The sequence below is a fragment of the Anabrus simplex genome, chromosome X (assembly GCF_040414725.1).
Source record: "Anabrus simplex isolate iqAnaSimp1 chromosome X, ASM4041472v1, whole genome shotgun sequence".
NCBI classification, from domain to species: domain Eukaryota; kingdom Metazoa; phylum Arthropoda; class Insecta; order Orthoptera; family Tettigoniidae; genus Anabrus; species Anabrus simplex.
Genome location: NC_090279.1, coordinates 185,786,434 through 186,074,791, shown reverse-complemented (window position 1 = coordinate 186,074,791; position 288,358 = coordinate 185,786,434). Strand labels below are relative to the sequence as shown.

The window sequence follows — 288,358 nt, the reverse complement described above, 5'->3', positions numbered from 1 at the left end:
GGCCCAAATGTAAAAAAAAAAAATGGGGAGGGGAGACTCAAATCTGACAAAGACTTGTATCAAAGAACTGAAGGAGTGGTTGAACTGATGAGAAAGAGAAAGTTACAGTTCTATGGACATCAACAGACTGACGAAAAGAAGAGAATCTTTCAATTCTTCAGGAAGAAGAAGACAAAGCTGAAATGGTTTCGATAAGTGAGGTTGGACTAGACGAATATGCTCCGGAATTCAATTTAGACACCTCGTCAAAAGGTTCCGTGGTCAGTGAGGAAAGGGGCTCCTATACGGAAGAGCAGTAGAAGGAAGTTTGAGAAAGGATGAAAAGATACTGGCAGCGAGTGAATGCAGAGAAGGCTAACAATAGTGCGAATACTGTCGAACGTGGTTCATAGTCGGTCGAACCGGAAATTTCATAATAATAATAATAATAATAATAATAATAATAATAATAATAATAATAATAATAATAATAATAATAATGTTATGTCTCCCTAACTACTTTTACGGTTTTCAGAGACGCCGAGGGGCCGGAATTTTGTCCCGCAGGAGTTCTTTGACGTGCCAATAAATCTACCGACACGAGGCTGACGTATTTGAGCACTTGACGGATTGAGCCAGCATCGAATCTGTCAAGTCAGAAGGCCAGCGCCTCTACCGTCCGAACTAGTCAGCCCGGCTCTTTCAAAAGATATCAGTTCAAAATCCGTGAATGATCATGATTTTTTTCTTTTACAATTTAGACGACGTTAACCGAAAATATTAAAAATGTTGTAAAGAAAGAAAACACTATAATTTGGAAATAGTATAAGTGGTGATTTAAAATCGATCGAACGAGTTGGCCGTGCAGTAGGGGCGCGCAGCTATGAGCTTGCATTCGGGAGATAGTGGGTTCGAACCCCACTGTCGACAACCCTGAAGATCGTTTTCAGTGATTTCCCATTTTCACACCAGGCAAATGCTCAGGGTTTACATTAATTAAGACCACGGTTACTTCGTCGAAGTGGTTTTCCGTTGTTTTCCCACTTGTTCTCCAGGCAAATGCCGGGATGGTTCCTAACTTAAGGCCACGCTTCCTTCCCTCTTCCTTGCCTATCCATTCCAATCTTCTCATCCCCCCACAAGGCCCTTGTTCAGCATAGCAGGTAAGGCCGCCTGGGCGAGGTATTGGTCATCCTGCCCTTTTGTATTCCTGACCAAATATCTCATGCTCCAGGACACTGCCCTTGAGGTGGTAGAGGTGGGATCCCTCGCCGAGTTCGAGGGCAAAACCAACCCTGGACGGTAAACTGACTCAGAAATAATAATAATAATAATAATAATAATAATAATAATAATAATAATAATAACATTCGCTTCTCTGGTGCAGTGTTTAGCGTGATCAGCTGCCACCCCCGGAGGCCCGCGTTCGATTCGCAGCTCTGCTGCAAAATTTGAAAAGTGGTAGGAGGGCTGGAACAGGGTCCACTCTGCCTCGGGAGGTTAACTAAGTAGAGAGGGGTTCGAGTCCCTTCTTAGCCATCCTCGAAATGGTTTTCCGTGGTTTCCCACTCCTCCAGGAAAATGCCGGGATGGTACCTAACTTAAGGCCACGGCCGCTTCCGTCCCACATCCCTGTCTATCCCTTCCCATATTTCCATCCTCCCACAAGGCCCCTGTTCAGCGTAGCAGGTGAGGCTGCCTGGGCGAAGTACTGGTCCTCCTTCCCAGTTGTATCCCCTACCCAAAGTCTCACGCTTCAGGACACTGCCCTTGAAGCAGTAGAGGGGGGTCCCTCGCTGAGTCCGAGGGGAAAAACCAACCCTGGAGGGTAAACGGATTAAGAAATAATAATAATAATAATAATAATAATAATAATAATAATAATAATAATAATAATAATAATAATAATGTGTTAACTCCGGCGTATTCCGAGTCGATGTCCTATAGCCGACCTGCGCGTCTGCCAGGTGAAGATGAAGACAGCACATACACCGAGCCCCCGAGCCAGAGGAATTAACCAATGAAAGTTAAAATCCCCCAACCCGGCCTGGAATCGAACCCGGAGCCACTTTGACCAAAGGCCAGCACGCTTGTCATTTAGCCATGGATCTGGACGAACAAAACATAATAGGGGTCATAAACAATGTGATAGAAAGAAGGACAGTGCACTTCAGCACGTAGAGTCTCTATCTATGCCAATGAGATAAAGAGTAATATCAACAAAGCAGACCGTGTTTGCTTGTGGCCATAGGTCATCGCAGTAATCGTGTGTTTGTTCTCCTCTGCAATGGAAACAACGGCAGGCAAAGAAAAAACACCCGACATCACGTCAAGAAGAGACAATACAGATGGGAAATCAGATGCGTCAGAGATGATAACGTTTCTCTGATGACTCTCTTAATACAAATGGGCTCAACAGCGAACTAACTTGAATGCGCCTGTAGTTTGATCGAAGCTATTGTTGTGCTCAAGCCTTAATGCCCGGTTTCTTCAATTCTGTGTTAAATTTTACTTAACAAATGTTAACTAACAATTATTATTAATAATTTAACACTTCGGTTAAAAGTCCCTTATTTCACGAACATATTTACAACATTATTTTACGAAACAAATGTTAAAGACAAATGAACATGTTTGCATGATATTTCTGAAGGCGTCTGATGCTGGGCGTCTTTTGTTTCTATACATAAAGTACTCAGAGTGGGGTATACTGGAACTACATTTTGTCACGCTTGGTTGAGGTTTGTAAACTTGAATAGTAAGAGGCAACAAACTATGCAATTAATGCGAGGCAAACATTATTATAGACTTAATTTAAAAGTATACGAGACTGCTTGAAAAATAAAAGAAAGAATGCTTATACCACAATATTCAATATGATGTATATTTATATGAGTGCATTCTAAGGATCCTACATCGCTAGGAAAATGTGATAAATGATATAAGTCTTGAATGATTTTCGAGCATTCTTTAACTGGGGCAAAAATTGTGTGCGTTGCCAATGCTGCAATGGCAGCAGAAACACTTTGCACAATTGTATACACAGTCGCCAACAATTACGTGAAAATGTCTTCTAGTACCTTGTTCATTATGGCTTTGGAAATTCGAAATATTGGTGGAAAACTTTCTCATGGCAACTCAAAATGGGTCGTCCTTTGCCTTCTCCAGTTATAGATGTTGAGAGGCTTAACACAGGGCTGGTGCCATGCTAATTGAACGCAAGTCTAACGATCTGTTAGCGTTAACCCAGAGATTTGCTGATGATATTGTAATTTAATCTGAGACTGCAGAAAATCTGGAGAAACTGCTGAATAGTACGGACAGAGTCTTGGGGAAGGAGTACAAGATGAAAATAAATAAGTCCAAAACAAAAGTAATGGAGTGCAGTCGAACGAAGTCAGGTGATGCAGGAAATATTAGATTAGGAAGTGAAGTCGGAAGTTGATGAATACTGTTACTAAGGTAGTATAATAACTAACGATGGCAGAAGTACGGAGGACATAAAATACAGAGTAGCACAAGCAAAAGAAGGCCTTTCTTAAGAAAAATTTTTTCTCACTTCGAACACTGATGTAGGAATTGTTTGCCCGTTGATGGTGATGATGATGATGATGATGATGATGATGATGATGATGATGATGATGATGATGCTTGTTTTTTAAGGGGCCTAACATCGAAGGTCATCGGCCCAATGTAGGAATTAGAAAGATGTTTTTGAAGACTTTCGTCTGGAGCGTGGCATCGTATGGAAATGAAACATGGACGATAAACTGGCTCAGAAAGAAAGAGAATAGAAGCTTCTTGAAATGTGGTGTTTCAGAGGAATGCTGAAGGTGAGATGGATATATCGAATCACGAATGAAGAGATACTGAATTGAATTCGTGAAAGGAGTTCGACTTGGCTAAATTTGATGAGAAGAAGAGATAGAATAATAGGACACATCTTAAGACACACAGGACTTGTACAATCAGTTTTTGAGGGAAGTGTAGGAGGTAAGAACGGTAGGGGCAGACTAAGGTACGAATATGGCAAGCAGATTCGAGCAGACGTAGGCTGCAGCAGTTACGTAGAAATTAAAAGGTTAGCACAAGATAGGATGGCATGGAGAGCTGCATCAAACCAGTCTATGGACTGATGGCACAAACAACAACAAAAGTGTTAACAATGAACATTCGTGAAGAAACTAATATCAAATGTACAATTTAAGAAATAACAAAGTATCTTTCCTCAACAAGTCAGATGATAAGGGAAATAAATCACTACACTGAAACAAGTTATAAGAACCAAGGCGGCCAACACCAGACTCATGGAGTCCCCAACTTTACTATCTACACTACTGTATTTTAAAAAAATAGAATTTTTTACGGATTGGCCCGAAATCTTCTGAACCGATTGAGCTGATATTCGGTAAGGATATAACTTGAAATCCCGAGAAAGGCAAGGGGTACGTTTGATTTTGATATATTTCAGCGTTTCGAACTAGTGGAGGATTTTACAGAAGTATGTCCCAAATTTGTGCAATTTTTCCCGTACAGCAACTAAAGTATAGAAAAATGAAGTGCACCATGCAGCCTTGAAATTAAATTTTGTACATTTATTTGTCCAGCACAAATCTCACATAGAGTAATCGGGATTTGAACCACGGAGGCTTCTGGTACCGTTTGTTGTCGGCACATTTTTGCGACCCCCCCCCCCTACCTCTAATTCCCTATCGCGGCTACTGAATATTAATCTCTAGTGATGTAGCCATACGCTCAAATTCATTTTTTTTTTAATACAGTAGTGTAGATAGTAAAGTTTTCCCCGTCATCTTTCATTCCAGCAACACTCTCCACTATCATTTCATTTCATTTTATCTGTTAGTCATTAATTATTGCTCCAGAGGAGTGCGACAGGCTTCGGCAGCCGGCACAATTCCCATCCTCGCCGCAAGATGGGGGCCTCGTTCATTCCACTCCTGGTCCGGTCACTGACTGGAAAACATGTTGTAGGTTTTCAACAAACAGTACCCGGGTTTGTGCGATATAGCGGGCGGGCGGGGGAGGTGGGTTTGTATACATCAAAACCGGAAAAAAATCTACAAAATGGTGTTTGATGCGCTCTGAGCGTATTTCGACAGAGAGCTAAAGGTTGACATTTTGCCAACTTAAGTGCAGTAATAATAGCTTTATGATTCAACACTATACAATAAAACTTTCACCAAAGGAACAATATTGCGCATGTATTACAATTAAATAGAAGTACGGTGTGATTATACACATTCAGATTTGACTGCACACTAAGAAACTAGCAGGCACTAGAGAGAGAGTGCAGGACTGACGAATGCGCGCGGCAAGCGAGTGAATCATAGCTCAGTGTTCATGACCTTGGCAAATATATATATACCCTGCTACTCTTCGGTGGTGGTGGTGGTGGTGGTGATTATATGCAACCATCCTCTATATGTAAAACCTAACCCTCTGGTTATGTTTTACATATAGAGGATGACTAATCAGAGAGAAAAATGGAGGGGATCCGACACTTCGAAAAATTGAAGGTATCGGCCAAAAAAAGACAAAAGCCACGAAGGGCGTGAAAATGAAAGACTCCCTAGGCCTCGAGTACTCTAATACCGTCGGGTTCGTAAAAGAACAAGAGTTGACCAAGGGAGGAGGGATAGGATAGAAACAGGGCCTCTCAGGGTCCATGCGCCTGGTGCATGCACTGTGCACAGTGCAAAAGACGACTTCGCTTGGTTGACCAGAGTGCAGACCCACACTCCTCGATTTGTAGCAATAGCGCTGTCTCTCTATTTCTCCACGCCTGTCTCGCTCGCTCCGCCTATCTCCGTCTTCCTCACCTGCTCCGTAGCGCCCCACATCCGAGCCGAGTTGAGTCGACCTTAGCCGAGTAGCCCAGAGACGAAGCGTTGGTCCGAGCCGAGCGGGCCCGATGCACTGTGCACAGGAACTCTGCGCCGCTGTTTGCACGCGTGAGATTTTGTGCGTTTGAGAGGCCCTGGGATAGATAAAACTGGGACAAGTAAAGTGGAAGCAATGCCAGGACTCAGCTGAGGGCCCCGTAGGGCGCCAACCCACGCTCCCAAGTTAAGATCCTCTGGAGCCCATTTCAGTCGCCTCTTAGGACAGGCAGGCGATACAGTGGGTGTTATTCTACCGCCCCCACCCACAGGGGGATGCTACTCTTCCTCACAGGACATGTAGTCTCCACTATTTGCTGTGGCGCTATACAAATCGGTTAGCCGCGACGAACGACATTTCCGCTAATAATTTTGTTAATAATTCAAGAAAATAAAGGAAATAATTACCTGATAAGACGACAGGGCTTGGACAAATTGCTTTTGTTTAAATAATTCCTAGTTTCAGCCGGGTAAAATGGAATAATAATGTAAAAAAATGTGATGGTTTTTCCCCCAATCCCACAATTTTCCCCAATCGCCGCTTCCATTAATGTTTACAATTATTTCAAATTGCAAAGTAATAGGCTTATCCCGGCCACGAATGTAGTCTATTTATCCCTCCGTCATAACCAGGAACTCTGTTGGATCGCCAGGAAAAGCTCTCAGAGGACATTCTTGAACTACATGTTGAACAGCCTGACCTGTTTTCTTCAGCGCCATAGTTACAACTTGGGGAAGTTACTGTTTGTTCTTCCACTTGAGCAGGATATCGGCACACCTGCCAGTGTTAGTTCTTATTCTGTTAAGAACCGACTAAACAGATCTTGCGTGGCAATTCAAAGCCAGGTGGCTTGGTCGAAATGCACGGCATCTAAAGTTGTTGCGTCGTAGCATTCATCTGCCATGTGTGTCTCCAGCAACACGTGTCCCCCACGGGTGGTGCTAAACGAGCAACAAAACACTGGCAACCAGACAATCCTCAAGTTTTCTTTGCATATATCACATCACGCATTTTCTTCGTAAGTAACGGTTTTCGAGAAAATTAAGCTTTGTTGTCTTCTGGCTGTGGTCGTCATTTCGCGCGAAGCTCGCTCTTCATCTGTTTATCCGCATTTAGGGCAGTCGCCCTGGTGGCAGATTCCCTATCTGTTGTTTCCCTAGCCTCTTATTAAATTATTGCAAAGAATCTGGAAATTTATTGAACATCTCCCTTGGTAAGTTATTCCAATCTCTAACTCCTGTTCCTGTAAATGAATATTTGTCCCAATTTGTCCTCTTGACTTCCAACATGTTCATACTAGATGATGTACCCGTGCTTCGCTACGGAATTCTACACTGTATACAGAATTCAAAGTTAGGTAGTGTACACGTTGTGAGTAAGATCGTATTGAATTGCATATCTCTTTACCTTACCCCAGAAACGCGACAAGGAAGTCACCAAACGCCTTTTCTCATGTGAAGACTTGGTGAGGGAATTTTCATTGTAATGGTAGGCTATGGTAGGCCCTCTAGCCTATCATTAGTCACAATCCACCTGCCTTTTTACATCCTCAGAAAGACTACCTTAGTGGTTTTCCCAACTAAAATCAACATAGGTCATTACAATGACGTCAGCAGGAATGTCGCGATTAAAAGCAATGCTATCATATGAAATACTCCATCACATGAAAAACCACACACTTTCTCACTTTTAACGAACTGTCCAAAGTTCCAGAGCTGGAATGACCAGGCCGCAGACAGCCGTGAATACTCTTCTGCCATTATTCCGTTTAGTGTGCTCCAATCAGCGCCTCAGAGTAGGGGTCGAATAGCTGGAATACTATGATGAACCAGTGTGTTACGTACAAGCAGTATCAGAAAATGTATTAACCAGAGGAATGGCTCGCTAAAGAAAGTTTTCTAACTCCCAGCTATTTCCCGCCAATATCAGGCAGGCTGTTATAGTCTGAAATACCACTCTTATCATAATTCGTACGGTAAAACTGAATAAAACACAAATGATCGGAAATTGTATTCCCTGTAACTTTCGTTACGTAGTACTTTTCGATAGGACCAATAACATAGGTATTTAAAAATTAACTTGTAGGCGCCATTCCCTAAAACGACAATTTTATCCAGGGCGAATAACAGTATTTACAGCCTAGACTGTAGTTTCTTATTCCCCAACTGTACATGCTGATTTTCATTAAATTTTATTTACCCATTTTCTCGTGGCTCGGCGTTGACAGGGACTTAGCAACAAAAATACAAATGCATGAATATCTCCGTTGTCACAGCCGGTACAGTACAAATGTATGAGACATAAATGATCGGTAATTTAATTCTATATATAACATCAGTCATGTAGTATTTTTTTATTTCTTTACGTCCCACTAACTACTCTTTTACGGTTTTCCAGACGCCGAGGTGCCGGAATTTAGTCCCGCAGGAGTTCGTTTACGTGCCAGTAAATCTACCGACACGAGGCTGACGTATTTGAGCACCTTCAAATACCACCGGACTGAGCCAGGATCGAACCTGCCAAGTTGGAGTCAGAAGGCCAGCGCCTCAACCGTCTGAGCCACTCAGCCCGGCCATGTAGTGTTTATAGATAGGGCCACTAAATAACAAAATATTGGAGAATTAAATTTTAGGCCTTCCCCTAAACTACCATTTCACCCAACGTGAATACAATTGTTTATAGCCTAGATTGTAATGGGTCATCATTCCTCTACTTTACATACCGATTTTCATGAAATTCTCTCAGCCGTTTTCTTGTGATGCGCGTATAAGACAGACATAAATTACGGAAAATTAAAAAGTGCACTTCCTTGTTAGTGTGGACACGCCCGATACAGAAATACCATTCTTTTTCAATTCTGAACACTGTACAGACAAAACTCTTATTTTATATATTCATATTGTGATCTTTCCTACTTTTAAAGACCCCACTCAAACTTATTCGTCTACTGATGTCATTCCACGCCATCTCGCTACTAGCAGCTCAGAACATACCACTTAGTCGAGCAGCTCGTCTCCTTTCTCCCAAGGCTTCCCAGCCCAAAATTTGCAACATTTTTGTAACGCTACTCTTTTGTCGGAAATTACCCAGAAAAAATCGAGCTACTTTTCTTTGGATTTTTACCAGTTCTCGAATCAAGTAAGACTGCTGAGGGTCCCATACACTGGAACCATACTCTAGTTGGGGTCCTACCAGAGACGTATATGCCCTCTCCTTTACATCCTTACTGAAAAAAATATGAAAATCCACAGCCTGTTTCCAGTCATTCGGACGGGTCAGGAATGGAATGAATGAAGCCCCATCTAGCGGCGAGGATAGGAATTGTGCCGGCTGCCGAAGCCTGTCGCACTTCTCTGGGGCAATGATTAATGAATGACAGTTGAAATGAAATGATATTGGAGAATGAAGGATGGTAGGGAACATCGGAGTACCCGGAGAGAAACCTGTCCCGCCTCCGCTTTGTCCAGCACAAATCTCACGTGGAGTGACCGGGATTTGAACTACGGAACCCAGCTGTGAGAGGCCAGCACGCTGCCGCCTGAGCCACGGAGGCTCCTTTACATTCTTACTACAACACCTAAATACCCTCATAACCATGTGCAGAGATCTGTGTCCTTTATTTACAACCCCAATGAAGATATTTCCTTATATTAACACCTAGGTACTTACAATGATCCCCAAAAGTAACTTCCACTCCATCAACGCAATAATTACACTGACTGACAGAGCAATTGCAACACCAAGAAGGAGTGGTCAGAACTTTATGCCAATTGCAGGGTAGACTGACGTCACTGAGGTATGCTCATGATGTGAAATGCGCCGCTGGGCTGCGCACGTAGCGAACGATAAATGGGACACGGCGTTGGCGAATGGCCCACTTCGTACCGTGATTTCTCAGCCGACAGTCATTGTAGAACGTGTTGTCGTGTGCCACAGGACACGTGTATAGCTAAGAATGCCAGGCCGCCGTCAACGGAGGCATTTCCAGCAGACAGACGACTTTACGAGGGGTATGGTGATCGGGCTGAGAAGGGCAGGTTGGTAGCTTCGTCAAATCGCAGCCGATACCCATAGGGATGTGTCCACGGTGCAGCGCCTGTGGCGAAGATGGATGGCGCAGGGACATGTGGCACGTGCGAGGGGTCCAGGCGCAGCCCGAGTGACGTCAGCACGCGAGGATCGGCGCATCCGCCGCCAAGCGGTGGCAGCCCCGCACGCCACGTCAACCGCCATTCTTCAGCATGTGCAAGACACCCTGGCTGTTCCAATATCGACCAGAACAATTTCCCGTCGATTGGTTGAAGGAGGCCTGCACTCCCGGCGTCCGCTCAGAAGACTACCATTGACTCCACAGCATAGACGTGCACGCCTGGCATGGTGCCTGGCTAGAGCGACTTAGATGAGGGAATGGCGGAACGTCGTGTTCTCCGATGAGTCGCGCTTCTGTTCTGTCAGTGATAGTCACCGCAGACGAGTGTGGCGTCGGCGTGGAGAAAGGTCAAATCCGGCAGTAACTGTGGAGCGCCCTACCGCTAGACAACGCGGCATCATGGTTTGGGGCGCTATTGCGTATGATTCCACGTCACCTCTAGTGCGTATTCAAGGCACGTTAAATGCCCACCGCTGCGTGCAGCATGTGCTGCGGCCGGTGGCACTCCCGTACCTTCAGGGGCTGCCCAATGCTCTGTTTCAGCAGGATAATGCCCGCCCACACACTGCTCGCATCTCCCAACAGGCTCTACGAGGTGTACAGATGCTTCCGTGGCCAGTGTACTCTCCGGATCTCTCACCAATCGAACACGTGTGGGATCTCATTGGACGCCGTTTGCAAACTCTGCCCCAGCCTCGTACGGACGACCAACTGTGGCAAATGGTTGACAGAGAATGGAGAACCATCCCTCAGGACACCATCCGCACTCTTATTGACTCTGTACCTCGACGTGTTTCTGCGTGCATCGCCGCTCGCGGTGGTCCTACATCCTACTGAGTCGATGCCGTGCGCATTGTGTAACCTGCATATCGGTTTGAAATAAACATCAATTATTCGTCCGTGCCGTCTCTGTTTTTTCCCCAACTTTCATCCCTTTCGAACCACTCCTTCTTGGTGTTGCATTTGCTCTGTCAGTCAGTGTAAATCTGAGAGTACTTTTCCTATTTGTGAAACTCACAACCTGACTTTTAACCCCGTTTATAATCATACCATTACTTACTGTCCATCTCACATTATCGAGGTCATTTTGCAGTTGCTCACAATCTTGTAACTTGTTTATTATTCTATACAGAATAACATCATCCGCAAAAAGCTTTACCTCTGATTCCACTTCTTTACACATATCATTGATATATATATATATAAGAAAACATAAAGGTCCAATAATACTGCCTTGAGGAATTCCCATGTTCATTATTACAAGGTCAGATAAACCTTCACCTACTCTAATTCTCTGAGATCTATTTTCTAGAGATATAGCAACCCATTCAGTCACTCTTTTGTCTAGTCCAATTGCACTTATTTTTGCAAGAAGTCTCCCATGATCCACCCTATCAAATGCTTTAGACAGGTCAATCGCGATATAGTCCATTTGACCTCCTGAATTCTGGATATCTGCTATATCTTGCTGGAATCCTACAAGTTGAGCTTCAGTGGAATAACCTTTCCTAAACATAAACTGCCTTCTATTGAAGCAGTTATTAATTTCGCAAACGTGTCTAATACCTAGGTATAATCAGAAAGAATGCTTTCCCAAAGCTTACATGCAATTCATGTCAAACTGACTGACCTGTAATTTTCAGCTTTAGCGCACCATTCACCGTTTGGGTTCTACAGTTGGTTGCACTGTTGAGAATGCAAAGCATTCTTACCCGTATTATTTTGAGAACTGCTGTAGAGATTTGTAAATAGACAGCAATTAGTGTGACCACATACGGTTGAATCAGGGGCGTATACTGAGGGCTACCAATGCTATCGGCGAAGCCCAAACCTCAAGTGAGAATGATGGAAGTCTAAAGCACATTATAATGTACGCATCTGACACATTGTTCCATTTACAATACTTAAAAGCAATGAGAAAAACACGTCGCACATATTTCTGAGAGCTAAGCATTGGAGACACATCACAGCCCAGGCTCTCGTCCCTCTACCCCCGACCCACTTCACGCGGCGTGCTGACGTATGTCCCATAGGTGTTGGGACAGGGGTGATAGCTGTGCTAGATTTCGTTCCGCCAGATCGCCACTGCCAACTATCAACCGTGCGTTTCTCATCGTATATACTTCCTCACCTCCATATGTCTGGCGTAATTATATAGAAAACAGAGTGCTGGTACTGTATTTCACTCCCGATTACTTCTACATCCTTGTAGGAAGACACTGCAGGGCTCCTGTTATAGGAGTAATATAGTTTGCTTTTTATAGGTAGATTTGCTAAAATGAAATGCATTCTTTCAGGTTTAGTGTTCCCTTTTGTTGGTTAGAATCGAACCCGTGATCATGGGTCGGACACCACCACTGATCTCCCGAGGAAGCTAATTAACCAGTGAACGATGGGTACGACCGCTGTAAAATTAAACATGTTTATTTCATAATAAGAATAAGAATAGTGCTTGACATATGTATAGTCTTGGTGGTGTCCTAATGAGCATAAAATGAATGGCGAAGACATCATAAACACCCAGTCCCCAAGCCAGGGGAATTTATAGTGTGAGGGGGTTGATTATGAAAACTGAACTGGGGCCATCGGACCAAAGGCAAGCATTCTGTCCATTTAGCCACAAAACCGGACTTTAATTGACTAAACCTTAGACTTCCATCTCCACTGATCAGGTGTTGAGTATTGACAGTAGCAGTGGCCAGGGCAGTAGCTCGTGAAGCTGCCTTCACAACACAACAGGCTTCTGTGTTGGCTATTGGCTGCAGCTCAAAATGCTGAAGGCTTCACGTTCACTAAACCAACTATCAAAAAGGGGGTAACCTAAGTCTAGTGGTAGCTCGCGTCTTGATCCCAGCATACGCCACTGGGTTGAATATAATTGTGTGTGTGCGTGGATTTATTGGATCATTCTGAAATAAATTAGACTAATAAAGCATGGTATTGTAAAAGAACTAAGAAATTTAAATATCTAGGGGAATGGCCACTACAGCACAGTGGTAAAGCCAGAGGATCTCTATGCTTCAGAGAGCCTGACAATGAATGAAAATCTTAAGGAAAATTTTGGGACCACAGAAAAATGCTGATGGGGAGTGGAGGAATGCAAAAATGTATGATCTCTACAAATACACCGAAAAAATCACTGTCACCATGCGAAAGCGAAGGTTAAAATTCTACGGAAGTAATGGATGAGAAACGGTAAGATATTCAAGCACATTACTGGACTGAAAGCTTCAAAGTGGGTCGAAGAGGTAAAAAGAGATGCAACAGAAGGTGAACTTAGAATGGACATGATTCACAACAGAAAATAATTTAGAAGCCGAGTGGACAGCATCAAAACATTCCAAGAGAAGCCACCAAAATGTAGACCCAAATTGGTCATATCTGAGAAAGAAAGGAAGATTAGAAGTGAAAGGATGAAGAGAATTTGAGGAGGAGGAGGAGGAGGAGGAGGAGAAGAAGAAGAAGAAGAAGAAGAAGAAGATAAAGCCTTAGGGTCAATGTGGTCCATAGGCGGCCAAATTTGGAAACAAGAAGAAGAAAACAGACGGTGGTTTATTCGAAACAATGGTTATGTATTCGATGCGACGGTCGTATATATTGCTTACAAATTAAGTAAATTAAATAAATTAAATGGCGTATGGCTTTTAGTGCCGGGAGTGTCCGAGGACAAGTTCGGCTCGCCAGATGCAGGTATTTTGATTTGACTCCCACAGGCGACCTGCACGTCGTCATGAGGGTGAAATGATGATGAAGACGACACATACACCCAGTCGCCGTGCCAGCGAAATTCCCGACCCTGCCGGGAACCGAACCCGGGACTCCTGTGACCAAAGGCCAGCACGCTAACCATTTAGCCATAGAGCCGGACATTGCTTACAAGACTCGCACATACTTCCTTGCTCATAAATCCGAATAAATAACGGGTACGTTAGCTAAAATCAAACCTCATGGCACATTAGCCTCGAAAGGCATTGGCCTACCAAGCGACCGCTGCTCAGACCGAAGACCTACAGATTACGAGGTGTAGTGTGGTCAGCACGACGAATCCTCTCGGCCGTTATTCTTGGTTTTCTAGATCGCGGCCGCTATCTCACCGTCAGATAACTCCTCAATTGTTACCACGCAGGCAGAGTGGACTTCGAACCAGTCTTCAGATCCAGGTAAACAAGAAATCCCTGGCCTGGCCGAGAATCGAACCCGGGGCCTCCGAGTAAGAGGTAGGCAAGCTACCCCTACACCGCGGGGTCGGCTAGTGCAATATATAGCCTAAATATAATTTTGTCTGTGTACTTCAGATTGCGACCTCCTTTGATTAGGTCGAAAATGGGTTCAGTTCAATTTCTGACGGTCTGCAGAAGCTCCTATAGCCTGGATACCCCTTTTGATTGGACATTGCCCAGTTTAATTCACTATACTTTTCTTTCTCAATCCGTTCACCCTCCAGGGTTGGTTTTCCCCTCCGACTCAGCGAGAGATCTCATTCCTACCGCCTTAAAGGTAGAGCCCCCTGGAGCGTGATAATTTGGGTCGGGGGGAGAAAACCAGTACTCCGCCCAGACGGCGAACAGGGGCCTTGTGGAGAGATGGGAAGACTGGAAGAATAGGCAAGAAACAGCAAGGAAACGGCCGTGGCCTTAAGTTAGGTACCATGCGCCATTTGCCTGGAAGAGAAGTGGTAAACCACAGAAAGAAAGGAAGAAAGTAAACGTGTCAAATCATACAGTTTATTATACTGTATTTATCCGCTTCTGTGGTGTAGTGGTTAGTGTGATTAGCTGCCACAGTATAGTTCCATTAAAAAAAAAAAAGAACAACAAAGTACCACTATCTCAGAAGTTATTGGAAAAAGTACTGTAAGTTCGATTATGAGCCCCCTGTTAAAATTATTCTTTCTTTCTTTCTTTCTTTCTTTCTTTCTTTCTTTCTCAGTCCGTTTACCGTCCAGTGTTGGCTTTTCCGTCGGACTCGGCGAGTGATCCCACCTCTACCGCCTCAAGGGCAGTGTCCTGGAGCGTGAGACTTTGGGTCGGGAGAAAGAACTGGAGAGGAGGACCAGTACCCCGCCCAGGCGGTCTCACCTGCTATGCTGAACAGAGGCCTTGTAGGGGATGGGAAGATTGGAAGGGATAGACAAGAAGGAGGGAAGGAAGCGGCCGTGGTCTTAAGTTAGGTACCATCCTGGCATTTACCTGGAAGAGATGTGGGAAACCACGGACAACCCGTTCAAAGATGGCTGTGGAGGGAATCGAAACACCCCGTCACCCTACTCAGTTGACCTCCCGAGGCTGAGTGGACCCCGTTTCAGCCCTTATGCCACTTTTCAAATTTCGTGACAGAGTCGGGAATAAAACACGGGCCTCCGGGGGTGGCAGTTAACCACTACACCACAGAGGCGGACTGGTACAATTACTAAGAGTGAAAACAGAATGTGAATATATTTAATCGTTCACGAGGTGAGGTGGAAAACTTAGCTTAATAACCCTGTATAAAGACAATAGTTCTTCCACTTCCTTTGGGGAAAGGGGCCATCTGGCCTCTTCCGAACTTACATCAGAGCGTGTACCATGGAAATTTGATCGAAACAACAAAACCGGTACTGAAGTAGGTACGGATTACACCTGGCAACCTCGCCAATACTTCTAAAAGGTTGAAGACCTCTTCATTATACAATCTAAACTGCGCACATGCGACATCACCTTCATTCACATCAGCTGTCTTTACTTCGAGGATTATTACGTAATGTTATTTTTTTCGGTTACCAAACTTCGAGTCGTCTCCAACCAATCAGAAAGTCTATCACGGATGGCCTACATTTGACAAGGATAAGAATCGTTTCGCGTCTCGTGTAAACTCCCACAGACGGCCTTGACTTATGGGAGACACGTGGAGTTACGGAGGGCCATGCTGTCAATGCACTTCATGAAGAAGAAAGCAGACACTTAACTATTACAAGGTTTGAATCGCAAAAGAGGACTGGACGAAGCTAACCTTGTTAGCCAGCCACGCATTTCCCTGCCCAGCCATTAGCACATGCAGGAAGGAAGGACACTGCGGAAGAGGCAGAACTTACAAAAAACTAAAGAGGAAACCGCCACATCTGGCTCTTGCAATACATATTCATACGTTGTTTGGTTCACCAGTTCGTAGACTGGTTTAATGCAGCTCTCCATGCCACCCTTTCCTGTACTAGCCTTTTCATTTCTACGCAACTACAGCATCCTAAGTCTGCCCTAATCTGTTTGCCATGTTTTGTTTTTTTTTTTTTTTTTTTGCTAGGGGCTTTACGTCGCACCGACACAGATAGGTCTTATGGCGACGATGGGATAGGAAAGGCCTAGGAGTTGGAAGGAAGCGGCCGTGGCCTTAAGTAAGGTACAGCCCCAGCATTTGCCTGGTGTGAAAATGGGAAACCACGGAAAACCATCTTCAGGGCTGCCGATAGTGGGATTCGAACCTACTATCTCCCGGATGCAAGCTCACAGCCGCGCGCCTCTACGCGCACGGCCAACTCGCCCGGTGTTTGCCATGTTCAAGCATTGGTCTACCTCTAACGTTCTTACAACTATACTTACCTCAAAAATACAACTGAACAAGTCCTGGGTGTCTTAAGATGTGTCTTATCATTCTATATCTTTTTCTGACCAAATTTAGCCAAACCGTTCTCATTTCGCCAATTCGATTTAGTATCTCTTCGTTCGTGATTCTATCTATCTATCTATCTATCTATCTATCTCACCTTCAGCATTTTTTTATTGTAACATCCCATTTCAAAAACTTCCATTCTCTTTCTTTTAAAGTTAGTCGTTGCGCATATTTCGCTTCCATACAATGCCACGCTCCAGACGAAAGTCTTCAAAAGCATCTTTCTATGAAAATTCACAGCCTGTTTCCAGTCACATCGAGTGAGGTCAGGAATGGAATGAAGGAAGCCCCCAAATCTAGCGGCGAGGATAGGAAATTGTGCCGGGTGCCGAAGCCTGTCGCACTCCTCTGGGGCAATGATTAATGACTGACAGATGAAATGAAATGATATTGGGATAAATATATATATAGTGGCTTTAATCCAGTTCATTTATTTCTTTATGTTAATAATAATAATTTATGTATGTCCCACTTACAAGGGAACCCTTTCGCCGGGCTGAATGGCTCAGGCGGTTGAGGCGCTGGCCTTATGACCCCAACTTGGCAGGTTCGATCCTGGCTCCGATGGTGGTGTTTGAAGGTGCTCAAATACGTTATCCTCGTGTCGGTAGATTTACTGGCACTTAAAAGAACTCCTGCGGGACTAAATTGTGGCACCTCGGCGTCTCCGAAAACCGTAAAAGTAGTTAGTGGGACGTAAAAACAATAACATTATTATTATTATTATTATTATTATTATTATTATTATCATTATTATTATTATTATTATTGGAACCCTTTCATCTGTACTGTAAGTCTCTGATCTGACTGAGATGTGGTTCCCAATAGTAGTCTATATTTAGCATCTGTTTTGTGGAGTAAAAGTTTGCTCATTTGAGTACGGCATCGACAGGGGAGAGAGGCGGGAAACCGGGCAGCAGGTATAGACCTCGTGCGCATGGATGTTGCTGCGCTCTGGCGGCAAGTTGCTCGAATAGTTCATGTGACTTGCTCTCGTCAGTGAAGTGAAGCAACGCGATTATCAGCCTGCGTTTGTTGAGATACGAAATCAAATTCGAGACGGAAGAAAGTCCTACAAAGAGTAGAACAAATTGGTCTGTGGTTGGATGTAACTATTCCTATACAAATTGTCCTCCTGGAACGAAATTCTTCGTATTCCCAAACAATAAGCACACATTTGTACCTAACTCTTTTAGACAAAATTGTTCGTCTCGTAGGTGTCTTAGTGAACTTCAGTCCTCCGATCAATAAAACAGACGACTAGTATATTTTAGGTAAAGGCCTAAACTTAAACATGATTATATAATTATTGAATTGCACATGATTACATCGATTTAGTTCACTATTTTTAATTTATTTTTTTACTTCTATCTCAAGTAGAAATTATAGCATGTTTGAAATGTCTGAATAGTGGTAAAATCTATGCTTGACTATGGTAACAATGTAACACTATGCATAACGCTTGACAATTAGTGGAAGGTAATGTTCGAAATAAAACCTCCGTGCCGTGAGAATAATATTTGAAAGGAATTCTTCTTTTCTGGAGACACCCACTTTCACACTTTTCTTTGGAGAATTTACAAAAAGTCACGGGAGTTGTGGTTCAAAATATACAATGATGCCTGTACCTGGGTGTAATATACGTGAGTTTCCTTAACTTGATATCGCCATCAATGTCAATATACAAATTTGGAACATTACACATGTTCTCATCAATCACGGGCTTTTCCCAACACGAGTAAGGGAACTTAATCTCCAAAAGAGAGGATCAGTCCTGACCTAACACTATCCCATCCAGGCTACTAGGGTTGCTCTTCGTTTATTTAACAAACCCAGCTGTGACACGCAAAATTGGGACGATAAACAGAACTCCTGAAGTGCCTTCAGCTCATTATCTCTGCCATATCTCACTGCAGGACTGTTTATGTCCTTAGAAAGAAGCTGAGTTGGCAGTTTATTAAAATCTCCACTCTGCAGTGTCATGTTCTTGTGAACACTCTGGCTGGCAGATATGTGTAATTGTCTTTGATCGAACCACGCAGAGCCCTAGTCGCAATCGCAATAGCATACGTCTACGATTTTGTAACTTTTACGTTGTCATAATAAAAATTCAGGATGTCACTTTGCAACGTGCACTCATAAGAATTGTTTGGCACTATTGATATCTTACCACTTGACAAGTAATTTATTCCATAGCATCTAAACAGTTTATTAACGTTCTGAAGGTCTAATTGCTGTAGACACTGAAGTAAAAGTCTTGTTTCGCTCTGTTCTACAGCCATCATCCACGGTAGCTTCAACAGTCGAATTGGAGATAATTAAGGATTCACCTTCACACTCGGCCTTCAAAATTCTTGCAAAAGCAGTCTATAAATTTAATTTTATCATATAGTTCAGTTTTGCTGAATGTTTCAAATCCCTCACTTTCCAGTACGCTACAAACTAGCCGCTTACTTAATCTGTCCTTGAACATTTCTCCTAAATGTTCACCTTTAGAATATTCTGCGGCAACATTTTTCGGTTTTTCCCATTGTTGCATAAAGGAAATCTTCGAAGAATCTTTCTGTATTAATATAAATGCAAAGCGCAGCAAAATGCTTACAGCATTTGGGAAGGCTTGCTTTGCATTCACACTCGGCTGGCTGAATATTCCTGTTGCAATCGATCTGTTAAATGTTAAAACAAGACTAGCATTAATTAATGAAAAAATAATTTACAACGGCAATGGACACGGAAAAATGTACTGTATATTAAAGTTATGTTTGAAATTAATAGTCTGTATATACATATGACTTATGGTGCAAAAAGAAAGGTAACTATTACTGTAAGTTTAACTGCATAAGGCGTTTGATTAATGCTCGTTTCCCTCAAACAGAAGCTGGATATTTCTTCTCCCAATCGTTCTTTCACCTGGAATATGTGATTACTGAAATATGACTTATCCCAACGAATATTCTGAAAGTCCACACAAATCTCTATGGACGACGACAGTTCAGCTTTAAATGGCTTCCTTCACTGTCACACTTGATTCTCCCGCACAAGCCACTACACACAGTCGTCACATGAATGTTCTGAGCGAGTTGCCGCTAGGAGCGCCAGCAGGTAAAATTTCGCCATTCGCACGAGGTCTCCTCTCCGTGTAAGGACGTACCCTAAGGGTGCAACCTTACCCTTTCTCCCCTGTAATATTAAGATATTGATTTATGGTTACTTTTCTTGCTGTTGGGTCTTTTTCAGTGTCAGTAACCATACAGTTTAGGGACCCTACTTGCCGATACGACGTCTTACATTTACCGTTAATCTGGCACGTTGGCAACGTTCAATCACTGCTCTAGCGTGAAGTGCGTGTTGCCACCGCATCGCCGTTGAAGTCACTAGTGATACATTTGCGAGAATATTTAAAGCATATTTTCTTTTTCTGTGGGATTGTAAATCTATTTGGCTAATACCAGGTAAGTAGGATTGTGGCATGTTCGGATAATGCATTTAATAACATAGTTTGTGTGAAATGATGAAAGTGCTCAAATACGTCAGTCTCATGTCTAGATCTACCGGTACATGAAATAACTCTTGCGGGACGAAATTTTGGCAGTAGAACTTATAACATTATTATTTTCAAATCCGCAGTGAACTTGAAAGCTGACCTAAATTCCGTTCACGGAGCTTGGCACATTAGTATTCCTATATGTTTCCTGATAAGCTTGAAGATATAACCAGCCTGCAGGCTGAAAATATGCCCAATAATCTCTCTCCTTACTGGTTACCGGTATTGAAGAGAGAAGGAAATATTCGCGCAAAAGAAAGGGAAGTCATTGGATGTCTGGAACTTTCGAAAATCACACTGCAAAGACTTATTAAATAAATTGCATCGTTTAACACGCCCCTCTTTTCAAGAATATGGTTATAGCACGCCTACTGTATATCAAAATAAAGACATATAATTTAAGTGAGAAAGTGTGTTTATTTCCTTAATTCCTCATTGAGGAGATATTCATAATTATCTTGATTTATTTCATCTTATCTTTTATCATTTACTAGGGTAGGGAAACATTCATTATCGGTGTTTACATTGAGGTTAGTTTGTTATGGTTATGTCTGATGATTTTAATATGTAACCAGGCAGGTTGGCAGCAGTGATCAGCCATTACAAAAAAGAGAAAAGACGAGCATCGGGCGGCGATATTTACTTTCTGGGGTATTTCCTTACGTGGCAATTACTATAGAGGCGGCGCGGCCGGCCAGTGCAACTGCTCCCTCTCACTCTGTCTCTCTCGCACACACGTTCCTTTCTCTAGCCTCTGCAATAGTGCAGCCCTCGATGCAATATTGTGCAGGCGCTACTAAATACTGTACATCCATCTTCATTACTATGTGCTATGAATGGTAAGTTATTACATACATGTTACTGTATATATACAACGTATATGTGAACAATTTCGTACCGTAGCTCTTCTGTTTATTAGTGCTTTAATGTTGAAAAACTGTCTTAGCAAACAAAATAGGGGTCCCCATACTATGAAAAACGTAAAATTAAGCAATTTCTTCAATTGCACCGGAAGTTGAAAGGCTAAGGGCACGGAAAGGTTTAAAATTGTGAGTCTTAGCTCCATAAACCTAAAAAAAAAAAAAGCGTAAAATCTCTTGTTTCTTTACTAGTTTTCTTTTTGATTCAAATCATATCGAAATTAACTCTTTACATAATTCTTTCTGTAATGTGTTCATGGTTCAATATCCTAAGATATTTTTTATTTTATTTTTTCAAAAATGTCCACACCGAATGTAGTTATACGAGCTTAAATGAAACTCTGCATTGACCCACATTAGCGCTCGCAGTGGTAGAAAACGGCAAACTGCTAATCTAATCGACTGGATAACGATAATTAAGAAAAAGATTGTAATTTTTAGAAATAAGTACAGAATATATTCTCATAATTTATTATATTTTATTTACCTGACATTCGTAGCTCATATCCCTAGGATGAAATCGAGTTGCTTGCCTGAAGGACTAGAATTGTGACTTAACTATGAAAACAAAACACCAAGCAAATTGGCCGCGCGGTTAGTGTTGCATTCGGGAGATGGTGGGTTCGAATTCCATCGTCCATAACCCTAAGATTGTTTTCCGTGGTTTCCCATTTTCACACCAGGCACATTCTGGGGCTGTCCCTTAATTAAGGCCACGACCGCTTCCTTCCCACTCCTATCCCTTTCCTATCCCAACGTCGCCGTAAAACCTCCGCGTGTCAGTGCGATGTAAAGCAAATATTTTAAAAAAACAGAACTTAAAGAAGATCATGGAAGATTACTGAAGAACATGAGGACTATTGGACTAGACAAAGGAGTGACTGAATGGGTGGCTAAATTTCTCTAAAATAAACCTCAGAGAATTAGAATAGGTCAAGTGTTATCTGAGCCTGTAATGATTAAGAGGGGGAAAGGGGGGCGGGGGAGTCCGCAAGGCAGTGTTGTTGGACATCTGTGTTTTCTTATACAGTCAGAACAAAAGTATTTGGACACTTAAGCATTTTCGATGTAAAATGTATATTTCCACTCCTATGGGCAGGAAGTGAAATTTGGCATGTAAGGTGTATTAGCAGTGAGCTTACTTCCGAAAAGAAGCGGGATTTCCTTACCAGTTCCTGTTATGTCTCTTATGGTGCGTCCACACTTGTATCAGATCAGCGTATCTGTATCAAGGATTGATAATACATAGGATATCCTATTCTAAAAGTGGGTGGACAAAATAATGTGTTTGTAGGACGGCGCGAATCACAGCGCACCTCATCCCTCCTGCGGTCATAGCAGGCACCTGCTGTCCGTAGTCGTGAATTTTGATACTAAATGTTGAGACATAAGCGGCACATCGCTTTCCGTCCAATGTTTAAACATATGAAACGCCTAAAGTACGCGTCTGATTTGCAAAATACAGTAAGTACATCACTGAGTTTGTCGCTCGATTCTTAGTAGTTCTATCGGCTGAAATTAGTATAGTCCCATCAAAAAAAACGTTGCTATCGGTACTTCGGTAATTAGGTATGTGATGGAGAAGAACTGGACAGTGTTTTATGAGCCACTTAATACAATTAAATAATTCTAAAACAGAATGTCTATATTTTTAACGGATGAGAAAATGTTTGAGGTCGACAACTTAGCTGTATAACCTTGTATATACAACCTGGGACAATAAAGTTCGGTGAATAGTCCTGTACTATCAACATAGATGAACAATGCACGATAGTGATCTTACTGTTCTTCGAAACAGTCCGCTCCCATAACTATGCACTTCTGAGATCGGCGATACATGAAGGCTTCCTTTGGGATGGTTTTCAAAAGCCTCGCCACGTTTCGTTGGATGTCGGAAATATCGTCAAATCTCTTTCCTTTCAAAGCGAGTTTGAAGCGTGACTTTTCGGCTCTGACCTTTTTCCGACGAGGGGATCCTGGAGGACGCCATTCCATGCTTTGCCGTTTCGTTTTAGGATCGTATCTGAGACCCCAGGTTTCATCCTCAGTGACAATACAGTTCAAGAAATTTGGTGTCGCATCCGCCGTTTCGACAAAATCCTGCGAAGCCTCTAAACGTGCCTGCTTCTGATCGTCAGTCAAGTGATGTGGCACAAGACGAAAACACGTTTTCCTCTTCCCTAACTTCTGGGTTAACGATTTGTCGCACGGATTCACGGTTAATCTGCAGTTCATCCGCTATCATGCGCACAGTTAATCGCCGATCGTTCGTGATTGATGTCCTCGCCTTCTCAATGTTTTCGGTCGCCGGTCTTCCGCTACGGGGGTTGTCAGAAACACTTTCCCGGCCTCCTCGAAAACGGCCGAACCAATCGTACACACACTTGAAGGACATAAACACGTACCAGCATCACATGCGTTTCTTTCGGTGTCTTGCCAAGCTTAAAACAAAACTGTACATTGATCTTTTAGTCGTCCATGTTCCTGTTTGCAGGTCAGAACCAATGCACTAAACACGCACTGCGTCAAACAGGTCTTACACGGCACACACACGAAGCTCAACTGAACAACGTTAGGAGCAGGTGGTCAAAACCTGCTGCTACGCAGGTGCAGCGTTGTATGTCACCAGTGTTGCCGGATCGACCGTTCTGACTTCATTCACCGGACTTTATTGTCACAGGTTGTAAATGATATGAGTAAGGAACCGGAATCAGAGATATGGCTTTTTGCGTATGATGTTCTACTGTATAGAGTAATAAATAAGTTACAGGATTGTGAGCGACTGCAAACAAATCTCGACAAAGTAGCAACATGAACAGCAAGAAATGGTATGATACTAAACGGGGTGAAAAGTCAGGTTGAAAGTTTCACAAAGAGGAAAAATCCTCTCAATTGTAATCACTGTGTTGATGGGGTGATAGTACTTAACGGGGAACACTGAAAGTACCTATGTTTTAATATAAGGGAAGATCTTCATTGGGGTATTCACGTACTTGGGATTGTAAATAAGGGTTACAGATCTCTTCATATGGTTATTAAGATATTTAGGGGTTTTAATAAGGATGTAAAAGAGAGGGCGTATAAGTCATTGGTAAGACCACAATTAGAGTATGGTTCTAGTGTATGGAACCCTCACAGGGGCATCTCGTTTTAAGTATCACACGAGCACATGAAAACCCTGATATTCCCCCCCAAAATTGCAATTTACACGATATTCTATGACGAGAGCAAGCTTTTCTTTGTACGTTCAGTTTGCGTTTCCATTTGAAACACGCGCCTCACTAGCTGATCACAACCCCGTTGTGAACTATAATCTTGGGCGTATTGCATAGCTAGAGCTTGGAGGGGCAATGCTCTGGGTATGGCGAATATGAGCACAATTCCTGTGCGATCACGGTCCGCTGACCCGCTTCAAATGCTTTCTCCTAAAGTTTTTTCTCAAATCCCAGCCCCAAGAGCTCTCAACTTGGGAGCATGGAGCTGTTAGCTGAGTCCTGGCATTGCTTCCACTTACTTATGCCAGCCTTCTAACTTTCACCTATCCTATCCGACCTGCCTTGGTCAAGTATTAGGTTTCCGAGGTCTAGGGAGTCTTTGGAGGGGCTGCCTGGCCGAGGCGGTAAAGGCGTGCTCGTTTCGCCCGGAAGGACATGGGTTCGAATCCCCGTCAGGAAGTCGTAAAATTTAAGAAACGAAATTTCCACTTCCGGAGGTGCCCTGAGGTTCACTCAGCGTACATCAAAAATGGTTACCAGGTTAATTCCTGCGGGCAAAGACGGCCGGGCGTAGAGCTAACCACTCTACCACATCAAGTGCCGAGGTTACGGATAGTAGAAGCCTTTACCTTCCACCCCTCCAAGGGCATTCATGGCCTGTACGGAGATGACTTTGCTTTGCTAGGGAGTCTTTCGTCTTCACGCCTTCGTGGCCCTTGTCTTTCTTTGATCGATGTCTTCATTTTTCGAAGTGTCGGATCCGTTCCATTTTTCCCCTTCTGATTAGTGTTATACAGAGGATGGTTACCAAGTCGCACTTCCTCTTTAAACAATAATCACCGCCACTACGTCCGCCTTGTTGGCTGAACGGTCAGCGTACTGGCCTTCGGTTCAGAGGGTCCCGGGTTCGATTCCCGGCCGGGTCAAGGATTTTAACCTTAATTGGTTAAGTCCAATGGCACGGGGGCTGAGTGTATATGTTGTCTTCATCATCATTTCATCCTCATACCGACGCGCAGGTCGCCTACGGGAGTCAAATAGAAAAACCTGCACCTGGCGAGCCGAACCCGTCCTGGGATATCCCGGCACTAAAAGCCATACGGCATTTCGTTTTTACCACCACTACATCTCATGGAGTGACCGGCATTTGAACCACAGAAGCCAGCGATGAGAGGCCGGGGCACTGCCGCCTGAGCCACGGAGGCTCTTTATCAAGGGAGATGTTTGATACATTTCCAACTTCTCTGAAATAATTTAAGAACAGACTAGGAAAGAAACAGTTAGGGAATTGTTATTGGCTGATTGATTATACGACAGCCTCGTGTCGGTATATTTACTGGCACGTAAAAGAACTCCTGTGGGACTAAATTCCGGCACCTCGGCGTCTCCGAAAACCGTAAAAGTAGTTAGTAGGTCGTAAAACGAATAACATTATTATGATTGCTTGATGAACTACCAGTTCTCCCCTAACATGTCCACACCGATTATTTTTCTTTCTCGAGAGTTTGGGTCATAGTGGATCAAACTGCAAGAGTGTGAGTACAGTAACGTTAAGTCTAGTAAGTCTCACTGCAGCTGTAATATGTTGACTGCTCACGAAGGAGGGAAGAGATAGTCTGTTTTTTTTCTTTTTCTTTTCTTCTTCTGTGCTGCGACATACAAGCATCCGTGGCATGAGTAAGAATTTAATGCTTATCACACAATGACAGGGGTGTCCGGGACTGTACAGATAAAATCTGAACTAGAAATAGTGGGAGGAATGTGAAGATGTACGTATAACAAGCATATATAGTTAGAAAGATAATAATAAAACATGTGAAGTAGCTTTGAACTTAGTGAATATTTCGTAAAAATGCCACATCTTAATTTAATGGACGATCGAGTCAACAGCAAAGAGACAAAAATTGTGTCAAATTTCCATTTGCGAAGATCACATGATCATAAATAGCCTGCTGTATGTTTTATATGTGTCTCAGTCATGGCTATCCATCAACGGTTGCTAGGTAACAACATGTTGTATCGCTAATTTCAGTTTGACTGGGCAAGTTGGCCGTGCGGTTAGGGACGCACGGCTATAGGCTTGCATCTGGGAGATAGTGGGTTCAAACCCCACTGACGGCAGCCCTGATTATAGTTTTCCGTGGTTTCCCATTTTCACACCAGGCAAATGTTGGGGCTGTACCTTAATTAAGGCTGCGGTCGCTTCCTTCCCATTCCTAGGCCTATCCAATCCCGTCGTCGCCAAAAGACCTGTCTGTGTCGGTGTGACGTAAAACAAATAGAAAAAAAATAGAGAAAGCCCTCGATAAACTAAACTGGAAACAACTCTTTAAGAACATGAAGTAAAATTCTTATGAGGTTCTCAAAACAGAAAGCGCAAGTAGCCGAAGAAAGAAATATCACGGCAGAAATGTGTGTTAATCCGGGAAATAGTGGGTTCGAACCCCACTGTCGGTAGCCCTGAAGATGGTTTTCCGTGGTTTCCCATTTTAACACCAGGAAAATGCTGGGGGCTGTACCTTAATTACGGCCACGGTCGCTTCCTTCCCACCCCTAGGCCTTTCCTATCCTATCGTCGCCATAAGACTTATCTGTGTCGATGCGACGTAAAGCCAGTTGTAAAACAAAAGTGCGTTAAATCTGTAAAGAGAAAGCTAGATGATAATGTGGCTTTGGTGTCTGTGGAGTGTGATAGAATACAGCGAACGACTGTAGAGTAATAAGACCCCAACAACGGAGTGTGGGGAAATTCCGTCTGTTCTGGTATTGAACTTGAATGTGAATGTTTCTGAAGCTAAAAAATTGTAGCAGACTAAACTTAATTTTCCGCGTTGTGTAAAGGAAATTGTACTTAAGCTAATATTCAACTTTACGGAAAGGAGGAAAGACCATCAGAAGTACAAGACCTTCCATTCAAGCGATCCAGGAAATTGGCCAGAAGTTATAGACAAAAATGTTAGAATAAAGTTCGTTAAGGAAGGCCTTCAGAAGAATAGTCTACCTCATTTACAAGAACCAGAGAGCACTGATAGGCAAACAAAGAGTGGAAGTTAAAAATGGAAAGGGCGTAAGACGGAAAGTCGTAAAGGTCCAAATCGGCAAATTTTGACATTTTCAATGTTTTACATTATTTTTAATAACGTGTGATCATTCAGTTTAATGTGGCATTTGTTTCATTAAAATATTCGAATATTTACTATTTTAAATAATTTCTTTAATACATGGGTGCACTTCCATTTCAAGACACGTTTTGTGCAATGCAACAGTGATTTACACATATCTCAGGGACTATTCACTCTAGAAGGCTGCGCTTTGGCGTGTTTTGAAGAGAAATATTTTATTAGTTGGTCACCCTGCTTGAGCTGCAATCGCAAGATGCAGTGTTGTTTTGAGGGAGGAATTTAAAGCTTCTATTCTGCAGTAGGTGAGCATTACCGAAACTTTTAATTTAAATGCAATTTACTCTAAATAACTTTTTTCCGAAACAAATGTTCCTTTTTCTCAGAAACTACCGGGTGCATTTCCATGAAATGTTTACCAAATGCTTGTGATACTGTTGTGGTATTATGGATCTACTTTGGTGGACATTTCTTGAATAGTTTGTCTTTTATAATAAAATATCTCCAGAAAAAAATTAAAATTGGGTAATATTATTTTCCGTAGCACATATTTTAAAACTATTGTAGATCAGTGTATGCAAAGGACATGAGTTGACATCATATTAAAAAAAAATCATCTTTCTACATTCAATGGCTACCGAGAAAAAGGTTCAGTTATTCAGCTATTTTAACATTGACGAGATACAGCATTACGACTCCTCTTAACATATACAGAAGAAGCCATAAAGGAATTTTTTAGCTACCAACAATCACGGCCTCCATGTTAATGGCAAACTGTAGAGTACCATACAATTTGCAGATGATAGAGCACTGATATGGAAAAGGCAGTAAATAACATGAACGAACTGCTATAAGAGAGGTGCAGCATGAGAATAAACAAAAAAGGAGACCCAAGATAATTATATATACAAGGGATAATTTACAAAATGCCAATGTGCTGATGGATGGAGAAAAATTAGATCAAGTAAAGGAATTCACGTCCCGGCCCGCGGTGTAGGGGGCAACGCGTCCGCCTTTCACCCGGCGGCCCCGGGTTCGATTCCCGGCTGGGTCAGGGTTTTTTAATTATAAATGATTAATATCCCTGGTCTGGAAACTGGGTGTTCTTTTCCTCCGTTCCTTTCCTCACAATCAACACTCTACACTTCCTCCATTCCAATTACACGCAGGTTCATATCACATGGTGCAAGTAGAGGTAAAAGATCTCTATAGGTCGACGCCCCCAACAAATAGCATTAAAAAAAAAGGAATTTAAATATCTAGGAAGTCTAACATCTGATGAAATGTCGTATGGCTTTTAGTGCCGGGATATCCCAGGACGGGTTCGGCTCGCCAGGTGCAGGTCTTTCTATTTGACACCCGTAGGCGACCTGCGCGTCGTGATGATGAAATAATGATGATGAAGACAACACATACACCCAGCCCCCGTGCCATTGGAATTAACCAATTAAGGTTAAAATCCCCGACCCCGCCGGGAATCGAACCCGGAACCCTGTGACCAAAGGCCAGTACGCTGACCGTTCAGCCAACGATTCGGACTAACATCTGATGGAAAATGTAAACACCCAGATTCCACAGGCGAAGGGAGCTTTCTCAAGAAAGAAGTATCTATTAACATCTAAGACTATTGGCATGGAAATAAGAAAACACTTGAGGAAAAGTTTTGTATGGACTGTTGTAAGCGATGGGTCAGAAACATGCAACCTGCGAAAAGCGGAAGTGCAGAATCTCAAGGCCTTTGAGATGTGGTACTGGCGTCGACTGATAGTCACAAAACGGAACGTTCTCAAAAGAGCAAATGAGACTCGTACCTTGGTTGAAACCTTGAACAAAATAGCTTCGTTTGCCACTTGCTTCGTCATTATGACTTGTGTACCACCCTGTTTGAAGGAAAAATTGGAGGGAAGATCTAGAGTACAATTTATAGACAACGTCAAAGGCAAGCAACTGTTGGCCAAAGAACGGAAATGCTTGGATTACATGAATGTTACCCACAAATTTTAGGTTTGAGGAGGAGAAAAAAGAAGAAGAAGACCCTACAGATATGTGTTAAGAACGTGATATTTCCAACAGTCAAAGAAACCAGACGTTGTTTTAGTGTATATCAATGCTTTCACTGGCGCCCAAATTATGAAAAGGTAAAGCCTAATTGGCTTATACAGAATGTATCCGTGATGAAGTTATAAACATTCAGAGATGATGGAGGACGGCAAATGGATCCATTTGATATAAGGAATCATATTCCGGAAACGATCGAATCAAACATTAAGCAAAAAATTCTACTCATTTAAGTCCGTTCACCTGCACGAGTTTCACAAGCTGTTCCATTTACAACAAATGTTCGAAATGGCGTCCCCCTGCGTCAATGCAGGCGTGGCATCGTCGCACAAAGTTCTGTCGTACCCCGGTGTTGTCGCAGGCAGCGAGAATTCTTGCCGAGAGATCCTCTTCAGTCTCGACAGGTGTCTCATACACAGCCCATGTCGTTGGCTTCCGGCACGTTAAAGAACTACTGCGGAACGAAATAACTTTCACTCGAACGTTTGCGGACTTACGCTTCCTTATCTCAAATTGATCAATTTGCCGTTCTCCGTCATCCCTGAAAGTTTGTAAAATATTCACGGATACACCCTGTATACTTAGAAAGGAAAAGATGTAGTTTTCGAAACTATTTTAATGGTGGGAAATTATGTAATAATCTGAACATCCAAAATATGCCCCAAAATTTCTTCAATCGACCCTGGTGGCATTAGAATTGTCAACTGACCGGCATTTTACCTACCCGCAGGGCCGGAAATATTACTGCTAGAGGCGGCAAACTATCGATAGTAATCGCCATCGATGTTTTCCGATATTATGAGTTCTACTATCGATAGTAATCGATGTTTTTCAAAAAGTGGTACGAATCATATCATTATGCCCGAGAATATAACATTTATTGAACACAATCCACAAAAAAAAAATCAGTAGAAAGCACAACTATTTCATGTTATGTCATCATCATCATCATCATCATCATCATCTGTTTACCCTCCAGGTTCGGTTTTTCCCTCGGACTTAGCGAGGGACCCCAACTCTAGCGCCGCAAGGGCAGTGTCCTGGAGCTTCAGACTCTTGGTCGGGGGATACAACTGGGGAGTATGACCAGTACCTCGCCCAGGCGGCCTCACCTGCTATGCTGAACAGGGGCCTTGTGGAGGGATGGGAAGATTGGAAGGGATAGGCAAGGAAGAGGGAAGGAAGCGGCCGTGGCCTTAAGTTAGGTACTGTTGTATGTCCGGCGCTCCCTTTCTCGCTCCGTCAGCCAGCTGCACGCGCGCCTGTGTATCATTCTGCTAGCTTCGACGCGCAGCCCTCAGTGCGCGTGCCTGACCATCGAGTGTACTATAAATAGGAGCTCCCTGTCTGCTCACTTGCCCACTCGCCCCGGTGTCCAGCTCCAGAATACACCCTACGTCGAGCACGGAGGCTACTCCTCTTGAAAATGTGCTTCGACCAGGTGGACTGAATTTCTGGCAGTACGAGGTTTCACCTCTGGTCACCGCTCCCTTACCTGTTTCCGCTGCCTATGTTCCGTAATTCTTTTACAAGCCATTTTCATTCCCTAATTTATGCAAGCTCCCTTAGTTTCGCTAGGTGGAATTTCTTCAATCAATTGAACTTGCTTTTTAGGAATTCAGGCACTTCAACAAACAAGGACTCTCAAAGACATTTATGTTCGTGTGCCAGATAGTTTTCGACTATCAACGTGTCAATTCACAAAGACTATCTTTTCAAGATAGAAGTGTATATAAAGACTGTAAACCTGTACATATTGTATAAAGACAGACTTTTCTCAAGATTCAATATTCCCTTTTGCTTCAAAATAAATTTCAGTTATTTGTGTAAATATCATAAAGTGAAGCAATAAAAGTTGTGTTTTGTAAACTTCAACCTTGGTTACAACACAACTCTATGGCGACGAGGTAAAAACGCAACAACCTATACTTCTTCGACCCCAGTTGCCAACTCTATAGCAACGAGGTAAACACGACACTACAATTCAACAGGCCCAGTTGTCAACTCTACGGCGACGTGCTAAACAACAACGACACTCCAACCAGTTCTGACACACAGCTTACCTTACTCTTTCTTGCACGCATCTCGCAATGGCTACTGCGGAACAACTCGCTACGATCTTCCAAGCCTTACAGCAGCAACAACAACAGTTTATGCAACAACAACAGGCCGCATTACTTCAGGCTCTTCAAGCTATTTCTGTCTCTACACAGCCATCAGCTATTCCTCCGTTCTCTGCTTTTGATCCGGCTAAGGAAGAATGGTCAGTTTATTTAGCCCGTTTACAACAGCATTTCATCTGCCATTCTGTCACAGATGATCAACGCCGCCGTGCACTATTTCTTAGTTCGGTTGGCAATGCTACGTGTGAATTACTACGTAAATTAAGTCCGGAAGAACACTTATCTGAGGTACCCTTCACGCAGCTCTTGGCCCGTCTCACGGAACACTATGCCAAAGCTCCTCACATAGTGGCTGCTCGCTATAAATTTTTTCAGTGCAGAAAGCAACCCCATCAGACACATACTGAATGGATAACTGAATTGCGTGGTCTAGCTAAACCCTGCCAGTTCATCTGCTCCAAGGACGGTTGTGGTTCATCCTACACTGATTCTCTTATTCGGGACATGATAATTTTACATACTCCTGAAGACAAAATACGTTTTGACGCTGTCAAGCAGAGTAATCCTTCTTTAGAAGACGTCCAGCGTATTGCTACGGTTTATGAGCTTACTACCAAGACTGCCGCAGCCATAGCTTCTCCACACGAAGTTGCACAAGTCTCGCCTCAGGCCCGCAAGTCCTCTGCTACAGTGAACCGTACGGATAAGGCGCTCTCCACCAAGCATTCTCGCCAGGTTCCCTCTCGTAATGCTACACGGAAGCCCAATTCTAAAAGCACCTCGAAACTCCTGCCTTCCTGCCGAGGTTGTTTCAAGCATCATGAACGTCGTGACTGTCGTTTTTTCAAAGCTACTTGTGAAAGATGTAATAAACTTGGACACATTCAGACTGTCTGTCAAAGTTCGCTCCGCCCTGCTAAGACTACTGCAGCACGCCGGAAGCATATACAGCCCCGCCAAGACATGGAAGTTGATCAGATCAATCTTATTCTTCCCACAAAGGATTCTCACAAAATCATCATTCCTCTCTCATTCTCTGATCGATCTGTCGATTTTCAATTAGACACTGGATCACCTGTCTCTATTATTAACCTGACTACCTACCACGACTTAGGTTCACCTTCATGCTCACCAGCTGACATCCAGCTCGTGACATTTAACAAGAAGAAAATTGACATCAAAGGTCAAATCAGGCTTCAGGCTAGTTATAAAGGAATTCAGAAGGCCATTCCTCTTCTCGTAGTTAACAACTACACTGCATCAAACATTATGGGCATGGATCTATTTAACTTATTTGGTTTCCAGATACATGACAACATTAACGTCGTCTCTACATTGCATCCTACTTCTCACGTTACCGCTCTCCTAGCGCAGTTTCCTGAAGTCTTCGACTCTCAGCTCGGAACAGCCAAAGACTATACAGCTCACATACAGCTGAAATCCGGAGCTAAGCCTCGCTTCCTCAAGGCACGTCCAGTACCACTAGCACTTCAAGACCAGGTCACGAAAGAATTAGAAAGATGGATACAAACTGGAATTGTTGTACCAGTTACTTCTAGTCAATGGGCTACTCCACTCGTGGTAATCAAGAAACCTGATGGTAATATTCGACTTTGTGGCGATTTTCGATCTACAGTCAACGCACAACTCGACACAGATATCTTTCCTATTCCACGTCCAGAAGACTTATTCCGTCGTCTCTCTGGTGGACAATTCTTCTCTCGAGTTGATCTTAAAGAAGCATATCTCCAGCTACTTTTAGACGAAGAATCTAAGAAATTTCTCACACTCAACACTCCTCTCGGACTGCTCCAGCTCCAGCGGCTCCCATTCGGTGTTTCATCCTCAGCGGCTATTTTTCAGCGCTATTTGGCTCAACTCACCGCCTCCATTCCCGGTTGTGCTAACTACCTGGATGATATTATTGTTACTGGAAAAGATCATCAGGAACATCTAACCAATCTCCGCCTTCTTCTCCAGAAATTGAAAGACAATGGCTTACGAGCGAATCTCGCTAACTGTACCTTCTTTCAGCCTCAAGTTCACTACCTAGGACATATACTTGATAAGAATGGAATTCGTCCTAGTACACAGAATGTCTCAGCGATAGTAAACATGCCAGCACCTCAGAACCTCAAGCAGCTTCAGTCCTTCATAGGCAAAGCGAACTATTATAATAAGTTCATTCCACGCTTCGCTACAGTGGCAGCTCCATTAAACGCTCTACGTAAAAAAGGTGTTAAGTTTCAGTGGACTCCGCAATGCCAACAGGCATGGAAAACAATCAACAACGCCTTAATTCAAGCTATACAACTCACTCATTTTCAGCCCGACAAGATCATCACGCTAGCTACTGACGCTTCAGACTACGGTGTCGGTGCCGTTCTCTCCCAGAAGGATCGTCATGGACAAGAACGCCCCATCGCCTTCGCTTCGAAAACACTTAATGACCATCAACGTCGATACTCACAGATAGAGAAAGAAGCTTTAGCCATCATCTTTGGTATTCGCCGTTTCAATGAATATCTCTATGGCAACCATTTCCTGATCATTACCGATCATAAGCCTCTCGTACACTTATTCCATCCTGGTAATAAGATCCCAGAGAATTCCCTCAGAAAGCTTCAAAGATGGTCCATGTTCCTTTCTGATTATTCCTATCAGATTGTATATCGAGCCACATCCCAGCATTGTAATGCTGATGCCCTCTCCCGCTTACCCGTTGGTCCTGATACTGCCTTCGATTCTCAAGAAGCTGAATGTCTTCAGTTGGACATAGAACTTGAAGATACTGTATCCAGTTTTCCTATTGATGCTACCTGCATAGCTAAAGCTACGGATAAGGACAGTACACTTGCTACTGTACGTACTTACATCCGCAACGGTTGGCCTCTTCAGAGCACACTTCCTGCCCCCCTGGCACCTTATCATCGTATGCAGCATCGTCTCACGACTCGTGCCGGAGTTATATTACTAGAAGCAGGCACCATCTTCCGAGTAGTTATCCCACTTAGCCTCCAGAAACAAGTTCTCGAATTATTACACCAAAGCCATTGGGGTATCTCCAGAACAAAGCAACTCGCCCGTCAACACTGCTACTGGCCCGGTATTGATGCCGCCATTGAAAAGCTAATACATCATTGTGAGCAATGTCAAACGAATCAGAACGCCCCGTCTTCTGATCTTGCTTCATGGCCTCCTGCTACTACTCCATGGGAACGAGTTCACATCGATTTCGCAGGTCCTTTCCTTAATTCCATGTGGTTAATAGTCATCGATTCACTGTCAAACTTTCCATATGTCGTGGATATGCATTCGACTACTACAACCGAAGCTACCATTCGTGCTCTCCAGAAAATCTTTACTACAGAAGGTTTACCGCAAGTACTCATTTCGGACAACGGACCTCAATTTACAGCTACTGCTTTTCAGAACTTTTGTACACATAATGGCATTCGTCATATCCTAGCACCACCTTTTCACCCTCAATCTAATGGTGAAGCTGAACGCTTCGTACAAACATTTAAAAGAAGTATGAAGAAAGCTGTCTCTTCAGGCTTAACTAAAGACCAAGCCTTGCTCCAACTCTTAAACAACTACAGAACTCTACCCGGCGCTGATAATATCACTCCTGCACAGAAGCTCCATGGACGACCTCACAGAACTTTACTTTCTCTGTTACAGCCTCTTCCGGCCCAGCATAAGACATCACCAACGAAGTTCTCCCTCAACGACAAGGTCTACACCAGGACATTCAAATCCAACCCACTATGGATACCTGGAGTCATCTGCAGATCTTTGGGTCATCGTCTATACGAGATACAGACTACGGAGAAACGTATCTGCCGCCATCAAGATCAGATACGTCTGCGCTACCGCCCCTGTCCTGCTATTGATGATATTGCTAAACCTGATAAATCTATTGCTGAACGAGCTTTAGATCATTTAATAACAATGGGTTCCTTTCAGGACGAGACAGCGCCACTCCGCCCAGTTCCCGCTCCGGACAATACAACAGAGAAATCAGCAGCTCCGCCCCAGCATCGCAGTCGCCGCCAGCGCCGCCGCCGTTTCACGCCGTACCGGCGTATTTAGGAGGGGAGGGTGTTGTATGTCCGGCGCTCCCTTTCTCGCTCCGTCAGCCAGCTGCACGCGCGCCTGTGTATCATTCTGCTAGCTTCGACGCGCAGGCCTCAGTGCGCGTGCCTGACCATCGAGTGTACTATAAATAGGAGCTCCCTGTCTGCTCACTTGCCCACTCGCCCCGGTGTCCAGCTCCAGAATACACCCTACGTCGAGCACGGAGGCTACTCCTCTTGAAAATGTGCTTCGACCAGGTGGACTGAATTTCTGGCAGTACGAGGTTTCACCTCTGGTCACCGCTCCCTTACCTGTTTCCGCTGCCTATGTTCCGTAATTCTTTTACAAGCCATTTTCATTCCCTAATTTATGCAAGCTCCCTTAGTTTCGCTAGGTGGAATTTCTTCAATCAATTGAACTTGCTTTTTAGGAATTCAGGCACTTCAACAAACAAGGACTCTCAAAGACATTTATGTTCGTGTGCCAGATAGTTTTCGACTATCAACGTGTCAATTCACAAAGACTATCTTTTCAAGATAGAAGTGTATATAAAGACTGTAAACCTGTACATATTGTATAAAGACAGACTTTTCTCAAGATTCAATATTCCCTTTTGCTTCAAAATAAATTTCAGTTATTTGTGTAAATATCATAAAGTGAAGCAATAAAAGTTGTGTTTTGTAAACTTCAACCTTGGTTACAACAGGTACCATCCCGGCATTCGCGTGGAGGAGAAGTGGGAAACCACGGAAAACCACTTCCAGGATGGCTGAGGTGGGAATCGAACCCACCTCTACTCAGTTGACCTCCCGAGGCTGAGTGGACCCCGTTCCAGCCCTCGTACCACTTTTCAAATTTCGTGGCAGAGCCGGGAATCGAACCCGGGCCTCCGGGGGTGGCAGCTAATCACGCTAACCACTACACCACAGACGCGGACTTCATGTTATGTAATTTCTTAAATTCAAATCGGAATCAGTCATAAATCTCTTCAGTGGCACGTCCGAGATATTCTCGTTCAGCTGCAGTGTTCATTTTGCAATCGCCCGACATTTTCTCGGGTATTGTAGTATCTTTGGAAAAATGTTTTACAGCATTTTCAACAGATGGCAGGAGAGTTTTCAGGTGCTTTCATGAAGTCTTTGACCTAAAATGTGCCTTACCTTCTCTCGCCTACATACAGTCTCTGACAACATGCAGATCTCATTGTTTGTCCCGTATTGGCATCAACTCAACTAAGGTTAGGTTGAATGGAGAATCCCACCTTCCAAAATGCTAAATAGTCTTTCTGCCGGCACTGAAGTCGCAAGTAAGCAGAGATACTTAAATGCACACCTTTGAATTGGAACACGCTCCTTAGTCCTCACCAGTTAACTGCAAAATAGCTGTACCTTTTCTGTTAGCGCGAAATATAAGACAATGAGGCAAAAAAACTATCGTTGACTATCGATAATAGGCAACTGACTATCGATGTATGACTATAGTGGTCGCTATCGATAGTTTTCCGCCTCTAATTACTACTATTCTGATTAAGGCCGGTGGGAGGCACCGACTTCTGACTATCCAAACATCAGGAACATTGTTAGCCTTGACACACTGAATCTTTACCCACGACCTTCCTGAACAGCTTCCAGCCAAGGGAAATTTACTGCTACAACGAAAACTTGTTTTTGCAAAGACAAACTACAGGCAATTTTAGACTTCAAACTGGCGGAGACACCAAGTAAATATATCTACTACATAGACATGATACAAGCTTTTGAGCTTTTGGCGTGTCAAAGTCTTCCTCACGAAGAGTCAAGATTTTCTTCTGAAGACGCCAGAGCAAGTTCTCTGCGAAACGCAGATAGGCTATATAGATAGATAATGCCTTTATTGGTGGCGAAGTTAGGGCTCAAGGTCCTCTCTTACACTTAACCACAAAAAGCAATAACAATAATACTAACATAATCCTTAATGTTAAAATACACAAAGTAAAGTACACATACATGACGTAACTACAGTAATCCATTCATTAATCTAGTTCGTTCCTTCATTCTCTCAACAATTACCCAGCAAGTCAGAGGGATCTTCTCAGCAAATGCTCTCGCCAAGCCACTTTAAACTTGCGATGAGAGGGATAGTCTCTAACGTTCGCAGGTAGCAAATTTCATGACCTGGACACAGAGATTATGAAGGACCGGTTGTAAACAGCAGTGCGGTTTATAGGTATGGAAAGAGAGGAGCCCCACGAACCTACTATGCTGGCATAGAAGGGGGAGAGGTGATACTCCCACGTGGCGCGTCCAGGTGGCGGATAGGGGGGTCCTAACCGGCTTGCCCGAGGACTTGGGGGAAATAAAATACCTCTCGCGGACCAAACACACAACTCCCTGTGGGTGGAGGACGCAGACGAAGAATACATCCACGGTATCCCCTGCTTGTCGTAAGAGGCGACTAAAAGGGGCGACCAAGGGATTGTATTAGAACCATGAAACTACTTGTGATTAGTACCACCACGCGGGGAACACCATGGGTCGCTTTTACTTGCGCTTAGTACCACTATGTTAGATACCAAATAGGTTTGTGATTAGTAGCAAAAGAGTACATTGCCGGCTTGTACAGTACCTCCCACTATATGAGGAACACCACGGGATAGCGCGAGTCCCTGTGGTTAGTACACTTTTTATAAAACACCATAGGTTTGCGTTGCCTGTAAATAGCGCCGCAATGTGCGAAACACCATAGGTCTGTATTACATGTGCGAATTTCATTACCTGTGAGTAGCACCATACTGTGTGGAATACCTCGAGCCTACGCTACTTTTGATTACTACCGCACCACGACAAATACCATGGTTCTACTTTCCTAGCGATAAGTACCATTATGAGGGGCCGATGGCTTGGATTTTGGACCCCTTTCGACTACAAGCCTCATCGATTCAGTATTGTGCTATAAAAGCAGTCCCTTCGTCAGTAATACTACTGTTTTACGTCAGTTTCTGTGAGGTATTGCGGGTCAGATCCACAGATTGTTTTAAATACATATCCATCCATTCATTCTTCATCCTCACGTTTTGAATTCCAGTCAGTGGAGGATTTTGGACTTTTAATTTGTAATTACATTTCGTCTCATTTCGTACCATTAGGGGCCGATGACCTAGATGATAGGGCCATTTAAACACCAAGCATAATCATCATCATCAAGAGAGGAGCCAGATGTCGTATTGTGGTCATGATAGGATGTAAGGTAAGAACAATGTGAAGAAAGTTGGGAGTATTAGTGGAAAGTATTTTGTGCAGGAATTATAACATGTGAAGTTCACGGTGCTAGTGCATTCGAAGCCACGACAGCTTCTTATAATGAGGTGATACATGATCACCATAAAGAGTTTCACCTTGTTTTCTTTACATGGCAAAAGCCCAAAAGCGTCTATTATGTCTACAATTCCGGGCAGTGAAAGCATCAATCTAAAGTATCTACTACGTGTTTCAGGAAAATACGCTTGTAAGTGATGAAAATTGAGTCAAATATTTCCAAGAAAAAATGTGCATCAACCAGCTCACCTCAAGTAAAATAAACTGTTCAGCAGGATTATTGAACATGTTTTATTTATGGACCGACGAACGAAATCGCTTCAGTGTGTCCATAGTCAAAGTAGACATAAATGTAGTTTGAGTTACGTAACTATCAGCTTGCATTTGGGAGATAATGGGTTCGACCCCCACTGTCGGCAACTCTGAACATGGTTTCCCGTCGGTTTTCATTTTCACACCAGGGAAACGATGGGCCAGAACCTTAATTAAGGTCGGTGTCGATTCCCTGATTCCTTCCCACTCCTACCCCCTGTGGGCGGAGGCGGTAGAATAACACCCACGGTATCCCCTGCCTGTCGTAAGAGGCGACTAAAAGGGCCCCAGGTGTTCTCAACTTGGGAGGGTGGGTTGGCGACCATGGAACCCTTAGCTGAGTCCTGGTATTACTTCCACTTACTTTTGCAAGGCTCTTCACTTTCATCTATCCTATCCGACCTCCCTTGGTGGACTCTTGTTCTTTTCGGACCCCGACGGTATTAGAGCACTCGAGTCCTAGGGAGGCTCTCATTTTCACGCCTTTCATAGACCTTGTCTTCCTTTGGCCGATACCGTCATTTTTCGAAGTGTCGGATCCCTTCCATTTTTTCTCTGTTATTAGTGTTATATAGAGGATGGTTGGCTAGTTGTACTTCCTCTTAAAACATAATAACCACCACTATACCACTACCTTCCCCCTCCTGTCCCGTCGTCGCCGTAAGACCTGTCCGTCTCGGTGCGGCGTTACGTAAATTGTTTTAAAAGTTGTTTATTTACTATTTTCTTAAATAATTCAAAAGAATTTGGAAATTTATCGAACATCTCCTTTGGTAAATTATTCTAATCCCTAGCTCCTCTTCCTATAGACGAATATTTGTTCCAATTTGTCCTCTTGAATTCAAACTCTATTTTCATATTGAGATATTTAAAAACACAACTCAACCTCACTGGTCTACAAATGTCATTCCACACCATCTCTCCACTCACTGCTCGAAACGTACCGTTTCATCCAGCAGCTCGTCTTCTTATTACTCTCAACTCTTTCCAGTCGAAAGTTCGCAAAACGCTATTCTTTTGTCGTAAATCACCCGGGACAAAGCGTTCTGCTTTTCGTTATTTTTTTTTTGTGTGGTTTTTTTCTTTCAGTTCTCGAATCAAGTGTTCCCGGTGAGGGTCCCCTACACTGGAACCATACTCGAAATGGGGTCTTAGCAGAGACTTAACATGTTCCCTGCCTATAGAAACGGCTGAGACGACTCAAACGATACTTCACACGATATGCTACCGGATTTTTAATAATAATGTTAATGGTAATGAAATGGCGTATGGCTTTTATTGCCGGGAGTGTTCGAGGACATGTTCGGCTCGCCAGATGCAAGTCTTTCGATTTGACTCCCTTAGGCGACCTCGCGTCATAATGAGGATGAAATGCTGATGAAGACGACACATACACCTAGCCCCCGTACCAGAGAAATTAACCAATGATGGTTAAAATTCCCGACCCTGCCGGGAATCGAATCCGGGACCCCTGTGACCAAAGACCAGCATTCTAACCATTTAGTCATGGAGCCGGACAAGTTAATGGTTTTTAACGATCCACTAACTACTTTTACGGTTTACGGAAACGCCGAGGTCTCGGAATTTTGTCCGTTGGGTGTTCTTTTAAGTGTCGGTATATGTACCGACACGGGGCTGACGTATTCGAGAACCTTCAAATACGACCGGACTGAGCCAGGATCGAACCTGCCAAGTTGGGGTCAGAAGGCCAGCGCCGTAACCGTTTGAGCCACTCAGCCTGGCTTATGCAAATCTCGTACATTTCGTATGGAAAATCATGGACCCACTTTATGTTATGAAATTTTAACATATTTTATTATTGTTTTCTTAATCCATTTACCCTGCACGGTTGGTTTTCCCCACAGAATCAGTGGGAGATCTCATTCTATCACCTCAGGGGCAGTGTTATGGAGCGTGAGAATCTGGGTCGGGGATACAACTGGGATGGAGGACCAGTACCTCACCCAGACAGCCTCACCTGCTGTGCTAACAGGGGGTCTTGTGGGGGATGGGAAGACGGGAAGGGATAGACAAGGAAGAGGAAGGAAACAGCAGTGGCCGTAAGTTAGGTACCATCCTGGCATTTTCCTGGAAGAGAAGTGGGAAAGCACGGAAAACCACTTCGAGGATGGCTGAGGTGGGAATCGAACCCCCTCTCTACTCAGTTGATCTCCCGGGGCTGAATGGACCCCGTTTTAGTCCTCCTACCAGTTTTCAAATTCCGTGGCAGAGCCGGGATTCGAGCTCGGGCCTCCGGGGGGTAGCAGTTAATCACACTAACCACTACACCACAGAGGCAAGCTAATTTAAATAATTTTATACGAAAATACGGCATTGTGAATTAGATTCACAGATTATTTTAAATTGATAATAATTCTTCATCATCATTAGTTGGTGTGCAAATTTTAAATTTGAATTATTATTTCGTTTCGTCTCGTACCCATGGGCCGATTACCTAGATGTCAGACTCCTTTAAACATCATGCATCATCATCATCATCATTAACAACATCATCATTTAGAACATTATAGCCCAAAATACTTGGAAAAATGCGAATTATAATTCCTCTCAGAAGGAAGAAAAGAAACACTAATCAGCAGAGAAAAATCCGTCCGGCCCCATGGCTAAATGGTTAGAATGTTGGACTTCGGTCCAAGAGGTTCCGCGTTCGATTCTCAGCCGAGTCGTGGATTTTAACGTTAAACGGTTAATTCGTGTAATGTGTAGGTACTCAAAACAATCTAATAAATGGAAAGTTTATTTCAAGAAAAAAAAAATACAATATGCTTTACGTCGCACCGGCACAGATAGATCTTATGGAACAGGAAAGGGCAAGGAGTGAGAAGAAGTCGACCCTGTTGAGGGCTGCAGAGTATGAGGTGTCGTGTGGTCAGCACGAATCCTCTCGGCCGTTATTCTTCGCTTTCTAGACCGGGGCCGCTATCTCACCGTCAGCTAGTTCCTCAAATGTAATCACGTAAGCTGAGTGGACCTCGAACCAGCCCTCAGATCCAGGTAAAAATCCTTGACCTGGCCGGGAATCGAATTCGGGCCTCCAGGTAAGAGGCAGGCACGCTACCCCTACAGCACGGGGCCGGCATTTCCTTCCACCACCTCAACTACTTCATCATCATTAATCTTCATTAGCTACTCAACTGAGGCTGGCGGCAAGAAGGGCATCCCGCGGCAAAAAACGTCCCATATAATTTAATCACTGAGCAAGAGGCGAAGCAGTTTGGATCACGCAGCTATCAGCTTGCATCTGGAAGATAGAGGTTTCCCATTTTCACACCAGGCAATTGCTGGGGATGTACCTTACTTAAGACCGACTCGGGGATTTTAACCTTCATTCGCTAATTCCAATGGCTCGGAGGCTGGGTGTTTGTGCTGTTCTCAACATCTCTGCAACTCATACACCACACATAACACTATCCTCCACCACAATAACACGCAGTTACCTCCACATGGCAGATGCCGCCCACCCTCATCGGAGGGTCTGTCTTACCCGGGTAGAAATAGCCACACGAAATCATTATTACCTTTAATTAAGGCCACGGGTGGTTCCTTCCCATTTCTAGCCCATCGTCGCCATAAAACCTATCTGTGTCGGTGCGACGTAAAGCAAATAATAATAATAATAATAATAATAATAATAATAATAATAATAATAATAATAATAATCAGTAGCGTAGCCAGGATCGCTCGATGTAGGGGTGTTGGTGTGTGGTGCGCGCATGCAAGATTTGTCATTATAAGGACATTTACAAGTTAATTATGTTGATATTCAGATTGCAGTGGCGGTACATAACAAAATCTTATATTAAAATTCAGAACAAGAACAATACGACCAAGGTCAACAAGTGTACAGCGAATGATATGTTTAATTTACAATTTAAAAATCCAACTTTTGAGGCTTCTTAAGAACAGATTCAATACATCTGTTGGTTCTACAATTATGTTTGAATATGTATTTAGTTTATTGTTTATTTTCAGTTCCTGTTTATTCTCTTTTTGTAAAATTTTCATGGGGAGATCCTAACCCCAATACCCCGCCCCCTTGGCTATGCCCCTGATAATAAATGGTTTCCCATTTTTGTTTACACGTTGCTTTACGTCGCACCGACACAGACAAGTCTTATGGCGACGATGGGACATGAAAGAGCTAGGAGTGGGAAGGAAGCAGCCGTGGCCTTAACTAAGGTACGCTCCAGCACTTGCCTGGTGTGAAAATGAGAAACCACGGTAAATCATCTTCAGGGCTGCTCATTTTTACTTCCAGGCATTTGTCGGGGCAATTTCTATTCATAGGCCACAACCAATTTCTTCCACAATTTCATTCGCCATAATTCATTTCATCTTCATTATCTGAACTGAGGTTGGCAGCGGGAAGAGCATCCCGCCGTAAAAACATCCCGTATAATGTAATCTCTCCTCATCCGCGAGCCCGTACTGGTTCAAACAGGGACAGCTGTCCCTAACTTTGCCACGATGAATAAATTATAATCTATGTTAGGATAAATGCTTGAAATATTCTATACAGGCAGCAAACTTTACTCTTTTCCATTTTTAAAAAATCTGCTCAACCAAGGCAACTACAAAAAGAAAACAGAGAGACATGTTTGTTTACAAACTTACTTTCAAAGTGCCACTGTCCTTTTGAAGTCCAGGCAGTATTCCAGTCGCCGCTGAAGATACAAAACTCCTTTCGAGTGCACCTACAGATGCTCTAATACTCATACGGAGTAGAGAGGCCATGTTCTCCACTTATGTAACAAGTCACTACACTCCGCACTGAATCCACAGTCAGGTCTTTGCTCTGGAAGAACGCTTACCGGTTTAAGCGCCGTCCTTCGTCAACTTCTTGGCCTACTGGGCGAGAGTGGTGGGGGCCAGAAAATCTCTTGCGCATGCGCCCAGCGAAGGGTTGTCTCTCCCAACTGGTCCTCAACAAAGGGAGAAAGGAAGGGCAGAATCAGGGGTGACCATTCTGGCTCCTCTATAGCAACGTCAATTAAAGCTACTTCCTATTGCGCAGTCGAAATCCAACACTTCCTCAACGTCCGGCCCTCATATTCACTGATAATAACTAATTTCTTTATCACTCACTCAACATTGATCTGCAGTTAGGGCTTTCGCTCTCCCTATCAGCCAGTGGCGTACACAGAAGTGGCGTTTGGGGGGATAAATTCCCCTCCCCTTTTTGTGTGTGTGGGGGATAACTTTTTAGTATACTTTAGTGGTATGTTTTGTATGAACCATATGGTAACATCATGTTGGTGAATTACTTTGAAGGATTTTACAAAATATTGTGCGGACACAATTTTCATCGTAATGCCAATGTTTATGTAATTATCAAATGTACTCTTGGAGTGGATAAATTAAAGCCAGGCTTTTTATCATGATTACATTTCAAATAATCATTATCTTGCAACACAGCTCAGTCAGCAGTATGTAACGATTGTTGGTTACAAGGATAACGTCCAGATAGGGGATGTGAGTAACACTAAAGAAGTATTAAAATTTACCTATGATAACAATGACATTTACAGTAATATACAAAAGATGAAAACTAGAAAAGAAGCTGGAATTGGTAAGATTTCTGGGGATATACTAAAGACAATGGGTTGGGATATAGTACCATATCTGAAATATTTATTTGATTATTGTTTGGTTGAAGGAGCTATACCAAATGAATGGAGAGTTGCTATAGTAGCCTTTGTGTATAAAAGAAAGGGTGATAGACATAAAGCTGAAAATTACAGGCCAGTCAGTTTGACATGCATTGTATGTAAGCTTTGGGAAAGCATTCTTTCTGATTATATTAGACATGTTTGCGAAATTAATAACTGGTCTGACAGAAGGCAGTTTGGGTTCAGGAAAGGTTATTCGACTGAAGTTCAGCTTGTAGGATTTCAGCAAGATATAGCAGATATCCTGGATTCAGGAGGCCAAATGGACTGTATTGCGATTGACCTATCTAAGGCATTTGATAGGGTAGATCATGGAAGACTACTCGCAAAAATGAGTGCAATTGGACTAGAAAAAAGAGTGACTGAAAACAGAAAACAGAACTCAGAGAATTAGAGTAGGCGAAGCTTTATCTGACTCTGTAATAATTAAGAGGGGAATTCCTCAAGGCAGTATTATTGGACCTTTATGTTTTCTTATATATATCAACGATATGTGTAAAGAAGTGGAATCAGGGATAAGGCTGTTTGCAGATGATGTTATTCTGTACAGAGTAATAAATAAGTTACAAGACTGTGAGCGGCTGCAGGGTGACCTCGATAGTGTTGTGAGATGGACGGTGGACAATGGTATGATGATAAACGGGGTTAAAAGTCAGGATGTGAGTTTCACAAATAGGAAAAGTTCTCTCAGTTTTAATTACTGCGTTGATGGGGGTGAAAGTTCCTTTTTGGGATCATTGTAAGTACCTAGGTGTTAGTGTAAGGAAAGATCTTCATTGGGGTAATCACATAAATATGATTGTTAATAAAGGGTACAGATCTCTGCACATGGTTATGAGGGTATTTAGGGGTTGTAGTAAGGATGTAAAGGAGAGGGCATACAAGTCTCTGGTAAGACCCCAACTAGAGTATGGTTCCAGTGTATGGGACCCTCACCAGGATTACTTGATTCTTCATTTAACGTACCTAGTTAGGATGGTATTATTCGTATTCTGATGATATACAAGCGATTATGGGAGGTTAGGTTATTCAGCCAGAAGCTAAGTTGAAAATGAAACTACATTATAACACAGCTAAATTAATATCATACAATTAAAGGTACCGTATATCAGAACTTTCGCTTGCGATTTGATAAATCAATTTTTAGAAGAAATAAGAAATCATCGAATTCCGCGCTACGAACCTGCGTGCTCTAATTGCGTCATTGCGCATCTGCGAACCGAAACGTTAACGAAAACACGAAATGTTAATGAAAAGTTTCATTCACAAAAGTTAAAAGAAATTGTGTTTACCAACATGATCGAGAAGTTAATGAACACGCTATTCTGTCTATTAACAAAGTTAACGAAAACATCTTGGTGTGGACGCACTCAAACGGTTTCAGTACTCCATGTATTGTTGGGAAAATATGAATGTTGCAAAATGTTAAATGCAGAAATGAAGTTCATTGGTTCAGGATGATTGCTTTTAGAAGAAAACTTATATACAGGGTGGGCCATTTTAATCTATCGGAGCAAATATCTCGAAAAGTACACATCGGATCAAAAAAATGGGTAATAAAAGTTGTTTGTTCCAATGATACCAAACTCCACCCCGTACCCATGCCCCCTGGGGGTGGGGGAGGCGGGAGATGGAAATATAAATAGGAACCCCCATTTTTATTGCAGATTTGGATTCCCCAGAAAAATTTCTCCAATTTGACCTATGATTAAAGTAATTTTGGATGGTTATGTCCCATGATTTCAATATGTAACTGGTCAAGTTCGCAGCAGTGATGAACCATGATCTTCAGCCTAAGGCACTGACGAGTGCAGACGTATTGAGCGAAGGGTCCCTGGAGTGGGAAAGGGGAGTGTAGATGCTGAGTGCAGGAAGGTAGTGAGGAGTTTACAGACAATGATTGGTGTGAGCAATACAGGGTGATCATAGGAGGATGGCAGGGAAGAAAGAAGAAGTGAAGACAAGAGGGTGTAAAATAGAAATGGAAACGAAAGGAGAATTAATGCTATCAGCGGCGGTGATTATGATAATGCTATGGATTGGGGGGGGGGGGGGAGTAGAGCGTTCGGTGATACTCTAGACACTGGATTCAAATAACAAGTAACAAATTCGAAAATTAGAGTTTTTCCAAAATACATCCTTCATAGCCTACAGCAAAATCACGTCATATTTGAAGATATAAGTTGAGAAATCTGATCTGTGTAAGTACAAAGGGATTTTGCCTGGAAACGCATCAAATGACAATGAGAAATATTTTTACAATCTTCTTTACGGCGACGATGGGATAGGAGTGGGAAGGAAGCGGCCGTGGTTTTAATTAAAGTACAGCCCCAGCATTTTCCTGGTGTGAAAATGGGAAACGACGGAAAACCATCTTCAGGGTTACCAACAGTGGGGTTCGAACTCACTATCTCCAAGATGCAAGCTCACAGCTGCGAGCCCCTAACTCGCCCAATCAATGAATTATAAACACTCGGTTTAGGCCATAAACGTGCCAACGTCGCCTTTTCCCCTGTGTTTAGGGGCAGTAGAATAACACCCACGGTATCCCCTGCCTGTCGTAAGGGACGACTAAAAGGGGCTCTTAACTTTGTAGCATGGGTTGGCGACCAAGGACCCTTGGCTGAGCCGTGGCATTGTTTCCACTTACTTGTGCCAGGCTTCTCTCTTTTATTTATCCTACCCGACCTCTCTTGGCCAATTCTTGTTCTTTTCAGACCCCGACGGTGTTAGGTAGGGAGGGTTAGGGCGTCTTTTTATTTTCACGTCCTTCATGGCCCTTGTCTTTCTTTGGACGATGCCTTCATTTTTCGTAGTGTCGGCCCCTTCCAAGTCTTCCCTCTGATTAGTGTTAATAGAGGATGATTGCCAGTTATACTTCTTAAAACAATAATCATCACCACTCAACGTTGCCGGCCTACCGACTATGAATTTAGGCTTGTGTTACTTAGTCCATATCAACGCCGAGCATTGATAACATGGAAATATTGTTTAATTGTATTAGTTGGCAATGTTTTGTCATGATTGTCTTATATGTAAATCCTTGTGGTCATTCGCCCGTATTGACAGTGAAAAATGAGAAGATGATTATAAAAATGAGCAAACAATTGTAAAGGAACGATCACTTGAAGAATGTACACTGACTTAGCAAATGTCATGGGATAGTCACCTAATAGCGTGTGGGGCCTCCTCTGGCCCTGCAAACTGCAGTGAGACGCCGTGAAAGTGAGTCGACAAGTCCCTGGTAGTCCTCTGGACGCAGCTGACACCAAATCGTTTGCAGAGCGGCCGCCAATGCTGGTCGGTTCGTGGGTGCAGGATCCATGGCACGGAGCCTGCGTTCCAGGACATCCCAGATATGCTCGATAGGGTTCATATCGGGGCTCCTGGGTGGCCATGGCAGTCGTTGGACCTCCGCTGCATGTTCCTGGAACCATTCCCGGGCAACGTGGGAGCGATGTGGCGGCGCGTTATCATCTTGAAACACCGCAGAACCGTCTGGGCGCTGGAAGGCCAAAAATGGGTGGAGATGGTCTCCGAGCAGCTCAACATACCGCGAACCATTCAAAGTCTCTTCCAGAACAACTAGGGAGGCCATTCCATACCAGGAAAATGCACGCCAGACCATAACAGAGACACCAGCGCCCTGGATCACACCTTCGAGGCAGACGGGATCCATCGCTTCATGTGGTCCGCGCCACACACGGTGCCTTCCATCGGCATGGTGCAGTTGAAATCGTGATTCGTCCGACCATATCACGTTACGCCATTGTCCCAGTGTCCATCCCTGGTGACTGGCGACAAATGCGCGTCGTTGGGTTAACAGTGCCATCCGTGTGCGGCGCCGGCTCCCATACCCCATAGAACTCATGTTCCTACGGATTGTCCACTGGGAGACGTGTCTAGCACGGCCTGTGTTGAAATGAGCCGTGATTTGTTGCACGGTTGCCCGTCTGTCACTATTGACAATCCGTCTCAGATGTCGCCGGTCATGGTCATCGAGGGTGGCTGGTTGTGGACGGTGACACCCGCATTCAACCATTCACGATACACCCTGGACACGGTTGATCGTGTGAAGTCGAATTCCCGCACTATTTCCGAAATCGCACTTCCCATCCGTCGGTCACCGACCACCATACCCCGTTTGAACGGTGTCAGCTCACGACGACGTTCCATGTTACACCTGTCACATGCACAGCCACTGCTCACAAGGTCTCCTATACAACTGCCGCTGGCACAGGGGGCGTGTGGTGCGCAGACAACACACCTGCGCATCAGTGCTCAGCTATCCCATGACATTTGCTCAGTCAGTGTATTTCTTTTTCAAATTTGTTTTACGTCACACCGACACAGATAGGTCTTACGACAACGATGGGATAGGAGAGGGCCAGGAGCGGGAAGGAAGCGGCCGTGGCCTTAATTAAGGTATAGCCCCAGCATTTGCCTGGTGTGAAAATGTAAAACCATCTTCAGGGATGCCGGCAGTGGGGCTCGAACCCACTATCTCCCGGATGCAAGCTCACAGCAGCGCGCCCCTAACCGCACGGTCAGCTCGCCCAGTCTATTGGTACGTAACACACTGATTCATCATAGTATTTCAGCTATTCGATCTTTACTCTGAGGCGCTGATTGCAATGGGCAGTGTGTAAACTTACGGAATATGACAGAGGAATGTTCACAGCTGTCTGCGTCCTGCTAATTCCGTAGTCACGTCATCTAGTATTATAACATTCCTATTACTTCAATCTATTTGACTATTAACATATTTATTATTTTACTGTAAGAACAACAGCCTGTTACAGGTGTCTCTCTCATTGATCTTGCTGGCTTGGCATCACTGTAACCTGGGTACATAGCGAAAGTGTCTTTTCCACCCCCTTTCAGACAGGTTATTGCCCTGACCCCACACTCGACCTGCCCCTTGTCCGGTGATGTACTGTGAACTGCAGCACAGCCAGGTGTACACAGTCATATAAGGAATGCTTTGCGGGTGTAGGACTTCATAGGAGTTACACAGTGTCACCTTCAGCGCTAAATGAAGCAACGATTGTACTCACGGACGAGACAAAACTTAAGTGTTTAAACAGGAAGAGAGCATATACAGTGGGTAAAGTATTCATACGTGTATGGATTCAAACGGTACACAAACGGGAATTACCCATTGCAACAAATTTTAAGGTCACAACATCTTTTTTTCGAAAGTGTAGGCGTTCTTTATGTATTTCTACCTCCTGAATTCGAAAATGATACTGAGGCATTGTATCACCCACAGTTTTTGCACAAATCGCGTACATTTGTAATTAATGGTAATGCACTTTAACGATATTATAATAATATTCTGATTGATATTTTGAGCTTCACATGGTGATTTAGTGTTTATTATAATATACAATATAATATGCCAAAACAGTGGCCCCGAAGGTTAGAATTGGTTCCAGAGGACACAAATATCAAGTGTGACCATCTAGTGGAAAGAGACACCTCTGCACCTCAAACTGGACATAATGAAGCCGTTTGTCAAAGTATTTCCTAGATGTGGCAACTGTTTCAAATATCCAACAAGTTCCCCAGCCTGTCAGATGCTAAGTTGAAGGAGGGCGTAATGCTAGATGAAGATTTCCTTCATTCAGTGAATGCCGTGGAGCGACAAGCCTAGACTGCCTTTAAGTGTGTGGTTCAAAACTTCCTGGTAAACTATCGTAGCCCAGAGTATGTCGACGTAGTGGAGAATATGCTGACGAAATTGAAAATGCTGGGATGCTCAATGAGTTAGAAGTTACACTTTTTACATTCTCACAATCAATCAATCAATCAATCAATCAATCAATCAATCAATCAATCAATCAATCAATCAATCAATCAATCAATCAATCAATCAATCAATCAATCAATCAATCAATCAATCAATCAATCAATCAATCAATCCTGATCTGCATTTAGGGCAGTCGCCCAGGTGGCAGATTCCCTATCTGTTATTTTCCTAGCCTTTTCCTAAATGATTTCAAAGAAATTGGAAATTTATTGAACATCTCCCTTGGTAAGTTATTCCAATCCCTAACTCCCCTTCCTATAAGTGAATATTTGCCCCAGTTTGTCCTCTTAAATTCCAACTTTATCTTCATATTGTGATCTTTCCTACTTTTATAAACGCCATTCAAACTTATTCGTCTACTAATGGCATTCCACGCCATCTCTCCGCTGACAGCTCGGAACATACCACTTAGTCGATCAGCTCGTCTCCTTTATCTCAGTTCTTTCCAACCCAAACATTGCAACATTTTTATAACGCTTCTCTTTTGTCGGAAATCACCCAGAACAAATCGAGCTGCTTTTCTTTGGAATTTTTTCCAGTTCTTGAATCAGGTAATCCTGGTGAGGGTCCCATACACTGGAACCATACTCTAGTTGGGGTCTTACCAGAGACATATATGCACTCTCCTTTACATCCTTACTACAACCCCTAAACACCCTCATAACCATGTGCAGAGATCTGTACCCTTTATTTACAATCCCATTTATGTGAATACTCCAATGAAGATCTTTCCTTATATTAACACCTAGATACTTACAATGATCCCCAAAAGGAACTTTCACCCCATCAACACAGTAATTAAAACTGAGAGGACTTTTCCTATTTGTGAAACTTACAACCTGACTTTTAACCCCGTTTATCAACACCTTGACTTTTTTCCTCCAAACCTGGGTGTTGTAAGTGAGAAACAAGGTGAAAGGTTCCATCAGGATATAAGGGACATGGAACGACGATACCGGAGAACTTGGGATGTTCGGATGATGGGCGACTGTTGGATGCTTCACCGTGAGCACACGGAAATGCCAATGACAATTAAGAAAGCACGGAGTGAATTACGTTAGTGCATATTTTCTACCGCATTCTCCATCCAGCTCCATGGCTAAATGGTTAGCGTGCTGGCCTTTGGTCACAGGGGTTCCGGATTCGATTCCCAGCAGGGTCGGGAATTTTAACCATCATTGGTTAATTTCCCTAGCACGGAGGCTGGGTGTATGTGTTGTCTTCATCATCATTTCATCCTAATCACGACGCGCAGGTCGTCTACGAGAGTCAAATCAAAAGACCTGCACCCGGCGAGCCGAACCCGTCCTGGGATTTCCCGGCACTAAAAGCCATACGCCATTTTATTACCACATTCTCTGTATGCATCTGTTCAATGTGTGCATATTTAAATATGTTGTCGATTTAAACTTGTATTCTAGCTCAGCATGATTCGTGTGCCATATGCACTGACTGAGCAAATGTCATGGGATAGCGGAGCACTGATGCGCAGGTGTGTTGTCTGCGCACCACACGCCGCCCCCTGTGCCAGCGGCAGTTGTATAGGAGACCTTGTGAGCAGTGGCTGTGCATGTGACAGGTGTAACATGGAACGTCGTCGTGAGCTGACACCGTTTGAACGGGGTATGGTGGTCGGTGCCCGACGGATGGGAAGTGCGATTTCGGAAGTGGTGCGGGAATTCGGTTTCACGCGATCAACAGTGTCCAGGGTGTATCGTGAATGGTGAATGCGGGTGTCGCCGTCCACAACAGACGAACGACCGACCATCCAGCCACCCTCGATGTCCGTGACCAGCGACATCTGAGACGGATTGTCAATAGTGACAGACGGGCAACCGTGCGACAAATCACGACTCAATTCAACACAGGCCGTACTAGACACGTCTCCCAGTGGACAATCCGTAGGAACATGGGTTCTATGGGGTATGGGACCCGGCGCCGCACACGGGTGCCACTGTTAACCCAACGTTATCGGGCGCAACGACGCGCATTTGTCGCCAGTCACCAGGGATGGACACTGGAACAATGGCGTAACGTGATATGTTCGGACGAATCACGATTTCAACTGCACCATGCCGATGGGAGGCACCGTGTATGGCGCAGACCACATGAAGCGATTGATCCCGCCTGCTTCTAAGGTGTGGTCCAGGGCGCTGGTGTCTCTGTTATGGTCTGGGGTGCATTTTCCTGGTATGGAATGGGCCCCCTAGTTGTTCTGGAAGAGACTTTGAATGGTACGCGGTATGTTGAGCTGTTCGGAGACCATCTCCACCCATTTTTGGCCTTCCAGCGCCCAGACGGTTCTGCGGTGTTTCAAGATGATAACGCGCCGCCAAATCGCTCCCACGTCGCCCGGGAATGGTTCCAGGAACATGCAACGGGGGTCCAACGACTGCCATGGCCACCCAGGAGCTCCGATATGAACACTATCGAGCATATCTCCGTGCCATTGATCCTGCACCCACAAACAGACCAGAATTGGCGGTCGCTCTGCAAACGATTTCGTGTCAGCTGCGTCCAGAAGTCTATCAGGGACTTGTCGACTCACTTCCACGGCGTCTCACTGCAGTTCGCAGGGCCAGAGGAGGCTCTACACGCTATTAGCTGACTATCCCATGACATTTGCTGAGACAGACTACTTCAGTATATGATATGATTAGCAAAGTATACGTTTTGTGCCAAAACTGTGGGTGATACGATCTTTTCAGTGACATTTTCGAATTCAAAAGTGAGAAATACATGATATAGGCTACACCTACTTTTTTGAAAAATGTTTTTTCAATGTTGCACTGTGTTATCGGTAAGCAGGTGCACTACTGTTTGGCATAACTAATTTTGACGTACAGTGGATGTACGCACTATATTCCCTGGTTTATAACAAAGTATTGTTTAACGGCACACGAAACAAGTTTTCATACAATTAGATCGTAGCCATGTATGGTACGAAAACGTCGCCGACTGACGACTGAAATAAAATCATTAATCGTGTATCTAGCATAACAGTGAGTATTAGTGCCTGCAGCTACGGGTGTACAGGAATGGGACGTCAATCGTGTGAGTAGAAGACAGTTGTGAAATAAAATAATTGTTTCCTTATGGAAAGGATAAGGAACTTAGTTACCGAAACATTGCTAAAAATGCTGAACCTCTCGCATGGTACTGTCCAGTACGTTGTGAACAAATACAAACGAACAAGTTCTACGGCGAATGTGCGAAAGACTGGACATCCTGCAGCTCTAACGGACCGAGAGTTGCGATGTGTGGTACAAGAAGCGTGCAAGAACTCAGGTGTGAATGCTTGCTGAAGACATCACAACAGTAACAGGCAAGGAAGTAACACCTCAGACCATAAGGAATGGCATTCACGAAGCTGGCTTGAAAGGAAGAGCGGCAAGAAAAGACCCATTCATTAACAAGTGCAATAGGGTGAAAAGACTGAATTTTGCTCACACATATCTCAACAAACCCATATAATACTGCAAGGAGCTTGTATTCCAAGTTCAATTCTTTTGGATCTAATGGGCGAAGGTATGTGTGGTACAAACCAAATCAAGAATTTGACCCTAAGAACACCGTACTGTTGCATCTTCAACTAAAAGGGTGTGGGATACGAAGCTTACTTATTTTAACAATATAAAACTGCATGAAAATGAAAATTTGAAAATTATTATTCATTAAATAAAATACTCCATCATCGGACCTTGTACTATCTGCGTACTTTTTAGCGATATATTTACACCCTAGTGCTGAATCGGTCGACTTCGGTTATCTTCGAGATTCGTATTGGCAACCTTTGAAACACAAACTAAGAATCGCTTATCATCGCTGTGCGACATCTGGCGTACACTTTAAGTACTCGTACTGTTGTTGTTTACACAGCAAAGCCAAAATATAGAATTCATGCTAGGAACACGTTTCGCATCGGGAAATGTTATATAGTATTATATATTGTGTGTGTGACACAGTTGTTGGCGCAAGATAATAAAGGTTTAGAAAATTCATATCGATCGATCATATTCTCGATTCAATTCAGATTTCATTTTCATTCAGTTGGCAGCACCAGGCAGCACTATCGAATATCTCTAGGGTGTTGGGTAATAAGCTTACTTTTGACAACATATGGGTTCTGGGATAAGGAGATTGTCGTTTTGTTTCCCCATTAAATTTGAGGTTATCTAATTCTACCATTGAAATAAAACGATAAATTAATTTGATAGAACAAAATATATTCTTAAATTGTACAGATAAAATGATGAGAATATAAAAGTATGACATAACAACTGAAAGAAACTAGGCATTAATTTGAATTCTTCTTGACCGGTCATTTAAAAATTATACAAAAAATTTATCCCACTTGACTGTACCTTCAACGCTTTGAGTGTAATTACGACGTATTCCTTTGAGTTGCTGTTTGCTGTAGGTGTATCAAGCCTAATTTGGTGATGTATCCTTTTTGTTTCACTGACGACTAAGTATCAATGTGACTGCTGCTTCTCCATCCAGATGACTGACTACTATTATCTCAGTACAACACTCCTTGGCAAGTGTCTCCATCCATATGACTTCATAGCAAGTCTCTCCGTCCATATGACTGACCGACCAACTGTGGCCTCACTCTCCCAATGACTCCAACTAACTGACCGACTGAGGCCTCTCCATCCATTTGACTGTTCACTGTTCACCATCCATTTGACTGACGCTATAAGATGCTGGTCCTAGTATTTATACCCTTTAGTTGACACACCTACGCAATCTCCAGAAATAAGTATAATGCTACTCCCGCCCGGCTCCAAATGTTACATTCAAGGGTGAAATTGCCTGGGGCACTCTAGGTTTCTCCAAAAAATGAGCTCACCGCTAAATGCACACAAAGACAGAGCGATGACTCGGCAGTTACGCTAGCAGTATTTCACAATGTTGTAATGTCACAAGTTATTACACACAATAGAACCGCCTCTGTTATCATACAGCAACTCTCACTGTACATGTCTTGAATGTTAATTTACACACACACACACACATATATACGTAACAATTTAACTACAATCACGCAAGCGATAATCATTGCAGAACTGAATTGAATAATGATAATAATTACAATAATAATAATTGTACCGGTTGGTACACCTATACGCCGCACATTTGAATTTTCCGCCTTAAAGTACTCCTCTACAGCTGAAACTCTGAACTTTAAAACTGAATTAATTCAACCGTTTATCTGAAGATGTCACTGTGTTAATTTCGAATTGTTTTTGTTTACTAATTATCAAGAAGTGTGGACATTCTCTCACAGATGTCTCTACCAAAAACTATGATCATGCACCCTGGTGCGAAGTGATGGAACTTTTATTGAATATATTTTATACTCATAAGTTTTCCTATAACCAAATTTCGTTCTTTCATTTGTAGGTTGGCAATATAAATCTTTCTTTCCGCCAGTTTTGAACTTAGCCAATCCCGAATTTCTTTAATTAATTTTGGACTAATCGTGGTCTTCTTCCTCCATTTTTGATCTGTAACTTTTAGACGACCAATAAACGTCTGTGGCTGTGTTTTAATTATTCATGAAAGGTCTCGAATCTTCCACGAGGGTATAAAAACTGCTGATTTTCCGGGCTCTCCGCCACTTCAACAACATCTAGCTTAGTGTATGGAAGTATAGCAGGGGGCGGGTAGCGCCTCTTCCTTTGGGCCGCAGCTCTTCAACAAGGTAATGGCCGTTTAACATCTTTCTTTTTCCTTGCTAGCTCAGCAGTTTAACCCACGGGGCAGGTCTGAAACTTTTAATATGTAACCTATAACTTAAAACATGTAAATCTTTTTCCATCTTTGTAAGACTTCATATATCTTTAAATGTAAATCGGGGATAGAGAGTGCTTTACCCTCTCGAGCTCCCCTTCATTTCTGAATTGAGGTGACTATGTTTTCGTAACTTATTTTCTACCTTTCTCTAATGTGTTAAAATTTTTCTTATACGAGTCACCTCTATAGTATGAGAATAGCCCCTGTGTATCGGCTTAGCGCCACTTAGGTTTTAACAAGCTTTCATGTAGGAGTGCAAGTACTCGCCTCCATTCAGCTTGGTATTTTGGGCCATTAACTTAACCCGTTTAGTTTTCCTTCCTGCGAAGGCCCAGTAGATTGGGTACGAGATACCCCTGTTCCACTATAAGTTGTGCCTTGATGGCAGTTAAGTGTAATAGTCTGTTATTGCCTTTAATAGGATTGGACGATTGAGAGCGGGTCAGCTCTTTTTGGTATTTTGAAAGGTGCCTCTAGGAGGCTTGACATTACGAGGTGGGAGCAAGTGCTCCATGTAATTAGGGGTTTTCTGCCCTTTGGTAATTTGTGGTTGTGAGCCGAGAGCTCAAGGATTGTCAAATTGGGGCTCGAAGCCCAGGATTTGTAACGACACCTTAACTTGTGTTTTCGTTTGTAACATTATTATTGTACGTGAATATTAATTGTTATTTCACTTAGTGAAAAATAAATCTTGTTATCTGTTGAAAATATAACCTTTATTTAAATTTTAAATTCATCTTTCGGATCTGTAGTTAGACCCATTCCAGCCCGCACCTTATTTCACATCTGCTGATCCACCAAAACTCGGTAACAACAACAACAACAACAACACTAATAATAATAATAATAATAATAATAATAATAATAATAATAATAATAATAATAATAATAATTGTACCGGGCGGTACACCTCCACGCCGCTAATTCAAACTCTGCGCCAGTTGAAACTCCCCTACTGGAGGAAGTCTGAACTTTATCTAAGGTGTTAATTTTCAAGTTCCTCAGAATGTCACTACTTGGAAATTTTGGAGTTTCTGAACTGGGTCGTTTTCGATGTATTTTTGTTTTACCTGTAGTAAGAAGTGTGAACTTTCTCTTCTAGAGGACACTACTGAAGAACTACAATGGTGCACCCTAGTGCGAAGTGAAAGAACTGTTTTTTTGGAGAAATTTTTATTTCAAAAGTTTGTTCCTTGTTAAATTTCTTTCTGTTATTGTTTAAGTTGGCTGTATAACCCTTTCTTTCCCCTGGTTTTGAATTTAGCCAATCCCGAATTTCTTTAATTAATTTCTGACCAATCAGGTGTATCTTCTCCAACTTGAATATCTTGCTTAACCCTAGCCAATAAAGTTTTTGTGGGCGGGTGTTCTCATTCCTGAAACGCCTCGAACTTTCCACGAGAGTATATAAACTGCTGATTTTTGGGTCTCTGCGCCACTTCTGTACCAGCTTTCAAGGTGTAAAGTACGTAGCAGGGGGCGGAAAGCGCCTCTTTCTTCGGGCAGCAGTTCAACAACAAGGTAATGGCCGTTTAATAACTTCTTTTCTTGCTAGCTCAGCAGTTTAACTCTCGGGGCGGGTCCGAAGCGTTTCCACCATGTAACTTTCCCTAAAATGTAAAGACTCTTAGCATCTATTCTCTTTTAAAGCTACATATTGGGATAGAGAGTGCTTAACCCTCTCGAGCTCCCACTCATATTGTTTTGAGGTGAACTTATTTTTCACAACCGATTCTTCCTTGACGTAATGTAAATTGTTTCTTTCTAAAGTCACCTCTTTAGTATGGGATTAGCCCTTGCATTAGCGGCCTAGAGCCAGATTAGGTTTTAAACAAAATGTATTAGGAGTGCAGATCGCCTCCTCTCAAATTGGTACCTTTTCTCACTTAATAGGCCTCAGTAGGTTGGGTATTTTACCCCTGTGTTTATGTCCTTAGAGGACAACTTGAAGGTGGAGTTTGGTGTGGCCTTTGATAGGTTTAAAGTTTGAGAGCGAGTGGCTCTTTCTTGAAAATTGAGTGTTGTATGCCTCGAGGAGGCTTTTCTGTGTAATTTGGAGCAAGTGCTCCTGGGCATGAATGGAGTTTTCTGCCCCTCTGTTAAAACTTATTTTGGAGTAAAGTTGGGCTAATTGCCCAAGAATTGTGAGTTCGGGGCTCGAAGCCCAAATCCGGTAAATACTGTAATTGTACTTTTGTTGCCTTGCTACTCTGTACCTGCCATGCTTGTTATTTCCTGATTTTGAAAAGAAAATATAACCTTGTTAAATTTTAAATTAATTTTAATTTCGTAGCCTGAGAACTGTTCACCCCCGCACCTTCTTTCACCTCTGCTGTTCCACAGATACCTCGGAACAATAATAATAATAAAATACAGATATCACCTTGTAACGAGATCTGAACCGTTACAGTACCAACTGTCGAGCATGGCAGAGCTCATGCGATGGTTTGGGGATGCATGAGCTACGCTAGGGTGGGAGAACTGGTTGTTGTTGTGGGTAATATGATTGCCACAGCGCATGTGAACATTTTCCGTGATAATTTGCTGGCCAGTATAGCGAAATTAAATCCCGATGACTCGCTTGTTTTTTCAATAAGACATAGTTGACATATAAGGATGACTCTAGCGACCAGTTTTAGTTTCCAGGACAAAGTGTAATTATACTTCCAAATGTCATGACAGCATTGGGGATTTATTTTTTGCTATTTGCTTTACGTCGCACCGACACAGATATGTCTTACGGCGACGATGGGATAGGAAGCGGCCTAGGAAATGGAAGGAAGCGGCCGTGGCCTTAATTAAGGTACAGGCCCGGCATTTGCCTGGTGTGAAAATGGGAAACCACGGAAAACCATCTTCAGGGCTGCCGACAGTGGGGCTCGAACCCACTACTCCCGATTACTGGATACTGGCCGCACTTAAGCGATTGCAGCTATCGAGCTCGGTGCATTGGGGATTAATAGGAGTTTTATGAACAGACATTTTTCAATTGAAACTACTGCAGGCTTGTCAACAAACTTCAGTGGTATAAGAACGACTAAATTCTCTTGCCATTATTTCTACCCAATATGACATTTTGAAAAAAATATCGAAATAGCCTACTCTCAATTATTTCATTGCAAGAAAGAATAAGGAAAGAAAATGTTTAAAGTGATGTTTGTTTAATACCGCCTCTGTGGTGTAGTGGTTAGTGTGATTAGCTGCCACCCCCTAAGATCCAGGTTCGATTGCCGGCTCTGCCACGAAATTTGAAAAATGGTACGGAGGTCAATTGAGAAGGGGGGGGGAGAGTTCGATTCCCACCTAAGCCATCGTCGAAGTGGTTTTCCGTGGTATCCCGCATCTTCTCCAGGCAAATGCCGGGGTGGTACCTAACTTAAGGCCACGGCCGCTTCCTTCCCTCTTCCTTGTCTATCCCTTCCACTCTTCCCATACCCCCCCCCCACAAGGCCTTTGTTCAGCATAGCAGGTGAGGCAGCCTGGTCGAGGTACTGGTCCTCCTTCCCAGGTGTATCCCCTACCAAATGTCTCACGCTCCAGGACACTGCCCTTTAGGTAGTAGAGGTGGGATCCCTCGCTGAGTCCGAAGGAAAAACCAACCCTGGAGGGTAAACGGATTAAGAAAGAAAGAAAGAATTTTGTTTATATTTAACATATTCTTTTCTGTTTTCTAGTGCTGTATATTATTGCTTAAGTGGTGGTGCTGACTATTGTTTCAAGAGGAACTACAACTAGGCAACCATTCATTATATTCTTCTTCATGTGCCATGTCCTCTCAGAACGTTGGCGATCAGTAGCATGATCTGTTGTTTGTTCATAGCTGTTCTGAACAGAGTAAGCTCTGTCACCCCAAACCACTGGCTCAAGTTGCCGAGCCATGATGTCTTACTTCTCCCCGAACCACGTTTTCCACTATATTGCTTAAAACCATATTAATATTATTTAATGTTTTCCTCTGAAGTAACTGGAATTTTAATACAAACTTAATGATTTGATAATGCTTGCCTTTGCCAGTTGTTTTATTAAATTTTTGCTGTGAAATTGAATACTTTTTAGGCAGTAGCGGCGAGTAAGGGGCGGGGGGGGGGGGAAGGCGAGGGGGAGGGGCAATGCCCCCCTCCACTTTGTAGAGAAAATATTACATTTTTATTCCATTTTTTTAGCTGGCTGAAAGACGGATTTATAGGAATCACTAAAGAAGCAATTTGTACAATCGTTGTTGTCTTATCAGCTCATTCTTTCCTTTATTTTCTTTAATTAATAAAAAAATTAGCGATAATACGCACAAAATGTCGTTCGTCGCATCTAACCGATTTGTATAGCGCCACAGCAAATAGTGAAGACGCTGCATGTGCTGTGAGGAAGGGTGGCAGGGGTATGTGTTTTTGCCAAGGTAATGCAGTCTCTTTAGTGTCTGTTAGTTTTTAATGTGTAGTCAAATACTAAATGATGTTTAATTGTATAATCTCGTCACAGTTCTATTTAATTATAATACAGATGTAATATTTTTCCTTTGGTGATTCCTTTGAATCAAAGTTAGAAAAAACTATTATTACCGCAGTTAACTTGGTGAGCTGTCAACCCAATGTTAGCAGGTTTCCCGAAATTTCAGGAGATCTCCAGATTTTTTTTGCAACACACCAGAAAACCCGAATAAAAGCAAAATCTCCCGAAATTTCTTCTAATTCAAATTTAAGGAAAATTAATGATAATAACTAATGGTAGTCTATAAAATATATTTGTGCCGAATAACTCTTTCCTCGTCTCACTGCGTGATGTTTTATCGATAACATCACTCGTTAGGTACTTCCCTGCATTCATTTTAGGCTCGAATTACGTAATCACTCCCCTCTTATTAAACTCAAAACTGACGCTTGACTGCGTCATTCGACCCGCATATAGAATACACAATCTGCATCCTGTTACAACCTCAAAATTGGCAGACAATTTCTACGCCTGTGAGCTCGCATCCAGGAGATAGCGGCTCGAACCCCACTGTCGGCAGCCTGAACATGGTTTTCCGTGGTTTCCCATTTCCACACCAGGCAAATGCTGGGGCTGTACCTTAATTAAGGCCACGGCCGCTTCCTTCCCATTCCTAGGCCTTTTCTGTCCCATCGTCGCCATAAGACTTATCTGTGTCGGTTCGACGTAAAGCAAATAGCAACAAAAAATAATTGCTTCTCTGTATGGCTCAATAGCTCCCACACTAGTCGGGTTGATGTCCAATTGCACTACACAATGAGAATTATATCTGGCACATGGCGCTCCACTTCTATTCAATTGTTACTATTACTGAGCAACATTCAGCCTCCTCACACTGGACGGCAAAGAGCCCTTATTAGACTGTGGACTAGTATGGTGAAGAACACTTACTTCAGGGTACAGATGAACAATACCGTAAAGAGACTGAAATCGCGCAAAACTGCCTGGAATAACACAAAGGAATTATTAGTCAATTCACTTTTTAAACCTGATGAAACATGAATGGCCTCAACCACACCTTCACGGTATTGTCAACATCAGGGATCCAACTACAACGTTGCCTGGGTTCAACCTTCCTCGCTCCACCTGGACCACACTTTTAAAAACAGGAGTCGGAGGAAGTGCTTCTACTCTGCATCAGTGGGGCTGGAAAGACACTCCAGCTTGTGACTGTGGTGCTGAAGAGCAAAGCATCGTGCACATTCTGAAGGACCGCCCTCTGCGAGCTATTGCTGGGTACAACGAGAAGATACACCGTGTGACCCCTGATGCACTCTTTTTTTTTTTTTTTTTGTTGGAAGAGCTGGACATCTGTTTGTAAGACTGAAAGCCCTCCACAGTAACCTCTTTGTTTATATGTATATATTAAGGTGTACATAGAGTCGATCAGAGCCTCCGTGGCTTAGGCGGCAGCGCGCCTGCCTCTCACCGCTGGGGTCCGTGGTTCAAATTCCGGTCACTCCACGTGAGATTTGTGCTTGACAAAGCGGAGGCGGGAAAGGTTTTTCTCCGGGTATTCCGGTTTTCCCTGTCATATTTAATTCTGGCAACACTCTCCAAAATCATTTCATTTCATCTATCATTCATTAATCATTGCTGCAGAGGAGTGCGCCAGGCTTCGGCAGCCGGCACAATTCCTTTCCTCGCCGCTAGATGGGGCTTCATTCATTTCATTCCTGACCCGGTCGAATGACTGGAAACAGGCTGTGGATTTTCATTTTCATAGAGTCGATTGTATATCTATTATTTTGTGTGTGTCAATAACATGTACAAAAAGACGATTTACAACTGTAGCATCGTACGCTAAATAATAGCGTAATAATGATTCAAAAATTGTATTCCACCAACTTATGACAAATACAGTCCTGTATCAATCACCACTGACTTGCATTTAGGGCAGATGGTCGGTGATTGCAGAGTAGGCTTCTGCCTACACGTGGCCACGGCTCTACATCTCTGCACTCGGGAGACGGAGAGGGGTAGGTCCCCACTGTCGGCTGTCTGAAAATGGTTTTCTATTCTCCTGCACTAACGTGAATGCAGGGACAGTTCCTAATATAGACCACGACCGACAATCTCCTCACTTTCCCCGAGCGTCTCTTTCGCTGTAACAAATCTCCTGGCCCGAGAGACGGCGTCACTGTCTAAGAGGCCAGCCTCTCCCTTAAGGGGAGGAATGAACACAATTTTGAGTAGTAGTAGTATAGTTGGACCCACGAGAGTTGGAGTCTGACATTTGAGCGGCGAGAACAGTAACTACGAATTATGCTGCGTTGTCAGAGTTACCTCCATCTGCGGCATATTATCACCCTTTCATACAGGCTGAATATCAGTGGCGCTTCGTGACATTTTACTCTGGCAGGCTGGGGCTAAAAGTCAGGTTGTGAGTTTTACAAATAGGAAAAGTCCTCTCAGTTTTAATTACTGCGTTGATGGGGTGAAAGTTCCTTTTGGGGATCATTGTAAGTATCTAGGTGTTAATATAAGGAAAGATCTTCACTGGGGTAATCACATAAATGGGATTGTAAATAAAGGGTACCGATCTCTGCACATGGTTATGAGGGTGTTTAGGGGTTGTAGTAAGGATGTAAAGGAGAGTGCATATAAGTCTCTGGTAAGACCCCAACTAGAGTATGGTTCCAGTGTATGGGACCCTCACCAGGATTACCTGATTCAAGAACTGGAAAAAATCCAAAGAAAAGCAGCTCGATTTGTTCTGGGTGATTTCCGACAAAAGAGTAGCGTTACAAAAATGTTGCAATGTTTGGGTTGGGAAGAATTGAGAGAAAGAAGAAGAGCTGCTCGACTAAGTGGTATGTTCCGAGCTGTCAGCGGAGAGATGGCGTGGAATGACATTAGTAGACGAATAAGTTTGAATGGCGTCTATAAAAGTAGGAAAGATCACAATATGAAGATAAAGTTGGAATTCAAGAGGACAAACTGGGGCAAATATTCATTTATAGGAAGAGGAGTTAGGGATTGGAATAACTTACCAAGGGAGATGTTCAATAAATTTCCAATTTCTTTGAAATCATTTCGAAAAAGGCTAGGAAAGCAACAGATAGGGAATCTGCCACCTGGGCGACTGCCCTAAATGCAGATCAGTATTGACTGATTGATAGCTTAAAAAAAAAACTGTGCCGCCATCTCTTCCCTCCCCCCAATCGATCGAGTTTTCACTGACCAGCATCACGATACTTTTATAATAATAATAATAATAATAATAATAATAATAATAATAATAATAATAATAATAATAATAATAATAATAATAATAACAATAATAATCCCATGACACTGGCTGAATAGAAATCTGCTTGCACTACAACTTTAATTAATTCATGGCATTTATGCACACGCATTAATAAGCTAACAGCTAATGGAATCCCGACTACTATGGTACTGCACTGTTTCACTGATCACGATCAAAGTGATAGTAACAACATTCATGAAAGCAAAGAAACAGTGCACTCCTGAATTTCTCTCTCCTTGCTCGAATTTCGAAGTATGACAATGTATTTAACAATTTGACCACCCTACAAATAGCACCGTCATGTTATGGTTGCATTTTGAATCTTTAATGTAGCTTTTTTTATAGAACTGAATTGTTTAAATAGTCAATATAATGGAATTCATTATTTTGTAAAATGTTTGGGAATTAATCTCTAACATCAATTAATATAAGACGTTGGGGAAAAAGCCTAGGCACATTGTAAAGTGGTTGGCGATGTTGTTGAGGGCTCCGCCGTTAAGCGCTTACACCCGCCTGCACTCTCCCTTTCCCTGACAAGCCCATAGTGTCCTTCCGCTCTCCTCCCGCACTCCGCATACTTACCAAGTCTAGGGACCTACTGAGGGCTCTCCTGCCAGAGCCCGACCGCCTCAAGACTAAAGAGAAAGCTTGCTGGATAGCAACCACGGTTTGAAAGCCTTTGCTATTTCCGAGAAAATATAAAAGCGAAATGTTTACAGCCTAAATAATAAAGATAATATTGTACTGTATAACCGAATATTGCACCATTTAAGTTCGACTTCGCTACATTTGTCCGTCTCTTTGTGTAATCAATTACCGAACAGAGTGAAATGGTTTTTAAAAGGTGGCGGGCGGTGCCCAAAAGCCCTTCATGCATGAACCGCCACTGCTGCATATTTAATCAAATATGCAGGCCTAATGCAATTCAATAAACTTTGACCCGTTCCTAAGCTCGTGCTAATAATTCCAGCATTTAAGACAGAACACGTCATTACCGATAAATATGAGATGTCATAATCACTAAACTGACAATAACCTCAACAAATGCACATGTTAAATTGAGAATTAAACTGTACAACTAGCCACTGATTAAGTTACAAAAAAATAAACTAACAACGAAAATTATATTCAGGAAACAAACACTTAAATAATTACATAAACCAGCAACAACTAACACAGCTAACGCAGTACCACTCCGAATATAAAATATCATAACAGCGATTGAGACACGCTCAAAACTCCTTGGCAGAAGGAGTGTCGTCAGCACATTCTCTTTCCACGCTCTTTTTTCGGCTGGGTGGCCGTTCTCATCACTAACTCAGCCGGCCCAATCAACAATAAACAGGCAGACGCCTAGTTGGCTGTCGCCTCCCCTGCATCACTATGTACGTTATCCTTGTCAAGGGCGTGGACGTCACCTACTCGGATTCCTTCATTTTCCAAGAACTTGATATTGGTGCCTTCTCAATACGTGACGTCGTTCGCCTTCAAGACCGCTCTTCAGGTCAGCCTTCTCCGGATATCCTGGTCTTCTACAAGAACTGGCGTGAAGCACTGGACCGGACGAACAACGGCGCCTACATCAATGGTCGTCGACATAAAGTGGGATATCCTCCAGACGAAATAATGGCAAACTATCGCACTCTCCCTGAACCACTCAAACCAATTCCCACCCTTCCTTCTCAAGAACCTACGCAGTCCTCCTCACTCTCCGTTTCATTTAAGTCTACCCCCACGACCACCACCCCGCCTACCATCACTACTCCTACTATTACTACCACTACAACTACTGTTACAACCTGCTCTACATCCGTCTCCCCTCCCGGAACTACTACCATTGTTCTCTCTACCACTAGTCACCCGTCTCCTATTATGTCTACTACTACCACCACCTCCCCTCCTATCTCCCTACCTAATCATCCTTTGCCCCATACCAGTTTTCTTGATACTTCGGTTCTTGCTTCACCAGGCCAGACTGCTGCTTCTCCCGCTCGCCAAGTCTCCCACTCACAGTTGTGTAATTCGTGGCCTGGACCCTACCATCTCTGACCAGGTTATCTTGCAAGAACTGCGTCTGGCCGGCGTCTTCATTCACCGGGCGTTCCGGATCTACAATGAAGATGGCCCGACCTATATGGTCCGCCTTCAACTCACCTCAGCCGCTGAAGTGGACCGTCTCGTCAACGATGGAGTTCTCTTCCGCAGGCGGACATATCGTGGGGAACGTTCTCGTCCCGTCCCCCGTCCTATCCTCCCACCCCCAACTGATCCTTTTCCTCGACAGTCCTCGACCCCCCCCTCTCACCCCTCCTTCGCTAGCAGTTAATTCCTTTCCCTCACAACCAACCACCATCCTTCCGCCTCTTCAGATGTTAGACCTTCTTCGTCTCTATGCAACTTCCCTCACCAATATGACCACTACCCTCTATTACCTTCTCTTACAGCATTACCCTAATCCGTACCCCCCTCTCTTCCTCCAACCCGCCACTTTACCGTCTCCATTCATGTAATTTATTACATTGTTCATGCACTTGTAGTCACTCTCTGTATTCACTGTTCTCATTTGCGCGCCCGAGATACGTTGTAATATAAATAAAATTTTCCTCCCGTCTCCCCTGGTGTTCGCTGGGGTCCTGCCCGGGTGGAGTGCGTTGCGGGTCGCCCCTGGGCCCCGGCTTGTTGTCACGGTGTCCCCGAGCCTCTTCAATTACAATTTTCTTTTCCGGTATGTACGACACATACAGCTATAATCTAATTTTCTCAATTTTTCCTTTCCACTTGGCCTAAGAGCTACTAGTTTAGCTGTGGCCCGCCCACCTCAATTGCAGGTGGGAATGAAATAACTTTTTGATGATGCGATTGAGAGCAAGCCAACTCACCTGGCGATAGCTTCCTTACATATGACATCTCTGTTATCGTTGCCATAGTTACCGACGATTTTCAACTGGAATTTTGTCGCACAAAATTTCTTTTATGTGTCAGTAATCTAAATCTACACACAAGAGCCTGATGTATTTTAGCATCTTCAAACACTGGGCCAATTTTGGTTCAGAAAGCCAGCACTCTATCGCCTGAACCACTCGATCTGGCGACGCGTGTGAACAAAGCGCGCCCCGATCACTGAGCACAACAATACAAGAACATTTTACGTAGCGGATTGGACGATAGGAGAAAGTACGCATGGCCTCCCTAACCTCTTGCTAGCTGGCGAAACGTATCGCTATATAGACTTGGAATTTAATTTCACATCTTAATAATTCCTCAAATCCCGTCACAAGCATATAATATACCCTAGCCCACGTTAGTAGCAATTTTCGGTGAAAGAATCGCACTCGTAACTGGATTTGTTTTATAAGGTTGATGGGGAGTCGAGAGGTTACTCTTGAAATTCCTCTACGGAGCTTCGCGGATTGGAATAAATTTATTTTTTCAATGCTGTTACTCAATAAATTACCACGATTCTATTTATAACACTCCTTTATTTAACAAGTATGTCAGCAACTACAGACGTATTGAACTTACTAATAATTAAAAATTGTCTGTCGGAATGATTGGATGCCAATTGGCTGAATCTCTCCACTTTTCCGACGTGCATGTTCGGTTTCTATGCTTGCAAATAGACCTGTATATACCTCTTATCATAGTTGATGGTGGTGGCACCAGGGTAGCAACGAGTTGCAAGGTCATAATTCGGTCTTCGAGGGATCCTTGTCATCTGTTTCTCGTATCCTAGAGTGGGTGGAGGTAGGTAAAGCATGTCTTTGGTTGATGGTCTTTTACTATTATTTTGTTAACAATCATGCGGTTGCAGGAATTTGGACAGGTGCTCGTATTCTTTAGGCACAGTTTATAAAATTAACAAACGCTCTGAAATAAAATTCTTTCGATAATGTTAGGCCATACCAAAGCCAATATGAATATCAAATGTTTTACGTAACTATAAATGCCCAATATTTACGGGTAACAATAAGCGACGAGGAATTTCGGTATGGAGATTGTCGAGACCATTACACATTGATAGATAACATTTTTGTTTGTTTGTAACATGAAATTTCAACTTCCGTGGATCAGATCTTTACTTATCACGGTTTTATGAGATGAAGTAGTTATTAATTATGCGTCAGAATTTTATTATTTTTGGACAAATGGTTGAGTTTTCTTTCTAACTGTGCTTCATGCGTTAACTTGATGAAGTGGAATATAGGTTAAGTCTGATTCACTGAGGGAGTAAGAAAGCATGTCTTACCCGTACAGCCAATGAAGGTCATTGGAGAAGTGAAAGGTAAAGGTTTCCACTATCTATAACCTTGCTTCCAAGTTGGATAGAGTGGTAGGCACTTCATTTAGTCAGATGATGTGATAACTTACTGTATATTGTTTATGTGGAAAAAGAGAATCAAGTGTTTGTTATGGAGAGCACTAAAATCTTTTTTAAAAAAAGCTAAGATGCATTTTGCCAAAAATATAAATTTTCTACACTTGCTCTACTAGGCTTACTTTAAAAAAAACATCTTAATGCTGTCCATGACAAACATATGATTTTGTTTTCCCACATAAACAATATGTTAATCATAACTTCAGTAGTTTCTCTTTTCTGGGGTAGGCCTACAATAAATACCATCCTCTTTCCCCCCCATCCCCTTTTCCATAGATTATCAGTAAATAAAACTGTAAATTACATGTTGCAATGAATGTGGTGATATGGGAGATAAAGCTGCCAAATGTGAATTCATTTTAAAAATTAATGTTTTTGGTTGGAATAGGGTGTACCATTTTTACACTCATTGGCAATTCGGTGATTGAGCTCAGTTGTGCTGTCTTCAGTAGGTGAATGTGTAAGTTCAAAAGTGTGATAGGTCATATGGGTTGTTTTAATAGTGGAAGAGAGCAAAAATGTGGTCTTGAAACTGAGAAAGGGATTTCTGCTAGAAAACTTGCCAACATTTTTAAATGTGCCAGGACACAAGTGAATAAACCTACAGACAGCCATTGTGTCACATTTTTTTATGAATAGTACTGCAGTGTCGGTTGAAGGAATTTTGGGGCCCCCATTTGCTTACCTGAGGTCAATCTAACCAAACCTATTTACAGTACTGGATGTGCAGATTATATAAGTACATAAGCCAATTAGGCTTTACCTCTTCATAATTTGGACTCTGTGAAAGCAGTGGTATACGCTAAATCAACGTCCAGTTTCTTTGTAGGATATCAGTAGGGTCTTCTTTAACTAACTTTATTCTAAAATATTTGTCTATAACTTCTCGCCAATTTTCTGGATTGCTTGAATCAAACGTCTTGTACTTCTGATGGTCTCTCTTCCTATCCTTGGGGTTAAAAATGGCAAAAAAAATACACTACGTACTCCAAGCTTTGTAACATAAGGAAGTAGAAATTATACAAATCTTACGTTGAATTCCTTTCAGGGGAGAGATGTGTTCATTGCGATGTCCAGAAACCCACCAGCCCGCCCCCAGACTACATTTACTTTCATAACCTAATAAAGAGCAGCACACGGCATTCTCCATTGTGAAATGTGGTGGTGATTACTGTTTTAAAAAGAAGTACAACTAGGCAACCATCCTCTATATAACACTAATCAGAGGGATAAAATGGAAGGGATATGACATTTCAAAAAATGACGGCATTGGCCAAAGTTAGACGAGGGCCACGAAGGGCATGAAAATGAAAGACTCCATAGGTCTCAAATACTCGAATACCATCTGGGTCGAAAGAACAAGATTTGACCAAGGGAGGTCAGATAGGATAGATGAAAGTGAGGAGCCTGGCACGGGTAAGTGGAAGCACTGTCAGGACTCGGCTAAGGGCCCTGTGGTCTTCAACCCATGCTCCAAAGTTAAGAGGCCTTGGGGCCCCTTTCAGTCACCTCTTATGACAGGTCCTCCGGTAGGGGGGGGGGCAGTAGAATAACACTCATGGTATTATTCCCTGCCTGTCTTAAGAGGCATCTAACAGGGGCCCTAAGGGCTTTCAACTTGGAAGCGTGGGCTGGCGACTACAGGGCCCGTAAGCGAGTCCTGGACATTACCTCCACTTGCTTGTGCCAGGCTCCTCACTTTCATCTATGCTATCCGACCTCCCTTGGCGAACACTTATTCTTTTCTGACCCCGACGGTAAATGTTTGCAAATCCTAGGAGTCTTTCATTTTCACACCCTTCGTGGCCCTTGTCTTTCTTTGACTGATACCTTCATTTTTTGAAGTGTTGGATTACAGGCAGGGGGTACAATGGGTGTTATTCTACCGCACCCAACCACAGGGGGACATAGCTAAATTAGCTTCTACAGGGTGATTAATTTGAAAGTGCAGAGTGGAGTGCCGAGGATTAGGCGCGCTGGGAAGCGGAGACAGCGAGCGCAGTGCCTGCCATAACAAGCAGGCTTAGTCGGCTTAGAGAAGCGGCATGATTACGCCTATAGAAACTAAACGAAACTGAACTCATAGGCTACATAGATGCTCTGGACAAATAAGTAAATGAATGAACAAATAAATAAATCAACTAGGAAATTAAACTGAACTCGCCAGTGATAAATCAATATATAAACAAATCAACTAGGAAATTAAACTGAACTCACCAGTATTTACAGATGATGCTGAAAGTGATCTCCTTCAGCTGCAATGCAAGCTTCACATCTTGTAATGAGATTTCGAAACACACTTTGTAGTTCATGGACACCGATAGAACGCACAGTGGTTCTAATTTCAGTTTTTAATTCTTCTGCAGTTCGGGGATTATTCCTGTAAACTTTTCCTTTAAGTTTTTCCCATAGATAAAAATGACATGTGCTTAAATCAGGTGAACGAGGGGGCCATAAGCCTTTACTGATGATCTGATCATCATCAAACATTTCCCGTAACCGTCGCATAGAGCTACGCGCCGTATGGGCCGTTGCACTATCCTGCTGGAATTAGCCGTACCTTTTCTCTTCTTCAGTCAGTTCAGCAAAAAATGGTTCCAGAATGTTGTGAATATAACGGTCAGAAGTAATCGTGTTCTGAAAAAATATCGGACCGATAATTCGTCGGGCACTGATAGCACACCACACACCCACCTTCACATCGTACAAAGGTCTCGGCTGTAAAATGTGCGGGTTGTCTGTATCTCCGATTCTATTGTTCTGTGAATTGACATATCCACTCAAATGAAACTAGGCTTCGTCGCTTTTGAAAAGAAAGTTCGGATCCACAATACCGTCGTGGACACTATTTATTAGCCAATTGCAAAATCGTATTCTTGCATTGAAATCTGTAGGCAGTGTGTTATGGACTGAATGAGTCCGATAAGATCGTAAACGTAACAATTTTGTTGCATTACGTGCTGAAGAAGGTGAAATACCACTTTCCTGAGCTACTCTCCGAAGTGACTTATGTGGACTGACCTGGAGTCTTGCCTGTATATCTTCTAACCTCTCCCGTGTGAGAGCTATTCTCCTTCGCTTATTTTTCTTATTGCTTATGGAACCAGTACTATGCCACTTGTAAACGAGCTGATGCACGTAATGTTTTGATGGTACTGTCGCACCGGGAAATTGTCTACGGAATTTTTGAAGGCACCTTTTAACTGGTTTCTTCTTCTTGTGCAAATAACACTCGACCAAAAATATTCTTTGCTCTATAGTGTATTTAACCATCGTGATAATAACCTCGCAACACATCTTAAGAGCCCAATATTTTCTAACTAACTGAGGGACAGAGTGCTAAACAGATGCGCTCTGCAGTGAACACTTCTTATCTCGCCGTGCTGACAGAAACCATATGTCGCTCGCTCGGGACTTCCCACAGCATGCGAGAAGAAGTCTGAACACTTAAATTATTCTCCCTGTAGCATTGCTATTGGCTAATGTAAAATGGGATGTGACGTCAGTCCCAACAATGATAAGAATTAGATTCGGGGCCACACTCCCTTTGAGAGTCTTTTTTCTTACGGCTATGGGGCACACTGTCTGCACCGGAAGAAAAATAATTGTAATTCATCTTTTCACCACTAGCCCAGATAGAATTACTGCTTATCTTTGTTCCTAACTAGACAAATTGGCAGCCCTGTGCACCACCCGACCACGTCCTCCATTAGAAGTAAACAGATGACAGTCATTCCACGTGTAGATGTTAGCAATACAAGTGGCGACCCGGGGCACTAATTTTGGGGCAATATAAAAATTAGCTGAAGTATCATTTTCATTACACAGCACTGAAGAAGAAGTTCAGTTTACTACTTTTTTAGTTTCAGAAACATTCATGTTCATTACCGGTAAATGGTTTACCACAATAACTTGTGTTGAATTTCCTGCACTACCTTGCAACTGTTCATTCTTCTTATTTCAAATGATGTATGTTGTATGTATGTTGGGTATTCAGCCTGAAGGCTGGTTTGATCCTCCACACCTCCGCCAACAGCTGTCATAAATAGCCTAGGCATCATTGAAGAGGCGCACTAGGGAAATGAGTGATGCAGTTTCCCATTGCTTTCCTCACTGAGCCAGAAGTTGCTGTTACATATCAGTCTGCCCAAGCGCATTGAAATGCATGCAACAACCGACCCTATGAGCGATATTTTCACACCATTTGTAACAGGGACTGGCTGCATAAAGAATGGTATTGCTAGCATCGCTCATACCTCGGTCATGTTCATATTGTCAAAGCCAAGGAATGGACTGAGACAGATCAATGAAATGAAAATCCACAGCCTGTTTCCAGTCATTGGACCGGGTCAGGAATGGAATGAGTGAAACCCCATTCTAGCGGCGAAGATGGGAATTGTGCCGGCTGCCGAAGCCTGTCGCACTCCTCTGGGGCAATGATTAACCACTCAAGCTGGTTCGACACGTACGTGTATGGACCTAAAAAACATAAACCAGGAGCGGTTAGACGTATACCTGTACGGACTAGGCTAGCGATGTTTTAGATGTATATCTGCGTGCCATCTGTTGGTTGTCAATGTGAACTTTTTGCACAGCACGCAGCACAGGGTATCATTCTATCCAGGGGAGTATCTTCTACCGAAATGCAGCATTGTGTTGGCATAAAAAGTATTTATTTTATCAACGTCGATCATTGTAAACAACATAGTGGTGGCCTCGCATGGTCTGTATTTATGTAATGCTGCTCTCGAATGCATATTTGGTAAAAGTAGCGATAAGAATAATCTGAGTGATAATGAATATGTTAGTGGTGGTGATTATGTACGGCAGGAAATTACGTGTGATGTAGGCCTACATAATGATAGCAATATAAGTGAATGCTCACCCGAGTGATCGTGGGCACTTGATGATTCAAATTTTATTCCAACAAAAAAGTAATCAGACATTTTATTACTTTGCATGCCACCTTTTTGTATGTAGATACTACATCTGCATGATATGAACTGCGTGGACACTTATTTTGAACAAAATCAGAAGTCGCTTAGAAGTTATAGCAATGTTTGGGACAGCATATCAATGAAAGTAAACAAATTTATTCTAGCCCATACCAGAAGATATAGTGCACTGTAAACACATCATCTCTCCAGCAAAGGCATATTTCAGACTAGCTGATGTACCCGTTCTTCGCTACGGGATACTCAGAAAGACTGACTTAGTGGTTTTCCTAACCGAAGTCAACATAAATCATTACAAAAAAAACGTCAGTAGGATTGTAGCGATTAAAAGCAATGTTATCACATGAAATACTAGTTCAAATAAAAAACTGCACATTTTCTCACTTTTAACGAACAGTACTGTGGTGCCGATCAACAGTCCAAAGTTTCAGATCTGGAATGACCAGGCCGCAGACAGCCATGAACACTTCTCTGCCATTATTCCGAAAAGTATGCACACTGCCTCAGAGTAGGGATTGAATAGCTCAAATGCTATGATGAACCAGTGTGTTACGTACCAGTAGTATTGGAAAATTTATGAAACAGAGGAATGACATGCTAAAGAAGAAAGTTACCTATCTCCCCAGCTACTTCCCACCAATATTTAGGCAGACTGTTACACTCGTGCGCCTGGGTGAGTTGGCCGTGTGGTTAGGGGTGAGCAACTGTGAGCTTGCATCCGGAAGATAGTGGATTCGAACCCCACTGTCGGCAGCTCTGAAGATGTTATCCCATGGATTCCCATTTTCACACCACGCAAGTGCTGGGGCTGTACCTTAATTGAGGCCAAGGCCGCTTCCTTCCCACTCATAGCCCCTTCCTATCCCATCGTCGCCATATGACCTAACTGTGTCGGTGCGACGTAAGGCAAATTAAAAAAAAAGACTTGGTACGCAGTGGTAATCCTATCTATCATAGGTGAGTGATAACAGAAGACAAAGCATATCACAACAAACAAAGGTCAAATGTTATTGTTGATCAATTTTATGAGCTTTCTATATTGTCGGCCTTCACATTTAGTTTTCTTTCGGCTTTGTAATATTAGGGCGTCTTATAAAATTATTTATAGAGTAGACTGTAGTTCCATATTCTACGACTTTACACACCGATTTTCATTAAATCCTGAATATGTTAGTGGTGGTAAGGACTTGGTAATAAAAATCCAAATTCATGAATATCTCTGATCATAGCCGGTATGGTAACAATGTATAAGACATAAATGATCGGAAATATAATACTACATAACTAACATAACTTTAGTTATGCAGTATTTATCGATACGATCACTAATAACATAATTATTTGGGAATTATATTTTAGGCCTACCCCTAAACTACCATTTCCTTTAACGTGAATAAAATTGTTTATGGCCTAGATTATAGCAACTTATTCCCCGACTTTGCATACCGATTTTCATTAAGATAGGACCATTAATAACAAATATTTGAGAATTAAATTTAGACCTTCCCCTAAACTACCATTTGACTCAACGCGAGTAAAATTATTTATCATGTGGGTTATAGCGACTTATTCCCCGACTTTGTATACCGATTTTCATTAAGATATGACCACTAATAACATAAATATTTGAAAATTAAATAGTAGGCCTTCCCCTAAACTACCATTTCAATCAGCGTGAATAAAATTATGTATGTCCTAGATTATAGCGACTTATTACCCGACTTTGTATACAGATTTTCATCAAATTCTATTCAGCCGTTTTCTCATGATGCATGGACAGACAGACAGACAGAAATTACAGAAAAGCAAAAAGTGCATTTCCTTGTTACTCTGGGCACGACTGATACAGGAATACCATCCTTTGTAAATTCTGAGCAATGTACAGACAAAACTCTTATTTTATATATATATAGATGATAACAGACGGATTTTCATTACACTCCGTTGTTGGGGTCTTATTACTCTACACTTGTTTGCTATATTCCCTGTACTTGTATCTCATTGTTCATCCACAGGCACCACAGCCCCATTATCACCTAGTGTTCTCTTTACAAATTGAACACACCTTTCTGCCATGATGTTTCTTTCTTAGGCTCCTTCTTACGCTTTCTCTTTTGAGAACCTGATAAGTATTTTCTATCCATTTTATGTTGTGTTATGATGAACCACGGGGCAAAGCATGGTCTTCCCCGACTAACACACAATCAACAAACGTACTAACCAGACTGGAATAGAACTACATGGGCTGGAAATTTGTGATCGATAGATAAGGACAATTGAACAAGAATTGTAGTGGTGTGTGACTGTGACTTTGTTTCAAGAGTTTAGTGATAGAAAAACATTGATAATAAAACTGGAAGATTAAGGGATTTTATAGGAATACAGTTTCAGCAGGAAATTCAACCTGTGTTTTACTAATAACACATTTACAGGAGGTGGATGATGGGGACCCTAAAGCTCGAGGCCCCCTACAGCTGGCCCTTGAACTGGCCCTGCAGTACAGTGAGAATACAGTCTTGCATCTGAATAAACTTTCAGAATCTTTTGAAATGTGTGCCACTAGAAAGGGATGTGTAAATACTACAAAAACTACACTGAAATATATTATTGTAAATCAAGTGAACAAAAAAAAAGAAAAAGTGTCATGCTATGGTACATATACTACTGTCTATATAAAGTACATGGTACTGTACTGTCTATTATTGATCAATGATGATGTGAAGTGCCGCATCATTTTGTTAGTCTTAGGAGACATGGCTGTCTTGTATAGCTACTGAGAATCCAAACGAATGGCTGGGGCTCCCATCTGTTCGATACCTTTTAAAAAAGGGGAAAAAAGATACCCTCCTACTCATATGTGTCTGTGGAGTTATGAACAAAATGGCATTTGCTGACAGGTGTATTGTGTGTGACAGCAGATGCCTATAAAGCTGAAAGGCAAGATATAGGCTATAAGACTCGCATCAGACCTGCCCTTAATTATGGCTTTGAATGTTGGGCAAGGCAGGAAAAGCATGATCAGGAAAGGCACATCATGGGAGTTGTGGATGCTGCGATGGTCAGCAGGTGTCACTCTGACCGATTGCGCAGTGAGGACGTGCAAGGATCATTCAATCCTGCCGCTATCAGTAAGAAACTGGAGGAGTGGAATTTGTGCTGGTGTGGGCACGTACAATGTTGAGGTAAAAGATCATCCTGTATAGAGAGCTCTTGCTATCGAGGAACCAAGGACTGGACAAGGATGTCCTAGAGCAATGTGGTGGCGAGCAGCTGAAAGGCTTTGAAGAGAAACTGAATGTTACTTTTAACATACTGTAGGTCCTGCTATAGCTAATCATGAAATGGCCAGCTCCATGGCTAAATGGTTAGCATGCTGGCCGTTGGTCACAGGGGTCCCGGGTTTGATTCCCGGCAGGGTCGAGAATTTTAACCATCATTCGTTAATTTCCCTGGTACGGGGGCTGGGTGTAAGTGTATTCTTCATCATCATTTCATCCTCATCACGACGCGCAGGTTGCCTACTGGCGTCAAATCAAAAGATCCGCATCTGGCGAGCCGAACTTGTCCTCGGACACTCCCGGCACTAAAAGCCATACGCCACTTCATTTCATTTCATCGTGTAATGAAATAGACCTCTTCCCCAATTAAAAAATGTTGTAACCTTAAGTTAATAGCCACTTATGGGCCAGTTTTTATTTTAAGATTTCACTGTATATGAAATACCACTCACCCACTCAACATGATATCTCAGAAACCACCAAACTGATAGAAGTGAAATTTGGCATTGAGTTTCCTCACTAAGTGAGTTGACCATGCGTTTAGGATTGCATAGTTATGAGTTTGCATTTGGGAGATGGTGAGTTTGAATCCCACTGCCGGCAGCCCTGAAGACGATTTTCCGTGGTTTCCCATTTTCACATCAGGCAAGTGCTGGGGCTGTACCTTAATTAAGTCCATGGCCACTTGTTCCTAACCCATACTCATCGTTGACTGTAATGTTCCATTTTACCTACTGCACAACACTCATACAACACAACTGTTTTATTACAACTTCACCTCTCAAAAATGTTAAGTTGCATAAATGAAGACCACACCATGGACCGTTCTACTACACAAGAAGTAAACAATACACCTGACTCTCCTCGAACAACTGACATGAGTGGTACTCACACATTTGGGATAGTCAAGGTTTAAACGCACATGCTATGCGTGAGTCACCACATCAGTGACATTTCTCATTGAATGTGTGGTTAGGGGTATACTCAACTCTCGATTTACCGTAATCGGATCAACCGCGTTGCGTCTTAACCGCGATATCAGAAACACTAACAGTGCACGAGTGTTAGGAGTTACAGTAATACAAAATTATAAAGGGTCAGGATAATATTGTTGAGTCGTTAATAGAGTAGAAAACCGTGACTGATTATTTTTAGAAACATTAAACTTAGGTAGTCTGAATATTTTTCTTTGTTTTATGAGTTTCAAAGAAAAGTGCTGTTTATTTTTTCCATTTATTAATTGATAATAGGATAATAAAACAACTATTTAATTACTTTTGGAAAAGTAAAACAAAAAATAATTGGTTTAAAGAAGTTCAGAATGATTTAGAAAAGCTGAATATTACAATGAAGCAAATTGAAAATTGAGAAGAAAAAAGGATTCTCAAGAACAAACAAATAAGATTGTCATTAAAAACTGTACAACAAACAATATGTCATATCTGATGAAGAAAGGGCAGCCAGGTCAGCCAGAATGAAGAGGTTTTGGGAAAGGAAGAAGATGATGCAAGCTAAATCTTCAGTTAATTCTTTGTTAACGTAAATGTATTTGGGTTTGATTTAAGTGCTCCAATGTGGGCGTAAACTATGTAAATAAATAAATAAATTGTGCTAAGTGCTACTTTTACTGCAACGGATTGGGTAAGTTAATAAAAAACAATACAGTTGTATCATTTATTATCATTTTAACTGTACTCTCAGTATGCCTGTTCTATTTTTAACCTTTTGCGGGTTAACTGCAAGTTTACTTATCCGGGAAGCCTTAACCATACATTATCCCGGTTAATTGAGTGTTGAGTGTATTAGGTGATTGTCTTATTGGGCCGTACGTTTTACCAAACTGCGGCATCATTTTCCAGGATTGCCTGCTTCTGGGTACAAGGACGACACCTTGAACACTTCCTTTAACTACGATTAAGTACAATATACAGTCATTGTAACATGTAACTGTAACATACTTAGTAAAACTGTTTTCTAGTTCATTAAAAACTACTGCACTCCTACCAAAGAATTTAATAACTTTTCTTAAAGTTGTATTGGTACCATGTCCTAACTAGGATGATGTTTACACACAATCAAGTCAGTGGTGGGTGGTAACAACAGATTCTAACAGCTGTTTTGATTTACACTCTTAATTATGATACACTGTGTATGTCTTTGCCTGGCTGAGTGGCTCATATGGTTAAGGCGCTGGTTTTCTCAGCCCAAGCTAACATGTTCAATTCTGGCTCTGTCCGGGGTTATTTGAAGTAGCTTGAATACGTTAGTTCTGTGTCGGTAGATTTACTGGCATGTGAAAAGAACTCCTGCAGGACAAAATTTTGGCACCTCAGCATCCCAGAAAACTTTAAAAGTACTTAGTGGGGGTTAAAACCAGTAACAGGTATTTTTATTAAATACTTCTTTGAGCTGGGGGTCATCCAAACATTTTTGTAATGAAATAGTGTCTTCTTCTTATTCTTCTTCTTAATCGGTATACCCTCCAGAGTTGGTTTTTCCCTCAGACTCAGCGAGGGATCCCACCTCTACCGCCTCAAGGGCAGTGTCCTGGAGCGTAGGACATTGAGTTGGAAGATACAACTGAGGAGAATGACCAGTTCCTTGCCCAGGCGGCCTCACCTGCTATGCCGAACAGGGCCCTTGTGGGGGGATGGGAAGATTTATAGACAAGGAAGAGGGAAGAAAGCAGCCATGTCCTTAAGTTAGGTACCATCTCAGCATTTGCCTGGAGGAAAAGTGGGAAACCAGAGAAAACCACTTCCAGGATGGCTGAGGTGGGAATCGAAACCCCCTCTACTCAGTATACCTCCTGAGGCTGAGTGGTCCGTGTTCCAGCCCTCGTCCCACTTTTTGAATTTTACGGCAGAGCCGGGAAAAAAACCCGGGCCTTCAGGGGTGGCAGCTAATCACACTACAGAGGTGGACACGTAATAGTGTCACGTAAAAAAATATATGATGGAGGCATTACCTAGCAGCCGTGGAGGATGGTGGTCATCTGACATAACCAACTATTGATGGTTGGCCATGACTTGAGAAACAAGTAAGATAATTTGACACCATTCATTGTAAGAGTCTCCGTGGCTCAGGCGGCAGCACGCTGGCTGCTTACCTCTGGGTTCTGTGCTTCAGATCCCGGTCACTCCATGTGAGATTTGTGCTGGACAAAGCAGAGGTGCGACAGGTTTTTCTCCGGGTACTCCGGTTTTCCCTGTCATATTTCATTCCAGCAACACTCTCAAATGTAATTTCATTTCATCAGTCATTCATTAATCATTGCCCCAGAGGAGAGTGACATTCATTGTAAACACATGAACATTGACATTGACATGGCAGAGCTTGCATTGTCATGCAAATAGTCAACTTGACTGTTTGAGAATCTATGAAATACGAGGGGTGTTTTTTAATCAAGGGCCATTTTGTTGTAGACACTAGTAGTTCGGGCGTGCACATGTATCATTTGCCAACATGCCTCGGGAACAATGGTTCTCAATTGCAGCTCTGTTGCTAACCTGTATGGTTCTGTCCTGTGCTTGCTCAAATGTTCAAGATCATCAACTCACCCACCCCGTGCAAGGTTCGGTCAGTGATATGGTTGTTGTGCGCAAGGACAGATTTGCAAAGTGTATGGTGCTAATGATATGAGTGAAGGGAAAGTGTGTAAGTGGGTACCCGTGACTACGTCCATGATGAGGCCCGCTCCGGATGCCTATATCTGATCACATACGATTTGGTGGCTTCAGTTGAAACGAAGATCGTGAGGACAGGTTCTTCACAAGAACACCTCTCTCAAATGCCTTTCCTGACATGTCTAGGTCACTGCTTTACAAAATTGTTTCTGAAAACCTAAACTCTGCTCCCGGTGGGTACCTAAACTCCTAACGGAGGATCAAAAAACAAAAATTTGAGCATTCAATGACGTTTTTAACTCGTTATGCTGAAGAAGGTGACAATATGTTGAGTCAGATCGTAACGGGAGACGAAACATGGGTTTCGCATATCACGCCCGAATAGAAACAACAGAGCATGGAATGGAGAGACACACATTCGCCTGTGAAGGCGAAGGCCAAACAGACTCTGTCCCAGCGCAAGATCAACTCTTGGTTATCGGAGCAGGCAGCAAGTTTCTATGAAGAGGGTATTCAAAACTTAGTTGTAAGGTATGATAAGTGTTAAAACAAACTTGGTGGCTATGTTGAAAAATACATACACATAGTATGTAGACAACTGTCTTTCGTTGTGTAGTCATTTTCAAATGGCCCTTACTTAAAAAACATGCCTCGTAATAATTCTTGCCTTTTTGATTGCTGTTGTCACCTCAGTCCTTGGCTTAGTAACATACCTTAACCTAGAAGCAGTACTGATCCTTTTGAGAGACTTTTGTTCAGCTTTCTGTTTTGCACATTTTTAGTTCCTAAAACAGTTTGGAAGAATCTACTGTTGAGCATATTCCCGATAAGGTTTACTGGTAATATAATGTAAAACAGGAACTAAAAGGTTTCCACCTGTTCAATTCTTATTTATTGTAACCTTATATATTTATTGTATCCATATATTTGAAACTAGTTTCGGTCTTGCCAGAGACCATCATCCACGAACCTGCTACGCAGGCATAGCAGGGGGAGAGGTGATACTCCCACATGGCGCGTCCCAGGTGGCGGATAGGGGGGTCCTAACCGGCTTGCCGGCGGACTTGAGGGAAATAAAATACCTCTCGCGGACCAAACACACTACCCCCTGCGGGTGGGGGACGCACATATAGAATACACCCGCGGTATCCCCTGCCTGTCGTAAGAGGTGACTAAAAGGGGCGACCAAGGGCTGACTGAATTAGAACCATGAAACTAATTTTGAATCGTACCATCACACGGGGAACACCATAGGTTGCCTGTACTTGCGAGTAGTACAACTAAATTCGGTACGAAATAGGTTTGTGATTAGTAGCAGTAAAAGCCTGGCCTGGTGGAATCCAGTACCCGTGCGTCGTACCCATGTGTGCAACACCGCGGGTCTGGGCGTAGCCTGTGAGTGGTACCACTATATGAGCAGCACCGTGGGTCTGCGTTGCCTGTGATTAGTACCCACTATGTGAGGAACACCACGAGAATACCGGCGCCCGTGTTTAGTATACCTAGGTGGGGAAACTTCTCGGTTTGCGTTGACTCTGAGTTGGGCCATTGTGTGAGACACACCATAGGTCTGCGTTACTTGTACGTATTGCAATACTTGTGAGTAGTACCATCTTTTGTGGAACACCATGAGTCTTCGCTACTTCTGATTAATACCCCAACATGACACATACCATGGTTCTATTTTACTCGTGACATGTACCATTCTGTGGGGCCTTAGACGTGGATTTTGCACCCCCTTTAGACACCAAGCATCATTGTGCTTTATAAGTGGTTCCTTGGTCGGTAATAATGTTATTTTTGATCTGTATTGAGTCCGATCCACTGGTTTTTGTTTGTTTGTTTTGTGTTTTGTTGAGTTCCTGTCCATCCATTCATTCTTCATGCCATATTTTATTTTTATTTTGGTCAGTGGATGCCTTTGCAATTTTTGTTCTTTCATTTCATACCATTAGGGGCCGATGACCTTTGATGTTAGGCCCCTTAAAACAACAAGCATCATCATCGAGACCATCATCAGTCAGAATCATAAAGTTAAGGCAAGACATGAATTATAATACCATAGAACCCCGTTTATCCAAAATAAAGGGGGCGGAGCCATTTCGGTTGACGCATTTTTCGGATGACACATGGTAAATATTTTTGGAAATTAAATGTCGAAATAAAATTGTATAAACTCTGTTAAGCAAAGGTGCATACTGTATATGAACATTAAAATGTTTACATAATGTCACTCATTGTCTAAAATCAGAGATTTTCTTCTGAATTATCTTGGCACAGCATTGTCGTACAGCTATGTTGCGCCACTGTTTAATCAACAGTACATCAGCTGGTATAGATTCATTGCTTTGTTCAACAGAGCGCAAAGCAATCTGAAATAGTAAAACAGTTTATTTTGTTACTACTGAACTGAATACCGTATACAGTAATTTTATTACAGTACTGTAATTAAAGCATGTGGTATTGTATTTTAATAAAAATTTGAAATCTATCTTACCACCTATGCATTAAATCCATCTGCTGTAACTGGATTCCCAGAACTGCTATTGTCAAAATAGGGTTTGCCTAGTAGCTCCCGGCACTTATAGCAGGAGAATTACTAATATTGACGGCTAAAAAAGGGGGTAAAACAAAATATTAAAATAAAATTTTGTCAGAGCATTTCGGTTAAGCAGGGTTCTACTGCAGATAAAATTTATGAAATAAGAGTGTGTTGTTGACATTCGCTGCAAGACAAGTAATGAGTTGAATGATAAAACACTCATTACAATTACACTTGTTCTAGTATAAGTTCTAAACATTTTCTTCCAATTTGAAGAATGCACCTCTCAAAAGACCAGGTCAAACACTTAAAATATTAGCACTTGAAGAATTTTCCTGAATTCAGTTCAGCTGAGAATAATGTTCATAGGAAAGCTATTGTATCCACAAAGATGCACACACGAAATGCTGTCAGTTGTATACCCTAATTTATTTACAACTTATATATACATATACATCAATAAACTACCATTTCGAACACTTGACTAGTTCGCTCTCAAACAAAACATTGTTACGAAGACTGCAAGCATCAGAGATGAAATTTCTTAGATCCACCATCCAGAAGACCAAGATGGATAAGTTAAGAAATGAGGAGGTGAGGGGAAAAAAGCCAGAATAAAGACATCCCTATTAGACTGAATCGGCACATCCAGACTACGGTGTGATGATGATGGAGCCTACAAGAACAGCCAGAATAAGTTTGAAAAGACAGGTGGAGGGGAAAAGACCTGCAGGAAGACCTAAAACCCAATGGATGGACATGATCAAGGTTGATCTAGTTACCAGAGGATGGACAGTGGATGATGTTCTCCATGACAAGTTGTATATGGACAGGAAGAAGTGGAAGAGGCTCATTAACAGTACCCGAGAAAGTGGAACTGTACAATGATGATGATGATGATGATGATGATGATATACAGGTAATAATAAATTATATACTATTAATGACATGTTGTTACATTAAATAAACTCATATTAATATACACACAGCAGATGTTTCATGACATAATCTCACAAATAATACAATCATGATTTATACAAAATAAAGTCTGGACATAACTACATAAATAATAATAATAATAATAATAATAATAATAATAATAATAATAATAATAATAATAATAATAATAATAATTGATATTTCCATTATTTACCCATAGTTAGAGAATTGTTTCTAAGTTATACTAGTCCATTACACTTACTGAAAATTTATTGTATTTTCATGAATTTACATGTTCTAAGTACCTTATGTTGAAGTTTCTACCTGCTTTTTTTAGATTGCAGTGAATAAGTATTGAATAGATGAAAATCTTTCAGCTCTGGTTTTGCACTGTATTCTCTGCAATATGGAATACTATGAAATTTATCACCTATGATTAAGGTTAACTGTTGTTTTACTAGGTATCACGTAAAGTAGTTCATACAGTATCCCTTCTCTCAACATATGCAGTAGTCAGATCTGGAAGACAGCAGAAGTTTTCATCTGTAGTTGGAAACCTGATTCGATGTATGTTCTGACTGCTAGGATGGAATTTGTAGCTTATAGAAAAGGAGGTAGACTACACTTGCAAAGGACAAGTGCTGACACCGAGGAGCCATTTTTAAGTACCTGGGTGTCATCACACAAGTAACTGAATCAGCCTTTACAATTCATATACGAGGAAAATTAGCTGCTATAGAAAGTATTAGCGACATCAGACGCATGTTGAGAATGTCGGTAACCATGGCATTGAAATTATTTGAGGTGAAAGTGGTACCCGTTCTCACTTATGGACTAGAATTAATATGGGAACACCTGTCGAAAAAGCAATTATAGGAGGTTGGAAGTCTAAAAGCGAGATATCTGACATAGGTTCAAGGGCTTTCAAAATATACTTGGAAAATATCAGTTGAAATAAAAATTCGGACCCTAATCACAACAAACTATGACTTTTTGCTGATTGTTTCGATGGTTCCTAAAATATTGTGACGTGTGAGTGAGTGAGTGAGTAATGTTTTGTATACAACCTATGTCTGGAAAGTTTTGAGACTGAGACTATAATTGTAATGAGAATTAATATTAACTAGTTCCTTTGTCGGTTGGTAAATGCCAGCCCATCCCCATGGTATAGGGATAACATGCCTACCTCTTACCCAGAGGCCCCAGGTTTGATTCCCAGCCAGGTAAGGGATTTTTACCTGGATCTGAGGGCTGGTTCAAGGTCCACCCAGTCTGTGATATTATAACTGAGGAACTATTTGATGGGGAGATGGCAGCCCCAGTCTATAAAGCCAAGAATAATGACCTAGGGGATTCGTCGTGCTGACCACGTAACACCTCGTAATCTGTAGGCCTTCGGGCTGAGTAGTGGTCACTTGGTAGGCCATCGGGGCTGTTAAGCGATGGGGTTTGGTTTGGTTTCTTGGTTGGGGGTGATTCAGTGCAATTCAACCCCTTTGTGTGTGGAACGCATACGAATATGCCCATGGTATCCTCTGTTGTCGTGAGAGGTGACTAAAAGTGTCAACCAAGGGATGGTGGAATTAGAACCATGAGACTACTTGTGATTATTACCATTATGTTAGGATCACCATGGGTCAACTTTAATTATAATTAGTGCCAATATTTGAGGAATAGTGAGCCTCCATGGCTCAGACGGCAGCGCGTCGGCCTCTCACCGCTGGATACTGTGGTTCAAATCCCGGTCACTCCATGTGAGATTTGTGCTGGACAAAGCAGAGGCGGGACAGGTTTTTCTCCGGGTACTCCAGTTTTCCCTGTCATCTTTCATTCCAGCAACACTCTCCATTCTCATTTCATAGCATCTATCACTCATTAATATAAATCACTTTGGGAGTGGCGACCCCATCGTAATAACAGCCTATATCTGATTCATTCATTACATCCCTGACCTGGTGAAAGACTGGAAAATAGGTTGTAGGTTTTCATTTTCATTTGAGGAATACCTTGTGTCTGTGATTAGGATCATTGTGGGTGGATCACTGCTGGTTTACAGTACCCGTGATTAGTACCACCATATGCAGAACACGCTGGGTTTATGTTGCCTGTGGTTAATACCACTATGTGAGAAACACCACAGGTCTGGGTGTTGCCAGTGATTAGTTCAATTATATGAGCGACACCATGGGTCTAAGTTGCCTCTGATTAGTACCACTATGGAAGGAATACCATGGGTCTACATTACCTGTGATTAATACCACCATGCAAGGAACTCTGAGTCTACGTTATCTGTGATTAGTACTAGTATAGGAGGAACATTATGTTTCTGCTTTACCAGTGATTAGTGCTATTATGAGGGGCCAGTGCCCTGGAATTTGGACCCCTTTGGACAACAAGCATCTCTCAGAAAATACAGCATTGTGAATTAAATCCACTGATTGTTTTGGATTCATTGTCATCTTTTCATCATCATTCCTTTTAGATTCTAGTCGGTGAATACATTTTGAAGTTTTAATTATCATTTTATTTCGTTACACCTCATACCATTAGGGACCGATGACCTAGCTGTTAGGCCCCTTTAAACAATAATAATAATAAAGATCATCATCATCAGCGCAATTCTGCCAAGTAGCAGGACTACTCGTAGTAACCCTGGTGTCTGCACTGTGGTAGTATTGTTGTCTGGATGGTGATGAAAGCACGGATGTGAAAAATCAAGCAATGACATGCAAATTTTAGGATGTTAAGTTAGGGCAACCCTCTCCAAGAACAGTAATCTAGAAATAGAATTTCATGTACACACACACATTATATAATAATAATAATAATAATAATAATAATAATAATAATAATAATAATAATAATAATAATAATAATAATAATGTCTATTCCTTTATAGTTTTTGAACAAATTCGAATTGTCAGCATGTTTTCAACCAGTGTAGGTGAATATCATGAGGAAATATAACATTTATGAATAATGTAATCAATATCTCTATTTTTATTCTTTGTACTCTTGAAACATAAAAGATCGTAAATTATACGAGCGTTGATTCAGAAGTCACGGCAATGATTTGTGTCACTGGGAAAAGCTTCAACATAGGAAATGTATTAAGTACACTTGAACCTCTGGTAAGGCACATACATACATGTGTACATCATTATAGACCGTTATGCCTCTCAGCATTCAGTCTGCAAGCCTCTGTCATTTTACTAAATTTTGCCACAATTCTCTGTTTACAACTACTGCTGTGGCCTCATTTTGTTATATACCTCTTATCTTTAAATCATTAGAAACTGAGTCCAACCATCGTTGTCTTGGTCTCCCTCTACTTCTCTTACCCTCGATAAGAGTCCATTTGGAGCTTGCATCCGGGAGATAGAGGGTTCGAATCCCACTGTCGGCATCCCTAAAGATGGTTTTCCGTGGTTTCCCATTTTCACACCAGGCAAGTGCTGGGGCTGTACCTTAATTAAGGCCACGGCTGCTTCCTTCCCATTCCTAGGCCTTTCCCATCCCATTGTTGCCGTAAGACCTGTCTGTGTCGGTGTGACGTAAAGCAAAATAGCAAAAAAAAAAAAAAAAAAAAAAGAGTCCATTATTCTCCTAGGTAACCTATCCTCCTCCATTCGTCTCACATGACCCCGCCACCAAAGGCAGTTTATGCATACAGCTTCATCCATCAAATTTATTCCTAACTTAGCTTCATTTTGAGTACCCTCCTGCCATTGTTCTCACCTGTTTGTACCAGCAATCATTGTCACTTCTTTCATATCTGTTACTTCTAATTTATGAATAAAATATCCTGAGTTCACCCAGTTTTCACTCCCGTAAAGCAAAGTTGGTCTGAAAACAGATCGATGTAAAGATAGTTTAGTCTGGGAGTTGACTTCCTTCCTAAAGAATACTGTTGATCGCAACTGTGAGCTTACTGCATTAGCTTTACTGCACCTTGATTCAATCTCACTTACTATACTACCATCCTGCAAGAACACACATTTTAAGTACTTGAAATTATTTACCTGTTCCAGCTTTGTATCACCAATCTGACATTCAGTTCACTGGGATTTCGTACCTACTGACATCAGCTTAGTCTTCAAAAGGCTAATTTTCATACCATACTCATTGCACCTATTTTCAAGTTCCAAGATATTAGACTGCAGGCTTTGGGCACAATCTGCCATTAAGACCAAGTCATCAGCATAGGCCAAATAGCTTACTGCATTTTCACATGACTGAATCCCTCTCTGTCACTTTTTATCTTTCAGCACCTGATCCATGTAAACTACGAACAACAAAGGTGAAAGATTACAGCCTTTTCTAACCCCAGTAAGTACCCTGAATCAAAAACTCATTCTACCGTCAATTCTCACTGCAGCCCAATTGTCAACATAAATGCCTTTGATTGATTTTAATAATCTACCTTTAATTCCATAGTCCCCCAGGATAGTGAACATCTTTTCCCTCGATACCCTGTCGTATGCTTTCTCTAGATCTACAAAACATAAACATAACTGTCTATTCCTCTCATAGCATTTTTCAGTTAACTGGCGCATGCTGAATATCTGATCCTGACAGCCCCTCTGTGGTCTGAAACCACACTGGTTTTCATCCAACTTCCTCTCAACCACTGATCGCAACTTCCCTTCCAAGATGGCAGTGAATATTTTACCTGGTATACTCATTAATGAGATACCTCAATAGTTATTGCAATCCTTCCTGTTCTCTTACTTATAGATAGGTGCAAATACTGCTTTTGTACAATCTGAAGGTACCTTACCAACACTCCATGCTAATCATATTATTCTGTGGAGCAATTTTCCTGCCTTTTCACTATACTTCACCATTTCAGGTCTAAATTCATCTATTCCTGCTGCTTTATGGCAGTGGAGTTAGTAATTTCACCAACATAATTTTCCTTCTCCCCATGAGCTTGGTTATTCATGCCAGCACCAGGAAGAATTTCCTTTTATGTTGAGAAGATTTTCAAAATATTCCTTCCATCTGTCCAGTGATTCTCTGGGATGTATTAATGCGTTCACCTGAATTACCCAAAACACTGTTTATTTCCTATTTGTGTCCCTTCCTAAGATTCTTTATTACTGTCCGGAAAGGTTTCCCTACTGCTTGATCTAGTCTTTCCCACAACTTCTTTTTGGATTCAACAACTATTTGTTTCGCTCTGTTTCTTTCACATACGTCTTCATCAGCCCTTGTTTGGAGCCATTCTAATAAGCCTTCTTTTTACATTTACAAGCTGCTCTCACTTCATCATTCCACCAAGATGTTCGCTTTTTCCCATCTTTACTCGCAGTTTTCCTAGACATTCCCTTGCTGTTTCTACTACAGGATCCCTGTATACCACCCATTCTCTTCTTATATCCTGAACCTACTTACTGTCCACTGTTTGTAACTTCTCATCATCATATCCATGTTCTTCTGTCTAATTTTCTTTTCCTGGAGATTGTCTACCCTTATCCGTTTGCAGACAGATGTCACTTGCTCTATCCAAGGCCTAGAGATACTTAATTCGCTACAGATCAGATAGTGGTCTCTATCATCGAAAAATCCCCCAAAACAGTGCACATTCCTAACAGATTTCCTGAATTCAGAGTCGGTTAAGATATAGTCTATTATGGATCTGCTACCTCTACTCTCTCATGTGTAGCAGTGAATAGTGTTATGCTTGAAGAATGTATTCACAACTGCTAATCCCATACTAGAACAGAAATCCAGCAAGTGTTTCCCATTCTTATTGGCTTCCATATCTATCCCACATTTGCCTATCACCCTTTTGTATCCTTCAATTCTACTTCCAACTCTCGCATTGAAATTGCCCATTAGCGCAATCGTATCCTTGCTGTCGACCCTGACTATGATGTCACTCAGTGCTTCATGAAACCTGTCAACTTCATCCTCATCTGCACCCTCACAACAGTGAGTACCCTGAGACAGTTCTCGTCTTAATTCCTCCAACTGCCAAATCTATCCATATCATTAGCTCATTTATGTGCCTAGCTGAAACTATGTTGCATGCAATAGTATTCCTGATGAACAGCCCTACCCTACACTCTACCCTTCTCTTTTTAACACTCGTTAGGTGTTTATAATCTCCTATCTCTTCCTCGTTATCTCCCCTTACCCAATATCACTTACTCCTGGCACATCCAGATGCATCCTCTTTGCTGATTCAGCCAGTTCTACTTTCTTTCTTGCATAAGCCTTCCTAATATTGATAGCTTCCCATTGAATTCCATTTAGTTCGCCAAGTTGTTTCCAAGGACTACCGTGACTGTCAAATGGGAGTGGGACTCGGTTACTGCCATAGGTCCGAGGCTTGCGTAAAATGGTAAGGTTTAATTCTCACACAACCTGTATGCAGTCATTTGTACTTTCTGTACAAGGTGTTTAATATCCTTCAGAGTAATCTCCTAAGTTGTCTCTGGTTTGTTTCCTTTGATGAGGAATATGGAAAATATCTGCTGCACACGATTGGTCAGTGTGCCCTACCTCATGTTGAATTACTCGATGTTGTTTGTTGGCAAAGTGTCTCCCTCTTGGTGGCTACTTCTATTTGGGAATAAGTTTGAAGTGACACAGACTGCGATGTATGAATGCTCCTCAACTATGATTATTTCTATTATGCAGAGCTGCCATAAGACAACTGACATAGGGAGCATGGTCATGGCCAGAATGATGCACTCATACCCCATCTGTCTGCAATATTATAAAGTTCAGATTACGTACTTTTAATATGTTTGGCATTGACACATTTTCAGGAATTATAAAAGTCATTACCATGGCTTCTGAATTAACCCTTGTATTTTGCACAATTTTTGTTTTTTGCAGTTAAAATTGTCAGAGATATCACATTTCCGGATTTGGTTCCCTTAATATTGCTACTTCACTGTATACTAATAAAATAATATATCATCCAGTTGACAAGCCAGCTGTCCTTGGTACCAAGTTATGAGAAATTCTGTTGATCCATTTTCCTCTGATGTCACAACAAGCAAGCAAACAGGCAGACAGACAGACAGACAGAAATTGAACTGAATGTACACGTACTTTCGACTTGTGTATACCTAATATATATATATATATATATATATCTATCTATAAAGGCCAAATATCACTCAGTGACCATAAAATCTCAAGACCCAACAGACCTAGAAAGCTGAAATTAGGAGTATAGTTTCATCTTTTGCCCTAGAGATGCACTAAGAAAGGATTTTTCAAAATTCAACTTCTGCCATAGATTTAGGCTATTTGCCACAATAATGTAGGCTAATATAGGCAAAATTAGAATTTATTGTAAAAGAATGCCTTTGCTGGCAGGACCTAGTGTTTACAGTACACTATGTCTTCTGGTATAGGCTAGAGCAATTTTGTTACTTTCATTGACCTGTCTCAGTCTTATCCTTGGCTTTGAGAATATGAAAGTGATTGAGGTATGAGTGATGCTAGTAAGGCCATTCCTTATGCAGCCAGTCCCTGCTATGTGAAAATGTTGCTCATAGGGTTGATTGATGCATGCATTTCTGTGGGCTTGGCAGACTGATATGTAATAGCAACTTCTGGCTCAGTGAGGAAAGCAACGTGAAACTACCTCACTCCTCATTTCCCTAGTACGCCTCTTCAGTGATGCCTAGGCAATCTATGACAGCTGTTGAGGATCCAACCAGCCTTAGAGCTGATGACTGAACATACACACATTGTAAAAGAATGAGACAAAGCTCATATTAAGTCGTACAACATGAGGAACCAATCTCGGTTAGTTCCTCTGGGACACCCAAAACCACGTTTTAAGGCACTGAAACCAACAGTTTTTGAGATATTGGCACTGCCACTGTCTTCGTGATTTATAGGCCATACTGTAACAAGCGCAGGGAAGCAATCAGCTGATCATTAGGGTGAAAGTTTAAACACGTTAGTTAGTTGTGTTACCTGTGCATTCTTTGCTGTTTTAATGAAAGTTTTAATGTTGGTCGCATGCTTACTCAGATATAAATGAGACTGAGTTGTCATCGACTGCATTTTTCACTGAAAACGTAGTGTGAGCGTGTATTCATGTGAGGCTATAGGTTAAGAAGGTCGCTCTGCAGGGCTTTAATTTTGTAGTTTATTTGTGTAATTTTATATCCATAGGGTAAAATTAATTTAGTTAGTGCATTCAGTATTTTATTATCAATCACGATGTGTATATAATTCAATTAAGGTTATCAGTGAGAGAAATCACCATGCCTAATAGTTGCTGTGTGCCTGGCTGCAGAGCCAATTATAAACAAGGAGTGTACACTCCAGTATTTGTGTTTCCTTCTGATGAAGAAAGAGTTAGGGTATGGAAGAAGGCTATTCCTAGCTAGTATTTAATATTTAATCACCACACAGTTGTGTGTTATCAACCACTTTCCTGAAGACCAAATCCTGAGGAAAATATAAGAGTGTCTCATGTAGATGGTGAGTTAAAATTTCTTAATAGGGTCTATGTCATAAACATGGGTAACATGTGGTATATTTTTGTGTAACAAAATTTACACCTTATTTGAATTTGGTTTACTTAAAAATTCAAGTCCAATTTATGCATTTTAGAAATGTATTGTGAAATAAGACTGCTGAGGTTTTTCCTATCAAACTTCATATCATAGGCAATGGTACAGAGTTATTCCATGTAAATTGAATATAAAAATTATTGTATAGGCGTATTTGCTGTTTAAAAATCTACATTTTTTAACAATAACTTAATGTCATGACAGTGGCAGTACATGGAGGATAGCTTACGCGGAATCTCTGTTGTAGGTACTGAATAGGTGGGTGGTATAAAAATAATATTCATTTCTAGTATATTGTATTGGTACTATAATTGGTTGCATGTTTTCTATCAGTGTGTATGATGTGAATGTTTCATTTGACTAGAAAATGGATAGAAATCACAAGAATATGTCTCAAAAGTATTAGTCTATACTCACGGAAATGAACGGATATACATGAGAAATACAGTGTTGCGGGAATGATATGCATTGTATGTCAGAATAACAAATATTTATGAATAGTTTTTGGTTTTATAAGGCGTTAACAGTTTCTTAAGTAATTTAAAAGAGTGTGTTATTCAATTAGAGCGGATGAACATTGCCTTCAGGTCCCACCCAAAGCATGACGTCATCAGAGCTACAGTATGGCCTGTACATCACAAAGGCAGTGGCACTGCATTAGGACCAACCCGTTTTGAGATATTGGAACCACACTGCCACTGCTCTAGGTCAAAATTTTGGAGAGCAGATGACAACAGACTCACGAATGAGGTGATTGGAAGTATTACAGCTTCTTTTTGGCCAGATTGTGTAAGACATGCAGAAAGTTTGTAGGAAGAAGATATTATTGTATGAGAGAAGTCTATGGTGCTCACTGTTAGTTGTCTCATTTACAGCAATATAATCACAGATGCTTCTGCGTTCTATAGATAGCTTTATACTGATAATTGAATGAGCTTTTATTCGCCATATACATAATCTTTTCTTTTTTATCCATCTTAATATGTTCCACATTATCAGGCTCATTTAGGCTGCACTGCTATTTTTTTACAATTTGCTTTATGTCATACGAACAGATAGGTCTCATGGTGACAATAGGATAGTAAAGTGCTACGAAGTGGGAATTAAGCGACTGTGGCCTTAATTAAGGTACAGACCCAGCCTTTGCCTGGTGTGAAAATGGGAAACCACAGAAAACCTTCTTAAGGGCTGCCGACAGTCAGGTTCGAACTCACTATCTTCTAAATGCAAGCTGATAACTATGTGGCCCGAATTGCTCAGCCACAATGCTGTAGTTGTTCTACCAGGCTTTCCTAGAGCTCTTGTATACTTAATTCCTGTTTCTCATAGCTATTCTATTTTCCTTTTCTTTCCCATAAGAGGATTCGTTAGACATTGGCGGTGTAATGGTACCTTACCATGTTATACCCATGAAGGGAGACAGGACCTGTTTTTTCGACTCTGTGTCTTACTTGCTGGTTGAGTTGGCTCAAGGAAGGAGGTATTCTTGCGCCTAAGAACGACACTGCTGCAAATATCAGTGATTCCCTATTGGACAAACTTCCTACTAAGATGGTGAGATGTAAGTCTGTGGACTCCATGGTAGAGATAGAAGATGTGGTGCAGTACTCTGTGGACTTTCTCCTACACTTTAAATCCACCAGGTTTTCCACCTCACGATCTGAGTCTGAAAGTTGGAACACTTATAATGCTGTTGCTGCTGAATCTGATGTATCTTAAGCTTTGTAATGGCACTAGGCTGCAAGTGAAGTCTACATGGTACTGTGATACAAGGCAGTCATCTTCACGGGATGTAGTACAGGGGAAACTGTTTTCTTACGCCGCATTACTTTGGTTCCCTCAGATTACCACTTCCTATTCAAATGCTGCAATTTTCTGTTACAGTATGCTTCACAGTGACAATAAACAAAGCTCAGGGACAGTCTTTAAAAGTTGCTGGTGTGTATTGAAGGAATAATTGTCTTTCCCATGGCCAGTTATTTGTAGGCTGTTCATGTGTAAGCTTTCCTGTCAGCCTTGTGATGTGGAGCCACAGGGGCGAACAATAAATGTAGTTAACAAGGAGTTTTATAAAGCAACCTGACTTCATCAGCAGCAGCAAGAACCTTCGACAATATAATTTGAATGGCAGTAGAATTAAGCTGACTGTCATTAGAATGAGAACTCTCCAAGTCAAGTGTGACTGGCAGTAGGTAAGGTGGCCTGCGATTATAATGAAAACTCTCCAACTCAAATATGATTGGAAATCAGAAGGTGGACCCTGCCTTTGTGATGAATACTTCACAAATCAATTGTGACTGGCAATAGACAAGATGACCTGCCATTATAATGAGAACTCATCAACTCCATTGCAACATAAACAATGACTTTGGACAACACTTTGAATGGCAGGCAAGGGAGTCTGCCTTATAATGACAACTGCACAATTTAATTTGACTGGCTGTAGGCAAGGGTTGCTGCCATTATAATGAGAACTTCCAAGGTTGAGTGTGACTGGGAGTAGGAGAGGGGCCTGTCATTAAAACAGAAACACCCCAACTTGATTGTGGCTGGCAATAGGCAAGGGGGCCTATAATTATAATGAAAACTCCCTCACTCATTTGTGACTAGCAGTAGAAAATGGGGAGCCTGTTGTTATAATGAAAACTCCCAAACTCAAAAGTGATTGGAAATAGAAAAGGGGACATGTCCTTGTAATGAAAACCCTAAAAATTGATTGTGATTGGCCTATAGCGTAAAACAAAAGCTAAAGGTTTCCACCTATTCAACACTGTTTGTTGTAACCCTAAAAAGTTACATATGTTTGTTGAAAATAGTTGTGGTCTTACCAGAGACCATCATCAGTCAAAATCAAGAAGAAATGACAAGACATGAATAAAAAGAAATAAACAAGTGATATATGCAGCAATCATGAAATTCAAGACAAGTAAAGATTGGGAAACACTAATCACAATCACATGTCCTGTGCAAGCTTTCAGCTTTCCACCCATTAGAAGACTGCACCTCATAGAAAACCAGGTAAAATTCTAAAATATCAGCACTTGAGGAATCTTCTAGAACTCAGCTCAGCTGAAACAAGTATGAACAGAATGCACAGGACATGTGATTGTGATGAGTGTTTTAAAATCTTTACTTGTCAAGAAATTCATGCTTGCTTCATATATATATATATATATATATATATATTTATTTGTATTTCGTTTTATTCATGTCTTGCCTTTACTTTGATTTTGGCTGATGATGGTCTCTGGTAAGACTGAAACTAGTTTAAACAAATATTTCTAACTGTTTTAAGGTTACAACAAACGGTATTGAATAGATGGAAACCTTTAGCTTTTGTTTTACACTATATTGCTCTTCAATATGGATTAATATGATATTTATTACCTATGTGATTGGCCTGCTCTTGTATTGAAAACTTGCCAACTTCATTGTGATTGCAACAACCAGCTTGGACAACATAATTTGAACGGCAGTAGGCAAGAGAGTCTGCCTTTAAATTGACAACTACACTATTTATTTGTGACTGGCTGTTGGTAAGGGACCCTGCCATTATTGAGGACTCCCCAACTTGACTGTGTAGGAAATGTGGGGCTGTCATTATAACAAACTCCCAAACTCAATTGAGAATAGAAGTGGGAAAGGGGCTTTTGTAATGAAAACTGAAATTCTGTATACATTGTAGAATTGCGTAGCAAAGCACGGGTACATAAGCTAGAGCAAGATAACAAATGAGGGGAAATATTTGAAGTGTACACACAAGATTGTAATTATAGCACTTAGATTATAATGAATCAATAATGATACCATTAGAAAATTCATATATTTTCTTCTTTCCTTTCCAGTGTTGGGCAAAATTTAAAAATATCCAGAGCTGTAGAAATTCATATCGACAGAGACAAAGCATTCCACAAACTTCTTTCTATGATATAAGTCTTAAGAACGGCAGGTCATCTGGTGAACTTGAAGATCTCTACATATAGAATTTTCTTGAAACTTTTCCAGTGTGCAGGAAGAACCTTCAAAGGCAAGACTGTAAGAGAGCATGCTGAAGTACATGGTAGGAAGAAATATTATCTCCTCTGCAGTTCTGAAACTAATTTATGCATTTTGATCTTGGTGGAGGAAAAATAATTTCTAACATACAGGTGGGGTGAGGTATTGGTCCATCCATCTGCTGTGTTAAAACACTCTGTAAATGTTCATGTTTACATCGTTCACAAATTCTGATCTTGAAGCTGATTCTGGTGCTTCTCATGATGACGAAGAAGGTAGATCTCCAAAGGAATCTAATAAGAAAATTAAGAAGTCACGTAAGGAGCGGAAGTCTCATGAGTGCAGCTCGTGTGAGAAAACTTTTACGACACGAGCAACTTTAATTCGGCATCTCTTAACACACACGGGTGACAAGCCTCACATATGCTTGCTATGCGGCAAATCATTTGGAGATAAGTCCACATTAAACAATCATAAGTTGACACACTCCGGTTATAAGCCACATTCATGTACATCATGTGGAAGAGAATTCGGTCAGCAGTCCACGTTGAACAATCATATGCTTACACATACAGGGCATAGACCTCATGCCTGCAGTCTTTGTGGTAGGGCATTTACTCAACAGTCGACACTGAGCAAGCACATGCTGACGCACTCAGAGTTAAAGCCTCACTGTTGTACTGAATGTGGGAAAAGATTCACGCAACAGTCCACATTAAATAATCATATGTTAACCCATTCCGGGATTAAGCCGCATTGCTGTGTTTTCTGTGGTAGAGGTTTTACGCAGCGTTCCACACTTGATAAGCACATTTTAACACATACAGGCCAGAAACCTCATTCTTGTCCTATATGTTGTAAAGCTTTCACTCAAAGGTCTAATCTCAATAAGCATCTAAATATCCATAAAAGGAACAGTGTGGAGTCTCCATCAAAACTAAGAGGATCAAACAAAATGAATTGTATGGACGCTTCACAGTCGCTTTGTGAATCGGACAAAGAATTGGTGGAGATTTCACCAGCACTTAGTGTATTGGAGAAGGGGGAATGTGAGATTTCATCAATGCTCAGTGAGTCAATTGAAGGCGATTGTGTTGAGACTGCTGCAACCTTTCCAGGATCAGTCAAAGATGAAACCCCTCAGACTCTTAGTGGATCAAGCAGACCATCTGGAGAACCAGAAGATCTCAGCAATATTAAGTAAGAAATGTCTGTGTATAGATATATCCTCTTATGGACTTATTTGTGGCAGTGATGAGTTGCTTCTTTATAATCTTTAAAAAATGAGAGGTACTGGAGATACATACCCATGTATATGTTGACCTGAATAGAAGAATTTCAGTGAATGTTGGAAGGAGATGCTCAGAAGAGACTATAACTGCTTCCTGGAAGACTAAAGTGAAAGGCCTGCTTAAATATATCCAAACTTGAAAAATAACTCTTTTAGGGGTTTAACAGCATATCAGTTAGGTTTGTATCTTTGAAGTATGTACCACTCTCCTCTCTTAATAGAATACTCCCAACACAGTTTTCACTTAGGGAGGCAGTTTGGGAGATCTTGTGTAGTTCCATCATCAGTTTCAGTTTGGAAGAAAGAAATTATTTGACCCTTGGTTAGGATTCTTTGTGCACAAATATTGAAGTCAAAAGCGACCATCAGGAACATTTTCTAATTTGATGCAAGACCTACCACATCTTCTTCACAGTCTCGTGAATATTTTACCTCACCACTGTGAATCTCTGTAAACATATTCCTCCATGTAAGGCAGAAGCAAATGTTGATTTGCTGCTCATGTTGTAATTGCAACACATTGTCTACATACTTGCAAATTAACAGCTGCTCAGGGAGAATGATGTGGTACAGAAATGTACAGTAAATGGCTAGTTACTTAAGAATGATAAAAGTTCCCAGAATTTGCTGAGTTTTTTCATTTGGAGAGTATCAAGTAATTTGTATGGTTTGGTTATTCTTTGAACAGGCCTTTTATATTATTCATACTAACATAATATTTATCAATCCTGGTTTAGATTATGAGGAATATCCTTGAGGAAAAAAGAAAATTATGTTCCTATAATGTTTTTGTGATTTAATTTTAGTAGGAAACACTGTATTGTCAAATACTGAGAACAAAGTATTATGTAGAATTTTGAGAGCTGCGCTTAAAGAAGGAAGGTGCTGAGATCTAGATGGCACTGCATGTTTTCTGGATGCAGCTGTAAGAAAGGTTATGTTCTGCTTAGTTTTTGAGGGTTGGGCTATTAGAATTGTTACGAAGCATGTTTCTAAAGTAAGTACCGTTTTGATATAGAAAATGTAATGTACATTTTTAGACAATTATTTCTTTACATGTAAGCCCGTACCTTAGACTACTTGTCAACATAAGTATCAAGCATATTAAGGCACATGTCATATTGTGAAGCGAGCTTCTGAATTCCATCCTCATAGAAATTTGCCGCCTTATGTGCCAGCCACTGCACCACAGTCATTTGTAGGTTGTCACCATCGTCATGGTGTTGACTTCCTAAAAGTGGTAGTCACTAGACACAACTATACGGAGGATGACCAAATTGTCCCCCGACCAAATGAAGCAATGAGGTCTTGGGTTTGATTAGCCATATATGGTCGCACATTGTTATGAAGCTTTTTTTGCTAGTTGCTTTACGTCGCATCAACACAGACAGGTCTTTACATTAAGGAGTGAGCGTAGGTCTTATGGCAACGATGGGACAGGAAAGGGCTAGGAGTGGGAAGGAAGCAGCTGTGGCCTTAATTAAGGTACAGCCCCAGCTTTTGGCTGGTGTGAAAATGGGAAACCATGGAAAATCATCTTCAGGGCTGCGGACAGTGGGGTTCAAACCCACTACCTCCCAAATACTGGATACTGACCGCACTTAAGCGACTGCAGCTATCGAGCTCCGTTTGTTATGAAGCAAAAGCAAAAGAATCCCCCTTGTGGGCATTACAAGCAGTTTGTTTTTGATTGTATGTGCACAACTTGTGATAATCTAAGCGTCCTGACAAAATTTCATAAAGAGCACTCCTTGAAATTTCAGGTAACTTGATGAAATCGTAAAGCATCTGTTTTCTTGAACCTTTCTATCAACTTTTTGCATCAAGTCTTCAGTACTGAGAGCTGGTTGCCCACTATGCTTCTTGTCGTGAACGTTAATACGGCCTTCTTTAAATGCTCTAACCCAATTTCTTACCATTCATTTACTCATAGTGTGTTCTCCATCCACTTCGCTGATCTGCCAATGAATGTCAACAGTTTTCATGCCTTTTCCATTAAAAAAATCGAATCAGCGTGTACTTCACTCTCATTGGGACCGTTAATTGAGAGAGGCATTTTCAAATGCACAAACGTAAATATGGGGGAATGCTTCTGTAACGACATTTGCGGCTAGTCTACAGGTGTACTTATTGAGCGTGCATGCTCTGAATGATGATCAAAGCGCTGCAGCGACCATATCTTAAAATAGTACTTACGTAAAAACATGCTTTGTAACTTCAACCTGTTAGACAAGTGATGCATGTTTATTATACTGACCAGTTTTATTTATTTACAAGGAAATTGTAGTCATTGTGTACAGTTTTGGAAGTTCTTTCTTGGAGGTTCTCATACAGATAAGGGAGAGTTGCTGAGTTTGAGAATCTTAATGAAATACACTGCATAGAATAACGATGGAGCCAAAGCAACATGTGCAAAATATTACATTCTACTACCAACCGTAGCCCTCAAAGAAGGGGGAACATGTAGGGAGAGTGTACCTACAAATTGCTTGGCTCATGGCAAAGCCTCTTTCTAGGAATGCTGTTAAGCTTTGATAGTCACTGTGTTGACCTGGTTGTTCATTTCCACTGTGATAGTATCATCTCCAATATGTTGGTACAAAAGGGTATAAAACTTCCATACAATTTGCCTCTCAATGTGTTTAAAGATAAAAATTTCATTGTTCCGTATTGAAAGTATTAACGTTAAAATTCAATAATTGAAAAAGAGGTTCAACCTATTCAATACATAAGAGAAAGAAATGTGTGTAAAAACTGACCCATTTGACCGTTCTCCACTGTTCATAAACATCGTGCGACTTTACCTATAATTGCGTGTGCCGTACTACCATTTATGATATTACGTACTGTTTTCTTTTAAGTGACTCACAGTTTCTACCCCCATCATCATTTTATATTTCATCTTATACCGATCCAGAGTTCACTTAATCTTTTTCTTTTTCATATGCATTGTTTTTCATGTTTTTTATGTTTTGAACGGCTGACGATGACCTGGACTAGGGTCGAAACCGGTCCCATTTCTAATTACTATTAAATAAGAATATAATCACTACATTTCTTTCTCTTTTGTATTGAATAGGTTGAACCTCTTTTTCAATTATTCAATTTTAACGCTCTCAATGTATGTCGCAGTCATTTTGTCCTCTTGTATTCTGATGTCGGTAGTTTTACTGCAGAATGTGGATTACATTGTAATTTCTATTTCAACTTATGAAGATCGAATACAGTACAGAGTGGAAGACACAGAACAGATGAAAGAGAAATAAGAAACTACGAACTCTCAAGAGAAATCCTTCTTTAAAAACTTGTCAGTTAACGAACGTCTGTAATACACACACATTGACACAATAATAAAACAAATGCTTGTCAATATTCCTCTCGAGGTGACGTGCAATCTTTGTTCACATTAATGCCCCCTGTGGGTAGGGGACACAGATGAAGAATACACCCATGGTATCCCTTAAGGGGTCACCAAGTGATGATCGAATGAAAACCATGAGACTACTTGTAATTAGTACCACCACGCGGGAACACCATGGGTCACTTTTACTTGTGCGTAGTACCACTAGTTTATGTACAAAATAGGTTTGCGATTAGTAGCAACAGAGTGCGCTGTCGGCTTTTACAGTACCTGTGGTTAGTACTACTATATGAGCGACATCATGGTTCTGGCTTGCCTGTGATTAGTACCCACTATATGAGGAACACCACGGGATACTACGAGCCCTGTGGTTAGTACACTTATGTGATGAACACCATAGGTTTGCTTTGCCTGTAAATGGTGGCACAATGTGCGAAATACCATAGGTCTGTGTTACATGTGCGAATTGCATTACCTGTGAGTAGTACCATAATGTGTGGAATACCGCGTGTCTGCACTGCTTTTGATTAGTACAAATACCATGGTTCTACTTTCTTAGCGATAAGTATCATTATGAGGGGCCGATGACATGGATTTTGGACCCCTTTAGACTACAAGGATCATCGATTCAGTATTGTGCTATAGAAGCAGTCCCTTGGTCAGTAATACTATTGTTTTACATCAGTTTCTGTGAATGTGAGGCAATGCGGGTCAGATCCATTGATTGTTTTGAATTCATAACCATCCCATTCATTCTTCGTCCTCACGTTTTGAATTCTGGTCAGTGGAGGATTTTGGACTTTTAATTTGTCATTACATTTCGTACCATTAGGGGCCGCTGACCTAGATGTGAGGCCCCTTTAAATAACAAGCATCATCAGCAAACATCTGTTCACATTAACACAGACTTGTGTAGAGCGTTCCGTGTTCCAGGCAGCAGCGTGCAACAATAGTTGATACAGTGAGTGGGGGTGATGGTGATTATGTTAAGAGGAATACAACTAGGCAACCAACCTCTATTAACAATAATCAGAGAAAAAATATTGAAGGGGTCCAACACTGCGAAAAATGATGGTATCGGCCCAAGAAAGATGGGCCACAAAGGCCGTGAAAATGAAAGATACCATGGGCCTTGAATGCTCTAATACCATTGGGGTTTGGAAAGAAGATTTGACCAAGGGAAGATGAATAGCAGAGATGGGAGCAAGGATCCTGGCAGAAGTATCCCAGGAATTAGTCTGCCAACCCACGCTCCCAAGTTAAGAGCCTCTGGGGCCCCTTTTAGTCACCTCTTATGACAGCAAGGGACACCATGAATGTATTCTACTGACCCCACCAACATGGGAATCGATATAGTGACTATTAAAGATTAACAGGACAAATACTAGAGCATTCCTAGAGGTTGACTGCCATGTATTGCACAATTTGTAGATGTGCACTCTGCAGAGGTTTAGCCCCTTGTCAAGGGCTATGGGCAGTTGCAGAATGTAATATTTTGATTATGTTCCTTGGGAACCACCACCATTCTGTGTCTGGGTTTTGTCAAGATTCTCATCGACAGCTTGAAATATTTTATGTTGGGAGATCTAGTATAATTATGAATAGCTTGAGTTTGTTTAGTGGATATTGGAGCAGATTTGTGTTATCGATTATTATTTGCTAAAGACTGTATTTACAGCCCATACTGTCAATGGGTCTAAGTTAATTTACTGAAATTACTTCTTTTTTTTAGGGTTACACTACAATGAGCAAAGTGGTATTTCATTGTTGTCCTATGTGTGTAAATACTGCCTTTTGTAATCAGTGTAGCAATTGTTATATTTAAACACCCCATTTTCAAGAAACTGTTTTTAAGGCAATATTTTTCAGTATTTTTAACACAATGGTATTTTGATTTAATGCTATGTAAAACAAAAATCATTCTAAATTCTTAAGCATTTTAAAAATTTGCACCAATAAATTGATTTAAATTTATATATATATTCTTCTTACGTTGATAGTTATGAATGATGTTTATCATATTATAAGAGTTCTTACTGTAAAGATTAAAGTGTTTGTTGTTACCTGAAACAATTCTATTAACTACTATTTTTTCTCTTTATTATGATACAGTAATTCCAAGATCACAGAAATAGAACTGTGAAATGATGTAGTCTTCAATTCCATCTTTGTTGGCCTCTGAGGATAAGTTTTTATATAAGTTACTTTAAACTATCATTTCTCTTAACAACAGCTTATCCCAGAAAGTAACCATGCTTTAATTTCATTGATTGCAAATGTTTAAAACATTCAAGCTCTTTAGGCTTTTTCGATCATGAAATTAACAGTGTTTTTCCCCGTTGTGGCAGCGGGCTCATCAGTTGAATTGCTACACCTTTCCAAGACGCTGGCAGCTAATGCGCCGTTGTGACACCACTGCAAGCCTTGTCAATGCTGGCAATATTTGACAGCGTTTTGCTTTAAAATCGAGGAAAGGCAAGGAGCAGTTGTGTTTCTTGGACTAGCAGTGGGATACTTAAGATGAAGAGAAACTCGAAATAAAGCATAATTTATGCGGGGGAATCGATTAATATAAATGTTTGTAATATATATTTATTGCCATAACATCTTTTGCAGATGTTATATAATTTTATATTGCATTTACTCGCATAAAAATGATAGCAGCGCAACATATATTAATATCTTATCACCAGAAAACATACTGTATTAGGAATTTCATAACAATAATATGCAAAGATCATAAATCAAACATTGTTGATAGTGTTTATTGTAAGTTACTGTATGGTAATAAACATAAAAGCTGTCCAGTTCCTTAAGATATTTCTCTTGCAATCTTTGCACACTGCTGTTTTCTTCATTTTATTGTGGTACTCTGCCAAGCCCACTAAATAGGAACAGGGATGTGCCTCGTACTTAGCATTTAATACACACACAACATCCCTTGTTCTTTAAGACAAAGCCAGTTTTGTTATTTTAATTTCCAGTTGCCAGCGTGCACCATTAATACTGAAATTCCATTGGTCAATTCTGTTAAAGACTTGGCAATTCACTTTCAAGACTTTTGAAGACTTTTCAAGTATTGAAAGCAGTTTAACAAGTAAACTTGTGAAGTTCTGAAAATTCTTGTGAAGGTTGAAATTTGACAAAAATTTGATGGTGTACAATGGACTTAGGCATTGTTCAATAGCAATATAGGGAGTGGTGCCAGTGGCAAAAATAATTGCCAGGATAGTCCACCAAGAGATGGCAGCAGTGCATGATTTGGTTTGTAGTAACAGCTCAGAATCTGCTCTGTCTGAAACATGCATTCGTTAAGTAGAAGAAAATATTGAAGCAACAGTTATGTCTAATGTTTATGTCAATATAAATGCAATGTGGCATGATTCAGTTCTTATGCAGGGAATGCTGTTGTGAAGTGTGCTTGTTTCAATGGTAATACACGTTAAAATGGTACATGCAGCTCACCTCTATTGGGGGTGTGCCTGGAAAGAGCTGCACTACCTTGGATGAGGAAACAAGTTTATTACATTACTCCAATTTATTTCAAGATGTCCCAATAAATGCACTCACACATATATACACACACAATTCTAATTAACCATGAATGGCCACACTCACTAATTGCTATCTATTTATAAGTTTCTCTATCTTCCGTATGGTACAGTAGGTGATCCAGCCCGTTCCTATACCTGTGGACGCTTAATCCTTACTTTCATTTCCCCAAGTCCAGTCACCGTATACAGCAGCTATGTGTAGACTGCTGGATCTGAATACAGCGCTACAGGCCAATTGACTCTCGATGACTGGTAGTTGGTTCGACTCCAGAGATAGTCCAGTAATTGACACAGCCACAGGCAGGGAACAACCAAACAGCTCAACAGCATTCAACAGCAGGACGATACTCACAACAACCAAACATTAACATAGGTCCATTTACCTTCACACTCGCGATAGCAGCTTTCCTCGCTAACTCATGCCGAGCCTCAGCCCACAGAAATACGCGAATACACAGTACAGTCCTCCATTCTGTCGTCTCCAGCCCATCCACTCACTGGTCTCTCTGACATCACAACACCAGCTAGCTTGCAGGGGCCTTGTATTTATACCTCAATGTTGGGCCACTAGAACATTCAGGGTTTGGCTGTAGATGGAACTTTCCTGTAGTATCTTCCAGAAATCACATGGAGAAACTAGATGAAGGGTACAATAGAGGAAGGGCCGTGACATGTCCTTGGGCGGGCTGCGAGGTTCCCCGAACTGGTCTAGTCATCCCCTTTAAGGTAATACCGAAGGGGCTGCGACAAGGCTGACGGTCGCTTGAGCACGTAACAGTATATTTGTTCCGTTGGAAATGGCTCTGAATAGAGAGGTTTCACTGCGAATCAAGTTGTTCATGATCTTGTGAAACCATCAACCTGTGTCCCTCATTGTGGAGGATATAGAGAAGTTTGCTCAGTGTTGCCACTCTGGGCTATCCTTTCAGTTATTTGCGGCATTGCTACCTCTAATCACAAAGTTTACACAAGGAGTAATTTTAATACCACCTATTCAATACAATTTATTCCACTATTGTGTGGTCAAATACACATAGAAATACCAGAATTTTAAAGGTGCATGTTTCGCCCACTATTCATTGGACATCATCAGCCTCGTTCAATCTTAAAACACACACTGGTCTGAGGAATCTTAACAATTTACATAAAACGTATTGATGAACACTTACAGGTGTTGATAGTTGGTTGCATATTGATTATAGCACAAAAAAAATATTGAATAAAATAGATAGATACTAAAATCACATTGAAAGATTAAAACGTTCATCTAAAAGTAATTGTGTCACATTGTATTTTAAAAATAACCCATGTCTGACACTGAAATGGATCTTTTTGGGGAACAGATGATCAAAACCAAGGCTTCACAAGATAAGAATAATACATTTCAAAGATACAGTATGTGAAGAAGTTGAAGTCTAATATTTGAAATTAGAATGAAAATACGTAGTCGAATTGGAGGTGGTATAGACATCTAGGAATATTGGATAAAAATCGTATGTCGAGGAGCGCTAAAAAACATTGAAGAATTTGTTGAAAACGCTGCTAAAATTATCCAAATAAAAGAGGGTAGGTCAAATGACAATTTCGTATAACCGGAAAATGCCTCATGTAGACGTGGATGTTCGTAGTAAACAATGTTGTCATTCTGGAATGAAACAGAAAGCGAACTTGACGGCGGGTAATTAGGTCGAGAGTATATCACTGAAAACTATTTGTTGAATAAGGGGTACTTACTCATTCTCAAGATGTAACGTATGTCCTAATGTATCTGGAGCCTTAGTCTGTTTGAAGTTCCTACTTCTAGTGTTGTATCGATATGGTAGAGGTGCTGGGGAATGCTGAGGGGAAGAACGGGTAGGCAGAACTTCACGTGCAGTTGTCAGTATAGGAGGGGCGTTATTTGGAAGAACAAGTGTGGGTCGGTATTTAGCGAAATAGAGGGAGGTTTTAATTCTAATGATTTAAATATCTGAGGGACTTTACTATGGTTTCGATTGACCGTATTTAATAACTTAGGCGTTAACATATGTAGCGGACTTCTGACTTCCATGTCATGATTAAGATTACGATCTTTATTATATGTCCTGTCCAAGTATCTATTATTGTCGTAATTAATCTTATTATGATTTAAAAATATGTTCTGAGTTGTGTTAATCCTTCGAAAGGCTATGTTCATATTATATTTACTGAAAGTATTCACAATTTGGTGGACTACTGGGCTACTATATGTGAAAGTGATGAGAATAATGGTTTGTAATTGCTACCTCTGTCTATCTTCCAATCGAACAACTTTTATGGAAGTTTTTTCACTTAATCTTGCAGCTGAAAATATATTTGAGATGGAAGAAAATATTGATAAACTTATTTTGCAAAATTAGGTGTTCATAAATTGAGAGGAAAAGCATACTCCAGTAAACTAAAAAATCCTTTGAACAGTAATTTACGTTTATTAAAAGTGGAACACACCTATTTTCCTTGCTGAATTATAAACTAGATGCAAAATGATGGATAATAAAATTTGTTTCAGGTTTCAAACCAAATGCTTCTAGAGATATTACCATTATAAGTATCTGTAGACTGTATCAGTGGCTTGACACACATGAACATACGACCTGATGCCAAGTAGAGTCACCAAAGAAATTGAAGCAGCTTTGTATCATTAGTTCAGTAGCAGTGAGAAAACATTACATTTTTATTCTATTTTAGCTGGCTGAAATTAGGAATTATTAAAAAAGGAAGCAATTTTCACAAGCCCTGTTGTCTTATCAGCTAATTCTTTCCTTTATTTTCTTTAATAACAAAATTATTGGAAATTCTAAATTCCCATGGAGGGAATTAGATATTTTTCCACCAATAGAGCATATAAAAAATCAGATTTAAAAATTAGATGTATGGTTTTTCAGGCGTTTGCTCTATTAACCAGCATTTCATCTTAGGTCTGACACTAGACTTCTATTTTAATTGTAAAACATATGTAATATTGTTCCTTTGGTGAAAATTGTATTGTACAGTATTGAATCAAAATCTCCAAAAGCTATTATTACCACACTTAAGTTGTTAGACAGTCAACCTTTACCTCTCTGTTGAAATTCGCTCAGATAGCATAAAAAACTTAACACTTTGTAGCTTTTTTCCATTTTCAATGTATATACACCTCCTACTTCCCCCGGGTACTTTTTGTTGTCTGTACATTTTTGCCTCCCCCTCCCCCCACTTCTAACTGCCAATCACCGCTACTGCATTAGTTGAAAATAATTTACATAGTAGAGCTATTTTTTATGTAATTAATTGTAAATTCAATGCCTTACCATGTGGAGCACTTAAGTGCTAGAAAAAGAAAGTATGTTATCAAACATTGTATAGAAGGTACTGTACAGTAAATTGATTGGACATTATTTTTGTGTTCATAACAAAATAAAAATCTTATTGTGATGTTCATTCATTAACTAATTCAACCTTCAAGGATTGTAGCATTAGCCCAAAAATTAATGATTTTATGTATTCTTTTCCAAAAGAAAAAAACTGGTATCCACGAACCTACTATGCTGGCGTAGCAGGGGGAGAGGTGATACTCCCACGTGGCGCGTCCCAGGTGGCGGATAGTGGGGTCCTAACCGGCTTGCCGGAGGACTTGAGGGAAATAAAATACCTCTCGCGGACCAAACACACACCCCCTGTGGGTGGGGGAGGCAGACGAATACATCCATGGTATCCCCTGCCTGTCGTGAGAGGCGACTAAAAGGGGTGACCAAGAGATGATTGGATTAGAACCATGAAACTACTTGTGATTAGTACCACCATGGGTCGTTATTACTTGTGCGTAGTACCACTATGTTAGGTACCAAATAGGTTTGTGATTAGTAGCAATCAGGAGCACCGTGCGGTCAGGCTTTTACGGTACCTGTGATTAGTAGCACTATATGAGCGACACCAGGGTTCTGGCTTTCCTATGATTAGTACCCACTATATAAGGAACACCACGGGATAGTCCGAGTCCCTGTGGTTAGTACACGTATGTGATGAAAACCATAGGTTTGCGTTGCCTGTAAATGGCGCTGCTATGTGTGAAACACCATAGGTCTGTATTACCTGTGCGAATTTCATTACCTGTGAGTAGTACCATAATGTGTGGAATACCGCGAATCTACGATACTGTTGATTAGTACCGCACCATGTCAAATACCATGGTTCTACTTTCCAAGTGATAGGTACCATTATGAGAGTGCGATGACCTGTATTTTGGACCCTTTTAGCTTGCAAGCATCATCGATTTAGTATTGAGCTATAGAAGCAGCCCTTTGGTCAGTATTACTATTGTTTTCTGTCAGTTTCTGAGACTGAGGCATTGTGGGTCGTCTCCACTGATTGTTTTAACTTCATATCCATCCGTTCATTTTTCGTCCTCACGTTTTTAATTCTGGTCAGTGGAGGATTTTGTATTTTTATTTTGTCATTGCATTTCGTACCATCAGGGGCCGATGACCTCGATGTTAGACCCCTTAAAACAAGCATCATTATCATCAAAACTGGAATCTCAGGGAATCATCTAAGATTTTGTTCAAAATGACCATCATTTATGTCTGTGTACTTATGGGGAGATGTTGAACAAGAGTGTGTTGCACAGATCATAGCACTTTTTTCACATATTGTCACCCACCCAGAAACACACTGTTATGTATCTTCTATAGTTGTTGGAGCTTTCTTATGCACCCTGTCTTTGAGAGATCTCCAGAGAAAGGAGTCTGATTGTGTTAAGTTATGGAAATGAACTGGTCACGTCACACACCCATGCACCCTATATACTGATTTGAAAATTAGTCACATGTGGAAGTAGGTATTGCAACCAGTCAGTTTGACATGCATTGCATGTAAGCTTTGGGAAAGCATTCTTTCTGATTATATTAGGCATATTTGCAAAATGAATAACTGGTTCAATAGAAGGCAGTTCGGGTTTAGGAAATGTTTTTCCACTGAAGCTCAACTTGTAAGGTTCCAGCAAGGTATAGCAGATATCTTGGATTCAGGAGGACAAATGGACTGTATCTTGATTGACCGGTCTAAGGCATTTGATAGGGTAGATCATGGGAGACTACTGGAAAAAATGAGTGCAATTGGACTGGACAAAAGAGTGAGAGAATGGGTGGCTATATTTCTAAAAAATATAACTCAGAGAATTAGAGTAGACGAAGCTTTATTTGACCCTGTAATGATTAAGAAGGGAATTTCTCAAAGCAGTGTTACTGGACCTTAATGTTTTCTTATATACACTGACTGACATAAGTGTTCACATAGCACTGGAGTCATTTGACACATGTACATATTGGCAATAGTGATTGCTTTTTTAAATAGATGTTTAATAGAAATATATTATAACTGTATATATAGTTACAGAATAAAAACTTAAAAGAACTGATTTGCTAAAAAAATAGAAGATAGGTAGTCTTCTAGTCTCTTTATGGATGGACATAAATGTTCCCACAACAACTTAACTACACGTTTGTCACCATTTGGGTATGGTTTAGTAACGTGTGTGCATTCCCTTGTTGCGAATAACACTTCTTAATCTGTTGGGCATTGAAGCTACTAATTTTCTTGTGATTTCTTCACCAGCAGTATTCCATTCATTCTTGTAGAAGCAATTTTTTCAGCTGGTTTTTGCTTGGATATGTGGTGTTTTCCTGCTCGTCATTAGAGTTCATCCCATAGATGTTCAGTGGTATTAAGGTCGGGGGACTGGGGAGGGGTATTCAGGGTATAAGGTGTATTATAAACAATTCACTGATGAACATAAGCAGTATGCTCTGGGTTTTTGTCCTGCTGAAAGTAGTAACAGCCTGCAGACCCAGTTTTTGGGCACTATGTCGTAAATTGTTTTTCAAAATATCCAAATAAGCATACTGGTCCATTGTTCCATCTATAAATACTAGGTCTCCAACACCTGAAGCCACCGTGCACCCCCACAGCATGACCTCCACTACCGTGTTGAACTGTAGCTTGTAGATTGGCTGTTGCAAACTCTGTATTCATTTTCCTCCAAACATACATTCTTCCATCATTGCAAAAAATATTAAATTTGCTTTCATCTGAAAAAAATAAGTTTTTCCAAAAGTCGTAATCTTTCATTATGTACCCTTGAGCAAATGCCAACTTCTTCTTTTCGTTTACTGGGCTGATAAATGGCTTCTTCCTGGTACTTCAGGCATGATATCCGGCTGTAAGAAGAGTTCTATGAGTGGTCTTAGGACGTACCTATTTACCATGGTACTCCTGAAGTTCTGATCAATTTCGGAGTCTTTTGTACTGTCCTGATCATCATCATCTTTCAGCCTGAGCTTATGGGGACGTCCACTTCTCTCTTTATTTATCACTGTTTTTGTAGTTTTTTACTTCTTAATGATACTGCACATTGAATATCTGGTGTGTTTAATGATTTGTACAATTTTGATGTATGATTTGTGTTCTTCATGAAGAGTTACTATTATTTTTCTTTCTACAATTGTAGTTTCGTTCCTAATTTTCCCCACGCCGCCGTAATTCACCAGTATCCACTTCTAACGTAAACAAGGCTCGTAACTGTATTCACTCCTCAATGTTCAAGTCAGAACTGATGCATAGTACTCTGATTTGTTGATAGCTTCATAGGTGTGTGTAGACTTCTGTCGAGGCATACCACCATTGTCCGTCCTTATTTTCCTCATCATTTCTTTTATGATCAGGATTTTACTGTATGTATTTTAGCGATGTATGTATAATGTATCGTTTCAATTCATGATGGAGCATACAACGTACGCAGTTTGCTACCGTGCCTATTTTATATTGACTAATGGGTCAATGGCCCTCTGTGTGAATGCCTATATCCATCTGTGTATATAAATGATATGAGTAAAGAAGTGGGATCAGAGATAGGGCTTTCTGCAGATGATGTTATTCTATATAGAGTAATGAATAAGTTGCAAGATTGTGAGCAGGCAATGGTATGGTGATAAACAGGGTTAAAAGTCAGGCTGCAAGTTTCACGAATAGGAAAATCCGAAAGTTCCATGTTGAGGATAATTATAAGTACTTAGGTGTTAATACACACGGAAAGATCTTCATTGAGATAATCACATAAATGGTATTGTAAATAAAGGGTACAGATATTTGCACATGGTTATGAGTGTATTTAGGGGATATAGTAAGGATGTAAAGGAGAGGGCATATAAGTCTCTGGTAAGACCCCAACTAGAGTATGGTTCCAGTGTATGGGACCCTCACCAGGATTACTTGATTCAAGAACTGGAAAAAATCCAAAGAAAAGCAGGTTGATTTTTTCTGGGTGATTTCTGACAAAAGAGTAGTGTTAAAAAAATTTGCAAAAGTTTGGGCTGGGAAAACTTTGTAGAAAGGAGATGAGTTACTCGATTAAGTGGTATGTAATACCAATATAGTTGGTCCGTTATTGGATATTATAAATTTTCCAATCAGTTGGTAAATAGCACACCCACCAAGACGCATGGCTAGTGCATACCGCAGAGGCCACTGCGTAGGCTATTTGGAGCCACCGGCAGAGCCAGTGCACTATGAGACTTTGTCCCATTTATCAAAAATTGATTCTTCCCTGGCCATCAGATGATATAGATGTTGATTCCCATAGGGAACCTGAAATATTTGTCCTGAATGAGTAAATTTATAATACCAATATAGTTAGTCTGCTATTGGACATTATAATTTTTCCAGCTAACTCATTCCTGGTTGCCAGTGTTTCGCCTCAGTGTGCTAAATCGGGCTCATCAGTTGGTAAATAGCACACCCACCAAGATGCGTCCATTGCGTAGGCTACTTGGAGCCACCGGCAGTGCCAATGCACTATGAGAGACTTTGTCCCATGTTCAAAAGTTGATGCCTGCCTTGCCATCAGATGATATAGATGTTGATTCCCATAGGGCCAGGCAGGCATCAATTTTTTTAAAATGGGATAAAATCTCCCATAGTGCATTGGCACTGCCGGTGGCTCAAGTAGCCTATGCAGTGGCCTCTGCGGTATGCACTAGCTATGCGTCTTGGAGGGTGTGCTATTTAACAACTGATGAGCCCGATTTAGCACACAGGGGCGAAACGCTGGCAACCAGGAATGAGTTAGCTGGAAAATTTATAATGTCTAATAACGGACCAACTATATTGGTATTATAAATTTACTCATTCAGGACAAATATTTGAGGCTTGCTATGGGAATCAACATCTATATCATAAGTGGTATAGTCCGAGCTGTTAGTGGAGATGGCGTGGAATGACATTAGTAGACAAATAATTTTGAGTGGTAACTTTAAAAGTAAGAAAGACCGCAATATGAGGATAAAGTTAGAATAAAGAGGACAAATTGGGGCAAATATTCGTTTATAGAAAGGGGAGTTAGGTATTTGAATAACTTAGAGAGATGTTCAATAAATTTCTGATTTCTTTACAATCATTTGAGAAAATGCTAGGAAAACAACAGATAAGGAATCTGCCACCTGGGAAACTGCCCTAAATTCAGATCAGTAGTGGATGAGTGAGGAGGACTATTTGCATTACATATGTAAACATTATGATGAAACCATGCCAAGAGATGAATTTCTGTTCACATTTCAGATTGTATCTCTTTTGCCTATGTTAATAACACAATGTTTTGATGCAAAATTTGTAAAAGTAGGTGCACAATAGTTAGATCCACATTAAAAATACTAAGTAGAATGGGTCATCACCCTTTATAAAACTGCTTGTTACCCTTCTTTTGGTTTGCATCTAATGCAGAATTAAATATGAAATTCTAAATCACTGGAAAGTTCAGATTTGCACCACTGACTGATGTATGGTCAATATGTTCAACTATCCTTCATGATTTGTACACTCATAAATTTCTCCAAGCTCGCTCTGTGGATCAGTGGTAGGGTGTTACATTGTAAATCCCAAGGTTGTGGGTTTTATCCACTAGGTAGTCATATTTGTGAAGGGTGGAGAAAAGTCAGATTGGCCCTCCACGTTATACAATGACTATATGTTAAGACAGCTAGTGATTTGTTTGGTGTCTACCCAGCAAAATTAGTAAACACTCTGCGATAGCATACTCGATACAGTTCCATTTCCTATGCCATCTGGAATAAAAAATGGAACAGGGCTGTGTCATGGTCACAGTCTTAAATACCTCTTGTAGGTGTTGTACAAATAATTTACCTAATCTATAACTGTTAGCTTCTTCAGTCTGTCAAATTATTTTTGAATAAATAAAATTTAGAAAATACACTTGAAGTTGCTCATAATCAAAGACTTTACTGTATACTGCAAGTTTACAAGACATTCTGCCATTAATACCTTGTCATCAGCATCACCAACTTGCATAGTATTTTCCTGCTTAAATCTGTCATATACTTGTCATTTTATATCTTTCACTACATCTAATCCTGTTAATTCCTTAAACCAAGCACTCATCTTATCATCAACTCTTGCTGTAGCCCCACTCTACTATCGTTTCCTCAATTTTCAGGATCGTGATGTCCAAGGAGTCTGTTGGTCAGTTGTCTCCATCTGTTGCAGTACTCGGTCAAAAAATTCTGAACCAAAGATGTTCAACCCAGCTGATGAAAATGAAATGGCATACGGCTTTTAGTGCCGGGAGTGTCAGAGGACATGCTTGGCTCGCCAGATGCAGGTCTTTTGATTTGACGCTGATAGGTGGATGAAATGATGATGAAGACAACACATACACCCGGTCCCCATGCCAGCAAAATTAACCAATGATGGTTAAAATTTCCGACCTTGCCGGGAATCGAACCTGGGACCCCTGTGAGCAAAGGCCAGCACGCTAACCATTTAGCCATGGAGCCGGAAAACCCAGCTGATAATGTTTGACCACGGAGTGTGAACTTGTCCACGATCTATCTTGTCGGAAACTAGTGATGGGATAATCAAATACAACATAATCGCTTGATTATTTCATTTTACTCAATTATTTTTTGATTATTCATTCAAATGAATGAGGCAATCGAATAGTGAATACTTTTCCATCCGATTTTTTAAATTATTCATTCGAACGAATGAGCCAATCGAATAGTGAATATTTTTCCCATTTGATCATTTTTTGAATATCCATGTGAAACTCCATTCGAATAAATGAGGCAGTCAAATAGTGAATATTTTTCCATTCAATTATTTTTGTATTATTTTTTGATTATCCATCCAAAACTCCATTCGAATGAATGAGGCAATCGAATAGTGAATTTTTCCATTCAATTAGTTTTTTGATTATTCATTTGGAACTACATTCGAATGAATGAAGCAATGCTTTCAAAATAATCAAATGAAAAGTGATGTTATTAAGACAGTCAATTCACTCATTTAGTTTCAACATTTTGGGATACGTTTGAAAAAAGGCATATTTCTATTTTTCATAAGAGTTCATCTATTCGCTTATTTCAGTGATCGTCCATCCGGCACGCTTAAATCGAGAAACTGATTCATGACGCATCCAAATATTCTACACGATACAACTGAATGATATTTGAAACTCATTTGATTATTTAAATAATCGGATAGAGGTTATTCGATTATTAAAAGTATTTGATTATCCCATCACTACCGGGAACATCTCAAAAAATGATCATTTTTTCGATATTGTCATTCCCATGTCACATAGTGTGTGCAGAGAATTGTAAAACTATTTATTTAAATATTATAATCTGATTCTGGGCTTGAGCTGGTTTATAATGGAATCATTGGGTAAAATGCTGTCTAAGGTATGCATAACATTCTTCGTCAGCATCACATTTCAAAAGAATCGATTTTCTTCAGGTCTGTAGTGTGAAGACATTAAGACATGACAGATTGACTATTATTTTAAAATATGCATAATTGTCAAATATTATTGCATATATTTTAAGCATTTTTATTCATGCAATGCTTCTCTTCCTCCTTGTAGCCATGGCTTTGTACACAGCATTGGCGGAAGTAAATCTCCCCCGTTTTCACTTTCTTCAAAGTCACCACCCGCTATGAGGACAAGAGCTTCATCCTCCGCATGCTGTTTCTCATCGTTAAGAAATACGGTACCACAATGTATCGAAGCTATCTACAGAAGCACTAATATGTTGGCAGTGAACAGCACTTATGCAGCAAACAACAAGTACAAAATCACTTGAACACTCGCCTTCTGATAGCCCGTGGCGTCTGGTGATTGTTGGTAACTACAGACTGACAAAACAACTGTTAGAGAAGTCCACCAGCTACCCAGCACAGCTCTCTCACAAATGCAGAGTGAAAAGGTTAAAAGCCCCAACAAATGGAGATCGATCTTTGACCCTAAGCAGCACGCCCGGGTTTCATCTTCCGCGGAGTCTATGGGTCCCACTAAACAGAGTGCGCACCAGGCATGGAAGAAGCAGCTCTGTGATGCATTCTTCGGGCCTGCAACCCTCTCCAAGCTGACTGTGGTGAAGAATTCCAAACAATGCGACACCACATCACCTTCAGATGCCCATACAGAGCCTTCCACGGAACTATCGATGACCTCCTGAGAGCTTCAACAATAGCTATTCAATGGCTGCAACAACTCGACATCCAAGTTTAGTTTTCATTTATGTATTTACTTATATTTTACATTGTTTTTGTATTTTTGTACTTTTTCTGTATTGTACATATCTCTCTGATTTTACTTTATGTTTCACCCTTTTTTATATTTATTCTATTTTGTAAATTATTTGTTGCTTTCACATGTTACTCAATTTGTGCGCAGCTTAACTTGTACCATAAGCTTAAAAAAAAAAAAAAAAAAAAAAAAAATCCATTTCCACACTAAACCTTGTAATCACCTCCTGTAACTGTGTAGGGGAATGAATTTTCCCATTGCAAATTAAAATTTTTATGCAAGGAAGGAGATCTCTTTGACTCATATGATCTGGCTAAGAGGCAGCCATTATTAAGACAGTGTCAACCACCACTCAATGTCATCTTACAACTGGCATGGTGAGAGCACTAACCTCTGGGCTCTGGATTCTCGCATAACAGCGAAAGCCATCGGCAGCAGTTTTCAACAATGCTGACCTAAAACACCTTAATGGCTTGCTTTTCGTCAACTATAAAATGATGGTATAAAATAATATATATGGTGGAGCCCTGTCGATCCAAACCCAAAAATTTATGAAAGGAAAATTATCAAATAAATTTTAGAATAAAGTGGCCTTATATTACACATTAGAACATCAAATTTATTGTAAAAGTAATATGTAATTACAGTACAGACCAGCAGATTTAACACTCAATAAATTTAACAGTGAAAACAATACAGTATCTTACATTACTCATTATTACAAAAAAGCTCAGCCACTTTCTGCTGACACAACAATGATATCTTGAGAATGATGCAATACTCCATCGTCGCTTCATAAATACTATGTGCACCACTGTAGCGGTGGGGTGTTGCTCTACGTATTGCAGGAATGTCTCCAATGTTTTTGCTGCATCTGAATGACTAATTCCGGATAATGGAACTGCATCTGCTTCATCTTAGTTAATATATATCGATTATAAATTAATCCAAATAATTGCCAATCCAAACAGATGTTGGTTATGCTTTATAAAAATAATTCATGAAATTTCACACAAAAACTTTGTCTATGTCAAAAGGCACTTCTATTCCTGATGCTATGATTCTTGCAATTTCCAGTTTAACTTTCATCCATTTAGCTCGAGCTAGGTCCTTTTGAGCTTTAGCGATACTGGCTAAGCTCGTTCTAATTCCTCTGAGGGTTTTGTTAAGTTCCTTAAATGTCTGCTGTGATTCAGCCTGGCTTTCTTTAAAGGCTTCAACGATATTCATAATATAAAGGTCAGGCTCATTCCTGGAAGAAAAAGAATTAATATTTACTGATTTGACATGATAAATAAACAAACAAATAAATATACATCTTCTTTATAGATTGTTCAGACTGGAAGAAGTCTCCATGAGTTAACTGTCCCATAATCTTATATTTGCAACTAGCTCCACGGCCTCATTTTGTTCCCTATCTCTTATCAAACTTTCAAACCTTGGTCTCCTTCTCTTACACTCCTTGGCCGAGTCCAGTATTCTTCTTGGTAATCTATTCTCCTCCATGACCCTAGCATCAATGCCAGCCAGTTATGTGAACAACTTCACACATCAACTTTATTCCGAACTTAGCCTTTGTCTGCTCATTCAAGTACGTTCCTGGCATTGTTCCCATGTGTTTGTACCAGAAATCATTGACACCTTCATATCTGTTACTGCTAATTTATGGATTCAATATCTTGAGCCCACTTAGCTTTCACTCCCATGCAGCAAAGTTGGTCTGAAAACAAACCACTGTAAAACAGTTTCATATGAGAGCTCACTTCCTTCAAGCTATCTTTACATCTGTCTGTTTTCTGACCAATTTTGCTCTTTGTTCATGATAAATGCCATCCAACAATCACAGGCTGTTATAAAGGGGAGTGGGGCAGAACAATTAAAATGAGGAAAGGAATGTCTAAACCACAATTTTCCTCCAGCTCAAACTGATTCAAGTAACATATCATTTTAGACTGCACAAACATCACCTGCAATGCTTCAAAAGGAACCTCCATGATGTCAAAATCAGAGTTGTTCCGAAACTCGAATTTTTCAGGAGTTTTAGGGGTCATAAAGCATCACAATCCTTTAAAATTTCTTTCAGATAGTGTTTAATGTCACATTAACTCATAGAAGCTTTTTGCACTGATGGGAAAGAGCTAGGATTGGGAAGTTAAAGGCTGTGGCCTTAATTAAGCTACAATCCCAGCATTTAACTGGTGTGAACATGAGAAACCACAGAAATCCATTTTCACCCTAGCTACTGACGGTGGAATTCAAACCCATCAACTCCTGAATGCAAGTTCACAGCTATGCCACCTTCACCACATGGCTAATTCGCTCGGTGATCTTTCGAAAGCTGAAGACAATACTTCATTCTTACCATTGTTTGAAATTAAAAAAGAGAACTGCTGTATGGGATGGGTCAATCATTCATTTGTTTGTGGTACTGGTATAACACTGTTGTTGACAGAATGGAACACATGGACAGAGAAAACAGACAGGCATTTTATATACAATACTTCCTTTACTCTTTATCATTGAGGACGTCCCTCTGATGTGCAACCAGTTCACTTTGACGAGGCTATATTAGATGTGTTTGAACAAAATACTTTGACTAGTCCGGTCATGCAGGCAGTGGGCTCAGCATCTTTACAGGAGACTGTTCCTACTCACATGATGTCCAGGCTATCATGCATTCAATTTCTTAGATCAACAACGTTGAGAAACGAGCATATTCCAGGTAAGAAGTATCAATACAAAACAGTGAGAACACACTCTTTGAATCGTATCTTAAGTTATTTTAATACACATGCCTCTAAATGAATGCCAAATGTTTGCCCCATTTTACAGACCAAAGTAAATGAAAAAGAATGTCCCAGTGATGTGCATCCTATTCACTTTGATGAGGCTGTGCACCATACAATTGAGCAAAATACTTAGACTAGGAACGAGTCATTGAGAAAGAACTCTCCTACTCCCAAATGCTAGGTCACAGCTATGTGATCCTAACCGCATGGCCAACTCGCTCAGTAACATATTGTAATGGTTATAGTGTCCGTCATGCCAACTGGCTATGGGCAAGCTCGTCACCGTATCAGCCCCGCCCCCCTTATGCTCGACCGCGCCAATTACGAGCAACACGTAAGTGCTGGGCCGGCCCTTCTCTCTTCTGTCCGTGGTCGCGCCGCATGGGAAGACGGAAATTACTTGACTATTAATCTGGAGTCTTCGATCGTGCGAGGTTCCTGGATTCATCTAGCATCCGGACTGTTCTAGAAGGCCTGGCACACGTATATAAGAGCAGTTACTTGCCTGCAGTGAGTGAATGAGTGAGTGAGAGCGAGATTGAGTTCGCTGGTAGCCTGGGCTGGGGATGTTAGCCTGATGGAATATATGCCTGTTGGAGCCCAGGACTCATTCCTGTTTTCCTGATGTTGTGTGTGTGAGTCCCTTGGGGCCGGCTGCTGGAGAAGAACCATGGGTGTTCTGGAGCAGCGCGAAGGGAGCACTGGGTGAAGACGTGTGCAGACTGCGAACGGAGTGCGACGGATTGAGTGAACAGCGGATACTATCCCGACCTAAGAGATTGACGTGTAGGCTGTGGACCGTGACAGCACTAACGAGTATGACTGAGTGGTTAAGAGAGTGTAGTGTAAATAATCGATGAATCTGTGTGTGTGTCATTGTAGATGGAACACGAGAAACTAAAAGAGAGAGCGCGAACCGTGTACTTGTGTAAGTTGTAAGCTCGGCTATCGTGTGTGTAAATCTGTAATTGTAGTGCTTAGTTAATAAATCTTAGAAATAGGTCGCTGTACTCATTTATTTACTTATTTACCCTGCCAACACGCTACAACATCTATAGATTCAATTGTTACTGAGAAAAGTGTGCCTCCGAGGAATGTATGCAATACCATGTGCTCATTCTTTTTTTGTTTTGAGCAACTATACAATGCTCCATGTGGAGGGGGATGTGCAGATCCCAGGAAAAGGGACGCAGAACCGTGAAACTTTATTTAACTCATTCCTTCAGATACTTGACATTTTTTGGAACATTTCCAGAACATCTCACATACAACATGTTTGACCAGAGCCATTCCTGTCCTCATGCAATTTTTGCCCAGTACCACAGGAGATGTGCATGACGATGTTGTGACAGAAAAGGAAACCAGACCAAAGATACACGACTTCATAGTCTTGCTGCAAGTATGCACACCCCTGATGCCACATTCATTCGCATCTCTACTACAGATTCATTAGAGTCTGCCACTGATGCCTCAACGATACACCGACATTACATGCAGTATTATGCGTCTGTTTCAAGTCTGTGTGTGCCTGTTCAACTGACTACCATTCATAACATTTCCACACTATGGATGCAGCATGACCAACGTGTGCCACAATCCGCCGATATGTCCACCCCGCCACGTGATGTCCTATCCAAACAGCTATAATTCCACAACAGCAGCATGTAACTGTCCTCAAAGGATGGCTATAGCTTGATGCCTACATACATAAAAATCATTCAACGTTGCAGCACACCATACTGTCTGGTGCACGGCTGGCATGTCCTTAAAACGTTCATCAGTTTAACTACAATCTTTCAGCATGCAATCATTGTACCCACTTTGAATTGGACATGGCTCTTTAGTGTGTTACAATTATTTTTCCCAGTAGTGGGCAAATAACATTTTTGAAACTTACATTCTTTCACATAGCAGTGTTACCTCATCCATCCATTTTGAAGCTCAGTGTTCTGCATTTCCTCTTGACTGCTCTGTACAGAATATGAAGACATAGCTGGTGATTCCGATGGAGGTGGTGAAGGTGACGGTTCTGACAAACTCACAATAGGTATATGTACCATCTCTTTGTTCTCATCAGCTCCGTCCTAAAAAAATTCCAAGCCCATTTTCACAATTTTGACAGGAAGATAATATAATTAAACCCAACTTAAAAATGAACAATTCATGATTAAAATAATAATAATAATGTAATAATATGCGTCGCTTTAACTAGTCGGGCAAACATTGTGCCAATCACTATTTAGGGTGTTGCAATTTTATTTTTTTCCCCCCTCACTACTATACAAGTAACATTCCAACGAGGGTTAGTGGCATCTACCCTGAACAGGAAAATGAATGTTAGTGTGGTGGAAAATACAGTTAAGTGTGATGTTAAGTTGTGGGAACACTGGGAACTGTTGTCATTCATGGTTGAATATAATTATGTGTGCACTAATTCGGTCATCCTAGATTAAATTACACCGATAAAAACAGACAGCATTTGATTAGTAGCAAATATACATGAAAAGGCTCAGACAGAGTTGGAGATCATCAAGGAAAGGTCTAAACATCATGTCAGATAATTTTAAAGAGCCAAGGAGGATAATGATCCTGATTATGGAGCTGGAATGTTCAAAGTCAGTAAAGTACCACGTCTTACCTTTTAACATCAATTATGTCAAAACTTTTTTTTTAATAGGTAAACTTTTCGGAAACTATCCAACATACAAGTATCGCATTTTCACTGATTATTTGGTCACAAAAAATAAATAGTATGATATTTATTCAGCGTCCCATGTCCAACAGGAATATGTTCAGTGTTTTATATGCCAAAAGATGAAATATTTTCAAAAACCTTTGAAAAATGTATAAAAATTACCTTTCAACAAAACCCCTGTCAAGCAGATTACATTTTTTGTAATTCATTTTTGTGATTTTAATATTATTGTTAATAAACACAGACTCTCCGAAAATATTAGTCAAGCATACATAAGCCATTCATACCTAATTTCATCAGAACAGATTGTAGATATCCATTTATTCTGGAAGAAATAAATACTCATCTCCCGTTTTTGTGCAAAAGTGGCATAAGGCAGACCACACAGTAGTTTTGACTACATCACAAAACACTATACTTATTTTACATCCGCAAAATTTGGTTGTAATTCACTTTCTTGCCTACTTCATAATCACTAATACCACGTATAATTACTGAAATGGAAAAATTCATTAATAGATATGCACAGTACAGTACAAGTGTTGAAAATGGGAAACAAACTGAAACTTTATTTATGTTGTAAACTAGAATTATTTGCAGTCCTTGATCTTTATTTGTGACCTCATACCATTCAATGCTTTCCTCATCACTATTATTGACTTCCTGTCATATTCTGATGATTAATCCCACCCATAATACCTTGGTACTCATCATATGAATCTGTCCTGTCATGTTGTACTCACACTCGCTTCCATCAGTTTCACCTTTTCACCCATTACTGCTCATTTTTGAGTATTCATCAACATGGACTCTATTTCAGACAAGTTTTGAATTCTTTTTCAGAATATAATGTCTACAATAGCTAAAACACAAACACTTGCAATGTCGACAAACTTCTCAAAAGAACATCACTATGGAAATCGTGCTTAGGAGCTAAACCTTTCTTGTTTTTCATTTCAAATCCATGTTAAGCCTAACTAAGGGCTGTGTGTATTCGCTCCCGACATATTTCGGTTAATATTACAAACATAATCTGAAACATGCGATCAGAAAAACGTGTAATTTAAAAATACGGATAAAGACGTCTTTTGCTCTCGCAGGAGCAGACGAGTTCTGGAGAAACATGTGTAACACTTGGCTAAGACTAAAACCGATTTTAAAAATGTCACGAAGCACAAAAGAAAGCAATGAACACGTGTATAAAAATTCATTCATATAATAGGATGTGAAGCTTCTGAGGAAAGTATACCTCAAATTTGGTAATTTAACATTGTTGGTATAGGGGCAACATTCTTCTCTTAACTCTTTACTGTCCCAATCAGCCAAGTGTTTTATGTACCTAACCCGATAATTATCCAGAGAATGTGAAAATTTTGACTTTGCCCCCTCTACTTCCATTCCTCCACTCAAATTCTTATAATTTATTTTACAATCAATCTCTTGCACTCTCTTGGTGGTCTTTTAATTTGCTCGCATTCTTCTCAACAGAACATTTGTGGATATATTTTGCAAGCACTTTTATGTCTCCGGATGGAGTATAGAAGAGTTGACATTTATGAAGGTTCACAAGACGGTTACATGATACAATCATCGAGGAATGAAGAGCAGCCATTACCGAGACAGAGTATCAAGGAATAAAGAGTATATACAAAGAATCAAGGTCAAAAATGATGTCACAACTGAAATCACTGACATATCGGACAGAGGTGCCAACGTAGCATTAGTTGATTCATAACTCAACAGAAGTACATTTACGCATAGATAATCATATAATATTTACACTAACCATATCATTGCCGTACGTGTTCCAGAATGTTGTGGAAAGCTGCAGCATTCATGCAGTACGTGTCACACCACATGAACACATCTATGTGCTTCACTAACAGGGAACTCCACATGACAGTGCTCTGCGACCAATACCGTTACAAAGCATTCGTACACTCGCCAGTGTGGTTCCACAAAACTCCGAGAGTGATTCACCATCATAATTTATGATACCAGTAGGGGTTCTCTAACATTTCTCCATTTTGTCTCAATTGTGTTTGTGTGCACAACGAGTTGTTCCCTCCGTGAGATGTTCTTCATTCAGTTTGTGGACGTGTTCACTCTTTCTTGGTGTCCAAATACTCCAATGAATGATTAACTTTTAAGTGGAGAAATCCCTCGTCCTGGAGGCAGCTGTAGGCCTTCCAACAGTCGGAGATTATTGTAGTCCCGGGCAAAACGTACTCTTTAATAATGGCCAGTAACGTAGCACCGTTCTGAGATTCAACAGGTACAACAAAGAATTTCATGTTGTTCTCACATTCAACCCCACCAAAAACCCACTAACCTTCCACATAATGGCCGCGGTTATGTTTTCACTTCCCAAACTTTGCCTTGCCTATTTCGACTACTACACACTCTTCCAGGTTGTGTAGAATTGCGAATAGCCCAATCGTCACAAACTTCCCGACAGTATGAGGACCTAATACCAATATAAATGGTCCGTTATTGGACATTATAAATTTTCCAGCTAACTCATTCTTGGTTGCCAGCGTTTCGCCCTCGTGTGCTAGGGTGGGCTCATCAGTTGGTACCTAGCACACCTACCAATACGCTGGCTAGTGCATAGTGGACATGTCCAATAACGGACCATTTATATTGGTATTATAAATTTACTCATTCAGGACAAATATTTCAGATTCCCTATGGGAATCAATATGTATGTCATCTGATGGCCAAGCAGGCATCAATTTTTGATAATGAGACAAATTCTCTTAGTGCATTGGCACTGCCGGTGGCTCCAGTTAGCCTACGCAGTGGCCTCCACGGTATGCACTAGCCAGCGTATTGGTAGGTGTGCTAGGTACCAACTGATGAGCCCACCCTAGCACACGAGGGCGAAACGCTGGCAACCAAGAATGAGTTAGCTGGAAAATTTATAATGTCCAATAACGGACCATTTATATTGGTATTATAAATTTACTCATTCAGGACAAATATTTCAGATTCCCTATGGGAATCAATATGTATGTCATCAGTATGAGGACCTATCGCACATTGTTTCTGAACTCGCTTTCATCTCACATTCAATTAGTGGATAGTGGGGCCCGTTTCTCAGTAGCCAGTATGCAACAAAGGATATTTCTTTGCACGGAGGAAGGTGTACCTCTAGAAAGGTATCGGTACCAGTCTTTGCCGACTGTTTAAACCTGGATGTGTGTTTTTCACATGAGAAGAGATACCTGCTTCCAGATACTTTTAATTCTCGATCCCTATCATGGACTCCACAGAGAATAACTTTCTTTATGATGCCATTACTTACTAAAAAAATCTGTGAATTTTACTTAGTCAGTACACAAGGTTATGATGTCGCAAATAGAACATTCACAACCAGCACACGCCATAACACTTGTAAAGTGGCGGTTTTCTTACTTTTACAAAACTTTGAAAATAGTGGTTCCCTTACTTTTAGCGAATATAGCAGCCCTGTACTTGCAGACGATGCGAGCTCTATCGCAGACAATACGAAGCTTGGCCAGCAAATAGGAACACAGCACAAACATAAGTCGGACATTAGGAAAACCGCACATGGTCGCATTCGGCTGGGTAAAGCTTCCGTACCCAGTGTACAAAAGTGAGGTTAGACATCCAACATGGCGCGGCTCGGGCTACGTCACGTAACACTCAGCAGGCTTGCCAACTTATGCATTCTTAGTAACAAGACCATTGGACTGGATTGGTTAGACCATTGGCCTGGGAGCGTAAGACCCCAGGTTAGAAGCCACGGAGCGGCCTTTAGGCCTGTAGTATCCCGTGTGACACCTCCATTGGTCTGGATAGGTTAGGGTAGGCTAAGTGTCAAAACCATTGGTCTGGATATGTTAGACAAAAATTACAAGAAGTGACAGCAGCACATTCTATGCAAGACAGTGTTCAACACTTGAATTAATCAACAATGACTTAACGTGGAGGATACACCATGCTTGCTGCGAGAAGAAATTCGTGGAGTCGTTCTCCGCGAGGGAAGGAGTATTTGTACAGATGTTCGGAAAAGCAGCCAAGGAAATGCTCCTTTTTCTGTTCAGATACAGGTAGGGATTCCCTACCTCTCAATAGTGTTTGTGTGCATGACGAGTTCTTCCCCCGCGAGACATTCTTCAGTCAATGCGTGGACGTGTTCGCTCTTCTTGGTGTCCACATATTCCACTGAATGGTTAAATTTCAAGTGGAGAAATCCCTTGTCCTGGAGGCAGTTGTTGGTCCTCCAGCAGTCGGAGATTATAGTTGTTCTGGGCAAAATGTAGTCTTTATGTCGAGTAGCATAGCACAGTTCCGAGATTTCACAGGCACAACAAAGAATTTCTTATTGTTTTCGTGTTTAACCTCACCGAAAACCCACTGACCTTCCACAAGACGTCTGCGGTATTTGTGTGTGCTCCAGTTAGTTTGTCATCGAACTTTCATATCCATGTTTCTTCATAGTGCTGTCAGATTTCCAGCAGTCTGTGATGATAGTAGTCCCGGGCTTTATCCACTGTTTTATTGTGGATATGAGGGATTGGGCAGTTCTATCTTCGATGGTGGTGAAGAAACACTTGCCTGAACCCCTCTCTATTCCTCCGAAAACCCACTGGTCTTCCACGAAGTGCCCCCTATAATATTTCCTTCGGCCGAATTTCCTTCCATCAACCTCGAAAATTGTATTTGGGCCGCCGATTGATTCCGAGGTCGTTTCGATGTAGTTAATCAGTACTTCTCGGTAGAAATTCGTCCAGTCCGTGATGGTGGTTTTCGAGCAGCCGTATTCACGGATTATGTAGGCGGAGTGGGTATTATGGGCCATTTCATATGTCAGCTGTATGATTTCCGGTATTGTAAGGTTGCTTTTTGAAAATCAAGAGTTGTGACGTATAGTCTTTGTGGTTTTGCGTCTCTATTTCCTTGGTCCTTTATTACAGGTCCATCGCTCGCTGCGAGAAGAAATTTAGTGGATTCGTTCTCCGCGAGGGAAAGAGTATTTGAACAGATGTTCGGATAAGTAGCCACAGAAATGCTCCTTTTTCTGTGCAGAAACAGGTAGGGATGCCCTAATGTTTCTCCACTTCCTCTCAACAGTGTTTGTGTACAAGAGTTCTTGCCCCGCGAGACGTTCTTCATTCAATGCGTGGACATGTTCGCTCTTCTCGGTGTCCACATATTCCACTGAATGGTTAACCTTCAAGTGGAGAAATCCCTCGTCCTAGAGGCAGTTGTAGGCCTTCCAACAGTCGGAGATTATAGTAGTCCTGGGCAAAATGTAGTTTTTAATTATGGCGAGTAGCGTAGCACTATCCTGAGATCCCACAGGCACAACGAAGAATTTCTTATTGTTTTCACGTTCAACTCCACCGAAAACCCAATGACCTTCCACACGGCGGCCGTGGTTATACTTTCTTTTGCTAAACTTGGCCTCATCCATCTCGACAACTACACCTACCCCTCCAAGTCGTGTAGAATGTCGAATGGCCAAATCTTTACACACTTCCCAACCATACGAGGACCAATGGGACACTGTTTCTGAACTCACTTTGAGCTCGGACTCAATTAATGGGTAGTGGGGCCTACTTCCCAGTAGCCAGTAAGCTACAAAGGATATAACTTTCTCCGGAGAAAGGTGTGCCTCAAAAAAGGTGCCCGTCTTCGCCGACTGTTTGAACCTACATGTGCGTTTCTCACACGAGAAAAAAAAACCGGCTTCCCAATACTTTCACTTCTCGATGCTTACCACAGATTCCACAGAGAATAGCTCTGTTTATTATGTCGTGACTTACTATAAAATCTGTGAAATTCACTTCGTCAAAACACAAGGTTATGATGTCGCGGATAGAACACACATCCAGCACATGCCATAACACTTGTAAAGTGGCCGTTTTCTTATCTTTAGCGAGTGGCGGTTTTCTTATTTTTATCGAACTGTGAAATTGGCAGTGAACTTTGAAATTTGTGGTTCTCTTACTTTTAACAAATATGGCAGCCCTGTACTTGCACACGATGCGAGCTCTGCTAACATTAGGAAGCTTGTCTGGTGAATAGGAACAAATAGCGAACACTGGCCGGCCAACAGGAACACAGCACATGGTCACAATCAGCTGATTTACACAGCCTGTGTTTTAATTCTTCTACATATGTAAGAATGCTTTTTTGGGCCGGATGGTGGGTTTCTGGCAAGCATAAAGGAAGGATCTCTCCTTTCTGCTACTTCAGGTATCGTTGCACATAATTTTTATATGACTTTTATCATCGCTAATTCTGCACACCGGGTACGGAAGCGGCACTTTCGGCTGATTTACAGTCTCGATTTTAATTCTTCTATATATGTAAGAATACTTCTGGGGGCGGGATGATGGGTTTCTGGCAAGCATCAAGGAAGGGTCTCTCCTTTCTACTACTTAAGGTATCGTTGCATGTCATTTTTACATGATTTTTATCATCCCCAAGTCTGCCCACCGGGTACGGAAGTGGTGGTGGGACCAAATATACAACGCCATCGCATACACAACAAAATTTACACTTTATAAAACAACAAACAGCGGCTGGTTGTAGCTCTAGGCCTATATCCATTATGTTCCCATTCAATGAATTTTTACTGGCAAAACCATCATAATCCTCACATACACACTCATTCAAACCCCTCATACTCGTTTCACGAGAACATGGCGTTTGTTTTGAAGCACTACAACCAAAACTGTATACACTTAGAGAACATAACCTATGGCGATTATCATCGCCATTCGTATTTTTTACTATAGCCTATGTGCACTAGTTTCCAAATTGCTTACACTATCCACAGTATTTACAGATATAATCTTCTTCTTTCTCCCAGGACCTCCTTTTCGCTTTAAAAATATTCTTCTCGAACGAGGCATTATAAACTTGCGTTTCAATCTGAACCAACGAGTAAAAATGGCGGGAAAACAAATGAAAAGTGCAATGCACATGCAGAGCTACAACATCCTTGTATAAAATTCCCAGCAAGTATCATTGAACTGTAATAGGCAAGATCAAACCAAATCAAAATCTCTTTATTTGCAAATGAGGTGTCTACCTCGGTGGCAAATGTTACACTAAAATACATTATTGTCAAGCACTAAATATTAAATTAACATGAGAAGACAATTTTCCTATAATACAATATTATACAATTTACGCTAACAACTTTTTCTATTAAACACACAGCTCATCCTTAATAAATTTATATTGTTTACAAAATTCTACTTATAATATCTCCTCTACTACTTACACCAAATAATGTATTTCATATTACATGGTGAACAATAACATTTCAATATGTGTATAGTGCCATAAGCTAATGATGTAATAATAAATGTGACTACTCCAAAAATGCAGAGGATCAAGAATGTATTATCAAATACAATAGAGACAATACGCGACACTCAGCAAGATATCGAGGGACAGGGACAGCTATTAGATCTCTCTCTAGCGGATGGACCTGAGAACTACTGATTCTGTCATAAGAGCACGTGTATTTGTGTGTGAAGTTTTTGTTGTTATTTATGCGTTTTCAGTGAGTTGACATAATTAAATAGTAGCGCGTGTCATTCCTTCATATCTCCTCTCAACATGAGGGGAAAGGTATGTGCTGTGTTTGGCTGCAGTTACTATGAAGTAGAGAAGAATGCGCGGTCTTTTTTCCGTTTACCTGGTGACAAGAAAATGTAAGTAATATTGTATTTGCATATATATTCTTCCAGTGACAAAGATATTTTTATAGTACTTCAAAATCTTCTGACCTGCTCGATCCATATTTTAACTGGCTTAAAATATAATACGCACATCTTATTGTATAGTGCAGCAGTTAACCTTCAATACCGATGTGTTGTTGTAGGTGTGATCTGTGGGTTTTGAAATGTCATAGAAGTGATTTGGATAAGGTGTACAAGAAAGAAGGGACGCTACGCTTATATAAGAATTAAGAGGAAAATTGTCCTGCTTTTAAATGTGAATTCATTGCATCATGTTTGTAACGAATGTGCCGATAATTTTATTGGCAAGTGTCTTAATGTGGTGATAAAATGTTTTTTAAATGAAAAAAGACTAATCTAACCGCAAAAGTTCAGGCACGAATGCTAAAGCAAAAAAAAAAAAAAAAAAAGCATAAATGAAAGATCAAGCCATTTCACAACAGTCCATTTCACATCTTGTTTATATGTCTAATTTCAGTCCTTAAATAATAACCTTTTAAATAATTCTTCATTCATTTATCCAGAATTGCTTTAGCAACTTCGAAGTTGATATCTCTTTCTTTCTAGACGTAATTTATTTATCCATTTTCGTATATGCATTTCCATTGATATTTGAATTTAGCGTGACTTTTCAGGTCAAGTCACTAGGAGCGCCACCATTGAATTGTCTCTCATTTTAACAAGGTTAAATCCGCAAGTGTCGCGTATTGTCTCTACTGTATTTGGTATTATCCCACTACAAATCGATGGCCAAAAATAAAAGGGATAGCCAGGGGCGTATTCTCCTTGAATGCAAGGCATTCATTGCATGCATTATGATAACACAAAGAACTGTCTGATGTACGATTTTAGGTTGTTTCAAGTCAAATATTAACGATTTCATCTCTCAGAAGTTCAAAAGGTCCGCGCAACTGTACTGGTTCCGTTGCTTGACTACGTGTGGTGCTGGTGTAGTCTCGCCGTCTACTCCACTCTAGGAAGAAGGAGACAGCGAATGGAGGAGTTAATGTAAGGCATTGGGGAAAAAAAAAAAAAAACCTGTTTTCCAGTCACTGACCGGGTCAGGGATGTAATGAATGAATCATATATAGGCTATTATTACGATGGGGTCGCCACTCCCAAAGTGATATATTAATGAATGATAGATGCTACGAAATGAGAATGGAGAGTGTAGCTGGAATGAAAGATGACAGGGAAAACCGGAGTACCCGGAGAAAAACCTGTCCTGCCTCCGCTTTGTCCAGCACAAATCTCACCTGGAATGACCGGGATTTGAACCACGGTATCCAGCGGTGAGAGGCCGACGCACTGCCGTCTGAGCCACGGAGGCTCTGATATAAGGCATTCAATCTTAAAATTGCATTCGGTGGCAGACGTAGTTCTGAAACCCTCCGAACGATGTCGCTGCAATTGAAACTTGGTCAGAATTTGTCGCCCCATACCCGTGCTACCATCTGTTAGCAACTTGGAGAAATTCGGCATCTTTACAGGGAACGGGACCCACAGATTACCCCCCAGCGAGAACCCAACATGACGAAACTGACCAAGGCCACAGGGGGTGACTTACCTCCAGTGCTTGAGTTGTGGCTAACTAGTGAGTTAATGTGGTATTAACGATGGATGAGTCTAAAACGGATATAATTGTAAAGCCGGGAGACCTCTACCTTCCCTCGTAAATTTCTTCTTCTTCTCCTTCTTAATCTGCTTACCCTCCAGGGTTGCCTTTTCCCTCGGACTCAGCGAGGGATCCTTCCGCTACCGCCTCAACGGCAGTGTACTGGAGCTTCAGACTCTGGGTCGGGGGATACAACCGGGGAGGATGACCAGTACCTCGCCCAGGCTGCCTCACCTGCTATACTGAACAGGGGCCTTGCGGGGGATGGGAAGATTGGAAGGGATAGACAAGGAAGAGGGAAGGAAGCGGCCATGGCCTGAAGTTAGGTACCATCCCGGCATTTGCCTGGAAGAGAAGTGGGAAACCACGGAAAAGCACTTCGAGGCTGGCCACCTCTACTCAGTTGACCTCCCGAGGGTGAGTGGACCCCGTTCCAGCCCTCGTACCACTTTTCAAATTTCGTGGCAGAGCCGGGAATCGAACCCGGGCCTCCGGGGGTGGCAGCTAATCACACTAACCACTACACCACAGAGGTGGACCCTTGTAAATTTAAAAACAGAAAACAAGAATTCTGTACGCATGTTCAATCCAGAAACTTACAGTAAAACTGTTTGGCTCGAGTTCACCTACATGTAATTAGGGTGAGTAGAATTGAAATTTACTTAATACATTGTGTTAACTGCATGGTTACTAGTTGCATGCCTCAGTGGAGATTCCAGGATACGCCACTGAGGGATACAATTAAAATCCATAATTTCTTAGGAGAAGAATTTAAAGATTTTATATGGCAGTGTACAGGATTGCCTCTCAAAATACACTTGCTACACATTTTTTATGAAAATTGGTGTGTATATAGATTTTATATCATATACCGTGTTATAATTTGGGAAAGAGTTACAACTCAAAATGACCTTTTCAAATTAAGCAAAGCGATTATTGTCAGAACAATGAAAACAATTAGAAGTGTTAGGTGTGTTTCCTGACATGAATATATTAAGATTTTATGTTGTAACATTTTCGGAGTTGTAGAGTTCGAAATAAACTATACGTTGATGTTAAAATATGAAAAATACATTTTTATTTTTGTTAATTGTAACACTTTCGTTCTTACTCATCTAAATGTTATCCCCAATGAACATTGTAATCTCAGTTGTAACTTTACCCATACATAAATTATAAAAATGTACTCACTGTTGGTTAACACTTGCGTCCTGAATTGAATAATCAAGCATATAACCAGTTTCCAACGGCATTATAAAATATTAACGTAATATTGCAGTCTTGTTGTGTCAGAATTAATTTCTTTTACAATGGTCTTTACCTCGCGCAGACACAGACAGGTCTTATGTCGATGATGGGATAGGAGAGGACTAGGAGTTTGAAGGAAGGGACCGTGGCCTTAATAAAGGTACAGCTGGTGTAGAAATGGGAAACCACGGAAAACCATCTTCAGGGGTGCCGACAGTGGGGTTCGAACCAACTCTCTCCCAAATACATGCTTACAGCTGCGCGCCCCTAACCAAATGGCCAGCTCGCACAGTCAGAAAGAATTTAATAACCCTTCTGCATTTACCCCTTTTCCCACAGTCTGGTGGGTACACAAGTGGAAACTGTGTTACATGTGTGGATATGGCATTGTTTTACGGTTGGATGCCCTTCCTGACACCAATCCTATGTGGTGCGATATATTCACTATTGTGTGTTTCCGTGATGGTTGGTAGTATGGTGTGTTTTATGTATATTATTATTATTATTATTATTATTATTATTATTATTATTATTATTATTATACTGATACAGCCAACTATAGGCTATGGCTACACCAGTTGCCTGCCATTTCTTCCACTCCGTTGGGAACTTTTGGTACCCAATTATCAGTAAAAACTCCTTTCAATTGTTTGACTAAATTTTTGCCTGTATGCTTAAGCAATTCTGCCGTAATAGTCTTTCCCATGAGTATTCTTGTTTTATAACACCCTTGATTTCTTACATAATATACAACCCTACTCACAAAAGCAAAATAAAAAGTTACTTGAAAAAGTCAATGTAATGGTTGGGTCTGTCTTGACACTACCAGTTACTCATGATTTGGCTCAAAGGCAGACATTCTATGTCTTAAATTTCACTGTGCTATTGTGGTTATTGTTAACCGTTTTACTCGATCATAGTGATTCCAAAATCTATGTAGCTTTCATGGTATTTCAGTGTTCACCCCAGAAATTGTCATTAGCCGGGTGGCAGGAATGAGTAACCGGGCGGGGAATTGTGCGTAAAAAATAAATACGATAAAATTCAGTGGCGGCTCGTGGATATCAGCAGTGGGGGGCGCGCGCCTTAGTTTCATAATTCCATAATATATCTCAAGTTCTTCAAACCATGTTATCAAGATACACACTTCGAACACTATATGGTGCAATGCATATGCAATTATTTTGATTATTATTATTATTATTATTATTATTATTATTATTATTATTATTATTATTATTATTATTATTATTATTATTATTATTATTATTCTTGTCCATGATCGAATTATGTTTACGAATAGTTTCACTGTAGTGATCACTCAAACAAGACAAGACATTGACTTTACCAAGCATTTCAGAGTCCATGGTACAATTGATATTATCCCTGTGGTGATCCATTTATTCTCCTTTCCTAGAACGGGAGAATAGCAGGCAAGGAATGGAGAAAAGGTTTGTGAGATATCACTTCCACATATCCGCGCGTTCTTGTTATATATGTCAGGAGAATTAATTTGTCTTTGAAAAGCCCTATTTTCATTTTCCTTGGTCTCCGGTTTTTTCAACGAGAAGTCTGGTGTCAGCCTACCACACTCCTTTAGTTCAACTTTCTTTTCGATAGAAAGAGAAGAAAACGTTAGTTCTTTAATATGTTCGACGGTAATCATACTATACGAAGTGCAAACATAATACTACGCCTACATATAAATTACAACCTTTCCCCTAATTTCACCTCGTCACAGTTACCTCACGAGATCATTCATCAACACACAGCTAAACATCGCGCTCTCCAGTGAGTAACTTTAGTCTAGCGCCTGACACTCAGGAGCCGTCATCGGTTACATTCGGTGTCACTCGGCTCGTAGTGCCGAACGCATCGTGTCGTCACAAGTCCAGCGCACATTTCATTCTTTGAGAATCTTTGACTGAAATAATTTAGCTAGTGTATTATTTAATTCTATCGTGTCGTCACAAGTAATTAATTAAGATAGTGTATTAAATTTAATTCTAAAATAGTGATGAGTAACTTCGTGTGTTTAGTATGTTCTACCGGTACATCCTATAATTATACACGAGTCTTTATTTTCTTGTAGTGTATGCATTCCCGAAACATGCCATCTTCTTCTAAAGAATAAATTTTCAACTGCAAAGAAGACTATTCGCCACTAAAAAAAGGGGATTATCAAAGAACAGCCTTATCCTTGTAAAGACCTACTGTAGACAAGCAAGAAATAATCTGTGCAAATTTATTACTCCGCTAAACTACATACCACAGCCACGTATAAATATATGTAGTTGTATCTTCCCTCAGTTTGTTCCACAATGATAATATGTTTCTCATATTTCAATTAATATAAATTAAAATTTCTTTCTTATTTTTATTAGTTAATATTTTGAGTGTGAACAATAAGTTATTTACAGAATCTGTGCAAAATATATCAAGTGATATTAGGAACTAAGCTGTCCGACTCGTTGGCTGAATGGTCAGCGTACTGGCCTTCGGTTCAGAGGGTCCCGGGTTCGTTTCCCGGCCGGATCGGGGATTTTAATCGCTTCCGATTAATTCTTCTGGCTCGGGGACTGGGTGTTTGTGTCCGTCCCAACACTCTCCTCTTCATATTCAGACAACATACCACACTACCAACCACCCCATCGTTGTACAATGCCTGGATGAAAGTAATGCTTCCTCCCAAGTTTCGACTTTTCTGTTTCTGGCATGTTGACTGCGCGTGGAGAAAAAACTTGGTGAAATTAAAGGAAGGGAAAAATAGGCTGAAACTTACAAGATATTAAGGGCATCCGGCCGTAAAACAGGGCCAAATCCATACATACATACATACATATATATATGTGTGACGTAGTTCGCACCCGCGACCTCACAGATGTGGGAAAAGCGGTAGGAAAACAAGAAGGTGGTGGTGATTATTGTTTTAAGAGGAAGTACAACTAGGCAACCATCCTCTATATAACACTAATCAGAGGGAAAAATAGAAGGGATCCGACACTTCGAAAAATGAAGATATCGGTCAAAGAAAGACAAGGGCCACGAAGGGCGTGAAAATGAAAGACTCCCTAGCCCTCGCAAACCTAATAGCGTCGGGTGGTGGTGATTATTATTAGGTGGTGGTGGTGATTATTGTTTTAAGTGGAAGTACAACTGGGCAACCATCCTCCATATAACACTAATCAGAGGGAAAAATGGAAGAGATCCGACACTTCGAAAAATGAAGATATCGGCCAAAGTAAGACAAGGGCCACGAAGGGCATGAAAATGAAAAACTCCCTAGCCCTCGCAAACCTAATAGCGTCGGGGTCGAAAAAGAACAAGAGTTGACCAAGGGAGGTCGGATAGGATTGATGAAAGTGAGGAGCCTGGCACAAGTAAGTGGAAGCAATGCCAGGACTCAGCTGAGGACCCCGTGGTCGCCAACCCACGCTCCAAAGTTCAGAGCCCCTGAGGCCCCTTTAAGTCGCCTCGTACGACAGGCAGGGGATACCGTGGGTGTTATTCTACTGCCCCCACCCACAGGGGGGAAAACAAGAAGAAGATTACGAACTAAACTATAAGTGCTGAAACTGTGGTAAAGTTCGTTCGACAGGAACAATAAAATGAGTTTCAACAATCCTATTCGCGGCGCTTTTGGAGAAGTAGAACGAATTTGGTAAGTCTACTTTTATGATAAATAATTTTCCAGTTTAAATAAATGGCCAGTCCATATACAGTTGTAAGAAAGTGACGTCTCATCCTAGCAAAGACAAGTTCAAATGAAATAAATGATGTTTTATCAGCTCGCTTTCCTTACAATATTATATGGGCCTCCATCATAACGATATGATGAATATTTGTAACTAGGTATGCCTTTCATAATAATATTAGCCACTTATTTTCTGTTAGAAATAGCACGTTGCATTAGAACCGGTTATAAAATGGTCACGCTATAGCATTGTGAGCGTCCAATTATATCACTGAGCCTGCAATTCCGTTCACAATACACTCAACTCGAGGAAAGCGTTAATCCTTAGTTTTGAAACACTCAAACAGAGGGAGGATGTGGCTAAATATCGGGCCACGACGATCATGCACGAACTTAGCCGATGCTGGCTCCTGATTGTCAGGCGCTAGAACAAAGTCCAGTGAGTATGGCCCACATGAGTCAAGTACGAGGAGACAGTAGTTACAGTCGTTACTCGTTTCGTTAGTTAATAATCTAAAAATTACAAGACTAATTTAAATAAATACCGGCACATTTAACTCAGGTAAGTGCCTCAGTAAAATAGTTCCTAGTTTTAGGAGAGAAATGGCACAAACTGACCCCTGTTAAATAGAAATCAAATCAGGAATGTTTCGGGTAGGTTGGCTAAAACGATAGGCCGCGGCAGAAACGCGCCGGAATCTCCGCTAGAACAGCACATCTCTACTGTGTCTCTGATTGGCTCCCTCAAGGCCAGTCGAGCGAGACTCGGAGTATTTGGTCCGCTATGTGAGAGCGCCCTCCTGCGCAGGACCAGCAGCGCATCGGGCCGCAGTACAGTACAACTCGCGCCCTTAATAATAATGGTAAAATATTTCCCTTGTTAACATTTAAGATTAAAATTCCCTAATTTAACGGAACCCCGTGGGGGGCGCGCGCCTTAGCGCCTCCCAAACGAGCCGCCACTGATAATATTTCAACTTATTCCCCTCAGGCCATTAACAATAATATTAGACAGGTAAACATTAAGGATCCATTCACAATGCGCCGACGTAAACTTAACTGCGAGTCCGTAAAATTAAGGGATTGCAAACTCCAAGCTCTTGCGGTTAATTTTACGTTAACTTTAAGAACCAGCCAATCAGAGCAGAGGTAAACACTGTGTGTTGTGCACGATATAATGACTTCTTTCGACGAAACACTTGTAATTCTCTTTCAAAATAATCTTTGTGTATAGGCTATGTATGATAGAAGGAAAAAGAATTACAAATACGCTGTACCGAAAAATAATTGGTGGAAATTAATATCCTGTAGTAATGAAATCTGATAATAAATGGCGGGAGACAAGCTCTCAGCGCTGGCAAACGGACGAGAGGGAATCCCTGTCATAAATAAAACAGTGTCCCTGTATATTTCTTAACATTATGACGGACTACTATTTTACGAAAACGATATCATCCAAAGATCCAAACATCTCATCGGGGTGTGGTAGATAGGGTCACAGATGTCGGTAAACGAGACCTTACATTTCTTGTTATTACAAAAGGGGAAGCAAATCGTAAGAAAGGCAAACAGTTCAGGTTTCATCCGCATGTCCAAAATGAACTGATGAGGGTCATTTCTTACAGTAGATTACCGAAATCGCCCTGAGATAACCTTTGGTTCAAGGGATGAACCCATTTTTTGCACCGTTGTTTACATCGCCTTTTTCAGGTACCGTAGGCCTACACAGCTCCCAGGAGCAAAGCAATAGATGTTTGAAGTAATATGAATTCCGCTACCACGTTGTTTGATTCCATCGAAGTATTGAAATATAAAACTGCGAGATAGCCCAAAACCTGACTTCCGTACTAAATAATATGGCAGTGTTTTGATTGGCTGCTGTGTACTCTTTACGTTAATGTTATGTTCCTCCATTGTGAATACCACAAATTTTACGTTAATTTTACGGTTACGTTACGTCGTTAAGTTTACGGTTACGTTTGCATTGTGAATGGGGCCTAACTGCAAAATTAAACTATTTTAGTGTTATCGTGAAGAAGACGTAGGCCTACAGTAACGGAGTAGTTTGAACTTCTAGTTTTCTACTACTCGTTCATAATCACTCGGCTGCTGTGGAGAGCGAAACGGGTTTGTTACGTCCCGCGGAATCGAGTGCTCGCATGCGTTTCTACGCTAATCCAGACACCGCTCGCGCATGACACTACGTGATAAGCTGAACTCCGATGTAACTGGCGCAATTATGCTGGCACTAATGAAGATTTTTCATTTAAATAAAGTTTTACAGTGTTTGCATTTTAATTTGGATTACATAATGACTGAAATATGTGCAGCCTCGGTAGCTCAGGCGGCAGCACGCCATCCTCTCACCACTGGGTTCCGTAGTTCAAATTCCGGTCACTCCATGTGAGATTTGTGCTGGACAAAGCGGAGGCGGAGTAGGTTTTTCTCCGGGTGCTCCGGTTTTCCCTGTCATCTTGAATTCCAGCAACACGCTCCACTATCATTTCATCTGTCAGTCATTAATCATTGCAACGAAGGAGTGCGACAAGCTTCAGCAACCGGCACAAATCCTATCATTACAAGTGATAAACATCATTCTTGATCCATATTGATGACATTTGATTGAAATAATAACAATAAGTTTATTTCAAGGTTAAACCCATGGCTGATGATGCCTGTATGTAAGGCGAAACATGTACCATTTTAATTAACATATCAATGTAATTTAACAAAGACAAGATTTATTGTATTGATTAGGTGGTCAAATTAATAAATTAACTTATTGTTATTTATTGTTATTATTTCAAACAAATCCTATCCTCGCCGCAAGACTGGGCTTCATTCATTCCATCCCTGACCTGGTCACTGACTGGAAAACAGGTTGTAGGTTTTCAATGACCGAAATATATATTAATTTTACGTAAACCGAGCGAGTTAAGAGCATGCAGCTGTGAGCTTGCATTCCAGAAATAGTGGGTTCGAACCCCACTGTCAGCAGCATTGAAGATGGTTTCCGTGGTAGCCCATTTTCACACAAGGTAAATGCTGGGGCTGTATCTTAATTAAGGCCAGGGCCACTTTCTTCCCACTCCTAGCACTTTCCTATCCCATCGTCGCCGAAAGACCTGTGTCGGTGCGACTTAAAGCAACTTGAAATATTATGTAACTAGCAGATATCTAGGTTATGTTAGCCGGACGGTCAGTGAAAAATGCTGGGCGGTGCGCCGATTAGAAAGGTCTTAGGGAGAACACTGTATTTACAAACTTGTATATTTTTCTCCACTGCATATTGAAGTTGTAATCTCTTCACTATTTTGTCCCTTTAGTGAACCTGACTTTAAACATTAATCCATGTTTATATTACCGGTACCCTGAAAAATCACACAAACACTTAAAAGACTCAAGAATTTACCTGCAGTACAGGACAAATACGGTAACTTAATGCAGTTATAACATCCCAAAATATTTTATTTCATTGCTGAAAGAGAAACTGGGGCTTTAGAGCACTAGAGTTCACACCTGGTTCAGCATGAGAAAAACTGCTTTAAAATGTTGAGGAACAGAGAATATTGCAAGTTATAAACTTCCAAGAGACACTTCTTACATAAGCTTAAGCAGAGAAAATGTTAAATCAACGAGCTAGCTCGTTGTGTTAAATCAGCATTCTTCACAGACCTGTTTTGTCATTCCCAGGTCCACAGACCAGAGGTTGGGAATTGTTGCCATATAGCCTTCCTGCAGTTAGCGTGCTGTACCAGGCGTATGCATAAGTTTCTGCCGGATTTTGTGGTAAAGAAAACACACAATTTTCAAGGGAAATTCATGTTTTGTTTATTCAAAATATTGGCCATCTGCTTCTACACACTTTGCACATCTTTCAGGTAGGTTATGAATACCAGAAGCCAGAAGCCCGAAAAACTGCTTGTCTGCGCGGCAAACTATTCGTCGAGCCGTTTTCCAACTTCCTCGAAATTGCTGCAGTGCTGCTCTGTGACCGCATGCCCCATTGATGCGAAAAGGTGATAGATGGGGCCAGATCAGGGGAGTACAGCGGGTGCGGAAGTGTGCCCCATCCAAGGTGTCTTTCACTGGTTTTGCTGTATGAGATGGCGCGTTGTCGTGTAACAAAATCACTTGGCCATGTCTTCTGGCCCACTTTGGTCGTCTTTTGTTCAATGCGTGATTTAAATTATTTGTTGGCAGTAGCGTTGAGTTTGATTTGGGTCTTCAGCCAGTTATGCCTGCAATTGATCGTCTTCATTCTTTTGTGGTCTACCAGAGTCCACTGTCTTTCACATTGAAATCACCACATTTAAATTGTCAAAACCATGTCTCACATGTTCTAATCAATGGAGTGTGTTCACTACATGTTTCTACCAGCAGAAAAAAAAAAGACTTTCCAGCGTCTCTTTTGATTAAATAAAAGCAATGCATGCTACAAATGTTCTTTTCCAAGCACAAATATGGGCATGATCACTGAACAATACAACACATACGCTAGTGTTTGGCGGACTCAACTTATGCCTGTTGGTAGGTTAATATCAGATGAACAAACTGACGTTTGTGTCAAATTCATATGCCGCGTATTGTTCTTACTGAAACCAGAAAATACGAATGCATATACCTGGTAAATTGTACCTTTTCATTTTTTTAATTTTATAAAATTGGAACAGATAGATTCCAGGTGATTCATATGAAATACCAATGTTACTGAAGTTTGGGATTAGGGAATTAAGAGTAGATTAGTACCAGCAAAGACATACATTTCAACAATCAGATTGCTGCAGGAACTAGAAATTAACACGAGCAGCACCGAATTAATTAATGTTGATACAGCTGAGAAATTAGCCAGCACAGACATCTTCAAAGAATTGAAGAACATCTCAGAAATTGTACACATTGGTTCAGTCATTTCCAGTTCAAGGTAGCTGTACTCAGATTAAGAGAACAGCTATAGCCAAAAAAGTAATGACAAGTTTGTCCCATTTATGGAAAGATTGCTCTATCTCGATACCACTGACAATGAGAGTAGTACACAGTCTGGTATTTTCAGTTTACCTCTATGGGGCCGAGACTCGATTCCGCGGGACGTAACAAACCTGTTTGGCTCTCCACAGCAACCGAGTGATTATGAAATTTAAAGTATTTTAGTGTTACTCCAATAATTTTATATTTAATTTCAGTATTTCACTCTATGTATATACATAATCTTATAAGCCATCTTTAACTAGTCAAATGTGGACATCTATTATAACGCAAAAGCACATTTTAAATAACTTTCATTATATTTTAAGGAGTAATGCAAGTTTAAATATAAACAGGATCTTGATTATATTTTCATGATTTTGAGGTAGAAACATGGCTGATGATGCCCATAATATAAGGGCGAATATGCCCCATTTATGAAATTAACAATAATGTAAAAAAGAAAATATATTGTATTGAAAAGGTGGAAATTTTAAAAATTAGATTTTAATATTATATTGAAATTCAGTACAGACCAAAAAATGAGATTCATAACTTGCAAAAGGAATAGTGTTATAAAAATGTTGAAATCTTTGGACTGGGAAGACTTGAGAGTAAGGAGATGAGACGCTCGACTATGTGGTATGTTTAAATTATAACGGTTGGGGAGATAGACCAAATCAATACAGCCTTTCAAACACTCGTGCTGACCAATTACTGTATATTTATTAAATATATAACCAACGATTATAATTTAAATTTTGGATTCAATATGGAACAAGGATGAAGTTTTTAACTTTTAATATATGGTATGTTTTGAGCTGTCAGTGAAGAAATGGTGTGGAATGACATTAGTAGACGAATAAGTTTGAATGGAGCTTTTAAATGTAGGAAAGATTATAATATGAAGATAAAGTGGAAGTCAAGAGGACAAATTAGGGCAAATATTCATTTATAGGATGAGGAGTTAGGGATTGGAATACATTATCAAGGGAAATATTCGATAAATTCCCAAGTTCCTTGAAAACGTTCTCGAAAAATGAAAGTAAACAACTGATAGAGAATCTGCCACCTAGGCGATAGCCATAAATGAAGATTATAGACGATGGTGACGATGGCTATCATTATGTCTGTATCTGATGTATACAGTCCCTTAAAGTGAGCTTTGATCGTTGGGGATTTTTGCGAATAAATTAAGTAAAAAATAATAATTGGAATGCAAATTTTATCCTTATTGATGAAAGTTCTTTTAAGTGGGCCTAATTTCGACGTGTAACAGTTGTTTCGACGAGTGACGGGATTGGTCCTGCCGGAAACATTTGCGAAGTTCCGTGTCAGTAGGCCACATTTATTATTCAACTAGCTGATATACCCGTGCTTCGCTATGGAATTCTACATTGTATACAGAATTTTACGTAGATTAGTTGCATTAAATTGCATAGCTCTTAACATTATCCTCGAAAGGCGACGGGGAAGTCACCAAACGTTTTTTCTCATATGAAGACTGGGTTAGGGAATTTTCATTGTAATAGTAGGTCTTCTTGCCTACCATCAGTCACAATCAGGTTGGGGAGTTTCCATTATAATGGCAGACACTCGCTTTCCACCTGCCTTTTTACATCCTCAGAAAGACTGTCTTAGTAGTTTTCCCAACCGAAATGAGCATAGGTTATTAGAATGACGTCAGGAGGAATGGCGCGATTAAAAGCAATGCTTTCATATGAAATACTCGATCAAATGAAAAAAAAAAACACACACACACATTTTCTCACTTTTAACGAACAGTACTACGCTGCCGATCTAACAGCCCAAAGTTTCAGAGCTGGAATGACCAAGCTGCAGACAGCCGTGATCCGTGAACACTCTTCACCTTTTATCGGCGGAGGGGGGAGGGGGGGTCGAATATTGGAGAGTCCCAGAGCAAAAACTATGCCCTTTTACTAATATGTTTCCTAGGAGTGCCCGATGAGTCGCAAAACCTCAATTCACTACACCGGCGGCGGAAAAAACTATCTGACTTGGAGGAAGAATTTTCTTCCAAACCCGAGGAGAAACCCCTTTTCACTGCTGATTTGGAATAAAATGAATATAGAATTTAATAAAAGTGAAGAGGAAGAAGCTTTTCTTAAGAAACGTCTCTTTTCAGGAATGAATTTTGAGTTATTTATGAAATGTGGTGCAATAATTTGGAACAGGCCTAAATTGTAATTCTAGAACAGGTCATACTACTACTACTACTACTACTACTACTACTACTACTACTAAATGAGCCTCTGCCTTAAGTGTGTCCACTGCTCATTCAAAACAGCGCGTCAGAGTAGGGATCGAATTGCTGGAATGCTATGATGAACCAGGGTGTTGCGTACAAGCAGTATCAGGAAATGTATGAACCAGAGGAATGGCATGCTAAGGAAGAAAGTTTTCTAACTCCCCAGCTATTTCCCGCCAATATTCAGTCAGGCTGTTATACTCGGTACGCAGCAGGAATCCCATCTTTCGGAGTTGAGTGACAACATAAGAGACAAAGAACATCACAACAATCAATGGTCAATGTAATGTTATTGTTGACCAATGTTACGCGCTTTCGATGTTGTAGCCCTTCACATTTAGTTTTCTTCCGATTCTGAAATACCATTCTTATCATAGGTACGGTAAAACTGAATAAAACATAAATGATCGGAAATTGTGTTCTCCATAACCTTTTTTTATGTACCGTAGTACTTTTCGATAGGACCAATAACATAGGTACGGTACCGGTATGTTGAGTTTGTAACATATTTGAAATTAAATGTAATATGATGGGGTTGGCAGTAGAGAGAGATGTCTGGGTTAGAGAGTGTGTGTGGGTGTTGAAAAAAAAATGTGAATGGCTGACATAGAGAAGTGCTTGTTTTTTCTTCTGAATAAAAAGTAAAATATATGACTTCGGCGGGGTGTTTTCTGATTTTTAATTGGTGAACCTAACATTTATTGGCGACCGTGACAGGACATCATTAATAAAGGAAGACCCCCGTGAAAATAAAAAAGATGGAAAACCTCACGAAAGCAAGGACCGTAAAGCGGCGGTTATTTACACGAGTATACAACGAGGTTATGTCGTCGTTACAAGACGGTGAACCAGACACAGAAGAAATTCAGGTACAACTAGAAATCCTTCAAGAAAGGTATGATACTATCGCTAATTTAGATGGATTGGTATTTCAACAGATGATAGATGATAATTGTGAGGTTGATCAAATAGCAGATGAGGAAGAATCAGCTGATGAATATAGACGTAAATTCTTGAGTTGTAGGGCTAAAGCAACAAGATTTTTGAATACCACTGTGCCGGCTTCCTCTACCCAAAGTGTAGTAAATGAAAATATAGCTGAAAGAAAGAAATACAGACTTCCAAAAATAGAATTGAAGAAGTTTTCTGGGGAAATAATTGACTGGTTATATTTTTGGAGTCAGTTCCGTAAAATACACGAAGATGAGGACATGGGGGAGGAAGATAAATTCCAGTATCTCATTCAAGCTATGATAGAAGGTTCTAGAGCGTACGAGTTAGTCACAAGTTTCCCTCCGACTGCCGACAATTATCATAAAGCGATAGACAGTCTTCAAGCTCGATTTGGTAGGGAGGACTTACAGGTAGAAGTTTACGTTCGTGAACTACTGAAGCTAGTTTTAACCAATGCAGTAAATTCTACAGAAAAACCAACACTTAGTAGCTTATATGATAAATTAGAATCACATCTCAGGTCTCTGGAAAGTTTAGGAGTTACTACAGAAAAGTGTACTGCAATGCTATACCCCTTAATTGAATCATCCTTGCCAGAAGACTTACTAAGGGCCTGGCAAAGGAATACTTCTTTCAGATGTGATTCTGTCTCCAAAGATCGTTTGAAACAGCTCATGGCTTTTCTCCAAAGTGAAGTTGTTAGTGAGGAAAGAATTTCATTAGCAATGAAAGGGTTCAACATTAATACATCCCAAGGGCTCAAGATTAAGGGAGGCAAAAAACCAAGGGAAGCTGCTGAACCAAATATCCCCACTGCTTCTGCCTTGTTATCTACTGATATTTCTAAAAGACAGGAGTGTGTATTTTGTCTTAAACTTCATTCAAGTTCAGAATGCATTAAAGCTCAACAAATGACTGTGGAGGAAAGAAGGAAAATCTTGAGTAACAAGCACTGTTGTTTTAATTGTTTAAAGAGAGGTCATCAAAGTAAAGCTTGTAAATCCATTATTAGATGTATTGTTTGTGGTGGGAAGCATGTGGTACTAATGTGTTATAAACTTGGTAACAAAGACAAAGAAAGTGTTTCAAAAAATAATTTTGAGGGAGAAAGAAAGTCGATTAGTGAGGATGCCACTCATGTAGATAAGTCTATGGCTAACGTCTCTTGTTCTCCTGAGGTATATTTACAAACTCTGGCGGTTGTTGTTATGGGTAAGAGTAAACAAAAAACAGTGCGAGCGATCATTGATACCGGGTCTACTAAATCTTACATTGTGCGTGGCTTAGCTGAACAAATGGGGTACCAGTCAGTCGGAAAGGAAACTCTAATACACTCTTTGTTTGGGGGAGTACGTTCCCAAGAGGTAAAGCATGATTGTTACAACATAAGTTTAAGAAGATTAGAGGGAAACTATTCCAAGGAACTGCAAGTTTTGAGCCAAGAAATAATTTGTGAAGATGTTCCATATGTTAGAAATGGTGCTTGGAGTAATGAGATAAAGGATCTGAAGATTTGTTTAACAGACGTACAAGACCGAGGACCCATACAGATTCTACTGGGGGCAGATGTCGCAGGTGAATTGCTTACTGGAAAGACACATCAACTAAAGTGTGGTCTAGTTCTAGTAGAGACTGTTCTAGGGTGGACACTAATGGGAAAAATTATAAGTAATAAACCTAGAAGGGATGCAGCGTCACTGTTGGTGACATCATTGTTTTCAAAACAAACAAAAATTTGTGATCTCTGGGACTTAGAAATTCTTGGAATTACTGATCCTGCAGAAAAGGAATCTACCGTCGAGAAGAATGAACGAGTTAGGAAGAATTTCCTTGAGACTGTGAGGCTGAATGAAGACAACAGATATGAAGTGTGTCTACCTTGGAGCGAGCAACATCCACCTCTTCCGGACAATAGCGAAATAGCTCAGCGCAGATTGGAGACAGTCACAATGAAACTACAAACTGAGCAACATTATGGAGGATACGATGGTGTCTTACGAGATTGGATGGGGCAAGGAATTATTGCAATGGTATCCGAAGAAGAGCTGGCGAATGGCGGACACTATTTACCACATCGACCTGTCTTGAAAGAGAACAGCACCACCAAGATAAGACCTGTATTTGACGCCTCTGCGAAACAGAGGAACGCTCCTTCTCTAAATGATTGTATTGAAAAAGGACCTAACCTTATAGAGTTGATTCCTAGTTCATTACTGAAGTTCAGAGAAAATGATATTGGAGTCATCGCAGACATAGAAAAGGCATTTCTCCAAATAAGCGTCCATCCTAGAGACCGTGACTTTCTAAGATTTTTTTGGTGGGATAAGGAAAGTACAGAAAAGATGAAAGTGTTTCGTCATAATAGAGTTGTTTTCGGTCTTGCATGTTCTCCTTTCTTGCTGTCGGCAACAATAGAATTCCATTTGAACAAGATGAAGAGAGAAGCAGTTGATAACAATCCCTACTTGGTTCCGACAATAGAAAGACTGAAAGAATGTTTCTACGTAGATAATTGTACTACAAGTGTTAACAATGAAACTGAGCTCAATTCATTCATGAAAGAGGCAAAAATAATTATGGAGAAGGCATCTTTCAACCTGCGAGGGTGGGAGTATTCTCACGACAAAACAACTGAAAACCTATCACAAGTGTTGGGACTCGTTTGGAATAAAGAAAACGATACTATGGAGTTGAATCTGGCACATGTCATTGATATCATACCTGATGTAATAACAAAGAGGACAATACTAAGAGCTGCTCATAGATTATTTGATCCTATTGGTTTTTCATGTCCTGTATCTCTCTGCCCTAAATTAATTCTGCAGGAACTTTGGGCTTCTGAGCTGGACTGGGACACTGAGGTAAATGAATCGACAAAGAAAAGGTTTCTGAAATGGTTGGCAGAACTACCTCTCCTGGCTGAGATTAAGATTCACAGATGTCTGATTGGAAGGCTGCAATCGGTTGAAGATATCTCTATACATATATTCTGCGATGCTAGTCAAACCGCATATGCAGCAGTTATATTCTTGCGAGTACAGAGGATTGATAACGTGGATCTACGGCTTGTACAAGCAAAGGCACGAGTGGCACCCAAGAAGAAGATCATCATACCACGTCTGGAATTATTAGCAGCTACCATAGGTGTTAGACTTGCCACATCAGTGTTACCATCATTAAGGTCAAAGGAAATTATTGTTCATTATTGGAGTGACTCATCGACAGTGTTATCCTGGATAAAATTAGACGAACCTTGGGGAACATTCGTATGGAATAGAGTTCAAGAAATCCGAAGATTATCCAGAACTGAACAGTGGCGACATGTTCCTGGAACCATGAATCCAGCTGACCTGGCATCAAGAGGATGTGATCCAAAGCATTTACTGGAACAGAGATGGTGGGAGGGTCCGAAATGGCTGAAACAATCCCCTACTCAATGGCCCTGCTCCGAAGTTACAAGAAACGATGAAGAAGTGTTCGAAGAAAAAAGAAGAAAAGTCAACACTATGACCGCAATAGAAAATAAGTCAAATACGCAAGAGTGGCACCTCGACTATTTCTCGAGTTTTCGGAAAACAGTTCGCATGATGGGGTGGATCTTGAGATTTCTGCACAATTGTCGACAACAAAAATTAACTAGGATATACGCAGAACTATCAGTTGAGGAGACGACCAGAGCGGAGAAAATTGTGATGAAGTTCATACAAAAGGAGTGTTTTGTAGATGTAAAGGACGAGAGATTTAGCACACTCTGTGTTTTCACTGATGACGAGGGAGTGATGAGACTGAAAACAAAGATAATAGCACGTCGGGATGATTACGCTTTCCGCTGTCCTATTATCCTTCCTGCAAAACATGCTTTAGTTCGTGCTCTCATTAGGGAAAAACACAAAGAGTTATGTCATGCTGGTACACAGATTCTGCTCAGCGGGCTCCGACAGAAATACTGGATCCTCGGTGGAAGAAGAACTGTGAAGAGTGCAATTGCATCATGTGTTGTCTGCCGAAGATATCATGGAAAACATCTTGAAGCGGAACAGGCTCATCTACCCGTTGACAGAGTGAGAGAGGCTTCGGTTTTTGAGATATCAGGGGTAGACTTTGCAGGACCTTTGATTTTGAGAGGAGGAGAGAAAGCCTGGGTCTGTTTGTTCACGTGTGCTGTTTTTCGTGCGGTCCATCTGGAGCTTGTGACATCTTTGGCTACCTCAACATTCCTAGAAGCCTTTCGACGCTTTGTATCCAGACGTGGAAGGCCAGCGATAGTCTACAGTGATAATGGGACGAATTTTCATGGCGTCTGTAATGCCTTGGAGACGATTCAGTGGGATAAAATTATTGAATATAGTTCTACAAATGAAATTGAATGGAAATTTAATCCTCCCGCTGCACCATGGTGGGGAGGTTGGTGGGAGAGATTGATTGGTGTTCTCAAACAAATGCTCAGGAAAGTTCTGGGAAATTCGTGCTTGTCGTACCAAGAAATGATGACAGTCTTGTGTGACATCGAAGCTGTGATGAATTCTCGGCCGCTTACCTACCTGTCCAATGATGGAAGTGACCTGATGGCAATAACCCCTGCAATGTTTCTGCAAGAGGTCAAGGAGGTTGGAATGCCCGATATCGACATGATAGAAAATGTAAGATTCGACAAAAGATACAGATATAGACAGAAAATAAAAGAAACTTTAAGGTTGAGGTTTAGGAATGAGTATCTTGGACAACTAATTCAGAAGAACCACCATACAAAAAGTCAGTACAAACACTTCGTGGATGAAGTAGTACTAGTAGACAATGACAACCCCAAGAGACTGAATTGGCCGTTGGCAAGAGTGATGGAAGTTATCCCTGGCAAAGGTGGTGTTGTGAGACTTGTTCGTCTGAAGACTGAAAGAGGGGTACTCGTGAGACCGGTGCAGAAGGTATACCCACTCGAAGTGACATCTGCAGAAGACCATGTCTTCAGACAATTTAAGCTGTGTGAAAAGAAAGAAAGTGACCGAAGGACAATTAAATCATCGACCGATAGCTCCAAACTGAAAACTAGTAGTGGGAGACTGGTGATTAAACCCAAAAGATTTGAGGATTGAGTGATATTTTTTCACAAGTGTTCATTTATTCTATGTGATATTTATCTCAAGTGTTTTTATTTATTTTGAGTTCCAAAAGAGACAAGAAAAGGGGAGAGGTGATCTTGCTGTTTTGTATTGTGTATAGTAAATTCAGTTTTGTATTGTTATGTGGATAAATGATGTGTTGAGTTGTTCCCACAACTCAAGGTGGGAGGATGTTGAGTTTGTAACATATTTGAAATTAAATGTAATATGATGGGGTTGGCAGTAGAGAGAGATGTCTGGGTTAGAGAGTGTGTGTGGGTGTTGAAAAAAAAAATGTGAATGGCTGACATAGAGAAGTGCTTGTTTTTTCTTCTGAATAAAAAGTAAAATATATGACTTCGGCGGGGTGTTTTCTGATTTTTAATTGGTGAACCTAACACGGTATTTAAAAATTAAACTTTAGGTGGCTTCCCCAAAACTACAATTTTATCCAGGATGAATAAAATTGTTTATAGCTTAGACTGTACCCATAGTTTCTTATTCCCCAAATATACATACTGATTTTCATTAAATTATATTACCAGTAACCCTTTTCTCGTGGCTCGGCATTGATATGGACTTAGCAACAAAAACACAAATTCATGAATATCTGTGTTATCATAGCCGGTACGGTAAAAATGTATAAAACATAAATATTCGGAAATTTAATTCTATATAACTTTAGTTGTGTAGTATTTATCGATACCACCACTAATAATATAAACATTCGAGAATTACATTTCAGGCCTTCCCCTAGACTACTATTTCACTCAGCGTGAATAAAATGATTTATAGCCTGGGTTGTAGTGGTTCATCCCCCGACTTAACTTACCGATTTTCATTAAATTTTCTTCAGCGTTTTCTCGTGATGCGTGTACATACATACATACATACGGTACATACATACATACATACATACATATAGACAGACAGACAGAAATTACGGAAAAGTAAAAAGGGCATTTCCTTGTTACTGTGGACATGACCTATACAGAAATAACATTTTTTTTCAAATTCTGAGCAATGTACAGACAAAACTCTTATTTTATATGTCGAAAGTGTCTTATTGACCACTGACTGCCACTGAAAACTACTGTAAAGAGAGTGGAACATATTTTCCGTACTCATGTTCTTGTATAAGTTACACCTTTCAAGAAGGTGGTGTCCCAAATAAATATGACCTATAAACTTTTCTATGATTGTTAAATTAGATCACTTCCGTATAAAAAAATTGTACACAATACACTTGCGGAATTTATGACGGAAATTATTCATTGCAGAGCTCATATGATTCTCTTTGAGCCGGATCATTCGCTTCGTTCGAGGCAGTCGAGTCGTTTACGACCTTATATCCATTACAATATACTATTATGTCTGAAGTGTGTAGTGTTGAATTATCAGCGTACTGTGACTACAAGGTACTGTTACTTTCATGGATTAATTATGATTTTTTTCATAAAAATACATTTTCGTTACAACTCTAAACACGTGGGCACGTTGGAGTATGATCGTTGCTATTCGTAATTCAGTAATGTACTTAAGTTTTGTTATACATGTTATTTCCACCTGAATTTGCTTAGCAGAGATATCCTTAACTCATGACTACATGGTCTTCCAATAATGATTCCTGGTATATTCGCGACGCGGACTGAACAGGAACGCAATTTACAATATGCACGATTCATTAATAAATGGCAATTATTGCAGATATCAAAATATTAGATTTAACGCAGTCACGTTTACAGTTCTCAGGATGACAGTCTGCTGAAGAGCAGAAAAGTTAGATTATGACTAAATAATTGAGGAATGGAAGGAAAATATTTGGAACTTAGGTTTGCTTTCGAACTGAGAGGTTTGCAAAATACGATTGTATTTTTTTCTCTCTCGAGATATCAAAGGCTGCTAATCTCTGTTTGAGTCTTTACCGGGTGGCGCAGATTGGTTGCGCAGGATATACGTTAGTTTTTATTATTATTAGAAAAGTGCACGAATGTGCATTACAACGAATATTGACCGTTTTAGTCTTTGCTATAATCACATAGAGATTTGTCGTTGTTTTTACATCTTGTGATGTGATATATGTCACAGAACTGGTCACACAACGAGCACTCACATTTTTCATTTAGGTCGTGATAAGACATATTTTTACATATTTTATGGTGGTACCCATGCACTGCTACTTTTATTATCTCATGTCTTAGCTTCTGGTTGGCGTTCGTCCATTTTCGATCCAACATGGCATCTGTGCTGTAGAACTCTAGCGGAATTTCTTCTCTCTTCTTCCACCTCTCCGGTATGTGTGCTTCTACATTCTCAAGGTACGTAGAATACAAGGTAGGGATCACGAGAGAGGTGCGCAGTAGCAAAGCAGAGCTGTGACGTCACGCAGGACCCTCGCGTTGAATCTGCTCTGAATGAGCTAGAGGTAGTTCGGATAAGAATCGCTGTGCACGCAGAAGCTAGGTGCTAATAATACACGATAGTAACATATCTGTGGTGTATAAGAAACCGTGTGTGTTTATTTTATGTGATAAAACGTAAAAAGCAGTAATAGCGTACACTTTTCAGGATTTTTTTGTCATGCCATTGCAGGCTGCACAAATCATAGCAGGCACACGAAGGAACGAAACATACACTTTCAGGCATTCCCTAAAGCCACTGACCTAAATAAATGGTGACAGAAGTAATCAAGACGTTATCGAAAGCTATCTTTCTCATCTTCGAGCGTTCGGATGACCATCCTCTTCCGACAGCTGTGACGCGAAAGGTGAGATCATTGCTTCTTAGTCTCAATGCTTCCGAGGTGATAAGAAATTTCATCTGTTCTCCTGAAGATTATGAAACATTACGCCCAAATATGTTACATGCTACTGATGAACTTTATCAAAACTTGGATATTGTGTGCCAGTCTAAGGCCAGCGTTGAGCCCGCAACATCCTATTCTTTACCGGAGGATGAGCAAGGGTACGTTAAAGCCCTTGAAGAGCTAGTAAAACAGCTCGAGGACAGTCGCGAAACCAAGGATCGTGATGAGCTGCTTGAGAACTTCACTGGCTATATTGTAGCGTTTAGGGTAAAGAAGAAGAACCTCGATATAGAAAGCAATTATGGAGAGAAAACCGGTCAAACGACAAGGGGTGGAAATTAGATTTCAAAAAGAGTTCCATTTTTTTTTGCAAGTTGCTTTACGCTGCACCGACACAGGTCTTATGGCGACGATGGGACAGGAAAGGGCTAGGAGTGGGAAGGAAGCGCCCGTGGCCTTAATTAAGGTACAGCCCCAGCATTTGCTTGGTGTGAAAATGGGAAACCACGGAAAACCATCTTCAGGGCTGCCGACAGTGGGGTTCGAATCCACTATCTCCCGAATACTGGATACTGGCCGCACATAAATGACTGCAGCTATCGAGCTCGGTAGTTCCAATTTTACCACGGGAAAGAAATGAAAGAGGATTCTAACATCATCCCAAACCTTACGGATATCCTGAAGAAGAAATTCCCCGAAATTTATGAGGTTGCAAGTTGCTTCGTGAGAAGCCGTTCTTTTTTTCGAATGGACGCTTTAAACAAAAGTATTCAAGAGACTGGGTTTCAGTTAATACAATACTGATAAAGAAAGAAGAAAAGCAAAGAAATTCCACTGATGCTAGGGATAAGTTTGATATTCCTTTTTTTAAATATCAACATTATACTTTTTGTATAACATACCTGTTATTTTTTTATGAATGGCAGTTTATTATGTTGTATACGAAACTAGTGCTAAGAATGTTAATATACAGGCTCATTAATTTATATGGCCTATCTAATGTTAATGGGAAATTTGTCAGTTCCTGGCACTTGGAGGAGAACATTTACTGTACTGTTTGTTTTGTGGACAGTTTCTTAACATTTGCTGTTTGTGTTGTTGACAGTGTAAGCAGTTTCCCAATATTGCTTGTAACAAGGGACATATTTCTTGCAGTCACCAAGCTTTAATGTCGGAGTCTGTAACAAATAGAGCCCCTTGTTATTGTTATCATAGGTGTTGAGAACATGAACATATGGAATGGTCATTCCACTGCGATCACAGTTTTAGCACTGTTTAAACCTTTTATACAGATCGAAATACTTCAGAAACACTGCTGGATTCACACTGTATTTGATTTCCTATTATTACTCTACTGTAATAGTGAAGTGGAATGCCTTTTGTGAGGTGATGTTAAAATATGAATGAAGTTTTCTTATCTCTAACTTGTGGCTAAAACAGAATAGCTTACAGCTGTGTATTAGCCTACCTCATACAGAAGACAAGGCGCTGAGGGTTCACGTTGACGTCACCGACGGCCAAGTGTGGTGGGGAGACCTGCGCGTGATCCCTACCTCTTACTCTAACTACCTTGCTACATTCTTTGTGGATGGCATTGGTAGTTTTATCCTCAGTTCTTCAATAAGGAAGGGTTCCTGTGCTAGTTCGTATGTTAGGCGGGAACGCGTGTATTTTGAGATGCCCATTATGGTCTTTAGGAATTTTGCTGTAACTCCTTCTATGGTGGCCAGGTCTTTATTAGTCTTTCCCATATCAAGTAGATGTTAGTTTCCCCTCGTCCTGCTCATGAGGAGCACCGTAACTGTGTAGCATACAACTGCCCGTGTATCTTATTTTGTTGTTTATCGCTGCCTGTCTTATAAAGAAAGGATTTCCTCGTAATATCTATATGTAATTTATTTCCGTATATTGTTATTGGTTTATATTGTGGCCTACTGTATTTTGCGTAGTGTGTGTGTGTCTCATAGCTCGTTTCTGTGAGATCTATGTTAAGTTGCTGTGTTTCGTGCAGTGAGGTGCACTTGTTTTCTTTTCGTTAGTTGCGTGATCAGTGTAATAGTAGCTGGAGTGAAATTTCTGTGTTCATAGTATCAATGTAGTGTATATATTTGCGTGTGAAATGTCTGTGTATTCACAGTATCATTGCAGTGTATATATTTGTATGTGAAATTTCTGTGTGTTGATAGTACCATTGTAGTATATATATTTGCGTGTCATTTTGCAAAATTTTCAGTGTGAATAAAATTTCTGGGGCGATGACCTGCGATGTTAGGCCCCTTAAAACAAGAAGCATCATCATCATCAATAAAATTTCTTAAATGTGTTAGGCTATAGCAGATGATAGCTGTTCGGAATAACTGACAACAATGCCTGGATGTGCAGTAACTGGCTGTCTGTCATACAGCAGAAAGACGAAAGGAACAGATATCGTGTATCATTCATTTCCTAAAGCTTCAGACCTGCAAAAAGTTTGGATACAAAAATGTAAAAGGAAAGATGTCTTCAATGTAGCTACTTCTACCGTGTGCTCACGGCATTTTACTGAAGCCAGTTATGTTCGCGATTTAAGAGCAGAATTACTGCATTTACCTCCCAGGAAGATCTTGAAAAATGATGCAGTACCTACAGAGAACCTTCCCGGTAGCATTTACAGTAGTAGCCCGGTAAGTGCACAATTATTCGTAAGAAATTTATCAGTTCCACAGTCTTCTGAGCAAAAAATGGAGAACAGATCGAAGAGGCAGTTAGCCAGAGAAACTAAGAAGAGAGCTATAGAGACTCTTCAGAATGTATCTCAGAAGAAAAGAAAAATCAATCAGTCTTTGGCTACTGAAGATATTACCTCAGAGGAAAAAGAGTTCCTTTTAAAGAAAGTGAAGGCACTGGAAGAGCAAAATAGGAAATTAGTTCTCATGTGCACTAAATTACAAATAAAAAATAAATACCTGAATGAAGAACTGAAGAAAGCAAAACAAGAGCTAAGAGAAAAGTCATATTAAAAAGATAGGAAGGTGGAGAGTGAAATTAGTCGCGTTTTGGGCAAACTGCTTTACAGGACTCGGATTAAAATTGTATTGAATGATAAGATGCAGGCCAAGTGGGCCAGAGAAGACATATGCAAGGCAGTAGCATTGCGTGCTGTTTCTCGCAAATGTTACATTTATTTACATAATAAAGGACTCCCTTTGCTCGGGATATCTACTCTAAAAAGATGGGTAAATCGCTCATTCCACTGTCGAAAAGGAATGATCAACGACGTATTCCTACTAATGAAAGCTCAAGCAGAAAGACTTCCTACTTTGGAGCGCGTGTGTGTGATCTGCTTTGATGAAATGAACGTCGACAATAGAGTTTGCTACGACGAAGAAGATGGCATTGTTGGTCCATACAGCAATGTACAGGTAGTAATGGCTTGTGGACTGCTTTCTGCATGGAAACAACCCATATTGTTTGAGTATGACCTGCAAATTACTGCAGATTTGCTTCACAATGTTGTATGCTCCGTAGAAGTTGCAGGGTATAGTGTTGTTGCTATGGTGTCCGACCTAGGACCTAAAAATTGAGGTTTGTGGAAAGAACTGAATGTTACTCATACTAACACATGTTTTCTGAATCCCCCGAAGTCCACAGAAGGGTCTTTGCTGATGTTTCACACCTGTACAAGCTAATGAGAAATCATTTCATAGATGATGGGCTGACTCTTACAGTAAACATCCTTGTTACAAAGCAAATCATTGAAAAGTTGGTCATGTTAGACCACGGTGAGATGAAGATCTGTCCGAAATTCTCGTTGCAACACATAATGTAAAAGGAAGGGAGCGCCAGTGAGTGTACTTCGGCATCCAGCTTTTTTCTAATCATACGGCGCAAGCTATTCTCTTCCTTATGCCTGGCGAGGAACATATTGCTTCTAAATGACTCATTTGATATCCTCAGTGCAGGAACACCTAATGATAAGAAAAAGCTCGTAAGCGGGTACGGTAATGATCATCAGGTCCAAGAAGGAATTCTAAGGCAGCTGTACACATACTGTGAATGGATGAGAGTTGGTAAATCGAGTCAATTGCTCCCATTTCAGAAAGGTTTTGTGACGACCATCTGTTCATTATTTGGCCTTTTTAGTGATCTCCAATATCTCAACATAAAGTGACTGTTCGATTAAACCAAGACTGTCTGGAAAAATTATTTTCTCAGATAAGAGGACTCGGACATTTCTATGAACATCCGCTACCAACCGAGGTGAAATTTAGATTGAGATTGTTACTTCTGGACGCGAACTCAGAAAATGTTCCATTATCCAATAAAGCTGTGGTGATTTCAGAAAATGATAATGTGATACCGACGTCTAAACTTGTGGATATGCTACCGGATATATCTGAAGCATTATGCATGATTGAGGGTGAGACAGAAATTTGGGACATTGCGACAGAAAACTGTGCCTTTAATGATTCATCGCAATCCACAACGACCCCTGATTGTACAGCAGAGGGATTTCGGTACCTCGTCGACTACATCGTCTACCGTGGAAGAAATTATGACAGGTCAATGGGAAATTCCACTAGGGAAATCCTTTCCATTTCTTCTGCTACAGCCCCTCTGGGATGGATAGAAGTGTTATCTCGGAGAGGTCTACTCGTTCCATCGGAAGAATGGCTAAACCAAATAAAGGAATTTGAGTTAATTTTCACGGACCCTCACGGACGTGCTGAACTGTCACGCATACCTAATATTATACGCAAAGTGTGTCAAATAATCAGCAGTAAATTCCCCACTGTACCACTAGAGAACGAGAATATTTATACACATACAACAAATTAACATTCGGGCAAGGACTGAAAAATTCATTGCAGCTCATCGGCAAAAGGCACGACAGTGGATTTCATCTCCAAAAGCAACCACTTCATATCATCTGATCTGACAGGTAGGACTGGGTTCTGATTAAGTGTTTTTCCTGTTCTTTCTTATTCTTTAATTTTAAAAAGTGTCCGACTCGTTGGCTGAATGGTCAGCGTACTGGCCTTCGGTACAGATGGTCCCGGGTTCGATTCCCGGCTGGGCCGGGGATTTTAACCTTCATTGGTTAATTCCAATGGCCCAGGGGCTGGGTGTTTGTGCTGTCCCCAACATTCCTGCAACTCATACACCACACATAACACTATCCTCCACCACAATAACACGCAGTTACCTACACATGGCAGATGCCGCCCACCCTCGTCGGAGGGTCTGCCCTACAAGGGTTGCACTCGGCTAGAAATAGCCACACAAAATTATTATTATTTTAAAAATTGGGAATATCTATCCAGGGTTTCGAATATGAACTTACTTCTGCTGCTGTTAAAATATGTTTTAAGCTTTAATCTCAAAACCTGTGGAAGTGAGTCAGTATATCGTATGTTAACATACGGTAGTTCCATTATGGAAGTTCTGCTGTCAACATTTAATATTGCAAATATTTCATATCTCCAAATATTTATGTTTACAGATTTGAGAGTGTGTAATCTTCCTCAAACTAAATAGAGGAACTTGGAAATGTTAATAAATTTCAAGCATTGGACAGTGTGCCGTCATGTTACATTTACGTCTTATTCGTAATAGAAATAATGAAAACTTACTATGTTGTACTCTCTTTCAATCTTATAACAGCAGTAATCTTTATGTCTGGTCTGCAGTTAGTTCTGAGAAACTGTAATGTTTGCTGGTATTATGGTATTCCTACTGATTTGCGCGCTCTGGGCTCGGCTGCTTTGCTCCTACTGTGACGTCATTTTGTTAACCAATAGCAGCTCGTCTCGTGTTGGGCCCAACCTTTAGTAATGCTAAAGAACCTTGGAGTCTTCGGAAGTATTACTTTAACGTTTCCCTTACTACTTCTACGGTTTTCGGAGATCCATCAAAAGTACCACCGTACGTTACATAAATTAGCCCATTAATGCCTGAAATTTATATATTTTTTGAGATTTACTTATTTATTGTGTTTTGCCACATATTTGAGACCAAAATAAACTAATAAAACACGTTTCAGAATTTTGGGGCCGTTAGGTCATAAAATATTTGATGTTGCCATATGGTAACGCTAAGCGTTTGCACTACCTATTTTTTAACAATGAGTTTTGAAAGTCGAATTTAGGTTGCAAAGTGTTTGATATTGTACGAAAGCAAAAAAAAAAAAAAAGTTGAAATATCTTAGTAGTATCTATTGTAGGAATATGGAATATAAGTTTTTATTCACATCACAGAAAAAAATAAAATTATTGTACAAAGGAGAAAATATTTGTTTGCGGTACAGAGACACAATGTACAGTTCATTGCCTGTCAAAACAAAACACTCATTGGAATAATAGAATAAAATCAAAATAAGAAAACGAAGAATAACTTCAGGTGCAGTTACATACCATAGAGTAACTACGGTAGTCAATTTTTCAGAGGCAGATAAAAGCCCACCTTCAATATCTGCGTGTTAGTCACGGAGATAGAGAATGACAGTCTTTCACTGTCTTCACATCATCCTGTGTGTCCCAATAAGAAGTGAAGTTTAAGGAAGCTGAGATTGTTATCCGTGGAATACTGTGTAGGAGGGATACTGACTGGAGGGTGATTAGGTATGTGGGGAAACTGGGAGTGAAATTTCTAGATCCTAATGGGTGGGTAGGAGATAGGGGTCTGCGCTCAGATGGCCTTCACTTAAACCGCAGTGGCCTAGGGAGCGGTGATAAGGGAACAGGGAACTGGAAATCAAGTAGGGATGACATAAAAATGTTAGTGTTGAACTGTAGAAGTAATGTAAAGAAAGGAATAGAATTGAGTAATTTAATAGATATATATATATATATTTACCAGGTATTGTAATAGGAGTTGAATCATGGCTGAGAAATGATATAATGGATGCAAAAAATTTCTCACGGAATTGGAGTGTGTATCATAGAGATAGGATAGGAATGGTGGGAAAGGGGATATTCATTCTGGTGAAAGAAGAATTTGTAAGCTACGAAAAAGTTAAGGATGACAAACATGAAATTCTAGGTGTAAGGCTCATTTCTAAAGATAATAGGCAACTTGATGTCTTTGGAGTGTACAGACCGGGAAAGAGTAGCACTGATACGGATTCAGAATTATTTGATAAGATAATCAGCTATGCGGGAAACGACATGTAAAGGAATGTGATTGTAGTGGGAGATCTGAATTTACCAGTTGTCAATTGGGAAGGAAATGGGAATGACAGGAAGCTTGACCAACAAATGGCAAATAAGTTAATATGGGAAGCACAGCTGATTCAGAAAGTGATGGAGCCAACTAGAGGGAAAAATATCCAGGATATGGTGCTGGTAAAACCAGACGAGCTCTATAGAGAAACCAAAGTAATAGATGGTATTAGTGATCGTGAAGCTGTTTTTGTCATAGTTCAAAATAAATGTGATAGAAAGGAAAGTCTTAAAAGTAGGACTATTAGGCAGTACCATATGACTTATAAAGCAGGCATGAGGCAGTTTAAAAGTAATAACTATAATCAGTGGAAAACGGTACATAAAAATGTAAACAGGCTCTGGGATGGGTTAAAGCAATTGTTGAGGAATGTGAAATCAGGTTTGTACCTTTAAAGGTGGTAAGGAATGGTAAAGACCCATCTTATTATAATAGAAATAAAGCGGCTAAGAAGGAGGTGCAGATTGGAAGGAAATCGAGTTAGAAGTGGCTGTGGAAGTAAGATTGAAGGAACTTGCTAGGAAATTGAATCTAGCAAAGAAGGCAGCTAAGGATAACATGATGGCAAGCATAATTGGCAGTCATACAAATTTTAGTGAAAAATGGAAGTGTATATACAAGTATTTTAAGGCATAAACAGGTTCCAAGAATGACATTCCAGGAATAATTAATGAACAAGGGGAGTGTGTAGTGAGGATTTTTTTTTGCTTTACGTCGCACCGACACAGATAGGTCTTATGGTGACGATGGGACAGGGAGGGCCGAGGAATGGGAAGGAAGCGGCCGTGTCCTTAATTAAGGTATAGCCCTAGCATTTGCCTGGTGTGAAAATGGGAAACCACGGAAAACCATCTTCAGGGCTGCCGACAGTTGGATTCGAACCCACTATCTCCTGGATGCGAGCTCATAGCTGCGCGCCCCTAACCGTACGGCCAACTCGCCCGGTATGTGAGGATCTTGAAAACGCAGAAGTATTCAGTCAGCAGTATGTAAAGATTGTTGGCTACATGGATAATGTCCAGATAGAGGAGGAGACTAATGCTAAAGAAGTATTAAAATTTGCATATGATAACAATGACATTTACAATAAAATACAAAAGTTGAAAACTAGAAAAGCAGCTGGAATTGATAAGATTTCAGGGGATATACTAAAGACAATGTGATGGGATATAGTACCATATCTGAAGTACTTATTTGATTATTGTTTGGTTGAAGGAGCTATACCAAATGAATGGAGAGTTGCTACAGTAGCCCCTGTGTATAAAGGAAAGGTTGATTGACATAAAGCTGAAAATTACAGTCCAGTAAGTTTGACATGCATTGCATGTAATCTTTGGCAATGCATTCTTTCTGATTATATTAGACATGTTTGCAAAATTAATAACTGGTTCGATAGAAGGCAGTTCGGTTTTAGGAAAGCTTATTCCTCTGAAGCTCACCTTGTGGGATTCCTCAAATCAAATCAAATCAAATCAAATCAAAATCTCTTTATTTGCAAATGAGGTGTCTACCTCGGTGGCAAATGGTACACTAAAATACATTATTGTCAAGCACTAAATATTAAATTAACAAGAGAAGAAAATTTTTCCTATAATACAATATTATACAATTTACGCTAACAATGTTTTCTATTAAACACACAGCTCATCCTTAATAAATTTATATTGTTTACAAAATTCTACTTATAATATCTCCTGTACTACTTACAAATATAATCAACTGATATACAGTATGTGGAATTACTTCGAATGATACTATACAACTGGTATAACATTAATATTTACATTGCATTTATTTATTTACTTTTTTTTTTTTTTACCCGTTCTGGATCCTAAGTAGTATAACGACCTGCTGCGTCTTAACCAGAGCCCCTTTTGCCACCACTTTTCAGAGTTCCTGAAGGGCCTTCACAGCTACCGTAGCGGTCCCAGGGCCCTCGAAGTCCCCACTGTACTTCACCCCTACAGGCAGTCCCCTACTTTGGCTGTCCAAACTCCTTAGACCAGGGGATGGAATTAATTTATTCACACACATTTTTTTATTTACAATAACCTGCACCGGTCGAATGCCCTCTAACACTTCATTTATTTTCTCTGTTGCTGTTTATTCTCTTCTTGAATATCTGTACAGATTTTGGAAAAGGATCAAACACTACCCCTGGTAAACTGTTCCACTCCTTCACACCCTTCCCAATGAATGAAAATTTACCCCAATCGCTTCTGCTAAAATTCCTTCTAATTTTATATTTGTGGTCAGTCCTGCCGATATAATTATTTTCCAACTGAAGCCTCTCACGGATATCTCCCCATGCTTCTTCTCCTGTATAGGCTCTATATAATCCTGTAAGTCTAGTTTTCTCCCTTCTCTTACTTAAAGTTTCCCACCCAAGTTCCTTTAACATTTCTGATACACTACTCTTTCTCCTGAAATCCCCTGTTACAAATCTTGCTGCTTTCCTCTGCACACTATCTATTTCTTTTATTAGGTATTCTTGGTGAGGATCCCAAACACTGTTTGCATATTCCAATAATGGACGAACCATACTCAAGTAACTTTTTTCTTTTAATTCTTTGTTGCATCCTTTAAGTAGCCTCATTATGACATGTAATGATCTGTATGCTTTCCCAACAATGTCATCAATATGACCCTTCCAGTGCAAATTACTTTCAAATCTCACACCTAAGTATTTGCACTTGCCATCTTTTGGGATAACTACCTCATCCAAAGTATATTCAAATTCAGTTTTAAAGCTCCTGTTTGTAAAAGTTGTAACAGTTGATTTGCCTCCATTAACCTTCATATTATTTTCTTCAACCCATTGTTGGATACTATCAAGGTCCCTTTGTAATTCTGAACAATCCTCAATGTTGTTTATTTCTCTATAAACAATTATGTCATCTGCATACAATCTTATTTTTGATGTTATATTGTTCCCTAAATCATTTGCGTATATTAAGAAAAGTAACGGACCGATTATACTACCCTGTGCAATTCCCTTCCAAACTTTCTCTTCCTGAGATACATTATTTCCTACTTTGACTTTCTGAACCCTTGAATTTAGAAATGCTTTTATCCAACGTGTAACCCTTACGTCCAATCCTATTCCCTCCAATTTCTTTAATAATATTCCATGTTCCACTCTATCAAACGCTTTGGAAAGATCTATGGCTATGCAATCTAACTGACCTCCTGAATCCAACTGATCTGCTATGTCCTGCTGAAATCCTACGAGTTGTGCCTCACAAGAATATTTCTTTCTAAATCCATACTGGCTCCTCATGAACCAATTTTTATCATCACATATCCCTCTGATGTACTTTGATATTAAACTCTCCAGAATTTTACAAACTATACTGGTCAGGCTGATTGGTCTGTAGTTCTCTGGTTTCCTTTTATCACCCTTTCCTTTATAAATTGGTATTATTATAGATTCCTTCCATTCCTTTGGTATTACACTATTATTTATGACATAGTCAAAGAGAAATTTTAAATAAGGCACTATGTACCACCCCATTGTCTTTAATACCTCCCCAGTAATTTGATCACTTCCTGCTGCTTTTCCTTGCTGAAGCAGTTGGATTTCTCTGAAAATATCTTCGTTTGTGAATGAGAAGCTTCTTGTTTCCCTCTGTCTCTCTCCCTCTCTATCTTCTGTTTCGGTTTCCAACTCTTGACAATCATCTACTGAATCTCTAAATTCCCTACTAAATAGGTTTGCTTTCTCAGTATCTGTTAAATAGTGTTCACCCCCTTCTCCCACCATTGTAGGAATTTGGATTCCTTTTCCTTTTTGATTCCTGATATATGAATACAGCTTTTTCCATTTCCCTTTGTGGTCATTACCCTCTTGAAGTATGCCATTCATATAATTCTCTTTTGCTTCCTTTTTCACTCTATTCAGTTCCCTCATTAGCTGTTTTCTAGTTTCTCTACTCTCCCTACCCTCTTTGATTTTCCTGTTTACTATTCTACATTTTCTTTTTAATTTTCTTATTTCCCTTGTATAATAAACAGGGTCTGAGGTCATTTTACCCTTCTTAACAGGTACAAATCTCTTCTCTCCTTCCCAAATAATTCCTTTAAATTTAGCCCAAAGTGTATCCACGTTACTTCCTTCACTTATCCAACAACTGAATTGTAATTTAAGGTAAGTCCCAAATTTATCAACTTTAGTTTTTCTGTACAATTTCTTGTCTTGTGTAGCCCTCTTATTAAGCCTTTTTGGTACGAGTCCTACATCCATTATTACAGCCTTATGGTCTCCTATTCCTTCAATTACCTCAGTTTTATCAACAATTTCCCATGGTTTAACCAAGAATACATCTAGTAAGTTATTGAGACGAGTCGGTTCTTGTACTACTTGTGTAAATCCTCCCTCCCAAATTAACTTATTTGCCAGTTTCTGTTCATGGGCTTCACTTGCAGCTCCTTTCCATTCAACTTCAGGCAAATTTAGATCTCCCCCAATTATTACCATATCATTATTATTGTTTTTACAAGTATAATCTATTATTTTTTCAAAGATTTCCATGTCTCTTTCCTCTCTTCCAGGCCTGTATGTTCCTATAATTCCCACCTCCTTCATATTATCACAAACTAATTTTATCCCTAATATTTCATCCCTTTCATCGGTAAACCATTCATGTGAACAGTAAGTTTCCTTCACCAGAATAAACACCCCCCCTCCCTTTTTATCTCCTCGGTCTCTACGATAGACTGTGTACCCTTCTGGAAATACTTCTCTATTACCCACCCCTTCTTTCAACCACGATTCCACTCCTATCACCACATCAGTCTCATAAGATTCCATCAATGTACCGAATTTTAATTGTTTATTTACTACACTTTGACAGTTTACCAAGAGCAATCTCAGACCCCCTTCCTCCCTAAAACTTGACTGTTGCAATTGGGTAACTTGAAATTCCTTACTATCCTGAGTTTCTTTTTCTAGCTGACGGAGCCAGCTTGAAGTACAGCTGGCTCTTTCTACTAGTTTTCCTGGTCAGTATTATAACTCAAGGGAGTTGCCTGTTTTACAGTACATATCTTAAGATTAATAAAATCTAGAACAATATTTGCTATCTTCCGTTTACCTGAATTGTTTAGATGGAGGCCATGTTTTGTATAACAGTATCTCTCAAAACTGCTGCATTCAATAACCTGAGTATTCCGAAAATGTTTACAAATTTTAACAATATCTGTATTGACCTTGTCCACTTCAATGTTCACACACGAGTCTCTACTCAAATCATGCCTGTGGGGCACGTTCACTACAAAAACGTTAGTGTGGGTCAGCTTCCCTAGTGTATGTTTAAGTTGTGATCTTACATTCCTGGCGTCGTCGCGAGCTACGTCGTTTGTCCCACCGATGATAAGCACTGCATCGCCGCTCCCGAAGTTACTAGTTGCTGCTTCTACGTTTTCCACAACACTGCTGATAGAAGCTCCTGGATATATTTCTCCGGTTGCTGCTATATTCTCGTCGTTAATCAATCCCGCAATTCCCCTTCCTTGGCTATCACCAAACACAGCTACCTTCGCTGATTTAGGCCTAACTGGGTCTTGAATCTGAATTCTAGGCCTAAATTTTAAACTCGGCACGGCAACGGATCGCGATGATTTGGTTTCACGCGCGCGATCACTTTCTTCCAGGATTAAATTATTTAGGGCAGAAAACCTATTTCTAATGTTTATTTCCGGAAATTCAGTTGTAGATTTCTTCTTAGCCGGCCATCCACGAACTACTTGACACCACGTGCTCGAGTTTGTTACTTGTACCGGTATATCACTCGAAGAATGGTCAGTCCCAAATTCTAGCGATCGCAGTCTTTCTTTTAATTCTTGATTTTCAACTTTAAGAGTCTCATTGTCCTTTTTTAGAATGTTTATAATTTCTAATGCACTTTTATATTCCTCATCGACTGTTTTCGGTGCTTCGTCAACGCCGTCCCCAACAACAACATTCCGAACACACTGCTCACAAATCCAGTCAACATTTTCATTAGTTTTTACGTCTCTAGGGCAATTTCCGCACTTATAATGCCACCATCGATCACATGAATCACACAACATTCCATTTTTCACTAATTTTCGACATTTTCCGCACTTTTCGTCACATTTTACGGTTAATTTACTCGGAGAATAAAACACTACGTCGTCATTACCGGGCGCAAGATATAGCAGATATCTTGGATTCAGGAGGTCAAATGGACTGTATCGTGATTGACCTATCTAAAGCATTTGATAGGGTGGATCATGGGAGACTACTGGCAAAAATGAGTACAATTGGACTACACAAAAGAGTGACTGAATGGGTTGCTATATTTCTAGAAAATAGAACTTGGTGAATTAGAGTAGGCGAAGCTTTATCCAACCTTGTGATAATTAAGAGGGAAATTCCTCAAGGCAGTATTATTGGACCCTTATGTTTTCTTTTTTTTTTTTGCAAGTTGCTTTACGTCGCACCGACACAGATAGGTCTTGTGGCGACGATGGGACAGGAAAAGGCTAGGAGTAGGAAGGAAGCGGCCGTGGCCTTAATTAAGGTACAGCCCCAGCATTTGCCTGGTGTGAAAATGGGAAACCACGGAAAACCATCTTCAGGGCTGCCGACAGTGGGGTTCGAACCTACTATCTCCCGAATACTGGATACTGGCCGCTATGTTTTCTTATATATATAAATGATATGAGTAAAGATTTGGAATCAGTGGTAAGGCTTTTTTCGGATGATGTTATTCTGTATAGAGTAATAAATGTTACAAGATTGTGAGCATCTGCAACGTGACCTCGATAATTTACTGAGATGTTCAGCAGGCAGTGGTATGTTGATAAACGGGGATTAAAAGTTAGGTTGTGAGTTTCACAAATAGGAAAAGTCCTCTCAGTTTCATTTACTGCATTGATGGGATGAAAGTTCCTTTTGGGGACCATTGTAAGAATCTAGGTGTTAATATAAGGAAAGATCTTCATTGGGGTAATCACATAAATGGGATTGTAAATAAAGGGTACAGATCTCTTCACATTGTTATGTGGGTGTTTAGGGGTTGTAGTAAGGATTAAAGGAGAGGGCATATATGTCTCTGGTAAGAACCCAATAACACTTTCGGTGGATATTGAAAACACACATTTTGTATTTACGTACATTTTAATACGGACCTAACATGAGAGTTATAACGTGTAAGTGGTATGTTCCGAGCTGTCAGTGAAGTGATGGCGTGGAATGACATTAGTAGACAAATAAGTTTGAGTGGCGTCTTTAAAAGTAGGAAAGATTACAATGTTCTCATGCCCGTTTATGCCGCAACTAACTACATCAGAAACACAAGACACCCTCAGGGGTGATAAGTAAGGGATTGACATGTTCCCAAAAAATGGTGTGGATCAAGGGAAATGGACAGATATCGGCAAATAATGAACCATCAAATACATATCAATGGTAGATGATTTATTACAAAATTTTTGTCATCCTGAGAACTATGATTATGTAATATTGATCACAAATTTTCAATTTTACTCTCAATCTTGATGTACATCCAAAAATAAAACAAATGGGATGGTACATGTTAATAAATTCCTACTAATTCTGACAGAATTTTACATTGAATCATCGCTTTCGAATTTATTGAATGTTAATTTTTATTTGTTAAGAGAGTAATGGTCGTATGCATTCAAATCATGCCAGAAAATCTGGAACAAGATTTTAAATGTTAAGTTACATGACTGGTCAAAATATGAAAATACAAAAATAGTAATTTTAAGTTTCACTTAATTTTGCTTGATTAAATATCCCTCCCATTTAACTCGACATTTTAGTTATTATCTGTTCAGCGTAACCTCAGAATACACTCGTTTTTACGAGACAAAAGTAAGAAAGTAAAAAATTAAGATTAAATCATTAACCATGTATAATGACCTTAACACAACGCCAAAACTTAGGACAACAATGGTGACACTCATCAATAAATTACAGTAAAATAAAAATCACTCAACCTGTTGAAATAATAAAAAGAAATGCACGTAATAAATCTCCCGTTACCATCATCTACCAAGGAAAGAAATGCAACCAACTATGACTAGAAATACTATTTTGCAAATATTACAAGACGTCTCCACACGTTTTCATCCATTTTAATGGAGATGAAATACTCCCATAAATGATGGCGTGAAATAGCAGTAATCAATCCGATGGAAATAGTCTGGGTGATGGTGACTGACAATGCCTGCATCGAACGCAAGTCGTTACGAAAATCTATCGAATATTGAGGAATTGTGTAGTATCATACAGCTACGATTTAATATCATTGTGATGACGCTCATCCAGTATGACAAGAGGCTCTAATAATGTCATACGCTCAATTTTATTTTATAAGAAGACATGTGGTTTACCTCGTGGTTCGATAATACTTTGTGAAGACGCTACCGTCTATGGTTCTCTCACAGAAAACAACTACATGCAGATATCTGAAATGACGATAAATTATCTCTAAATATTCATTCATCATTACATACAACATAGCGGAAAATAGACTACATGTGCTTATGATCATTATGATGTGAAGATTTGTCCCCAAATAGCACATAAAATTATCCTAATCCAATACAACATCTCTCCACATGGCATAATATGAGAGGAAAAATATCAATATAATTCGCAACATCCGCCCAAAATATAACGGATAAAATTACATAAATGACTCGAACCACACATGAATGCAATAATCAAACAATGCCCTCTCATAAAATTATGAAATCAGATTCAGAAGGAATCTATCCTTATTGCTAGCGCAGCATTCGTACATCAGATGAGCTTACTCCCTTACGAAAATGTAGCAAACACTTTTGGGAAAAATATGGGAGAAATAAACTCCAAAGGATAAAAATATTACATGTGCACATTCCTCAATATCATAATAATTGAATGGAAAAAGTAATATTCACTAAAGGTTAGCCAATTGCTAATATTTAAACCAGATACCCATCCGATGACATGACTTACTCAAACCCGCACAGTCGATGATCTTGACATTCAGTCATCACGCACATTAAAAATCGTATAATTAAAAAAACACAGACTTAACGTCGTATAATGCAAGAAAATGACATGGTAAATTTGCTAAAAATCTACTCAAACGACTATTCAACCAATAATCCCTTCAAGAAGCAAGTTAACTACTTATAACAGCTACATAGAACAGATAATACCCAGTATGAATGAATTGTCAACTTAACTTGGATGTCTTGATGACCCTGGTTTCCTTCTAGGCTGGATTCATGGCATTAGGACGCTGTGTCGGCATCGGTTCTCCCTCTTAGTGCTGCATGATGAGATGGGTGATGTCTTCAGGGCAAATAAATATCCTAATGCTTTTCTTCATTGCCTCGTCCGCTTACGAACTGGTACTTCTTGATGTTCAACTGAAACTTAAATGAAAATATTAGTATTGAATCTCACCTCGTGGCTTTACAATTGACACGTAATGATACGTACTTTCTTCATGAACACTATTGACATCTGCTATGAATCTAGATGGTCTGTTAAACGATCGAGAAATGAGACTGTTCCCCTCGTGGTGGTGAGCAACAGCTGTCCAGGTCTACAAGACCTCCTCTCTGCGTACTGAATCTAACAGCAAGTGAGCACATGAAATGACATGTAGTGAGTGAGAGAGTCCTTTCCTGTGTACACCACATATATTCTGAGCTCGGACATCCAGCGTACCTCGTGGTTCGATTGACATCCTAAATTCTTCAATGTTGTAAATAACATGTCCCATGGTTCCTTATTAATTAATTAGTAAATTCCGTAATTAATTTTATTTCATAATATTATTATTTATATCTTCCTACCCAAAATATGTTATCAAATCTTTTATACATACTCGTTGGAGAATGTTTGTTAAGACGCCGAATCTGAAATTTTGAGATTACAGGAATTTTCAAATGTATTCTCATGGATGGAGAGTCCAGCAGTATTAATAAATTTATCCGTCTCTTTTTGCGGTGATAACGTTGGTCTTCACCCCTCAACAGGTTATATAAAAGAAAAAAGAAAGTTACCTCTTTGATTTCGCCAGCGAACACTCGGTGTGGAACACGTGGTGTACAGTCTCGTCACATAAAATTCACTACCAATTACAATAGACCTAAAATGTCACAATATGAAGATGAAGTTGGAATTCAAGAGGACAAATTGGTGCAAATATTCATTTATAGGAAGGGGAGTTAGGGATTGGAATTACTTACTAAGGGAGATGATCAATAAATTTCCAATTTCTTTGAAGTCATTTAAGAAAAGACTAGGAAAACAACAGATAGGGAATCTGCCGCCTGGGCGACTGCCCTAATTGCAGATCAGTAGTGATTGATTGATTGATTGATTGATTGATTGATTGAAAAATGCTTGGAGGGCAAATGATTGTATCCAGAAATGAAAAGTATGACGGTAAAGCAAAGAATTTCATCAAAAGTTATTTTTGGGTCTGTACAATTTAAAAACACTGCATACTTTTTAGTCTCCCAAACTAAATGTTTGATCAGTTGGTTATCTGCAAACAATTCAAAAATATCAACAATAGTCATGGATTTTCACTTGCTATAACTAGGCTCCGGAATTGTCAACAGTCGCCCAATATTAAAACTAGCCCTTTTGGTCTATCTTGTTTTGTAATTTGATTTATTATTTTCTCTATCAGTTATGCGCTCTTTCGCAGCATCGGGTATTGAAACAGATCTTGCATTAGTAGACGGTAAAGGCACTTCGTCCTCTGGTAACACACCTTCACCATCGTAACTAATCTCGATTCTTTAATTGTTTACAAGCTTCATTTCAGCACTGACACGTAACTGTCAAGAGCTGAGATTATCAATAAGTCCACCATCATCTTCATCACTAGGAGCCCTCATCTGTAAGTATACTTACATGGGCGGTTCTACAAAAATATCACCATCAAGATCTTCAGTCAGTAGCATATTCATTGCTTCTAAAAGATAAAATCCCTTCCTGCAATGAAGATGTATGAGTTAGTATAAAGTATCATGATCTTACAGCTGCAGCAATTTTACTAAGTATAAATGCCTAGCGTTGCCATTTGATTCAACGAGGACTACTATGGCATTGTGCGTCGGTACTATTTCAAATGCGTACAACATATTTAAGTGTGCACAGCACTACTGTAAACATAATCGAATGAAACAGCTTCACTTATAGATTTTATATCCTTCCTACATGAAGCCGGCAGCCATTTCGCAGGAATCTTAAAATAACCAACAGCCCACCACTCCTTGTGTCACAACAATAGTTTTTAAAATTAAATAAATGTGATTACTCAATTCTATAAACTCTTCTCTAACTGTCGGATAACATTACAATCTTCCAGATTATTTCTTGTTGTCAACAGTATTAAAAGAAAAAGGTGCAAATATCGTTGCCATATGGCAACACACGGCGCTAATGGGTTAAATGCCTGAAAATGCGACATATTGAACGAGACTAAGGGTGATGTAGGGGTACTTCAAAAATAGAATTCCAGCGTATTAGGTCGTGTCGAGGGGGTAAAACTTTACTAACGGGGGTGCAAGAGAGAGTTTAGTAATTCAACATGGCACGGCTTTCACAATGTGCTACAGAAGGCTGCCAACTAAGGTGCAACTAGTGACAAGATCACTGGTCTGGTTTGATTAGATTATTGGCTAGTGATGGGACCATTGGTATAGGTAGGTTAGACCATTGGTCTTGGGTCAAGCAAAGCGACCCACATATTTCTAGTACTATGGGTGTGCGGCGTGGTGGCCGGGTGAGCGCTTAGGTGGGGAGAGAGGAGCATCTGGCAGTAAACTATTATTCAATAATTAAAACACTGATCTGCTTATTTTCAGTATAGGGGGCGTGGGGGGCGCAAATGCAGAGGATAATGTTTTTATGGCTTCATTGTCAGCATCATCACCAACATTTGTCAGTATTATCACCACTACCGGTACTACACTTGCTTGACCCACTGTCATCACTCCCTTCATTGTCGACTAGATTCATTACAAAGTTATCAATTGCATCTTCCATCATGCCATCTTTTTCCCAATTATTGTATTCTGTTTGCTGCATTTCACAACAGAAAGTAGCCTGGTGGGCTTTTGTAATGGTTGCTATTCTTTCATGTACTAATGTTTGCAGTAGTGTTAGGGACATATCGCCTGTAGTATTGTGTGACCTTGCATAATCTTTTACTTTATGCCAAGCAAGTCCAATTGGATTCAAGTTGCACATGTAGGGTGGTAATCTCACGACAATGCGTCTGTGATTGGCAAATAGGTTATCGATGTAATATTTCTTTTATTTAGGTCAAATTTCTTCAGTGAGAGTTAAGTGAATGTGTTTTCCCATATTTTTTTCCATGTTGTCATAGTAGGACATGCCATATCTAGTCATGGGGTACGTGAACGAATCGTATCCATGAAATTTCATTATAACTTTTGTCCCAAATGGAAGATGACAATAGCTTTTACTCAAATAAAGTGTAAAATCTGTGGTAAATTAATAAATAATATTATATATTTTACTTGTAGGGAATAATATGGATACATACTTTACTACCTTACAACTACTTTTCTGCTATGTTTCAGTGCTTCCGTATGTGTTTTATTTGTGTAACGCTTCAGTGTGTGATGTCTTTGCTTGTTTCCTTCATGTTGCTCATTCGTTGTCACTTCATGATAGTGCTGCAAAGGAAAAATGAAATATGGCATCATTTCCTGAATTGTATCGCAATATGCAGGAATTATTAGGCTATAGAAAGCTATGGCCTATGTACATCAAAAGAATTCTGTGGACTAGCGAACTTAAATATACAGATATATTACCGATGTCAATGGTTGTTTTTTGGGGGGGGGCGGGAATGGTTGTCCTATGGACTCTTCCATTGAATTTTTGAAAGGTTGTAGATGAAAGTCTAACATGTTAACTCAAAAAATATTTAGGAAACTTCATGGGAATCTGGAAGTGGTTGGAGAAATATGTGTAAGAAGAAAGGATGGATATTTTGAAGAAACAAACATATTACGACATATCATTAGGGCGAGTTGTGAACTTGTGCCCTAAGTCATTCATTAAGTTATTTGTTTATTGGTCCAGGGATCATGCTATTTTCCTTTCAACAAAAAAGTAATATATTTATTGGTCCAGAAATTGTGCTATTTTTCTTTCAACAAAGAAAGTGATATATTTATTGGTCCAGGGATTGTGCTATTTTTCTTTCAACAAAAATCATTTTTGTGGTACCTACTTATGATATTTCTGTGTAATCTGCAGCACCAAGTTATTGAATGCTTCCTTAGTTGATTTTCTGTACACGTCAAGTTAAATGAACTGCTCAGTATGCTCCAGGATCAGTTTGGAGTTCATTTCTCCCATGCTTCTGGCATACCGTTTCAGCCGTGCCCAGTAGCCTTCTACATGGTTGGTTCAGGCACCCCAGTGATTGGATCAATTACATTTTTGCTATGATTAACAGTTTTATGTACGAATGGTGAACCCTCCCCTAAAGTAGATAATATGGCATAACCCTGCCAGCAGTCAGTCCATAGTTCCATTCCAGTTAGAAGGTAGAACATGTTCTAAAATAATGCCAGTTAATGTTTTTGATTTTTTTATCAGCCTTTTACTTATAGTTATGAATTTCATTGGGTTCCGTACTGAAGTGGGATTACAGTAAATAAAGCCACATAAATAATCATTACCCTCCCCCTTTTTTTAGTGTCATAAAGGCCGAAAATCCATTTTTGTTTAACTATTCTTCCAACATTATGTTTCCTTTTGGTAATCACACTTTTGTCCAACTGAACAGCAGTGCCTACACCACCAAACTGAAATTTGTCTTTATCATTTATCAATGGCCACAAACAAATGTTGCAGAAATATCTGTATTGCTGCATCCAGAATGCTTGGTCATATTCATAATATTGGCAGTCGCAAACATGCAAGATTTAGAGGCCCTGCACTTTTTGCACCTGGAACTGTAGCTTAACACTTCACTCTCTTTCTTTACCAATGTGCAGTTGCCTCTACAGTTTCTGCTGACACATCTGCCTTCCTTTGGCAGTAGCCTTAGTTCTTGTAGCTTCCTTAAAACATGATCATTTGCCTCGTTCAAGAACGTAATAACATCCTCAATATTACTGACCTCCATTTTCCTGTTTGAACTGCCCACACTAGTCATATGGACAAAGATAATGTGAATTTACAGACATAGTACTCCCTTTCGTCGGTGCTAGTCCTGGACTTCAAGAAAGAAACAAAAGACAGCACAAGCAAGCGGAATGAAACGTAAGGGAGTCCTGTCTACAGCCCATAAGTATGTATATATATTTGTCTAGTAATGACTGTATTTATTAATTTACCGCAGATGTAATTATTATCTTCCATTTGGCACAAAAATTGCAATGAAATTTCGTGGATGTGATTCGTTCACATAACCCTTGTCATGTAGTTTAACCTCTCACTCTTTAGGGATCTCTTTTTAGGTGGTTTGTCAACTTGTCTCCCATGGTAGGGGCAGTGTCCATTACGATGATGCAAGGCTTGTCCATTTTTGCAAAGCTGGGAGTTATGCTCTCATTGATCCACTTTTCAGAATTTTCCAAATTCATCTGGCCATGATAGTGACTGGAAGCATTACTCACTTTGTAAACCAGCTCGCAGCCTTCTATAAAACTGGGCAAACCTCCAATATGTGCAGTTATAAATCTGTTGGAAACGGTTATATTTGTTACACCCCCACAACATCAGTATGTTGCCACCATTTCCTAAAGATCAGATTTGCTTCTGCCCAGCTTTCATCTGGTTACAATATTAGCATACCTTCCTGTCTGAATTTTTTGGTTTTCTGTACAGAGAAAGGAAATAAAAACTTCGTAACACATCAAGCAAATGCCGGGGCTGTACCTTAATTAAGGCCACGGCCACTTCCTTCCAACTCCTAGCCCTTTAATGCCCCATCATCGTCATAAGACATATCTGTGTCGGTGCAACGTAAAGCAAAAAAAAAAAAAAAAAAAAAACTTTGTATACCGATCAACAATAAGTTACTTTAAGATGTATTAAAGTGTGGTAATAATCAGATATTGTGCCCACTATGGCAAACTAGCGAAAGTGACGAACTAGGGAATCTGCAGTGTTGTATTTTTGGTCTAGATTTTATTATTTATATAATGTCTAATGTTTGACAAAGTCTCACATCTGCAGCTCATTCTGTATGGCTAACAATTTGCAGAATCATTAGTTTGCTTGAGGGGGGACGATTTCAAAGTGAGTGCTCGGTTGGAAATGGAAAGAAATACCAAAACTTTATTTTGTTCAACCTGTGTTGAAATTTTAATTGGATACAATAAAAATTTCTGCTCCACATAATTAAACACAGAATAAAATTAGCTAAATTTTGATGTAGCTTGTTTCCATGTGGGACAAAGGATAAACGTTTTATTAACATATTAAGTTGTGTCTATACTTTTTTCTACGGTGGTAGGCCTTCCTTAAGATGTTTTCTTCGAGATGTGCTATACAGAGGGTAAAAGTAAATGACAACAGTGTAACTGCAAATTTTTTATTTCCAAATTTACATAATCCTTCATTTCAGTTTTTGTTCGGTTTTAGCCATAAGAATAGATAGTAGTACATCCATACTTTTCTAGAAAAATAAATACCAGTAGAGTTGTGTTACCAGACATAATTTTGCAAGTGCTAAGGATTAAGTTTATTTTGTCCATTAATTGTGAAGTTTTAGCCTTTTCAATTACTTTTTTTGAGAAAGAAGTGTCATTGCTTGTTACAGCATATGAGTAGTGGAAAAGTTAAGAGATTGATATTGATAAATTTAATAACAAAATTTTCCCTATTATTCAACAGTTACTTACAGCACAGGCTTCTTGAGCAAGTGTTAAAAGAATCTTTTCATCGTTTGGGTCTGGGTTAGTGCATTCAAAAGTACATAATTGGGTAGGCACAGACAAAGCCTTGAAGCTTGCGTATTGAATAGTGATGTGAAAATGTAAACACTCAACAGAAAATAAAATCATCATCATTTCCCCTTATCCAGCTCATGCCAGGTCGGGGTATTATGGAACTTCTTCATCTTCTTCTTTCCTTCCACCATTCCTCTTCCACGATCTTGTTCCAGTCTAATTTTGTCTTCTTCTGCCACTCTTCACAGATTCAATCCGCCTTGTTCTAGGTCTTCCTGTTGCTCTCTTGCCCTCGCACTTTGCCTCCAGCATCTGTCTTGGAATTCTGTTCTCCTCTATCCTCCTTACATGACCAAACCACCTTAGTTTATTCTTTTCTACTCTCTCATTTAGCTTTCCTATCCCAACTTCATTCCTAATGTCTTCATTTCTCACTCTTTCTCGTTCCTATCATACTTCTTAGGAATTTCATCTCACTGGCTTGAATTCTACTCTCTTGTCTGCTAGTCAAAGTCCAAGTCTCAGCTGCATAAGTCAGTATGGGTTCATAGTACATTTTGTACTTTATCTCTTTACTTTTCCTTGGTACTTCTTTGCTCCAAACAGGTGTTCTTACACTTGGTAGAATGCATTAACTTGCTGTACCCTCCTGTTAATCTCCATGTCCACCCTAGCATTTTGCATTAATTCATTTCCTAGGTATTTAAAGCTGTCCACAATTTCTAAACTCTGACTTCCAATTTTTGCAGTGCCCTTTCCTTGCCTTTCTCCTCTTGACATCATCATAGTCTTGCTTTTCTCTGTACTGATTTTCATGCCATACTTCTCAATTTTTTCATTCAGTACATCTAGTTGTTGTTACACTTCTTTGCTGTTCTTTCCCCAGATCACATCATCATCTGCAAATAGCAGTATTTTAATCTCTTTATCTCCATAGGCTTCCTTTGTTTCCTTTACAATTTTGTGACAGCACACTCCCCTGTTTTAGTCCAGCCTTATTCCTAAACCATTCTGTCTTTCCAAGAGGGTCAGTACTCTGCTAACACAGTCGTTGTACATTGCTTGCACCATTTCTAACATTTCTGTTCCGAGTCTCTTTTTAACCATGGTTTCCCAAACCTTCTCTCTGTTAACATGCCTAGGTACATATAGTTATTTAATCTTTTGATGTTTAATTTTTTTTTTTGCTAGGGGCTTTACGTCGCGCCGACACAGATAGGTCTTATGGCGACGATGGGATAGGAATGGCCTAGGAGTTGGAAGGAAGCGGCCATGGCCTTAATTAAGGTACAGCCCCAGCATTTGCCTGGTGTGAAAATGGAAAACCACGGAAAACCATTTTCAGGACTGCCGATAGTGGGATTCGAACCTACTATCTCCCGGATGCAAGCTCACAGCCGCGCGCCTCTACGCGCACGGCCAACTCGCACGGTGATGTTTAAATTAATCCTTAGAACTTTTTGAACTCTATCTAAAGGTTATTTTTAAAATTGTGTAATAGTCACTAATTATTAAGGAATTATTAGCATTGTATTAATGAAGCAAGAATTTTGTATAAAATCAGTGTATTGGTGACTGGAGTTATCAAAATATAATATAATCATTAATTGGGCATTTCATTTCTCAGTAAAACTTAATTTTGAGCAAGAGTATAAATTATTTACGTCTCTGTGAGCTGAGATATGGTTAATAAGAAGCCACAGCTGGTTTAAATTAATTACAACTAAGAATTTGAAATTGAACTTGGTTTAAACAAAGAAACAAAAGGTTTAAACAAAAAATTGCTTAAAATACACAACATTCTTGCTTGCTTTCTTTCAGTCCTCAAGTCCTCAAGTCGTCATTCGTATCCATAAGTTGCTTCTTATTCTGGCCCATTAGATGGATAGTATGGATGCAATTCCCAGCGTCAAAGAGGAACCAAAATGGCTTCAGGAACCTGAGGAGACCCTATGGTTTGTAAGTTTAAAAAAATTAGTAAACCTTCAGTTTATTCCATACCATTTTTTGTTGTGATTAAGATGGAACCTATGTTTTTCATGCATAAAAATATTGATGTGGGATTGACGATGAGAGAGCTATTTGAAGATGGCAGTTTGTGAAGATGCAGAGATAATCTGTAACCCTTTGTGTTTTCATGTTTGTAATGCTTACTCTTGGCACACTGATCTGCCATTATTTTTGGCCTGTAATGTATTCCTTTTCATGTTCCTACCTCTCTGTATAAGACTCGATTTGACACTTGGTTGTACCTTTTCACTAAATTATATTATTCCGTTGGGGTCCTTTCTTCCCTTTTGTATTTGTCCTTTGGTCCTAATCTTTTACCACCTGTATTTGTCTTTATTTTATGTTTCTTCCCTTTTCCTGTATTTATCTGGCTTTCTTCTTATCCTACACTTCCCTCATAGAGAAGGACGATCTGTCGAGATGGCCTCTCAGTGAGTGTAGATGCCTGTTTTCGTGAAGCTGGGAAGCAGAAATGAATTTTTCAGTTGCTGAGAAGAGAGGTTGTAGAACAAGTGTGATTTGATAAGGAGAAAGCCTCATGTATTTGAACATGTGGATTATGTCCTTTAATGTTTTCATGTTCCTCCTTGTCTCCTCTTCTATTACTCCTTCTTTCCTCTCTTACCTGCCATTATTTTCATCCTGCTATGATGTGTTCTTTTTAGTGTTTGACTTGATTTGATACTTGGTTGGTCCTGTCCAATACTTATAAAATGTTCAAAATTATTTACATTTTATAAAACTGGTCGCTGATTATGAATGGATGATATTATGAACAAGCTATTGTACATAAAAAAAGTGTGTGAAAAATTAATTCGATCCCCTGGTCCATAGAGTTTGGACAGCCAAAGTAGGGGACTGCCTGTAGGGGTAAAGTACATTGGGGACTTCGAGGGCCCTGGGACCATTACGGTAGCTGTGAAGGCCCTTCAGGAACTCTGAAAAGTGGTGGCAAAAGGGGCTCTGGTTAAGACGCAGCAGGTCGTTATGCTACTTAGGTTCCAAAATGGTAAAAAAAAAAAGTAAATAAATGCAATGTAATTTTTAATGTTATACCAGTTGCATAGTATTATTTGAAGTAATTCCACATACTGTATATGAGTTGAGTATGTTTGTAAGTATAGGAGATATTATAAGTAGAATTTTGTAAACAATATAAATTTATTAAGGATGATCTGTTTGTTTAATATAAAAAATTGTTAGCGTAAATTGTATATTATTGTATTCTAGAAACATTTTCTTCTTCTCTTGTTAATTTAAAATTTAGTGCTTGACAATAATGTATTTTAGTGTACCATTTGCCACCGAGGTAGACACCTCATTTGCAAATAAAGAGATTTTGATTTGATTTGAAGTACAGGAACCATATGAATGTTAAAATTGTGTTTTCAACACCGTAATAACTATAGGAATGACCAAGGGAGTTGACCATGCAGTTGGAGACGCGCAGCTATGAGCTTTCGTTTGGAAGATAGTGAGTTCGAACTCCACTGTTGGCAGCCCTGAAGATGGTTTTCTGTGGTTTTCCATTTTCACACCAGGCTGTATCTTAATTAAGGCCATGGCTGCTCCCTACCTACTCCTAGTCCTTTCCTCTCCTATTATCACCATAAGACCAATCTTGTCTCAATGCGACATACAGCCAATTGTAAAAAAGTAAAAAAAAATGTCGGTTACCTACTTTTATTTTAAGGTAGGTTTTTGAGACCAGTTCTGTCGGAAATTTTTCAGAGTACCAAAAATGTGCTTCTGGAGAGAACAGGTACACTATTTGGAATGACCAGAATGCTTGAAAATGGTAAGTGAAAAAAGTTTAACCCCTCAACTGGGTACTAAATTCTCCAAATGTGTAATCTGTCCTCCCGGTCTAGAAAGCCAAGAATAACGGCCGAGAGGATTCGTCGTCCTGACCACATGACACCTCGTAATCTGCAGGCCTTTGGGCTGAGCAGCGATCGCTTGGTAGGCCAAGGCCCTTCAAGGGCTGTAGTGCAATGTGGGGAGGGAATCTGTCCTGGGTACCTTTTTTCTCTTTTTGTGACATTTAAAATATTTCCTGCTTAAATGTGTACACAATTAGTTTTATGTAATACGATAGTGATTATTATACTTCAATAATGGGGTACCAGCATTATTTATGGTGTATACATTATTATGTTTCTAGATGATTACACGTGTTGTAGATTGTAGTGTCTGTGTGTGATAATGGCCGAAACAAGGTCATCTACGAACGAGCTGAAGAATTTTCGACACTATGTGCATCACTAAAATTTTTATTTATCTTATTTACTACTGTAAAAGCAAATCTTGGTCTTGGGGCACCATTTGCAATGAACTACGATGCCAGTGTAATGGGTCCATTATAGGATATTACAAATTTTCAGGCTAATTCATTCCTGTTGCCAGAATTTTGCCCCATTGTATTGGTATAATAAATTTACTTAATCAGGACAAATAATTCAGGTTCCCTAAGGGAATCTATATCCATATCATATGAACTACGATGACTGTAACATTTTGAACATCGTTCTTGTCATTTGGTTCATCTGGAGCCACTTCGCTTTCACTTTCAGAATCTATCCACTAATCACCAACCGATAAAGAAAATACCTCATCACCCTCCGCTTCTAGAACTTTAAAAATACCCGCACAATCAAGCTGATCTGCTTTACATTTAGAAGCCATGCTTGTTGACATAAATGGCTGTGTGGGAGCATTGCACAAGGTGCCAAAACAGATTTATAGCTGTAAGAACTATACAAAACAATACACAGCATGATGATATGGAAAACATATCAACTAATATGGTACACTCCATGGTGACATCATATGCTGTCCCCACCAAGAGAAGTATGTGAAAAAGTTAATGAATGATATATGCCATCATGTGATATAGATGTTGATTCCCATAGGGAACCTGAAATATTTGTCCCGAATGAGTAAATTTACAATACCAATATAGTTGGTCCTCTATTAGACATTATAAACTTTCCAACTAACTCATTCCTGGTTGCCAGTATTTCGCCGCAGTGTGCTAAGTTGCACTAGCCATGCGTCTTGGTAGGTGTGCTATTTACCAACTGATGAGCTCAACTTAGCACACTGGGGCAAAATGCTGGCAACCAGGAATGAGTTAGCTGGAAAATTTATAATGTCCCATAACGGACCAACTATATTGGTATATGCCATCATAAATACAAAGTATGTTACAAGTATTATTTTTTTAATATCATTTATTTTTAGTTTCAATATAATCTATAACGGTTAGGTTCTTTAGTCTGTCAAAAGTAATTTATGATTAAATAAAATTTAGAAAATACCTGAAATATAAACAATTTAATAAAAATAAAATTTTCAATTTTAATTATTTTCTTTTTTTTAGGTATAATCTGTTGTTAAGAGAAGTAGAGGACAAAGATGATGATGGTTAGATTAAGTTTCTAACCATTTAAAGATAAGAGGCATAGAATTAAACGAGGCCACAGAACTAGTCGCATATATTGAATAGGTGGATATTAAGAAAATAACACTTGTAACATACTTTGTATTTACGTACATTTCAATACGGACCTAACATGAGAATTATAACGTGTAATACGCCATCATGCCGGGCTGAATGGCTCAGATGGTTGATGTGCTGGCCTTCTGACCCCAACTTGGCAGGTTTGATCCTGGCTCAGTCCAGTGGTATTTGAAGGAGCTCAGATACGTCTGCCTCGCGTCGGTAGATTTACTGGCACGTATAAAAACTCCTGCTAGACAAAATTCCGGCACCTCGGTATCTCCAAAAACTGTAAAAGAGTAGTTTGTGGGACATAAAGCAAATAACATTATTATTGACATGCCATCATACCCAGCATAGAAGCCCCGCATGAAAATGTCTAAAGGTTTCATACCCGTTTAAGTGTTTAACTTGAACAGTCCTTAAATGAAGCCCTACTGAAGTTAGCCATTGTATATATTTAAATCAGGCTTTGTGTGTCACTTATTGTAAAGTGGATCTGTTGCCTGTGAAGGTGATCAATAATTCTTTTTAGGATACATTGCTGAAATCTGACACGGGTGATGTACAAGATGTAAAGATCAAAGAAGAAATTACAGTCATGACACTTCCAAAAATTGAAGATGACTCTTCAGTGGAGGAAGAACCAAAAATTGAAGGAGGTGCAGCAACGGAGAAAGAAATCAATGAGGTAAGTTTTGAATACATTTATTTTATTTTTAATCTTTGGAACAGTTTAACCCATTGTGACACACTGAATGTAATCTGTAACCAAGGCATGTGCAGGTTATTCCAAATCCAATTTTAATTAAGAAATTACTTACACATATTCAGAGTTTGAATAAAAGTTAAGCAACACTCACTGTCCTCATTCATTGCAGGAGATGTGAGAAAACTCATTGCCTTGTGTACACTTGGGCATAGCAAAAGCATCCTGGTACTTCAGGGCACTGGTACTGTTAAAGGTACTGAACCTCCCACATAATAATTAAGAAAGTTTCACCCCTTGGATTAATGCTTGACTGATGTAATCAGAGTGGTGAAGTGTAAGAGGCTCATTTCAATTTTTCAAAGGAACACGTCGCCTCATATGTGCACCATCAAAAGCTAATACTATCACAGAAGTTTGTTATAGTGGAAGTCATTTATTTTTTTAGTTTCAACATAATCTATAGTGGTTAGGTTCTTCAGCCTGTCAAAAGTAATTTATGATTAAATAAAATTTAGAAAATACCTGAAATATAAGCAATTTAATCAAAATAAAATTTTCAATTTTAATTAATTTTTTCTTTTTTAGTTATAATCTGTTGTTAAGAGAAGTAGAGGGAGACAAAGATGATGATGATGCTTAGATTAAGTTTCTAACGATTTAAAGATAAGAGGCATAGAATTAAACGAGGCCACAGAACTAGTCACAAATACAGGACTGTGGCGGTTAGTAAATTCACAGAGGCTTGCAGACTGAATGCTGAAAGGAATAACTGTCTATAATGAAGGTGTATATATGTGTGTGTATTGTTAAGTCTTTTCTGCAGATATTTTCTGTATTCGGGAGATAGTAGGTTCGAACCCCACTGTCGGCAGCCCTGAAAATGGTTTTCTGTGGTTTCCCATTTTCACACCAGGCAAATGCTGGGGCTGTACCTTAATTAAGGCCACAGCCGCCTTCCCACTCCTAGCCCTTTCCTGTCCCATCGGCGCAATAAGACCTATCTGTGTCGGTGCGACGTAAAGCAAGTAGCAAAAAAATAATAATATTTTCTAGATTCTCTTCTATTTTATTTAGAAGCCAGTCACACTTCGCTGTGCTCATCCATTGCAGGAGATGTGAGAGAACTATTCCCACAATCATCATCATCACCATCATCATCATCATCACCATCATCATCATCATCATCAAGATTCCACTCCAGTTTCCGTGGTGTGGTTTACGAGCGCTATCCATTTTAGTCTATTCATGTACCACTGCTCTTTCAAGACTTCATCCCAGTTGATTCCTTTGGATGGGATATCTTCATTCACTTGGTCCAGCCATCTCTTCCTAGGTCTGCAAACAGGTCTCATTCCAGTAATCTCAGTATGCAACCATTGTTTTGCAATTCTTCTTTCTGTCATACATTTGACGTGACGAAAACATCACAAACTTGCCCTAGTTAAGATCTTCCCCCCACGGCACTTAACGCCTTTGAAAGGACCTTGGCCTGCCCAGTGACTGCTGCTCAGCCCGAAGGCCTGCAGATTACGAGGGGTCATTTGGTCAGCATGACACATCCTCTCGGCCGTTATTCTGGGCTTTCGAGACTGGGGCCGCCATCTCACCATCAGATAGTTCCTCAATTCTAATCACTTAGGCTGAGTGGACCTCAAACCAGCCCTCAGGTCGAGAGAAAAATCCCTTACCTGGCCAGGAATCGAACCCATGGCCTCCGGGTGAGAGGCAGGCACGCTACCTCTACACCACGGGGCCAGCTTAAGGTATCCTTCAGGGACTGATTTATTCCAGCTTGTTCTCTAATCTTCTCATTTCTTACTTTGTCTTTCCTAGTCTTTGGAAGCATGCTTCTCGGAAACTTCATTCCTGAAGCCTGAAGTCTTCTGTCATCTCTTTTGATAGTTGTGCATGTTTCCAACCCATAAGTCAATTTAGGGACAAAGTGTGTTCGAAACAGAGTTTGTTTTAATCTTAGTGGCACTTGTTTATTTCAGAGCAGATATTGAATTTCCTGATAGAATGGACTGGATTTCTGAATACGATTATTTAATTCAAGCTGTATTCTGTTGTCATTTGATATTATGCATCCAAGGTATCTGATACTGTTTTACTGTTTCCTTCCAGCTTTATATTCCCACAATATGAAGCTTTTATAGGATTGGCATAAATTTCTTGAAAAAATGTGCAACACACACCATTGAAAAATTATGTTTGCTGTCCCGCACACCATACGAAACGTTGTTGGTATTGTTTCAGATAACCCTTATATAGAAAGATAGGAATACACAATAGGATAAACACACTTACACATCAGTGTGGGAAAAGAGAGCAACAGAAATAGGACTCGAAGGCAAATATGAAAACACAAAAGAACACCGACAACCTTTGCATCTTCATACACAGCCTCCTTCAAATACATCTACTCTCTCTTCTGATTTCTCCACAGTTCTTCAACATCCATTTCATCTTGATTTCTTTCTGCTTCCCAGCTTCATCAGTGGAACGATCACGAACCTTCATTTAGAGTCTTGATAGGCAGTATCAATCTTCATGCGGGAAATGTAGAATAAGAAGGAAATCAAATGAACACAGGAAAATGGAAGAGACAGAAGAATATAAGATGAAAACAGGTGGTTAAACTATAGGAACTCTAACATCAAAAGGATCCCAACATATCAATAAAAGTAGTGGAAAAGCACAAACAGGTGATAAAGTCCACAATATATAGTATAACCCCGATTTTGTGTGACCTAGATTTAACGTAAACCCGCATTTGACGGGAGAAATATCCAGTCCTGTAAATTATTCCATAAAAGCAACGCAATTTTATATTTGGTTTAACGTAACTCACAATATGGCAAAACCCGCATTTAGCGTTAAGGAAATGTTAAAATTCTCAAATATTTATTTCTATTCGTTTTGGTTATGATACAACAAGACCGAGCTCGATAGCTGCAGTCGCTTAAGTGCGGCCAGTATCCAGTATTCGGGAGATAGTAGGTTCGAATCCCACTGTCGGCAGCCCTGAAAATGGTTTTCCGTGGTTTCCCATTTTCACACCAGGCAAATGCTGGGGCTGCAACTTAATTAACGCCACAGCCGCTTCCTTCCCACTCCTAGCCCTTTCCTGTCCCATCGTCGCCGTAAGACCTATCTGTGTCGGTGCGACGTAAAACAACTAGCAAAAAAAAAAAAAAAAAAAAAGATGCAACAAGAACCTATGAAAAAGACGTCATAAGCTTGCTAAGGCGTATTCAAGGCAGAAGAGAAATTTAGAGTGTGGGCACTTACGGGTAAAGTGGGATATCGAACTTAGATGCACATCCGACCGTGGCCGCTGTAGCGGAAGAGTACTCCCGTTTTAATGACAGTGTTCTTATAACCTTCGAAAATTCCTATATCAGTCTGTGTAATATCCTTTGCTTATGGTGAGAACCCTTTTACCGATTCATTCTTTATTACGGGCAAATTTGAGTGTGTTAGTTTTTATCCGTTATCAATATTCATACACACTAGCCACATAGAGTATATGACTACCCCAGCGTTCATATTGAATGCGATCGATCATCTTATGTATCGATTCCTCACTATGCGCGAGCGAGTCGATCTTGAGCGAGCCTGATGATGTCTCCTAACATCTCCAACTCGTGTAAACAAATATCATATATTTTCACAAAAAGTGCAATGCTAGCAGTTGTTAACTTCTTAGAAATAACGGCTGAATAAATGATTGCTTAATTTTAATGTTATGTAATGAAATAATATAAGAATGTGATTCTTTTCCTTCTCAAGATACAGCGGTGTGAATAACTAATTTCAGAGGTTAGGTTATTACTTTCACGTCTTGTTAAATTTGTGAAAGGCTGTTCCCATGTAAATTTATAGTAAAAAATGTTATTATTCTACAGGGAGCTTGAAATACATGCGCGGTAAACCTAGGGTATGTGACGCCGTTTAAAGTAAGAAAATTACAAATGTTTGCCACAAGCCTCTGGAGTGATGCTATTACAGTTTTTAAAAATGAAACTGAATATGCATGTTCAGACCATTGGAATTAGAAAATACATGCTAATGAGTAAGACACTCCTCGGAAAACATCCGCAAAAATGTTTAAACAAACCGATTGCTGTTTCATACCGATTTTAATTTGTTTTTGTGCGAATTTGATATCTTTCACGACTTTTGTGGAAAATCATGTATAACGTTATAAGAACAACCTTAAACTGATGCAGGTTTGCATTCACCAACAAAAATCTGTCAAAATAAATCGCAAACTTTAACCACACTACAGTGTGTAGTGTAGATATCTCCTTGTTTTATTGTTGTCACTGTGTAAATAATGTATGACAGTACCATTTATGTTAATACAGCAAAGATCTCTGGAAAAGGTGTGCTTTCTACTATCCCAATTTAAGGTTAAAAAATCAGATCCTGTAAAAAATGTTAGATAGGGGTTCTACTGTAGTAAGACAGGAACTTGAATAGGAACATCTGGTATGATAAACACAATGGTAGGTCAGCAGGTATTAAGACTAGTTTTAGATTGTCAAAATGTAATATGTATTCATCTTTCATTGTAGGATGTGAAAGAAGAACTGCCCAGTAAAAATGAGGACATCATGGAATCGGTTGCAGGAGAGTAAGTTACCGTATTTTGTTATCATAGTATTATGTTCATTATTCTGAGTAGAAATATCAGAGTAAAATCTTTTGGTCATTTTTGAAGGCTGGGCAATTCATGGGTTGGTATATTTTCTGCTTCCGAGCATTATCCTTTTGAAATGGATTCTGCTGTTCGGATCAACGAATAATTCTTTGCTCAATTGATCACCTCAATTGCTCACTTTCATATTTCTTTTTATGACGTCCACCCACCGTTGTTTGAGTTGCCTGCATCGTCATTGTCTTTGACCATCAACCTGCAAGTGATATGTAGTGCTTATAATACTGTACAGTGCTGCTACCAGCAAAGATGACATTCACAAATAGTCCTTTGATTTGGAGCTAACCCATCTGTCACCTGATGGTGTTATTAATAAATTCTCATCTGGACTTCAAAATCTGTGTCAGTCGCCTTGGTCTGAGTATTTTTGAGGTTTTTCAGACAGTTTTTTTCTTCTGCAACTGTTACACACTGCTCATAAAAGAAATTTGGTCACATCCTTAGATGTTGTAAACTACATTGTTTGAATGAATACTGGGATGGAGATTGGACTATTACAATAATGTGTCCTGTTTGCATGACAGAGGGCTCCACTGTCTGGATGTTTGGGAGGTATCAGTATTGGTTGAAAGATACAAAAGCCTCAGTTCAAAGTGTATGCAAAGATAGGTCTGTGTGGAGTATAGTATTTACATGCCATGGATGAACGTGTGGGACTGAGATAAGCAACATTAGATAAAGTTATCATTAAATGCAGCAACTCATGCACATGTACTGCTTCAAGACGGCTACTGGCAGAGGTACATTGCAGGAATGCTAGAGGCTACTGAGAATGTAATTTGGTATCTTTGGGAACTTTTCCAGGAGACTGGAAGTTTTACAAAGTGCCCTGGTGCGGGTCGCCAAAGGAAATCAACCCCAGAGAAGGATCGTTTCATGTATCTACAAGCTCTCTGAAACCGCCAAGTTACAGCACGAGCACTAAGGGTGGACCTACAGGATTTTGGAGTACGAGTTATTGACCATACAGCCTGAAACACTGAGCGAAGCCAGTTTAGATGCCAAGGATCCACTTGGGTACATTCACTGAACAGACGGCGTCATGACAGGGGACTGTAGTTTGCAAAGAGATCTGCACTGGCAGCTGAGACAATGGCATCCCGTGCTGTACTGGGATGAATTACATTTTGTATTATATCATTTGGATGGTGGTTTGAGAGTCTGGAAGGTGTAGGGAGTGATTTCACCAGTCAGCAGTACAGTCTAACGTTACCTATAGAGGTGGATCTGTTATGGTATGGGCAGGCGTAAGTCTTGACAAAAACCGATCTGATCATTTATAATGAATCCTTTACTGCTCGATGGTACATCAAGATCTTAGTGCCACATGATCCCTCACAGGTCAGCTTAGGGAAATTGCAGTATTCATGCATGACTCTTTTCACCCAGAGAATGTAGTAGATGTAAACAATACCATGTGACTTTGACTGCCTCGCACTTTACAATATACAATATATACAATTTTTTTTGGTAATAAGCTTTTTGTGAAAATTTGCAGTATAAAATATTGAATGTCAAAGTATTTTATTGATTGAAAAAAATATTGTTTTAAGCGTCCATTACATGCTTGTGAAAATCCCCTATTTATATGCTAGATGTAGAGCCAATAGGTCATGCACACGAGAGCACAAACTTGTTGATTCATTTTGCTGCAGTGGCTATGCACAGTGGTTCTAGCTGATGTAAAACTTCTGAAAAGTGGAGAGAAGTATGATTGTTCTCCCTAGAACCTTCTTAATGGGCGGACCACCCTGCAGTTTTTACAGACCCGCTCGGCTAACATAGCCTAGATATGCGCTAGTTCCATAATATTAATAAATATTTGAGTCGTTGGGTGTTCCAAATTTAAATTTTGTACTGTAAAACTGTTTATTTAAATGACAAATCTTCAATATTGTCAGAATAGTTGCATTAATTACATCGGAGTTTAAATATTCAACTTGACTACCACATGGTGTTGTGCGCGAGCGGTGCCTGGATTATCATGCAATAGCATGTGATTCCGCATGACGTCACAAACCCTGATGGCACTCCACAGCAACGAAATGGTAAGTCCCCATGTTAGATGATTATGAGCGAACAGTAGAACAAGTTCAAAATACTCTGTTATGTCTTGTTTGTGATAACACTATAATAGTCCAGTTTTGCAGTTAATATTTACCTGTCTGATATTATTAATACCCTGAGGGGAATAAATTGAAATTTTATCGTATCCATTTTTTACACCATATTTTCCGCCAAGCTACTCATTCCTGACGTCCGGCTGACGAAAATTTATTGGGAGAACAGTGATTATGTTGTCTTAAATGTATTAAAATATGTTTATGGAAATGTATCCTGATCGAATAATTGGCGATATTGCAAAATTAATATCATAATAGTTCACAGTTTGTTGCAAGTGCGTGAAAAGAAGTATCCACAAGTAGTTGCGTTAACCACCCCAGATAAAAGGAGACAATGTGTGAGAAGTATTTTGGACATAGACTGTGACAAATTTGCTGTTAATATAGGAGAGAGTTTTAGTAATGTGGGAATGAATCTTCCAATCTACAGGGAACTGAACCTCTGGCAAGTTTGGAAATTTGGACTAATGCTATGTCTGTCACATAGGTACGTCTACGTGTCAATTTTCATGGCAAAAAAACTATAAAGCCATGATAATTTATTTTTGTTATTTCAAATATGTTCATGCAAAGCGGTTATCTGTGCAAATTTTCATTGATATTCATATTTACATAAAGAGTCTGGGGTGAGACATTTGGAACTTGCAGAGTTGTATTGAATGTTTTTTTAATGCCTATTTTACTCTTTTGTTGGGAGGAGAATAGAGCACAAGATGCAAACATCATTTGGAGATTGCTGCAAGAGCACTACATGCAACAAATGGTGTGGTTGGCCAGAAGTCCTGATTTGAATCCAATCGAATACATCTGGCACCAAATAGAGCAATGTATTTGAGGAAGAAATCTACCATCCCAAATACTACAAGCCCTTAGAGATGACCTGTTGGAAGAGTGGGGATGTCTGTCTAAAGTGAAGATGTGGTGCCCTGTCCAGAAGCATGAGAAGGCATTGGAAGGCTGTTATCCGTGCTAGGAGTTATTAAGATGTTATTAAGACGTTATTAAGACTCTTAGTTACCACCTAACAATTTTGTGTATTACCATGGACCACTTTGTATATTGCACGTGCGTTGAGTATCCAAAGAACGCTTTTCATTTCAATTCTGTATTGTTGCAAAGAGGTTTACCAGGAGAGTTGGCTGTGCATTTGGGGCCGCGCAGCTGTGAGCTTGCATCCGAGAGCTAGTACGTTCGAATCCCACTGTCGGCAGTCCTGAAGATGGTTTTCCATGGTTTCCCATTTTCACACCAGGCAAATGCTGGGGCTGTACCTTAATTAAGGCCACGGACGCTTCCCACTCCTAGCCCTTTCCTATCCCATCTTTGCCATAAGACTTACCTGTGTCAGTGCGATGTAAAGCAACTAGCAAGGAGGTTTGTTGCCATTGCGTGACTTTTCATTCAAATATGTACTTTTTAACATAGAGGTTTGAGCTTATAAAAAAGTGACAAATTAATTTTTTGATCCTAGTAGTTATGTGCGAGTTTGTTTTCCATAAGATTGACTTTCTGCATTAATTTGTTATATAAATTTAAACCACTACTCCCAATTCATTCAAACAGAAGGCGCTACCCATGAGTGGTATCCATATTTTTGTAGCAGACACAAACAGAAAAATGCAGGTTAAATGCGGCAGAACAAAATATTTTGTATAAAAAAAACTGAATAAGTAGGCTAGAGCAAACTGCATTTTCTACCAAAGTCCCAGTCTCAAGGCTGTGACAATATGGATGCTGCTGCAGTATTGGTGGCACATAACATTCAGTCAGCAGTTTTTTTGGAATCCCCATTAAAAAACTCATTTGTGTCTGTTTTACCTCAAGGACAGAGAATTCAGAACAAAAACTATTACATTTATTGAAGGTGAGAAGTTTTGAAATTAATCAGCATCAATTTTTAACTATAAAATTAGTTGATTGCAAACAAAACACTTTTAATTGTCAATTCTATCGTATGAATTATATTTGTATTTAATTTAAATACATGTTTACTGAGATCGATAGCTGCAGTCGCTTAAGTGCAGCCAGTATCCAGTATTCGGGAGATAGTAGGTTCGAACCCCACTGTCGGCAGCCCTGAAAATGGTTTTCCCGTGGTTTCCCATTTTCACACCAGGCAAATGCTGGGGCTGTACCTTAATTAAGGCCATGGCCGCTTCCTTCCCACTCCTAGCCTTTCCTGTCCCATCGTCGCCGTAAGACCTATCTGTGTCGGTGCGACGTAAAACAACTAGCAAAAAAAAAATACATGTTTTCATAATTAACAATTTAACATATCTTTCTCTTTTATATTTTGTAATTACCCAAATGTTATTCTTACAATTATGCCTATTATACCTTTTTCTTTTAACACTAAGGGGGGAAGGAGAAGTGAATATAGTTAAGTACTGTAATTTAGAATTCCACTGTAAACCAACATCTCACCCTACTGTGCCTCAATACCTGCTTGCTAGCACATAATGTGCTGATCTCTCCCTCTGCTGTTTTTCCTTTGTTTTGAGGCTGCATGTCTGTGGCAAATCATAGCCTACTACACATTACAGCTCTGGGTGTATTTCAAGAGACATGTAGTTATGATATATAATACGTATGAATACACACTTAAGCAGTTTAAATGAAGTAATTCCAGTAATTCTGTTATGGAAAACCTTACTCCCTTTTAATGCAATTAGGTTTATGTCATACCAACACAAATAGGTCTTATGGTGGCGATGGGATAGGAAAGGGCTAGAAGTGGGAAGGAACCGGCCGTGGCCTTATGGTGCAGCTGGATCATTTGCCTGATGTGAAAACGGGAATGAGTAACATCATAAAACCATTTTTGGGGCTGGCGACAGTGGGATACGAAACTCCTTTTAATGTTTCTTCCCATAGAATTGATACTTTTGTTGTGGTATTTAGTAAAATTATATATGCACTTGTGTAATTTATACATTAGCCACATGCTTAAATATTTTTTTCTCATGCAAATGTAGGTAAGGTTTATGTCCGAGTTACATAACTTTCGTGCCTTTCTTTGGGAATATGAATATGTCGTACGGATGGGAGTCATTCAAAAATTTGTGTAATGCAAATAAATGTGTGATGGAAGTGATGTCATATTAGTTGTTGCCATACGCCAAATGGTCCCTTAAGAAGGCTATCCTTATCGGTATTTGAGTTTCCTTTATTAAAAAAAGAATTCATTATCCTTAGCTTATCGCATAGGGAAAGCTTTCTTTTTTTCATTATGTTTTTAATATCACTGAGATGACTCATCTTGCTTTGTGGTAAGCTGTATAGTCTTACTAGTGCTGCATACCATGCATGATATCCCACTACACAGATAATACATTGTTGCATGAGAGCATTTAGTTTCTGAACCAATAATGAATAAATGTTATGGAATTTTAAAAAATTGTATCTTTTTCAGTGCCAAGATGATATTGTCAGAGAGCTTGAAACAGCCAACATAGTGCTGTACCATAATAAACTCAAAGACTAGGAATGAATGAAAAGGGCTATAATTTTTGCACCATATGCAGAAAATTCTTTTTTCGTAATTCACATTTGATGCGTCATACGAGGGGTTCATTGTACAGATATACCGCATTCCTGTGCAGATTGTGGTAAAACCTTCAAACATTATGGAAATCTGACACACCAAATAGCTCATTCTGATTCAAAAAAATTTCCTGTTCTACCTGTGGAAAAGCATTTGTGCATGGCTCATCTCTTAAGCCGCGTATACACTTGAGCATTCGCTCCGAATGAGCATGCGTTTGCCCAGTTTTACTCATATGAATACAGGGCGAACCGAATGGATCCGCATGCCTCAACCCCATCCGAATTTTGTCGGTACCTCAAAGTGAGCACGTGCTCTGTTCGTGCTCAGTGTGGACGCTTAATGACGAGCGAGGTAGCCCGAACAGTATGAGCCGACTGCTTCTGCTGTCGCAATGCATATGCGATCTCGCTCCTGCAAGTGAAGTGAAGGAAGAGTGTGAAATATAATTTCAAGTTGTAATGGAATTGTCCCATGATAATTCTCTTATCCTAGTGGGGTACTACCACAAGTATCCCGTTCTGTGGAGCCCCAAGGACGAGTTTATTACAATACCTTCACATAATACTTTGAGGAGGCTACGATGGCTTGGCACACTTCAGGAATGATTCTGCCAATGGCTTGTTTTGAAATTGTGAAGAGGTACTTCTAGTGTAAGAGTCTCCTGTAGCCAGAAATCGCAGTGTCACATTTAGGCGTTCCTTGGCAGATATGGCTTTCCTAAATGTTGTGTCCTCTCTCTCAATCATAGCCCTGATACTATGCAATATCCATTCAAAATCCTCGGATTACATTCTCGTAAAATTTTAACATTGTCATCTGTTAGATGTCCGATCGTTTTTAACAATTGAGCATTGCATCTCTCTTCATACAGTTTTCTTTGCCACCACCGCTTTTTCCTTTTTTTTTTCAAGGAATGCAATATAACAATAAAATGATAACTGGCGACGATCAATTTTCGATTCACCATTGTAGCCTCAGGTCAGGCAAAACACAGACGGTGATCTTGGTCCGCACGAGGTCCGAACACAGTGGAAACTTGCTCAACAGATTGGCATGCGAGTCGTGCTTGTGCGCTCCCGCATCGGCAACGCATGCTCATTCGGGGCGAATGCTCAAGTGTATATGTGGCTTTAGAAAGAGTGTCTCTCTCAACTGAACATGCGGCACCTTGTCGGGAAGATTGAGAAGGCATTATAAAGCCGTTATCCATGCTGGGGGTGGCTATACTCCTTATTAAGACTCTTAATTACCTCAGACTACACTGGTCAGCCAGAACATTATGACCATCTACCTAACATCGATATAAACCCGTCAACGTGATAGGAGCATCACCTGACGAGAAATGACTGGTGGTCAGACACATGCACGGTGCATGCAGTATCAGTGAGTGGGCACCGACCTTGATAGCCGCAGTCGCTTAAGTGCGGCCAGTATCCAGTTTTCGGGAGATAGTAGGTTCGAACCCCACTATCGGTAGCCCTGAAGATGATTTTTCGTGGTTTCTCATTTTTACACCAGGCAAATGCTGGGGCTGTACCTTAATTAAGGCCACTGCCGCTTCCTTCCCACTCCTAGCCCATTCCTATCCCATTGTCGCCATAAGACCTATCTGTGTTGGTGCGACGTAAAGCAAGTAGCACAAAAAAGGAGCGAGTGTGCTGTGCATGTGTAGAATGAGGAAGGCATGTGATCTATCAGAGTTTGACTGCGGGTAAATTGTGTTGGTCCGGAGGCTCTGCATGAGCATTTCGGAAACTGCGCAACTTGTTGGGTGTTGAAGGAGTGCTGTGGTGATAGTCTTCAACACGTGGCGAAAACAAGGTGAAACCACGTCCGGACATTGACGGGTTGGGCGGCCACTCCTCTTTACAGATGTTGGATATCGTAGGCTGGGCAGACTGGTAAAACAGGACAGACAGCGAGCTGTGGTGGAACCAACATAGACTTTAATGCTGGGCAGAGTGCAAGTGTGTCTGAACACACAGTTCACCGAACACCCCTAAGGGTGAGCCTCTGTAGCCAACAACCCATGCGTGTGCCAATGTTAACACTATGACATCAACAACTACGTCTGAAATGGGCACGTGACCATTGTCACTGGATGTTGGCACAGTGGCAGAGCGTTGCATGGTCTGCTAGGTCCCGATACCTTTTCGATTATGCCGATGGGATGGTGCGAAAACGTCTTCTTCCAAGGGATCAGCTCCTTGACACAAGCTTTCAGCGGCAGAATTATACTCTGTGGAACATTCACGTTGGCATCCATGGGTCCAGTGGAACTCGTGCGAGGCACCATGAAGGCCGAGAGGTATTCATGCACTTGTTGCAGACCACGTACATCTCTTCATAACGATCATTTTTCCCAGTGACAGTGACACATTTCAACAAGATAATGCCAGGAGTGTGATTGAGTGTTTCGAGGAAGAAAGTAGCAAGTTGCAATTGATGTGCTGGCCCCCATCTCGCCAGATCTTAACATGATCGAACACATCTGGAATGTGATTGAACGTCGCATCAGAGCTCATTGCTCCCCTCCCCAGAATTTATGGGAATTAGGTGTCTTATATGTGCAGATGTGGTGCCAGCTCCCTACAGCGACCTACCAAGGCCTCATCGCTTCCATCCCAAGACGCGTCTCTGCTGTTATCCATGCCAAAGGTGGAGATAGTGGCTATTAGTTGGGTGGTCATAATGTTCTGGCTAATCAGTGTATTTTTGGTGTATGAGCGGGGACCACTCTGTTTATGACACATTGTGCAATGACTTGCATTGATTATCGAAAGAAGTCTTAACATTTCAATTCTTAATTATCATATGGACATTTGTTGTCAGTGCATGACTTTTCATTCCAATATATATATATATATATATAACAGGTTTGAACATATAAAAAGTGACAAATTTATTTTTTTGATTAGTGTAGTTATTTGCAAGCTTGTTCTCCATAAGATTGGGTTGACTTTCTGTGTTAATTTGGTATATACATTAAAAGCACAAATATCACAAGTCATTTTCCTATTAAAAAATTATGATCATGTATTCATTAAAACAAAACTCTACCCATGACACACAAAAAGAAAAATGCATGTTAACACATTCACGCCCGTATCCGAGTAATTGCCTATAATGCGTGGCCATGCTGTGGACCGTATCCGAGTTAGCCCGGATAACCTCAACCTTGAACTGGAGTCGTTCCTACGCAGCTGGGATCTATTTTGGTCACAAATATGTGCAAGAGAGATGAAAGTAATACCCTTATGAATGCTTTTACTCACCTGAAACCACATGGCCACGGCGATTTTCCCTCCCAATGCACTTTCTTTGTTTTTTTCTGAAGGTAGCCTAGCGCTCGCACAACTAGCTGCGTAGTCGGTTTGCGATTGCACAAGCGTGTGTATAATCACGTTCTGAAGTATAACCATGGCGTGTAGGGACAATATAAATGATGCAAGTGATGCGAATTTACAAAGCACAGTTTTTCAGCTGCTTGAAAATTATCTTGGCCAGGGGTATACAGTCTATATGGATAATTATTACAAATAGTGTTGGACTCGCAAAACAATTACGGGAAAAGAACACTGCCATATATGGAACAATACGGTCAAATAGGGGTGTACCAAAAGATCTAAAGGAACACCAGGCAATTCTAAAACGGGGTAAAAAGTGATTCCAACATACAAGTACAGTCACCTCTCTCCGAAATCTCAGCTCCATCTACGTCATCAGCTCCAAGTCAACCTCCTGCAATTTTGCCACCAAAAAGGGCACCGGCCAAGGATCCATCATTTAGGTTAGATGGAAAGAGAAAAGAGCATATTCTCTTAAAGTTTCCACCATCAAATATAGACAAGTTCCCCTGAAGAAGCTGTAAAGTGTGCTTCAAAAATAAAATTATTAGTGAAACACACGATTTTTTGGAATGTGTAGTGTTTCCATTCACCCAGGAAAGTGTGACATTACCTACCATGCCCTACAGAGATACTAGTGGACTTCATCAAGGTATGTGGAAAATTTTGTATCCATATCTTGTTCAGTTTAGAACTTATTGTGAAAAGAATTCGTTGTTGTTTGCTCTGCCACTAACAGCTGGAATAGCTGGACCAGCCCTTTAAATAGCCACTCAGATGATGGGCGTGAATGTGTTAAATGGGGCAGATCATATTTTTATCAACTGTATCAATAAGCAGGCTAAGCAAACTGTAGTTTCTATCGAGTCCCACATAAAATTCAGTCAGCAGTGGTTTTTTAACTCCCCCCCCCCCTTGAATATTAAATTATTAAATTGATGTGTTTTTTCTCAGGGACCAATAAACCAAAGTAAGAACCATTAAATTTATGAAGATGGAAGTTTCGAAATGAACCACATTAATTTTTAACTATAAAATTTCTTATAATATTTTTATTATCAACCTAATTAATTTATTCTATCTTACAAATGATATTTGTATTTAATTTAAATAAATAAATGTTTTCATTAATGACAGTTTAACATACTTTTCTCTTATGACATTTTATAATTCCCCAACTCTTATTTTTACAATTATGCCTATTGTACCTTTTCTTTAATACAAAGGGGTTAAAATTTGATACGTTTTACCTTATTTCTATGACAGCCTATAAATACAGGATGATGTTTCCAAATAAATGGAAATGTATGAAGTAATATATTTTAGAATTCCATTGTATTCTTTCACGTTATAATACACAAACCAACATCGCACTCTAATAAACAACCCTGACTCAATGGCTGCTTGCTAGTACAGAATGTGATGCTTTTCCTTGGGTTGAGGCTGCGTGTCCTCGACAAATAATGGCCTACTTTACATTACTACTCTCGGTGTGCTTCAAGAGACATGCACTTATGATACATAATATAAAAGAATATGCATTTACTTAAGCAGTGTAAATGAAGGAATCCCAGTAATTTTGTTATGCAAAACCTTATTTTCTCTTAATGCAATTGGCTTTTCTCGCACAGCTTAATGCTTAAATCTTTTCACTCATGCAAATGTAGGTAAGCTTTATGTACGAGTTCCATAAATAACTTTCGTGCCTTTTTTACATGAGGATATCTTATGGCTGGGAGTCATCCAAAAAAATTTGTGCAATGCTACAAATTGTGTGATAGAAGTGATGTCACATTAGTCTTACCATAAGCCTTGGTCCCAAGAGATGCTCCAGTTATCATTATCAATATTTAGATTTCATTTATTGCATTTATTGAATTTATCATTAGCTTTTTGCACAGGGAAAAGTTTCTCTTTTTTAAAAATTATGTTTTAATACAGGATGTTTCAATATGAGTATAGGGGTTTTAAGGTTATGTAGTGTTTATTATATTGAACTTAAATTTGTGAATAATGGACTACATCAAGTGAAAGGGCAACACTAACAGATTGTCCTACAAGTGTTCAATGTGAACACCATTCTTTACACGGCACGTATCGAGTCGATAGCAGAGTTCGACCCATACCTTGCTCAGCGTGTCTGGAGTAATTGTTGCAAGAGCTGCTTCAATCCTGTTTCTTAAATTGGTTAGGTCAGCTGGCAGCGGAGGTAAAAACACGATCTTTGTCGAATCCCTAAAAGCAAAAATGCATGACATCAGATCAGAGTAATGTGGAGGCCATGCTAAACAACTCTGTCATCCAGACTCTTGCGGCCCATCCAGCAGTCGGGTACAAAAACATGTAACCAATTGCATACTGAGTTATGCCAATGAGGCGTCGCACCATCTTGCTTCCAAATAAAGTTATCTGGTTCTGCTTCTTGTAATTAGGGAAGGGACATTGTTCAAGAATACCAAGATGAGAAACACCAGTTACAGTTGTTTCAGTGTAAAAGAATATCCCATAGACTTTCTGCTGGGATATGGCACAAGAAAGATGCAATTTAGAGGAGTTAGTTGCAACTCTACCATCTCGTTTGGATTTCCTGACCCCTAGATGCACACATTATGAGAGTTCAAATGTCCCCTTCAGTGAAATGTTGATTAATTTCTGAACACGGCATGAACTTGAAAATTTTCGTCAAGCCTTAGAGCTTGTTCCACCTGGAAACTGTAAGTGCCCCCTTAAATCTCTCTACACTGACATCACCAGAACTGCTAATTCGCAACGAGCCCTCCGAACTCATTTCTTGGGGCTACGTGTGAAGAACTCGCACTTGTTCAGCGCTTGCTTCCTTTGTTGATCATCCAGTACTCTTCCCTTTGCAAAGACAGCCAGTGTCTTCAAACTTATGATACCATTTACGGATGTTGTCGCTTAAGAGGATTACAATGGAACTTCATATGGAACGCACGTTGCACTCTACCTACAAATTCCGTCCCTGTAAAATGTAAAACACAAAAAACTTCCTGTTCCCCTGTCACCATCTTTGCTACTGGAAGAGCTAGCTACTTGACTCGTACCAGTGCATGCGACAGGTATGTAAGCGCTTTCTGACATAAGACAGAGGAACCAGTGCATGCATACAGGAATGAACATTTGTAGAACGAACTGTTTGAGTTTCTTTTACGTTTGATGTGTTACTTACAATTGTAAGTTCAATGTAATGAGTACTTATTGAGGCTTACAACTCCGATATTTATTTTGAAGCGGCTTGTATAACTGGGATGACTCATGCCTTGTGGGTAGCTCTGTAGTCTCACTAGTGCCACAAACCATGCATCATTTCTCACTACGCAGAGAATACATTGTTGAATGTGAGTGTTTAGTTTCTGTACCAATAATGAGTAAATGTTATAAATTTTTTAAAATTGTATTTTTTCAGTGGCAAGGCGACGTCCGAGAGCTTGAAACTGCCTACAAAGTGCTCTACCATTAGGAACTCTAAAACTAGAAATGAAAAAGGTTATACTTTTTGCACCATATGCAGAAAATTCTTTACACGTAATTCAACTCTAACGCGTCATATGAGGGTCCATTCTATAGATAGACCATATTCTTGTTCAGTATGTGGGAAAACCTCCAAACATCGTGAAAACTTAAGGGCACACCAAATAGCTCATTCTGAATCAAAAATATTTTCTTGTTTGGCTTGTGGGAAAGCATTTGCGCATGGCTCTTCTCTTGCGAAGCATAAATTGAAGCATTCTGAAGCTGCTTTGTTTTTATGTTCAATATGTGGCATGAAGTTTAGAGACAACCCTACACTGACCAGACATCAATTAGTTCACTCAAATGAAAGACCATTTTGCTGTACTGATTGCAAGAGGACTTTCAAGCGACGTTCTGCTTTGATGGATCACCGTTTAGTTCATTCAGGGGAACTGAAATTCTCTTGCAAGACATGTGGAAAGTCCTTTGCTCGACAAGGGAGTCTGAGGTCACATTATTCAGTTCATTGTGATACCAAACTGTTTGCATGTGCTGTATGTGGTAAAGGCCATAGTTGTCAGGGAAATTTGAAGCGTCATATGCTAGTCAGACATCCTGATTGATGTGTGGAATGGGATGAATTTTGGAACTCATTTGTTGGTACATACAAGGAATATTTAATTTCCAAACCGTAATTGCAATGAGTCCCAGAATAGATTGAAGACTTGGAAGTTAGCCTTGAAGAGGGATATTGTTTAGGTAGTACTTAGGAATGACATCCATGCATCATTTGAGCTTTAAGCCTAGAACAAGCGCCTGCAATTTGGTAACACAAATGAGAACTTGGGAGACAGGTGTTGCCCAGGGTGCTAATGAAGAAATTGTTATATGTATGAGCTCTTTCAAGGATGAAGTATTACCTGATTTGTTGTATATTTATGAAGATTATAAATAAGTACTTACAATTGCAATATTGTTGGTCCATTACCAGAGTTCATAAATTTTCCAGCTAACTCATTCCTGGTTTCCAGCATTTTGCCCCAGTGTTCTAAGTTGGGTTCATCAGTTGGTAAATAGCACACCTACCAAGACATATGGTTAGTGCATACCATGGAGGAAATTGTGTAGGCTACTTGGAGCCATTGTCCTCCACGGTATGCACTAGCCATGTGTGTTGGTAGGTGCGATATTTACCAATTGATGAGCCCAAATTAATACACTGGGGGCAAAATGCTGGCAAGCAAGAATGAGTTAGGTGGAAAATTTATAAAGTCCAGTAATGGGCCAACTATATATTGGTATTATAAATTTACTCATTTGGGACAAATATTACAGGTTCCCTATGGGAATCTACATCTATATCATAAGTACTTACAATATCACATATATTTATGTCCTGAAATTTTAAACAAAAATAAGTTAAATTGAATGTATAAACTCCTATTAAATGTCTGATTATATTGTATCTACTGATATGAAATTGATTCCTTTCTCCATCTCTTCACAATTTCCCATATAAAATATAAAACAAAAATCAGGTAATTTGAGCATATATGCAACCATTTACTCGTGGTAAATATGGTACTATATTGTCCCTAGTGGTTTGGATATGGGGATTATGTGTTTCTTTCTCCATATCTGTCCACAATTTCCCATATAATATCTGGGCGATTCATTCTACCTCCTTTCATTTGGTGTCTCCACTTCACACTTTTCCTCCGCTTCCCGCTCAGATTCCCTTTCATGATCACGAGCCATAATTTGATCTTTTTCATTGCGACTTTCCTCATCCTTAAAGAGGTTTTAATCATTGTCATTAGATGAATTATTTAGCAAACTACTTATGGCCAAGTGTTCACAGTGCGTGGCATCGTTCTGTACTTTGGTGCTGACATAATAAGAAGTCGATTTTCCTGATGCCGTTGCAACAATATCCAAGCCTTTGGTTACAGACAGAAATAACTTGATTTCGGCGCATGTATACTGGTGAGATTAGTGTGGGTATATTGGTATTCACTTAGATTTATGTGTAGGAAATGGAGTAAAACTTAACATGTTTAAAAAGAATATATTTGCACAAAAATGTGTATGGGGGACACCTGTCACCCAGCAGTGTCCAACGTCTTTTAGTTTTAACATGAATGCATCAGTGGAGAATAAAATTATCAGATATGATTGGTGGCAATGTCCTTGAACGGTACTGAAAGACACTGAACCCTGAGTGAAGATTCGAAGCCACTGAGCCCATTTAAATCATAGCTTTTGAAGAAATACTGTTAATACTGTTGGTGAAACCCTATTGCATATGTTGCAGAGCACAGTATATATGTAGCATGTAAAAGAAGGAATGGCAGCAGCTACCATTGCAACAAACAGGATCAGGAATATTAAAAAGTTATCCCTACATACACCATTGATATTACTCCAATTAAAAATAATACCAATCATAACATGTGAACTGAATTTAATATGGAAACATCTCACAAAAATGAACCTTGAAGACATAGAAAGAATTAAAGAAATTTTTGTGAAGTGGGCATTATACCTGTCAAAAAATGCAACTATTAACATTTCTTTTAAAAAATAGGTGTGTGTCAACTGTCCATCATGCACCTGCTCCAGGGGTAAGCCATTCCTAATATGAGATTTCATTTAATATCTGTCTGTAGTCTTCTTACTATCTTGTATTTCTTCATTAAGGAATGTTCTGCATTTATTATTTGCAACCATTTCTGTGGCTTTCCTTAGTTCCATACCTGTAAATGTAAAAGAAATGTAAACTATTGTTCTAAGATTCCCACATCCAACAGACTATAGGACTTAGATTCACAGTTTAAATGCATATTTCATCTTTCTCGTTCATGACGTATTTTAGCAAGGTCATATATGCCCGAACCATAATAGTTGTTTTGCTCTCCTTAGGCTGCAGTTCTTGTTAATTTTCTATGAGATTCCTTAAAACTACTGTGTAATATTTGTTCATAAATGTTTGAACACGTTCAATATTATTGTCCTTTCATTGCTATTTAGGGATTTTCCAATGCTGATGATGGCATGCTTCATAGTTTAAATTGTTATCCATTTAATATACCTACAGATTCTTAGATGTGAAGTATTTCATGTGCATGATGTAGGAATATATTCTTATAGTGCAAATTATGTGCTATGCCAAGAGTGAAATGGTCTGGTTATCAAATGACTATACTGTGAAAGTGAACAAGAACAATATAGAACATCAACCAATCAGCTCAATTCCTGCCATGTTCTGTAGAGAGGCTTTTATCTATGGCAACATTGAAGTTAAATTAAACAATTATAAAAACCTTGCAGAGATGTGAATATATTTCTATGCTATGTGAATTTCAAATTGAAGATGTGTGCTTATGAATTTCTACCTGATTGACAGCTGATGTGTAAATATGGGAATGTTTGTAATAAATGATTCTAATGTTACAGGAGCTTTACAAATTTGCTTGTGCTATTGATTTGAACCTCTTTCCGTCCCAGCTAGAAATCTAGAAATCTGCTGTATGTTTGTTTACAAAGCCACACATCAGATTGCAACTTTGGTGTTCAAGAAAATAATTTCTACAGAAACTTTTCAGATTTTAAAATAAGGCAATATTCAAAATGACATTCATGAATCAGGAATAGAATATTATACGGCAGTTGGTCTTTAGTTAACATACTCCATATTACAGTGAAATTATTCCTCAATAGTCATATTAGAGTAGGATCTTAAGAGATCCTATACTCTTCATTGAGGATAAGAATAGCAATTCCCAACTGGAGTTTTGCAATGCTATCCCAGGTTCTGCAAAAATGCATAAAATATTTTAAGAACAATTTTAACTTGGCTGTTGTATCTGTTGAGGATGCTGCACATGAAGTTTGCTAAAGATATGAGGCGTATAGTTTCAAACTTGGCCAAGTCCATTGAGCTGTTTTTTTCAGGAGAAGCAAAAAACTTGTTTAGGTTATTAATTCATATATAGTCAGACACTTTAATCTTTATGTTGCTTAGCAGAGGCTTCTGATTCTTTACCACACAATTTTCACAGTCTAAATATATTATATGAATTGAAAAATGTATTTAAAATTTGGACTTGACCATGTTTGAAACTAACTGTGGGACTTGGCCGATTTTGAAACTTACGTAAGAGGACTTGTCCATCTTTGAAACTTAGATTAGAAAATGTGGGCTAATACCTACAGAAAAAAGAAATCTAGATTAGGTCTATTTTCCAACTGTGTTCATCTTGACTTTATTTAGAACAAATATGATTAAAAATTATATACGATTTAGTGAACAATCTTTAAAGATTATTATTTTAAACATTATGTTTGTGTAAAATTACCCAACATTATAACCAATGTAAAGGCTAATTAACATTTAAATAGTGTATATTTTGCAAATATATAGATTCATGTAGCTACTTCAATGTATATTCTTCATATTATACCTATTCAATACCATCGCGCCTTCAAAACATATCACCGAGCCTTGATTAAATCACCACTAACAACACGTTGATTGTACTCATCTCAGCTGTTTTTCCCTCATGCGCTTCAAGGTGGAAAGATCACGTTGCCGCTTTCTGGTACGGTGTTTATTAATTTCCTCCATTTTATTGCACAGCAAATATGAATACTATTAAAAATGACCAATTAATTATGTATATATTTATTATTTATAAAATATTTATTAAAATACACGCAAACAAAACCACCACATGTGAGTCGAACAAACGTCAGGCTGCCATATTACCGGAAGAAAACATGTGACTGGATAGCGCAGGATTATTGGCCCGTGCGGGTTAACAGGGACTTGGCCGAGTTTGATATGAAACGTCATTCTTTGCTGCTATTTTAAATGAGATCTGGCTGGATTTGAAACCCACTTTCATTCCCGTTGTATTTATCTTGTAAAGAGGAATCCATGGAAGTCAAAACATCAGAACGTGAAAAAGATGGACTTGGTCGTGTTTGAAACTATACGGCTTATATGACAAGCGGACTTGCTCCTCTGTAGTGTCACAGAAAGAAGTTGGTCAGCATACCACAGCCAGGCAGATCTTTTATTTTCACTCGTTCAGTACTAATCTCAATTGGTAGCAAGGCATCTGTTTTGCATGTCCTCTAGTATATCTTTGTCCAAGTAACTGTGTGCTGATTTTCATTATAGGAAAATGTTTGACATTGTGTTTGCCTATAAAATAAATTGTTATGCTCAAATATTTTATTGAACTGTCCGTGTCAAAAGAGTTATATGTTTAAAAAACATTATGAACTGTTTTTCAGGGACAGTATTAATATACATTTTATTATTTGAAATGTTTTTATATCTGTTGAGTCATCCGGTCAGAGGCTGGTTTGATTCTGAACAAATATGTTATCAGCTGTTAGATCAAGTCTCAATGTGAGTAAAGAGGTGTATTTGGAAAATGAGTTATGAGGTAGTTTTGTGCTTTCTTCCTCATCAAGCCAAAAGGCTTGCCAAGCCCACTGAATTGCACATCCCATCCGACACTATGAGCGGCACTCTTGCATCATTATAAGAGTGAATGGGTGCGTAAGGAACGTTGTTACTAGCGTTGCTCATTTTATATTCTCCAACCCAGAGATGAGATAGAGACAGGTAACAAACTTGATCAAACTTGATCAAGGAGTTAGGGTGGACTGTGAACACTGTATCTAACCAGGAATGGATCTGGGCGGAATGTTTTCATATAATTGTTGAACTTTCTATATATACAAATGATTCCCACATAATTTTTTTTTCTTTTCAAAATTGGTGGCAAAATGTTGAGGTGCCAATATTATTTGCATTAAGGTTGGTACATTGATCATACTGGGTGAGTTGGCCGTGCGGTTAGAGTCACGCAGCTGTGAGCTTGCATCCGGGAGATTGTGGGCTCGAATCCCACTGTCGGCAGCCCTGAAGATGTTTTTCCGTGGTTTCCCATTTTCACACCAGGCTGTACCTTAATGTAGGCCATGCCGATTCCTTCCCACTCCTATCCCATTGTCGCCATGAGACCTATCTACATACATACATACATTATCATTATAGACTGGTATGCCTTTCAGCATACAGTCTGCAAGCCTCTGAGAATTTATTCAACGTCGCCACAATCCTCGATTTGCAACTAGTGTTGTGGCCTCATTTAGTTCTATACCTCTTATCTTTAAATCGTTAGAAACCAAGTCTAACCATCATCATCTTGGTCTCCCTCTACTTCTCTTACCCTTCATAACAGAGTGCATTATTCTCCTAGGTAACCTATCCTCCTCCATTCGCCTCACATGACCCCACCACCGAAGCCAGTTTATGCGTACAGCTTCATCCATTGAGTTCATTCCTAAATTAGCCTTTATCTCCTCATTCCGAGTACCCTCCTGCCATTGTTCCCACCTGTTTGTACCAACAATCATTCTTGCTACTTTCATGTCTGTTACTTCTAACTTATGAATAAGATATCCCGAGTCCACCCATCTTTCGCTCCCGTAAAGCAAAGTTGGTCTGAAAACAGACCGATGTAAAGATAGTTTCGTCTGGGAGCTGACTTCCTTCTTACAGAATACTGCTGATCGCAACTGCAAGCTCACTGCATTAGCTTTACTACACCTTGATTCAATCTCACTTACTATATGACCATCCTGGGAGAACACACAACCTAAATACTTGAAATTATCGACCTGTTCTAGCTTTGTATCACCAATCTGACATTCGATTCTGTTGAATTTCTTACCTACTGACATCAATTTAGTCTTCGAGAGGCTAATTTTCATACCATACTCATTGCACCTATTTTCCAGTTCCAAGATATTAGACTGCAGGCTTTCGGCACAGTCTGCCATTAAGACTAAGTCGTCAGCATAGGCCAAACTGCTTACTACATTTCCACCTAACTGAATCTCTCCCTGCCATTTTATACCTTTCAGCAGATGATCCATGTAAACTACGACAGCAAAGGTGAAAGATTACAGCCTTGTCTAACTCCTGTAAGTACCCTGAACCAAGAACTCATTCTACCATCAATTCTCACTGAAGACCAATTGTCAACATAAATGCCTTTCATTGATTTTAATAATTTACCTTTAATTCCATAGTCCCCCAGTATGGCGAACATCTTTTCCCACGGTACCCTGTCATATGCTTTCTCTAGATCTACATAAACACAACTGCCTATTCCTCTCGTAGCATTTTGCAACTACCTGGCGCATACTGAAAATCTGATCCCGACAGCCTCTCTGTGGTCTGAAACCACACTGGTTTTCATCCAACTTCCTCTCAACGACTGATCGCACCCTCCCTTCCAGGATGCCAGTGAATACTTTACCTGGTATACTAATCAATGAGATACCTCGATAGTTGTTGCAATCCTTCCTGTTCCCTTGCTTATAGATAGGTGCAATTACTGCTTTTGTCCAGTCTGAAGGTACCTTACCAACACTCCATGCTAATTTTACTACTCTATGAAGCCATTTCATCCCTGCCTTCCCACTGTACCTATCTGTGTAGGAAAAAAAGTACAGTGATCTGGACCCACCTGGCTGCCAATTAATTATTCGGTAATCATAATACTGTTCTGTGGTTAAAACACATCATTCACGGTACCAAGTGTAGTATACTGATTCAAGGTCTGGGTAAGTAATATGATAGGATCTAATTTTTTTTTTTGCTATTGGCTTTACGTCGCACCGACACAGATATGTCTTATGGCGATGATGGGACAGGAAAGGGCTAGGACTGGGAAGGAAGTGGCTGTGGCCTTAATTAAGGTACAGCCCCAGCATTTGCCTAGTGTGAAAATGGGAAACCATGGAAAACCATCTTCAGGGCTGCTGACAGTGGGGCTCGAACCTACTATCTCCCGAATACTGGATACTGGCCGCACTTAAGCAACTGCAGCTATCGAGCTCGGTAGGATCTAATTCATGGAACAATACACAACCCTGATAGCACAAGACTGCCCTCTCTAATTTGAACAATATTTTGCAATTTACTGGTGCCTCACATTTTTATCAAGTACTTGCAAATCATGATTTATTGAATTACATTACCCATTTCCAGACATCCAAAATGAAGATTCGAATCCACTGAGCCCATTTAAATCATAGCTCTTGAAGAAATATTGTTTGGTGAAACCCTGTTGCCTAGAAGACAGAAAGAATTAAATTAAAGCAATTTTTGTGATGTGGGCATTATACCTGTCAAAAAGTACATAATGAAGGCTTGTATATACATTGACAAGACAAACTTTCTGCACTGATTATCTCAGTCGTCAGATGACATTGCCCTCTTTGAAAGCATATATACAACTCCATAACGGGCAGAAAGCTAAAATTGATGAAATATGGATGGAGTTTTATACCACACATAAGTCTGACCCCGCGATGTAGGTGGCAATGTGTCCGCCTGTCACCCGGCGGCTCCGGGTTCGATTCCTGGCTGGGTCAGGTTTTTAAAATTGTACATTATTAATCTCCCTGGCCTGGGAACTGTGTGTTTGTGTCATCCTTAATGTTCCTTTCCTCACATCCAATACTTTACACTTCCGCAATTTCCAAATACACACAGGTTCATAACGTATGGAGCACAGTAGTGGCAAAAGATCTAGGTCGACGCCCCGAATAAATAGCATTTTAACAAAAAATACACACATGCAATAACAAATAGACTGGATGCGAGCGAACTGTGAACTCAACGACATACGATGACGTGACTAGCATTGCATGGTTTCCATCATCTTATTTGCACAAATAAGAGTTACCACCAACCAGAAGAACAGTGTATGTGTAATCTATGTGAATCTGTTTTGATAGATGCCAAATTCTGTGTTGAGAGAAAAACAACTAACAAGTTACTGTAGAGGTTAATGTACTAAATTTGCACACTGCGTGCTATCTTTATTATTGTTGTTACATGTTGCATGCATGAAGTTCCCCTCTCAATATCTTTTCTTGAGTTCTTGTAGCAGACCTTCGTCAATTATCTGTAGTGCTTCCTGCAGTGTTTAAAACAAAAAGGCATGCAGTTCACTGGATATCCCAGTCAATGAGAATAATTGGGAAGCGGGTGGGTAAAGTGTGTTAACTTCAAATATAGCTCAAATAGAGTTAGCAAGTTTGCGTTGTGGAGGAATATGAGATTCTCGTATGTGTATAGTGTGCTAAAACCAATCTGGAATAGCATCAGTGATATGATGTGTCGTTTTCTGCATTGATGTACTAAAATCATGGTTGTGGGTCTATAAAGAATGTTATGTCCAGCAGGTTTTGATTAAAACTATTATCATGAAAGAGTATTTTATGAGTGCGTATAGAGTTTTCAAGGTAGAAGTTAAGCATGTACTACATGTGGTGGACAAAATAAAAAGCAATCATGTTGCAGCCCTGTGCCTGGCTGAACTACATGATTCAGCCACCTTTGATACTATTGATCACAAATTGCTGGTTCTGGTCATACACATATTGTACCAGGAATGCTGGTCCAGCATAATGTGCACGCATTTCAAACTTGAAATACGAGCCACCCGTCAACTGAACAGCTGACTCTAGCATGTAGGCTGTGTGTGATGCGGAGCTGATGTCAGATCCTTCCTCGCCTTGTCACGGTGAGATTGCATCAGCCATCGAACATTCTACAACTACGTCTTCCTACTTGGCCCCTTTAACATTTTCATTTCTACCAAGTTTGATGAAAATCCACCAGGGATTAAAGAAGATATTCAGTGTAACGTAATGAATTCAGTTCCCATGATTTTCGTATATAAGGGGAGCAGATTCCCGTGTGAGATCAGTGAAATCCCAAAGTTGAGACCCAACGTGTGGAGGTACGTGCTGCGATATAGTAGTCTACGGTTTTCGCCAAAGTTGATATAGATGTTGATTCCCATAGGGAATCTGAAATATCTGTCCTGAATGAGCAAATTTATAATACCACTATAAATGGTCCGTTATTGGACATTATAAATTTTCCAGCTAACTCATTCTTGGTTGCCAGCGTTTCGCCCTCATGTGCTAGGGTGGGCTCATCAGTTGGTACCTAGCACACCTACCAATACGCTGGCTAGTGCATACCGTGGAGGCCACTGCGTAGGCTAACTGGAGCCACCGGCAGTGCCAATGCACTAAGAGATTTTGTCTCATCAAAAATTGATGCCTGCTTGGCCATCAGATGATATAGATGTTGATTCCCATAGGGAATCTGAAATATCTGTCCTGAATGAGCAAATTTATAATACCAATATAAATGGTCCGTTATTGGACATTATAAATTTTCCAGCTAACTCATTCTTGGTTGCCAGCGTTTCGCCCTCATGTGCTAGGGTGGGCTCATCAGTTGGTACCTAGCACACCTACCAATACGCTGGCTAGTGCATATCGTGGAGGCCACTGCGTAGGCTGACTGGAGCCACCGGCAGTGCCAATGCACTAAGAGACTTTGTCTCATCAAAAATTGATGCCTGCTTGGCCATCAGATGATATAGATGTTGATTCCCATAGGGAATCTGAAATATCTGTCCTGAATGAGCAAATTTATAATACCAATATAAATGGTCCGTTATTGGACATTATAAATTTTCCAGCTAACTCATTCTTGGTTACCAGCGTTTCGCCCTCATGTGCTAGGGTGGGCTCATCAGTTGGTACCTAGCACACCTACCAATACGCTGGCTAGTGCATACCGTGGAGGCCACTGCGTAGGCTAACTGGAGCCACCGGCAGTGCCAATGCACTAAGAGACTTTGTCTCATCAAAAATTGATGCCTGCTTGGCCATCAGATGACATAGATGTTGATTCCCATAGGGAATCTGAAATATCTGTCCTGAATGAGCAATGAGGTGTGCTAGGTACCAATTGATGAGCCCACCCTAGCATATGAGGGCGAAACGCTGGCAACCAAGAATGAGTTAGCTGGAAAATTTATAATGTCCAATAACGGACCATTTATATTGGTATTATAAATTTGCTCATTCAGGACAGATATTTCAGATTCCCTATGGGAATCAACATCTATATCATCTGATGGCCAAGCAGGCATCAATTTTTGATGAGACAAAGTCTCTTAGTGCATTGGCACTGCCGGTGGCTCCAGTTAGCCTACGCAGTGGCCTCCACGGTATGCACTAGCCAGCGTATTGGTAGGTGTGCTAGGTACCAACTGATGAGCCCACCCTAGCACATGAGGGCGAAACGCTGGCAACCAAGAATGAGTTAGCTGGAAAATTTATAATGTCCAATAACGGACCATTTATATTGGTATTATAAATTTGCTCATTCAGGACAGATATTTCAGATTCCCTATGGGAATCAACATCTATATCATCTGATGGCCAAGCAGGCATCAATTTTTGATGAGACAAAGTCTCTTAGTGCATTGGCACTGCCGGTGGCTCCAGTTAGCCTACGCAGTGGCCTCCACGGTATGCACTAGCCAGCGTATTGGTAGGTGTGCTAGGTACCAACTGATGAGCCCACCCTAGCACACGAGGGCGAAACGCTGGCAACCAAGAATGAGTCAGCTGGAAAATTTATAATGTCCAATAACGGACCATTTATATTGGTATTATAAATTTGCTCATTCAGGACAGATATTTCAGATTCCCTATGGGAATCAACATCTATATCATCTGATGGCCAAGCAGGCATCAATTTTTGATGAGACAAAGTCTCTTAGTGCATTGGCACTGCCGGTGGCTCCAGTTAGCCTACGCAGTGGCCTCCACGGTATGCACTAGCCAGCGTATTGGTAGGTGTGCTAGGTACCAACTGATGAGCCCAACCTAGCACATGAGGGCGAAACGCTGGCAACCAAGAATGAGTTAGCTGGAAAATTTATAATGTCCAATAAGGGACCATTTATATTGGTATTATTATTTCGCCAAAGTGTCGAGTGATTGATTTATTTCTACAGTCTAGGAACTTAAACTCTGCAGTGACAGAATTGAACTTTTATATTTCAAGGTGATTATGTCTTCGATCTGAAACAAGTATGTTAGAACTTGCATTTTTTCCAAGTACTCGCGTTTCAATGTGATAGAATTATTTCAGGTTAACAAAGTGGCTAAAATATTTTGACAGTTAATACATGTAGTACTGTTTTGTAAGACTTGTATTTCCTTAATCGAGAACATTTTCAAGTGATTGATATATTTCTCTGACAAATTAACTTAGACTCTGTAACATTATAGAGCTTATAATTTTTCTCAAGTGGAGAATATTTCTCAAGTATTTAAAACAGTTCTGTACATAAGACTAAGAAATGTGTGTTAGGACTTGTGTTTATTCAAGAAGAATTTGACTTTACGTGTGATTTTGACAGAAACTTTTAGCGAACAGAATCAATTTCCATTTATTTGACCAATATTATTATTTACATTATGAATGTGAACAAGACTAATTTCACAAAGCAAAGTATTTTCTTTTCTGACAAATCAAAGGGTTTATTGAATTGAGTAAATATTTATCTCCAAGACATAGGACTCTACGAGGGTTGGAGCAAAAGTCATGGCAACTGTATTCTTTTTTGAAGATACCAGTCTGGTTGGAAAATGTGACATATACAGACGAAAGGACAAGGTGTGAACTACATGTGTGGACAATGAATAGCACTGAAATATCATAACACACTAATTTATTACGGTGGTATACAGGGCAATATGGCCTTCCCGGTACAAAAGAATGACAACACAGTACACATAAAGTTGACATGACAAACCTGGGCCTAAAGACCCTCAAGTAATCCCCTGTTACTGACACCACAAGCTGCCAATGATGTAGGAGGCGCTGAATACCATCTGCCTCTGCATTTGCCGCACCATGTGTGAATCGGGTCATCTGATGGCGCACAGCATTAGCAATGTCCTCTCGCGTTGCAAACCGCCTACCACATAGTGGTTCCTTAATCTTTCGAATGAGATCAAAGTCACAGGGCCAAATGTCGGGAGAGTACGGTGGGTGCACTACTTCTTCCCATCCCCATCGCAGTAGCTGCCCTACACACTCTGCCTTATGTGGTTTTGCATTGTTGTGCAGGATTATTGCACTGTCCACAAGATCTGGACGTTTCTCCTGAACGCCACGTCGTACCTGTCGCAACAGGAAATCCCTGAAGTACTGTGCGGTCACTGTTCTGCCATGTGAAACAAGGTGGCAAACAATGACACCCCTGATGTCATACACGAAGATCACCATCAATTTGACTGGGGAAGTATTCTGACAGATCTTCTGCCTCCTTGGCGATCCAGCATGTCGCCACTCTGTGGACTGATGTTTCTGTTCTGGTTCGTATGTCCTGGCCCAAAATTCATCGATGCGATTATTCGTGACAAGAACCTTGTTGCCAGCATGCAAGGTGGTCGGAACATACTGCATAGCGCACCTACCTTTGAACTTCCGTCAGTGCATGCGGTATCCACCGCGATGCAATTTTGTGCAGTTGCAGCTCATTACACAATATCCTGTGGACGGTGTGTTTCTCAATGCCATTTGCCCTCTCTAACTCCAGTAGCGTCCATCGTCTGTCTTAATCCAGGAGCTGCTTGATGACTGCGCGTGCCACGTTGGTCTGCACACTGACAGGTCGTCCCGAACATTGCTCATCACTGGTTGACACACGTCCTTGCTGGAACTGTTCTACCCAACGTGGTACTGTACGCTACCAGCTATGACAGAGCCATCTGTTGTTCTGCATACACACTATGCCTGCAAAGTTTCCACACAACACATATAAGTTTGTGATCTGTTCACATATCTACTAGAAAAAAAAAATATTTGCCATGACTTTTGCCCCAATCCTCGTATTTTATGCCAAGTGTCATGTAATTTGAACTTGTCGATTCCATTTACATTCAACTGTATGAGAGGGTACTACAGAAATTTTTAAGCAGCAAATTTATTTATTTTGTAGTTTGATTTCATTAACATTTAACTCTATTTTTTCCCTCAAAAGTGAGATGATTGGATCGTGTTCAATTCCAGTAAATATGGAACCACGTGAAAGTTTATTTTCAAAATGATCAATCTTAAACCACAGGTTAGATTTCATTGTAATTCTACCGTGTGAAGTTACTACTCTATTCTTTCGAGTGAACAGTTCATTGGTATTATAAATAATTTTTGAACTCGTTATTCCTTTTTCATCTGCACAGAAGCCACTTTCCAAATTAACACATTCACAAGTTTAAGTATGTGCGTTCACGTCTATATTTCAAGAGACCAATCTCAGTACCTGGACTGCTAGATCTTCGAGACCATACAGACCTTCCAGAATGTGTAGAGCTTCCATCACTGGAGGAGTCATGGTTCCGTGGTGCAGAAAGCTGATCCTTAGTGGAACGAGGGGAGCAGCCAGCCTATGAGGAGCATCGCCAGCCACAGACCGGGGAAAGGTCATACCCTACTTATCTTCTATACAGAGGTGATATAAAATTTGATCTTTCATCAATAAATTCCGACACTTAAAAAAATTGTACGAACTTTATTTGAACAAACCTTTCTCTCCCCGGGTCACTCCATTAATGTACCGTACATGCCCTGTGTGAAGTCTTGTGCTCTTCATTTCCTATTACAATATGGAAAATAATACAAATCGTAGTAGTATAGAAAAATGCAAGTAGTAATTTGAAGGTAATATTGAACACCATCATGATAGGGCACAACTGATGAGACAGGCTGCAAAGGAGCCATTCATAGTCAAACAAATGCAAGGTAATGATTTCCTTGACTTTGCCTCAATTTTGGAAGGCCCTCTGCAACATCAATGAGTTAATAACAATGGCAACCAGCTGAAACTGGAGGGAAGTCAAGTGGCTACATTAAAAGGATACATTGGCCCTTTTCTTTTTCAAGACTACCCCGGATGAGGGGCCATTTCAAGAAGTAAGTTTTCTCAGGGAGGGAAAGAACCCGTACTCTTACACCATCAAAGATGTACAATGTGGCTGCACCAATCTCTTTTTGAAGAAGGATTTGCTCTATTTACCGATGCTCGTGCCACCTGTTTTCCATCCCGTCTCTCAGGTGTTTATTACAAGTGCAATTGTCCAGGAAGTGTATCCAGACACAGTTTCAGGAGATGAGCAAACACAGCTTTAGCTACAGGTGCAGACTACATGATTCTCAAAAAAAAATGAAAAAACAGCAACTGCATAGCACTGGCTTAATCTCACCAAAGTGTGTACCATTACTAAATCTTTTGTCACCGGGCGAGTTGGCCGTGCGCATAGAGGCGCGCGGCTGTAAGCCTGCATCCGGGAGATAGTAGGTTCGAATCCCACTATCAGCAGCCCTGAAGATGGTTTTCCGTGGTTTCCCATTTTCACACCAGGCAAATGCTGGGGCTGTACCTTAATCAAGGCCACGGCCGTTTCCTTCCAACTCCTAGGCGTTTCCTATCCCATCGTCGCCATAAGACCTATCTGTGACGGTGCGACGTAAAGCCCCTAGCAAAAGAAAAAAAAAACTTTTGTCTCTTTAGTTACAGGTAATATGAATTCCAATCAATATGTATTCAATTTCTTTTCAAGTAACTTCAGCTGCTTTTTCTTTATAGAAATTATTTATTATACTATCTTCCTGACACAGCTGCAGGTTGCCCAAGGACAAAGAGTATCTTAACAACAATAATGGATATAGATACAGTAGATAATGTGATTGTATGATGTTAAGTGTAGGCAAACGAGTGAGGCATGTAAAAAATTTGAGGTCCACAAGCATGGTTTTGAAAATCATGATGGACTTCTTAAGTGTGGTAATCGCTATATTATAGATGAAATCTCTATTTAGCCCAAAGGTATTGCAAAAGTTGACAAAAAACGAATGTAGGTGTGGTTCCTCAAGCACCTAACATCAAGCCTATTACAGAGGTACTATTTATATTAAGTATGAATTGTGTTGTATAAAAGTTACAGGTCCAACTTAATTTTAAGTACTTAAGAGTATGCAACTGTTTTATTTTTCACCATCAAACAAGTCTGAAATTTATATCTATATAAAACTATTACTATTGTACTATCATTGTTTTGAAATGTATTCTAAAAAGTTAACACAAAAATAAACATTTGCAATAATAATAATAATAATAATAATAATAATAATAATAATAATAATAATACAGTGAGTACCTCTCATCACTTGGCCGGCAAGCACTCCCAGGTTATCTGCCTCCCGTTGATTCATCACTCCCCACTCTGCGGCATGACAACATGGACAGCACTTCGCTCACTTTATCCGTGCAAAATATAAGATAAAAATTAAAATTAAGAAAATAAGAATTAAGAATATAAGCTCGTATTTTAAGACAGGAGGTTTTAACATTTTCGTCGCTCTCCATAACCACAGATTCTTGTCCATGATGTCTTGGGGATTTTGTAAGGTTATGTTCTAATCTTTCTGCAATTTCATTTACTTTTTCCTCGTTAAGTACATGCGATTTAAGACTTCTGTTCTTATCGAGTAAAGAACCAGTTCCTCTCAATTTGTTTAAGAGTTTCCGCATGGTCTCTGTGTGGAGGGTGTACACTTGGAAATTGTGTTACAGATCGCCTAATGACATCCGTGCGAGACTTTGTTTTAACATTATTATCATACATGAAATGCCCTTTCCTCTACCGTGTACACATGTAGGCATTATGAGAATTATACCCCAAAGTAGCACTTCACACGTCGAGAACATTTGGAGTGACAGAACAACACTTAATACACGTTCTAAACACAGACTTAACTGCGAAGTGCAGGCATTCCTGTGCTGTCACTATGCTGTGTAATGGTAAGTGATGAAGGTGGGCTTGCCTGCCTGCCAAGTGATGAGAGAAATTCACTGTACTTAAAAGAGTAAACACAGCTATGCATAAAAACTTGGGTATGTAAAATGCAGTAAGTCCAAAAAAAAGTGAAGCCTCTCAAATTTTAACGTATTTTAACATTTTATATGGAGAATGGCTTTAAATATTTCAATATAAGCATAATATTGGTGCAACAAGCACTACTGAACCACCAATAGGAACGTATATACGAGGAATGTTTTTTAAGTAAGTACCGTTTTGATATTCTGCCGATGCAGCGTTGCGGTCGGCATTCTGTGCATGCACGCTGTGTACCTGCATCTATTGGCAAGGCTGACTTCATTATGGCAATAGTCACCCTTGGGTACGTTTGTTGGCAAGCATTTGAAATGGCCTCGCCGATCGAGAGTCCTGCCTACTGTGAAGTCTGGTCTGTTATTCGTTTTCTGAGTGCAAAAGGTTTCAAAGCTATCCATATTCATCGTGAGATCTGTGCAATTTACGGACCAAACATTATGAGCAATGGAATGGTTAGGAAATGGGTTTGAGCATTTGAAGGTGGCCGCAAAGATGTGCGTGATGAAGAATGGAGTAGGCGATCTTGAGTCATTAGTGAAGATTTGGCGCTGGCAGTTGACCGAGCAGTGAGAGATGCTTTCAAACGTTTTGCACTCTGAAAATGAGTAACAGGCTGGACTTCAATCGGTGGGACTCTCGATCGGCGAGGCCATTTGAAATGCTTGCCAACCTATGTACACAAGGGCAACTATTGCCATAATGGCATCTCAGCCTTGCCAATAGATGCAGGTACACAGAACGGAATGCTGACTGCAGCGATGCATCGGCGGAATATCAAAACGGTACTTACTTAAAAAAAATGCCTTGTATACGGAGATTTTCGTGTACTCCTCGAACATTAAAATACATTGATCTCAAAAATAGCATAATGGAGTTAACACTCTCCCGCCTATAGCGTAGTAATGCGTAGCGCGAAAGCTTAGGGCCTCCCGCCCATAGCGTAGTAAAGCGTACTTGTACTTCTAGTTGCATGTATGAGCCATCTATCGGCCGATAGACAAATATAATTTACTGTTACTAGCATGTACACTTCCTAGAGACCAATGATATTAGTTTTCTTCTTTTAAAACTTTAGCAGGCGTATTAGAACACGAAATACGGAAGGCAGTGACATATTGTAAACAAACACGTCGAAGTTTAAATCGCGTAAAAATATTTTATGCGGTAACGACATTGAACGTTTGGTGAACGATAATCCTGACTGTGGAACTGTTAGTAGTGGCTCAAGTGAACTCAGTGAACTCGAAAGTGAAAATGACGATATTTCAGGAAATGATGACGTACACAAGCGTGATGACATAGATTGTAGGCCTAACTTTCAGTGGACAAATACATTGTCTTACGTCAAACCGGCGGACTTTACTAAAGAGGCAGGACCTTGCCATTCTCTTCCTATAGCTAGTACAGCTAAAGAGTATTTCTACCTTATATTTGACGAAAACATTTTCGATTTAATTGTTCATTAGTTTTTGTACAATATACATTTTTATAAATATCTGCATTAATACCAATATATATGGTCCGTTATTGGACATTATAAATTTTCCAGCCAACTCATTCCTGGTTGCCGGCGTTTTGCCCTGGTGTGCTAGGCTGGGCTCATCAGTTGGTACCTAGCACACCTACCAAGACGCTGGCTAGTGCATACCGTGGAGGCCACTGCGTAGGCTAATTGTAGCCACTGGCAGTGCCAATGCACTATGAGACACTTTGTCCCATTATCAAAAATTGATGCCTGCCTGCCCATCAGATGATATAGATGTTGATTCCCATAGGGAATCTGAAATATTTGTTCCGAATGAGTAAATTTATAATACCAATATATTTATTTATATTTATTACATTATTTATATTTATTTATATTTATATTGGTATTATAAATAAATATATTGGTATTATAAATTTACTCATTCGGAACAAATATTTCAGATTCCCTATGGGAATCAACATCTATATCAATATCTGCATTATCATAATGATGGCTGAAAATAATTGCTTCAATTCTGGGGAAAACATGCATTTCAATATGGGCGGGAAAGGGTTAACACACTTTACCCACCCAACCACCAAATAGACAGACCTGTATTAGGTGAGGTGAATATGTTCTTGGGCGCACTCTGTGCTTAGTCATATGCTAATAAATAAAATTTGAATGTACCATGAGAAATCTGTTTACATGTCAGCATGTTATGATTTAGAAAATGGCAGTAGGCTGCCACTATGCTAATAGCTGCAGGGTTTTGTAGAGTTTTAAATTTGTTTTTGCTGTTTCAGTTAACCTCTAACTGAGTGCGCAAGTCAACACAGAGCTACCTTGTATCAGAGAATGCTTGTGACATCACATGTTTAGCGCAAATTATGCCTCACTTTGAAAAGCTTATTTCCTGAAACCTATGTTTCAGGTCTTCAATTTTTTTGTGTGCAACTAGTAGCCCCTCTTTTATCTGTCAATTAGACATTAAACATAATCGTAAGTTAAATACTCTCAGCGATTATATGTGCTCTACCCAAACACTAAAATCTTTCTTTCCGTGCACCCGTTGTCGAGGAACATAAGTATACGTTAAAATCCCTGCAAAGTTTGAACTACAATCTAGGAATACCGGTGCCATTACACTACCACTGATTCACAGAGGAAACTTGAGTTGCAGTGCTATAACTTACATTCTCAGGGCATTGAATGTCAGAAAAATGCTATTTAATTGAATTCTTAGAATGCAACTTCATGTGAGTTGTCAAATCATAGCTTCGATAAAATCGTTTTGGGCATAAGGAACAATCAAAAACTTTTTCAGCAGAATGAAGCAACATATGATTTCGTAGGTTAGCTCGCGTAGAATATCTCTTCCCACAAGTATTACAGGTGTGAAAACCATTGGTATGAATGTTCAGATGTCCCCTCAAGTGAGAAGACTGAACGAATGACTTTTTACAGAACTCACAAGAATACCGCTTATCATTTAAGTGAATTGCCATATGAACACGCAGATTTGAGGAAAATGCAAAGGATTTCCTACATATTGTACACATAAACGGTCGCTCCTTAGTATGCACCACCTCATGGCATTTGAGATCGGAACTTCGAAAAAAGGCCTTATTGCACATACTACACACGTGCTTTCTTTCCTTGGAATGAAGGAATATATGTCTCTGGAGTGTTCGTCGATCAATAAAACACTTTCCACATAAGGCACAAGAGAAGGGCCGTTCCTGTGAATGAAGTGCCTGGTGTAGCTTGAAACGCTCACGGTGTTTGAAAATCTTCCCACATTTATCACAGGACAGAGTTATCTGCTGCTGCTGCTGCCCCTTTAAAGAGTTTGGTGAGTCTCTGTCGTCGTCGTTATCATCATCATTATCATCATCATCATCATCATTGTTATCTGCTTGTAATGCAACACTGTCCTTTACTCTGAAAACATAACACCAAATATTTATAATTAAAACAAATGAATTTCATTTCTGTTCCATACTGAATCACAATTTTTGGTATGTACAGTATTAAACTGGTGGATATTTATTTAAACACAGTTTGCTTGTACTAAAGAAGATTCACCGCATATAATATACTATTTTTTTTTTTGCTAGGGGCTTTACGTCGCACCGACACAGATAGGTCTTATGGCGACGATGGGATAGGAAAGGTCTAGGAGTTGGAAGGAAGCGGCCGTGGCCTTAATTAAGGTACAGCCCCAGCATTTGCCTGGTGTGAAAATGGGAAACCACGGAAAACCATCTTCAGGGCTGCCGATAGTGGGATTCGAACCTACTATCTCCCGGATGCAAGCTCACAGCCGCACGCCTCTACGCGCACGGCCAACTCGCCCAGTATATAATATACTAACAGTACATGAATAATACAATAATATTCAAACAGTAAATAGCATTATTTACCACATTTTTAAGTCAGATGGAACTGAAATAAATATAACAGACAGGATTACATTTTTAGTTATTCAGTATCGACAATGATTTACTTTTGAATGGGGGTGACAGGATACATCTATGGTGTCCCTTTTCTATCATAAGAGATGACAGAAATGGAATGCCAGGGTCTCTCACCTCTAGAGCATAGAGTTCATAGGTAATCTGCTATGTGAGTTTGCATTCAAGAGACAGTGGGTTTGAGCTCCATAATTGAAAGCTCTGAAAATTGTACTTGGTGTTTTCTCCGCTTTCAATTTAGGTAAATGCTGGAGCTGTACCTGAGTTAGGCCATGGTTGCTACCTTTCAATACCTAGCCCTGTCCAGCCCCATTGTCCCCATAAGATCTCTGTGTGTCAGTGCAATAAAAAACAAATAGCCTGGGTAGGCTTTAAGTTTTCACAATTTTCATTTCCCTTCTGCTTCTTTTGCCAATACCTTGATTTTTTTGGCAATCCAGGATTCTTTCTCATTTTTCTGTTGCTGATTAAGTTAAAGATAGGATGGCTTTCTAGTAGTAGTACTTAAAAGAATACCCACCACTATCAGACATTTAAACTCTAGCATCCCTTTGTATCAGATATGATACAGTCTATTTTTTTCACAAAAACAAAGCCTCATGTTGCTACTTGACTTATTGTATCATCTTCCGTTTTCCTCCTGGTGTTTGTGCATCAAATATTTTGTCATACCAGCGACAACACTTAGTGTCAGCACGTGTTATTAGCAATGCATGTTGGAGCTAAATCACAAAAAAGAAGGTAAATATTAGTAATAATCTTATTTTTAGATCTAATTTTGATAATCAAGTAACGTGATGCCTGTAGATAATGTAAATATCACATCTGTCAGATTATTCATTTTACAGTTGAAAAACTTCCCTAGGTTTTATCCGTATCATATATGATACATTGGGACTATACAACTTCTTTCTGGTTGGTAAAAACAATATTGCATGCTGAGAAGTATCTTTACTTCTACAGGCAACACGAGATTGGTTCTGCATTTGTTGAACCTAGAAACCTTTGAATACTTGTATGTAGTATTTTTTAACATATTGTGGCTTCGATATTTAATATATTACATTAATATTTGAGGTTATGTTTACTGTAAATGTCATGACTATTGATTTTTGTTTTCAGTATCAAAACTGCATGAAATATCTGAATTGTTGGATGCGTGGGATCCTTACAATTCAAATTGGAAGTTTGATAAAGATGCCAATGAAGCAGATATTCGAACACCAAAACTTCCTGGAGATGGTCAAGATGAAGATGATGGTGCTAAATTTATGAATATTTGTAAATTCTACTAAAAAGTTATTAAAACAGGACTGAAATACTTTCATAAAAATTGAAACTTGTTTTGTAACATGAAAACGTATGTATTTGTGGTCTTACAGTAAATTATATTTTAAACAAAATGTATTTTCTTTTGTGTGGGTGGACTTGCTAGAGACGCAATGTATCAAGACGATACATACCCTTCCAAGTACATGAAACTGCAGAAAATGTTTTCCTTTGTCAAAATGCCATATTGGGTTCCTAGATAAAGGTTAACCAATTGCTTCAATGTGCATAACTTTTTTCAACTAAGAAACTCAATTGAATGAAATACAAAAAAAAGTTCAACTTGTTTGCATCTTCAATAATATGTTTTTTTAAAATCTTGTGAAGTATTTCTGTCTATGTAAGCAATTTTAGACCAAAAAATTAAAGAATGTGAAAGCGTGTAACAGTCCTTCAATTTTCTAATTTTAATTTGCTTTAAATCATTTTAATTTGATTAACTTTTAAATATGATTAACGATATACACCCCTACTGTCCCATACTACCTGGACACATACAACTTAATAGAGAGAGAAATAAGTGGATTTGTCCAGGGTGTGAGGAGTAGAATACCTACATACATCACCTCTACACTCCTTAGTTTTTTGGATGTACACAATTCACCTCCCTCGATTCGACCTAAAGCACCACTTGAATATTTTGCTGTGTTTGATTTCTCTTTCTTTTTATCCCTACAACAAGCATATCTTTTATTATAAACTGAAACACTTGCCTTGTGATATTCTTTGTCATTCCTGGCAGCCTCACGAAATTGGTAAGTATAAATTTAACAAGATAGAAGGCCTTAATGATTGATTGACTCCATCTTTACAATACAGTACAATATTATTCTTTTTTAATTTATTTAAAAAAGGGACATGTTTTTTCTCTGCCTTGCGAGACATCTTCATTATGATAAACACACCATATTCTTAACACTAAAAAAGAATGACATATCCTGTGTTTATCGTAATATTTTAGGCTGAAGATGTCTCACAACAGACAAATATGTCCTTTTTTTAAAATAAAGTAAAAAAATAATAATATTATAATGTATTGAAAAGGTGGAGACACCCAATCATTAAGACCTTCTATCTTGTTGAGGCTGACAATATGGATTAATCATAAAATTTATTTCTTGTGGAAGTATAAATTTAGTTATTATACAGAATTTTGTGTGTGATGATTTAACGGAATATATTTCAGAAACTAAATGATTATATTGAAAGATGGCATGGATTATCCTTGTAAGGCATTCTTCCAAAGTTGTTTATACCAGTTAAGAAAATCAAAATTTGCAAGATTGGCAAAGACATAACCTTTCTAAAACAATGTCTAACTCACAATCCCACTCTCAGTTTTTTGAGACATAGGAAGATAAAATTCAAAAAACCAGAAAGAATTTTCAAAACTCAAAAGAAAACCAATGAAATTTGGATTAAAAGTGAAATTAAATTTCTCTACAAGAAGAAAGCTTATTTAAACTCAAAACTTTATGAGACACACCTCAAAGCCCCATTGTCATTGGGCCCGATTGAATGGGACTCTTACCAAAAACACTTAAACATTAAACTTAACTATATTTTAAATTTAAAACAAAGTAATTTGGACAAGAAATTAAGAGCCCTGTTTAAACAACGTGAATTCTCTCCTGATCTCTCTGCCAAACCAAAGTGGAACACAATAACAGAAACCCAATTCCATCCACTCATTAAGAATTTATCTGACATTCCCTTCAGTGTAACAGAAGAAACTATCCTTAGTAATGGACCTAACATAATTGCCCCATTCTAATAAATTAAAAGAAAAGATAGATACAGCTGCAGAAATAGAACAATACAAAAATTACCCCTGGACCAACAAGAAGACATACTGTCTAAAATTAAAAAGAAACCAAAGGATGTCTTAGTCAACTCAGAATAGAAAAGATGAACCTAAACATACTAATAATAAACAATTAAAAGAACTTAAACAAAAGATTCAAGATAATAATCTTGTAGTTACAAAGGCCGATAAGGGTAATGTTACAGTCATTACAGACAAGACTCAATATATTGAAAAAACAGAACTATTCTTATCAGAAAGCAATATTTCAACAGTTAAGAAAGATCCCACTAATGGACTCCAAAAAAAAAAAAGTTGAAACAAATTTTGAAAAACAACATATTTTTAATGAATGAACAGGAAACTAAAAAGCTGTTCAATATGAACCCAATACTTCCTACTGCTAGAGTGATGCCAAAAAAACATAAACCAGGGGTACCCATCAGAGCTATTCTAAATGATAAGACTAGTCCAACTTTTAAAGTATCACAGTATGTTCACAAATTTCTTCGATCACATTTCAAATTTTACAACAATAAATCTATAAAGAACTCTGCCGAATTCTGTAATGCTACTAAAAATTCAGAGTTAAATTCCAACCACACAATACACTCATCTGATATTAAAAGTATGTATCCCAGTATTCCGATAAAAGAAACTATTAACATTATTAAAGAGAACTTGATCCAATTTAGCCACTTGAGTCTTCAAGAAATAAATGAATTTTTAATTGCCCTAAACTTTGTCTTAAACAATAATTATTTTGTATAACAACAAAGTCTACCGACAAAGAGATCTTCTGATGGGTGCCTCAGCATCAGGCATTTTAGCCAAAATTTACATCTACCACATGGAAAAAACTAAAATTATTGATAAACTTGAAGGATTGTACCATTGGTCTAGATATGCAGATAACACCTTTGTAATATTAGATGAAAGAATAACTAATGGTCAGACATTTTTAAACCTTAACTCTGCTGATCCATATGTTAAGTTCACACTCGATTCTGGAGTAGATAACACTTTAAATTATTTAGACTCCAAAGTTACTAAAAATAATAAAAACCTGTCATTTAATATTTTTAGGAAATCTACACAGACGGTTATCATGATGAAAAATGATTGTATACAACCGGGAGCTCATAAAAGAGCCGGTTTCTTTAGTAAGATTTACAGAGCATTTAATGTTCCTCTTTCAGCTCCAGATCTAAAAAAGAAATTAATACTATATAGCATATAAGAATGGCTACAATAAAGAATTTGTAAACAGGATTATAAATAAAATATAAAATAAACCTGTGACTGCTTTAGTAAAAGAACGTAAAGAAGAAGAGAATAAGAAATTTGCTGTATTCACATATAATAACAGTAAAGTATACAAAAGATTCAAGATAATAATCTTGTAGTTACAAAGGCCGAAAAGGGTAGTGTTACAGTCATTATAGACAAGACTCAATATATTGAAAAAACAGAACTATTCTTGATCCATATGTTAAGTTCACACTCGATTCTGGAGTAGATAACACTTTAAATTATTTAGACTTCAAAGTTACTAAAAATAATAAAAACCTATCATTTAATTTTAAACCTTAACTCTCTTTCATCTTCCATCTCTCTTTACTTACACTTAGCTTTTTCTTTTAATTTCAGACAGAATAGAATTTAGTTATACAAACAACTTTACTGCTTCGGCCCCGTGTTGACTTAAAATCCTGAAGCATTCAATCTTATAAAAAAAATTGAGGAATGTCCATCAAAGATCTTATAGATCTTTCATCAAGAAATATTTTAAAGCAAGAGTTCTCATTCACAACAATGATCATTTTACGATTTTATGAACACAACTGTTAGTTCCCACAAACTTTATCATCAAGAGTTTAATGAACAATTCAACCAGTTTTATTGATTATATGACTTGCAACTTTAACAAAGTTTGCCAATATTTTATTTTAAATGTCCTACCATACAATAATGTTTCTAATGTGTCTTTCCAATTTAATAATGTGATTTTGGTATTCTGATATGTTATTGCAGTTTATTATAGCTGACGATGTCCCTTAGGGGACGAAACATTTACTAAATGTAATAAATTATATATATATTGAATAGGCAGACCACTTAAATCTAATATTTAAGTAAATCTTAAATGTTCACTATTCAGTTAAGAAAGCTACATAATGAATAGTAGCAATAGTGGAATAATAACAAAATCAATAATGCTCAGCAAATATTGTTCAAAATGATCCCCATTTTGATTTATACATTTTTAACAGCTAATAATATTGATTTGCAAGTTATTTCACAAAAGACACCAATATTTTTTATAAGCAAACCAAAACTGATGCACAGTCATTTGCATTTCCCTTAACTATTCTTGATCAGTTATCGCAAAGTGTGGAAGTACAGGGTAGAACTGCAACACCTGCAGTTTCAGCAAGTAGAGATAAAGCACAGCAGAATTGGAAGTATGATTTATGTTAACGACAAGCTTATGTTTAATAGTTAAATTTTACTGTCTTCCGATTGCTTTTATTCAGTAAATGCAATCATAGGATAATGAAAAGGAGGATGAAAGCTAGTATTTGATCTATTTAAGGAAATGTTATATTTAAATAATAATAATAAAAATACATTGTCTTTAGAGCGTGAAGCCAAACTACACCCCCTGTGGGTGGGGGACGCAGATAAATACACCACGGTATCCCCTGACTACTGTAAGAGGTGACTAAAAGGGGCGACCCAGGTAGGTGCGGATATGGATTGAGGTTTGGTATCATGTGTTGGAGCCCCTGTGGATGAGAGGGGCTGAATACATTCACAGGTAATCCCTGCTTGTCATAAAAGGCAACTAAAGGGGTCATGTGGCCATCGTCCCCTCTCCTTTTAAATTTTTTTTAGGGTTAATAATAATAATAATAATAATAATAATAATAATAATAATAATAATAATAATAATAATAATAATTGTATGGCCTCAGCTACCGTGTGCAGACATTTCAATTTGACACCATCTGGCTGTGTGCTCGCCAATTTCGACGTTCCGTTTTACTCTAGGCCCCCACTAGATGGCAGACCAAGTAAACCGAAACTCTCTTGGGCGTCTATGGCTGAGATTTAATGAATTTTGTCGGGTAAACACCAAATGTGTCACCAGAGATCTTTTACACGCCAACATCATACAATATGGAGTGTCGAATGGACTTTTTTCTGCCCTTCAAAAATCCGACTACCTCTGCAGGGTTTGAACCCACTAACTTGGGTTAATTGTAGATCGATTCAAAATTCTTGATGTGCGTGCTGCTCAGACAGAGATGGTCCTCTTACTTGTGCGATTATGCCCGAAAGGCCCGCTCATGACCCCGGGAAGCCTGCGGGTGGGAGTGCAATGTACCCATGCAGTAGTATCCGCTTGACAACACAGGTCACCGCACAGCCGAATGCCAGGACATATTATTATTGTTGTTTATTTTTTCTCTATATTTATTACTCTGTACATGCTATTGCAGATGACTGGAGGAAGGGAGTCCTAGTGCTCATTGCCTCAGTCATGGGAACAAGTGCAGTATGAAGAAATGGGATCCAGCTTCCCTAGGTTTGTGGTTGCTACCAGAACGGATGGAAGTGACTTCAAGCTAGTAGAGGCTATTCTGTTTAGCAGGCACAGAGAAGGTGTCTGCAGTGAACTGGAAGATCTGAAGAAAATGCGCAATGGTAGTTTGTTGATAAAAACGCGCACTGCCATGCAAGCTGATCGGTTGCTCAAGTGTGACCACTCTGGCGATATTCCCGTCAAAGTGGAGGAGCTCAACACCTTGAATCTGGTTTGTGGAGTTATCTTCCACCGCGATATCATCCTGAACACTGATGATGAGTTGATGGAAGACGTGAAGCACGGTGGTGTGACACACGTCCGGCGCATTATGCACAAAGTCAATGGCGAAGACATTGCCACGGGTGCGTTCATTGTCACCTTCAAATTGTCAGTGTTACCAGAAAAAGTGAAGGTAACAACATATTGCTGCAATTTGAGGCCATAAATTTCACCTCCCATGCACTGCTATCAGTGGCAGAGGTGTCCGGCTCCATGGCTAAATGTTTAGCGTGCTGGCCTTTGGTCCAGAAGGTCCCAGGTTCGATTCCTGGCCAGGTATTTTAACCTTAATTGGTTAATTCCAATGGTTCGGGGGCTGGGTGTGTGTGATGTATTCAGCATTAGAAATCATCCTAGGTTGGACCCTTATACTCACAGACATGCAGGTCGCCTAATAGGCAATCTATGAGAAAAAGACTTGCACCAGGCCTCTCCAGAGGCCATACGCCATTAAATGCCAGAAGTTCGGACATGTGATATCTCGTGGCTCGAAGTAGTCTGTATGTGGTAGATGTGGCAGAAGAGCTCATGGCACGGAAAATTGCACAACTCCTTACAGGTGCTCTAACTGGCCTGGTCTTCATTCACCCAGAGATTGGAACTGACCGGTAATCTCAGTAAGAAGAAGAACCAGGAGATCAAGACCCTGGATGGTCTTTCCTACCAGGAAGCATGCCGTAGGCTCAATTCTATGAATGCACCTGCCAAGACGTTAGACTACATGAAGATAGCACAGTCCTCCAGGTTCGTCGTTTACTTCTTCTAAACCTGTTACGATCACTGCGCCCAAGGTGGCTGCTGCTCCTGGGAGCAAAGCCGCAAGGAGTAAAAGCTTGAAGGGGGGGAGTCGGTTGGGACTCCTAAGACGGCACAGTAAGTGGGAAAGACCAAGTATCCCCCCCACATAGAGGTCAGCGAAAGACGTTCCCATGCCGGCGGAGACGGCATCATTGACTAGAGCTGGGGAAATATCTCCCTTACCACGCGCTGCTGCACTTTTCCTTCGAAGGTGAAATCATGCCCTCCATCTGGAGGGTATGAATCAGTACCAGCAGGTACGCCTGCTCCTAAATCTGGTTGTTCCCCTCGTAGGATGAAATCCCGCCCCCAAAATAAGTCAAAGTTCTGGACATCAGTCGCCTCGTCCGTTGACAATGGGATGGACGTCGAGCTTTCCTCTACAGCTACGGATGTTAATGTTAGTGCTTAGGTTTTAAGTATAACCTAACACTCATTCCTTTCAGTCCATACTATGGCACTGTTACGGTGGAATTGTAATGGTTATGATAGGCATCTTGCTGAGCTGCGCCAGCTAATTAGTGAGTATACGGCGAGTATAGTCTGTATTCAGGAAACTAATCTCAGAACAGGTCATCATACGGTCTTGAGAAATTTTTGAATATACTCGACAGAATGACATGTCAACCAAGCTTCTGGTGGCATTGGCATTTTTGTCCGTTCTGATACCTATAGCGATGAGGTTTCCCTAAGAATCCCACTGGAGGCTGTAGCACTTCGCGTTCGCTGCCTGTCATAGCAACAGTGTGTAATGTTAATTTTTCACCAGGCCAGCCTCTTAATATAAATGATGTAACTGATTTTATAGATCACCTTCCACCTTCATTCCTCCTATTGGGCGATTTTAATGCCCATCTCCCTATATCCCTCTACTGTATACTGTTGCCTATATACTGTTGCCGTTAGGCAACAAATAACTTTTCACCTGTATAAATGGATAAATATTGTAGACAGAGGTAGCTTTATGGCACACCTTCAACTGTACAGTCAATTAAACACATATCCCAGTGATGCCTTGTTTTTTTTTTTTTTTACATAACATAAGACAAAACAGCCCTACAACCAAAGGTACTCCTTCCACCCCATCAACATCCACGCGTACCAACCACCGTTTATTTTATGTGGGCCCTCCCCATCACATTACCACAGGCTTCAGGAGTAGCTCTGGCTCAACCTCAAAGACATTACTGACCTACGGTCGTGCAAGTTGTACTTGCGCCTTGCAATATGTACCCATGGCCTTTGAATGTTAAAAGCTTAGCGTAAAATCGTATATATATTCTACTATGGCAATCCACATCACATACGAGTGTTAAGCTATTAGCCCCAGTTAAGAATTGCTGGTACATCTAAAAAAACACTGAACGTATGTTGAACATTAAAGCTTGAAATTTTCTTCACCAAACAAAAACAAAAAATAATTCATGCAGTAGAGGAATATGGGGGCTCTGAAACACCTTGCCTCAGGGGAAGGGAGTTGGACACATTAGTATGAGAGCTGAATTTATGTATTTTGAATACAGGTGAATCAACTCATTTCTGTGTCCATTACGGCACATACTCTCGCATAGACATCAGTCTATGTAGCCGAACGGTGGTTCCCCTGTTTTGGTGGAATACGCATGATGATCTCTGAGACAGTGACCATTTTTCCATTGTTCTTACTTTGTTGAAACAGAAAACCATTGAGGCTCATCCTAGATGGATTCTTAAACATTTTGATTGGCTCAAGTTCACATCACTAGCTGTCTTTAATGATGTGACCAGGCAGACCATTGATGGTGATATAACTTATATAACACAAGTTATTCTTGCTGCTGCTGAGGAGTCCATTCCATAGTTTTCAGGGACTCCTTGCTGAAAACTAGTTCTGTGGTGGAATGAAGAAATTGCAGCAGCTATCAGAGAACACCATCATGTTCATAAATGCTATCATAGGCAGCCTATTGTGGCCAACTTGGTAACATTAAAAGAACTTCGTGCTAAGGTGCAAGTTCTTATTCGGCAGAGTAAGGAAGCTTCCGTGGGAGAGGTATGTGTCGTCTATGACATCACATACACAGTCATCTCAAGTGTGGACTAAACTTCAACGTTTTTTGGGTATACATGGATCATCTTCAGTACCGGGAATTTCCACTGCAGGCAGCATCGTCACTGTACCAATCTCGATTGCTAATCATCTAGCCAGTCATTTTGCGGATGTGTCTGGGTCTGGGAATGACCATCGTGATTTCCTCACTCTGAAGCGGAAGGCAGAACGTCATCACCTCAGTTTTGCAACTCACCGAGCTCGATAGCTGCAGTTGTTTAAGTGCGGCCAGTATCCAGTTTTCGGGAGATAGTGGGTTTGAACTCCGCTGTCGGCAGCCCTGAAGATGATTTTCTGTGGTTTCCCATTTTCACACCAAGAAAATGCTGGGGCTGTACCTTAATTAAGGCCACGGCTGCTTCCTTCCCACTCCTAGCACTTTCCTATCCCATTGTCGCAACAAGACATATCTGTGTCGGTGCGATGTAAAACAAATTGTAAAAAAAAAAAAAAGTTTTGCAACTCATTCTTCAGAGGACTATAACGTGCTCTTTATGGAGTGGGAACTCCGCAGTGCCTTGGTGCTTTGCAAGGACACGTCTCCCAGACCAGACAATGTCCATAACCAGATGTTGAAGCACCTTAGTGAGGATAGTCTGATATATCTCCTGAATCTCCCGAATTTGGATAGAAGGTGAGTTTTCTTCTCAGTGGCAAGAGGGCATAGTCATTCCTGTCCTCAAGCCTGACAACAATCCTAAGTATGCAGGAAGTTACAGACCTATTTGTCTTACTAACGGTTTGTGTAAGCTATTTGAGGGGATGGTAAATCGCCGACTTGTGTGGCATCAGGAGAAGAAAAGAGTTTTGTCTGAGCACCAATGTGGTTTTCGAACCGCTCCCTCGACCAATGACCACTTGGTACACCTGGAGAGTTCTATCCAGGATGCATTTCTCTGCAACAGCATTTGGTGGCTGTTTTCTTTGACTTAGAAAACGCTTATGGCACCACATGGCGATATAGTATCCTTTCAGGCCTGCATCAACAGGAAACTATCTCACTCCTCATTTCCCTAGTATGCCTCTTCAGTGATGCCTAGGCCATCTATGACAGCTGATGGTGCAGCTGTTAAGAATCTAAATAGCCTTAGGGCTGAGGACTGAACACACATACATCAATGGAGATTCCCAGGTAACTTGCCGGTATTTATTGAGAAATTTTTGTCCCTCCATCTATTCCATGTCCGAGTAGAGAGGGCATATTTGCAGTACCACATTCAGGGAAAAAGTGCCCCACAGGAATCGGTTATTAGTGTCACTCTGTTCGATATTGCCATAAATGGTATTGTTGCTGTAGCTGGTTCAGCAGTAATACCATCTCTATATGTGGACGATTTTGCTCTGCATTAAAGATCACACAATAAGGCAGTCGCAGAGCGACAATTACAATAAGCTATTAGAAGAGTGGAACAGTGGACTTCAGAACATTGCTTTTGATTTCCAACCGCAAAGACCTCTGTTGTACAGTTTTGCTGGAAGCGCACTCTTCACTCGTATCCTGAGCTTTATTTAGAGAATGACGCCTTCCTGTAGTTGACACTCGCTGATTTCTTGGGCTCCTTTTCGATAGCAAATTATTGTGGGTGCCACATGCGCGGCAGTTAAAAGTGCAATGCGCTAAGAAGTTGAATATTCTGAAGTATCTTAGCAGCACTACTTGGGGGGCTGACCACACGGTCCTCCTACGATTTTTTACAGCACATATTTTTCCAGGTTAGACTATGGCAGTGCAGCATATGGATCAACAAGGCAAAGCGTCCTTGTGAAACTGAATAGCATCCACCACAGTGGGGTTAGATTGGCGACCGGAGCTTTTCATACAAGCGCCATTGCTAGCCTGCTTGCTGAATCTGGTGTGCTGCATTTACACCTGAGGTGCCATCAAATGCCTCTGTCTTATGTTGCAAATTTGCAACGGATACCACTTCACCCAAGCTATCCTTACATATTCCACAATGGAAACCATCGGCTGTACGCTGCTTAACCTCGAGCAATGCGGCCGGTTCAAATACGTTTGGTTAGCAGTCAAAGATCGTTTAATGTACCTTCGGCTCCCTGTCTTGTCAGACAACCAAGTGGGGTACCTCCGCTGATAATACGATGACCTGAAATAATCCTGAATCTGCACACTGGCCCGAAGGAAACCATGGACCCCTCAATTTATCGGAGGCTCTTTCTGTCCGTTGTTGGCCGGTATCCAGATTCAGTCATCGTTTGCATGGATGGTTCGAGGATAGAAATGAAAGTGGGCTGTGTGTTCTACAATCTACTAATACCTGTTTCCCTCAGCACCCACTGGTGTAGCGGATCCAGGACCTGCTGGTCGGGTGTTCAGATGCCTGCACCAGAATCACGTTTATGTAGCTCCCAAGCCACATGGGAAACTCCACTTCGAAATAAACTGAGAGTGATGGAAGGTACAATGAAGGTGTGGAGGACTTCCCTTCAGGCTTCTCAGAGGGAAGCAGTAGTATTATATCGTCTTTGAATCGGCCACGGTATAGTAACGCACTCCTATTTACTGCAAGGAGAACCCCCTCTGGTGTGTTCTCGTGGCGATCTTACCGTGGTACACATCCTTACGAGTGCATGGATCCGGTTGATCTGCACGTAGTGTAAAACTCCTGAGTACCATCTCCTCATCCTGTGAGATGACGAGCAGTCAGCAGATCTCGTAATCCGTTTTTAGAGGGATAGTGGTTTGTTTTATTGCATATTCGTATTCGTCTTTGTATTATTTTTCATTAAGTTTTATTAATTTGACTCAGTTTTAGTTAGTGTTTGTATATTTTAATATGTTTTTTAACCCCTTTGATGCCAGGTTGTAATGTAGTGGTCGTGCTAAGAATGCCAAGACTGAGATCGATAGCTGCAGTCACTTAAGGGACACTGGGACTGAGGTTTAGGCATATTTTATAAAATTTTTCGATTTTCACATAATGCTCTACCCCTGACCATTGCGGATAAATTAGCGATATAATTTTCCACGTTCCGCCATTTTTAAAGGCACAGCGGGACATTTAGATGCCTGCTGCACAGCCATTTGAACGCCCCTTCCTCTTCGATTCTCACCGAACATTATCCTGCACACGCATTTATGCGTTTTTCATCACATAATTTTGAAATGTGGTGTATGGCACCAACACAGTACTGAAGGAGGAGTGTGTAAACCACATTGCTAAGAGAATGGGAAAAGGTTTGGGACAGATGCTATAGACTTGGAAAGTGAAGGGTGTGCAGTTAGGTGGCCGTTCAGGTGGTCTTACTAATGCTACAATTACCAAGCTTACCAGCTATTATAGGAATTATATTGTACAAATCACACTTAATGTTGCAAACATGAAAAATGCTATCTCTGCCACACTCTACTATTACATATCCACCAACTGTAAGCCTCAACATAAGAAATGCCCCCAAGGCTTAGATGATTGGTGCTTCTATAACAAAAGCATAGCAGACTGTATGGTACCTCAGAGTCATGATAAAATGTCGGCAGAACTTTCTGAGCCATTAGTGTGTAAGATTATGCCTATGTATCAGAGGTTGGCCTCTGATGAAGTACTATCCTGATGTGTCCGTGGTGCCACGCAGAATCAGAACGAAAGTCTACATTCTAGCATCTGGAGAAAGTGTCCAAAGGAAATTTTGTATCAAGAAAGAGACTTGAAACTGGTGTATGCAGTGCTGTGGCAGAGTTCAATAAGGGGTGCAGTGCAACAATACACTTGAAGTCGGATATCAAAAGAACTTCAGTCTCTCATGTGACAGAAAAATCAGTCCTTAGGCTGATGCTCGCAGAAAATATGAAATACAGCGATCGTCCTCTGAGAAGAAAAAATCAACTCGACGAAAGGCGAAGGTCACAAAAATGAAGAAAGAGGCTGAAAAACGGAAGACGGAGAGTGTGAATTATGCTGGAGGATAGTTCTAATGAGTAAGTCAACTGACAATATTAAAAAATATGCATGACTTTAGAAAAATTCTATTTTCTCAGTTTCACATTTTCAGATGTATAAAATGTCATACCCAGTGCATTACTTTTATGATTGAAATTCTGGTTTGCCAGTAAAATAATTTCAAAACTTAAAATTCCAATAATTTTACAAAAAATAAACCTCAACAGGGGAAAAAGTCCTATCTCCATAGTAAATAATACAATATCAAAAACGATGCACAGTTTCATTTATATAAGAATAAGGTACTAGATCATTACTTAAAAAATGTGCTATCTGGATCGCTTTGATATGCTTAACATTTAGAATATTTGAATAATTTGCATATAAATATTGAAAAATAATTAATATCTATGAAACTAGTAAAGCTACACTGATCAAATTTAGTACAGATATCCATAATAGTATATACCTTAAGCCAACCAAATATTAAGGTGACATCTTAATTTTTACAGGAATTAGAAATTTCAGTCCCAGTGTCCCTTAAGTGCGGCCAGTATCCAGTAATCAGGAGATAGTTGGTTCGAATCCCACTGTCGGTAGCCCTGAAGATGGTTTTCCGTGGTTTCCCCATTTTCATACCAGGCAAATGCTGGGACTGTACTTTATTAAGGCCATGGACGCTTCCTTCCCACATCTAGCCCCTTTCTATCCCATTGTCGCCATAAGACCTATCTGTGTCGGTGCGACGTAAAGCAACTTGCAAAAAAATAAAATACCAAGACATTTTTAATGAAAATGCACTAACTCAGTAAAAACATCCTCCTGCTTACATTTTTGGAGGTAAATCCCTGTTCTTTTTTTTCACAGCACACAAGTGAATAGAGAATGCACAAGTGTCAATATAATTGCAATAGTTTCATTTTCTTAATTTAAAAATGTTAGATATATTTGTTTTTCTTTTACAATTTAAATTTCAAATTTGACCTGATTTTTACTTGTATACTGACTGAGCAAATGTCAGGGGATAGCGGAGCACTGATGCACAGGTGTGTTGCCTGCGCACCACATGCCCCCTGTGCCAGCAGCAGTTGTATAGGAGACCTTGCGAGCAGTAGCTGTGCATGTGACAGGTGTAACATGGAACATCGTCGTGAACTGATACCGTTCGAACGGGGTATGGTGGTCGGTGCCCGATGGATGGGAAGTGCGATTTCATAAGTAGTGCGGGAATTCGGCTTCACACGATCAACCATGCCCAGGATGTATCATGAATGATTGAATGCGGATGTCACCATCCACAACAGATGAACGACTGGCCGTCCAGCCACCCTCAATGACCGTGACCAGCGATATCTGAGATGGATCATCAATAGTGACAGCCGGGCAACCATGCAACAAATCACGGCTCAATTCAACACAGGCCATGCTAAACACGTCTCCCAGTGGACATCTGTAGGAACATGGGTTCTATGGGGTATGGGAGCTGGTGCCGCACATGGGTGCCACTGTTAACTCAATGTCATCGGGCACAACGACACACATTTGTCACAATTCACCAGGGATGGACACTGAAACAATGGAGTAACGTGATATTGTCGAACGAATCACGATTTCAACTGCACCATGCCAATGGGAGGCACTGTGTATGGCGCAGACCACATGAAGCGATGGATCCCGCCTGTCTCAAAAGTGTGGTCCAGGGCGCTGGTGTCTCTGTTATGGTTTGGGGTGCATTTTCCTGGTATGGAATGGGCCCCCTAGTTGTTCTGGAAGAGACTTTGTATGGTATGCAGTATGTTGAGCTGCTCAGAGACCATCTCCACCCATTTTTGGCCTTCCAGCGCCCAGACGGTTCTGTGGTGTGTCAAGATGATAACACACCACCACATCGCTCCCACACTGCCCGGGAATGGTTCCAGGAACATGCAGCGGAGGTCCAACGACTGCCACGGCCACCCAGGAGGCCCGATATGAACCCTATTGAGCATATCTGGGAAGTCCTGGAACACAGGCTCCGTGCCATGGAGCCTGCACCTACGAACAGACCAGCATTGGCGGCCACTCTGCAAACGATTTGGTGTCAGCTGCGTCCATAGGACTACCAGGGACTTGTTGACTCACTTCCACGGCGTCTCACTGCAGTTCGCAGGGCCAGAGGAGGCCCCACACGCTATTAGGTGATTATCCCATGACATGTATAGTGTATTATTATCACAGGTATGATGCCTTTGTCAGAATATTCCTTAATTTTGAACAAAAATCTAAAATGATAATAATTCTTGATAGTAGTTTTTGAGAATGATGAATTTTTACAAAGTTATGCACACGCAGGTTAAATACACAATGACCTCTGGTACTAGGTGCATTATCTGTGTCACCTGTAACTTCCTCCCAATCACTGTTCGAACTATCAACAGAATCTGATGAAATATCTGCCAGTTTGCATTCACTGTCAGAGCTACTTGGAATTATTCCTACCTGCATTGCAGATACATTCGTCATATGGCATTGCCTAGGCAGCGGACTTACAGAAATATTATGTTGTCAGAAGATGCAAAGTCGTTGCTGTCATTGGGCGATAAATTACTCTCTAATGAATCGCTAAATGTTAAAACATTGCGCATTTCATCCTCTTTCATATACTTAGCCATCTTTACACTATCAGAGGTAAATAAACAAACGAGATAACAAGCATGTGACACGAAGAGGCAGAGTGCATGGCTACCACACACAAAACTTGCAATGCTTCCACAGAAAGCTTTTATAAAACTTTACTGATATCAATATCCCACATCATCGATATTTCCACAGAGAAAAACTTCAATCTTTCCATTGGTGTTACTTATGCTGCCATCGTGCAGCAGGGAATGAAGATACAGGCGAATGAAAAACACGGCCGATAGATCGGCCCCCGGCACTTTAGCAGCAGCTTGCATGGCCGATAGATCGGCCGCGTGGCACAATAAGAGTTCAAATAGTAATATGCATGATATATTATTGCATTTTAAGGCAATGTCTTATTCTACCATAATCTATCATTTTACTGGAAATAAGGCATTGCAAATTAGATCCACTGATTATTTTAAATTCACAATCATTGTTCATCTTTGTTCGTTTTAAATTCTAGTCAGTGGATACATTTTAATATTTTAATTATTATATCATGTCATCTATCTCGTATCATTAGGGGCAATGACCTTAGATGTGAGGCCCCTTTAAACAACAAGCATCATCATCATCATCATCATCATCGAAACCAAAATACAGAAACACATTCTGATCAATTGTTTTGTAATGATTTACATAATATTGCACTAGAGTCTTTCAAACTCTACCTAATGTGGAACTAAGAGGGTGTCAAGGTCTATGGAATCATTGGAGGGGTTATATAAAACTCATTTCAGGTTATGTTCAAATACTGACGAAAAAAAGAAAAAAAAGATAAAACCTAATCTAAAACAATTTATTTAAAAATATAATAAAACAAATTGCTGATCTTAATTCATCCAGTTTCATTTATATAGTCGTATTATATCGTTTCTTCCTTTCCTTAACTGACATTTTCACTCGTAAAACAACACAGCACTCAACTTAAAAACTTTCCCGCACTATGATTCACTTTGAAATGGCAAGCCCAATCCATGGAACGTTGAAGAAAATTCGGACAGGTACTGCATATCATTCAATTTTTAAATTTCATCTTTTTGTGTAATGCCCACCCCTTTCTCTTCAGTACTAGAGGCATGTTTGACCTGAAAATTGGCTAGTGCCTCCCAAATGTTTGCCAGCGTAGCTTGGTGCATCAAAATATTAATAGTTTTGCATCTCCCTTCATAATTACAAGCTGGCCAAAATGGATATATTCACTGACCTTTGCTAGTGATGTGGTTTTGATCCATACACCGTATGTCATAACCGATTTTTTGGACATAACTGGTTCTGTGAAAGTGAATCTCAGGAAGGGGTGGGGTGAAGAAATAGCTAGCAGGTTCTGTTGTGTACTCATGGGAAAGCTGGAGCACGGAACTCATTTCTGACATACAGTACATAAGGGCAAATATTGAGTGTTGACAAACCCCAGTGTTGAAAAAAGTTGATTGATAATTTACTGAGTAACTTACTTGTTTAAAATGGATTCCTTGGAGTTGCACCCTGTACTCTCAGCGTCTGTTAAAACCTAGGAAGATGCAAAAATATTCTTTAACACTTCATGTTATAATTTTTTAGAAAAAAAAAAAAAAAATTTGAATGCAACAACTCCCTGAAAGCCACTTTGAAATATAATGCAGTTTTGAAAACTAAATATTTAAACAAAACAATTAACATTTTGTTTGTTTGTTTGCAATATTTGAGCCATTTCTTTTCAGTTTCAACTCAGTTTCACCAGACTGAAGAACCTAACAGTTATTCAAATAAATATAAAAAAAGAACAACTAACATACACTATAGTTGTGTTGGCAATAATACCTGACCTGCAGATCACCGGAAAGGGTCCACAAAGTCAAAGATCTCCTTTTGTCACAGGTTAGGTTAGTTGGAGGGGTGTTGAACCTACTAAGTAAAATCTACCTTTACTGCAAAATATAAATACATTTTGATTTAACCTCTTAACTGGGTATTATTGATGAGCTTGATGTAACCTGCCCTGTGTATTTTTTCAGCAGATTGTTGTTACATGGCAGGATAGGCAGAAAAGTTAGTAATATCATTAATATCATTCATCTGTAATACAAAAAGTATAATAAAGGAGTTTTAATTAATTAATTAATTAATTAATTAATTTTAATGTTAGAGAAATGTTTAACCGGTTTTTTCATTAACTGCAAGGTCATTTACCTGGTTCAAATTTGAGAGTTTGGCCCATATTTTACAGCTGAAAGTTGAGACAAATAAAAGCAAGGGGTATTTATAAATATCATATAATGCATGTGACATTCTGAACCATTTTTCATTAACTGCAGTCATTTACCTGGTTGACATTTGAGTGTTTTGTTCATATGTTAGCACCTAAAATTAAAACAAATAAAAGAAAGGAGTATTTACGAATTACACATCATGCTAGTGACATTGTGAAAGATTTTACATTAACTTCACGGTCATTTACCTCACAAGAACTGCAGTGATTTGTCTCAGAGATAAATCTTGAAAAGTAAGGGGTTGCGATACTTTTCCGTTTTGAGAAGTAAGTACTGTTCTCTGGCTTATGAACTATCCCCTGCAGCATTACAAGTCCAATTAGTGCTTTTATCTTAGTTGGATTTATATCCACCCAATCTCTTGCTCGTGGTTTCAAGTTCGGATGGGCTTCTAAAAACTGTTTAGCATACACATTGGTCTGTTCGGCAATAAGTTGAAACATATCATTACTTATGAACTGTTCAAAATATTCCAAGAGATTTGATTCTTCGTCGAAGTACACATTTACACCACTAACACCAGAAAATACGAATTTCTGACGTGGAACACCACGCGGCGGGAAAGGTTGAAACATGTCTATCACTTCGCCTTCATACGATTCGCCATGTTGTTCACTTTGTTCTTCATTCTCTGACCACTTTCACTATCAGACTCACCTTCACCTGTATCAAACTACTCATCTTTAGATTTCTGAGAAGATAAATCATCACAATCATTCTCAAAGTGTTGAAATATATCTTCTTCGAGCATTTCAAACTTACGCTTTGCACTAGATGCTGCCATATTTGGCCTACTGCGGACAAGTAGCACCCGCACGATAGTAAAGTAAAAACAAATAAGCTTCCAGAAGCATGAAATGTGGTATCTGCTGCCATTGTGTGGGAAAAATATCCATTAAGACGACAATACACTACACAGCAAAGTAGCTCGTCATACCCAAAAGATATTTGTGGTAAAAGACGAGTACATATATATTCGTCATGCCCATTACCCTGCAATATTCAGCATACGAATATATACGTCATGCCATGTTAAGAGGTTAAGAGCCAAATATAATACACATGTTGCTCCTTACCAAACAAAACCCATACATTCTTGCATCAATAGCACTAGTCTAACTGTTCGAGTGTTATGAGCCGTTCATGTACAGAATACAATCGTATTCACACTGTGCTTGATAGAAACATGCTCTCTGCAGGCAGCAAAACTTTGTTTGAGCTTTGAAAGAAATGTGTATGTGAGTTTCTTGCATTTCACTTCGTCCACAGATTGATGGGAATGACCTTTTCCTTCATTTGGTTCTTCACAAACCTCACACTTCTGACTTGGCTTTTCCCCTTAACACAAGATATACAGGGTGTATGAGAACTATACCAACAAAAAAAATGAGGGATGCTCTTTGTGTTGTTAAGAACGATGGTGCAGATGGCTTGGAGAACATTTTTCTTTTTGAGAAAATGAGATTACTTTGTTACTTCTGGATGCGCGATTCAAATTGACGAACTCGCCATATTTGCTATGCCAGAGCACAAGTCGCTGTTGTGCTTCAGGGATGAGAAGCGGAGGGAGGAGAAGTAGTGTGAACGATGGAGACAGAGATAATGCTCCGCGCGTATACATAAGTTTCCTCGTTCGACTCACGCAGGATTGTCTGTATCTCTTACGGGCAATATCCACAGTTCATTTATTAAACAGCCGTAACTGCACACACAGTACAAGAATGCACTGTAATTAAGACACACTTGACAGTCAAGGAATGCACCAGATCATTTCTCCTCTCAACTTTTGGTTGCAGTAACATCCTTCATTATTAACATGCTCGAAGATGCAACGCTGCTGCCCCATGATTGTGTATTCTTTCTCTCACAAAATTGCAAACAGAATTAAATACTGAATGAAGGAAACAATACACCCAATGGTTTAATTACAGTAGAGGTTCAATATGCTTGGACTTGGTTCAGGATGTGTGCTGTGTCGTGATCAACCTGTAAAGCTGCCTGTATTTTTGGTACAAGTTCCTCTTCTCTTTCTACGAGGTTGGCATAGTAGTCAATTTGTGCAGAACAAACTGTACGCTACCTACTGGGGCTGGGAAACTACAATGCAAAATAAACGAGAAACTTGTGCATTCACATGAAGCAATACCTCTGTCCCCAACTTCCTCTCCCTTCCCTCCTCTGACGCAGAGCAACAGGCAGCGGCTGGCTCCCTGGCATAGCAAATGCGGGAACTTCATCAGTTTGAATCGCACACCCGGAAGTAACAAGGTAACCTAATTTTCTCTAAAAGAACATTTTTTTCCACTAATCTGACTGAACCATTGTTCTTAACGTTAACACGAAGAGCATCCCAATTTATTTGTCGATATAGTTCTGATACAGGCTGTATTTCTTTCCAACAAACAAACAGGTTGACCACCATGCCACTTTAGAATACACACTAAAGTGAGGTTCTTACTCTCCAACTATCATTAGAGATAGTAGATCTCAATATTTTCAAACTAAGAATGTAGCACTCTTAAAATTTCAATTTAGCATTTTCTAGCATTACTAATGTTAGCATTTATTATCTTTTGTAGTTTTATAATGGAAATGATATTTTTGAACTGGGAATCGGATGACAAGATAACTGCTGGGTTTTCTAGATTTTCCAGTTTCATTTTGAGAGAATAACTAAAGGAACATATAAATCCTACATGAAATCATGATCATGTAAACTGATGTGAACATGTTAACTCATGAAATACATTTAGAAATCCATATTAAAGGCAACAGATAATTGCATATTGTAATTTGTATACACATATTAAAAGCCTAAAAATAATTATTTCAATTTAATTTCTATTTACCTATTTTGCCTGACATGAAAGTGAAAACACTACTGTTCAAGATAATATGTGAATTTACAGAATGTCATTTTAAGGTCTCATTGAAAGTTTAACCCATGTGTGGTATAGATCCCTGTAGGCCTAATTTCATTTTGTTTTAGCTTAAATAGTTTTGAAGTTGTCAAGATGAAAATGGTATACCTTTGAAGGTGAAAATCTCTGCCTTCCTTATAGCTATGATTTAGCCCAACTCAATGTTTCATTTTTTCTTTCTAAAGTGTTTGAAGTAGTCTGAACTATTTTCACTTGAGATCATAATGGCTTTCATTTCTGCTGCATACTAGCAGGTGTAGTATATTTCATTACAGGATGTTTCCTTATGTATATTGATATGATAAATCACCATCTCTTCACTGATATGAATGTTGACATGAGATGGTGAGAATTTCTATAATTCTTTCAACGCCTCGACAACTCTTACGGCTCGTAATTACTTGGTTAACTGTCACTTTGAAATACGATATTGCGTGGCAGAGAAGGACAACATGGTGCATTTGAATGAAAGAGAAGTAACTAAGTTTTAATGAACCGCTCAATAACAGCACTAAACCAGACTGAACTGAGCAAAGTGAGAGTAGACGCAATTATTGTATTTTAAATGTTGAATACATTATTTTTACAGCATTTGGCTGCATTTCCCAAGTATTATAACTGCAAAAATCTACCATCTCTATCAATCGCTTGGCTTCAGTTCCCGGTACTGCCAGAGATTTAGGAATGGCAGGATGGCTCGTATGGGATTTAACCATTTGAAGGTCGGGTTTTCGAAGTGCTGATATACCCCATAATTTAGGTTTTTGCATGCTCCTAAATAAACCCAATTATAAATTAAGATAGAGGCACATAATACATTATATTTTTAAAAATAGTCAAGTCATACATGAAAAAACACAAGATCACACAATCTTCATGATGAATTATGTTCTTTTATGGTATTTCACAAAAGTGGTGGTGGGCACAGATGTTGTTACAGTCTTTACACTACTATACGGGCTTTGATTCTCTTTTTGGGCTGATTCTGTCATATTGAGGTAGGGAACTGTTATCATTAAAATAAAAGGACTAGAATTGACTTATAAAGATTACAGAGCATGAGCCGAGAAAATATAGGAGTGTATGAATGAATCAGTAGACCGGAATTCTTATAGTTCTATGGTATGTGTGTGTACATGACCCTCAGCATAATTCCTAAAAATCATTGCAATCCTTTCACAATTACATCAGTCTGTTTTTATACTTAACATGAAAGAGGAGTACCCAAATAATTATTTTTCATGAACTGTGCACGATACAAGTTTTGTGCCTGTCTACAGATGGTGGTCTTAGTTCCTCTTAGTCACTATCATTTATTCCTGCATCCTCGATTGTGATATTTCCAGGAAGGAAATCGTCATAAAATTGTTCATCCGTATGGGAAATAATCAGAGTCCACACTTACATTATTGATAAAATTTTGAACACTTTCTCACTCCCAAGTTCTACATCAGCATAACTGTGAGCAGCCATGTTTGTCAGCTAGCAGTTGATTCCCAAAAACTAGGTTCACAATTCTTTCCGAGAGGATACGAACAAGCGCAAGCTTCGGTACTGTAGTCAACAGATGACAGATGACAGTATGTTTATGAATCATTGCTCAAAGACTACTATTATAAAATAAAATTCTTATTTCATTCCAGACTCACTCTCAAACTAGGCCTGGCAAAACTGGAAGACAAATCTGGTACCTTGATAAAGGCAGCCAAGAATGCTAATACTTACTCATGAATGTCCAAAGATCTACATGAGCCCACAGAACATTCTATAAATTTGTTGAAACAATAAATAAAAATGAAACAGTGTAACTTATGAAATTAGGTCAGATTAGTTTCCTAAAATAACAGAACAGTGTGTTTGAGGACCACCCACCCCCGATGATGGTCTGGTGTTATCACACACCATTAAGATCACAAAAACAAACCTGTTAGCTGTTCATACATCAATGGGCATGTTTGAGCCACTCAGCCCTGCATTATCATTACAAAAGGTTGAGGCGCTGGCCTTCTGACCCCAACTTGGCCGGTTCAATCCTGGCTCAGTCCAGTTGTATTTAAAGGTACTCAAATACATCAGCCTCATGTTGGTACATTTACTGGCATGTAAAATAACTCCTGCGGGAATCAATTTCAGTACCTCGGCATCTCTGACAACCATAAAAGTAGTTAATGGTACATAAAGCAAATATTATTATTATTATTATTATTATTATTATTATTATTATTATTATTATTATTATTATTATTACAGTGAGTGGATGAGCAAGTGAGACAACACCTATTTAGGCCAAGGACTCAAGCCACCAAACCTTCTTCTTATGAAGCTGTCTCCCAACAAAGGTTGGTGATCCAACTGATTATGATTACTTACGAAACAGCGGCTCGAAATATTTTAATAGAAAATTGTCCACACCAGTGGCACAAGGATTTATACTGGGAATTTCTCTGTTCCTTACAGATCTTTGTCCTTCCTCTGAAGGTGAGTTGGAGAAATTCATATCGTTTGTCTCTAGTGATGTGCGCAATGTACCTGAGCTTTTGCTAGTTGATGGTTGCTAGATGTTTTTTCTTATTTAACAAATTGAGGACTTCCTCATTGGTCTTCCTTTCTATCCAGGATAATCAAAGTATTCTTCTGTACAAGTACGTTCTGAAAGCTTTAATCCTCCTCTCCACTGAAGGTTGCCTTCAAAACCATACCGCAGGACAGGACGAACACAGCATTGTAACGCCTGAACTTGGAGCTTAAGATTGAGATCTCTACTGGTGAATAGAACCCTCTTATTGTTGAACATATTTTTGGCTTACACGATCCTGGATAAGATTTCATTCTTGAAATCGCAAACAAACCAGTTCCTACTCAATTACAAAGAAATGGTTTCAAAATGCATGGCATTTTGGGGAAAAACTGTAAAAACTATTGCAATCAGAAATTTGGCTGAGGGAAGCAGGGAAGGATATGTTAAAAGGTAGTGTAAGAAATATGTATGATATAAGCAAAGACTTAAGAAAATCATCTTGCTAAGTAATTATGGACAACATGCTAACAAGAAACCTCTGCAGTGTCTTCCTCCATCATCTACCCTCATGTTCAACTCACGAGTAGGAAAGATAAGCATTTCCTTCTTTCTGTAGAAAAATGTAATTGAAGGAACTGTCACATAGTTAGCTAAAACCTACAAAAACTTACTTCTGGAGTACATTTCTCAGTCCCATATGATGATATTTCTTCCTCTTCAACCTTTGGTAACCTCATGACTGATATTTCCTGCTTAATCTCAACATTCTCGGTAAAATCAGTGCCCTAGAAAAGAAAGCAATTTGTTCCCAGTTTGTACTGTAGCAATGAGTAAACTTATACATGGAGTGACATGCAAAGTATATAAAGTTTTAGTTTATACAGTATACACCAGGAAAAGTAGACTTCTAAGAAATACCATGATAAAATAGATGAAAACTCAACAGATAATATTTCATTTTGGTAGTATGTACTAACACATACAGGCAATGATGTGATGGAAAATGATTAGGATTAACCTTTTCATTCCAGTGGACTGTTGTGGCAGTTGGGAGAGAGCCTTGCTGGATAGTCAGTGGACTGCTCCATCAGTCATGTGTTGTTCAATTTTCCCCTGTGCTTCGCTATGATACTGCTGAAGAAGTTTGACTCTCATGGTACGTAGTGGTTTTCTTGTTCAGTCTGTAGTTTTTAGTAGATCACCAAGTATCAGGGGCAATTAGTTCAAAGGTGAAAGTTGGAGTGAACTTCGTGCTCATCACTTGGTGCCTGGTTGCTGTTAAATGCCAATGTTGTACAGCTTCTATGTGTACTGTAGCTTTTAAGCATTCTGTATTCCATAATGTACATTGAGGAGGAAGTTCTTATCCTCATACTGAGCAGAGACTCTGAAGAAGACGAAGGTAGGAAGGATTTAACTCTGCCAGTGTCATGTCCTAAGCTACAGATCTAAAAGGAGGATGGGAATCTTTGTGTGAATAAAAGTAGCTAAAAATGTAGGTAATAATATTTGACCAAAGTCACCATCATTTCCCCTTTTCCAGCTGACACCAGGAGGGGGCAAATGTGGTTCCTTTCCATTTCATTGTATCTCTCCACCACTTCTCATCCAACACTGTGTTCCGGTCCAAGTTCCACTGTCCTATGCTGTTCTTCAGAGAGTCCATCCATCATAATCTTGGTCTTCCTCGTTCCCTCTTCCCTGTCATCTGTCCCTACTGTGCCTGTCTTGGCAGTCTTTCTCCTTTCATCTGCTTGACATGTCCAAACCACCTCAATCTTTTCTGTTCCATTTAGTTTTTACATATTTAGCTCTTTTCATGTGTCTTCATTTTTCACTCCATCCCTCCTTGTCTTCTAAACCACACTCATCAGGAAATTCATTTCAGCTGCCTGCACTCAACTCTCATCTCTGAGTCTATGTCGAGGTTTCTGATCCTTATGTCATACTATAGGTAAGTAATATCCTTTGTACATTACTCCTTTAGCCTTCATTGGACCAGGCAAGTTGGCCATGCAGTTAGGGGTGTGTTGTCAGCTTGCATCCAGGACGCAGTGGGTTTGAATCCCACTGTAGGCAGCCCTGAATAGGGTTTCCGAGGTTTCCCATTTTCACACCAGGCTGAACCTTACTTAAGGCCATGGCTGCTTCCTTCCCACTTCTAGGCCTTTCCTATCCTATCACCACCATAAGACCTATCTGTGTCGGCGTGACATAAAACTAATTGTTTAAAAAAAAAGCCTTCATCGGTACATCTTTATTTCACATTAATCTTCATACCTGATGGTAGTAGGCACTCTCGATTTGTATCGTAATTCTTATATCGAGACTTCCATTTTCTGTCAGTTCACCCCCGAAGTACTGGAAGTATTTTATTATTTCTAGTTCATTGTCTCCAATTATGATAGCGCCTTTTCCTGTTTTTGCTTCCTCTACTCATCACATTGTCTTCCTCTTCTCCACGTTGATCCTCAATCCCCATTCTTCAATCCTTTTATTCAGTACATTCAACTGTGTTATCTCCTCATCTTCTCCACAGATTACATCATCATCTGCAAACATCATTACATTTATTCTATCCCCTCAACAATCTTCACTTGCTGTCTTTAGGATGTCATCCATCACCATTGTGAACAGTACAGGAGACAACTCACTCCCTTTTTTTAGATCATTGTCAATTGTTCTACCCATTGTTGTCTTCACACAGTTGCAACAGTTGTCTGCTGTTCTGAGAATGATTTTCCATTTTCATATTCAGGCAAAGGCTAGGAGAGTTCCTATACGTAGGCCACAGCCGTTTCTTTTCATCTACTTACCCAATTTCATTCACTATCATTCATTCCATCTCCATTAGCTCCTAAACTGAGGTTGAGATCGGGAAGGGCATTCACCCATTCAAACGCGTCATATGAATTCATCTGACCTCATCCCCAACCCCGTATCAGGAAATATAACTAACAGGCAGACATACAGAGGACTAATGTGTACTTAAAACTACTTAAAGTTAACCATTGTCAGATCATATCACGGTGTGTCCCTTATGCCATTCTGCCAGTGAAAATATTATGAGACAGTATTTATTTTGTCTTCAACCCACTTCAGAGTTAGGTTTCTGTTCTTAAACAAGGTATGTGATTAATTTGGGTATAATAACTCCTTCCCAATATCAATTGCTTATAAGCATCAAGGTAATCATTTGCAAGTTGCGTGAACCGCTTATAAGCATCATCCAAGTTTGTGTGTTTATTATTATTACAGATTGCATCAACTGCATATATGCATCAGAAGTTTATAGATACTTCCGACATCTATTGGCTTTATTTTGCAAAAAGTACTACATTTTATTTCCATAGAATATTGTATTCTGTGTAGAATTCATCTGGCAGTCCATGCATGCTTTCCATGTGGTTGGCAGTCAAAGCAATACAGCTCCTGCGCTAAACACCCGAGTGTAAACAAATAAAGTAGTTTAGAATACAGTGATATTGAGGGAATGCTCTTGCTTTGAGATGAAAGTGAAGACGAAAGTGACAATTATTCTTTCGAACTGAGTGATGAATTCCACGAGGACAGACACGAAATTGAAGTAACTGAAGATGTTCAGACTGACTGGGTTACATTTGCAGGGCCGCACGACAGATTATATTTTACTGGCAATAGTGGGATTTAAAGTAACTTTGGGGATAATCCTGAACCACTGACAATATCCGAACATTTCCTTAGTGACAAAAAATTATCTGAACTAAAAAGACATGCAACACATTGAAAATGAATGCTTAGTTAAGGGGTTAACATCAATTTAGTACATTTTTGGAAAATTTTGGGATGCAGTTTTATTTTCAGTTTTTGCGCCGTCTACGGCCATGAATTACCACTGCACGCAAAGGGTTGAAAACACATTTTCCATCACATCCAGTAAACTTAAATGTTACTCCACAGATGATATACTGGTATTTATGTTCCGCAGTAACATGGCGTCTACTACATGCTTAACAATGATATTTATGGACAGTTAAGTTTATTTATAAGTTGTTTTACATCTCACCAACACAGATAGGTCTTGTGACGATGATGGGATGGGAAAGTGGGAAGGAATCGGCCATGGTCTTAATTGAGGTACAGCCCCAGCATTTGCCTAGTGTGAAAATGGGAAACCACGGAAAACCATCTGCAGGGCTGCCGACAGTGGTCACCTGATTTTAAATTGGCCCTAGAGGGAATGTAAGTGGGAATACAGGGTGGTCGGAAACAACGTAAACCGCATTAGAGTGTTAGTCTTGTTGATAAATAATTTGAAAGAAACAATTCGGTATCTTGCACCATTGTAATATTATCAGCTGCTGAATTTAGCCAACCAGATCAATTTGTGGGTGGATTCAAACGGGCTTTACGCGGCACTGTTGCTAAATCTGCATGCGACTTAAGAACTGCTTAAGAGCCATCCCAAGAAATCAGCATCAAACACAAACACACCGCTGGTTTCAGGCAGTGTCACTGTAGCATACTTGATTTGGCGTGATCCTGTCAGCTTGTAGGTCTGTATTCATACCCACACCCCTGGCAAAGTTTTATTCTTTGACTGGTACCCTCATGCCTGTCTTAAGCAACATATCGATTTAGCAACAGAGTCGCACAAAGCCATTTGAATTCTCCCGCAAAGTGGTCTGACAGGCTGACTTCAGCAGCTAATAAAATGACAACAGCGTGAGATATTAAATTATTTTTTTCAAATTATTTATCAGCATGACCGACCCTCTAATGCTGACATACCCGGTTCACGTTGTTTCTGGCCACACTGTATCATTCAACTAAAAATGGTCCATTTAAGCAACACTGCTAAGATAACCTGGAGGCATCAACTGAAATGTTACTATGGATTAGGCATTCATTAATCAATGGCCACATTGAGGAATGAAGGGTGCTACTCACATCTAATGAAGTCTTAGATTGTTCATCAGGCCATACTGGCTCCTCTTTGATATCCAGAGGGAGGTCCATAGCATCAACTTTGCCCGACTCGCAGTAAGAAGCTGAAACACACAAAACTCAATCATACTTACACACATTTAAAGAGAACAGTAAATGTCAGCTGCTCTCCCAGTGAAGCAGAAATGAGTAAGGGACTGAGAAGAAATTGATACAGAAAAATTACGACCCATGAAGAGAGAACCCATGCATTTCAAGATGACAAAGTGTAAAAATTGCCTTTGTTCTTTAGTGTTTCCATGTTTGCCCTTGTCTCCTTTTTTCTGGTACTTTCTCTTCCCACATGGACTTTCATTATGTTTATTATATCATGTTGTCATTGCATCTAGAAGAAATGCTATGTGACTATATTTCAGCTTAAAACTCTTGTAACCGTTTGCGGCTTGATTACACAATTAAAATAACAATTTATAAAATTTTTAAACACAGTAAAAGAAAACTTAAGGGTCAACAAAAGCTTTGCACCACAAAACATAAGCAAAAGGTTAGGAAACATAACTACAGAATGGAGGTAGAGAGCGGCATGGAATCCTGAGAGGTAATGGAACGTAGCCTTTGGTGAAAAATGAAAACGTAGAGGATAATTGCCCTTGGATTACACACTTTTAGTTTAAGAAAAAGGAAACAAATCGAAACTCATAATAGAAAGGAACAAATTAAGAACTCAAAATAGAAAGATCTTTATAAAACGCAAATTAAATAATTATTAAGCATACCTGTAGACATGCGCATAACATAAAAGAAACTAAATCACTTCATTTGAATTGAAAGAAAATGATCCAATAATAAATGATGATTTAAATGAGGGCTAACCCCAATCGACATAAAGTAGAAATAAGAACACAGAGGTACAGAAAACTTGCATCACTACCTAAAACACTTCAGGTAATGAGCATACATTAACATTATTTGTGGTCAAATATCTGAAATAATGCACTCAGTTCAGTGCGCAACCTAGGTTGGCAGTCCCGCATTGTAAAAATAGCTTCAAGTAGCGGACGGCGCGTTCTCTTCGAGTTTGAACTTATAAAAGCTGTGAATACTTTTGAACTGGAAGATGAGTACTCAGATATCAGTGATTTGGGTAGTGATTATAGTTCTAATGACATTTGTGACAGTGAGAGTGCTGAGCCTTAAGTACCAACTCCACAAACCAGGCAAAAAATTCATTCTGAACCTGATTTATTCAATGGCCCATGGATAATATGTTTAGTCCTGTAATACACAGTTTTCATAACAGTTCATCGGGTATATCACTCGGTCTGATTCATGATGAACCAGCGGCTTTAGACGTATTTCAGTGCTTCTTATCATGAGAAATTATGGGGCATACAGCAGTTGAAACAAGGAAGTATTTCGTATTTGTTATGCAAACAATGCCACCGTCTCCATGTTCAAGGCTACAGAAATGGAGGGAAACCACACCTGAAGAACTGTACCTCTTTTGTCATGACAATGCTTATGGAAAGAATGAAGAAACTTAAAATTCTTAAATACTAGTCAACTGATCCCTAATAATGACCCCGCAGTTCTCAGATTTCATATCTAGAGACAGGTATCTCTTATTATTGCGACTGTTACATTTCAATGACAACAGTCAGCCTGAAGGTGACTAGCTGTTAAAATAAAGCCTGTAATTGACCACCTCAGAAACAAGTTCAGAGAAACGTTCACTCCATTTGAAAACATTTGCATTGTTGAAAGTTTGACGCTTTTCAAAGGCAGGCTTTCATTCATTCAGTTTATCTCATTTAATGAAACCCAGATTTTGAATAAAGAAATTTGTAATCTGCAATTGCGAGACCAGATATGTGCTGGATTTTATTGTTTACACAGGGTCAACTACAGAAATTATTTCTGAACATGAATTTGGGGTATCAGGTGCAGTTGTCATGGCGCTAATTGAAAGGTACTTGCAGGAAGGATATACATTTTGGATAGATAAATGGTATTCAAGTCCACAACTGCATGATCACATACACAAAAACAAAACCGCCACATGTGGTACTCTCAGGTAAAACAGGAGAGGTATGCAGAAATTTACTACAAAATTGAAGAAAGGACAAACTGAATCAAAAGCGACAGGTAACATAATTGCCATCAGGTGGTTCGATCACAGGGAAGTTTGTATGCTGACTACGCAACATACTGTGAAAACGAGACCTAGAGGGAAGATGGACAGACAGACAAGACTGCCTGTAGAGAAACCTTGTTGCATTATTGACTGTAACAAGTGCCTGCGTCCTGTTGACCAGCCAAACACGATGATCAGTTCTTTCGAGTGTGTCCGGAAGTCAATGAAATGGTACTGAAAGTTCTTTTTCCACCAGCTGGACATCACTGTACTAAATTCTCATGCCCTCTTCAATGTCAAAACTGGACAGAACATATCTCTAGTAGATTTCCAGCTACAGCTTATAAGGGAACTCATCCAGAAGTACCACATTTCTAGACAAACTAGTAAAAGAGGACGGCGTTCTACATCCGGTGACCAACCACTCAGACTGACGGAGAGACATTTCCCATCCCCTGTACAACATACTCCAAAGAAGAAATTTCCTACAAGATGATGTCATGCCAGCTCCAACAAAACAACAATCAAAAAGAAGATGCAAGAAACCCAGTACATGTGCATCAAATGTGACATGGCTCTCTGTGTTCACCCCTGCTTCAAAATATACCACACATTAGTGACGTTTTGAAGACGGACACAATGGAGTGTCTGCTGTAAATAATGAAACAATTTGGTGTAAATTATGTGAGTAGATATATTTTCTCTACATTTCTTATTTTGGCCAACCCTGACTTAAATTTAATTTTTGTTACATTATTAAGTAATGAAATGTTCTGTGAATGCTTTTTATTAGGGAATAATTAGTCATACCCAATCTATTCAAGGAGATGACCAGTGAGTACTTTGGCTATTATGGACAACCCTGATTTGTAAAATAGCTAAAATGTCTTACATTTGTAATTGTTGAAAGAGCATTGTGCATTTTGGTGAGAATTTAGCACTTGTGAAAGAGGAATATCAAATTTGTTATAGGAAAGAGTATTTTTGGCTCTATGGACAATCCTGATTTTCTCTGTTCTTGATTTTTGTGGAAAAAAATAAAACTGAAAGCAGTTTTGGTATTATTTTGCCAGTTCATATGAAATTTCTTTCCCTTTTCACTTATTTCATGTATTTTGAGGCATTATATTTTTTTGAAATGAATCAGCACGGAGGGTTCTGATAGTCACTCACAATATTAGCAGCAAAAATGTTAAAACACTTTGTCTTGAAAATATGAAAGAAATTGCTTGATTTACATAAAAACTTAAACACTTCCAGTGTTGGCTCTTCTTTAAACTAACATGACTTTGACCCTGGGCATTAACACTATAGTAAATCATTCTGTCAGAATGTTTACTTATTTAATAATTTTTGGAACAACAACGAACACATTTATTGTTTTCCATTTAATAAAGTAGTCTGTTGCACTTCCCTTTAAGTAGCCTATGATTTATCTAGTCTTTCTTACAAACTTTGTAGGTCTATATACGATTAGCACTACAAAACTGAAAAAAAAAAAAAAATTACAATTGGCTTTACATCGCACAGACACAGGTAGGTCTTATGGGATGATGGGTTAGGAAAGGGCTAGGAGTTGGAAGGAGGGAGCCAGGGCCTTAATTATGATACAGCCTGGTGTAAAAAATGGGAAACCACAGCAAACCATCTTCAGGGCTGCTGACAGTGGGGTTCAAACCCACTGTCTTCTGAAAGCAAATACACAGCTGTGCACATAAAAAAAATAAACAAATAATATTTAACTTATATATATAACGTATCGTATTTGCAAAAACGACACTGCAGTTTATTTTCTGGGACGTCCATGAAGTATTCCCGGGCCCATGATTCACTTTTGGTAGCCACCACTATACACTAAAAGTACTGTATTGTATTCACACCAGTCAAATGATATGGCTTAAATAAAATGAAGGATTTTTCTTCGTGGGTTGAGTGTGATGTTGCAGATCTTCTTCTAGCTTGTTCGTGTATTATTCTCTGTGAACAGAACACCAAACTTCTGTTCATGACTCAGCCTGATATTGTTTGCAGTGTGCCGCGGTCCAGCTCCATGGCTAAATGGACCTGCATCTGGCGACCCGAACTTGTCCTCAGACACTCCTAGCACTAAAAGCCATACGCCATTTCATGCATTGAGAAGTTTCTTGCGATTCTCGAGACATCCGCTCTCATGAGCTGGCTAAGTGCCGACACCGGATTTTCAATCTCTCCCTATTTCATTATCACCATCCGACACCTAGATGCACAAGTTGTCAATGCACGTAAAAAAAGGGCCTGCACCAGGCGAGCCGAACATGTCCTCGGACATGGCAATAAAAGTCATAAGATTGATAAAGATCAATATCGTTGTTTTGAACAGAAATACAGTTCACTCATTTATAAATGCTTCCACGCCTATCATACCCAATTCTTGTCTGGTAGCATGCTTAGTGTAGGAGTAGAATAATTAACTAATAATCCAAAACTGCAGCTGATTTTCTTCTCAGAACTAACTTAATGGTAAATTACATCGAAGGCAGTGTACAGCAGACTGTGCTGACCACCACACATCTCTACCGTTCCACTTCACGCCGGCATGAAGGAGAGAGGGCAGTACAATTTCCTCAAAACATTGACTAAAGAACTTCAACTTAAAATGAATGGATCACTTTTTCCCGACACGGCAACAGTACCCAACTAAAGTGCCGATATATATTATTAACAGAACAGCGCACAAATCTGCAAAGGTTATTCCTTGCTGTATTCCATTAATGACATTACTCTTTCTGCACAACTGCTGAAATGATATCGTTTATGCTGTTTTCCACGCAGAATGCACATATAATCTATAGGGAGCGTGCATGGTACTAGTAACAGAGTGCTCTGGTGGAGTTCAGAGAATTAATACGATGAGAGTGCATTCTGCTGAAGTGAAGACTTGCGTCATAGTTACAGCAAAAAATATTGTTGCATCTTGTCGTCAAGATATGAACTAGTGCTATGGAAGTTGTAATACAGTATGGGTTTTAGTACATACGCTTCCAAAATAGTCTCAAGTCAACAGTGAATAAAGCGCAGAAACAAGATGACAGTGGCCAAGTGTTACAAGTTGAAGAAAGATGAACTGTTTCCAGTTGTACACTTACTGGCTTCGTCATAAGACAGACGCGTGTTAGCAAAAGTCTGTACAAGGTTACAATTGAGGTAATTACGTTAACTCATTGTTGTTAAGCATATACTATTATATTTTACATTTTCATTTTATGTGATTCAGTGAAGTCTGTAATACTTCGAATTTCTATTACAGCTTGACAATCAACGAAACTTTGTTGAATCAAACTGTGACTATGTGGCTGGTGCCGGAGGGCACTGTAAACACGTTTGTGCCATTATACAGTACTGCAATTCTGATTCAGGATTTAGTAAGACAAATTTGCCACAAGAATGGGGAAAACCAAATCTGAAAACAGCTAGTATGTAATATTATCGCTGTTACCTATTTAATAAATTTAAGTGCTCACAATATGGTTAATACAGTGTAGATTTTATATCTTCTAGGGTCCATAAAGTACGTCAAAGGGAAGAAGGCTGAAGATCTATTTCCCAAGAAGAGGGCGAAAACTGACAAGTATGCTGTTATTACCATTGATGAACTAGGAAAAACAGACCTAGATAATTCACCTTGGACTGAAATGATTAGAGCGGAGCTGAAAACAGAGTCTGAATCGGTAGCTGAAAGTTTGTGTGAAGGGTTGTGCAACAAAAGTGTCGGTAGTAACATAAGAACAAATTTTAATAAACTCACAAACGAGCTGCTTCAACTTCAAGACAATTCCACAGTGTTAACCTCTGGAGAGTTTGTTTTAAGTGACGATTTTTATACTTCTCATATTACGGTAACAACAGAAAAAATACTTGATACAGCATTTAAAACTCAGTTTCCAAGTGAAGGTGATGAATGGTTGAAAGTGCGGGCACTACACATTTCCGCTTCAAGTAGAGCCCATCGGGCTTGTAGGACGCAAAACCCTCATGAATTAGCAAAAATATTCCCTGAGGAAATTCCCGTGTCTCATAAAAATCTTATTTATGGCAAGGCTAGTGAGGGCATTGCCCTGAAAGAGTACTCCTCTTTAACAGGATTGGAATGTGTACCCTCGGGGGTAGTAATACACCGTAAACAACCCTGGCTTTGTGCTACACCGGATGGATTGGTTCTAGGAAACGATGGAGTTATTTCCAAGGTTCTAGAAATTAAGTGTCCGATTTTGTGCAATGATAGACCAATAATTGAACACCCTGACACTATAAATGTTAAATACTTTCACAGAGACTCAGGTGGTAATTTGAGACTGAAAAATAGCCATATCTATTGCAGTCAGTGTCAGATACTGTTATATTGTACAGGACTTCAGGAGCTGAATTTTTATGTAGAGAAAGTGAAATCTGTCTGCAAACGAATAAGGGTAGAAAATCTCCAGGATGAGGAAATTAGACAGAAGTACATCGATACAATTAGTGAGAAGTTTTGAACAGTAGACGGTAAGCAGGTTCAGGATATAGAAAGAGAATGGGTGGCATACAGGAATGCTGTAGTAGAAACAGCAAGGGAATGCCTAGGAACAACTGTATGTAAAAATGGGAAAAGGCGAATATCTTGGTGGAATGAAAAGTGAGAGCAGCTTGTAAACGTAAAAAGAAGGCTCATCAGAAATGGCTCCAAACAAGGGTCGAGGCAGACAGGGATTTGTACGTAGATGAAAGAAACAGAGTGAAACTAATAGTTGTTGAATCCGAAAAGAAGTTGTGGGAAGATTTTGGTAATAACCTGGAAAGGTTAGGTCAAGCAGCAGGGAAACCTTTCTAGGCAGTAATAAAGAATCTTAGGAAGGGAGGGAAAAAGGAAATGAATAGTGTTTTGAGTAATTCAGGTGAACTCATAATAGATCCCAGGGAATCACTGGAGAGGTGGAGGGAATATTTTGAACATCTTCTCAACATAAAAGGAAATTTTCCTGGTGGTGTTGCTGTTGTATGTCCGGCGCTCCCTTCTCGCTCCGCCAGCCAGCTACACGCGCGCCAAGTGTCATTCTTCTAGCCTCGACGCGCAGCCCTCAGTGCGCGTGCCTGAACAGTCGTGTGTGTACTATAAAGAGGAACTCCCAGCCTGTCCAGATGCCCACTTGCCCCGGTGTCCAGCTCCAGAATACACCCTACGTCGAGCACGGAGGCTACTCCTCTTGAAAATGTGCTTCGGCCAGGTGGACTGAATTTCTGGCAGTATGAGGTCTCACCTCTGGTCACCGCTCCTCTTTCCCATTCCACTGCCCATATCCAGTCATACTATTACATACCGTTATATTTCCCTAATTAATGCAAGCTCCCTTGGTTTCGCTAAGTAAGAATACTTCCAACATTGAACTTGCTTTTATGAACTCAGCAAGGAAGGACTTTCCAAAACATTTATGTCAGTACTTCTGATAGTTTTCGACTATCGACTTTTCATATCACAAAGCTATCTTTTCGAGATAGTAGTGGATGTAAATACTGCAAACTTGTATATAGTGTACAAAAGATAGACTCTTTCTCAAGATTCCTAATTCATTTTACTTCAAGTTAAATTTCAGTTTTATTTGTGTAAATAGTGTATTTTGCATTTGAAGCGAATAATAAAGTTGTGTTTTGTAAATCTCAACCTTGGTTACAACACAACTCTATGGCGACGAGGTAAAAACAAAAAAGAACGCAACAAACACTCCAATTCATTGGCCCCAGTCACCAACTCTGTGGCGACAGGATAATAACTTGCACTTCATCCACTCCTTCACAACGAGGTACAGCAAACTCAGTGCCCTCATACGCTTAGACATTGGCGACGAAGTCAATCAGTGCTCAGTGTGTCGCCCACTCAACAGACATTCCACAGCTCTCTGTCGTGCGCTCCACCTGTGTGGCACGCTCCAGCGTGTTTGCTTGCTCTCTCTCTCACTCCCAGCATATACCGGTCAAGGTCGCGCCTACAACCAGTTCTGACACTCAGCTCTCCTTGCTCTTTATTGCACGCATCTCGCAATGGCTACAGCTGAGCAACTCGCTACGGTATTCCAAGCCTTACAGCAGCAACAACAACAGTTTATGCAACAACAACAGGCAGCATTAATTCAGGCTATTCAAGCTATTTCTGTATCTATACAGCTATCAGCTATTCCTCCGTTCTCTGCTTTTGATCCGGCTAAGGAAGAATGGTCAGTTTATTTAGCACGCTTACAACAGCATTTCATCTGCCATTCTGTCACAGATGATCAACGCCGCCGAGCACTATTTCTTAGTTCGGTTGGCAATGCTACGTGTGAATTACTACGTAAATTAGGTCCAGAAGAAAACCTTTCTGAGGTACCATTCGCACAGCTCTTGGCCCGTCTCACTGAACATTATGCCAAAGCTCCTCACATAGTGGCTGCTCGCTATACATTTTTTCAGAGCAGAAAGCAACCCCATCAGACACATACTGAATGGATAACTGAATTGCGTGGTCTAGCTAAACCCTGCCAGTTCATATGCTCCAAGGACGGTTGTGGTTCACCCTACACTGATTCTCTCATTCGGGACATGGTAATTTTACATACTCCTGAGACAAGATACGTTTTGACGCTGTCAAGCAGAGTACCCCTTCTTTAGAAGACGTCCAGCGTATTGCTACGGTTTATGAGCTTACTACCAAGACTGCCGCAGCCATAGCTTCTCCACACGAAGTTGCTCAAGTCTCGACTCAGGCCCGCAAGTCCTCTGCTACAGTGAACCGTCCAGATAAGGCACTCTCTACCAAGCATTCTCGCCAGGTTCCCTCTCGTAATGCTACAAGGAAGCCCAATTCTAAAAGCACCTCGAAACTCCTGCCTTCCTGCCGAGGCTGTTTCAAGCATCATGAATGTCGTGCCTGTCGTTTTTTCAAAGCCACTTGTGAACGATGTAATAAACTTGGACACATTAAGACTGTATGTCGGAGTTCGCTTCGCCCTGCTACGACTCCTGCAGCACGCCCGAAGCATATACAGCCCCGCCAAGACATGGAAGTTGATCAGATCAATCTTATTCTTCCCACAAGGAATTCTCACAAGATCATCGTTCCTCTCTCATTCTCTACTCGATCTGTCGATTTTCAATTAGACACTGGATCACCTGTCTCTATTATTAACCTGGCTACCTACCATGACTTAGGTTCCCCTTCATGCTCTCCAGCTGACATCCAGCTTGTGACGTTTAACAAAAAGAAAATTGACATTAAAGGTCAAATCCAGCTTCAGGCTAGTTATAAAGGAATTCAGAAGGCCATTCCTCTTCTCGTAATTAACAACTACACTGCATCCAACATTATGGGCATGGATCTATTTAACTTATTTGGTTTCGAGATACATGACAACATTAACGTTGTATCTACATTGCATCCTACTTCTGACGTTACCGATCTCCTAAAGCAGTTTCCTGAAGTCTTCGACTCTCAGCTCGGAACAGCAAAAGACTATACAGCTCACATACAGCTGAAATCCGGAGCTAAGCCTCGCTTCCTCAAAGCACGTCCAGTACTCCTAGCACTTCAAGACCCGGTCACGAAAGAATTAGAAAGATGGATACAAACTGGAATTGTGGTACCAGTTACTTCTAGTCAATGGGCTACTCCACTAGTGGTAATCAAGAAACCTGGTGGTAATGTTCGACTTTGTGGCGATTTTCGATCTACAGTCAACGCACAACTCGACACAGATATCTTTCCTATTCCACGTCCAGAAGACTTATTCCGTCGTCTCGCTGGTGGACAATTCTTCTCTCGAGTTGATCTTAAAGAAGCATATCTCCAGCTACTTTTAGACGAAGACTCTAAGAAATTTCTAACACTCAACACTCCTCTCGGACTGCTCCAGCTCCAGCGGCTCCCATTCGGTGTTTCATCCTCAGCGGCTATTTTTCAGCGCTATTTAGCTCAACTCACTGCCTCCATTCCCGGTTGTGCTAACTACCTGGATGATATTATTGTTACTGGAAAAGATCATCAGGAACATCTAAACAATCTACGCCTCCTTCTCCAGAAATTGAAAGACAATGGCCTACGAGCGAATCTCGCTAAATGTACATTCTTTCAGCCTCAAGTTCACTACCTAGGACATACACTTGATAAGACTGGAATTCGCCCTAGTGCACAGAATGTCTCAGCTATCGTCAACATGCCAGCACCTCAGAACCTCAAGCAGCTCCAGTCCTTCATAGGCAAAGCGAACTACTATAATAAGTTCATTCCCCGCTTCGCTACAGTGGCAGCTCCATTAAACGCTCTACGTAAAAAAGGTGTTAAATTTCAATGGACTCCGCAATGCCGACAGGCATGGAAAACCATCAACAATGCCTTAATTCCAGCTATACAACTCACTCATTTTCAGCCCGACAAGCTCATCACGCTAGCTACTGACGCTTCAGACTACGGTGTCGGTGCCGTTCTCTCCCAGAAGGATCGTCATGGACGGGAACGCCCCATCGCTTTCGCTTCGAAAACACTTAAACCATCAACGTCGATACTCACAGATAGAGAAAGAAGCTTTAGCCATCATCTTTGGTATTCGCCGTTTCAATGAATATCTCTATGGCAACCATTTCCTGATCATTACTGATCATAAGCCTCTCGTACACTTATTCCATCCTGGTAATAAGATCCCTGAGAATTCCCTCAGAAAGCTTCAAAGATGGTCCATGTTCCTTTCTGATTATTCCTATCAGATTGTCTATCGAGCCACATCCCAGCATTGTAATGCTGATGCCCTCTCACGCTTACCAGTTGGTCCTGATACTGCCTTCGATTCTCAAGAATCTGAATGTCTTCAGTTGGACATAGAACTTGAAGATACTGTCTCCAGTTTTCCTATTGATGCTACCTGCATAGCTAAAGCTACGGATAAGGACAGTACACTTGCTACTGTGCGTACTTACATCCGCAACGGTTGGCCTCTTCAGAGCAATCTTCCTGCCCACCTTGCACCTTATCATCGTATGCAGCATCGTCTCACGACTCGTGCTGGAGTCGTACTCCTAGAAGCAGGCACCACCTTCCGAGTGGTTATCCCACTTAGCCTACAGAAACAAGTTCTCGAATTATTACACCAAAGCCATTGGGGTATATCCCGAACGAAGCAACTAGCACGTCAACACTGCTACTGGCCCGGTATTGATGCCGCCATCGAAAAGCTCATCCGTCATTGTGAACAATGTCAACTGAATCAGAACGCCCCGTCTTCTGATCTAGCTTCATGGCCTCCTGCTACTACTCCATGGGAAGGAGTTCACATCGATTTCGCAGGTCCTTTCCTCAATTCCATGTGGTTAATAGTCATCGATTCACTATCGCACTTTCCATATGTAGTGGATATGCATTCGACTACTACGACCGAAGCTACCATTCGTGCTCTACAGAAAATATTTACTACAGAAGGCTTACCTCAAGTACTCATTTCGGACAACGGACCTCAATTTACAGCTACTGCTTTTAAGAAATTTTGTACATATAATGGCATTCGTCATATCCTAGCACCGCCTTTTCCCCCTCAATCTAATGGTGAAGCTGAACGCTTTGTACAAACATTTAAGAGAAGTATGAAAAAAGCTGTCTCTTCAGGCTTAACTAAAGACCAAGCATTGCTCCAACTCTTAAGCAACTACAGAACTCTGCCCGGCGCTGATAATATCACTCCTGCACAGAAGCTCCATGGACGACCTCACAGAACTTTACTTTCTCTGTTGCAGCCTCTTCCGGCCCAGTCTCAGACCTCACCAACGAAGTTCTCAGTCAACGACAAGGTCTACACCCGGACATTCAGGTCAAACCCACTCTGGATACCTGGAGTCATCTGCAGATCTTTGGGTCATCGTCTCTACGAAATACAGACAACGGAGAAACGTATCTGCCGCCATCAAGACCAGATACGTCTACGCTACCGCCCATGTCCAGCTATTGATTCTATTGCTCAGCCAGATAAATCTATTGCTGAACGAGCTTTAGACCATTTAATAACCATGGGTTTCTTTCAGGACGAGACAGCGCCACTCCGCCCGGTCCCAGCTCCGGACAATCCAACAGAGACATCAGCAGCTCCGGCCCAGCATCGCAGCCGCCGCCAGCGCCGCCGCCGTTTCACGCCGTACCGGCGTATTTAGGAGGGGAGGGTGTTGTATGTCCGGCGCTCCCTTCTCGCTCCGCCAGCCAGCTACACGCGCGCCAAGTGTCATTCTTCTAGCCTCGACGCGCAGCCCTCAGTGCGCGTGCCTGAACAGTCGTGTGTGTACTATAAAGAGGAACTCCCAGCCTGTCCAGATGCCCACTTGCCCCGGTGTCCAGCTCCAGAATACACCCTACGTCGAGCACGGAGGCTACTCCTCTTGAAAATGTGCTTCGGCCAGGTGGACTGAATTTCTGGCAGTACGAGGTCTCACCTCTGGTCACCGCTCCTCTTTCCCATTCTGCTGCCCATATCCAGTCATACTATTACATACCGTTATATTTCCCTAATTAATGCAAGCTCCCTTGGTTTCGCTAAGTAAGAATACTTCCAACATTGAACTTGCTTTTATGAACTCAGCAAGGAAGGACTTTCCAAAACATTTATGTCAGTACTTCTGATAGTTTTCGACTATCGACTTTTCATATCACAAAGCTATCTTTTCGAGATAGTAGTGGATGTAAATACTGCAAACTTGTATATAGTGTACAAAAGATAGACTCTTTCTCAAGATTCCTAATTCATTTTGCTTCAAGTTAAATTTCAGTTTTATTTGTGTAAATAGTGTATTTTGCATTTGAAGCGAATAATAAAGTTGTGTTTTGTAAATCTCAACCTTGGTTACAACAGTTGCGAACAGCCAAGCTCATGGGGAGGAGGAAAATGATGTTGGTGAAATTACGCTTGAGGAAGTGGAAAGGATGGTAAATAAACTCTGTTGTCATAAGGCAGCAGGAATAGATGAAATTAGACCTGAAATGGTGAAGTATATTGGGAAGGCAGGGATGAAATGGCTTCATAGAATAGTAAGTAAGATTAGCATGGAGTGTCGGTAAGGTACCTTCAGATTGGACAAAAGCAGTAATTGCACCTCTCTATAAACAAGGGAACCAGAAGGATTGCAACAACTATCAAGGTATAGCATTGATTAGTATACCAGGCAAAGTATTCGCTGGCATCTTAGCAGGGAGGGTGAGATTAGTCGTTGAGAGGAAGTTGGATGAAAACCAGTGTGGTTTCAGACCACAGAGAGGCTGTCAGGATCAGATTTTCAGTATGCGCCAGGTAATTGAAAAGTGCTCCTGCTGTAGACCTACTGCCATGTTAAAAATACTATGCATACTTTTTCAATATAACTTAGGTTCCAAATAAGTACTGTACATATAAAAATACATTTAAGCCTGATATTGTTGTCACAGGGCGAAATTAATAACAATTGTAACTACCTCATATCTATGAATCTGTGAAAACTCAAATTTTGCGAGTGAGAATTCCGGTGAAATTGACTGTGCTTTTGACAAAATATTGACAGGCAGCATCCAGTAAGCAAATAAACAGGAATTCAGTTGGAATACCACATTTACTCGCATATTAGACCCGTTTATCCCCCACTTTTACAGCCAAAATTAGTAAAGGTGGGTCCAATATGCGATAACCTCAAAATTTTGTGCAGCCAACACATGACTTCTAGGCTATAAAGAGCTATAAATGTACGTGTAAATATTCTATACTATTATTTAACAAACTTAGAATGTATTTAAATTATACTGGCTATTTTTGTCGGAAGGCTGTATTTCTAAACGTAAGAAGACAATAAATGGTGAACACGACTTTTAGGCCTTCGGTACATTTAAAAGTTTGTTTTAGTTACTCATATCACGTCATTCATTACATCTCATTAATTCCTCTGGTGAGGTTGCCATCAGGAAGGGCATACGGCCGTAAAACTCACTACGAAGATTTGTCTCACTTCTTTCTCGACCCCGTAGAAAAAAAAAGGGATAAGGGTATCGTGTTATCACATAATTAAGTACTGATACAAAACTTAATGGCCAGTCATTTGTCTCTGTCATTTCAGCAGTAGGCCTACCACACAATGAACATGATCACTGCTTTCATTTGAATTAGCGCTGGGCGCCGCCAACTTCTCTGCCCTGCTACCGACGTGTCGGCAATTCAAGTGATGTCATCTTCACTGCCATCTCGTCAGTCGCGTCAGACATGCTTCATTCTCTTTGAGCCATGTACTGCAATCGAGAGCATACGAGGTTCCATTTTTGAACCTTTTAAAAATAATTTTGTTCCCGACTATAAAGTCTAAACAGTGTGAATCTATTCCCAAATGGTTTCTGGAGATTGTCTCTGATATTCCCTGTTGGTGTATATGTAGCAGAAGCCACTCCTTATAGATAGTAACTGGAAACATTCTTTTCATAACTGTGACTGTTGAAACACAGACCCTATTTTTAAGTACATTTCACACTTGTTCTCCACATTTATCACACCAGGATTTACGTAAACAGCTGTCCATGAGATAAGACAGACCGCAATGTTTAGGTTAGGTATATTATCACCCTGACAGTGCCAAAAGTTCATTGACGGAAAGAATAAAAGTAAATAACAGTAAAATATACCGCATTTATGGATATCTACAGGTGTGGCGGTAATGCGTTTTATTATCATGTTTAATTCCGTACTTTCGTTGTCTCATTTTTTATTAACGCATACCCTAGTATGATTTGTTTGGCGTCTCCAAAAATCGTTTAAAGTATGTGGGGATATAAAATTATTATTATTATTATTTGTTAGGTATGTTGGCGAGTAAAACAACTGTTTTCATTGGACAGCTTTTATCAAGTTTTAAACTTACTTCTCTCCAAACATATACCTATATTGGCCCGAGTTACGAGATATTAAATGACCACTTTGTTAATGATCTCGCCTGCTGTATAAACAGCAACAACCGCGAATATTTCTCAACTAAAGTAAACTCATTTCATCATCCCGAGGTGGTACAGCTCTTTTTAGGCACAGCCCCAGTGGAGGGGAGTTTCATGTACCGCTTTTACCACATATCAATCTTCCTGCCATTCATAAATCTCTGGCAGTACGGTACCAGGAATCGAAGTCAGACTCCTGAGAACAGCAACTAATTGTGCTAACCATTACTCTGGCAGACATTATTAACTACAAAATAGACATATAGCATGACTGATGCATGCCTGCAATGCGCGGGTCGGACACGAAGCTAGGCCTATTCACCTATTTGTGCGACGTCATCAGAGCTGCAATAGACCTACGGAGCCGGACATTTCTTAACAAAGAAACACAGATGTACCGCATGGATTCAACGCGTTTTCATTGTGTAGGTCATACGGACAAAACTATTCACAAATTTGTGCAGTGTCATCGAGCTGCAATAAGACTTGTACCCGCTTCAAAGCAGAATCCTTGTTCTTCTCTGGCTAATTACGTTGGGAGGTCTTATATGCGATATTTTTTCAAATTTTCTTTGTCTCGAAAAGCCAGGGGGGGGGGGGGGTTTAATACATGAGGGGGTCTAATACATGAGTAAATACAGTAAGTAGATAACACATCATGTTGCTAAGCAAAGTTTTGATAAGATAGATTTATACGAGTAGATTATGTGCAGGGGTTACAGTTCTACGTTCTTTATTATCGCTGGCAAGAAATTAGGTAACACACAAGCTACATAAACAATGTCGCTGATCTATGGAAACAGTTCTTTAGGAATATTTTCCAAAATTTTTAAAATTTTCACCCTGTGCGTGCATCTATCAACATGAATTTGCACACTTGCTACACTCTTGAGTTCGTAACACTTCATCTTCTGTAAATCTCCCATTGTGAAGAAAAGGTGGCATGACAAGTAAAGAATGACTGTGTTTTAATATCTGGGAATCCTTTGTCAGCTAATATAATGTCCCCTTCATCCAAAAGATTTAGGAAGCCTGAATTGCTTTTTTTTTTTTGCTAGTTGCTTTACGTCGCACCGACACAGATAGGTCTTATGGCGACAATGGGACAGGAAAGGGCTGGGAGTGGGAAGGAAGCGGCCGTGGCCTTAATTAAGGTACAGCCCCAGCATTTGCCTGGTGTGAAAATGGGAAACCACGGAAAACCATCTTCAGGGCTGCCGACAGTGGGGTTCGAACCTACTATCTCCCGAATACTGGATACTGGCCGCACTTAAGCGACTGCAGCTATCGAGCTCGGTGAAGCCTGAATTGTTAACAATAAAAGTATCACTAGTTCTTCCAGCATAACAAGGGAAACAAAAACAATAGTTCCATTTGGGGCTACAGCTAATAAAAATTTAAATGTATAACATGACTTGTATGAAGAATACATGTAACATCTCTCATCTATTCTTGCTGACGTTCCTGATTTCATTTCTGTGCAATCTATTATAACTCATGTGTCAGGATAAAATATTTTAAAAGCGCGAGGTAAAGTATTTTGCACGGATAGTTTGCTAGCTAGGCTAGAAAATATAATTAGAAGTGTGTTTCTTGACTACTCTGAGAGCAGTAAAAATATTTGCACAGCAGTAGTTCGATGTACACCATATAAGACTGACAAGGCAGCAAAGGTTATACCCAATTTCATTTTCATTAAAAAGAGTAAACAAACATTGTTATTACTTATATTTCTAGACACTTTCGAAACAAAGAAAGAAAGTAAAAAATTGAATGTTTTAAATGAAACACTCATTAAATCCTTCAACTGTGCCTCACTTTTTATACTCTGGTATCCATGAAATCCTCTGCATATGTCCAGAGGGGTGATGGGACCACAACTTGTATTCACCTTCTCCGAAATACTTGGAGGTACTGTGCACGAGTTGCACTGTGTGCCTACATCGTTCCCACTAAAATCACAAGTGAATTTGAAAGTCGTTGCTTCAATCTCAGATGCTGTTTGCACCGACTTATGTAGTTTTTCACACTCATTTTTCACTGTAAATTCATGAGTTTCTTGATTAGAAGACATATGTATATTTGAGCATTTAATTCGTTTACTTGCTCTTTCAAACTGGGATACATTGCATTCTCTTTTTGGTTTCTTCTTATAGCTCTCATGAAACACAGATGGTATATATGATGGGTGATTTTCAATATTACTTGGTTTTCCTCCAACAAAATGTTCACTGCATATGACGGAGCATTTGGTGGGTTCCCATGGAGTTCCATCTGCACTGCAATACAGGAAAACATTTATTATTATTATCATTATTATTATTATTATTATTATTATTATTAACCTGCTCCAATGCATACTTGAAATGAAATGCACTATTTCAAAGTGTACTTAAATGAACATGTTGTTGACTTGGCATACCTGGTATGTTTGAAATGTGCGATTTATGTCACAAATGAAATAAGGTATTGTACTTACTTTATTCTTCCCACAGCTGAAATCCACTTCCTGCGTCTGTCCGATTCCCATGGACGACCAGGAAATGTGTGAAATGTAATTCCTTTTCCATGCGTGTTTCTTTGTGTGTTGTGGCAGTTCACTGCACAACAGTTTCTATTTGATTTAGGCATTTTGATACACTATACTACCACAATTTCACACCCACAGTTACACAGCCTGGACTGACCGCTGAAGACAAGATCACCAAAACGTTACCTATTTCTTCCGCTAGAGGCGCTAAGGGCGGCTGTGCATGCTCCCTATAGAGGGCTGCCGATATGAACAAACCGTTGCCTACGCTACAATACAAGGCCTTGAAATGCATTCATGAAAACAGGTGGCATCCTAGTTCACCATTTAGCCACTAGGATCGCGTTCTTGCTCCCTTGTGTTCGCATGGCCGTATATGTCAATAAGTAAATGATATCCAAAATAAAAAGACCTGAATGTTTTTGTGAGTATTTACAATACCTCATTTATAGAGCCGTGCTTCACTGGCTTGTATAGGTCACTAAAGTTTTAAAACTTTTCTATTGAGGGGTCCTTATCAAGTTTCAAAACTTTCTCTATTCTACTTGAGAGGCTCAAAGCAATGTTATCTAACAGAGGTATCAGAAATTTTTGGAGTAGAAAAATAAGTATTTGTCGTCCTTACAATTTCTACACTAAATTTCACTGGCGAACACATCTTTCAGAAAAAAAAATTTAGTAACTGTCTTCAAGGCAAGTACTGCACAAAACTGGTAACAAATTCTGTTGTGCACTATAGACGTGCCACACATGAAGATTTCTGGTATCAGAGGGCTCTTTGATCTTGAAAATGAATAAAACACAATGTTGGACTTTGAGTAGCTGGAGAAGAGATATGTTTTTAAACAGCTTTCACAGTCTGTTTATTCTTCTGCCACACACGCTAAGTATCCTATTACAATAGCTACAGAAATACAAGGTATTATAGCTGTTGATCCTGAAACAAATTAATCATATTTATATAGGACTACGAGGCAACACTTTACAATCAAGTATTTTTCAAACAGATCTGATGTCATTTACCTTGCAATGGTTTTGTAATTATAGACATTACGTTCTTCGGAAGCTGCAGAATTTGCACATACTTGTGGCTTTCATGCCTTCTATCCTTTTAATCCATCTGGGACTCCCTTGATTATAGTAAACTGGTTCGTACAGTGTGGGTCTTTTATTCATCCCTCAGCTCAACATTGCCATATTTTGATGCCGCAATAATCCCAGTATTGAGAGTTCTTTCGATTGTGTTAATGCATGACCTTCAGTCCATCGTGTCATTGTATCCCACTTTGTGTCATAGGAGGCTAAAGAAGAGCTCAATGTCACTGCTTGTTACGTTCCTCATCGTGAAATATGCAAATGTATACTTTGATATACTTTACATATGCCACAGTGGATTGGGTAGTCAAGACCAATGCCTCATATATTCCCCTCGTGAATCCTTTCGCTTTCTCTAAATGCATTTGAATTTTCTTCAAATGTTACAGGAAATCATTAATTAATGAACTGAGACGTTCAACTTCAATGCTGAAAAATGCCAGTTTGTTCTCATTCCTGAAACACTTATGTCCCATGTGAGGTGTTGCAGATGTCATGCATATCGAACAATTTCATAAAATGCTCCATAAGGCAAACTATTTATTTTAAATTGTCTCTGTCTTTAATGTTCCTGGGACGAACCACGTCCATACTTTTCAAACCAGAGATTGTTTCAGGGAAAAATACAATTTCAGCTCTTGCTACATTCATTTTCTCCAAATTTATCTGGAAATTTACTTTCCTAGTTACTTTTCTTACCAGATTCATAATTGAATATTTCTGAAGTTTGAAAAGGCTTCTCAAATGGCCGACGGTCACGGTAGCATTGTTTACAAAAAGTCCCGTGACAAATATTGGGATCGCACGAGTTTTATTTCGTGACTGGGATCAAAACTAAGGAACAGAGACTTGGTTTCATCAGCTGGATGTCGTATCTCATGCGTAATGCTCCCCCGCATAAAGTTTCTAACACCAAACATTCACTGGAAAGTTGTGAAATTAAATTTCATCTCGCTACCTTTAATTTCTCGTGAATAACAATAAAGAACAGAGCAATAAGCCGTGACTGGAACTTTATGTAGGAAGAATATACACATTCACAACCAACTTACTTAATAAACACGTTTAAACGTGCGAACCTCGTAAGCAGGGGGCAAGAAAGCGATCCTAGCGGCCTAGCACTGAACTTCAGTGTGACCACCTCGACAGCGTTTTACAGGTTCTATTTCAAGGCCTTGTATTATAACGTAGGCAACGGTACAAACAGAACCAATGGCAAATCATGTTGCAAACCACTCAGTTGAAAAGCAATCCGTAAAAAAAAAAAATTAAAAATCATATAGTCGTGGCGTGTGACGATTATGGAGCAGAAGTAACGAGAAAGAACGAAACGTTCTCCTGCAACGATCACACACGGGAGTAACCAGTCCGACCAATATCACTGCAAAGAGAAGTAATTAAATAAACAATCTCGTGCCGCAATATCCCCAAAGCTAGTCTGGTACTGTCATGTTATTGCAATATTACCTTTCGAGATGTTACTGATTTAACTGGTGTGTGGAAAGGCATGTAATGACTATAGACTATCAAGTAAAAGCTTGATATAGGATTGTCCTGATCTAAAGTACTCGTCCACTGAGGATATATTTAAACCACTGCCTGCTCGATCTGCATCCGATGGCTGCTTATACTGCCTGCTCATTACAACATTTTAACATGGCACTAAATGAAACACTCCGTTTACAAATACCCACAGCAGGTGGCAGCACCAACCGGCTCCAGACCTGTCGGAATGAAGTAGCGGGAAATAGGGTAGTACTGTACTTGTTTTCAGTGAAAATGGTGTACTGCTGCGTGCCTTTCTGCAAATCAAAGAAAGGGAAACCAGAATGCCGTGGTATTTCATAAATACCTTCAAGTGCGGAACTGCGTCGAAAGTGGTTAAGTATTATATCCAGGGAAGGAAACAGCAAAGGAAGTAAATGGCCAGTATCCAGTATTCGGGAGATAGTAGGTTCGAACCAAACTGAAAATGGTTTTCCGTGGTTTCCCATTTTCACACTAGGCAAATGCTGGGGCTGTACCTTAATTAAGGCCACGGCCGCTTCCTTCCCACTCCTAGCCCTCTCTTGTCCCATCGTCGTCATAAGACCTATCTGTGTCAGTGCGACGTAAAGCAACTAGCAAAAAATAAAAAATAAAATCTGGGGACAATTGCACTGTTAATATGAAGGTACAAAACAGACTACTATGCTGTCATATATTCCATTACAAGTCCTTTGTTAGTAGTATGAAATACCGGGCGAGTTGGCCGTGCGCGTAGTGGCGCGCGGCTGTGAGTTTGCATCCGGGAGATAGTAGGTTCGAATCCCACTATCGGCAGCCGTGAAGATGGTTTTCCGTGTTTTCTCATTTTCACACCAGGCAAATGCTGGGGCTGTACCTTAATTAAGGCCACGGCCGGTTCCTTCCAAATCCTAGGCCTTTCCTATCCCATCGTCGCCATAAGACCTATCTGTGTCGGTGCGACGTAAAGCCCCTAGCAAAAAGAAACCAGTGTTGCTCCCTGAGTATGTACTTGATTTACTAGAAGATATTCGTGAGCCCCCTGAGTCAGTGTGTGTCACTTTGGAAACTGCATCCCAGGCATTGGTGTGTGGTTATTTAGTGCGGATAATCGAAGAAAAAACAGAATGCAGTACGTGCTTGAATAACGTTTCCACCTCAGTTAACGCTTCCCCATTGATGCACTTAATCAGACAGTCGGATAGAGGAGGCCTGCGCTATCCCCAGCAAAGATTTATTGGCCTAATTATAGGGCTACAGAAATTTGTTGAGGCGGCTCTACCGTACTGCAAGAAATCTGCAAGTCTGCTCCAGACTATAAAAAGTATGTTCTACCTTCTTTGTGCCAGTGTAACATTTTAAAGTGTTTTAGTAACAATAAGCACCAGGAACTTGTGTCGGAAGCTGTGGTTGCCAAATTCGTGAAACCTCTACTTAGTAATGTAGGGAAGTACCATACAGAAAAAGTTTCAAGATTTTCTTGTTCGTCAAAACCTCTTTCTCGAAAAGTCTTAAAGCTATAACTCTCTAGAGCAGCACTTTATACGGAAAATTCTTTAATTTTTCTGTTACTGTTGTACGCTTGTATGCTTATCTAGTTGTATTCACGCGATAATTGGGTACGGTTGGTGCTACCATCTAGCGGCAGATCGATTGTAAGTCGTGTTACACGTTTGCACATGGAATGAGCAGGCAGTATAAGCAGCCATCGGATGCAGATCGAGCGGGCAGTGATTTAAACACTGGAAAGGCGCACTAACCTGATTGTAAACTCACCAATAACCACTACACCCACTATCTCAAATAATGTCACAAATAACAGATAACGAGCAGGAACGGTTCGTCACCTACGGAACGCTTATTAAAAGAACTCCAAAGGATATAAAGTTGATTACTATACAAAACGGTGATGTATGTCGCACATAATTGGTTCTAACCATCCTACTAGAGCCTCTTTGATTGCTACGGCCGATTTCATAGAGCCCTGCTTTGATGCGGATAACAGCGAAGTTATGTTTCGGCGGAAGCAAACCAAATACACCACAGACCATACCCGACTACAGTTACAAGCCGGATCATGTAAGTTTGGTCAAGTCCAGTGGAGGCCAAGGTGAAAGCGCGGGATCTATCCTTGTATGTTGATGTCAAGTGAACTTCGTCTCGTGTTTCGTTTAATTTTTCACGAATATATTCGAGTAGGCCTATATATAGCAAGATAAGTGATAGAACAAGCATCCGTAGAGCCTATTATCGAAATAATGTGAAGTCTAACCAGGGCTGAATAGCTTGGACTGTAGAGCTCTGCTTTCTAAGCCCAGCTCAGTCCGGTGGCATTTGGAGGCGTTCAGATAAGTCAGGCTCCTGTCAGTAGATTTACTGGCACGTTAAAGAATTTCTCCGGGACAAAATTCCGGCATCTCGGCGTCTCCCCAAAACCGTAATAGTTAGTGGGACGTTAAATCAATAACGTTATTATTTGTGATGGTGCTGACTGAATTTGGCTTATTAATAAAATGTATCGCGCATTTGCAGGTGTCCAGAAAATGCCGTGTTCCAATGTATCGTAACAACTATAGCATTAAAAAGGGTTTTGTTACCTCGTTTAGTTTTCCTTCAGACGAGGAATTAAAACAAAAATTGATTTGTCATTTTAAACGGGATAATTGGGAACCTGGGAAGGATTCAGTCCTATGCATAAAACGTGTCACACACGAAAGTTTTCAACAGGGGATAAAATTTGTGATAGTTAAGTCAACGTAACTATACTACCACCTAAACCTAATGAGCTTCTCCCTGATGCATGCCCAATTATTTTCTCAAATTTGCCAAAATATTTGTCCTCAAAAAGTGTTAAAAGAAAAGATCTTGAAGGTAGGAGGCTGGAAATGTAGAGTAGGGTAAACAAGAAGATGGATGATACGCCAAATGTAACCCATTTACTGAAAATTCACCAAGATGTGAATGTCACTGTATATGTTATCAGGTGTAGGTAAAATAAATGACATGTTTAGCAAATGGTAAAATATCAAAGATGTCTCAACTAAATGCATATTTATTAAATTATGTTAGAACCACTTCTTGTAGTGTTAGTGTTAAATGTGTACAAATAAATGTATTAAAATGCTTCGCAATCTCATATGGTATCGCGAGGTAAGCAGTGAAAGCACACTCTTTGTCTTGCCGCAAATGTTTAAGGGAACAATTCGAACTTTGCACTAAAAGGGCCGGGCTGAGTGACTCAGACGGTTGAGGCGCTGGGCTTCTGACCCCAAGTTGGCAGGTTCGATCCTGGCTCAGTCCGGTGGGCGAGTTGGCCGTGCGGTCAGGGGTGCGCGGCTGTGAGCTTGCATCCGCAAGATAGTGGGTTCGAATTCCACTGTCGACAGCCCTGAAGATGGTTTTCCGTGGTTTCCCATTTTCACACCAGTCAAATGCTGGGGATGTACCTTACTTAAGGCCACGGCCGCTTCCTTCCAACTCCTAGGCCTTTCCTATCCCATCGCCGCCATAAGACCTATACGTGCCGGTGTGACGTAAAGCAACTAGCAAAGAAGAAAAAAAAAGTATTTGAAGGTAATGAACGTAGGTTTTCGTGGCTTATAGTATTAACGTATATAAATAAATGATCACTGGATTAAAGCCACCACGTTTATTTAACGAAGCCGAGCTTTCAGCCAAATTGCATTCGCCTTCATCAGGGCAAGTTAAATTCTGCTTCCGACAGTGAACAAAGAAATTCAAAGAAACGCGGAAGTCATGGCCGTACTATCCACGGCCTACCCCACTAATAGGACTCAAGGATTGTCGTGCTGTAATTCACCGCCCTCTGTCGACGGTTTCGTGAGCGCGTCCCGCTGTTCGATGGTGGTGTTATTCATGTATTTCTGCAGTACAGGTCTCCATGTATTTGATAACTTGAAGCCGTCTTACCTGTTGATGTTATTTGGGCGCAGCTCTATCCTTATGGCTTCTCTTACCAGTCGAGCATAGAAGTATTTTACAGGCGCGAAGACCTTCGCCTGGTCAAAGAGGATTTCATGGTCTGCTAGCAGAACATTTCTACAGTAGGGTACACCAAGATGTTTTCGCTAATAAACATTGTTAATGAACAATGTTCATGAACATTTCTGTCTGTTAATAAAAAAATAGCGTGTTGATAAACAAAATGTCTTTAACTTATGTGAATGAATCTTTTCATTAACATTTCGTGTTTTCGTTAACATGTCGGTTCGCCCATGCGCAAAGACGCAATTAGAACACGCAAATTCGTAGCGCGGAATACAATTTTTTTATTTTTCGAAATCGACTGTCGAATCGCAAGCAACTCGTATAGCCTACTCCATACAGATACAGATACTCCCATAAGTATTCGGTCGCTCTGATTTTTGACACACTTTTATTGGGTAATTATTCTTACACTATAATGATAATGTATAATACAACGAAACATGTACGAAAACATAATACCACGTTCTAGAAACATTGTGACGTATGTCAAACTCTCCTGAGAGTCATTAGTACGCCACCTGCCGTACATTAAATAAAAGCAATAATTCCAGTGCCGCCTCAAAGATATTCGGCCACTATGCAGAAAAGCAACATAAACTCGCATAATTCACAACCCTGTTACACATTTAGTACTTTGTAAGTTCACCTTGATGTTTTATGACTTCTTGCAGTCAATTCCCATATTGGCGATAACTTTCTTGATATAATCAGGGTCTAATGCCGCCCATTCTTGTAGCTGACTCCTCTTCAAGTCTGTGAGGGAACATGGCGGCCGCAGTTGCAGAGCTGCCTTCATTCTCGATGTGGTTCAGGTCGGGTAATTATCGTGGAGTCTCCAAAACCTTCGGGCAGTTGTACAGCAGCCACTCCATGACAAGTTACGACTTGTGCTTGGGGTCGTTATTTTGGTAAAACTTGAAAGTACGCTGTATACCAAGTTGTTCCGCAGATTGTCACTAATTGTTTTTGAGGATAGCCAAATAGCCCTCTTTTGTCAAAGTATGTTCAGTGAAACTCAGTGCACCAACACCGTTTGATGCAACACATCCCCACACCATTACACTTCCTCCACCAGATTTTACCGTTGCTTGTAAATTGCTTGTTTTCAGTACCTCGTTACGTTTCCGCCACACCAATCGCTTCCCATCGGACCCAAAGACTCATCAACAAATAACACATCCTCTCACCAAACACTGGGTTTGCTCACGTAGGTTTTTGTGAACTCTAGATGCTTCTTTTTATTTAAATACTAATGAATGGTTTCCTCCTATATCTTCTCACAAAGAACTCATTCCTTCGCAGTGCTCTTCGCACGGTTTCAGTACCCACTTCCCCTCCACACTCCTCTAAAACAGCTACTGCCAGTATCGAAGCACTGATTTTCGGATTTCGTTTCACAATGCAAAGCAAAAACCACTCCTCTCGTTCTGTCAGTCTTCTTAGTCTGCCTGCTTGGGGCACTGAATCAATTGTCTTCATTTTTTAATCGTCTGGTTATATCTCCAACTATTATTCTGCTATGTTAAGCATCTGCGGTATCTTTTTATGTGATTTACCTCGAGCATGGTGGAATATCACGAGCTGGCGTTCTTCAAATGTGGTATTGTGTTGTCTTTTGCAACCCATTTGATACCAGTCCGCAACACTGCAGCAAATGATTTCGGCACGACGTGTCTTTCGGCACCACACTACTGAACTGAGCGTTTTACAACGCTATCTGCCTGTTTCTGTCAATGAACACAACGGCAATCCCAGCCTTTCCGGGTGACCGAATATATTTGAGGCGTGCCATTTCAACCATGTGAGCAATGTCCTTTCTTTTACAGCAGGGCCTCTCAAACGCCCAAAATCTCACGCGTGCAGAGCGAGGCGCAAGATCTCCGTGCACTGTGCATCGGTGCCGCTCGGTGCCGCTCGGTATGGCTCGGATCAACGCTTCGTCTCTGGGCTACTCGGCTATACTCGGCTCAACTCAGCCAGGATTTGGAGCGCTACGGCGCAAGTGGGGGAGAGGGAGACAGGCGGAGCGAGCGAGACAGGCGTGGGGAAAGAGAGAGACAGCGCTATTGCTCCAAATCGAGGAGTGGGGGTCTGCACTCTGGTCAACCAAGCCAAGTCGTCTTTTGCACCGTGCACAGTGCATGCACCACGCGCATGCACCCTGAGAGGCCCTGTTTTACAGCATACTCCGTCATTCTTCTTCAGTATAAGCAACCACATGTACTTCCATTACTTAGACACATCTGGTTTCACATTCTGCTCACGGTTGCGTTATTGTCGTCACTTTTTCGTGGATTTTATCAGTGGCCGAATATTTATGGGAATGACTGTACTGAGGTGTAGGAGTATTTCTCTTACACTCTTACATGGTCCTTGGTAGGAGTCACCAGTCGCTAGAAATCTTCAAGTTATACTTAAAGCCTAACATTAATGGAGATGACATTCCGATAATTTGTATCATTTCTCGCAATTTCAGGCTCAATTACTGTACTGTTAACAAGAACTGAAAGTCTGCTGCATCATGAATTAAAAGTTCTGACATAGGCCTAAGTGTCCTCTCCAAACTTAATTCTAAACGCTTTTCCAATATTTTTCTTTGCCAGATTTTGCGTCTGCGTTTTTCTCTAATTGCACTCATTAAAATAATGCAAGCTGCAGCTGTATTTTGTTTTTCCTGACCCTATTCCATTGTAACCTCACAAACAGATATTTTGGTGTGGACACAATGTTAAAGAAGTTTGTTAACAAAAGTTTATTTGGTGTGGACACAATGTTAAAGAGTTTTGTTAACAAACGTTTATTAACATCTTGAGAAATGTTTTCGTTAACATTGTTTATTAACTTTGGTGTGGACTAACCAATGTTACAGTGCTACGTTGTATTTACCATCCGAATGAGGCTGGACTTATCTGGGCGGAAACTTTGAATGTTACTACGCTCTAGGTTAGCAGGCACTCCTCTTCGCCTCCTTTAATAACGCTGGAACACGTCAGCTGAAATATTATTCACATCGCTTTTTCTGCGAGTACGCCGCCAGGGGCTAACGTCGAGTGAACATGTTGCGTCCCTGTTTAACCATATGTAACAGAAATATCCCTGAGTGTATTCAAATACAGTAGAGGCAATACACGACACTTACGGATTTCGCCTTGCTAAAATGGGAGACAATTCGACGGTGGCGCTCCTAGTGACTAGACCTGAACAAATCACGCTAAATTCAAATATCAATGGAAATGTATATACGGAAATGGATAATTAAATTACGTCTAGAAAGAAAGTGGTATTGAGATATTAACTTCGAAGTTGCTAAAGCAATTCTGGATAAATGAATGAAGAATTATTTAAAAAGTGATTATTCAAAGACTGAAATTAGACATATAAACAAGGTGTGAAATGGATTGCTGTGAAATGGTTGATCTTTCATTTATGCATTGCTTTTTTAGCTTTAGCGTACCTGCCTGAAATCTTACGGTTGGATTTGTCTTTTTTTCCTCATTTAAAAACATTATATCATCACATTAAGACATTTGTCAATAAAAATATCGGCACATTCCTTACACATATGATGCAATGAATTAACATTTAATAGCTGGACAATTTTCCTCTTAACATGAAGCCTACTAACAGAAAGAAAACCTATAAAATCCCGGCTTTAATCTGAGAAGAGGGATAAAAGAAAGAAAAGTTTGAAAATGTTGTAGATAGTGATGCTTTGAGGAATTTTTACGTACAATTAGAGTAAAAATGTAACATACCGCAGGATCGAAGAATGAGGTATTTAAATTTCGGTCAGTGAGTGGTATAGTAATAGCACCTGCTAAAACGGGTAAGGAGAGGAGGAGAAGAAGGGCGGTAATAGCTACAGCCCATACAAATAAAGGTGTTTGGTCTAGTGATATTCCAGGGGCTCGTATATTGATAGTTGTAGTAATAAAACTAACGGCCCCTAGAATTGATGATACTCCTGCTAAGTGGAGAGAAAAAATTGCTAAATCAACAGAAGCACCGGCATGAGCGATTCCCGAGGAGAGAGGGGGGTAAACTGTTCAACCAGTGCCTGCACCGCTTTCCACTAAACTGCTTCTAAGTAATAGGACAAGTGTATAGTCGAGGATTTTTAAAGTCGCTGGCCTGGAAATGATCTCAACAGATCTTATAATTCTTATACAAGCGTAACGTCCCTTCTTTCTTGTACACTTTATCCAAATCGCTTCTGTGACATTTCAAAACCCACAGATCACACCTACAACAACACATCGGTATTGAAGGTTAACAGCTGCACTATACAATAAAATATGCGTATTATATTTTAAGCCCGTTAAAACATGGATCGAGCAGGTCAGAAGATTATGAAGTACTATAAAAATCTCTGTCACTGGAAGAATACATATGCAAACACACATGCGCGCCCGCGAGGGGGGGGGGGCACTTGCCCCCCCCCCTGGAATTCTAAAAATGTTCGTGTTAAATTGGTTTAATATCATACAAGATTATTTCATAAACTGAACTTACTGACAGTCATCTAGCATCTGTTATAACCGAATATTTCTGTAAACAATTTAATGTTGCTTACATTAAGTCGGTTCTTATATTCAAGAACATTGTTAATGTGTCCCTCCTGGAAAGGATCCTGCGGGCGCCCATGCAAACACAATATTACTTACATGTTCTTGTCACGAGGGAACCTGAAGAACGACCGCGCATTTTTCTCTACTTCGTAATTACTGCAGCCAAACACAGCACATACCTTTCCCCTCATGTTGAGAGGAGATATCAAGGAATGACACACGCTACTATTTAATTATGTCAACTCACTGAAAACGCATAATAACACCAAAAACTTCACACAAAAATACACGTGCTCTTATGACAGAATCAGTACCGTCCAGGTCTATCCGCTAGGGTGAGCTCCAATAGCTGTCTCTCGATATCTCGCTCAGTGTCGCGTATTGTCTCTACTGTATTTGGTGTATTTAAAACTATTCCAAAGGATGTACAAGTAAAGTACCTATAAAAACGTAATAAAAATCCAGTAGATAGTAGAAACAATCCCAGTGACCGGACGGAGAGCTCGTTACCAAGAAAGCAATAACTTTAGAAGGAGAAGAAGAAGCGAGACACTAGTTATTTCTGTTCGTCCCGGTCGTACGCTGACCATTCGTCCGATAGAAAGAAGCACGAGTTTCCGCTGTTATCACAATGAACTGTATTTTAAATTATGTGGCATTAATGTTGGAACTTATGTGAAACAAAATGAAACGGGGGGAAAAAGTAATACAATTAATGTGAACTCAGAGATTTGGAGTGACTTTTACTCTATTGACCTATTAACTCTATTAACCTGGTACTCATTTTTGGTGTTGGCTGAATGAACCTCAGGGCCATGTGCACCTCCGGAAGTGGAAATCTCGTTTCCTAAATTTTACGACTTCGAACCCACGTCCTTCCGGGCGAACCGAGCACGCCTTTACCGCCTCGGCCAGGCAGCCTACTAGATTATGGTTTTCACCATAAAGTCTGCTGCACAGCCAAATTTCATACACCTACCGTGAACTGTGTATGATCTGTCTGCGATAATTCTTGTGATCGATACCATCTCGATAAGAGCCCGAAGAGGAGTCTTTGAAAGAATAATGCGACTATATTATTCTATATTTATTGTAACATATGACCATTGGCTGCAATAAATTGTATTATAGTCTTCATAAGGACGAGGCCTTGCAAAACTACATTTTCAGGAGCTTGAAACAATCTAGTTTCATATCTTTCGTGAGGTGTAACCTCTCTACTGTATTTGGTGTAACCGTTGCCTACGTCATAATACATAGCGTAGGCAACGGGTGTAACGTAGACAATCTAAGATCGTGACGTCATTTCGTGATAGAGCTAATGAGAGCGCTGCCTGCGTATAGCAAACTAGGGTATTGTCTCTTGCCTGGTATCCAATCCCACACCGGAAATTGTACTAGCCATCACGGACTACTTAAACCAAGGTAATATTTGTCTTTGAATCCTCCCACACACTTGAAATTCCTCAATGCGATGTATCTAGCTCAACGTAATTTCAACATTCATTTTCTTGTAACTAATAATCAATTGTTCTAATCGTATAAATGTCCCTTCCATATAATAATAAAACATAGACTAAAGTGTTCAAGCGAGTGTACAATTGATGACGGAAAATTGCGTGTGTGCAGCGCCGAACAACACAAAGAAAGAAGAAGAAGAAACTAGGGAATTACAATCAATCCCAACCGATCTCCTCAAGAAAGAATGTTTTGTGTTTTTCTACTTGCCAGAGCAAGCATCAATTCTTGAACTGACTTTTTTATTTATACTAGTGTGTTTTACACGTTGCCTACGTCATAATACAAGGCCTGGAAATAGAGACCGTAAAACGCTATGGAAGTGGTTACACTGAAGTTCAACGCCGGGCCGCTAGGGTCGCTATCTTGCCCCCTATCTACCAGGCTCGCGCCTTTAAACGTGTTCATTAACTGAGTTGGTTGTGAATGTATTAAGTATTTGTCTGATGTTAAGCATTCGCAGTTCCAGTCATGGTTTATTCACGAAAAATTAAAGGTAGTGGAATTTCGTTCGAAACATTATACAGAGGAAGTATTACGCATGAGATACTACTTCAAGCTGATCGAAGCAGGCCTCTGTTTCTAAGTTTTGATCCGAGTTACGTCATAAGAATCGGGCGATCCCAAAATTTGTCACTGGACTTTTTTTAAACTATGCTACCGTGACCGGCAATCATTTGAGAGGTATCTTCAAACTCAGAAATCTTAAATTAGGAACCCAACGAGGAAAAAAAATTTCACGAAAATATATGTAGCAAGAGCTAAAAATATTGTATTTTCCCCTGAAACAATCTCTGGTTTGAAAAGTATGGAGGTGGTTTTGTCCCGTGAGCATACAATACAGTTTAAAGCCATTTGTTTTATGGAGCATTTTATTAAATTGTTCAATGCGCATAACGTCTGCAACACCTCACATGGGACATATTCAGGAACGAGAACAAACGACCATCTTTTAACCGGGCGAGTTGGTCGCACGGTTAGGGGCGCGCGGCTGTGAGCTTGCATCCGGGAGATAGTGGGTTCGAATCCCACTGTCGGCAGCCCTGAAGATGGTTTTCCGTGGTTTCCCATTTTGACACCAGGCAAATGCTGGGGCTGTACCTTAATTAAGGCCATGGCTGCTTCCTTCCAACTCCTAGGCATTTCCTATCCCATCGTCGCCATAATACCTATCTGTATCGGTGCGATGTAAAGTCACTAGCAAAAAAAAAAAAAAATCTTTTAGTACTGAAGATGAACTCCTCAGTTGGTTGATTAATGATTTCCTGTCATATATTAAGAAACTTAAAATGCATTCAGAGAAAGTAAAAAAGAATCATGAGAGAAATGTATCAGGCATAGATCTTGACTACCCAGTCCACTGTGGCCTGCGTAAAATACCTCACAAGTATACATTTGCATTATGCATTGATGAAGAATCTAACGAGCTATTTCATCGAGCTCTTCTTCAGCTACCTAAGACACCAAGCGGAATACAATGACATGTGGCGAAAGAAAAAACAGACTGTAAAGGCTGTTTAGAACATATCTGTTCTCCAGCTACTCAAAGTCCAACATTGTGTCTTATTCGTTTTCAAGATCGAGGAGCCCTCAGATACCGAAAATCATCGTCTGTGGCACTTCTGCAGTGAACGACGGAATTTGTCACTTCCGCTACGCAGTACTTGTCCCGAAGAGAGTTACTAAAAGGTGTACGTTTATTTTTTCGAAAGACATGTTCAACAGTGAAATTAAGTGTGGAAAGTGTAAAAGCAACAAACCACCTCTTTTTCTACTATGAACATTTCTGAGACCTCTGTTAGACAACATTGCTTTGAGCCACACAAGTAGAAGAGAGAAAGTTTTGAAACTTTTTAAGATGCCCCTCAGAAGGAAAGTTTTGAAACTTCAATGACATATCCAAGCCAATGCAGCACCGCTCTATAAATAAAGTACTGTCAATACTCGCAAAAACATTCAGTTCTTTTTATTTAGGACATACTTTACTTATTGACATATACGGCCATGCGAATACAAGGGGCAAGACCGCGATCCTAGCGGCTGAATAGTGAACTAGGAAGCGACTCGTTTCCACGAGTGCATTTCAAGGCCTTGTATTATAGCGTAGGGAACGGTTTTACATGAGTACGCGAGTATTCATCGTCAAATCAGTCACGCAGTGACAGTGATACGGTACACTACTCTACTTGTGCGAGTTAGAGGTGCGCGGTAGTGGTAACCACTTGTGCTTTCGTTCGCGTGTGGTGCGGGAGTGCCGAGCAATGGAGACCGACAGTGGAGGGACGTCGGCGGTAACCGGGAATTCCTTACGAGTGGAGCGTGAAATCGTAGTACCTATGGAAGAAGAACCCATCACCAATTCATCCAGTAATACGACACGACAGCAAGATTCTCAGTCCACTGAGTCTGATGTACAGGGAAGTAATACCGAAGTGGTAGACCGTTCTAATTCTGAACAATCTAATAATCAATCCGAGACGCCCCAAGTGGCTCCTACACCGGAATATTATAATCGATTTCATCATGGACCTTTTTTTGTCTTTGTTGAATCCATTAACGAGCAAAACATCGCCAATTTACATCCTATGGCACTTGGTCGCCGTTTTTATGAAACCAAACTCAATGTCAAATCGATTCAACGTAAAGGCCGTAATCGCCTGCAAGTTACCTTTCATACGGCTTCTCAAGCAAACGCATTTCTAAGTAATCCTATGCTTGAAACCCTCAAAATTAAAGCGTTCATCCCATCTTCACAAGTGTTAAGAGTCGGCATTATTCGCGGAGTCGAAAAGGGTTTATCGAATGATGACATATTACAGTACCTGGAATCCGAGGCACCAGTGAAAAGTGTGCAGCGACTTAATCGCCGTGTCGTCCAAGATGGGGAAACCCAATACCTGCCTACGGGTTCAGTAAAAATTGTTTTTAGATCCCAAACATTACCCTCCCATGTCGCCTTATACAAGGTGTACATGGAAGTTGAACCATACATATTTTCACCCATTCGCTGCCGCAAATGCCAGCGATATGGCCACACCCTTCGACAATGTCAAGCGAAATATGCTCGTTGTGGGAAATGTGCTCAACAACATGAAACCCAGGCATGTACGGAACAATTTACGCAATGCGCGTACTGTAAAAAAAATCACGTCACAGGTTCATCAATTTGTCCAGAACATAAATATCAGGTCACCATTAAAAAATTAATGAGTACTGAACACATATCCTTTCCTGAAGCCAAAGCCCGAATCGCCCTTCCCGTTTATCATTCAGAGCAACAAGACCTCCAGTTCCCTCCTCTATCGTCAAATCCCCCATCCCCTTCAACTCCCAATCCGCGTAAGCGCAAGTTCACCCAAGTAATTATGCAATCTCCCCCTCCTACACCCGAACCCGGTTTCGACCGTCAAGGATACATGGCCATTCTACGAAACGAACCGTCAGTTCCAGTACATTCGATTCCATCAACGAGTGCCATACAACAACCTCTGTCAATAACATATCCCTCAAGTGCACCCACATCTGCTAGGCAGCAACCCTCTGCAACCCCTCAAGATATACATTATCCTCCTTCCAAGGAACGCCTACAACAAGAAATCCAGCAATTGCTGGTAATGTTAATTCAAAGCATGGGTCACGAGCCTCAACTTCACCATGTCCTATATAAGCTACGAGATTCCATCATGACCATACTAGCATGATTACTCTACTTCAATGGAATTGTCGAAGTGCCACCTCTAAAAGACATGAGTTACAAATTTTGCTGAATGAAACACGAGCACATTTTATCTGTTTACAAGAAACGTGGTTTCAACCTCATATCATTTTTCGATTACGAGATTATCAAGTTTTCCGACATGATGGTAACGGCTTTGATGGAGTTGCCACATGTGTACATACTTCCTTATCAGTTACACATTTCCCTTTACAACATATCATCCCGCACACCTATGCTGTAGGAATAGTACACCATAACACATGTTTCATCAACATTTATTGCCCTCCCCACATTTACATTACTCAGAACCAACGGATGCATTTTATCCAACAATTTGACACATTTCCACATCTCTTTCTTCTCGGTGATTTTAATTGCCACCACACTGAATGGGGATGCATGGTCGATACAATCAAAGGTTCTAACTTACTTACTATTTCAACTCATCAGAATTTGTTTCTTTTAAATGACGGCTCCCCGACCCGTTTAACTCCGCCTGGATCTTCACCCAGCGCAGTAGACCTTACTTTCTGCCGCACCACTATGGCCCCTGTTACCACCTGGCATACATTATCTGATACGCACACTAGTGACCATTTCCCCATTCTCATCACATACGGTATTCACCCACCACATTCCCAGTTTCAGGCACCCTCCTGTATAAGTAACGTCCGATCTTATAAAAACTTCAATGTTTCTAATTACCAATCATACCTCAATTATATCTTGCAGCAGAAACATAAGTCACCTCTTTCCTTTTCCCTTTTACTCCCTTATTTAACCCAATATTTAAACATATTTCATCCGTGCCGACCATTAAAAGTGACGACCCATCCACAGCAATACGAATTAAAATGGTGGGACAAAGAATGTCACGATCTTATTCATAAGCGCAAACTATTATTCAAACTATATCGACAATCGATGACGCCGCAGCATTATTTTCAATTACGCAACCATATCGCGAAAACTAAACTCGTCTTTAATGCCAAAAAGCGAAAAGCTTGGCAATCTTTTATTTCTCAATTAACTCCACAACTTCCAGCAACGAAATTTTGGAACGCGATCCGCATGATCACGAGAACTTTCCAATATCAAACTTCTTCTGCTTATCCGCGACAAGTTCTAGAAGATTTTTTATACACCCTTGCCCCTGTTACCGCCAATCCATTCTTTCTACCCACCTCACAGCATAATTCTTGTCCTTTTATTTCCCTTTTGAATCCAATTACCTATAATGAATTACACTCTGTATTATGTACCGTCAATAGCTCATCACCAGGACCTGACGCAATTACTTATCAAATGCTCAAGGCCTTACCCCCCCATGTCCAAATTTATCTACTCAAATATTATAATAGTATTTTCGAGACATTACATGTACCCGCATCATGGAACGAGTTTTTCATCACACCCATCCTGAAACCAACAAAACGACCTACCGAACCTGACAATTTCCGAGGCATAGTTCTGGGATCGTGTATACGCAAAGTTTTTTGTAAAATACTTATGAAACGCATGGCGTGGGTATTGGAATATCACTCGCTATTACCCAAATATCAGTTTGCCTTTCGACGGGGTAACAGTACACAAGACCCTATCATAATTTTCTTACTCGACATCTTATTAGCAAAATGGCGGAAACAATCTATCGTAGCAGTCTTTTTGGATATTAAAGGTGCCTATGATGCCGTATTATTGCATATCCTCTGGGAGAAATTATTTAGTGTTGGATTCCCCATTCAATTTATTTCTATTTTAAATCAACTATTTACTAACCGTCGGTTAACTATTAAATCTCCCCAACACACAATTGATAGCCGTTACACATCACAAGGTTTACCACAGGGATCGATCCTCAGTGGAGTTCTGTTTGCCCTTTACATGAAAGAGCTCGAATCTCTTGTGCTACCACACGCCCGTATTCTAGCTTACGCGGATGATTATGTTATTTATTGTGCTGACTCCCACATTGACCTTTGTAGAGACAAAATATCTCAGGTTCTAAGTTTAGTCTTTCAGTGGCTAACGGCTCATGGACTTTCCCTTTCTATATCCAAATGTGCAGCAATGATCTTTACACATAAACGAACCTTTGATAAAAGCCCTATTAACTTTGACACCTATAGCATCCCCTTGGTTTCACAACACTTATATTTAGGAATTTATATCGATCACAAACTCACATGGCAAGCTCATATACGACACCTTATTAGGAAATCAGATCGTTATATCACCATTCTGCGAACGGTAACGAAACGTGCATGGGGTGCTGACCCTTTGTCAGCACTGCAGCTATATCATGCAACCATTCGGTCCATACTTGATTATAGCGCCCATATTATTGACTTAACCCCTAAACATAGTTTATTAGCGTTGGATCGTCTCCAATTTACAGCACTACGTATCAGCGTGGGTGCCCTCCGCACAACACCTACTAACGCTTTATTAGTAGAAACGACGGAAGAACCACTGTACATCCGCAGGATAAAACTATCCAAAAAATTCCTATTGAAACACATTAGTAGAACGAACTCCCTTATTGTCCCAAAATTACAATTATTATATGAATATTATCAACAGCGTCCTCCTCCCAATCATCGGTATCCCGCCATATACATGGCTTATGCTGAAATCCACCATCTTACTGAAACTATATTTCGTACACCACGTATTAATACGTATTCATACCACTATGATATTCAAACATTCCGTCCTTCTGTTATCATTGCCCCTTCTGATGCATCAACCCAATCAATGGCTGCACCTTATCCCACACTATATGTTCATAAGAAATTTAAAAGTTCCATAACTACACCAGATTACCACCTATTTACCGATGGGTCAAAATCTAATACTGGAGTCGGAGCGGCATTTTACGATCCTCAACTACTCATTAGCTTTAAATATCCGTTACCTAATAATTTAACTATTTTTACAGCAGAATTATATGCCATATATCAGGCCCTTGTATATGCTCAACGGTTGCAATCCAAAAAAATAAATATATTCAGCGATTCCCAAAGTGTTTTACAAGCTCTGCATTCACTCGCCCCTCATACAAATACATATGTCTACGAAGTCAAATCTCTTCTATTTCAACTTGAAACATCCGGTTTTGTTATAACGTTAATATGGATCAAAGGGCATAATCGACACGTAGACAACGACATGGCCGATATAGCAGCGAAAGATGCTAGTGCAGATACCGCGAATATATTACAAATCAAAATTCCGATTCTCGACTTCTTTCCAAATATCAAAGCTGCAGCTCAACACACATGGTGCACACAATGGCGATTATCTGCTCGTACAAAAGGACAATATTACTACCAACTTCAACCGAGTATTCCCACACTACCGTGGTTTGCAAATGGTACGTATACACGACGTCACATTACTAATATCATCCGACTACGATTTAATCATGCCTTAACCCCAGTATATTTAACTCGCTTTCACATTACGAACGACCCAACTTGTTCCTGTGGAGAATCTGAGTGCGATAGTGACCACCTGTTCTTTCATTGCCCCCAATATGCACATCACCAGACCATTTTGATGCAGAAATTACTTAAAGTTCCAATATCTTTCCCTACACGACTTTCAGTTTTGTTGCACCAACCTTCGCCTACGATCATTACTATTTTAAATGAGTACCTTGATAACACTCGTATAAAATTGTAATCACGATTTAGTTTTGCAGTTGGTTTTGTTCCGACATGTTTATGAGGTGGCACTTCTCAATGCCCCTGGTGAGTAGATACTGTTTCAAGGTTCTTATTATTTTCTGATCTCGTACAGCGTCACTTCTAAGTTCCTTGTGTCTTTGCTCAGTCCCGAATGTACTACCTCCATAACCCTTCCTCATACCCGATATAATCTTACTTCCTTAAGTGCATCTATCTTCGTGTGCTCACGCTAAAATCGGACATTTGTGTTGTAAACGTGTGTTTTTGTGATATAAGTGTAACATATTAATGATCTTGTGACTGGGAAATAGTCTTTTCAATCCCAAATAAATATCCGCAAGACAAGACAAGACAAGTACGCGAGTATTGACTGGGTGAAATGTTGTAGACACAACCCATAAGCATCAGCCAGCAAGCAAGCAAGCAAGCAAGTCCTCAAGAAAGAAAAGGAAAAAAAAAAAAAAAGAAAAACTAGGGTATTGTGTTTTAATCCAATCACTTCAGCAGATAATAGTTAAAATAGTTATACCTGAACATTGTGAACTTCGAGTGCATTTTTCTCTTCAAACATAGTGTAAGTTATCAGCTGAAGCTTATGTATATTTTCCGCATAGTTGTAATACTTATGCGGTTATTATGGGTGTTATTAAAAATAATATCATATCCATTCACGAAAGAATTCTACCTCAAGCTCTGTTATAAATGTTGTGAGAGCGTAAGAAGACTGCCAAACCCCAAAATCTACAAACCGCCCATATCGACATCGACACACACTTTTGCTGACATAAATGCCATCATTTTTTTAATGTTCGTTGTGCGCGTCAGTGCGTTTAGATTTACAGTATGTACTTTATTAATTCATACAGTTTCATATTATGAAAATAGCAGTATATTTTGGACATTCAAATGGATGTTATAGTAATTGTCTTTTAAGACATATATTTCTGGTAGATTTCTTTACAATGCCATAAAAAATATCAACAACATATAGTACAAATTACTCGAGAATATAACAAAACATGCCCTTTTACTACGTCACATTGTTATTCATACAGATGCCAGTTCTTCAACTAAACATTTGAATGAAATGAACCACAGCACCAATCCTAGTACTTTGTGGAGTAACTCTTGGCTTTAATGACAGCCTGACACCTACGCTGCATGGAATTTACTAGCCTCGCTCACGTTTCATGGCTGACGCTGTACCATTCTTGGGTCACACTCGTTTTAACTCATCTTGGGATGAAACCTTTTTACTGTGAACCCTAGACTTCTAAAACACCCATAAATGTTGAAAAGGGTTTAAGTCAACAGACTGGGGAAGTGTTCTTAATTGTTTTGGTAGGTTCCAAATTAATCACTCCTTCTTCAGAACAGAGGTATATGTTTGGGATCGTTATCCTGTTGAAATATGTAGGTCAGTAGCATTCCCAATTTTTCAGCATTTTGTTTAACATTGCTCTTCAAAATATTATTGTACACTACTTTGTCCATCGTGCCTTCAATAAACTGAATATTCCCTACACCTTGTGCCGACATACACCCCCACATCATAACTGATCCACCTCCGTGTTTGACTGTGGGAAGTGTATTGGCCATATTGTTGTCTGTATTGGTTTTTCTCCACACCCTGTGGGCACCATCAGAACCAAACAGGTCGATTTTAGTTTCATCGGACCAGATAACATTATTCCAGAAATCCTAGCTCTTGTTTTCATGTTCTTGCAGTCTTGCAGCATGGTTCTTCTTACTAACATAGGGCCTCTTCCTTGGTACACGGCCATGGTAACCATGTCGATGTAAAACTCACCGGACTGTCTAAGTACACATTTTTGTCCCAGTAGCAGCTGTTTTTCATA

General features: G+C 40.1%; 4 protein-coding genes across 11 annotated transcripts in view; 1 reads left to right on the top strand and 3 right to left on the bottom strand.

The window, feature by feature from the left end:
- The window catches only part of CBP (sarcoplasmic calcium-binding protein), a 154,816-nt gene extending 110,725 nt beyond the window's left edge, over window positions 1-44,091 (bottom strand). The window contains exon 1 of the mRNA XM_067159567.2: window positions 43,972-44,091. Within this exon, the coding sequence (XP_067015668.1) occupies window positions 43,972-44,091 (120 nt within the window). The remainder of the gene's footprint in view (window positions 1-43,971) is intronic.
- A 23,971-nt stretch (window positions 44,092-68,062) lies between these two features.
- Window positions 68,063-202,355, top strand: LOC136886283 (zinc finger protein 1 homolog). Of its 6 annotated transcripts, none has more exons than XM_068230644.1 (5): window positions 68,063-68,122; window positions 177,279-177,408; window positions 181,497-181,652; window positions 186,254-186,312; window positions 198,841-202,355. In XM_068230644.1, exons 2-5 carry the CDS (start codon window positions 177,331-177,333, stop codon window positions 199,508-199,510), a joined length of 963 nt encoding a protein of 320 aa, XP_068086745.1. In that variant the 5' UTR covers window positions 68,063-68,122; window positions 177,279-177,330; the 3' UTR covers window positions 199,511-202,355. The 6 variants fall into 6 exon arrangements, with proteins under 6 accessions (XP_068086745.1, XP_068086748.1, XP_068086747.1 ...); XM_068230646.1 differs by lacking the exon at window positions 68,063-68,122 and adding an exon at window positions 150,798-150,913 and having other exon boundaries at window positions 177,279-177,404; XM_067159009.2 differs by lacking the exon at window positions 68,063-68,122 and adding an exon at window positions 150,798-150,913.
- On the bottom strand, window positions 117,059-128,860 carry LOC136886286 (uncharacterized). Of its 3 annotated transcripts, none has more exons than XM_067159015.2 (3): window positions 128,749-128,834; window positions 121,153-121,316; window positions 117,059-117,695 (listed from the first exon to the last, which is right to left on the bottom strand). In XM_067159015.2, the coding sequence occupies exons 1-3, from the start codon at window positions 128,815-128,817 to the stop codon at window positions 117,452-117,454; spliced, it is 477 nt and encodes a 158-aa protein (XP_067015116.2). In that variant the 5' UTR covers window positions 128,818-128,834; the 3' UTR covers window positions 117,059-117,451. The 3 variants fall into 3 exon arrangements, 2 of the variants coding, with proteins under 2 accessions (XP_067015116.2, XP_067015115.2); XR_010861757.2 differs by having other exon boundaries at window positions 117,060-117,695; window positions 121,130-121,316; window positions 128,731-128,860; XM_067159014.2 differs by having other exon boundaries at window positions 117,060-117,695; window positions 128,731-128,854.
- On the bottom strand, window positions 201,534-266,474 carry LOC136886285 (uncharacterized). Its single transcript, XM_067159012.2, has 7 exons — window positions 266,344-266,474; window positions 265,683-266,143; window positions 248,776-248,876; window positions 244,518-244,631; window positions 237,613-237,668; window positions 206,955-207,047; window positions 201,534-201,643 (listed from the first exon to the last, which is right to left on the bottom strand). Exons 2-7 carry the CDS (start codon window positions 265,936-265,938, stop codon window positions 201,604-201,606), a joined length of 660 nt encoding a protein of 219 aa, XP_067015113.1. The 5' UTR covers window positions 265,939-266,143; window positions 266,344-266,474; the 3' UTR covers window positions 201,534-201,603.
- Between the last annotated feature and the right edge of the window lie 21,884 nt (window positions 266,475-288,358).

Coding starts and splice junctions, on each gene's coding strand:
- LOC136886286 (XM_067159014.2), bottom strand. CDS start 128,817: ATGCCTCGTTCGAGAAGAATATTTTTAAAGCGAAAAGGAGGTCCTGGG. Junction 121,317..128,730: donor CTGTAAATACTGTGGATAGT/GTAAGCAATTTG, acceptor GAATTTTTTTAG/GACGGAGCTGATGAGAACAA. Junction 117,696..121,152: donor CTTCAAAATGGATGGATGAG/GTAACACTGCTA, acceptor TTTTTCTTCCAG/GAATGAGCCTGACCTTTATA.
- LOC136886283 (XM_068230644.1), top strand. CDS start 177,331: ATGGATAGTATGGATGCAATTCCCAGCGTCAAAGAGGAACCAAAATGG. Junction 177,409..181,496: donor CTGAGGAGACCCTATGGTTT/GTAAGTTTAAAA, acceptor AATTCTTTTTAG/GATACATTGCTGAAATCTGA. Junction 181,653..186,253: donor CGGAGAAAGAAATCAATGAG/GTAAGTTTTGAA, acceptor CTTTCATTGTAG/GATGTGAAAGAAGAACTGCC.
- LOC136886285 (XM_067159012.2), bottom strand. CDS start 265,938: ATGTCTTCTAATCAAGAAACTCATGAATTTACAGTGAAAAATGAGTGT. Junction 248,877..265,682: donor TGGATACCAGAGTATAAAAA/GTGAGGCACAGT, acceptor TGTGTGTTTCAG/CTTCTTACTGCGAGTCGGGC. Junction 244,632..248,775: donor AATCTAAGACTTCATTAGAT/GTGAGTAGCACC, acceptor TTTCTTTTCTAG/GGCACTGATTTTACCGAGAA.